This window comes from Platalea leucorodia (assembly GCF_965183815.1).
Source record: "Platalea leucorodia genome assembly, chromosome: 2".
In the NCBI taxonomy this organism is placed as follows: Eukaryota; Metazoa; Chordata; class Aves; order Pelecaniformes; family Threskiornithidae; genus Platalea; species Platalea leucorodia.
Window position 1 is genome coordinate 83,663,901 of NC_138824.1, and position 206,788 is coordinate 83,870,688.

Here is a 206,788-nt window from a genome sequence, read left to right on the forward strand (position 1 = left end):
AGCCCTGCAGACACCAAGGTCAGTGAAGAAGGAGGGGGAGGAGGTGCTCCAAGCACTGGAGCAGATATCCACACTGCAGCCCATGGTGAAGACCATGGTGACACAGGTTGTCTCCCTGCATCCCATGGAGGTCCACAGTGGAGCAGATATCCACCCTGCAGCCCATGGAGGACCCCACACTGGAGCAGGTGGATGTGGCCTGAAGGAAGCTGCAGCCTGTGGAGAGCCCACACTGGAGCAGGCTCCTGGCAGGAGCTCCAGCCTGTGGAGAGGAGCCCACACAGGATCAGGTTTTCTGTGGCCACAGGTGACCCATGCTGGAGCAGTCCGTTCCTGAAAGACTGCATCCCATGGAAAGGATCCATGCTGGAGAAGTTCGTGAAGGCCTGAGCAGTCCGTTCCTGAAAGACTGCATCCCATGGAAAGGATCCATGCTGGAGAAGTTCGTGAAGGCCTGTATGCCATGGGAGGGACCCCACACTGGAGCCAGGGAAGAGCGTGATTTCATCACATGTTGTCTCTGCCACAACCCCCATTGCCAGTCCCCCTGTGCTCCTCAGGAGGCAGAAGAGTGAGGAGTGAAGCTGAGCTTGGGAAGAAGTGTGGGTGGGGGAGACGGTGGTTTTATTTTTGCTTTATTTCTGTTTTATTTCTCACTATTCTAGTCTGTTACAATTAATTGGCAATAAATTAAATTAATTTCCCCAAGTGGAGTCTGGTTTGCCCATGACGTCAATTGGTAAGTGATCTCCCTGTCCTTATCTCAACCCATGAGTTTTCGTCATATTTTCTCCCCCTGTCTTGTTGATGGAGGACCTTGGTGGGCAGCCAGCAGCCAGCCAAGGTAAGTTCACCACATGCATTTATATAATGTTTACTCTTTTTCAAAAGTCCTTCTGTGTCTATTTACTCTGTTAGTCTCCCTGTCTGGTACACCTTATTTTCTCTCTCTTCTGTTGCAGTGTTTCTTATGTAAATACATAACCACCCATGTTTTTACTAAGCTTTAGTTGCTAAAATTGCTTCATTTTTATTCACAAGTTGTGCTACTTAATAATTTTATTTCATTTTGCTTGACCTTTCAAAGTCCGTATTCAGTCTTCACTAGTGCAACACATTATTCATTCAATTCCTGAGGTACGCATAGTACTTTCGACAAATGCAACGATAGTCTGTCCTCTAACAAGTTTACAGCTGAAATAATAGATGACAGAAGAAGCCTGAGCTGGGGGCAATCAGGGAACGATAAGATTTGCACAGTATACACTTGACAATGAATTGGCCACAGGATATATATAGATCATCACATCCTTGATGGCATGTAACCATGTAATCAGGGTCTGATAAAGGCTTCAAGACATCAAAGCGATGAGGTTTTAGAACAACTTTCTTGTTAGAGTTGTGGGGACAAAAAAATAACTCATCCTTAAGCTGGAGCCTGGTGCGTTTCCAAAAAGGACTGCATGATGCTGTTGCCTGCAAGCAGCGGGACAGTGGATCTTTTTTTCTTTTTTTTCCACAGTATTTTTGTATTTGCTTGGAAAGGAAAGGGTCTTTTTAGAGTGTAGGTTTGCAGAAGGTGAATGTCAAAGCTGCATGCATGAAGAACGCCTCGTGAATGGATGAAGAAGTGTTAGCACAAGATTTAGTGAGAAAGCAGGCTCTTATTAAATGGCTTTCCAGCGGCTTTCCCATCTGCTGCTGTGGTAGCTCCTGTCCATGCTCAAGAGGTGAAAGTATTGAACTTACAGCACAAGAGATGGACATTGTGCATTACGCAGAGTATTGCTGTGGACCAGCCGATCACGGACTAACCCAACCACGGCTGCCAATGTGCTGTGCAGAGCTGTTCGCATGTGGCATCAACCTTGCTAACTTGCTGAACCACATTAAAATAAACAATAAACTACTTTCCAAATAAGCAGTTTCTCTAGCTTTTAGAGAGCTAATAAAGGCAGAAAGAAGAAGGAAGGTGGTCTGCTGGGTGGGGAAGAGAAGGGCGGCATGGCCAGACAACGATCTCACAATTGACTGTGATCTGATTTTCAAAAATAGTTTGTACTCCATCTGCAAACAGTATATTTCATAATAAATGGCTCTGCTGGTAGAGTGGCTAGACGTTTTAAGAAAAAATTAAATGGTTTATTTGGTTATATAGGCATAAAGCATTTGCTCAGGCAAAGCATAATTAAATACCAAGTTCTTTACAGCCCTCAGAACATTGCTGCAAGGTTAAGGTACTGTCTTTTTCCCTTGTGCACTGATTGCTTTTTGACTACGCACACACAGACACACACACACACATTCCCCTAAACCTGTCAGCTTGCTGGATTTGCAGTTTGTTTCCTGATTTGAAATAGCCTTTTCCTGCTGGAGAAAATATTTTTATACCACTGCTGGTAGCTTCCCAAATACTGGTAGCATTCAGGAAGCAATCACAGGGAATGGTTTATTCACCCTGTGTGTTTCTGTCACTGATCATACCTAGAGACTGAATCCTGTTTAAAATACAGCTTTATTTCCTAACAGTTTGCCTAGAAAAACAGATGTCTGAATGAAAAAGGCTGACTTAGGGGGAAGGTGGGGTGTGATTGCAGCCTTTAAGTTTTTTATTGGATTCCAAGTAGGAAGAATTTTCCTATGATGCCAGATGACAGGGAAATCCATGAGCGTGCAGTTCGTGCACAGCACCTGCTTGGTGGCTTCAGAGCCCCAGGTCCCAGGAGCCACGCTGGCAGGCAGTCAGGCTGTTGACTTATGCCCTGGTTTCTGCTGTGCCTTGATAAAAACTGGGCTGTCTCCACTGAATGTTTCATTTTCTGTCTCTCTGCAGAAGCCAGGCAATGCTGGTTTTTGGAATTTTTCAAGCACCTCTAGGCACTCCAGCACATAATTATTTCTGCAAAAACCTTCTTCAGCTCTTTCATTCACTGCCTACTTCACCCTCCTCCGCAAGTCCCCTTTTGCTGCGTGCCTGCTGAAACCTTGACACGGCAACGGCACCTGCTGTTTCTGCAATTGCTGTCTACCGCCCTGCCCATCTGTCCATGTCTACCCATGGAAGCTTGTCAGCTAATTATGTTGTCCGGTGGGGGGCAAGGATGGGCTTTGGCCAGCACCCAGCATGCTGAGATCCTGCTCTGTGTGTCATGGTTTAACCCCAACTAAGCAGCACACAGCCGCTCACTCACTCCCCCCCCGGTGGGATGGGGGAGAGAATCAGAAGAGTAAAAGTGAGAAAAGTCATGGGTTGAGATTAAGAGAGTTTAATAAGTAAAGCAAAAGCCGTGCATGCAAGCAAAGCAAAACAAGGAATTCCTTCACTACTTCCCATGGGCAGGCAGGTGTTCAGCCATATCCAGGAAAGCTGGGCTCCATCACGCGTAACGGTTACTTGGGAAGTCAAAATGTCATCACTCCGAACGTCCCCCCCTTCCTTCTTCTTCCCTCAGCTTTATATGCTGAGCATGACATCATATGCCCTTTGGTCAGTTGGGGTCAGCTGCCCCATTTGTGTCCCCTCCCAGCTTCTTGTGCACCCCCAGCCTGCTCGCTGGTGGGGTGGGTGAGGAGCAGAAAAGGCCTTGACTCTGTGCAAGCACTGCTCAGCAGTAATGAAAACATCTCTGTATTATCAACTGTGTTTTCAGCACAAATCGAAAACATAGCCCTGTACTAGCTACCAGGAAGAAAATTAACTCTATCGCAGCCAAAACCAGCACACTGTGCAAGCACTCCTGAGCACGACAGCAACACAAACATATCAACAAAATAGTACTTGAAATAGAAATAGGACTCCACCACAAACATTCTCAAGAGCTCCTTTCCCCTCTCTCTTGTTGTGAGAATAGGATTTTGACCTCTCTCCGTGCACTGCCTTCACCAGATGTCTTTCGCAGCACACCCAGAGGGTCAGTGGGCCTGGGTTATTTCAAACGAAAGCAGCTGCCTTTAAAAGCATTCCTCTCCAAATGTGTATCTTGAATGCAGACACAAAAGGAACGTCTCCCCCTTGATTTTCTAGAAGAGTTTTGTTATTGCATTTCATACTGTTTTGACTTGCTCTCTGTTATTTATTCTTAGGTGTCTTTCTGGCAACAAAGATGTATTTTCCTCCATGAGAGAGCAGAGAGTGCTTATTCCTCAACTCTATAGATCTGCTTCCCCTTACTCCATCTCTCTCAGGATAAGCCATCCTGGGGAGGCCTGCTGAAATAGAGGCCTCGGGAAACACAGGACGTTGAACTTTCTGAAGCTAGGCAGGAGCAAAAAAATCTTGGGTGCGATGGTTCAAGCACAGGATGTCACATCACTTGTGCCATGGTCTTGGTGAGGGAAAGGAGAAGAATTCAACAGTCCTCACTGCTGAGGCCTGCAGAGAAACTTCTCGCTCAAATCTGGGGGTGGCATCCACAACCTGTTCTCCAGAAGACCACTGGTGGTTGCAGGCCTGGCAAGCTATGGCATATGCCTCTTAATTCTTGAGGAAAAATACCCAAAAGCCTTTGTTTAGACATAACATGCTGAACTCCCTGAAAGGAGGGAGAAATGGGGTAAAATGCAGGATGGAAGAGGAAGTGAGAGGACTGGGTGGGACAGCGGTCCTGCCAGCAAGAAGCATGGTCAGTGAAAGGCTCTCCAGAACATGGGGCTACACCATTGCCCTGGGCATCAAACGTCACCTTGATGTTGAGCAGATTATTTGGCAGTCGGTTCTGTGGGGAGGTTTTGTCCTGGGAACTGTTCACTCATTGCCCCACCTCTGGAATAAACACAGAGAGCCTGAGAGAAGTTTCAGGTTATAAGCTGATATCTTCAAAGGCCTTCCCAGAAAACATAATTGTGCCATCACACACAGTTCTCATTGTCCAGCCTTTGTCTGGAGAGGCAGCTTCTCCCCTGTCACTCCAATCAACTTCATTTCAGTCACCTAAAATAGGTAATGCGTTATTCCTTCATATTCATATACAGATAATGGCACAGAAGTTGCAGGCACTGTAATAGCTTAGATTTGTTTCCAGCTCAGCTTTGTTTCAAAAATAATTGCAGTTTCAGATTAAGCCAAGCTTTGCTTTTGCCCTGAGTATGGACTTCAGACCAGAATCTCTTTTCAATATGTGGGATATTAGGAAAAACTGATTTACACTGTCACTCTAGGCAATTAAAGAAGTCTTATCATGTTTTCACAGTTTTAAAATTCCTGGCTTTCAGTTACTGAAGCGTCTTAAACCACAAGTCATTCTCTGTAGTTCTAACAACATCTGTAGTTTCCTTGGGAATACTTCACTTGTCAGAAATTAAAATTCATTATCACTAATGAGATATTCCAATTTCAGATTGTCATTTCCGTTTCTAAATATAAAAGTAATTAACAGCACATACGACCCCCCTAATGGAACAATTTTATCATCATTCCCGGAAGTAACATCAATACTTTTGTTGTTTCTTGTAAATGAGAACCCTTTCCCATATGACCCCCTGATAGTCAAGTAGAAGCTATTACAGAGATAGATACAAAGGAATGAAATAATTGCATCAGCGATTTAGCAACATTTTCTACTTACAAGAGCAAGAAATAAATACAAAAGGGCAGTTATTTAAGTTATTATGTACAGTTATATAATGAAGCTTTTGGTTTTGTTTCCAAACTCATGGAAAAAATGATGCAAAATATGCAGTTGAGACTCTGAAAACTGCAGCAACACCAGGCAGCGAAGAGAAGTTGGTGCTATTTGTAAATCTCAATAAATAAAATGTTCTTTCCTTTCATTTCATCATGCCAATATCTCACTTGGTAAACTATACAGCTATTCACAGGAGGCCTTTTAAAATACGAGCAGCAGATTCAGAAATGAACTGGATTTCAGGGATAATCTCGTCAAGTGCAAACCTGATATCTGTGTCCTGAGGTACCTCTCCTTTTTCAGCATACCTTTTGTAGTAGGCAAAAGTTTCTGTTAGCATCACCATCCCTTTTACCATTTGGCCCTATCAACCCTGTATGCTCTACACTGGATTTCCTGTGTTTGATCTAGAATATCACAAGGTGTCTAAAAAGAGAGTCACTCAAGTAAACAGACATTTATAGACTCTCCCTCTACCTAACACTTATAGTTAAGATTATCTAAATAATTGCTGCATTCTTATACAACCTGTTCCTATTCTGTAATTGCACTGGGTATCCCTGCACATGACTATACATTATAACATACCTCTGTATAGCCCCATCCATGTTTTACAAGTTAGATTTTTACACTAGTAATATTGAATATATTAAGAACAGTGGTTGATTACATAAGTTTATCAAGGACATTTCTTCATTACTTACTACTTTTTACTGAGAAACTGTATTTTTTACACACTGCTTGGGTTTATTCTAATAGGAAAGTTTTTCAGAATAAAGCACCCTACTGGATATCTGATGAGAACAATACTTAGACATTAACTATGTCCCCCGTTCCCATTCCCATTTCACACCCATTTGAAAGGCAGGAGGACTTGATGGATTTTTACTCAAATTCTTCTCCTTTTCCTGAGGAAAAGACCATGGGAGGAGATTGATTAAGAAAAGAAGACTGGAAGGATGTTCTTGGATCATCAGATCTAGTCTTCTGTCACCTCTATCAGCCATGTCATAAATATTTTTTCATAAAGAGGCAAGTACATAACATTTTTTTTACTCCTATCGGAAATCAGCTACTGGTTAGGAACACTGGGTTCATCTCCACTTTGAAATTATTCTTGTCCGTGTTTATTTGCAGTCGTTCTTGTATCAGCATTTGGGTCAGTTAAATGCAGCAAGGTCCTTTGGTTAACTGCCAGAAAAATGGGTTTTCCTTTCTTCTGATCCTCCTCTCCCTTTTGCCCCAGTCCTTACTCCTCTTCAGAAACAAATGATCATCACAAGTGTGCACAGTGTTTTGGGTGGGAACTTACCAGCGGTTCACACAAGGTAAATAAGACTTTTCCAGTCTCTGCTGGGGGTACTCTGCCTGATCCAACCAAAGGCCCCTTGTTGGCCTTCCTGCAGTCGCATCTCCACCTGTTCACCCTACAGCTGCTGAGTATAACAAGGGCTTTTTCCTTCCTCCTTTGTTTCCAGCTGATGAATTCCAGTTTACAGCAGGAATTTTTGCTACTTAGCAACCTTGTAATTTTGACTTTTACCATTTCACTAGTTCACTATTATGTCAACATTTAAGGTCATCCTGTTGTTCCTGTACAGCTCCTACCTCCCAGCTGTTACCATCAAGAGTTCATCAGCATGTTCCTACTTTTTCTGCCAAATTCTAAGTCATTTCTGAGTCCCACATCCCAAGGAATTCAGGCCTTCTCTTTCCTCCTATTGATTAGTTCCCCTCCACTGCAAGCCCGCTCTCTGTTTATTGGCCATTTCCTTAGTTATCATATACCAACTGACGCACAAAACTCCAGGCTGATTAATCATTTCCAGTGAGGAAATGTTTTACTGAAGTACAGACAGATCAGAGCTATTTCACTTCCCTTGTATCAAAAATTAATTGACTCATGAGAGATAAGTATTAGGTTAGACTGGCACAATCTACTGTCGGGAGAGTGTAAATCTATGTTGTGTTTTATCCCATTCCGCACTTAGTTCCTTGCCTTTAATTATTCTTTCATACTTCTCGGATGAATATTGTCGAACTTTCTAGTTTGACTGCATTCAGCATTTTGAATTCATATTTGGTTATGGGAATCAACGTATTTTACCATCGAGTTCAGAATTACTGGGTTCAGCTGAAGATAAGGTAACACTTAAATATTTGTAAGGTTATCTTTTGATTTTATAATATGTCTATTTCGGCATCTATACTGCTGAAGAAACTTTTCTTATATGTTTTAAAGTTCATTACATAGTCTAAATGAGTGCCATTTTTCTGCAGTTCTGACTTCAGTCATAACATTCTTGATTTCCAAATTGTCTTTTTTTTTGTTGATCTACCCTTTCTATTTTTGCTGATCAGTCCGACAAGTGCCTGTCTCTCTATACAGATTCTAAAGAGACTCTCAGTGGCTCAAATGTAGCAAGTCTTCATCAGCATTGCAGATGCCCGAAGCCAGAAAAAATAAAAAACAGCCTGAGGATCTTTCAAAATACACCGTAACTAATTCAGAAGCTATGGACTTGACGCATAATATAAGGCTCTGAGACCTGTTTGCAAAAATCATGTATATGATGCTAATGGTCCCGTTGGATTTTTTGTAGGTAATTAATGAGGAAGCTTGTCACTAACCACATCCAGGAAAATTGTGCCCCACTCTTATTACCATGGCTCTTCATTCTGCACCTGAGAAGGTAGCTTCCTCATTCATATTGCAATTCTTAACATGTTTTTAACTTGAAGAAGTACTCAAATATGAATGTACCCAAATGCATTCACACAAGCAAGCACAGAGATAAACACTGGAAAAAAAAAAAGTCAAAGATGTGTGTGAAATAATTCTGCAGCACATTACAATAGCACATTTGCTTTAGTAAAATTAGTAGAAAAAGCCCTTCTCATTGCAATTCTTACTAAAATCTCTATAGTCACCTGAAGCGTTTAGCTTCAGCCTTATTTCTGGTGTAGTAAGAAAACTAGAGAATTTGACCTGGTTGCTAGATTTAAGAGAAACAAGACAGACGAAGAAGCTGGAGGTTTTTAAGGCAAGATGTTGCCAGGGTTACAGGAATTTGCGCACGCAATGCTCTCCACCAATGCTCAAACCATCCCAGGGCTGTTTCCTGGGCCCACAAATAAGTGCATATGCACAGGTCTTGAGAATGTCATTTATAGATGATGGGAAATACAAGATGCTGTGTTCAACATTGCTTTCAGCTCATTTTGTTCCTTATTCCTTATCAAACTAAATATTCTATGTCAAAAAAAAGAATGAGGTGACCTCAGTTTGAGGAAGTTAATTGGATTGTCAAGATGTTTCAGTACTATTCCCAGAATGGCATCATTTGAGTAGACTCTTAATATTTTGTAATGGACTTCACAGCAGTGCTGAAGAGTTTCAGAAAAGCAGACCTACTTTTTAAGTCTGTATTGATGCATATGTGTTCAGTTTTGGGCCCCTCAGTACAAGAAGGACATCGAGGTGCTGAAGCATGTCCAGAGAAGGGCAACGAAGCTGGTGAAGGGCCTAGAGCACAAGTCTCATGAGGAGCGGCTGAGGGAGCTGGGGTTGTTTAGCCCGGAGAAGAGGAGGCTGAGGGGAGACCTTATCGCTCTCTACAACTACCTGAAAGGAGGCTGTAGCCAGGTGGGGGTCAGTCTCTTCTCCCTAGTAACAAGTGATAGGATGAGAAGAAACGGCCTCAAGCTGTGCCAGGGGAAGTTTAGGTTGGATATTAGAAAAAACTTCTTCACCAAAAGGGTAGTTAGGCATTGGAACAGGCTGCCCAGGGAAGTGGTTGAGTCTCCATCCCTGGAGGTATTTAAAAGACAGGTAGACGTGGTGCTCGAGGACATGGTTTAGTGGTGGACTTGGCAGTGTTAGGTTAACGGTTGGACTCGATGCTCTTAAGGATCTTTTCCAACCTTAACGATTCTATGATTCTATGATTCTATGATTCTATATTTCACCTTATCAGCATCTGACTAAAACCAAATGTTTGTTACAAAACAGTATGCTGTAAAACCCCCTCAGAGAAAATCGAGTGTTAAGATTTGAAACATGTAAACCAGGAGCTTCCCTAGCCCTGCCTGTGCTACACCATAGGTCCCTTTCCCCTGCGACATCCCTTACCAACTGGGCATCCTGGTCACCGTGGTGTCCTAAGTCCTGCTTGGCCCTGCCTCCTCTGTGAACCTCAAACCCACATCACAGCACTGTCTCTGCTGCTGCCAGCTGGACTCCTGACCTGACTCACTACCTTGTTTCATCTGGGATTGTTGGTGGATCCTGCCACTGTCACCAACCCAGACCTGATTAGACACTGCGGGACAGCGCCCCATCGGAGAGGGCAAACTAAACCCGAGCTCCAAAGGCAAGAGGGCTGACAAATTGGTGCAAAGGAAGCACAAGCCCTGTAGGAGCTGTGATGAGCATGAGCCTTCCCTGATTTTTGGTTCTTCTAGACTGCTCTGACCTTCCAGGCTGAGGATCAGTCTAAGCGGGCAAAGCCTGGCTGAAGCTTGCCTACACTTCTGCTACAGCTCTTCTTTCAGACTATCGTCTGTACAAGAAGTATTACGGTGGTGCATATGCAGTAATTAGCTTTGCATGGCAGCGGAGAGTTCTCTTCTGCCTGGGAAGGTCCTTCTCTTGCCAGATTACACCCACCATACCATAGCAGCTACCAACCACACTCTCCAAGGTCCCCTGGGAATCCACAGGGCCCAGGAGAAGCCCGCAGTACGTAAAGCTGGATTTCATCTCAGAAATACCCAGGGAGCTCTCGGAATGCTGATTGCTACAGATTCTTACCACACCACAAGGTGTTAGAAACTAATCTCGGTTTCCATGAGTGCTCTGTAAAGCATTCCTCTCCTTCTGAGATCATGCCGCTCATTCTAGTCCTTGCTTTGTTTTTTATGGCTAGTCACTGATTACCCTGTTGATCGATGCAGATGGCTGTGAGGACAGGTTGCTTTTGACATCAAGCAACTTTTTAAAAAAAATCTTCATTAAGGAAAGTTGAAGATGTGTTTTGTCTGAGGCCCATATGGGTAGAGCCAAAAGACCTGTTAGACCCATAAGTAAAGTTGAGACCAGAATGATCTCGTAGGCTATATTTTCATTAATAAAGTGCACCCCAGCAAAGGGTTAACATTATTTGAACATGTCCTACCTGGGTTGTTGTGAGAACACTTAGTGCACTTCCCAGCACATCTTGGGCTTTGAAGTACTCTACCATCACACAGCATGGGGGCAGGAACAGGTTCAACCTGCTAGCGGGCAGCCTGCCATCGCGAGTGCGTTACGGTGTTACACCAACGTAATACCAACAGTCCCAACATTGTTCAGGCATGTACGCATAAATAAAATGCGGAGCGTTCAGAACAGAGGCATTACGCCCTGCCTTGCATCACAGCACACAGCCCAGCACAGCCCAGCTGCCTTTTGCGCAACCCAGCCCCAGAGCCTCTTAATTCCTGACTCCGTAAGCAACTCCTAACACTCAGCAGCAGGGAAGAAGGGCAGCAGGCAAGCTGTGCTTTCCCCACCTGCCCCTAAAGGCGGCTCTCCTGGCTCCCAGCCCTGCCTTAGAGAGGAGCAGGGTTCCTGTTGCTTGTAGGGGAGGGTGTCTTAATCCGTGCAGGAGGAGGAGATGAAGGAAAAGATTATGATTGGGTGAAGAACTGGGGCAGGAGAAGAGAACTCCTTGGATGACCTTGAATAGCAATATTCGCTGTGGAGACACATCCCAGGCTCGTCACCTCTCCTTTGTTCCTGTTCCAGCCGGGCACTCAATGTACCAATTCTCTCCTAATCAGCATCACCCTTTGTGAGCAACACAGGAAGTTTCCCATTTTCTAGATACAGCAAAATAAGGCCTTGATTGAATTTCGTCCTTGGAGAGAGGCAGAGGGAGAAAGACCTTCTTCCATCTCTGCCCCTACACTAAGAGCCCCTTAGTGCAGCATTATCTACAATACTCAGAAACAAATTTAGCTTGCTGCCTCCAGAACCGAAAAACAGGGCAATCAGGAATAGCATAAAATCCGCGCTGTTGCTGCTTTAAAACACCCTTTGACCGACAGCTCTTAAACCCACCATCAGAATGGAGGCATGTCCAGGCAGTGAATGACTTAAGATGCTGTGTGACAAGGTTACAAAACGTAGACTCCTCCATCTCATTTGTTCTAAAGTTTATCTCCATAGCATTTGATTCGCCAAGTAACTGTAAACACCCACTGCAGCTAGTTTGTCTTTTTAAAGTGAGAGCCTAGTACTGTGTGAGCCTCAGCACTAGTAGTACCATGGCTAAAATACCCTAATTGGATAGGGGTAGTATATGCCTGCAAGACAATAAATATATCTTTGCAAGCAGTTCCCACTGGAAGTCTTGGAAATCATTCAGCGTGGTTACTTAAACACTTGGCTTAGCTACCACAAAGAGACAGCATTCAGGTATAAAAAGACAATATCGGTTTGTGGGAACTTTATTCCATGGTTTGATGGTGATTGGGGCAGCATAAGTGAAGCTATGCATAAAAAAAGAAAACAGGCAAGTAGGCAGTGGTCCTGGCAAGTGGCATAGTCATTTATTCTAATTAACTGAATTAAATTACAGGAGTCATACAAACTGTCTTTCTACAACCAGCCAACAAAATCAATACCAAGGATTAGTCATCGCAAATTTAGCAGTGTTGCTTGTTTTGAAGGTGGCTAGACATTTCCTATTAGAAGACCCACTTTTGAGCTAATTATTCCTTGCAAAACTTCATCTGTCTGGACTGAAATTTTCCATATGCGATATCTAATTTTGACCGATCCTTCTGGAAAATTTTAGCAAGAAGAGTCCAATCAGTTCCAAGAATGAAAATAGTCAGTACAATACTGCTTGGCCTTCTTACTTTCCAGGACTTTTCTTTCCACCTTCTTACCCTTTGTTTTGAAGGAGGGATTTGAAATGCAGTAGAAAGTGGAAGCTAGCATCAGGAACCGGACTTGTGCCTCCCCATAGGGTCAAGCCAAGGCCAGCTAAGCTTCACAGTCCTCAGACACTCCACAGATGCTCTGGAGAGTTTGGTAGGTGTGATGCCCAGAGGTCCAGCCCTCCCTAAGTGCGCTGCACCCAGCTCCCTCACTGACACAACCCAGAGGAGCACTCGACATGCAGGAGCAGTGGGAAACTCCCCTGAACAGCTGCTCTCAGCCATTCTGGACTAAGCAAAGAATTTGTACTTAATTGTGCCTTTGGTGGCACCCAAGCAACCTGAAGGAGGGACCAGTCTCACTTTGAATAAGGAACGGATGAAAATCAAAATAACAAGAAAGGAAAAGACTGGCCAGGTACAGCAGATTGAGGGGACTTAGGCCTGGGACTGGAAGAAAAAGAGACTGTCACAAGAGGAGCAAGAGGACCACGTTCAGACAAGCACCCAGGCGATGGCCCAAGTCCATAGTCTGTAGAGGCCTCGGCACATATCAGCATCCTCTCCAGGGTGGCTTCCATGGGGAGAAAGCTCCCTAGGTGGAAGCCAGACAGAAACTTCACTGCAGTCCAAGAGGTGCCGACCCAGTGTGATAAGGAAAGCCAGGACAAGAGGAGGAAGGAGGACTGGAAGGCAGCGGAGGATATGGCACATCACCAGGCAGGAGAGAACAGTGCTGTGAGTGACATAAAAAAGATGAATATTTCTTATAAAATGAAAGTTCTAATCAATAAATATTAAAAAGACAGTAAGGCAAAATTAACACATTAGTTGTTATTAATCCTCTTGCTCTTCTAGCAGGTGTGCTGACTATTCCTGGCCCACAACACAAGAGGTAACCAAGCATTATCCAGCCACGCAATGGAGCCATCAATAACTCTGTCGCCAGGATGCCTAAGGGAATTCTCTCCTAACCTGTTTAAGTCCCAGTGAGCTTGGGAGTAGCTGTCAGAGCAGACTTTGATCATCTGTTCTAATCATTTTTTCAGGCCACTGGGGAAGAAATAAAACTTTATTATCTGACTTGCTGTGGGTTTGGGCTTGGGGTTTTTTTCATTTCTTATCTGAGAAATCCAACCTCCAAAAACTTTCTACTCTCTCCCTTGGGTTGGGGCTTCAGAAGCTAATCCAACCGTGGTCAGATGTGGTCTGCAGAAATGACTGTCAATCCATAAATTATTGCTTCCCTGCTGGAAGTGAACACTTCTCCATCTGAATCGGGAGAACCGACTGTCAGAGTTTTCCTTAATCAGTCCTGTGCCAGCTGCTAGGTTGATTTAATACTCACTAGAAGGCAGTTTAACCCACCCTGGCTTCCTTTGCCCTGAGGCGGATGAAGAGACCTCATGTTTCCTCCGGCTGGGAGAGCAATCACCTCTGAAATCATCACAGGTATTCCAGCAGGAGTCGTCTGCCTCCAACCTAAACTTATGTTGTGCAAATGCTTAGTGCAAAGTTTATGTCCCAGAGCATGTTTGCTGCCACAATTTAGCCCACATAATGCTGAAAAAAAGAAAAGTGAGGACAACCCAGGTGCTGCTGTGTTTCAGCAGTTGACATTCGGGTTGGAGATGTTGGCAGGGTGGCATATAAACACCTGTAGATGAGCAAAGTAATGTCCACTCTTTATTCATATTAGGGTTTCCTATAGTGGCTATCTGTCATGCAAGAAGGCTGGCCTGTTCCCTGTATCTCCTCTCCTGCGAATCTGAATTCTGAAAATGCATGAAGAAAAACAAAGGCAATTCAAATATGCATTAGGTTACGCTTTGTAAAAAAATGATGTAAATTTGCATGGTTTTGACACAAGGAAAGTATCTGAATGTGGCACACAGATGGGCAAATCTCTCTCTGATTTTCATCTCAAAATAATTTGGCTTCAGTATTCTTAACAAGCAGGTGTCATTGTACAATACCGAATCAGACATGCAGAGTTGTGACTGATGCTGCGATGCTGATCAGCCAGCAGTCCAGCCTGGCATTTCTGATATTTTCCTTCATCAGACAGAGCCATCGATGCAACTGCTACCTGTCTATAGCCGTCATGGAGACAGGCAGGGTGGCTGTGTAAGCATTACGTCATCTCCCTTCAACTTCCCTATCCACACTTGTGGGAACACTCTAAACTCTTAGGAGTCCAATTCTTTCTTCACAAAATAGATTGAAAACCTGAAATCTTGTTTCGGTCTATGCTAGCTATCAGATATCCTGATTTTTTCAGGGCAGCTTTTGAACTGACTCATGTTTTGTGGGAAAACCATGGTGCGAGGACCATTCCCCAGCCACCTTTAGAAAGCTGTCACTGTGGTTCCAGCCACAGCAAAGGACTAATCCCATTTCAGGCAAGTATAAGGAGAGGGAGAGAAGAACAGAAAACCACTTTCCTCTCTTCATCTCAAGTTGCAGCATTTAACAGTGTCAGCAGTGCAGTGGTCAAGTCTGGCCGGGAACCCCCCCCACAAGTTGTTCCATGGAGAAGAAGGAAACAAAGGAGATAAAGGCCCAGGTAGGCATCGCACCTGTGATCGTCTTGCCTTGGCAGGCACAACTGGCTTTAGAGAGTGTATGGGCCTCCCTAAGGAGACTACAGCAAGAAGTTTTAAGTATTAATAACTCTTCATCTCCTGCACTAATTCATTAGAGAATTGCTGCCATTTTTTTTATTTGGGACATTGTTGTAATACTTTGATACAAGAAAATAATCACTGATAGGAGCTGGCAATTACCTGTTGCAGAGAAGACAAGAAGAAAAGAAAGAAATGACAAAATGCTGGCTATGGTGCAGCCCATTACCTTGATACCTTCTGGTGATCAAATTCTCCTCAGCCTTCATTTCTTTTCATTTTAGTTGCTGCAACTTATCTCTGTGTGGCCTTCTATGGTTCCTGCTCCCTTGCATCCAAAAGGCATATATTAAACCTCAGAACTGTGTTAGGCTTTTTTCCCCATGAACAATTGCCAAAAAAGAGAAATACAACAAATTGCCAATTTTTTAAAGGCAGTGCATAGCCGTACCCTCTGGCCTCTCGTACTTCCAGCCCCAAACTTCTATTCACGTAAGGATCAAACAGACAACATTCTTGTTTTCATACAATGCGTCTTCCTGGTTTCATTCCAACATGTGTTTATTGTCGTCCTTGTAGAAATAAAACATGCAGCTGTTCATAACAACAAGAACATGACTTTTTAGCAGAAAAATAGCTCAGGGGGCTCAAATTGCTCTATTCCCTCCAGTCCTAGCCTCCTCCTTTCATCCTTGGGATGAGAATACAGGCAGTTTGACCATTTGAAGGACATTACAACCTTCTCTTTTTGAATCCCAGGTTGTTACACTGCTTCCCAGCTGACGCCTTAAGGAGTCCTTCCTTGCAGCTGTCTTGATGCTGACTCTCTCCATCGGACTGGCTTGCTGGCGAGGAGACAGCCCTGTGCTCTTCACCACCCCCTGAAAGCCAGCAAACAAAACCAGTGCGAGTATTTGGATATTTAAGCAGCACACGCTCTCTAACCCCAAACCCTGCGACAACCAGGGAAGTTTAAATGCCAAAGCTCTCATAGCCTCATACTGATGGCATCATGAACTATTTCACTTCGATAAGCTGCATTAGTGCTTCTGTGTCTCTCGCGGCCAAAGCCAGCCTTGATCTAAAGACCCAGCAACCGTTTTGGTGACACCTGTGCCCAGATTTTCACAGTGTGCTAAACTCTTTGAAATATCTGGTTCCATTTACATCAAAGAGGAGATCTGGTCTTTTAATGGGTGTATCATAGTGAGAAAGTCTAATGAAATCCATGCTGGGATATTTCATTATCTTGCAGGCAATAAAGCCATCAAAACAAAGCCATTCATTATCTTTCCTATTAGGGAAGAAAACAAGCGATCTATATAATTTAGATTATCTCATTGTCCTCCCTGGTCAAAAATGATAGCAGCATAATGAACACTAAAGCAAGCAATGTATATTATCCGTTTGTTTGTTTCCGCAGCAAGAAAGCAGTGCCTTAGAAGTAAGAATAAGCTTGAGGGCTCAGCTGCATAAAAAGTCTATTTTACAGCTCATTGCATTGTTAAGTAACATTACAGTGTAATTTGGGCTTTGGAATGTAGTTTTACATAGGGTAGACATAGCACTTGCAGATTTTTTTTTAATGTCCCATTCCCCCAAATACATTACACATAACCAAATTAAATATTTGGATTTTTAAATCTGCACTAAACGGAAATTACTGTGAGCATACACGACAGCAGGCAGCTTCTGGACTCCAATTCTGAAAACATAATTGTTTCTAAAGTGATATATTAAATACTTTGGAAATGCTTGTCTCTGTTGTATATCTTGTTAAAACAGATTATAAGCTCTTTATGGTAAGAGCTCTGTCACATCAACATGCCATAAGGTTGTGATCCTAATAAGAGATCTGGGATGCTAAAAAATACAATGATAATAATAATTTTAGTCCTGTTTCATAAGAAAAAGAGACTTCTGTGACTGCACCATTTTTTCCCCATCTCCTCCTCAGTCTGTTGGTGAGCTTCTCATAACTTTTGGGAAATTTTCAATCAATCAGGTGCAACAAAGAAACAGGGGTGTCAGGACTGCTAAGTTCCTCCAAACTTTGTGGGAACAGGCCAGAAATAACTATGTAAAAGGCAGTTATTAGTGTCAAAAAGCACCAGAGAGCCGGGCAAGTGCATCGGCTAGGTGCAGGCTGCGCTGACCTGCACTGCTACCAAGCCAAGTCATAGCTGGAGCTCTTCTGGCCTGGAGTAACAGGCGACTGCTCTGGGGCTTATCCCCTCATCTCTGATGGTAACGAGGATGCTCAAACAGGGCACACCTTGCTCCAAAATACACGTCTTCCACAGCTGTCTAGAACACTCGGGACAAATAAAAATAGTAACTCAGTTGTTGCAATGTTTATTAGACATGTTCTGCTTAAGCAGCAGAAGAAAATATACCCAGTGAGGTGTTCTCCCAGATGACACCTTCCTGCTCCTCCTTTGCTTTCCCTGGTACTTACTGCAAGAAAAATTATATATATGCAACTTCTGTTCTTGCTTTGTTCTTCCATCTAAATATCTGATTAGATAACATTGTATTGTGCTAATAAGCCATACTAGCTTATAAGGACTTGTTTTTCAGGTCACCCTCTAAAAAGGCTTAGCCATGTCCAAGGGAGTACCTGTAGCCAGCTATCAGATCCTAACATGCGAAATGTGTCCAGTCTGAGATGGACAGTTCTCAGCTTTCCAAGCTTAAAATGGAGCTTTACCACAGCAGAATCCCCCTTGGTTGCATGTGGAAGACACTTGAGTATAGACACTGTATTTAATGATGATTACACCAGAAGTAGACCAAGGCAACCGTGGAGTAGGTTTATCCAGTATTTGGATTCAACAAGGCCAGGATTTTACATCTAGGAAATGCTTTTTCACAGTTTCCATGGCATTTTTATTTCAATTAAGCCAGAATGAGATTCTAGTCTCCTTGGCTGTGGGGAAGTAATATGAAGCCAGAATATATGGCTCAGAGGCAGCAGCTGAAATCAAAGGGAAATTCAGAAGAATGTGTCATTATGATATTGCCCATCTCTAGACAACTAAAGAAAACAGCATCTAAAAGAGGAGCAGCATATATTTTACTTTCAGACTGGAGTCTCCTACAAATAAATGGCAAAGAAAAAACTGTTGGTAGTAAAGACAGTCAGACTGTGTGAAAGCAAGAAAGCTCCCGGTTCCCCCTAAAAAGGAATTTCCATACAAAGAATATGGCTAGCACAAATAATTTTTAAAAAGCTTACCTGTAATAAGACTTCTTTTTAATTTAGTAGAAGAAATTAAAACTAGGAAGAAAATTGTGAAATTTCATTTTATGAAGGGAAATTCTGCATTATGTTCTGGAATTGAATTCTTAATAAACAAACTTATTATTGAGTAGCTATTCATTCAGGCAAGTAAAATGGTTATCCTGTAGCAGTGCTTCAATTCTGTATTATTAAACAGATGGAATAAAGGTCATTCTCCAAAGCTGGACACTTATTTTCACATTCACCGTAATGCACAAATCTTTCCTTGTAGGCCAGCAGTAGATGATTCTTTGTGGTAATTTAGCTTTAAAGCAATTAAGTTCTTAATGCCACTGTAACATAAATTTTCCCTACCATTTCCAGCTTAGCTGAAAGGAGAGGGCCAAACGTTGCCTTTGGGCACATTAGGGTAAGTTACATAGCCAGATGAATGAACTTCATTTGGTATTTGAAGTTATAAATTCTCATTCGAATCCAGAAGAGCTATATCCGACTCTGAAGCTGTTATCTAAAATATATCTCAGCTTAGGTCATTATGTATGAAACCATAATCATTCTTAAATGGATTTTCATCACACCAAATACTTACATAGTACTTTTCATCCACATCCAACGCTTTCAAAAGGACATTCCTCTGGGTAAACTGAGGCATGCACTAACAAATTCAGTCACCTAAGGTCGTGCTGTGAGGAATAACATCCCATCTCTCAATCCTCACTTCTGGGCTCTAGCAAGAAAGCATCTTCTCCAGATCGTAAACCAGATATGATCATATATTTGTCCGACAAACTACAATACAGGTCAGAGATACTAATGCTACCTTTAAATAAGATCTCACAGAAACTGCAGAGTCACGGCAATAAGGAACAGGACATACAGCAATATTGGGAACGAATTACTGGTTCCACAGGTAGTATGGACAAAAAGGTATCATTTTCTCCACTGTAGATTGCAGTTTTACAAAGTAATAAAACTAAGAAGAGATGGGGTCCATCTGAGAAACATGAAACAAAGCATACTAGACATCCAGTTGTTGATTCATCGAAGAGGACTTCCAACTCATTTAAGAGGGAATTATGGCTAAAAGCCCCTGGGTAAGAGAAATTAGAAACAACATATAAATAAGTAAGCCCTCAGACAGCTGGTCAAAAATCTGCAATGATGTGTGAGAAAATTCAGCAAGAATATTTTGCCAGAAGCAATGTTTATTTGTCCAAACACAAAGGCTTGTTCCTTTAAAATCCTCCTCAGGAATCTTACTTATACAGTGATGGTGAGAGTTGAGATACCTGAAGTGCATGACTTGAGATAAAATAAGAAAAAGATGGCATAATATGCTATGTTACAATGCAATCTTTTGGGAAGTAGAGACCCTCTAAGTCAAATAATTGAAAACTCTATGGGGAAGAACATAAAGTAAAAGAATGCTTTCTCTAATACTGGGATATTTTTAATGATCAAAAAAGGTAGCCTGGGAGACTATGTAGGGTGTCCTTCCGTCTTCTGTTGTGAAGCAAGAGAGACAACCACAGCAAGTCTCAGGATGAAGAAAAGCACCCATAGTGTTGGACTTTGCATCACTGATGCAGTTCTTCAAATCCAACCTGAGCAACATCAAAAAAAGTCTGGTTTTATTACCAGGCAAAATTTCTCAGTTTCAGACATGAAAAATGTCTTTGCCTTTCAGTATAAAGAATCACTTCACCTTGTCCCCAACCCAAAACGTCCATACTATTGAAAATAATTATGGGCAGCATTTACTGGCAGACCCTTAGGAATCCATGAATTAAGGATTTATCTTCAGTGTTTATTTTGTGACGATTATAAGTCAAATCATTTTCTGGCTGAAAAACAGTAATTTTCAACTGCCAGAGGGGTAACAAGTGCAAATATTTAGCTTATTAAGGGAGCGTCACAGAAACACGAATGAGAAACTGATGATAGATCTATTTACGTTTTTTATACTGAAATACCTAAAAACTTACTTAAAAATCTGTTTACTTCTTCAAAGAATAAAAACAAGGTAACGGAGCATCACAGACCACCCTAGAGTAGAGAGAGAGAAATACAGCAGAAAAATGCTGCTAAATTGTTACAGGGTTGTTGTCACAGCAATGATGAACTGAGGGCAAAGTGAGGCATGATTTCTGGGGAGAAGTAGTAGTTTTATTAGATCAAGTTATATTGTTGGGAAAAAACAAACTAAACTTCAGGTACACAAGCTCTCCCTCAGATGACCCAAAAGCTTGTCAAAACTCTTCTAGATAAATCTTTTCATTTCATGAAGATTGTTACATCTGCCTTCAAGTTTGTTTCTCCTCTTTAACTTCACAATCAAAGTGTTAACCAACGTGTCAAAGAGCCAGCAAAGCACAGGGTATTAGTGCAGACAGCAGCAGACACCTGTTCTTTTATCAGGTTCGTGCTGCTGAACACTGCAGTAAATATTACCAGAATTTTTACAAGTCTCTACACTAGAAAGGAAAATGACATAAATTAGCACCCTTGTCAGTTAAGGCTCCTTACTGTTAAAGAACAAAGCAAGCAAGCAAGCAGAGTGGGTAACAGTCTTTTACCCCTTTCACACCCACATATTCCTCTGCCTCACACAACAAGATGACCAACAGATGTTGAAGGTATCATCTTAGAAAAAGCAGTTTCAGAGAACTGCCACTGGCACATTTTATTTTGTACCTAGATTTTTACTTTACACAGTCATATTTTAAGCTATGTATAGGCTCTTGTTTAAACTTTTACATTTGCATCACTGCAACATTAAACATAAAAGCACATAAGCATAAACTTGGTGCGACTGCTCTCAACTAAAACAACCCCAGGGGTTCTTCCACACACTTAGAATCATAGAATTGTTTACGTTCGAAAAGACCTTTCAGATCATCAAGTCCAACCATTAACCTAGCACCGCCCAGTCCGCCACTAAACCATGGCCCTAAGCACCACATCTACCCGTCTTCTCAATTTAACAAGCAATCATGTCTTTGTTCCCCAGTAAACTCAGGGCTGCATTACCCTGAGTAAAAAGCAGATCATTACATGTATAACCTCATCCCTAATTCACTTAGTTACGCAAGTAGCGAATCTCCTCATTCGTGCCTCTCAGGAGGTCTGCTTCTCTCCTGCTCACAATACTGTGCTGCTATCTAACTTCACGTAGCCAGGAGAGCTTTCTATCTTCAATTAGTTGGAGAGATATGTTTGTTGGTCAAAACCTTTCTTTCCTGAAGCTTGTGTAAAACTGAAAGAAGATGCTCCCAAGAGTGGTATCCTTGTAAGTCTGTATACACAAGTCTGGCAATAATAATGATGTTAGCAGTAAGATAATGTACACAGAAATAACTCTAAATTGGGAACCTGCTTTATACTCAACTATAAACTAGCACTGACCAAACTTTGTAAAAGATGTCACATTATGCTCCCAAGACTAAACACAAGGAAAGTACATTAGCCAGCCACAAGCCTTAGAAGTTAATGTTTTGACTGTTCAAAATTTTGGATGCCTATTCAATTTCTCAAAGCTTGAGACTCAACAAAGGCATATTATTAGGCAGGTATGTTAACACTAGTTCAAGCTCTTCCAGGTAGTCCTTGCATTGGAACTATGCTGAGAACAGTTTTCTTTTATGTTTACAAGCTTCCTTCTATCCCTTTGGAATAAACTAAATTAAAATCCTGTGTAGGACAGAGGAATGAGTGGCACATCCAGCAGAGGAAAAGATAATAAGCATTCCCCAGCCTGAGGCTGGCACTAGCAGAGGCAGAAGCTGGCACGGGCTCTTATGAACCAGCAGGGATAATAACTGGATGGACAAAGCAGTGATGCAGCAAGTTCCAGCCATTAGAGAGAAAAAAGAGGTGCTGTCACTTCTTGCTGCTGAATCTGTGCCACCACAGAGAATAGGGTTCAAGACTTATTCAGCCAAAAAGAGAAAGCAAGAGCGGTTCTTTAACCTATTTATTATGGCACTGGTTTAGCAAACAGGAGTCCTGTGCTCTGGCTCCTTTGCCAACAACTGTTTCTGTCTTCTGTTCAATAACTACTTAAAATACATACACAGTCTAAAGACCTGGGCTCAGGTGCTCTCCCTGCCTCCCTCCCTCCCAAGGAACCTCCTGTTGCCTCAGCTACAGAATCATATACTTGCTGTTTCTCCAACACAGGACTGGTGTGTTTTTTTGCAGATTGCCCTAACGTTGTGATGACAGCAATGAACATTGGCACTGAGAACTGGTTTTAACCTTGTTGAGTGGGCAGCCCCCAAAGGAGAGGGGCCCTGGCTGCCTCTGAAACTCAGGAGGAAACTGGCCTCCTACATCCCAGGGGAGTGCTCTGGGAAATGGATTATTATTCGGCAAAGGAGGGAGGCACGCTACATGATAACACACGACAGCAGATGCTGCTGCTGCGTCTTGCGTGGAGCAAGGGCACTCAGAGAATGCTCACCTGAGCACCCACGCTGGGGAGACACTGGTACGGGGTCCTGGCTGGGCTCAGACAAGATAGAGTTCCTAAATTCGAGGCCTTGCCTAACACGGAGATGGCTTGAGGCCCACGGGAAGGATGACTGTTGTACTCTGGGAAAGTTTAGGCTACCCTGGGGTGAGTCTGCTTATCTGAGCCCCCAAAACCAAGGGAGCTAGTTAAATCTAGCTGATTAGAAATGATGAGCTGATGGCAGTGACTAATCCCCACTGCAGCACCTACCTCCCATCAGGAACAGGATCATCTGACGAAACACAGATATCTGAGCCATTTGGGCCAGGATCTTCTTTAAGGTTCATGACAAGAAAGAAGCAATACCCACAGGTGATTCATCCAATCTGCTAAGGATGACTGAAAAGCACCTGTTTTTTTCTGCTGATTATAACAGGAGCGTGCGGTGAGTAGCTCACATATAGGCATTGACATATAGCTAAACTGATACCGTCCAGGTGCTTAGATGAGTGTGGTTCACCTATTTTAAAACAAGGACTGTGGTGCTGCATTTTGCATAATGTCCCACCACTCAAGTAGGACACTTACCAAGCTCAAAGAGGACCCAGATCAGGCCATCCAGGGTGGCTCGAGCACTGTGCTGCCTGGTTTCTGGTCTCGCATGGGAATACAGCCCCAGCAACTCAGAGGAGGATGTCTGTGTGGAAGTTTGAGGAAGCTCTCAGTGAAAAAATGGCCAATATGAAGGTGAACACAACACCCACATAGGAGAGGAACCATTTTTGGGTGTCATGGGAACACTCAATGGTTTGAGAGACGTCTATTGGCACACACTCATTAGATGCACGTTGGAGGCACCCACGGCAGCGTGCTTCCCCAGGTGGGTTCAAAATTGAATCATGCCAGTATTTGGAACAGATCTTCAGTTTTATTTCTTCCAAAAGAAACTGAGGTCTGGTGCACAGCTACTGTTGTGCGAAACCAATCACATGTAGTAAAGGGAGAGGGTTTGCTTCAGAACTGCACTATTCAAATTGCTAGTTCAGACTTAGACAGTGAGGAGCATGTTCCAAAAGTAGCAAAAGTGATATTCAAACTAAAAGACACCTGAGGTCATATTTTTATTTCTCAGATTGACTCTGTGAAATCAGGAGTTTATTGAAGCTGTTATTGCGTGAGGTTATGTTATGCAGACTGTCCTAACTATTCCTTATATGGAGTTTTGGATTATGCTTTAATCCAAGACTTGAGTCAGTTCTTAGGTTATCCAAACTATGCTACTGTTAACTTCACTAGCAGCTTCCAACTGTTAAGTTTCTTAAATTATTAACAGAGAGCCCATAGAGGTAGAGAAGATAGACTTACCTTTCCAGGTGCACTCCTGGAACACAGAATGTTGTCTACACTTCAGGCAAGGCTGGTTTTCTAGGCTCTGATCCAAATCTGTGAGAGCATGTTACCAGGAGTCCAATAAGGCAACCAATTTCCTCAACTGAACTAGGATGTTACAAGCAGAGAAAATATTTCATATACAAACAAACCATCAAAGTGTAAAGATTAAAGTACACAGTTTTTACAAGATGAAAGAGAGTTTAACAGACATTGTTCTAGCAGCAGGTCAGCTAGGTCAGACCAAGATGTTAGATCCTGCAATCCACGAGGAATTTTAAGGAGCAAGGAACCAGACAGTACTGAAGATGACTCACGTGTACACAAATAAAGAACAGAACTGGTCCACCTCTGTGCTCTATGAAAAGTTAATTCACATTAAAAAAAATATATAGTTTTTTAAAAAAAAAGCTTACAGATAAAAAGCAAGGGAATCAACCAGAGACTGGAAAATCAACATTTCTGGAATTGCTATTCAGAATGAACTTCCAACTGAGGCAACATAGACATTTTCTTTGTATATCTGATAGATGCCTATGTAAATATTCTGAGTCATTTTAGGGGAATTACACAAGTATGAACTTCCTACATAGTAGAAAATAAGTAGATTCTTTTCATATCCTTATTTCAGATGAGTCCTTAATTGATTTCACCCTGTCAGCACATGGCAGCTAACAATTCAGATACAGTTGAATATCTGAAAAATCTAGACAGTACTGAGAACCTGATACAGGGAGAAATATCTAAGTTCATTGCCATCAAAAATATAAAGGCTGCTAATTGGGAACATGAGTGAAATCCTTGAACGAAGCACTGACCATGTCAACAGTGGGGGACAGGGTGAACTGGTGAAAGAGTTTGTCTGGAAGTTATCACAGAGCTAACAGCTACCAATTCACTCACATAGGCAGACAGTGAAGTTGGGGGAAATGAGCTTCAGCCAGTCCCACGCAGGCTTCCATAGCCCCTGTTCACTTCCATGCTGATCTGGCTTCACTGCCAGCTGTAGCCAAGCTGACTCAGAAGTCCTATATGCTGTAATTACACTCCCTATTGTCATCAAGACACACACAGAGCTTGAGGAGAACCTTTCATTTGCATTGCTATGGTAACTGTAACATAGCTCCCATGAGGAGGTTAGCTCAGGTCAGTAAGCCACTTGCTGCTCTTATGCTTGATCCTCCCTTAACCTCCTCCACACCCTTGTGGGCAGCAAGTCCCTGCCCTCACCATCATTGCCAATCTGCCTTTTCTTTCCTGAAAACTGTTTAGCTTAGGGCTGCAATTCCTGCTTACACAGGTTCTTGCAGAGAACTCAGCCTTTACTTTCAAGCTGTTGCTCAAAACCTCCAGTGTCTTCCTGGCAAGTTAGGGCTTAGACACCTGCAGAGGAATTTAGGAGAACGATGCCTGAGTCCCATGAATCCCAGGTGACAGTGAGCACTCTTTGGTACCACCCTGTAATCAACAAAGTCACACTTTGTGTGATATGAATGTGGCATCACTTCAGTGGCTTCAGAAAAACAGCAAGCTACTGCAGGATCTGGCCCACCCTTCCACAAGTACTCCCTAATGAGGAATAGTCTGGTTGGCCAAGCAAATCCTCCTCGGCGTCTCAGGAAAACTTAGATATATGCCTCTCCATTAGATTCAACCTCTGCAGGCATTGCATTAGCGCATGAAGGTTATCTCTCCAAGCTGCTAAATAAACTAAAAAGAAACCTCAGCTTCAAGGTAGTACATGTTAAAGTACGTTGAGCAGATGCTGAAGGACTTCACGTATAAAGCTTACAGTGAAACAGGAACCTATGCTGCTGAGATGCGATACTTGACTAGAGATAATTCAGTAAGATACAGCTCCGTCCACAGCATCAGTTAAGTGCAATACCTACCCCACATCCAAACTTGGATGCTGCTCCCCTTGTTTACAAACAAACACAGCCTCTGGTCCAACTCAACCAAGCTACTAAACGTCCTGTGAGGGAAAACCTGAGCGCAGCTGGCGTATCAGCACAGGACCACTTTCTGCATGAGGCAGGAACAGATTTTACGTGTCATCCTCCAACACACACACCAGATCTTCCCAACATGCAACAGATCTTCAGCCCCCAACACCCACGCCCACCGGACCTCCAGTCAGGTTTTCCCAGACAGAGCGGCTTAGCTGTCTCGAGGCTGTAAACCATAGAGGCTCACAGAACATGCCAAGGAACAGGTACACGATCATCCGCTCTGGCAAAATACAGCACAGCTTTGTCCCAGGGTATCTAGCGCTCTCCCCTAGGCACCTTTCTGAGAGCTAGCATGCGCTAGGGACCTTTCCCAGCAGGCAGCCTGAATGTGGCCCCCTTCTTTAGAGGTGAGTTTCGTACAATCACAGAATAGTTGAGGTCAGCAGGGATCTCTGGAGATTGTCCAGTCCAAGCCCTGGCTCAGAGCAGGGTTAGCTACAGGAAGTTGCTCAGGGCTGTGTCCAGTTGGGTTTTGAGCATCTCCAATGATGGAGACTCCATCACCTCTCTGGGCAACCTGTTCCAGTGTTCAACCACCTGCACCATAAAAAAGTTCTCTCTTACCTTTAAGCAGAATTTCCTGTTTCAGTTCCTGCCTGTCGCCTCTTCTTCTGTCACTGGGCACCACTGAGAAGAGTCTGGCTCTGTCTTCTTTATTCCCCTCGCATCAGGTATTTATAAACATTGATAAGATCTCCCTTGAGCCATCTCTTCTCCAGACTAAACAACCCCAGCTCTCTCAGCGTCTCATCATATGATGGATGCTCCATCTCCATGGTCCTTCACTGGACTCACTCCAGTATGTCCACGAAAGTTTAACCATATGGAAGCAATCTCAGCCACTACAGTTGGGCTCAAAAGAGACTGCTGTCCCTTCCCTAATTTACTATTACAAATACAGCCCTTGAGCCTAAGCAACAGTCAACTGAGCCAACATAGGACGGAAAATACAGATTTCAGATCTTGCTATGCTCCAAGTATATGCTAAAGAGGAGTTTTAACCAGTGGCACTGACCTATACAGTTTAGTACATTAGGTTACCTGCTCAACAGTTCACGCTTCCCAAGGAGGAAGAATGGATCCAAGTCTATCAAGACATAATCACGCAATGTACAAATGCAGATCAATCCTCTCAGAGTAAATATCTTTCTTTCTACGTCTCGTTCATTACATACCCCATTTTGGAATGAAAACACCAAAAAAACCTGCTTTATTTCATTGTTATCCCTTACAAGAATCCAAATTCCATTATTCACATGCAAATGAAAAACATATAAGCAATCTTGCTTTGTTAAAATTTAGTGTGTGTTTCTGTATTACCAGGCTGTCTTTCTTCTCCTGCCACAGCACTAACAAAATACTGCTCTCTGCTAGATTGCTGTATTAGGTGTGAACATAAAAATGGAAATGAATACATTTCCACTGAAGGGCCTTACTCGAACAGGATGACAGGTCTGAAATAACACAAAAGCACTCTTCACAAACATTTTGCTTCAGAAGGATAAGAGTCAACCCTCAAACTTTGCCCTCTATCCATGCTTCAGAATTATTTCTTCAGACTTCAGACTGTGTGTGTAAGGTTTGGCTTTTTCACATCCTCCTCTCTCTTCAGTGAGAGAAGCCTAGCTACAGGTTGCTTGTGACAATCATGCTTCATTTCACAGAATGGTTGAGGTTGGAAGGGACCTCTGTAGGTCATCTGGTCTACCCTTGCTGCTCCAGCAGGGCCACCTACAGCCAGTTGCCAAGGACCATTATACAGGCAGTTTTTGAATATCTCCAAGGGTAGAGACTCCACAACTTCCCTGGGCAACCTGTGCTAGTGCATGGTCACCCTCAGTGGAAAAAGTGTTTCCTAATGTTATAAGGCATGGGATATGCCTTTGGTCAATTGGGGTCAGCTGTCCCAGTTGTGTCCCCTCCCAGCTACTTGTGCACCCCCAGCCTACTCGCTGGTGGGGTGGGGTGAGAAGCAGAAAAGGCCTTGACTCTGTGTAAGCACTGCTCAGCAATAATGAAAACATCCCTGTGTTATCAACACTGTTTTCAGCACAAATCCAAAACATAGCCCCATACTAGCCACTATGAAGAAAATTAACTCTATCCCAGCCAAAACAAGTATACTCTCAGCCTTTCTTCACAGGAGGGATGCTCCAGTCCTTTAATCACCTTAGTGGCCCTTCACTGGACTCCCTCCAGTATGCCCATGTCTCTCTTGTACTGGGCAGCCCAGAACTGGACACAGCACTCCAGGTGTGGCGTCACCAGGACTGAATAGAGGGGAAGGATCACCTCCCTTGACCTGCTGGTAACACTCCTAATGCAGCCCAGGATTTGGCTGGAAAAGGCTCGTTTGCCTTCTTCCATTTTGGAAATGGCATGCTGCTGCTTCTGTCAGCTCAAACAGGAGATGGATCCCTTGTGGCAGTGATGTTTGTCTCCAGGATACTGCTTTGCGTAGCACAGTTAGCACAAAGAGGATTGGTAAGGGCACTAGCAGATCAAGGTGCTGTTTCCAGCTTCACTCCAGGTTGTACATCTTTTTGTCCCCTCAGTTTTTGGATAAATCACAGCTTCTCACAGACAATACAACTGGGACACGACTAAATGAAAAACTCCCTCCTTGACACCACAGTTCACAGTTGGCACCATGATTCTTTAACACAGTAGGTAAACACTTCTGAATAACACAATTTAATATATTTGAAAATACATTTGCATATTACAGGCAATCTTAGGAAATGCTTCACCTTTCACAAACCAGTGGCCCGTGTCTCTCATTGGGGAAGACATACAGTGACACCAATTCTGTCAATACCTGCTATTTCTAAGGCACGCATTTGCAAACCGCTGTAGGAAAACACTGCCATAGGAATACATTTTATATTTCATTACCATTAAAGCTTCTTTCAGTGAAGAGAGAAATTGGCTGTGTAACCTGAGATTTTCTAAAGCAATGCAAAGCTCTCAAACTTACTGTTTTAAAAGCTGTAATAAGGGACACGGTGCTTTTTATTTTTTTACAGATATTTATCTTTTGATGAATCAAAAAAGTCACTTTGCCCAAAACCAAAATGAAACACAAAGCTCAGAATTCAGAATTTTTCTCTATAGGAAAGGGTGCCGCAGGCATTTGGAGCCCATCAGTTACATAGCTCAGATCCAGCTTCTGTGACAGGTCTGATGATGCTGCATTGCTAATGAGATCCAGCCTTAAACATGGTACAGCACCTCTCGCCTTCCCCTTCTGTCTCCGCAATTCAGGCTGCAGTCCTAGCTTTGCAGGGCTGCCTGCAATTGTCATGCAGTGGAATAACTTGTGATTTCTGAATTAAAATACATCATTCTGTTCTATTGGGGAATGAGTGCCATGACCATGGAGTGGTCACTGGATGAGGGAAAACAAGGGTGAACCTTAATTTACCTTTATACTAATTTATTGAAATTAACTGAGTGTTGCACGGCTGGAGCCCAGATAATGCTCCGGTTTATGACTGGTTCTTCTACAACTTTCATACAAGTGTTCAAATTACATTTTAACATATGAGTGTATTTACTTTCTCTCTTACAAAATACAAATACAAAACCGCCTTCTAATATCAGTTCTGTAATTTCGTACTCAGAATTATGTTCAGTATTATCAGACATTCAGGAGAAACAGAGCAAATGAACTTTTGTAAAGTGAAATCACTTATAAAAGCAAAGTGAAAAGATGTGTATCCAACATGAGTTACTATAATCACAAAGAGCTGAAATACAGCAACAATTTCTCATCTGTACATATTGAACAGCAAAAAAGTAAAAAAATATATATATACAACAAGCCTAATAGGGAAACAAACCTGAAAGAGTTCCCTACTGCTCATGGATCAGACAACTTTCCCTTAAATTTTGTAGTGCATTCCCTCTCATTCACAAGAACTAATGGATTTTATCTTCCTGTTCTAAGGCGAACTGAAAACAATCAAATCTTCCTTCAAATCAGGAACAATTGTGAACTAGTGAATTAATACATATTCACCTGAGATCATTCTGAAACATAGGACAAGATCAATAATGATTAACAACTAAGGTGCACAACCATTTTGTCATTTTTAAAGAGAAACAGCATTTATACAGAACAGTTTTTGCTACAGGACAGTAAAACTACCATCTGTAAAGAGAATTATTGAAAACAGCATAGGAGGAGACACTATGAGGACCATAAGCAGCTTACTCTTCTACTTTCTTCTATTCAATATTGTCCTGCTCCCAACTTTCTGTAACATAAAAAGAGGGAGGGGGAAGAAGGATAAATGGAAAAAAATAATGACTAAAAATATTTCTTCTGTAACTCAGTTTATTTCATGCTTATGTCAGTTTCTCTCAAATCCACTGACTGACTTCAAAGTAGTCCTATGGTAAATACTACAAGTAGATGCATTTCATCTAGGTCCAACAGCATAAAGCAAACCACAAAGCTAAATATAGTTTACATGTGTATCCAGCTCTGATTAATGGGTGGAATTAACCCTGAGATAAAAATAAATGAGCCAATGCTTCTATCTTTCTTTTATATCTGGAATTAGTTATTTAATCCTTTCTAGAGTAATTCTGTTGAATACAATTGGTATCCACTAGTGACATGTTCAAACAAAATCAGCTTGCCTACTGATAACTACTTAAAAGCATCACAAAAGTACATTCATCCAGGCACTGAAAAAGTCACATCTGCAATGGTAAACAGAGAATTACCATTCATAAATTCCACTGAAGAAAGCAAGGTCAAAGCTAAAGGGGCTGTCCTGTACTATGTTTTGGTCTCGAGAAACAGAGCCATAGTGATGTCTGGAGGTGGGAAGGATCCAGGCAAGAGTGAAAAGGAGTATTTTGTCTACTTATTTTTTGGTCACTCTAGGACATGCATCAGTACCATATCTGCATGCACCAGGTCATGAAATCATTTAACATTCAGTTCTCCACTCTCATGATTTGGGTATGTATTATTATCTTTAACAAGTGGTACATGAGAGGAAAAAAAATAAATTAAAAATCACAGAAGAAACCCATGCTGTGGCTAAGGACTAAATTCCAATTTCTAGCATCTCATGCCAGTATTTTAATCAAGAGACCATCAGGCAGAAATGCATCATTCATATGCAGCCTTAATTGTCTGTTTGGCACAGCTGCTTAGTGACTACACCATGTGAGAGCAATAAAATCAGAGGGGAAAGTTGTGTCCTGCTTACAGAAGTGCTCAGAAATACTGAGAAGAATGAATGCACACATGTATCAGAGTACCACAACACTGATGAATCTGTGTAGGGAAAATAAGTAATAAAATAAGTAAGACTAAGATTCAAACACAGATCCTGCAGAGATCAGGTGTGTCACAGGAAATAAAACCTCCAAATTGAAAGGAAATCTATGGCTACCATGTTTACAGGCGAAAAAACAACCAATTCGAAATCACTTTGGCACAGCCTATGGCAAACAAAGCTATGATTTTATAAAACTTGTATCTCTATCACTGCAGATTAAATCCAAGTATTTATCTTGGGATGTCTTCATTGTATCAATGCATAAAATGCAATTACAGGTGAATATTAATGCAACATAAAAAGCCATGTCAACATAGCGTACTCAAAGTGATCCAAACCCAAAACTGAAGTAACAAGAAAACACAATTTTTAAATGTATTTTCATTGTATCTTCAAACACTAACACAGCTTGATTTTGTACAGCATCCTACATATAAGCTGTACCCAAAACAACTAGCAGACTTTAATATCACAATTGCAGTGTTAAGTAGCAGAAGAGTAAAACAATTAAGTGCTGCAGACAAGGAAGAAAACATAAGCTCTCAGATGGGATTTGAAACAAAAGGGAGAATCAAGTTAACTTTGTCTCCTGTTTTAAGTCTACAAGAAATAAATGCCATAAAGCAGTATCAAAATGATTCAGTTTACCTCAATAGCATAATCCATTTCTGTGATCTCATATAATCATTTCAGCTTGTTTCTGAATTGGGAAACTCTTTTTCTGGAGAGCTGTCATCACTGAGGTCACTGTAGCTGTCACTGTTAAAAGCAATACATAGTCAGAAGGATCTAAACCAAATATTTTATTTCAAACCCTCCAACGCAGATGATGCATATGACCAACACTTTCCTCAAATGCAACCCATTTCCAGAAAACTACTTTAAGCTCATGCTCAATTTTGGTATTTTAGAACACCTTCCTCTACAGGAATGGGCTTAAGTTTGGAGTCCAAGACCTGATGAGAAAAAATATTCTACCTGATAAACACTACGTTCAATTTCTTTTTGCTTGGCTCCTGTACGTTAATTCTACAGTTTGCTGTAGAATTCACACAGTTTGTGTGCCTGTGACCATGATTAACTACATGGAGAATAACAGGTATTCAGAGCAAGACTAAAAGGAATTTCTCCTTTATGGTAAAGAAAATGATTGTTTTGACCAAAGAAAAAGTTAAGACAACTTTAACTTTATTTACTCAGAATGCTTCAATTTATACTTAAATTACAATTCTTGCTCTCCCAGTCAGAACATAAATCATTTTCATTGCACCAAGCAATATCCTGACAGTTTTACCTGAGGTTTTATCCCCTTCTGCTGTTTCCTGAGAGAAGTAGATTGGTTTTCACAGAACAAACTGCCATGCAAGTGATCATTTTATAAGTGGCCAGAACAAGTAAACAGCGAAGGACAGGAATCACCACAGTGACTGAGAGAAAGAAGCGCCCACAAACCACATTTTCAGTCAGCTGTGATGTCTATTTGGTCTCCAGGTTTATCTTAACTCTAAGTCCACAAACTGCACCTCTTCAGAAGAACCTCCAGCCTCAACCTCCCCCGACTATGCTTCACTTCGACAGTCTGTTTTCCAGATACTTCAGTTTCCCAAGATCAGGAGCCAGCAAAGGGAGTCCAGGGAACGGACAAGTACATTCGAGCAGCAATAGTTCTGGCCAGTTCTGTGATACTTCAGAGAGCAAGCTATGGTTAACATAGTACAGGTGGGGATCTCAGACCTCATTTGTGTGGGTACACCAGTGTCAGCCTTAGGTGCCAACTCTACTCCAGCCACTGCACGCCTGTCTTGTCACATCTCACTCTTATCACATACACCTTCATCCTCCAGCCAACAGGACCTCAGTCACGTCACGCTCCCTACCTCTGGCACGGTCTCCCACTGAGACATCAAGCACATAATCAGCCCATGGCCCCCCTAGACACAGCCTTATCAGTTGATCGACAGTGACTGGCTGCTGTGTAATGCTTCGAGGGGAACTATGTAACCCCGCAGCTGGAGATCTTTGATCTAGACTGCAATGTGGAACAGTGAACAAACTGCACTCAGTTATACTGGTGCTTGTTACGGAGCACTGCTCTGTAGCCTGAATTTCACCCTCTCTCCTTTAAAAAAAAAAAAATTACAACAAAACCCCCCAAAGATTAGGTAAAAACAGAGCCATTTTAATACAGTGGGTCAAGAGAAGTAGCACCAACAGTCATCTCATTTAATTTCTACTTCTGACTGTTAGGAAAGTCTCCCACAGTTACAGCAAATCCCTGTGCCAAATTCTGTACAAGACAGAGTAGATATTCCGCCTGTCCTAACTTTAAGACTTTGTCTACAGCATTCTGCCCTTTCTTTGCATGACAGGCATGTTGTGGATGTGGTTCTTATAAAGAGTGTGTCATATCAGGCTAGCGAAAAATGCTCAATTTGATCATTGCACCAGCTGGCAAACAATTACACAGTTCAAGTGAGGAAAGTGTTGTTAACAGTATGATCAAGCATGCCAGATGCACACAGACAAACACAACATCACCGACATTGTACTTACTTCTTTCTGAAAGTACCCATGGAAACATGGAATAAAAATTCAGTATTATTAAAACAGTTTTGCATTTTCACATCACAGCAAAATAGCAAAAATTATCCCCAGAACAGAGGGTAAAACTGTGATTGCAGAGAGCTGCGTAATCTCATGATAGCCCAAAGTCTTCAGAGAACTTTTTTTCTTTTTTAATGGGCTCTGCTGCCCAGTGGCAGTCACAGCCCAAAAACATATGCCAGAACTCCATATACAACACAGTACGGGAGACAGATGCTTAAGCAAAAATGCTCAGGGACCAGTGAGGTGAGTGGAGAGCTGCCCAGCTTCATCTCTTGAAGACAGTTAGGTGCTGATCCCCACCCAGCACTCTCATCGTCAGTCCTCCCCACTCAGTGACATACGTTTTAGAGGCATTCGCCCATAGAAGCAGTCACACAACACTGGCTGCTTCTCTCATTTCATTGACTTACCACCCCAGGTTCTCAGGCCTGCTTCCAGTTTCCAGAAGCTGAGGGTCACTTGGCTAGCCACTAGCCCAGAGGTTAAAACACTTACTCTGCCAATGACAATTTTGTTCCTATTCCCACACTGCCCAATTCAGTACAAGGTTTGATTCCACATGCCAGAGTAGGGCTCTTGTCACCACATTCTTGACTGTTTTGCAGTAGCACCTCATGGCCTCTCCTACTTTAGGGCTGTCCTGCTGGGTGTAAGTTAGGTTTGTTCCTAACAGGCAGGCCACAGTGGCAAGAAAGGTAGGGGAAATGCCCAGGTAAGGGTCAGCCCTTGGGCTTCAGAGTCAGGTAACTGTCAGTCTCTCAGTTTCAGTTGCTTGAATGATATCTCTAAGCACCCCCAGAAGCTGTGGCATCATGTTAACAAGAAGAACTTGGGTTCCAAGGAAGCCTGAACTTCTTCAAGAGCTAAGCTGTCAGTGTCTTGAAAACAAACAGGGACTCATGAATCTTGGTATATCTGCATCCGGGTGCTATAGCTTCAAACCAGTGCTGATGTCCAGTCTGTAAAATTTACCGTGATATGAACTGTGTTCAACTGGTAAGTAATCTGAAGAAAAACTCCAGGTGGTATTAACCACAAATGAGTCATCACCTCTCTTAGGAATAAATGTGTACTTCCTTCCAAATTACACTGAGCTTCTACACAGATATTAAACACAAAACCCAGATGGATATTTTGTGCTCACAGTTCCTAATATTACATAATTTTACTTAAATGTGCTAGCTATGAAAGGGGCAGTGGTGGAAAATCAAATAAGTCCGGCTTTTCCTTTATGAAATTCTTTTTCACATTGAGCCCTCAACTGAAAAAATATGCTGACATTTCCTTCAGCAAGTTTTCTCTCAGTTTGTGTACAAATTACTTAGCAATTATCTTGGGCAGGAACCTGACAGCCACTTCATCTTGTTTGTAACCATTCCCACAACAGTGGACTCCAACAAAAAGGAGCTAGTGAGCAGATCTAAGGCCATTACAGTGGTTCTATTCTTTTTTTTTTCATGGCATCTGGAGTATAAAGATGTGGCCAAGAGAAAAACAACAAAACTCTGAGTATGCAGTGTCACTGCATCTAGTCAGTCACTTCAGACTTTAAGATGAAGAATTTTAGTCACTTTGACCCTTACACCTAATCTACTTGTAGTTAATGGAAATACACTCACTGCAAGGTGAAATATCAACCAGTACCTAGCTGGCATTTCATTTTGCAGTGAACTGCAACATATTACCTGACTGGCACAAGGAAAATGTCCTCTGTTGAGAAATTACATTATGGGATTTTGTTTTGTTTTAAAGTTCACTCATCCTCAGATCCCCGTCTTCTCAAGTTGTAAGCAATAAAAAGAGCTTCCCCCTGCATGTATTCCATTATTACCAAATTCATGCCCGTTTCAGATCTCTCTGTTCTACTGACAGAAGTATCACCATACCTCTGCCATGCATCAGTCTAAAGCACGGAAGCAGGCAAGATGAGAAGATTGCCCATCGGTATGGTACGGAAGGCAGCCACTAGCTGGGGCCACATGGCATGAAGCTGGATTGCATCACCTCAGCAACCAATCGTAGCTGCAAAATCACTAGAATTAAGACTCAAGATCAGTTTTAAACCTGTATTTCTCAAACAGCTGCTCAAAAGCACCAAACTGCCTGCTTTCAATATTTTTATTAAGAAACACAGGCAACTGTAAAACGGGTACTCCCTGAACGTTGTTTGTTTCATTTGGAAAATCCAGATGAACTTTGTTTAGAAATGAAGTGTTTGACAGTTTCAGAGGGGCTTTTTTCATCCTTTTTAAACGTATAATTGACAAAAGAGTCCTTTTCCAGAAATGTAAGCAATTCAAACAATTGTTACAGTAATGCTATTCCGTGCAAAGGCAGGAGCCAAGCTAACGGCATTTCTTCCTCAATGCAAATTAAAGATAAATGTAATTACATTTAGTACAGGCTGTGGCTGTTTAAAACCAAAAATTGTTATAGTTTTCGAGAACCTAGCAAAAAGAAGTCTATCAATTATTATTACTTATTCTCCCCACAAAAAAGCTGAATAATTAAAATTATTATAGTCATTAAAACATTACCTAAAAGAAATGCATATTTGATTGTGCAATGGTTATAATTGCAGTCACCCATATTTCTCGGTGCCTATTTTTATGATCATTATATGATGATCATTATATGATCATAAAAATGATCATATATCATTTATTATGATCACCATCATTATATGATCCTATGCTTCCATGAAATATCATTTCATTAAAGAATCCCTCAGCACATACCTAAGACTCTCCAGTTCCAACCTGCCAGACATCTGCACTCACATAACTAGGTCTAGGATAACGGTTTTATTAGGACGCAGCATTACAAAAATCACAACCAAGATGCCAGCACATATCTGGGCGTTATAAAAACCTCCCAGCTGAGTCTCATGCACAGGATTCAATTCATTCAGCTTTAGACATCTTCATCTGCGATAGTTACCACCAGCTTCTTACAATCAATGGAGAGAAACAGGCACTTGTAGGGTATAATGCTTCTGACCCACTTAACCATTACAATGAGCTATTTGGCTCCTTTAAAGTGCATATTCACTTAGTAACTACAGAAAAAGACTTGGGGTGACTACCTCAGAAGTGTCTTCACTGTAAACATCTAACATTAAAATGATAAAGTAACTGCCATAACTAACCATTACCAAGTTCATCACTAAGTACCACTATGGTTGAGAAGGGATTTCCTTTTAAACTTTTTCTATAGTTTTCTGTAAGAGCTCAGAGGCTACCAACAGGACTTAGGTGCCCTGACCATCCTCACCTGGGGCCTCCACCAATGGGCCCAGGAGCCCTGGCTCCCAATCCTTGCCTGAGCTATGTCGCAGGCATGCCCGTACCCATCTCTGTAGTTCTGTAGTCACTTGTTGACTTGTTGTAGTCACCTGGATTGACCTCAGACCTAACTCATCACTTTGCACTTCTGCACTGCACTGTCTGTAGGACATGGTGACTGTCACTGGAGCCAGTCCACTTGCCTTCTTTGGTGACTGTGGTACTGACTCCTGCTGGTGAGGACACTACCCCTACCAGTACAGTTGCCACCCCAGCTCCTGGATTGTCTTCTTTTGTGGAGCAGCCCCTCTCTTGCTGCTCTCTTCACGGACTTCAAACCACAAGATTTCCTTCACTTTCCTCCAAAATGTCTGGATTTGGCCAATGGCAGAAAAATGATGCTGTACTAGATGTGTTCTTGGTTGGGGACAATGTACAGGGGACATCAGAGATAGCCCTGCTCACACCTTCTTTGTCCGTCATACACCAGAACATGTCACACAGGCTGTTTCCTGTTCTGTTTATAGGTGCTTGCCCAAACCTCCCTACCCAGCTGATCTGAGCGATAGCTGGACCATGTTAGTGCAGTAAGCACCACATGGGCAAGTCTTCTGAGTTTTTTTTTTTTTTCTTTATGCACCACTCCTTCTGTCCTCTGGCCACTTTTGTTCCTTGTCTCTGAATTCAACTCGTAACTCATCTGTTACTAATCACCTGCCCAGAACTTAACAGAGTAGTCTGTGACTAGATGGCACTGGATTGGTGCCTCACATTAGCATATTCACTAATGACTTGCAAAAATGTCTTTTGGCAGTAGTCCTAGTTGCCCACACTTTCTCACCTAGCAATGTCTCTCACTTCCTGCATTTCCTTCCATCTACTGGACATTTGTGTTTAAATTATTTATCTTTAGCTTGTTGCTCTCTTCCTCCAAAGAAACACATAATTTCATTAGTTTCAGCACAAGTATCTAAATTCCCAATATATTTTTATGTTATTTCTTTGTTCTGAATAGTGCTTTCAGCTCTTATTTAAATGGCATTATTTGCAAATATTAATGCACTGTGGCCTACTCTTGCAGGCCATTAATAAAGATGTTGGTTGAGGGGAAAGAAGAAACAAAGCCTGCTGATGCTAAACTTGCTACGGGGAAAAAAAAACAGCAACGTGGCTTTATTGTACATCAGTAGTTTTGTAATCCATATAACACTGTTCCCAAAGATAAGCCAGTTTTTATTACTTTTTCCAGATGAAACTCTGCAAGACTCAGTAAAAGCCAACAACATTACATGTGAAGTTCCCCTCTTCTTCCACATGTTTTCTATCAAAACCTTTTGGTCCCTCTTAAAAAGCAGTATATTTGTGGGTATTGTACACTTTCTGAGAGTCTCCCGTGGTTCTAGTTTTCTCTGTCCTTTAAAATGAAACATGTAAACTGGTAGCCTCTCACCTTCCTCAGCTCCGTATGAAATGGTGACTTCAGTATTTCCATGGAAAGATTTGGAAAAGGTCATGATTTAAAAGCATTCACAAGGAAATGAAGTGCATGACTGTCTGATGGTTAGGCACTAATGCCATAACGCACTAGAGGCTGAAACCACAGAGGCAACTTAGATGCCCAACTACCACTTCAGGTAACTAAGTAATAACTCATGACTGCGTTACTCCAATCCTTTGCTCGGTTCTTGACTGTCTGTGTACACACCAAAGCTCCTGGGAACTAAGTTTACCCCAGAAGATGCATTCCAGTCTCCAACTAGGTATGCTCCTGCCTATGTGTAAGCATTCTCAGGCTGCCTACCAGACTAGGCCTCACAAAAATTTAAGAGAAGGTTTATTCACTTTTATTTATTTAGGGCACTCTCCTTGGAGGTGTGATTCATCTTTAAATTTACTGTTTGCTTTGCTTAGAAGCTAGAGCTTCTGTCCAGGTGTCAGATGTTCTAAAATTGCATCATAATTATGGGGCTGTTAAATGTTCTGGGGTAATGATTTGCTGTTAAGAACCTCATGCTGAAATATGTATTTCCTATTGTCTCAGGACTTCATCATTAACTCTCTTTTTAGTGCTTTTAATAGACTAGTTTAGGTAATCTGCTCAAGTTGCTGGCCTCCACAAATTCTCTTTCAGGTTACATCTTTGCTCTAGTCAACAGCGTGACTACAATTCATGTAGGCAGTGCTGGATGAGGTGTGCAGAAAATCCTCTCCTCAGATTTGTTTCAGTCTTGTTACAACATGCCTTAGCTTTACTGCTCAATGAAATCACTAGCACTCTGGGGTTTAAAGGTTTAAATTGGAAATCCTTTCCACTCAGCAGGTGGATATGTTAATATGAGTGGGTGTGCTGTAATTAGCACTGAAATTCCCTCCTGAACATACTTCCCTGCAAAATGCTCCTCTTTTAGCCTCAAAACATTTTTCTATTCCAATGCTCTTTCTCAAGACAGAGGGGTTTGCTTGATTGCTGTGTAACTAAGTAAATGGTAAAATTTGTATTTTTATATATAAAGTTTTGGGGTATGAATTTGTGTCTTTGCTAAATGTTTAAGTGGAGTTTATTGTATGAACATGAAGAAAAAGAGTTGGGTATACTTTTTATTGATTAATTCAAATAAGTGTAAGTGTGGCACATTCAGTAATTGCTGAAACTTAAAGTCGAGGTTAGAAAACATATTTGCTATAATGCTAAGGGATTGAAATTTAAATTATCAGGACACATGCAGATCACTCATTCAAAGAAAGTAATTTTTCTTTGCCTCAGAGAGGCGAATAGGTATACTTATGGGAGGAAGCAGTAAAAGAAAGGATATTGGGACCTGGGAAGTAAGATGAATTGTGAGGCAGAGAGTGCCCACAAGAGGAAAAGACTGAAGATCACTGTGCTTGAAGACTCCCTCCTGCCAAGCACCACAAAAATTTGACCTGTGTAACGCACTGGCACAGATTTTAGAAGGTGGATAATGTTACGACTGCTAATAACAATGACAGGCTAAGGTAATAGGAGTATTTCAATCCAGCTGTAGTTTGCAGATCCAAAATAAATTCTCTCTGTATGTACATCATTGCACAATTGGCCAAGGTGAGCAAAGATGAAGTGTATTTATGAAAGAAAACTGATACCCATAAGGAGCAGGGTACCAAAATAGATTGATCTGGTCTGGCTTGGCTATTTTCCATTACTACTGAAACCTGAATAAAATATCTATTTCTCCCTTAAGAAAAGGACCTAATTTTAATAGAAAGCAATGCCCCCCCCAAAAAAAACTCCCACTAAACTAGTAAGTTTGGTGCCCTGTTTAGAGGAAAAGCCAGTAAGCCAGAGTTGGATCTGTTCTGTGTTATTATTCAGTCATTCTGTGACTTTTTTTAATAACTTTTTTTCATTTTTGTTATTGTACCCCAGGCTTACCTCTGACCTCTTTATTGTTGTAATGAATTTGTAACTGTTATTAATATCATTGAAATAAACAAGAATGAGTTAACACTGGCTAAAGTCTATTGCTACATTCAATAAACCAAAAACTCTGTGTCCAAGGAAACTGGGATAATGGATTTTCGTTTGGCTGAACCATCCAGTTTTGATCTAGATCCAAACCCTTCCGTAAGTGTAAAGATATCCCAACTGTTTTGTTTTAGGCCTGTCTTTGCTAGATGGTATTAATTATTTAGCTACTGCAAAATAAAATCAGTATTTTCTTTTTTGTTACTATCATCATTCAAATACAACTAGGTAAGAATTTCACTTCATTGCTTGATCCTTTACCAAATCTCTTTCCTTGTGAAGTTACCATTAATGAAAGTTAACACAGGAGGCCACTAACTTCACGTGAATTTACTAAAGGTTTTTTACTTCTTTCTGGTTATAATGTATGGATTTGGCTTTAGCCCTAATAGCCTCTGAAAAGGAGAAAGTCAGGAACTGTGCTTACTGCTTACAGACACTTTTACATCAGCGTTTATGTCAGGCATGCACAGAAACAAGTAAATCAATACATGAAGAACTCCTTTTCCTCTTCTGTACTTCTGAATTGAAGGACAGGATAGTCCCTCCAAAAACGTGACTGTCAAACCGCAGGCAAGTAAGAAAGATTACCTTGGAGACAATTTACATCCACGTTGCAGGTATGCATTGAGTGTCCCAGTTGCTGCTAGCAACAGTCCAAGGTACGGAGGTGAAGGTTTCATAGGTCTCGAGGAAAACTCTGGGTGGAACTGAACTCCCACAAAATATGGGTGATCTACAAGATAGATGTCAAAGAAAATTATAAGATGTTGGAAGAAGATAGCAGAACAACTGTTACAGAAAAGTTTATTGAAGATTTCACACAGGAGTCCAGAAGCCAGATCAGCATGCGTGAATTTAAGGGCGAGGCAGCAGGAACCTTAACTTTTTCCATGAAAAGCAACTGACAACAGAGGCAGAAGGTTAGCAAGGCAAATTAAGGAAAAAATCATCCTGTGATTCAACCTTAACGTGCACAATGATGTAATTAAAAGCTGGTTAATACACCTGTACTGACATGTAAGGGCTGGGGGAGGGGAATAACCACAAAGTCTACATTTATCATGTTATTTTCATAGTATTTTGGTTTCCAATATATATTTATAAATGTATATTCAGAACATGCACCTATAGATATCTGAGGGAAAAATAAAACAGTTCCTAAAAGACCAAGCATTACCATACAGCAACTATTTACACACTAAGAGATGGATATGAAAACAACATACAGAGAAAACTGGGGAAAACAAGCTTCAAATGATTAGGCCTGGAAGGGATCTCCTGGGACATTAAGTCCAGTCTCCTGTTATTGGATGCAGCTACATCATGTGGTCTCATGCACAAAGGGCCAAGGCTCTGCCGTAACACTCCCTAGGTTTTTTTTGCTCCCACTAGAAAGCTCTTCTGATACTCTTTCCTTTTGCTTAGAAACCTTTTCTTAATTCATAGGCCATCTTTGTTACAGCCAACCTATATACGTTTCTTATCATGCTCTTCTTTCCTGCTGTTTGGCCTGCGTGATTAAGGATGGCAATATCACCATCATTCAACTCCGCCTGCTAAGCTAAACAAGCCATGCTGCTTCATCTTCCCTTAAATCTTCAGCGCTCTGTTTCCCCATCAAAGCACCTCTTTATTACTGCTTCTGCTTCCCTTCTGTCTTCTTCAAAAGGATAAGGAAGGAAAAATGTTTTCGTACTCCTTCATGCCGTGCACTTGTTCCTTCTTTGAATATTGTTTCAAAGGAGCTAACATTAACCACTTCTAGTGCCAGGACACTGGACAAAATCAACCACTGAACTCTTCCAGTTTGACAATCTCCAAAATAATCCCAAGCATTCAAGGAATTTCTCTGCAGTACAGAATAAGTGATAACAAGAAAGCTGGGTTTTTCTTCTATGAATGTAAAGATAAACTATATGATCTAGTATACTGCTCTTCTCTCTGCTGCTATGTCTTAAAGAGAACCTGGATCCTAAATTTATCCCATATCTTCTTTCTATCTACCATGCAATTTAGTTCTTTAGAGCTGTAAAACAAGACAATGACAAAGCATCAAATATTTCCTGTGGGGACATTTTGCTTAAAAGCTTTGCCTAAGCTATCTGGTGTACTGTTATTTCTGTGCTTCCGCTCCAACCCACCCTCCTCCCTATGATTGTTTCTCTTTAGTAATCAGAGTCTCCTTGCAGCCCATTGTGAAATAATGCCAGGCTTTACTGCTGCTTTTATGCTTTTCACAGCAACATACAATTTAAAAATTCTGCCTGATTTATTTCACGATGCTCTTTATAGAAGTTGTTTCATGCAGGGCAGATAAAATAGCCTCCCAACACCAGCATGTGTAACAGAGGTAATCTATCAGGAACAAACTAAGCAAAGAACACCATGACAATTAGTAGTTTATGAATTCACATGTATCCTTTGCTCTCAGATTACTCTCTACGGTGCAGTTGCTTGACATTATAAGTAAGTGTCTATATTCAAATCCTGGTTCAAAATTACAGCACTGTTCTTCAACATACCATGGAGTATATAAAATGAATTCTCAGCAGCATCATGTCACAAATATCACTCCATAGGATGATAATGTATTCTTATGATAATTTTATGTTTCTGTGCATGGAGTTTATCTTAACCAATGGCAATTAGGGGCCACGTAAGAAAAGAAAAAAAAAAAAAAAATCTTGTAAGGTAGCCTGCATCTTCAGGTGCCTGATACACATCTAGCCAGCAGCAATTTAACAGCAAGGAGTTAATCAAAGAATCAAGCAAAATCAAAGGGATTGTTTCTAAGAGCTATTCTGTGTAGTGTTCCACAAATATATGTAGTGTAGCTCCTTTTTATTTCAGAACCTTTTAGAAAAGGCATCAAGTCTTACTTGGTAAAGTAGTCCAAACCTACCAGATTTCCACAGTATCAAACCCTCATCTATCTGAATCACTTCTGTGAAAGAAAAGAGCTTGCTTTCTATTTGATTTTTATACTTTTTTTTTGTGATTCTAAACTGAGGGTAACTGAAGGAGACACAAACTGATTGGAAGGCACCTTGGGAGCTCTCTAGTCCCACCTCCTGCTCAAAGCAGGGTCAAGTTCAAAGTTAAATCAGGTTGCTGATAGCTTTGTCTAGTCAAGTTTTGAAGGTCTCTATCTGCAAGGATGGAGATTTCACAGCCCCTCTAAATAATACGTTCCAGTGATGTTTTATACTTTGGCTATATTGCATGCATACATATTTCATATACTCAAGCAAACTGGACCTATACTAGTTATTGCGACCTGACTAAGAATATTTGATGGTGCTCAGGGAGCAGGCCAATGTCATTGTGAAGCTGGTTTTTATCTCTAAAAGGCCAAGGTGATCATGAGAGGTCCCTGATGACTGGAAAAAGGTAGTCACCATGCCCTTCTTCAAGAAGGACAAAAAGAAGGATCCAAGGAACTACAGGACAGTCAGCCTAACCTCAGTTTATGGCAAGATTATGAAACAAATCCTCCTCCAAGGCATTTCCAGACACATGAAGCACAGGAAGACAATTGGGCACAACAAGCTTGGAAACAATCAGTCTTTGGAAGCAGGAAGAGCAGGAGCCTTCCTTTATCCTGACTTTAGCAAGGCTTTTGATATGGTTTCCTAGCATCCAAGTTGGGACCTATGGACTATGAATAGACTATAAAGTGTGTTAAAAAAAATGCTGGACTGCTGGGTTCAAAGAGTAGTGGTGAGTGGTTTGAAGTCCAATCAATAGCATACTTGGAGATACTCAAAACTTGACTGACACAGCTTTCAACAACCTGATCTATATTTGAAGGTAGTCCTGTGTTGGAGCAGAGGGTTGGACTAGATGACCTCCCAAATCACTCTATGATTCTACATAGCCAAATCCCACTAAGCTAGAATTATGACCTTTTGGAAAAGGAGCACATCTCTCCCTGATAATCAAACACACGCACAATCCTTGAGGAGTGTAAGACTTCTCCTAACATCCCCTGAATCTTCACCCATTGTAATATACAAGTGGAGTCAGCAGTATCCCCCAACATGATCTTGGCCATTACAACAGCTAAATATTCTGCCTATATGCCATTTAACAATCCATAGTTTACATGGTTTTAATAGATGCAGAAAGTACTACAGACAAGTAAGACACTCACTTTCCAGTTCAATCATTTCCATTCTGTTCCCTTCTGTATCATGGCCAACAAATTTCAAACCTTTCTCTTCAAAGCAGTGAGTCAATTCTGGGTTCACCTGAAATATTGAAAGTAATAATAATTGTAGTTCTATTCCTTTTTGGATTTAACAAACAGGAGTAGTTAATTGTAATGTTCTTAGTATGCATACAAGAATGAAAAGAATTGAGAAGAGTTGGAAACTTTTGCTTTCTTGTTTTAACAACTCTCTGGTATAAATTTGCAAAAATGGGCATGCTTATTTAATAGGAGATGAATCAGTAATTTTAAAACCTACTACGTAACATGCAAAAGATTAAAGCCAGGGTCCCTTCTGCTTGCTGTCCTCCTGATTCTGAGCAGCTTGCATTCCTCGGTTTTTAAACGGCCCACTACAGTAGGCGTAAAGACTGACCTCCTCTTTGAACACTACATTTCAGTGGTTATGACACAAGCTGTGGTTCAGCTCCTCCTTTAAACTGAGGAGCTCTGCAGTGAGCTGTTTCATTTCCTTGGTGATGTTCTAACCATTCAGGTAATATTAAAACTCTGAGCACCTTTACCATCATCACATCTCCTCCCAGCTTTTTAAGGAAACTTAACATTGTCTGAATCAGTTTGTAGCATGCACGCATCTCATAGCTCAGGCCCCTCTGGAGATACGGATGGAGTCAGGTCCCTTCTGAACTATCTCAGAGATAACTCTAGGAGTCCAGCTCTTGCCCGTCTCCTTGAATGACAGTATTTTGAATGTACACAGACACCTTGGCTCAGATGTTCTCAAACAGAGGAGTGGACCTATACAAGGGGCCTACAGAGTTGGATAGTAGGAGCAAGTGATCTAAATTAGCCTCCTAGTTGTAGATGCCTTAAGTCTGCCTACATTTAGACTACAAAAGAATGTGCACTACCTGAACATAATCTAAGCCTTTAAATAAGCCAAATGGCCAAGGAGCAATGCGTTTAAGGATTATAAACCTTTACCTTTCAAATTCTTCACAGGGAGTCAAGTCAGGTAATCTATGACATCCCTCTGCAAGACCATTTTGCTAAGACACTGCACCTTCTCTACCACAGAAACAGCACACTACATTATTCCCCTCTATTGAACACTTGCAAGAACACCTCTGCGATACTGTGTCTAGTTTCAGGCCCCTCAGTACAAGAAAGAGATTGACAAAATGTTGCAAGACCATAGGAGGTCCAACCAGGATGGTTAGGGGGCTGGACCACATGCAACACAGGAGAGACTGGATGTGCTGGATTTGTTCAGCCTGGAGAAGAGAAGGCAAAGAGTGGATCTCATTGCTGACTTCAAATATCTAACAGGACAGTATAACAAAGACTAATGCAGACTCTGCTCAGAGATGCACAGCACAAGACTGAGAGATAAAAGACAAACTGCCCAAGGAAATCTCCTATTAGATATAAGACAAAAAAGGGTTCACAATGAAGTGGTTAAGCAGTGGAACAGATTGTCAAAAGATGTTGTGGAATCTCTCTCTTCAGAGAGATTCAAAACTAGATGGGACAAAATCCTGAGCAGCCTGATCTAATTTTGAAGTTGGCTCAGCTCCAAACAGGGAGTTGGACCAGAAGACTTACAGAGGTTCCTTTTGATCTAAATTATACTGTCTAACCATTACTAAATTTTGGATTATGTTTATGAAAGAAATCTCCCATTGGCTTTAAGGAGAATCGTGCCTACCAACAGAAACACAATTTGCTTAAGTTTTAACTTTTGAGCACAGAGTACACGAGCAGTGCTTACCTCGTATCGGTGCCTATGTCGCTCCTCTACAAACATTTCATCACCATAAAGTTTCCCTGAATATACAACAAAAAAGAAATCAATGCTAATGTGTTGCTTTAATAGTTGTTACAACTATTTCTTGTAATTTAAACCTCAAAAAAATTTCACATATAAAACGTAACAGGACACTATTCATCTCACTCCAGCTTCCTGTTTTTCTGAGTGATGACTAGTTTCTTTTAATTTGCTGTTACCTGAGTTTATTCAGGATTCATATTCAACATTCCTTGACCAGAAATAGCTTAGGCAGACTAGAGTCTGAAGCGCACACTTAAACTAATTTAAATTGTAATGCTCAAAGTAAAATGAAAAATGTTTGAGTGAACAAGCAACATAAAATCCCTTCAGGGTTTTACAACAATTGCATGTAAAAGGTGCAGTGAAGGAAGCCTTTTAGTAGCATCTGTTCCATTTTAATAGATTATGCATGGCAGCTGGCATAATACCTCGAATGACAGAGAATATCGTTTTTCTGTTTTCCTGATCTCGTTACCCAAATGACTCTTGCAGTCCTCTGAGCCTAATCTGGAACAGTCTACATTCCAGAGCAACAAGGAGTAAGTCAGAGGTATGCAGTAAACCAGAATTTAATCGTATCTCTCACAGTCACGGCTCAAACTTTGCTCTCAATTTATCCTAGTGTCATTAGGAGGACTATCTTGCTTAGGGGTTGGTACAAGAACCAGACTGCCAAGAAGATCTCCAAAAATTGTAGAGTGATAGTACTGCAATTTTACAAAAAGTGGTACATGTGTTCATTTTAAGGAACCACCTTTTCAAAACCATTATGTCCATTCAAGTTGTAAAGCATTAGAAACAGGAATCAGATTTCCTGAGTAAACTACCAGAGCTTACTATGAGTCTTTGATAAATATGGTCATCTAAACAACTCATAATACTGGCCAAGAGTCACAACACATGTTAATTTTTATTAACTTTTCCAAAAAGTGTTTAGGGCACGGAACAATTTGTACATTGTGATATGTGTATCTGTATCACACCTAAGCAAAGTATCACCCAGGTCAGTCAGATCACTAGTGTGGGCATTCTCTAGAAAGGCAGATTTTTCATTAAATGTGCATATGTATTACACTTTGATCTCCTGCTGAAGTAGATGTCATGTTTAAAAGCTCAGAAGGACACATTCCCTAAGTTCAACATAGCTAAATACAGTAATAGCTCAGATCAATGTCAGGGGCAGGGCAATATAAGAAATATGCCCATATTTATTGATGGACAAGAAACCATTTTTTACACATTTTCAGCATCACTTATATTACTAGTGTATAATAGGCTGATTAATAGGAGACAAGTATTACTTCAATTTTAAAATACATATAGATCAAATTGAATCATTTGTTCTATATTCTGGTTGCTTTTATTTTGCCTTTTGAAGCATCCTGTTACAGCAAATCATTTTCCTTTCCTACAACAAATAATTTGCTTTCCCAAAACAAGATCGTTTCCAGGGCTGGGCTAGGCCTAGGGCAGCGCTGGATCAGAGACTGGAGTTAAGCAGGGCCTGGCTACAATTAGGATACAAACTACCAGACACAGTCAAAACAATGTGAGGACTAAGGCAGCGAGGCCAGATGACATTTAAGGCTGAGCAACTCTAGGGAATGACAAGCAATGTTTAGGTCTGGCAAGAGCATAATGCATGGGAGTTTGGGTTAGTTCTACCAAAAAGCTTCAGGGGTAGAACAAGAAGCTCTGCTTCACATGTCCTATCAACTCATAAAGAAAATAGGAAGAAAACGCTCTGATCTTCCCAAGAAAATAATGAATTAAACAACTGAAATGCATTTTATGGTAATCTCAACAGCCTCCTCATTGTTTATTTAAAGCGTTGGACCCTAACTGACCTTTTCACTGGGACTTCCAGATGTCTCTTATTTCTTTCTTTACATTCTGATCCTCGGTAAATGTATAAGGGAACAGGATCAGAGTGAATAAGTTCAGGGAAGCTGCCACCTAACTGCTTGCTGGAGGTTGTAGTCCTTTAATAAAATGTGCTTTGTCATTTTTGCTTTGCCATGTTATAGAGTTCCTACCCAAAAGCCAAGTCATAAGAGCAGAAATGTAACTTACTTAAAACAGAATTTTGTGTTTTGAAAACAGTCCTCCTCTTCCCCAGTCTCATTGTTCCACCCATATCGCCAGGATTGTGTTCTGGCATGTCAATAACCTGTAGAGAAAAATTGTTTAAACACTGTTCCATCCAACAAAGAAAAAAATATGCAACAATTGTCTAACAGGCTGCATAGATTTATAAATGGTAATGTGATTTATTTTCCCTCCAAGCACTGCCACTTGTGACTTCTCTTTGGTTTTCCTAATGCTTTGTTCTCAGTATTGGGACTGTAGTAGACTGAGGATATTAACTAACTGGTATGAAACTTTTTCATTTAATGTTAAGATCAGCAAAAGCAATTTATTAATTCCTTAATTTAATTTTTGAGGTGGAAAAAACTCTTTCTTTTAAAAAAGATAGCAAAATGTTAGCAACAGGATAATTCTGCCAAAAGCTATTCTTGGTGCTATAAAAGTACATAGATTTTTAAAAACTGATAAACTCGTAGACGAAAAAAAAAATCTACCAAGTGATAAAGACGCCATCTCTGAAAAAGCGAGTCCCTGAACCACACAGTGACAGAGGCTGCAAGATTATCCTGGGTAAATATTTCTGTACACTAGGCCCCTTCTTATACTGTTTTTTATAGACAATGTTCTTTCTTACGCTAAGAGGCAGAAACAGCTGCCTTATCAAGACAGTGGAAGTCCTCTTTTTTGGGAAGTAGGGAGAAGAGGAAGGCATGGAGCAGCAGAGTGAAGAGAAAAGAAGAGGGCACTTGTAACAAGACTATAATCTAACGTTGTAAAAGCAGAGTACTAAAAGAGGTGACTCCAACATGTGTGTGCTATTTCTGTAACTAATTTATCACAGGGAGAAAACAGAAAAACCTTCCCCCCTAATTCACCTTTACTAAAGTGTTTCTCAGATTGCTTAAGAATCCACAAAATACTGGGTTGCCTTATATGAAGAATATACTATTTAACATAACATTTAAAGAAGACGATATACAAATACTGCTTTTGAGGACTGAAGTGGATGGGTCAAATGGCTGCTATGTGGGTCAAGTGGAATTCAGGATGGTGGGATTCAAGGGATGTGAGAAGCAACAGCTTAGTGGAAGGAATGCGTTCAGTTCTGCTCAGTTTGAAAAATCCTGCTGGGTCTCACACTCATGTTTAGAGGAAGTCTGTCTCAGAGAGCTAAAACAGTTCAAAATTGTAGAAACACATGAGCTGACCTGCGTGCTTGTATTTGCATACACAGTCAGTGAGGAATGTAATTGACAAAGAAAGGTTCTAAAAATACAAATATTCACACATACAGGTAATCTGGAATTGGATTTTTTATTAACCTTAATTTGCCCTCTGGGAGTAATGAAAACAATTTCTGGTGATACACTTCATAAAGTGAAGTTATTCAATTTAGAAGGGATGGTGGAAAGTGCTTAGCCTTTGGCCTTGTGCCAATGCATTTCAGCTGTGCAATTATCTCTGTATAACCTTATACCTTCAAAATGTTATTTATAAGCTATACACTCATTTTATAATGTCATGAGCAGAAGTTGTGATCAAACCAGTGGGATATTACAAATCCTCTAATTACCTACCAAATCATGAAGGCGAGGACTATGCAGCACATTCAGCTAACAAAAGCCCACAAGCTCCCCAACCCCAATCATTCATTGAATCCTTATTACTTGAAAAAAGATGAGGTTGTCTGCTTTTACTTTATTTCCTTCCTTTTATTTTCGCTTTTTTTCTCAAGCAGTGGCCACAAAAAAAACACAGGACATCAGAAGTGGTTAGAATGTATACAGCAGACTGTATGTATATGTCAAACACTTTGACCCTCTGAAATCAAACACAAGTTTTCCATGAAGTGTTATTTACTTGCCTACACCCATACTACAGATAACCTGAAAGTTGTGCTCCTGACTCTTGTCAAATGGAGATGAAGTGGTAACAAGCAGCTATCAAGTACTTCAAGTATATGCTTCTCTTCCAATTACAAAAATTTCATTTTAACAGCTGTTTAATGAGTATTTGCCATTGACAAGAAAAACAATGAGGGTTTTGTTTGTTTGAGGTTTTTTTAAAGTTTGGAGGCTAAAGTCAAGATTAGACATTCCTTCATTCTCAAGTGTATCAAGCACCTAAATACCGTCCCCTAACCTCAGCTTTAAATTTTTCTTCCTAAAAATCTGGGGCAGGATGTTTTGGTCTAACTTTGCTAACTGAATCATGGTAATACCCAGATGTTTGGGGTTCCCCCCTTCCTCGAAAAAAATTAGATTTCACTATTTTCACCTTTCAGTATTTGCTGTGCTAAGATATTCTCTCTATCAAAACATTTCGAGCGTAATGCTCGAATAAATGCTTGAATAAATAGAAGGAAGCATGGCGATACAATGAGTGGCATCGTAACTTCTTGAAGGACATTGCTCAGCTCTTAAACTCCTCAGTTAAAACACTGGCTCCAAATGAAGTGGACCTGTCTATGCAGTCCATAGTAGATTTCACTAATTTACCGTGCTTAAATGTGTTCTCCAGGAAGACTCAAAAACACCAGTTAGCAAATATATGGTCTCCTGTTCATTAAACAGAGCATGGCGGTTCAAGCAGGTTATGGCCACACTCTCAGCTCTTCCTTCTTTCAGCAGGCAAAAACCAAACACCGGATGCTCGTGAGTCCCAGCGACGCTCAGGGTGATAGCCTGGAACGAAGGCAGGCTGTGAAAGCACAGCTTCATCTGCTCTGCCGAGGGCTTCTGCCGCCCTTTGGGTCAGAACCCAACATGGGGCTGCAAGCCCAACAAAAATTCCACTGGAGAAATGGTCTCGCGGGGAAGATTTGGGCATTTTTCCCCAACTAATCTTTGTCTTCTAAAAGGCCTGCTTCCTTCCCTCAGCAGTTACATTAGTGTGGGCAGGGGCACATATTTGGAAGAGGATCCAACCCTTGAAACTTTCACTAATGTCTGCTAAGTCTTAATTGAGGTGTCTTTTTAAGAAACATTGCATGATACAACTGTTCAGTCTTACTTCTATCTGTGGCAGATTTTCTGCGAGTATGACAGCTGTATTGAGTTTCACCATCAAGCAGCTTACTGCGTGTGTTCATGTTTTGTTATTGATATGTGCATTATAAACCAACTCTCCATCTTGCCCAAGATTTTTAGGTTTGTGATAGTAAGAAAATAGACAAGGCTTCAAATATTAATTTTTGTAGTTAGGTGAGGAAAGGAGCTACTCGTGAAGTAACACCTCAGAGCTTTTTGATATGCTCTGTGGCTCTGATCAACTTCAGCAACTACCACAGCATGACCCTCAACATTTACATATTACATGAGTTTCTCTGCAACAAAGTCTGTGCAAGCAGCTTCGAAAGCAAAGTGCCACTGCTGCCCTACAGCCCAAGGACAGTAATAAGCATCAGAAAAGCAATTTTGCCATATTTTACAGAATGTATTTGATCAGATAAAAGACGAACCTTCAAGTGGTGGTTATTTTGAACAACTATGCAACTGAATAGATTCTTCAAAGAGCTTATGCTTCCTGCCACAGAGTAAATTAGCTCTTACTATGCATTAGTTCTTTGAAGAGCGGAGAACAGCATAGAACAACAGGCACCGCAAGCAACGAAAAAGCATCAGTAGGGAGGGTGCAAGAAGACATAAGGCATTAATTAGGTCTTTCTTACCCAAATCTCTGAAAACTGCCAACACTACAGGGATTTTACAGAGATCACTTATTACACACCAGACAGCCAACATGAAATAAATAATGAATCACTCTGACATAACACAAAGCACATTCTAGATATAAAACAGTCTGATCAGTATTAAATCATGCTACCGATGAACAGTGACTTTAACTACTCAAGAACTGCAATCTTCTTTCAGAAATCTACATCTTTGGATCATTTCGTTGTTGTAAATAAGGAAACATATAAAAGCTAATGAGAAAACCTCTCAAGCCCAGACAATCAACACAGAGCAACCAAGGCCCTGAAAACCCAACACCTATCGTTTCAGTAATCACCCCAGGACCATTAAGTTGTCTTTGTATTGCCTCGCATCCTGCAATGCCATTTAGAGAAATACCTTGGTTACCGTGGGGGGTGGGAGGGGGTCTGTTTGGGTTTTGTTTGGGGGTTTGGGGTTTTTTTGGTGGGGGGGAAGGCAAGGAGGGAGGGAGGAAGGGAAGGAAGCATTACTTGGTTTGAACAACTCATTGGTATATCAGCTTTGGAAGCAGGTTTTTAGGTTTTTTGCCTTTTTACTCTGCCCTTGTCCTGTGAGCAAATGATTTGTCACTCCTGAAAGAAACTGCTATACATGTAAGCGCTGATCAAAGCATCAGGAGAAGCCCCGACCCTAAAGATTAATCAAACACTGATAAGAGGCTCTAAGACACCCAGCACAGAAGACATGTGCAGAGGGAAAGCTGACAGGAGCAGGGAATACGGTGACAGGTACTGATGAATATTAATCCTTGCTGAACACAGCTATGAATAAACCCCAGCCACGCAAACTGACAAGGACTCAACCCAAACTAGAGGAACCCATTCTTTTATTGACTCTTCCATCATTTCTCTGCAGGATTAGTCAGTACTGGCCAGATTCAATCTGATCTGTTTCAATCACAAGTTCATCAGTAAGCAGACCCAGCCACCTACAAATAGGATGTTTATACTAACATTTTAGAAACAATAGTACAAACGTTTTAAAGAAAAAATTGACAGATGGAACACTAAGAGTGGTACTGACAGCTTCCAACTTGGCAAGTAAACCAAAAAGACGCTCTTGCCCCGTTCATTCAAAACCAGGGTTTTAACATTTTCCATTACTGAAAGAAGGTGCAAGGATCACACACCTGCCAGAATCCCTTCCTCCCTTATCCCCCAAAGATATCCTAGTTCCAAGCAAACCCCATCATTGTTCACCTATCTAAAGCACTCAGACCGCTAGGATGGAACTAGTTGCCGTAAAGCCACTTGCAGATTTCAGACTAGTCAGTGCTCCACTACTCTGACTGAAGTAATGCTTGTTTTCAAAAAGATGACCACCATCATGTATAAGATCAAAGCAGAAATCATCAATAGCTGATTCATGCAGCTACATAGTGATACGAGTAATCAGCTTGAAAAATCCTGTCCTCTACTCTCTTCACCAAACTACAGCACAGTATCCAAATATTCCAACAAATATCAGCTTAAATTTCTTAAACTCTTAAAATCCCATAGCATGTTACTGTCAACCATTTTCCAGTTTGGGCAATCCTCTTTTCCAGGGATTTGTTGCTTCCTATTTTAGAAGTAATTTTAAGTAATTGCCCTGGAGCATTTATTTAATTAAAGCCTAAAAAGTCTGTAAGAAGGATTCTGCCTGAATAAGCAGGAATTCTGGTACAGAATGTTTTGTAACATTTTCTTCAGAAAAAGTCATAAAGGGTGTAACTTCTTTTTCAAACAGTGCTTACTCACTCATAAGCATAGTGCAGTGAACTGAGAAAGTTAATGGAGATGTTGATATGTAAAGCCCATACAGATACTGCTTAACAGCATTTTAGAACTCATTCTAGTTATTCCAACCACATGTCCCAGAGTCAGCTTAAAGACTTAATCAAGCAGAAATTTTCAGACTGTTGGTGTTAGCGAAAGGAACAGGGTCAGATAGTGCTGGCTATAGAAATACACTGGAGTGCCAGTCATGCCACGCCAGGAAGCGCAGGATTTGCCACTGACTTGAATAACTAAAAGAAAGTGGAAGAGTGTTCTCAGGCTTTGGACTGGTCCAGCTCATATTACAATTAATGACCAAATACTAATTTAATTTCAGAAAGACCAGCATATCTGTAGTTAGGAGAAATCCTTCCCTTCCTACCACATACATCTATTAAAAGATCAGAGCTCTGTCACTGCCTTTGAGGGGGACTTCTCCAACTGAAATTGCTAGTAGGTGAAATTTTGCCCTTACCAAATTCACTTAAATCCACATGAGATATATCAGAAGTAGGAAGGCGTGAAACAAGTCTGTGTCTCTGACCATTCTAAAGCAGAGGGAAGAACCTAGAGAGGGAGACAGAACCTGGTGCTCTCTTCATCAAACACCCCAGCCACAAAGATGAGACAGGGATAACCAAACGCTTACAGCCCGAGATTGTTTAGTAGTATGCTTAACAGTCTCTGACTCAGAGAATTATTATATCCTACAGGCAACCGCCATGGAAGACTTGGCCACAGATAAGCCCCACTAGCTAAGCTATGCAAAGCAGCCAAGGAGACATGAGATTGTCCTTAGTAGAGATAAAGCACAGAACATGGTTTACCCACAAAACTGTCCACCATGTTCTGGACTTCCTCTACCCTGAGTTATCACGCATGCACAAGCATCCATTCCACTTATTTCTCATTCATTAACAAGGTAGCGTTAGTTAGAATCACTTCATTATCAGTTATCTCTGCCTTCAGCAAGCAAGGCAGAAGGAAAATTGTTTAATTCAAGGAAAGTAAGCAGGAAAATTGCTTACTTCAAGTGCTCACTACTCCAGACCTTCACTGAGGAGAATTTCTGGTATCAGCTTCCAGGCAGTGCTCAGTACCATGACCTGCACTATCCTAGTACTTCTGGAAGAACTTCTGTTCATCTGCCATAAAAATCAATATCCTCATAGGGAAGATGAGGAGAACTAGCAACTGTTTTCTATCCCATTTCCCTAACATAATCAGACCACTTCCAGACTTGCGAATAAGTAAGACTGCTTGGATTCCAACCACTAATCCTTCCCACAGACAGTGTCACCAATCATCCTGATATCCTGTCCATCTTCCAGATCTGCCCAGTGGTGATTTGGGACTTAATGATCAGGGACGCAGAAACTGAGTCATTTCTTTTAGAAAGGAAGTGAGTGGGCAGCAAGTAGAAAATTACAGATTGCCCTATTTTAATTTTTATTCTAGTTGGAAGGTAGCTTTGTTGTGGTGTAAAACTTTCCAGCTAACTTCAGAGCTGAGAAGAAATCCCTGGAAAGGTCCTGGATCAGTTGAAAGATTTCTTTTGAGTAATCTCTCTCAAATGCTAATCAGAACAGCAAGCCACAGCCATTTGTTTCTAATTATTTTTTGTAAGCCCTCCTCCTTTTTCAGGCCTGCCAAGACAGGTACGGAGGCACGTTTGCCAGAGATTTATTGAAATTGTGCGTGCCCGTGCTAAAGTATAACAGTTGTTGCAATGGAAATAAAATAAATCTGTGGACTATTTCTTTTATTTATTGGAGATGGAAAAACATCCTATCGAAAGGATAGCTATTTGAATAGAAAAAAAAGGTAATGGTACAATACTGTACTTTGAAATTGAAAAACAGACTGGAAGTTTTCAAGTAAGAGCTTGAAATCCTCATCAGTTGTAAGAATACAAACATAAACATATCTATATTTTTTGTGGTTTAACTTGCAGTTTAAGAGAAATGGCTTTATTCTGTCTGTGATTCAGACTGATAAATCATTTTTACATTATCTGAAAACACATGCTTGACTGACATTAACAACTTCATGCAGTTTAAGATGATTTCACCAACTAGCTTTAGCTACAGTACATTTGATTATTATATCATTAAATTGAGGTTTTAAATTGAAGGAAAAAAAAATATACTATCAGATTGCTTGATACTGCCACAAGACAATGCCTTATTTAGAATTTGGAGTAAATGAATGAAACAGAAATAAAGGATTCTAGCTCCATAATGATTCCTGTGCTACAGATATCTAGGAAGGAGCCCAGTACCACTCTTTCCAATTAGGATATCATGCTTCATATCATGCCCAAAATCAGTGGCAGACCATGAGCTTTAATGATTGATTGATCACCTTTTGAAATGGACACCAGAATTTAAAACCTGATATTTCTACGTCAAAAAGAGAATTCTCCACTAGCTGAGCTAAATTAGTATCTCTGATAGGTGAGCATTTTATGAAAATGAGCTGAATAGAAGGGAAAAGAATACATTTACTCGGCAAAAATTCCCCAATGTTTAACCCTTAACTTCTAAGAACAAAAAAACCACAATACGATCCAAGATCCCAAGTAAAGGCAACATAGCGAGAAAATATCTTGAAATGTTTTAAAGACACTGCTGAGCAAACGTGTTCAATTTCTACAGGGTATTTTGCAGGTTGTCTATCTTTGCAAAAAAAACCCGCTAAAGTTGTAGACAACTGCAGACAGTTGTGAAAGTAAATGTTACTTTACTCCCACTGCCAAAATCTTGTGCCAGTCTTGTTTAACAAGCAGCTCAGCTGAGTCCACTCTGCAAAACCACACAAAACAACCAGCTCATGCCAACCATTATACCTTTTAATTGAAATAATTTGTTCTGATGAGCAAGTCTATTTTCTTTTCAACTCTTCTTTTACATTTAAGCTGTAACTTTGTAGAAATTAAGATAGATGTAGATAATGAAGAAATGTAGATAATGAAGGCTAGAGTAGTTCTCATACTAATTTACAGTATAGTCATGCTTCTTCCTACCTTCCATCCTGTTCTTTGTTTTCATTTTTGCATTTTGAAATGGCATCTCACAAAGGATCACAACCAAGAACAACACTGTGCAAGCTAAAGTAACTGTTTTTGGAAGGCAAGCAGGATCACTTTTACTGTTTAAATAGAGATTCATGTCTACTATATAGATATCTTGGAATATTTTACATGTATTTTTGTATTGCCCTCCTTCTCTCTTGCTCTTTGGAAGCTTCTGGTTTGGTTTAACTCCTGTTCAAATGTCATGCCAGTTCCCTCACCTCTACCACCTGGTAACATTCTGGTCCCCATAACAAAAGCATACAAAATGAAAGGACCTAGAGAACTGAAGTTGGCCACCCCATTACGTAGTGGTCCTCCCACTTAGTTTACTAATTCAAGACATTCTAGTAATGATAATCTCATGGACTAATAGCAGAACAGACATGCTATAACGGGGAATTTCTAGGCAAAAAGCCTCTGGCACAATCACTGTAATTTTAACTACTACTACTACTAGTCTTCCATGGCATGCCCAAGACAATAAAAGTACCTTGGCCTATCTGGTCTTTTCATGCCTGTAACTTTTCCTAAATTACAGAGAACAATCTGAATCTCATTAGGCATACAAAATGGACATCTAGTCCTATGGAAAGCTCTCCAGCAATGAGTAATGGGATTTTCTTTCCCCCATGAAGTCAATAGCAGTAGTGGAGATTACTTCCATGAGTCATTATCCTCCCTCCCACACCTACACCACAACATTTCTCATTCCAGCTGGAGAACTGGAAGTATTAAAGCAAGTGCTGGGTATCATGTAATAGTAATCAAGGCACTGACTCTTAGTTCTAAGATTCCCTAAGAATGCTGTAAACAATATTAGAACAAAAAAAAGACGACAGCATAGGGACGTAATTACAATGATACAACTTTAACCAGTTAGATTACCTTGCAAAAAATACCTTGGCATTTACATTATTGTCTATCCAACAACAGTACACATCTCATCAGCTTCAGAAAACCAAAAGGAATAATATATATTAATATCATAGCAGAGATTAGTTACCTTAATTACCTCTGCCAGCCATTTCAGGGATGCTTTGAGTCACATGCTCTACATTACATTTAATAGTTTTCTGCTTCCACTCAGAAAAGTTTCAGCTGGCAAAGATCATCTTGCCTAGAAAAATCTTAATTCTGGCAGAAGATTTATGACCTACAATCCAAATATTTTTTATTTCAAGCAGAAACCATGATGTCTTCCTTCTGAGCAGGATCCTTCCTGTCTCGCTTTGTCTGTTCTGCCTCCTCCAAAAACCTGATAAGCATCACTGTCCAGATCTTAATTTAATTCTGCACTCCTTGTGATCCTCCCCCTAGCACATTAACTCTATCCCCTTCAACATCAAATGACAAGAATTCTTTGGAATTTGCTTTCCTTAATTGTGTTTATACAGGTATCAGGGTCAAGTTCAGACTGCGTTTAAAAAGACAAGTGGCTTGACCAGTTGCATCCATGCCACCTACATCGGCAGAGCTCAGATGTTGATCACTGCCTCCCCCAAGAAGGCACCAGTGAGCAACACTAGGATACTTGGATTCAACTACGAGGTCAGAGTTAATGACAGTACTGACATACCTGTGCAGTTCTTATTTGCTAATGGATCATAAAACCAGAATTGCAAATCTACATATTCATTTTTAGAGATTAATATGGAACACATTTTTAAAACATAATCAGATAGGAAGAGATACATACGAGGAAGTAAGCAAGAGGATGTGTGCATGCATGTGGAGAACCATTAGCAAAAAGGCCAGAGAGGAAGAGAAATGGATCTTCAGATCATTTCTTATTTAGCAACAAGATGGTGAAAGCCTACAGGAAATATTTCACCAATATTGTTTCTAAGAAATAACATCTATAGAATAATGTCACCTTTATACTACCACAAATCAAGTAGGCATTTAATTATTATGACATCAGATGAACACACCCAGCATAATTCAGACATCCTCTGTGAAAAGTGTGGGTGGCCAGGTACAGATCAATTTAACAGATAATGCAGCGATCCATTCAAATGCTACAAATGTTTACCAAGCAACCAGCAGAAGATATTGCCACATAGCAAAAGTTCCAGGCTGTGTCACCAACCAGCACAGTATCACACAACGTGCAGCTAGCACAGCAGCTAGCTCTCATACAAAGCAACACAGAGCAGCTACAACCTCGCGAAGGCAAAGTAATCAGTTACTTAATGGTGCCCATACAAAAACCATTTTTATCCTTCACCTGCACCTCTAATAGTTTACATCTCCAACGGCAGAATGAAGAGTCAGAGAGCATGAGAAACAATTTTTACTTAAAAAGCACAGGTATACAGTGAATCACTGTTGAATCCATTGCAAATGCAGTTCTGTTGTTCAGTGCCTAACTTCACAGTATGGAATATCTTATCATCACATACAAGTCAAGGATGGGGGGCAAATAAATACAGAATTAAGAAAACTTAAAACCTCACTTAATAAAAAAGTCTTCCTTTTGGGGGAATCTTTGTATTATTCTTCTACCTTGCTTCCAACATATAATTTGATAGGGGGGGTCAGAGTATTTATTAAAAATAAAACTTTGGCTAATAGTTTTTCTTTATTTTTAATTAAAATTACATCATTCAGAACATAATGAACAGACCAGTCACATCTCATTAAATACACCCTCCAATACAACTATGCAACTGATTCAAATTCCTCAGTTTCTTCTTGCCCATGCACTCTTAGGCACGTGTTCAATTCCAGTGCTCCTTCCTGGATGTCTACAAGGCTGTTACAAAAACGATGGAAGCCCTCAGCTGCTGCACAGACCTTTTCTTTGCAGGTAGCAAGCCACTTTACAAAGGCAAGTGTGTTTCATTACCTCCATTTGGTATGAGAAAAATAAGTCAGATTAAGCGATTTATTTAACCTAGCAGAACCAGGACTTCCGTGACACCTGATATTGCTCCTACACTTCCTACAAGGCAGCTAACGATACAGAAACTCACACGTTCCCAGGTGAGCTTCTAACAAGGCCGGTATCTTAATGTAACTTGGTCAGTTACCCAGGTAGGAGAAACTTCCATGGAAATGGCATTCATAATATTGGAGGTGATTACATGTAGTTTTCAACATATGAACATATACAGGTAATCTATTGCACGTTTCCCAATTTCCTAAATTTCCTAAATTTTCCTAATTTAATTTTTTTTTTAAATACACAATTTCTGCAAGCTTGGTTGCATGGGTGGTTTTTTGGGGCCGGGGGTGGAGGAGGTGTTTTGGAGGCGTTATATTCAGCGATATAATCACAGTATTAAGGGATCTGGACAATCCCCTTCCACACTTACTTTATTTCATTGATCAGTATTGCATTTTTAACTTGCCAAACAGGGTAACTGTGAGGAACTAGTTTACCACAGTGCTTCCAAGTTAGTCCCTGTGTGTGGGAATCACCTCACATAACTTTGGCTGCATAACTTTCAGACAGATAATTTAAGGGAGCCACCTGAGTGCTCCTCTCTGTAAGGAGCAGAGCACATCCAGAGGCCAATACATTCCAGCCAGCGAATCACATCAAAACATGTGGCAGCTTGAAATCCTCATCTAAGCCGTAAAGCAAGCAATGCTGTTCTGCCTGAACACGTACAACCTGCTTGCACAGAACGGTTTTGTGAATGGCCTTTCCATGTCCATACTTTGTCAACGCTATATATACCACCCCTGGAGCATCCATAGTTCATACTGAAGTGATACACTATTCAAATATACTGCAGTGTTACCAAGACAGACTTGGGCACACAGTCCTCCATATTCTCTGCTTGTTAAATCAGACACTGACAGATACTCACCAATGTCCAATTCATCCAGAAAATTGTTCTGTACATAGCATAAATTACCCTATTTGATTTACAATTAGTTACACATAATTCCTTACGCAAGTACTGGAAAGGTCAAAGACTTTCTGAAAATGTAACATGCAATTCCACTTAGAAAAATCCTTCTTATGAAGAAAACCTTAAGAAGGAAAAAACTGGGAGGTTACTTAGAGCAAGAAGGCATTCTTCACAAAAACTAAGCCTATGTCCAAATGAAGATAAAGAAACACGAATACTTTTAAGTTAAATGTATAAATACCAAATCATTACCCCCCACAAAATAGTTGAGAAGCAACTTGCAAAAGGCATCAATAACTAAGAGCAAATTATTTTTCATTCATTTTCATTTAAGGAGAAAAATCTGGCATTGCAAAACTAATCAATTATCAGGATTAAAAAAATAAAATAAAACTCATACTCAAAAAAGCTATGATCATGGCATAAAAAAAAATGAACATTTTGCTTGTGTGCACTGTCAAGGAGCTTGAAAGACATTCCCAAGCTAAAAAACCTTCTTCATGGGACACTCTGATGCACCCATCTCAAACTGAAGTGTTAAAAGAAGTGGTTACAAAACAAATAGACAAAATAGACAGTAAGAAATCAGTGGAAACGGATGGTACTCACTCAATTTTGAAGCAACTGAAGGGTGAAATAGCTGATCTAGTAACTGTGGTGAATAACCTCTCACCAGCCTTGTCACCCAAAGACTCTGAAGTGGCAAATGCTTCAAAGGAGATACAAAGATCTATAGTCTGAAACACCTGATGTCTGTGCCAGGCAACCTAGCAGAAGCTTTAACAAAAATGTAGAAGTAGGGAGCACCTGGGCAGCTGTAACAGGCTGGGACACTGCCAACAAAGATTTTGTAAAGGGAGGTTGTCTGTCTGTCACCAAGCTACTAAAGTTCTTCAGAGGAAAAATATGTGGATAAGGAAGATTTGGCTGATAATCAAAGCCCACTTTGATTTCTAACAGATGTTAGAAAGGCATGTAAGGCACGTCATCAAAGACAAAAAAAACTAAGCAGCAATGGGATTAACACACACAAAATACAGTTAAAAGATAAAGTACAAGAAGAAAATGCACTTTTTCACAGTGTAGGAAAGTCACTAGTAGAGTTGAACAAGGCTCTAGTAATAGTACATTCAAATTATTTGATAAAAAGAAAAAAGAATGAACAGTAGGCGACAGCCTGCTGACGACACCTAATTTACTGAGGGTAATAAAAATGAGGGCTTACCGCAAAGAATCACGAAAGGACCTTCTGAAACTTAGTGATCAAAGATTAAAATGCCAGGTGAAATTCAGCAAAATCAAGTATAAACCCATGCACAGGGGATAAAACAAGCTTAATTTCACATCACGGTTACTGGCTTTGAGCTGATCACAGCCCCTCAGGAACAGGACCTCGAGACTACAATAGATAGTTCTATGAAGATGTCAGTTCAACACTCAGTAACAGTCAAAAGCTATTCAACATTATTAGCAATTACAACAGGAAGAAAGACCACAACAGAGGAGATCATTGTAACACTTCTTATGTCTGTGCTGGCCGCAGTTTATACTGTGCAGTTTAGGTCTTCCAGTCTTCTCTGGCTCAAAAACATCTGAGCTATAAGTTGTAGGAAATGAGAAAATATACTGGGGAAGCATCACCGTACACTTGCTCTACTTTTTTTCCCCACAGATAATTACTCATAGATGACAATGGAGACTGGTGATGGGCCAAATGAGCCTTTGGTCTACATGGAGCTGTGGGCTGACCCAGTGTGCTTTTCTTCAGTAAAGGTGATACCATAAAATGCACTGGAGAACACCAAATGCATTGCCTACCTGCGATATAACCGCAGGTGTGCTTAGTTCACAAATATATTTCATCAGTTCAATCTGGGTTCTAAGAGGAAAGCAGGGTTCTTTCCTTTTAATTCGTTATCTCAAATAAAGGTCCTCCCAGTGCTACTTGTCACTCAAACTTCAGGTTTTGCTGAGTTTGCAAGGACATGGTGGAATGAAGAAGAAATTAAATAAATTCATTGGCGAAAGAATTTTTAGAAACTTTTTCAGTTGCTTGCTTAAGTACCGGCGCTCTAATGCCCCCAAGAAGACAGAGACAATTAAATGTGTCTTGTCACTTGAGTTCCAGCTCAGAAAACAAAGGTAAAAAGCAGTTAAGTTGGGTGAGAAGGTGCTAATATAAATATATTCACCACGTAATGTCACTAATGATACTGAATTTCAAGACCTGTAATTTATTTGGTGTTACAGAATTCATATAATTTCTGTATACCATCACTTACAGTTCCACATTCACAGTGAGAGAAACAGCAAGACAACACAAACCTTGCAAGAACTCTCTCTACTTAAAATGGATTAAGAAAGCTTAGAATATTTTTCTGCCACAAGACAAAAAAGTTTTGCACAAAGTCAAGCTGTGCAAGAAAGCAATGGTTGCCAATCTGTGTTGTCTGCAGACACAGCATGTCTGCTGTGATTCGTCAAAACGTATTTTTCAGTTTACAGATTGAGTAATATTGAGGCTTTGGTATTTCTGCCAGGCTCTTAGGCAACTGTTGGGCTTCCTTCTCATCAGTGAAGACCAATGTTAACAGTTTCACGGCAAGTTACATCTCTGATCCCTAAGCAGGCTCTCTGTAATTAGCCAGGCCAAACGATAATCCCAATAGAAGCCACAGCTAATTAAATCTATATTGTCTTTTAGGTGCAATGCGATAATCAACAAGTGGTTTTATACATATATTTTCATTATTTTCAAATGTGTAACTCCAGATTCTTCACATCTAGATATCAGTGCTTTTTAATCCTAGGATGCAATGGACAATAGAAGGTGAGTGTGCAGAGGTGATGGGAAAAATCAACTTTAGTAATGTCTCAGAGGAAAACCAATGTTTCTCCTTTTTTGATGCTTTGGTAGTTCTGACATACAAAGGCCACATAGCATGCACAGGTATCTTGGGGTTACACAGGCCTGTTCCAAATTGAGGCCAAGCTCCACATGGCACCTGGTGCACACCCTTACAAGCTAAAGACACTTTAAACTTTCTTACAAAATCCTCTCCACTCTTGGTTCTGAATCCTAAGAAACTTGTTAAAGTTGTAATTTATTACAGCTTAGCTGTGAACTTCTGTGTATTACAGGAAAGAAAGAAAAGCAAAAAGCAAAGCCTTTCCGCGTTGAAGGCAAGACTAGTCACTAACCTAAAATAAATGAAACTGGCTCGAAGGTTGAATCTCAAATTCAACCTAATTGATAGTCAGGTTCCTCACTAGCACAACTGAGAAATGAGTTATGACTGACATGGGTAATTTGTTAATTTCAGTTTATAACAAAATGCAAATCTACTTCTTTGAAGTTCTGGTTTACAGTTGTTTATAAACTGCTCATTTGATGCATTTGTGTAAACTGAGAACTTCTAAACTACTACTGCTGTCACTTACTGAATTTATTACAATTTGGCTTTGATTTAGTAATCACAGTAGGTTATTAGAACATCTAAAATTAATCTAGATACACAAGCACTATCCTTTCTTGACTACAGTTTTTGTTAAGTAGCAATAGGTTTCTTTCTTTCAATAGGCCATAATCACATATAAAATATTTAGACAACTGATTGCTCTATACTATTAGTTAGACAATGGCTACTCTTCTCATAAGCTTGATTAGTTCCCTCTGATTTAATCTTTGGTTTTCCCTCATGTCCCAGGGTAACTCCTGGCTTTGTCGAAAGAGCAGGCGGGGAGGGGGGAGGCTTCTCTGGCAGCCTTTTGCTTCCATTGTCCCAAATTCTCATATCAGAGAGAACTGAAACAAAGTTATTCATGGTAATTTAATTAAAGAACATTTTGACAGTCTTCCTTTGGAAAGAATTTAGCAAATATCTATTATATCTACAAATCAACACATCAAAGTGCTAACAGATGAGGGATTGGTATGCCAAAGGTAAAGCTGTTACTTCGTAACATCATTTTTGTTATGTTTCACATTCATAATGAAACATATCCCAGAATACCACTAATAATCTGATTTTACATGGCATAGCACACTTGCAGACTTCTGATGGAAAATTAGCAACTATTGGAGCTCAACCAGCGCTTACAAGCACCTCTTTCTCTGAATCAGAGAGAGAGCTCCAAGGTTCTTATCACTATGCTATTTATTTCTCTGCCTCCGCATTTTGTGCTGCTGAGTCTGACCAGACCAGCGAAGCTGATCTAGTTGTTCTTACAGAGTGCTGAAGGTAAAGAAATTGAACAGAGCGATTCAGAGGTTGCTACCAAAGAAGCCTCGCAAAAATGACTTCCATTTCTTTCTCCCTAAGAGCACCTCTCATGGTTGCTGCTGTTTTCCCCAAATTTACCTATTCCTGGAGGAAAGCAGGTGGTCATTTCCTAGCACAAGCACCTTTACTCAGTATTGTGGCACTGTATCAATAATTCCCTTCTACTTCAGCAGCAAGGCCAGCACAGCTGCAGCAGAGTCACAGTGACCTAAAGGGTCACTGCAGCACAATTCTGATAAAAGACCTCAGTGCCCGATTTCTAGGGGCTTGAGCATTGTAACTGTGCTGAGGGACCACTGTCCCTACCCAGTGTACAAAGACATCCACACAAGAGCGCACACTGGCCCACGTGGCCAAAAATTCAAAATACTCATTCTCCCAGCTCCTGCTGTTTAATGTAAAAGGCAAAATTATTTTAGACAGAGAAGCCAGAACCCCATCTTCCCCACATGCACACAAAGAAAATCAAGAGTATCCTATCACATCACCATACCATCTGAGGCTGTAGGCTTGCTTTAAAAGAAAGCATCACTAACTCACATTATATCAGGCCCCTTTCTATCAAATCATATTAAATACATTGTAAGAATACGTAATATATTAGGTCCTTCCAGGATCGAGACAACCAGATGTGTCATTTCTGACTCACTAGTAGGATTGTGCTGGATTACTACACTGATAGACAGTAGTCCTGGACTTGCATGAAAACAGATGATAGGTATTTCTATGCAAGAAGAAAGCTGGGCAAAGATGTTTCCTACTAGTATTTTCACACTTTGGGATTTAGGCATCTCAGTGCCAAGTAATTCCTACATTATGTGCTTTATCAGGTGCACCTCTAGACCTCTTCTGAACAGTCCATCAGGTTTGCATTGTTAAGAGCAACAACACTTTGAAAACAAACTACAGAACTCGATTCTCTCTCTCCTCATCGATTTTGTTTTCAGGATGAAGAAAGGTTCTTAGATACAGCTGAGACACCTAGAGAGTCCAGGCATCTCCAAGGTCAGAGGACAGCTGAGAGAAGACTTAATCTCACCAGGGAAATAACGAACTCGCTGCTGTCCCTTGTATAGCATTACCTTAAACTTACTTTGCTGTACCTGAAATTCAGCAAAACGTCACTCCTCCGTAAATCCATATGTGCCTTGCTGGAATGGAGATTTATGCATTTTCGAGTACTCTTAAGACTTCCAAAACACAAATTTGAGTTTAGGAAGGAACAAAAAGTTTTAGGGTTGTAGCAAATACACTAACTGTAAATTTCAGCTGTGGCAGCAACGACCTTATTGCATGGCTGCATGAGCCAAGGTTCAGAAAGTGGAAGGATAAAACCTCTTCTTGAAATACATTCTCCCTCAAAACTGTCTTGTGTAACAGAATATCTACATCACAGGGCGTTTCAGTGATACAATAGTTTGTCTGCCAGATGTGTATATATGACAGCACAAGCTGACACATATAGCTACAATGAATAACACATCACCAATTTAAAGCTGACTACAAGCAACGCATCATATTAAATCATTCATCCCTGTAGCAGCCGCACCCAGTCCTGTTTAGGGAGACACCTTCAACATCTCATTAGGTATATGTCATAGTATAACAAAGGAGGGCCTGGAAGAAACTCTTGTCAGGATAACCCATATAGTTCAAGTTTAATCTGTGAGATGAGACAACCCTTTTACACGTCACCACTGGAGGTTTTACAAATAATGGCAATTTTAACATAAGGAATGCATCACCTGTGACACATAAAGGATTTTACAACCCATCTCAACTTCCATCTAACAGTTCCACACCTCAAAGCAATGCCAGGTTCTCTGCCATGGCTGTAGTGCAGTTTGCTGAACTTCTCGCCCATAATTATTTTATCTTTTTTTTGGAAAATTTGTTAACTGGATGTTCCTTCTCTCTCAGTCTGTCCTTTGTCTCCTCCTAGCCTGACAGTAAGAACCCATGGCACTGGCAACATTGAAAAGTTCTACCACACTCTCCTATTTGCACTAGAGAGTTAGTTCCCACATCTGCCAACACACACCTTGAAAAAGGTCCCATGTAGTAGACTGGCTATCAGTATCCCAACTTTAAAGCCTTTTCCTTTTTGCAGACAGCGCAAGAATGTCTGAAGATGACTGCAGTTGCAGGACCGATTCTCTGCAGAACTCACCAAAGCCCTTATAGTCAAAATGAACACGTATCATGGTAGCAGCAGCAATCTGCATCTCCACGGCTTTCCTTTTATTATTTGCAAATTATCTACAGTACAACTATCTCAAAAAATGTATTCCTACTCATCTATTATTGTATGTATCCCATATTTAACTTCAGATGCAGCATGGGGATCGGTATTTTACAACAGGCATAGATACATGCACATTATTTATACTAGCATTAGTTCTATACAAATACTGCTCTGCTTCTTTACTCAATAAGAAACCACGTGTGCAAGATTTCTTTGCAAATCAGATAAGGAATTGTATCTTCCACAGAGTCCCTAATCCAGCCCCATTTACTTAAATTGTCCCATCATCTTTCTCCACTTCTACTCCAGAAAGTAACCAAAGTTAACAAAGGGCTCTGATTTAGTGACTGATGTCTGGAAGCTAGAGATGATGCACAAGCAATATCCAAGTAGAAATAAGTGAATACTAAGCACAAAACCACCTCCTGCTCTGTCTTTCCAAATGCACAACATCCACAAACATATGTTCTCAATTATAGCCAACTTCACCTCGATGGTAGACATTTTTATATTGCAATCAGGCTGTAACATAAGCCTCACAGAGATTCCTCAACTAGCTTTAAAGTAGTTGGGCTCACATACAAGTGACAGTGGTGCTGCTACAATAAAATACACCGAAGAAGGTGGAAAAGTACTGGAAGGTTAGAGCATTAACTCATCAGCAGAGGATTAAACAGGATGACCGAGATAGTTGCTGCCCTCAGGTGACAGCCCCACCCCTGTGGAAGGTGCCCTGTCCCTTCCAACAGTGTCAGTGAATGACATCGAAATCCACTTGTAGGCCAACCCAATTTATACTCCAGCACGTTAAGGTAAACAAGGAGCGCAGATTCACATACCATTCAGCCATCAATGGTGGCAGGAAAGATGTGACAAGGGCAAAAGACATAGCACCTGAGTTAATCCATCCACCCACTTAATCCATCATTAATTGTGCATGAAGACCATGTGACCACGATGCCATAAGCTTCACCACTCCTACCGCTAGCAGTGGTGCCCAAACTTCAGTCATCCCTGCAGCTTGTATTCTCTTACTTTCCAAAGTGATTGGAATTGCTGGCTCCAAATATGCCAGCAATCCAGTTTACTAGGGCAATACTCAGCAACAGCCAATTTTGAGTGAATATTGAATCTGTAGACACCATCCCTGAAATAAAATGACACACAATCATCACAGGGACATGTGTGTGATGTGCATCCCTAAACAGACTTATAACACATCATCAACTTAGTTCTTTTTTTGCTAATGGCTTTGTATCTAAGCTACAATAAAAATGTCAATTCCAAAAGGATACGGTGCTTACTAACATGATTTCTCTAGCCCAGGGCAAACCCAATTGAATTATGTCATAAACTGCAGGAACGATATATATTCATAGATCCAAGAAAGAGCAGCAAAACACTGTAACCAAATCTGGACTGCTGCTTCTACACTGGGAGTCAGCTTGCACAGACATCAAAGCTTGATACCAAGTGCTGTTCTTCAGCATAGATAAATGCTGCTAACTGCTAGTCACACATCATCTTATATATTACTGTTGCCACTATTATCTTCCCCTACTTCTGTTCAAATTCTTGGTCAGCGACTAGAATTCCTTACCCCTGGATATCATTCTGCCATTGCTGGGTTGTGCTGGATAAACTGTACCTATTTCAGAATAGCACTTATGTCTTACAAGGGGTCTTCTGGCAAAGACACTGTACTGGGGCTTGTCAAACTGAGTTCTGTTGCTGATTCTGATACAGAGTTCACAGATGCCACACAAATTATTGGAGGTGGGCACTGCAGTCTAAATGAGAGAGAAGTGGACAAAGAGTTGGGAGATCAAACTACAAATCCCAAGTCTGCCGCTCTCTCATTCAGATAGCCTCTTACAGATTACAGTACCTTGTGAATAAAGCTGATCTGAGGAGACTGGATTCATCCCCAGATTTGGCATACAACTCTTACGCAACTCTTGAGCCGGTCACCTAAATTTCCAGGCATTAGTCTCTCACTTCCATGGGATGTTTCATTAAAACTGGTTATGCTATTTTGCAATTAGGTAGTGTTCTTTAATGAACCCTTAGCAAATTAACAAGGCTAACATGCTGAATTCCTTAAGCTGTGATCCCTCGAAATGCAATTCTTCTTCCATACTACTAGGCATCTTACTACTACATTTTCAAGACAGGGAGATGCCTTTGGTACAAGTAAAGACAAGTCATTTGAATACTTAAAAAAAAGTTTTTCAAATACTGTAATGTCAACAACACACATCAGGCACACCAGCTTCCTGACACTGCTTCCAAAAGGGATAAAGCAGTAAGCGTGGTGAGGCTACCACAGGCAGGAGCTGTAGGCAAGGAGAATTAGCAGATGGGGAGCAGAAGCCTTAGCAGATCACCTGGTCATGCACTACTACTAAAATTTCACCACCTACCAAAAGTGGAAAACAGGATGGAAGGAGAAAGAGAGAGATGTTTGGTTTTCATTTTGTTTGTGGAAAGAAGAGGAAGAAAAAAGGACTTATGATTATCTTATTGTCATGCATGACTATAGAGTTCATGCCCCAGTTTGGTGTATGGGACTTGCCCTAACCCATACAATGCATTCTAGACCAGGACTCCCAGGCTTGCTTGCACTGCTACCACCATCCACCATAGCAGCAGCAGAGGTTCTGCTCATGATGACAGCAGCAGCTCCTGACTTCCTGTTGAGCCAAAAAGCAAACATAGGAGAAAGTGCATTTCCAGCTTCATCCCTCAGTTGGATTGGACAAAGATTGGGGGATGCCTGACCCCAGTTCTCTGATCCTCAAGCTAATGCCAAGCTTTTGTGCTGAATTTGAAATCAGTGTATTTGTCCTCCCCACAACAAGCTTGAAATAAAGTGTCAAGAAACTTGACAAAGTCTTCCACTATTAAAGACCTGTAGCCTGCTACCTCCCTGTAAAATGACATACAGGTTCTCCTCATCAACTAAGTGCTTCAGGCCCTATTTAAATCTGCAACACCATGAGCGCCTAGAGTGGTGAACAAGTGGTACAGCTTTGGACACAGCATCTCAAGAGGGTGGGAACCAACTGGAGAAAGTCAAGAAAAGATGAGCAGATCCAAGAAGCAGGACTCCCAAAGAAAGACTACACTAGCAAGGACTTCTGAAATAAAAAAGGAAGACAGGGGATTTCTCTGATATATTAAAGGCCATTTTAAGAAGCAAGACGATAGGTCTGTTCTCCCTGTCTGTGGAGACAGGAGAAGCAAAGGGCTTAACTGCAACGAGGCATGTGGATGTTAGTAATACCATCTAATAGTAAGATAAGGAATCACAAGGAATGGACCAGGTAAGGAATCACAAGGAATGGACCAGGTAAGGAATCACAAGGAATGGACCAGATAAGGAGGTTGTGGAGTCCCCATTATTTAAGGCACTTAAAAATATGTTAAGCAGACATCCAACATAAATACCGGTGATCCCCCTCTAGGGAAAAGGGAAGAATGAATTATATGATCTCTGCAGGACTCTTCTGATACTCTTCTCTCTGACACTTTGGGAAGTGAGTATAAGCACATGCAAGGAGGCTGCTAACGCAAGGCGTATATCTACATGATTCATCTCGCAAAGCTTGCCTAGTCTTCTCCTACTTGCCTACCATGGAACCCTAGACCCATACACCTGCAGTTCCAAAACCACCCCTTCCAACCCACCCATCTCCTACAGACCCACAAAGCTCTTGGCTCAGAGTTATAAGCGATGCAATGATGACTGATTCTCAGCAAGTGAGGCACAGGGTGAAAGATCTAGTAAGTGAGCCTGGAGCTAAGCACCGAAAAATGACAACAGCAGACATCACGCAGATTAGAAACCACATGTAGAAACGACAGCCAGAGCCAGCAACTCAGCAGTTGCAAAACCAGCAGTGTTGGATCATGAAGCATCAACCACGGGCTGAATATCACTCAAAAATGCCCCACAGACCATCAACGGAACATGATTTCAGAACCTGCAGAACACGATACTCAGTTATGAAGGTGTTCCCAAGAAGGAACCGTTTTTCAGAACCTTAGGTTCACCTTCAACGTCTTTTTCCATTCACGTCATGGTGTTTTGATTCTTAATAGCAGCAACCAAAATTTTATCCCAGAGGAAATTCATCACTCTCCTGTGCTAAGAAATAGAACAAAATTTGGAGAACTGGCTTTCGCATTGGTGATTATCAACTCACACAAAGGGCAAGCAGCTTCTTCACATTTTATTTATTGTTCTGGATCTTTTTAAAACAGATTTATATTTACCATTTTCCAAAAGTCCATTATAATAACAAATGCTACACATATCCCCACAGGAGCCTTTTTCAGGCTCTTTGGGTGTGGTACATCTTGAAGTGTAAAATACACAAATTTAAGAGGGAAAACCTCTCCAAGATAGCCAAGTAAACCTGCATCAGGTGCAATGGTGGATGCTGATGCCGACACAATTCAGAGATAAAAAAAAAAAATATTACTCATTTCTAGTGCTGAAGTATCCTATCCCTCTGACTATTGAAAACACAATAGAACTAGTGCACTGACTCAACGACAAATGCTAGTTTCATAATTAGGGTGGAGCATGCAAGCAACTATAAAGGTTGCCCCAAACTGAGACACTCACTTCTGCTGGATACATTTGAAAGCTTTGATTTTGAGTGAGGTAAGTATAACCTAAATACGTCGGGTGTTTCAAATCTTTGAACCAAACTTAGATTATTTTTTTTCTTGGGAGAGCTGATACAGTTCTACAGGAAAAAAAAAAACAACAAAGAAACAAAAAAACAAACCAACAGTCTCTCTTCATCTAGGTTAAGTATTAATCATTTCACATGGTTAGTAAACCAATGAACAGGGTGTCAGATGTATTTCAAAACTCTGATGCACAGGATTGTTATTGTCTGCTTTGTTTGCAGTTATTCTTCAAGACAACATCTGAGAAACATGGAACATTTACTCAATGATAACCTTCTGAAGTATTTTACCCAGTATGCTTTAATGGAGGGCAGCACCAATGCACTATCCATTGGTGGGCTGAAAAATCTACTTCAGAATCAATTTGCACAGTACCTGAAGGTAAGTTTCACTCTTATTATATTCACTGTGCTTCCTAGGAAAAAGGAAATACAGGCAATGATGCTGCAAGGCAGATTATTGTGCCCAAATGGTTTCACTGACTCTATAAATAATCCTTAAATAAGAGTCAGCTTATAAAACTTCATTCACATTAATGAACAGTAGCTCCAGATATCTGAGTAGGGAGTTTATAACAAGGACCTATGAAATAAAATGCAAAAATCTAAGAAGCTGTTTTGTTTGCATTTTTTTATGTAAGCCAAATTTCACCTAAAATACTGCATGTAAGTCTTACAAAATATTTTTTGTGTCAGTCTAAATAATAAGTCTTGAATCTAGAAAATACATAGGAAAAAAAAAAAATCTATAAACCAAGTAAATCAGTAGGATAAATTTAAAAGTAAGAGACATGAGCCAATTTCTATCTGGGTCAAGTTCCCACCATCACAAAATAAAAGAAGGTTTGCTGTTCCAGAAAGATGCCAAGTAAAGAAAAGGGATGCCACCAAGCTAGAGAGAGAAATACCCATTTTCTGTAGCTGGAAAAAAAAACTAGGTTCTGATTTCGTATTTATTCACTGCCAGACCTTTCCTGAACTGGATTAGGACCCAATTTAGTTCTTTTGTTAGACAAATCCTTAAACACTGTGTTTTGGATTGCTGACAAAAGCAATTTTTGCTAAAGGTCCGAAAGAAGTTGCACATCAATAGAAAAATCCAGGATTTTGAGAACTACAGTAATTCATTTCAGTGATTTCATTAACATGAAGTGGCTAATTAAAAAAAAAATAATAAAACACAAAGGTTTTTTGCCTTAAAAAACATGTCAGAAATTAATTGCCAAAAATTAATAGGAAATGTGATGGCAAATTCAGAAATGCTTTTTATATTGGCTATAGACAATTTAGCACCATACCCATTTTCCCAGATACGTGGAAATGGAAGTGTTCAGGAAAAGCAATACTGATGTTTTCTGTCTGGATATCAGACATTTTCAACCATCTACGCTGTTTGCAGAAATATATGGCACCATAATAAATCAACATAAAAGCAGGACAGGATATTACAAAACATGCATAGACATAAAGTATGAAGAGAGAAAACATTTTAAAAATTTAAATTATAAATCAAAACTGTTTTTATATTATTTAACTAGCCTGATCAGGGAGGTAATCAGAATACTCACTGCATCAGGATATTACATGCACTCCTACCAGACTCGACAAATAAAGGGAGCTAATAACCTAAACTAGATTTAATACATTAGCAAGACTTTTTCAACAGTGAATACAGTATTCCTAGTAAAGAGGGGAAAAGGGGAGGGAAAGAAACTCTCGGGTCCTGGTCCAAAGCCTAATGCAAGTAGCAACACGTTTTCAAATAGTGTATGCAGGGCCCAAATTAGTATCTAATAAAGCAGTAGGTGGTATGCATGTTAAATTTTATTGGTGACTATGTACATGCTGCAGCTATTCCACCTGCTCCGTTTCCTAAATTCCAAATTTACTGACAAGACTGAAGTAACCTGCCTGAGTAATACTTGATACTTCTCAAATGGTTTTCATATCTTTGTTAACATTTTTGGCAGGCAATAGCAGGCACTGTATTTCTAGTTTTACCAGTAAAACTGGTAAGTACAACACTACCAGTAACACCTTCAAGTAACACTGACTGTTATTGACTGCATCATTGCTTGGTAATATTCCTCATAGGAAAATAGTCATGGCAATCTATTTATTTCATTCTTTTTTTTTTTTTTTTTAATTCTTTTCCCATAAAAACAGGATTCATTCTCACTTGATAACATAATTAAATCGTTGGACAAAAATAATGATGGAAGTGTCAGCTTTGATGAGTTTGTGATGCTTATAAAAAAGATAACTGGTACAGAACAGTAAGGCGTCTGCAAGAATGAATATCACTGCTTTGAAGGAGAAGAGCCTGGCGTTCATGTACATTATACGTTCACCTAAACCCACGGATTTCTTACAATTTTAAAACGTACAGAATAAAGATTTGACATATAACAAAGCATGTCTTGTATTGTGTTTTCTGCACATTAGCTAGCTATACTTCCCAGCTAAGCTGACTTATAGTTAGTTCAGAACTACCTGTTTCTATTTCACGCTACATTTGAGAAAGTGTTGTTTAACAAACCCTGCTTTACCTGAGCCATTATTTTGACCTCTAGAGCAATTCAAACCAAATAGTTTCTAAAACACGCAAAAGGAAAGATGTATCATTTCATTTGAGGAGTGTTCCCATAGTATCCAATGCTCCCCCCGGTTAAGTTTCATCGTTCACATGACACTTCCATACAGTAAACAGTTCAAATTTTTATAACAAAGTACTTATTTTCAACAACAATGTAACAGTGGTAAGTATGATGACTGTAACATTACATGTTCATTTGAAACTACATTTACATAAGTATGCACTTTTTTGTTATGACTCTTGTAAATGGGAATACATACGTATATATAGGAATGGAGCAATTGCTGTTGCAATTAAAACATTCATTACATTTATTTGGTGCAGTTTTAACCTTTTCATTGCATGATTCCCTGTGACACATGTATTTTCACACATGTAATTCATGGGCATTATTATTTACTTTAAGAGGAAATTAGTGAAAAAGAAATGAGAAAAATGGAAATTTTGAAGACAAGTAATTCAGCGGATTAGGCACTAATCCTACTAGATAACTTGGAATTTTGGACTGAATTTTAACACCAACATCAGCTATTATCCTGATAAATCAATCAGATCTCAGAGTTACTTAAGGACTTAAAGACTCAACTTAATTGCAAAGCCTATCGAGTGCATTCAAGATCCCATACTACAGTGGTTCCTATCCCTGAATTTCCCCTCCATGAAATGAGGAATAAACTACTCCACACCAATGCTACATGAATAGAAGCCTCAAAAATTATGATATTTAAACATGATATAAATGTTCTAACAGGGTCCTGGGCCATTCTTTTACACAAACCCTTCAGTTGTTAAAATGTGTTATGTTTCTTGGAAGAAAAGAAAAGAAAATCATAATATTTATTACTTTTTTCTGGTTTATGAAAAAAAAAAATATTGTAAATTAACAATATGCTTTGATTTCAGAACTAAATATACCCCACATACATTTCCTTACTAAGCTATGTTAGCTACTTTACACACATAAGTAAAATCACAGAATTTTAAGAGTTGCTTTTGCATGACTGGGACATACATTTCTTTTCATCTCTTAGGCAACCTTAGAAGTTTTTGAATTCACTCAGGTTACTGACATCCTGAGTAGGAAAAGTGGGCATCAAGAAACAATCATGTTATAAGAGTGTCACCTACTGGCAAAATCTATTTCTGCACAATTTCTTTAGTTCATAGAAAATCAAAAAAGTGTGTTACAATTATTTCTCAAGTCTTTTTTTCTTTTTTCTAGAACAGTATTCGATGCAGTTGCAATAAAATTGGCAAAGAACATAAATAAAAGGCTCATCCAAAAAAATAAATCTAAGTTTAATGATAGAGGAAGACGAGCGATATGGAGCAAAACAAATAACTCGTTTGCCATCCAGTGAATCCAGTTCATTAGCATCCAGTTCACAGACTATACACTTTCCCTTTAAAGGAGTTAATTTTAAAATTTTCATTTGCAACAGAAAACTCATAATAAGCACTACTCTCAAGCAAATGCATTACTTTTCTGAACAGCTATCTTCCTGCAAAGAACAATAACGATTTACCTATCATTATTATCCAAAAGGCTAGAAAGTAAAGCAGAAAGCTTAAGAATATATAATGGGAACACGATCTGTAAACAATCAACCAAGATGAGATCAAGAACTTGAGGGACTGTGATCAGTACTCATGTACCCTCCCTCATTTTCCCCACTTAAATCAAACCTGTGTTAAAGGGGAACTGAAGCCAAAACCTTAAGGTGGTATTTTGATAGTGTAAATGGTATGGTCTGTTGAATACAAATAACTGCCCTATCAGAGGTCTTTTTTTTTTTTTTCTTCAGAGTACACATTTGTAATTTAAGCCTAAATGAAAACATCTAATAGCAACATCAAATCTCTCAAACACAGCTTATAAATCACAGCTTATTAATATTTTCAAATTCTAGGTCTCATTTCCTTTAAGTTTTCATCACATAGATATTCAGCTTTAGGATTTTTTTTTCCCCTACAGTATTTTAAAAACACAATTTTGCCTGCTTTACATTATTAAGTCATTAACTTCCATTTTTTGCATGTAGAGACTACTATTTTTTCAAAGGTATTTGAAATCTTAACTCTACAATACTTGCAGTCATTTACACACCAATAGAATTGATATCAATACTCCCCAAAATAAGCAATACAGGGTTATACAGGGTTTCCCTCCTATATAAAGTTACTCATGGGTGCTTTTGCAGAATCCAGGTTGAGCAACATTTTTGTAATGATAGTCAGTAGAAAGAGATGAACAGCTAAAATGGAACAGATATTCAGCATTGCAGGCAACTCTCTACATTTGCACGTTCAGTTGTGCATTCACTATTGTTCGAAACAGAACAAGTCACAGTTGCCTTATCACATAAAAACCTTTTACGATGCTCAAAACTTTTTACTAATGCAGACAATGCTGTTCTATAGTACAATAACTTGTGCTATTTTAATTGAGAGACAGCTGACAGTAATATAATTTCTCATTATTTCAGCCACCTGTTTCCTCTGGAAGCCTAATTCTGAGTTACATGATTACTAGTCAATATCAGTTTTTATTTCTAATAAAAAAGGTTCAAATTTCCATAGATGCAGACAAAAGGAAAACTAACTAGACCAAGATATTTTCTATGTACCTTAGAAGAAACTATCAGCTTTGGTGATTACAGTTCTGAGTATTCCAAGGCTTAGCAAATTAAGAAGGGATATAAATAGCTGCACATTTTATGGCTGCCCCGAGTTCCTCTGCCAAACTATATATTTGAAATTTTGTCTTTTTTCCTTTTTCTTAAAAATAAAAGGAAACCAAACTACTGCCTCACCAGTGCCTTTCTTCTATCTCTCCAGTTTCCAAAGGAACAGGAACTAAAAGAAAAGTACATTGCTTTGGTCCTAAGTTAGCACTCAGTTGAACCACACAGTGGCATCACAAAATATAATCAGTGCTGATACAGTGTTTCCAATTAACTTTCTTGGATAATGAAACATCTACATCAGTTTAGTAGTTCACAAGCTTCACTCATCTGCTTCTCTTCCAACCGTTTTTATTGATTTGTTATTATATAGAATACCTAAAACAGTTTTTAGCACAAGAGGGACTCTGCTAAGACAGATTATTTAGCAGTTATAATTATTGATAGTGCAAATTTCCCCCCTGGAATGATTTACATCTGTTTCTTGCCCAGAACTGAGATGTCAAAGATCAGATTAAGATGCTGAAATATGACTGGTAGCAACCGATTTCAGAACCTTAATGTAGCTCAGAACAAAAGAATATCCATTATACATACTGCAAGCATACTGCTTCAATTGTAAACACCGTATGAATCTTCTACGACACATACATTCACTCTATTACTTTCTTAATTTTATGTCCACATAATTTTCTCTTTAACATATATACCTTACTTGCCCTTGAATGCAAACTGCAAATCACTCCGTTAATTACTTGTGGAATAAAATTTTGTCCTAGATATATTGTAGTAATACACACTACAATTTCTGTAATAGAAGAAACCGCCGGTAGGGCTGCAGCAGACAAGCATCCATGTTCCTGACTTCAGCTAAGTGTAGAGCTCTGCATCGGAGCCAGTTACTGTGAACAACCCTTAGAATAATGGAGAGAAACCAGCAGTTCCAAAGGGTGACTCACCCCCTTCTGATGATCTGACTGCATCCTGAAAAGGTACCTGAGACGACTAGCTGAAATGCAGTCACGAGCAGTTAAATAAAACTGGCAGTAAAAAGCCCTAGAAACAAAGATGCCCCAGAATCAGTCTTCTGTACTATCCCTCTTGCTTCCCAAAAAATTTACAGTATGTTTTCAACATCTTCCACATTTTACAACATATTGCTATTATGAGATTGACCCCTCCAGAGAAAGACTATGTCTTCATACATTCAAGAAGGGTGAAGGAAGAGACCTCTTACAATGGCAAACCCACAAATTTGACACCAAATGCAAAGTTTACCTTTGTTCACCTGAGGACATTTCCAAATGCCACCAAGTTTTAGCAGCAAGTCTCACACTGAAACTCTGAAGGTCTCTAATGTACCGTCAAAAGTTCAGACTAGATTATCTCTCCTATGCATATAAACAACCTTGACGAACAGGTCAACTGCTTTAAAAACCTCCTATTTACATGTTTCAGACTAAGCAGATGTGAAAAAAATATATTTTACTTACAAATCCCAACAAGGCTCTTCTGAAGGATATCGATACAGAAACAGTAGGTCACTATGAACAACCCACTTAATTTATCAATAGAGCAGATGTTTGCATCTTACACCAAGATGCTGCTTTATTTCTCACACATAGTTTTCTGTTCTTTTTCATTTTCTTAAAATCTCTCTCTTACTGATCATTTTTAAGTTTTACTATTACGACAATGTGATACCATACTCTCCCGAACTAGGAGATACCTGGAAGAACTCCACTCTAAAATTCTACCATTGGCATATGATACAGAGAGCCCTGTCCTATCTACAGCATTGAAATTTTTCTCAAAAGGAGGACTGAGATGCATGGGGGAGGAGGGGTGTAGTGGTTACTTATACTATTTATATAAAGGAAAGATAAGACTTTTTCGACAGCTTTCCATATAACCCTTATCCTTTTATATACATTTATATTTTGATAATAGCTTTGTGCTACACTTTCCAGCTTCCCTTTATATTTTGTTCTCTAGTAAAGCCAACCTAGTCATTGTTGTCTACTCCCAGAATCAGTCTACAGCCAAGGAAACTATTAGAAAAATTACAAAAATAAAGCTAAAGCAAACCACAGAAGCAAGCAGGTGAAGGCAAGGGACTATTAAAAGAAAATACCTTTTTAAACAATACTGAATAGGGACAGCAGACACCTCTTCATGTCCTACTGTGTAAAAATATAGACAGACCCTAACTTACACAAAAGTAATGCCCTTTTTAACAAAAGATGTATGTTCACAGAACATATGCAGGAAAAAAAAAAATCAGTACTTACAACAGGGTTTTTTGTGTCTGGGTCAAATTCTGTAGAATTTGCATCTGAAACAGAAGTTCAAAACAAACACAGTACATTTCCATTGTTCCACATGCACTACAAACTCGTCATAAGAGTTCTGTGGCATTTTAGGGCTTGTCTGCATTTAAGCTACAATCTTGTATGTTGAAACACACACTGCACCACTTTGGAAGCAATCACAGGAAGCATACTACCTCAGTCACACACATTCCCTTTCCTACTTCCCAAAACCTTTTCCTCTCAGCTCCTAGTGGTAGAAAAATCATTGGTGAGCTAAATCTCTTCATACTACTACTGCAATAGCTATGGTTTGGCTACTCTAATGAAAGCAAGTGAGAAAACCACTTCTCACTTTTTACTCCTCACCACCTGCACACTCCAGAAAGAGACTACAGAGGTGAACTGTAAGCACACTTCCTCCTACACTCCTTAGATCAAGAAGCAGGTTTCAAGCAGTCTGCATAATAAGAGTTCCTACTCCCTTGTACAGAAAGGTAGCACAGGGTGCTTAGCTGAAAATGATCATATTGCAAGAGCTAAGTACCTAATGATCATAGGATCTATATAATAGAGTTCTAATAACAGATACACATTTCACATATAGAATAAAATTTCTTCTAAGCAAATCATATTCACACTAGCATACTGAGCTCACCTTTCCAATTCAAACAGTTTCTTGCAAATTCCACAACTGCTAATTGCATTCCCAGGCAAACTCCTAGATGAGAAAATAAAAATCCTAGAATTTAACACGATGAAGAGCAAGACTGACAAAGCACTTGCTGTTCTATCTGAAACTTGGCTGCTTAGAAATCTTGGTACCCAGCATATATACACAGACTTACCAAAAAGCTAAAACAAAAATGACTGCTCAATGTAAAACTCACTCTTCAAACTTGGCACACTGTAAATACATGTGACAGAATTAGGCATTTTAAGCCCTTTCAAAAATATTCTTTTTTCCTCCCATATACTTTACCAATAACAAAAATAAAGACAAACAGAAGCTGAAAGCCTGTGTATATCCAGATTCAATTTTTGCTTTGGCAACTAGTCAAAGTAGTCACTTTTAAAATTGTAAGAAATGTGGACTAGGAACCAAAGCTTCAGAGGCACTTACACAAAGAGCACTTAGCTTATAGCCAGATGGCATCTTTAGACTTTACCATAATAAAATATACCAATAAATCAACAACAATAATTTCATATAGCAAATGTGTCCAAAGACACCTATGTTTTCTGCACACTGATTAATATCTATAACAATGCTGATTTAATTATAATCAGAAGCAAAGACTCTCCACATAAGGGATAGTCTTTTTCTTCCTTCCTTATACAGTATGTGTAGTACATGACTATGATCCTGGGCATTATTTACAAGGCAAATATTCACAACAGCACACATACTTCTCTAAGACAGGATCCTTCCCTAGTGTGTGTTGGTTGGTTTGTTTGGTTGTTTTTTTTAAATTAGCTTGCTATCTATTAGCTTGCTATACACCTCCAAAACACAGTAACTTCTGGCTCTAATGATCTTACCAAGAAAAGGTTTTTTCTTTGTTCTTGCCCAGGAGATAGCTTGGAGTTTGCCTTCCGTTCCCCTAATTCCAAACCCTCCTGGGACCAGAATGCCACTGTAATGACAGCCATATATAAAGCAACCAACATGTAGAATCAAACCAGCAAAGGAAGTCCATATAAACTGAAGAAAGACTTTTGAGGTTATAACAAAGCAAGCACAATGCACAAAAGGCATGTTTTGCATGACCATTCAGAATACACAGAATTTAACTCTAAATTTGGAGATTTGTCTCATCTACTCATCCCAATTCTCATCTGACCAACCTCATGCTTCACAGAAGAATTCCTACTGTTTAAATACATATTGCTTAAATAAACTAGTTACATATTCACTTCTCTAGGATCTTAACACCAAAACTTTTTGTCTACTAAGTAATACTGAAGAAATGAATGTATTTTGACAACAAACAACATCCTTTTACAAATACAAATTGAAATCCCGGCAATGATTCTTAACAGAGACGTTTGCAGAGTGTCACCATCATTTACTAAGCTTTTATCTAACTACCTTCCACCATGATGCATGTTGACAAAGAAAAATCTTTGACAACTGACCTGCAGTGTAAAGAAAGTCTAGCTATCAAAAAAAAAAAAAACCCAACCAAACAACTGCAACTTGTCTAAAGAGATTAAAGGAGAGTTTGAGGATATAGGTTGATACTATAATTTGCTATGTCTGAAGATTGTCACCAACCATGCACATCTCTCCCTTTATGTACGTAACAGAAGTCTGGATGCACTGAGAAATTATTTACTGAAGCATTTTTCATCACATGAAATAAATATCACGGTCTGCATTTGGGATACAGAATACCCGATGCCACTTACTCTGCTTTGCACAGTTTGTGCCATGCCTGGTGATATTTCACTGAGTTCTCTGCTTCTGTAGAACGTTCAAGTTCTGTTGAATCTATGTACTAATAAAGAAAAATATGAAATAAAACAGTCATTTCTTCCACAGAAAGAGCAGCATACACTATATAATCAACTTTTTAATAGCATTAAGACAAACCTATTAGAGTTTCAAGTGAATTTCCCAATAAACTCATAACAACTTCACTGAAGACCCAGTATTTGCTCTAGTTGCAGTAATCCATGCCCCTTTCTTTGCACGTAGCTCCAAAGCTCTGCCTGCCTCCAGTCCTCCAGGTAAGCAGTCTTGGTAGAATGCTCCATAGCTGTGTACCCAGGTTTTCTTCCTATGGAAATCAGGGCACCAGTCAAGGGGTGGTGCTGACCTTATCCTGATATCCAAATGAGATGTGGCCAGGGTGTTCACTTTCCTAGCTTCTGGGTGCGAGTTTATCTCATCTTATCACAGACTGGATAAACCTGCATTGTCTAGCCTGTGAGAAAGGCATTCCTGGGGACTGACATGAAAGCATCAACTGTAGAGAGGGAGGCAGAATCATTATCTATGTCATACTAGAAATACTGCATTAGAATCTCTACTGCCAGTAATAAGCACGGGTCCTGAGGTACCAATAGAGCAAATGAGTGAAGCAGCTATGTACTGCACTGGGGACACAAGAGATCAGAGTTTGATTCTTGGTTTTGTCAGTCTTTTTCTCAGAATAACATAATTAATAGCATCCTGCTGTAGAGTCCATCCCCCATAAAAACATGATCATCTGAAATGACAGAACTCATTTGTGTGTGGAGAAATGAAACCAACAAGAAGTTTTCCAGATAGGATTGCCTTCTAGCAGTTTCTACTTTTTCCACACTCCAGAAGGCATCAAAAATACAACCAAAAAGTAACTACTTATGAATGTTGTTATTCTATACTAGTAGGATACTATAGGATAAACTAAAAGGACACTTTATCATGCTGGGAGGTTGGAAAAAGAAACTAATTACAGTTGAAGTTAATTGTGGTTTCCTTGCCAAATATATTGAGCCAGCACATTTATCACTTCAAGCAGCATCAACGTTTGATCATTCAGATATGTGGATGCTAGGTTATGAGCTGGATGCCACACAGAATATTAAGCAGTTCTTTTAGAACACAGCATTATACAGGGAGCCTTTGGACTAAAACACTAAAAAGGAGATAAGCACATGCAGGTAAGTACAGTAGGAGCCCTTGTCTGTCAACATTTCAGCACTGCACTGGAGCTCCAGCAATCATCGATTCACATGCTTGTTAATGCAAAAGCTCCACCGAACTTAAGACTAGCTGCACACAAAGCTAACTGCGCATTTGCGGACTTGGCGCCTTTCACCTTTTTGCTAAAAGCGAAGTTATTTTATGTTTCATAAAAATTTCCCACTATGCAGCTGCCAGTATAAAACACTATTTAGAGTGACAGAATCATGTAGGTTGGAAAGGGCCTTGGGAGGTCTCTAGCCCAACTGCCTGCTTAAAGCAAGTCAAATTAGAGCAGGTTGCTCAGGGTCATTTCCAGTCAAGTTCTGAAAATCTCCTGGGATTAACTCTGGCTGTTCCCACTTTCTTGTTTTTCATGCACACATAAGCAACTTTTTGGAGTATTTGCTGCATAATCTTCCCAGGGAATGAGGTGGGGCCGACCACCTGCCATTTCCCCAGATCCTCCTTTTTGCCTTTTTTGAAGATTGGTGCAACATTTGCCCTTTTCTAGTCTTCAAGAACTTCCCCCAATTACCATGACCCTTCAAAGCTGGTGGGAGAGTGGCCTCACAATGGCACCAGCCAGCTCCCTCAGAACTCTGGGATGCATTTTGTCTGGTCCAATGGACTTGTGTTATGTCCAACTGGTTTGAGTGCTTCCCAACTATATGTGTATGTATATCATGGAAGAAAACTTATTGTGGAGGAAAGCTTATCTATTTCCTACAAATGTATTTTTTTTTCCTCCATGATACCTCCTCCCCTTTCACTTCAAGGGAAAGGAGATAGCTTAAGCCTTAAAACATAAGCTATTTCTTCCCTAAGCTGAGTTTCTGCTGGTTGCTTTTTGTTTGTTTTGGTTTTTTTTACATTTTCCATGATACCTACACCAATTGGCTTCTTAGCCACATAAACACATAAAGTTTACTTGAATTCTGCTTAGTCCTTATAATTTCAGAGATAAGTTTCAGCAGTGAACACTATGCTAAGTTCCTTAGTATGTAGAAAAATATCTCCTCTTATTAAACATGAAGTTATTTTGTCTTCTTGAGTGGTTCCCTAGCTGTTTTACATGACAGGTAGCAACAAGTTCTCTGTCTCTATACTACTCAACATTTGGCATACCTTACAGAGGACAAGAGTAGAATTACACTAAGATAAGCAGTTTCTGGGTTTTTTCCTTTTCTCTTGATAGGAAGGGCCTCTTCCCCCTCACCAGAGAACAAAGCAACCCACTTCTCTCAGTAAAGAAGTCCTACAGAAAAAATAATTTGGATTTGCTTTTGTTTGTGCATCTCTGCATGCCTCCACTACTTGGTTCTGGGATGACATCAGTAATGAGAAGCAAAAGATGAAGGGTTTGCAGCTGACCGATGTGCCCGACAAGCGGCAGAACGATATTGTGAGGAAACAACAGGGTGATTTCAGAGCCCACAACAGCTCAAGGCACAGTGAAAAGTACATTCTACATCATCACAAGCTGCTGCAACTACTTCACCATCTGATTAACAGTCCATCAGAACCAAGCAGTGATGGGAGGGTACAAAACATAATTGGTTATCTTGGTACAGGTCTAGTCACCTTCTCCACCAAGTCACCGAAAAGAAAACACCTGAAGAGATACACTCCTGGTGACCTGTGTTCTCAAACAAACAGAAGTATCTTAGCAGGTTTCTGACATGAGAAATTCCTTCTTTAGTAATCAGTGTTCATGGTTTAGGGAACTTACCATCTTCTCCCAAAAGATACTGGGAGACTCCCATGTATTCATTACTCTGTGCTTCACTAAAGAAGTACATATTCCCCCCTGGTTGTTCTAGGTGCTCCCATTGCTTCTTTCTGGGGTAGATGGACTGGGACAACAGAACGGTGGCTATGTCTTTGGCCTGCTGCCTTTAGCGACCTGTTAAGCCATCCTGGATATTAACGACCTTCCTCGTCAAAAAGTGGTTAGTTCCACTGAGAAACTTTCTAGAGCTGAGTGGAAACAGTCTTGCACAAGCATTATCTAAGCAACCCATGCATAGCTTTTGACACGCTGAAATTTTCACTCTAATACCTTCTATTTTTATATCATGAAAAAGGAAATGATCAACAAAGGTCACGGTGTTTAGCAATTTTCAGCAGTTACCAAAGTGCATAAACATGCAAACTTGCCTCCATCAGAGACAGGCAGAGACCAAAACTTACTGAGTGCAGTACAGCCTGCAACTGCCCACTTTGATCAATTTATCTTATATCATTTAATGAATCACTCTAAAGCACCATGTTGTTGCTGATACTTTGCGACCATTTATTACTGTTCTGCTGCTGCAAGTTGCTAAAATGTCCTCTGCACCCATTAAGTGATAATAATGCACACTTCCACACTGCTTCTCTGCCCCAAACTTGCCATTCCTAGCAACAAAACTCAGCAATGGAAACTGACAGTTCCATCAGTGAGAAAGCCAATAACAGTTTTTCCATGTGTAGTTCAACTTTTTATTCTCATTAAAATGAGACAAATTAGATCCCTAAATAGTCCTTTATTCAAGGAACTACTGTCTTGGAGAAATTAAGTTTATGGCCCAATTCTGATATCATTAGAATCCTGCTGAAGATAAAACGGATGGCTCTCAGAATATTAACTGAAATACGGAGCAACAGCTTCTGGCACTGGAGTTTAAAAAGAAACTAAACTGCTTTCCAGTTTACCTATTTTGTCCTGTCTTTAAGCTAATCTCATTAACGTGATAAGTAGTCTCATGTGAGAACAAGGGAAACCTACCTTTGACAGTAATTATAACTTTGCAGGCAAAGCCTGTTTTTTCATCAGATCCAGTTTTGGGTAAGTGCAACGTTCCTTTCAGATAAGTTTAGTTCCAAATAAAATAATTAAATCTGTAAACACTTCCTTAAAAAAATAAGATGCTTGGCCAGTCTGTGTTTATATGCATGATTCATTTGCTAATTTCCACATGAATTAAAACTGCCTCACATGATGGGAACTAGTAGAGTATATTCAAAGTATTCCTGAAAGCAAAATCCAGAAATATCCTCACCATTAAATCCAGTTTGTGATTAATTGCCAGTGCAGAGTGTTCCAGAGCCTTGAAAACAGATGCATAGCAATCACTTAGTTTTGTGTACTTGCCAACGAGAGCTATGGAACACACCTTCAGCAACCTTTCATATCTGACAGAAACAAATTTTTTAGTTATTACATCAATTTTCACAAAGAAAACATTTTAACAGTGTTTGCTTTTTCTTTAACTTCACAAAACATCTTCTAAAATCTCAAAACTGACAATGTTTTTAAACCCAGACCATTCACAGGTATTGATCAGCAGCATACTACTGACCCCAGTCCAGTTTGGTGACTTCACAGCAGCTAAAAACCTAACCTGAATTAAAACACTTCTAGAAAAAGCAACAGAAGTTAGAATACCTGTCAGCCATTTTCTTCCATTTCATTAGAAGATCACTTGGCTGGTCATCAATAGGTAAATTTAACCTCTGTTTAAAATACTTAATGATGCCTTGCTCCTCCAACAGGATTGGTACGCGATAAGTGGAAGAAACATCATGGATAAATATTACCTAACAAGAAAAAGCATAACATAAAAGACTTCCCTAAAAATTTTTCATAGGAAACACACATTCTGTTTTTTGTATACTACATGCGTTTTGTATTCTACATACATTCTAATTTTTAAATACGTTTCTTTTGCATGAGCAGGGCAGCACAGCAAATATTTAAGGTTTCACTAAATCTATTAGGAAAAAGCTACCCAAAAGGTAAAAACGTGTTTCACTTCTTCATCGCGCCATCATACAAAAATAGCTTGTCAAGCCTATCAACGCATCAGGTTTAGTACAAACATCTGGCCCCACAAGCAGTCATGCTTGCTAACACTTCTTTCTCCCTCTCTCACAAACTTGAAGAATATTAACTGGGAAAGAAAGAACACAAATGGAACCTAACAAAACAGATCCTATTAGGTTGCAATAACGTCTCCTAAAAGAATTTTGTTAGTGAATTAGGTTATGTAATTAATAAGCATAGTCCATTCAAGGACTGATTAGTTAAAAACACATTTATAAACCACATCCAAGCTGCTGGCAGTTAAATTCATTCCACTTGGCTTTTATGAGACCACAGAGTTCAGAATCCTGAGCACAAGTGTTCTCTTCCCTGATACACATGAGAAGTAAAGGATACTCCCTTAGTTATTCCTGAATTACTTCTGTTCATCGCATAAGTATGTACGCATGCTTGCTGTCCCATGCCTACGTCACTTTCAGTGGCAAAAGGAGGGCCAGGGAGAACCTCCCTCCTTTGTTGGATGTGGAGGGAAACATTGCCACGAAGGATGAGGAGAAGGCTGAGGTACTTAATGCCTTCTTTCCCTCAGTCTTTAATAGTCAGACTGGTCATCCTCAGGGTTTTCAGGCCCCTGAGCTGGGAGATGGAGATAGGATGCAGAATGAAGCACCAGTTGTCGAAGAGGTGGCAGTCACCAACCTGCTCCTCCACCTGAATGCTCACAAGTCCATGGGGCCAGATGGGATCCACCCAAGGATACTGAGGGAGCTGGCAGAGGAGCTGGCCAAGCCACTCTCCATCATTTACCAGCAGTCCTGGTCAAGCGGGGAGGTCCCAGATGACTGGAAGTTAGCAAATGTGACACCCCTCTACAAGAAGGGTTGGAAGGAGGATCCGGGGAACTACAGGCCTGTCAGCCTGACCTCGGTGACGGGAAAGGTCATGGAGCAGATCATCCTGAGTGCCATCACGTGGCACATGTGGGACAACCAGGGGATCAGGCTCAGCCAGCATGGGTTTATGAAAGGGAGGTCCTGCTTCACTAACCTGGTCTCCTTCTATGACAAGGTGACCCGCTTAGTGGAGGAGGGGAAGGCTGTGGATGTTGTCTACTTGGGCTTTAGTAAGGCCTTTGACACTCTCTCCCACGGCATTCTCCTGGAGAAGCTGGCTGCTCACGGCTTGGATAAGCGCACTCTGCACTGGGTTAAAAACTGGCTGGACGGCCGAGCCCAGAGAGTGGTGGTGAATGGAGTCAAATCCAGTTGGCAGTCGGTCACGAGTGGTGTTCCCCAGGGCTCAGTGTTGGGGCTGGTCCTGTTCGATATCTTCATTGATGATCTGGGTGAGGGGACTGGGTGCACCCTCAGTAAGTTTTCAGACCACACCAAGTTGGGTGGGAGTGTTGATCTGCTGGGGGGTAGGAAGGCCCTACACAGGGACCTGGACAGCCTGAATCATTGGGCCAGGGTCAATTGTATGAGATTCAACAAGGCCAAGTGTCGGGTCCTGGACTTGGGTCACAACAACCCAGGCAACGCTACAGGCTTGGGGAAGAGTGGCTGGAGAGCTGCCTGGCAGAAAAGGACCTGGGGGTGTTGGCTGACAGCTGCCTGAACATGAACCAGCAGTGTGCTCAGGTGGCCAAGAGGGCCAATGGCATCCTGGCTTGTACCAGGAATAGTGTGGCCAGCAGGACCAGGGAGGTGATAGTGCCCCTGTACTCGGCACTGGTGAGGCCGCACCTCGAGCACTGTGTTCAGTTTTGGGCCCCTCACTACAAGACAGACATCGAGGTGCTGAAGTGTGTCCAGAGAAGGGCAACGAAGCTGGTGAAGAGTCTAGAAAACAAGTCCTACAAGGAGCGGCTGAGGGAGCTGGGGTTGTTTAGCCTGGAGAAGAGGAGGCTGAGGGGAGACCTTATTGCTCTCTACAACTACCTGAAAGGAGGTTGTAGCCAGGTGGGGGTCAGTCTCTTCTCCCTAGTAACAAGTGATAGGATGAGAGGAAACAGCCTCAAGCTGCACCTGGGGAAGTTTAGGTTGGATATTAGAAAAAACTTCTTCACCAAAAGGGTAGTCAGGCATTGGAACAGGCTGCCCAGGGAAGTGGTTGAGTCTCCATCCCTGGAGGTATTTAAAAGATGGTAGATGTGGTGCTTGAGGACATGGTTTAGTGCTGGACTTGGCAGTGATAGGTTAACAGTTGGACTTGATGATCTTAAGGGTCTTTTCCAACCTTAACGATTCTATGATTCTATATTTGAAATACAGCATAACTGTTGGCATCTATTATCCCTTTAATATCATCCGTTATATTGAAGAGTAAAATGCTCTCACTTGCAAAAACATTAAAGAGCCTTTGATTTATCGAAATTAATATTTGAATAGCAATTAATCACAGAAACTATTAAGGCCAAAATCACACATGAATTATAAAAGGATATATAACCACACATTAGATGTCATAAGCACGTTAAAGGGCATGAATAGCCTGTTGCATATTATCACAGTAAGAGTGCTCATGTGGCGGTGATGATCTATTGACATAAGCAAAACACCTAGCTTTAACCACACTTTGTTCATCCATTATTATAACCACCCGAGATGATTTATGGACAATAACCAACCATAGCTTGAAACTGCACAGTTTCCACAACTATGTATAGCAACTAGCCATGCACTCAAAATCTATTCCTTTTATTAAATTTTTACATAACATGCATTTAAATTGTTAATGACTATTTGACATAAAATTTAACAAACTCCCAATATTTTTAAAGTGTTATAGTGTACATGACAGCAAGATAAAAATTGTGAAAACAATTACATATTAATGAAACAGTCTGAAGTTCAAAACAGAAACGCACAGAAATATTTTTACACTTTCCTACATGTTTGAGTAATGATGAATAAAATATTAAAGTACTGACCTGCTCAGGCTCCACATGGCAAAACATGGAAATCTTTTCCTTCACTGCCATCTCTATAGGTTTTGCACTTCTGCAGACAATCTGTCATAACAGAAGGAAAAATCTTAAGTATTTAGTAGGCTAACAAGTAGAAGATCCTCAATACTGTTCATGGAGAAATTAATCTCCTTTGGAAGCACAGCACAAACAATTGTGCCTTTTTTTCCTTCTTTTGGAGTTGACTGAGAACTTACGGGTCAGGATTAAAGGGAGGGCAGGGACAGGTGACATTATAGTGGGGGTCTGCTACAGACCACCCGACCAGGAAGACCAAGTAGATGAGGTCCTCTACAGACAGATAGGAGCAGCCTCACGTTCACAAGCCCTGGTCCTCATGGGGGACTTCAACCACCCCAACATCTGTTGGAGGGATAACACAGCAGGGCATAAGCAATCCAGGAGGTTCCTGAAATGCATCAGTGATAACTTCCTTCTCCAAGTGACAGAGCAGCCAACGAGGAGAGGTGCTATGCTGAACCTTGTTCTCATCAACAAGGAGGGACTGGTGGGGAATGTGAAGCTTAAGGGCAGCCTTGGCTGCAGTGACCATGAAACGCTGGAGTTCAAGATCCTTAGGGCACCAAGGAAGGCACATAGCAAGCTTGCCCTGGACTTCAGGAGAGCAGACTTTGGCCTCTTCAGGGATCTCCTTGGTAAAGTACCATGGGATAAAACCCTGGAGGGAAGAGGGGCCCAAGAAAGCTGGTTAATATTCAAGGATCACCTCCTCCAAGCTCAGGAGCGATGCATCCCAACAAAGAGGAAGTCAGGTAAAAATGCCAGGAGACCTGCATGGATTAACAAGGAGCTCCTGAACAAACTCAAACTCAAAAAAGAAGCCTACAAAGGGTAGAAGCAAGGACAGGGAGCCTGGGAGAAATACAGAGAAATTGTCCAAGCAGCCAGGGATCAGGTTAGGAAAGCTAAAGCCCCGATAGAATTAAATCTGGCGAGAGATATCAAGGGCAACAACAAAAGCTTCTATAATTATGTCAGTGATAAAAGGAAGACTAGGGAAAATGTGGGTCCTCTCCAGAAGGAAATGGGAGACCTGGTTACCCGGCATATGGAGAAGGCTGAGGTACTCAATGACTTTTTTGCCTCAGTCTTCACTGGCAAGTGCTCAAGCCACACTGCCCAAGTCACAGAATGTAAAGGCAGGGACTGGGAGAACGAAGAACCACCCACTGGAGGAGAAGAACAGGTTCAAGACCATCTAAGGCATGTGAAGGTGCACAAGTCCATGGGACCTGATGAGATGCATCCGTGGGTCCTGAGAGAACTGGCAGATGAAGTTGCTAAACCACTATCCATCATATTTGAGAAGTTGTGGCAGTCTGGTGAAGTTCCCACTGTCTGGAAAAGGGGAAACATAACCCCCATTTTTAAAAAAGGAAGACCCTGGGAACTACAGGCCAGGCAGCCTCCCCTCTGTGCCCGGCAAGATCGTGGAGCAGATTCTCCTGGAAACTATACTAAGGCACATGGAAAATAAGGACACAATTGGTGACAGCCAACACGGCTTCACTAAGGGCAAATCGTGGCTGACAAATTTGGTGGCCTTCTACAATGGGGTTACAGCCTTGGCAGATAAGGGAAGAGCAACTGATATCATCTACCCGGACTTGCGCAAAGCATTTGACACTGTCCCGCATGACATCCTTGTCACTAAATTGGAGAGACATGGATTCGATGGATGGACCACTTGGTGGATAAAGAATTGGCTGGATGGTCGCACTCAAAGAGTTGCGGTCAACAGCTCGATGTCCAAGTGGAGATCAGTGACAAGTGGTATTCCTCAGGGGTCAGTATTGGGACCAGCACTGTTTAACATCTTTGTTGGCAACATGGACAGTGGGATTGAGTGCACCCTCAGCAAGTTTGCCGATGACACCAAGCTGTGTGTGCGGTCGACACACTGGAGGGTAGGGATGCCATCTAGAGGGACCTTGACAGGCTGGAGAGGTGGGCCCGTGCGAACCTCATGAAGTTCAACAAGGCCAAGTGCAATGTTGTGCATGTGGGTCAGGGCAATCCCAAGCACAAATACAGGCTGGGTGGAGAATGGATAGAGAGCAGCTCTGAGGAGAAGGACTTGGGGGTGTTGGTTGATGAGAAACTCAACGTGACCCAGCAATGTGCACTTGCAGCCCAGAAAGCCAATGTATCCTGAGCTACATCAAAAGAAGCGTGACCAGCAGGTCGAGGGAAGTGATTCTGCCCCTCTACTCTGCTCTCGTCAGGCCCCACCTGGAGTACTGTGTTCAGCTCTAGGGCCCCCAACATAAGAAGGACATAGACCTGTTGGAGCGAGACCAGAGGAGGGTCACGAAGATGATCAGTGAGCTGGAGCACCTCTCCTGTGAGGACAGGCTGAGAGAGTTGAGGTTGTTCAGCCTGGAGAAGAGAAGGCTCTGGGGTGACCTTATAGCAGCCTTCCAGTACCTGAAGGGGGCCTACAAGAAAGCTGGAGAGGGACTTTTTACAAGGGAATGTAGTGATAGGACAAGGGGTAATGGCTTTAAATGGAAAGAGGGTAGATTTAGATTAGATATAAGGAAGAAATTCTTTACTATGTGGGTGGTGAGGCACTGGAACAGGTTGCCCAGAGAAGGTGTGGATGCGCCCTCCCTGGAAGTGTTTAAGGCCAGGTTGGATAGGGCTTTGAGCAACCTGGTCTAGTGAAAGGTGTCTCGACCCATGGCAGGGGGGTTGGAACTAAATGGCCTTTAAGGTCGCTTCCAACTCAAAACTATTCTATGATTCTATGGAGTTCTACAATATATTATAGCTCACAATTACTGGCTAGCAAGGCAGAAGTAAATAAGTCACCTGCCCATACTGACCCACTTTTATTAATCTTTCTTTTGCATTCTCTGTAATACTGCTTCCTCATGTTCTCCTTTATTGTAGCTACTCTTGTAACACTCTTTACCTAAAGACTAACAAACAGCTCTGCAAGTATGAATAATATGATGAATCAAAAGAAATCTTGTGATTTCATCACCTAAATTTAGAAAAATAATACTTAGCTTATATGCATGTTTTCTACTATTTCAGTACTTCAGCATCTTTTCGTAACTCTTAATTTGCCCATCATGATAAAAAGGAGGAGACTGAAGATGAGAAAACGGTTTCATAATTTTGTGGGTTTTTTCCTGGTGCAATTATTCTGCTATCACTTTGCTGATGCATGTAAAACTTGAGAATTTTAGAAAATATTGACAATTTTTACCAACAAAAAAAAATAAGCATGTGTTTTGGTGTTTGTTGAAAGGGGTTTTTTTTGCATTTTGTAACTTCAGGCAACTAACTTGAAATGCAGAACTGCTCTCTCAACGTGCCTGTTGATTACTTAGTCTACTTCCTTAAGTTATTTTGAATACTGAAAGTATAACAGAAAGTAGCATGATCCTGTTAAAAGATTAAGTCATTACTTTCCCCGTCTTTCTAGCAAATGCAACTACTTAATGCATTAAGCCCTTTTTTGTTCAGAAACTTGTAGCTGATCTTTGATCACCTTGCTAGAATGCAGCTTAGCTACACTGATATTGATGAAGTCTAATTAACTTCCCCTACCCTTGCAAGAAATTCTAGAAACAGAAAAAACAATGCCAAGTACAAGGGAAAATTAGTGCACATTCTAATAATCAAAAAAAGGATTATGAAACAATTTGTACATTCTATTCAATTAAGCACAACTTATACTTAAAAATTGGGTACCGTTTGAAGACATAATTCGTAAACCTTGATAATACGAGCACATGATTAGATCCACTTTGAAATCTATCATCCATCTTGCTGAGAGAAATTTCAAGTTAATGGAGCCACAGAAACCAAAACCATCAGAATCAGCATGAAAATAGGAAACTACAGTAACAGTGGCAGAGACGCACCTCAAAGAAATCTAATACAAAGAAGATGAGGAACAATTCAATTGAACAGGGCAGCTCTGACAAGCATATATTCAGTTTTCAAAATGCTGTAACAGAGTCCATTAAATCTGCAGATATAGCGTATTCATTAAGCGCTTAGAACACCCCATGGAGAACATAAAGGCTCCTGTACACAGACAGCTGAGACTGGCCCAGCATGCCACCTTGGGGAAGCCTGGGACCAAACAGCAAAGCAGTAGGTATTCAGAACAGGTCTAGCCAAGTTTAGATCAGGCAGCCTGGCAGCACAGCTTATGAAGGAAGCCCTCCTGACTGCTGTTCTAGGAGCTTCCCCATGTGCTGTCTTGGTCTTGGGCCCCTGCCCAAGAGAGCAACCATTTAAAGATTTTCTTGAAGCAGTGCCCAAGCAACTCTACAACAGCGCCAAGAAGCTTTGCTCAGAGTGTAATCTCTCTATGCTTTAGTTGTCAACAGCAGCAGTTGGGGGAAAAAAAAAAGAAAAAGAAAAAAGAAAAAGTACTGTGCTTCTGGCAGTCCCAGAACTGCCCCAGGCAAGAACTCAAGATGTGAGAAAGTGACTAAATTAGTCTGTTTTCCTTTTATTATACACACACATACTTAACAGGCTTTTAAAAATTTATTGGGGAAGAATGGAAGGAGTTGAGCATTTGTCATCATTTGCCAACTGGCATGAGGCTGGCTTTAGGTTCACTATACTATGCGGTGCAAGAAGGGATTGAGAGCAGCCCCGCAGAGAAGGACCGGGTGGTACTGGTGGATGAAAAACTGGACATAAGCCAGCAATGTGAGCTTGCAGCCCAGAAAACCAACCATATCCTGGGCTGCATCAAAAGAAGCGTGGCCAGCACGTCAAGGGAGGGGATTCTGCCCCTCTACTCCGCTCTGGTGAGACCCCACCTGAAGCACTGTATCCAGCTCTGGAGCCCTCAGCACAGGAAAGACATGGACCTGTTGGAGAGGGTCCAGAGGAGGGCCACAAAAATGATCAGAGGGCTGGAACACCTCTCCTATGAGGAAAGGCTGAAAGAGCTGGGGTTGTTCAGCCTGGAGAAAAGAAGGCTCCAGGGAGACCTTATTGCGGCCTATCAGTACTTAAAAAGGGGGCTTATAAGAAAGATGGGGACAAACTTTTTAGCAGGGCCTGTTGCAATAGGACAAAGGGTAATGGTTTTAAACTAAAAGAGGGTAGATTTGGACTAGATGTAAGGGAGACATTTTTTACAATGAGGGTGGTGAAACACTGGAACAGGTTGCCCAGAGAGGTGGTGGATGCCCCATCCCTGGAAACATTCAAGGCCAGGCTGGACAAGGCTCTGAGCAACCTGATCTACTTGAAGATGTCCCTGCTCATTGCAGGGGGTTGGACTAGATGGCCTTTAAAGTCCCTTCCAACCCAAACTATTCTATGATAGAAACTGAGGAACCTTACTTTGAAGATTCACCCACACGTTTTATATTTCCAAACAGAAATATTTTTAAAGGCTGTACTTCAAAGGCAGGATTGCTTCTTCTTAATCATGCATAAAAAGAAATCTGAGAGAGAATGTTAGAAGCCAGAAGCATTCTAGGTCTTCCCACAAAGTGAACTGAGACGTTAGATTATTTTTAGCAGTGCAGAATGATTTTTCTGCAAAGATTCCTTTAGAAGAACATAGCTACAGTCCCAAGATATTGCAAGGAGATAGTTAACTTAAGAGTGAATTTGAGTAACTTGATTTCCTGTGGCTTTAGTGAAGCAGTGCAGCATATATGTTGCATTTCTTCTAAAATTCTTGTCTCTCATGGGAGACTAAGGCTTATTCTTTGAACACAGGTTATGCAAGGACACTTCTGGATGACCTATAAATAAAATTCTGTATTTATTGACTCACCAAATCTGGAGACAAGCCTAGACCCCTCAGTGCTCGAACACTGTTCTGTGTTGGTTTTGTCTTCTGTTCACCAGTGGCGTTAGGCTGGAAAGACATATTTTGAAAGCTCAAATAGCAACTGACATCTACTAACAGAGCAGTTACATGTTAAAAGAGGAAAGTCATTGCAAGTAATAATATTTGCAGGAAGTAAACATATCCAAACAGAATCACAATATGCCAGAAACAGAAATGGCACCACTATTACTTATATAAGAAATTCCATGAAGAAACCACATGGCCCTAATTCAGGTCAGGTTTATTTTGTTTTTTTCTTTCAGAGCAAAAGTTTCAATAGAATTGACTCAGGTAGAAGAAGAAGAATATTCCAAAAATTATATTTTGCTAATAAATGGAGAATGTCCAACATAGCACAAAGCCTTCAGTGACTGTCCTTGGAAATAATCAGATGTAGTAAATAATTCTGTTCTCAAATACACAGAATCAATCCTACCAATTGCTGATCAATCCACTAATCCATAGCTGCAGTGGTTAATAATTCTCTTTTGATCTATACAAGGTGCGATCATATCATCATTACCAACTTTTGCTTACCAAAATCTCCCCAGTGAATACTTACCTCTTAAACTAGTAAGAAAACCTATTTGTGAAGTAAAATTTAGAGTTCAAATGGAAAAGTACTTTTAGCCCTGTACAAAAAGTTGTAGTAGTCTTGACTGGAAGACCATTGTACATCAAGGAGTTCATGATCCACACCAGAGTTCACCTAAGGAAGCCCAGACCTGTGCTCCACAAGTCCCTTGGCAGCAGGACAAACAGCCAGCTCGCCATTAACAGAGGAGACTGCAAGCAGCTCCCACTCGGCACCCACAATTACATCACCCGCGTGGCCTTGCCTTTATGCAGGGATGTGGCAAGAAGTTCTCCTGAGAACATCCTTTCTGTTTGACAGTAAAAATGATACAGTTGTTTTCTTGTAAGAAAATTATCTATTAGCTCAAAGGACCGAAAGGGGAGAATCTCTTCTATGAATGTGGTCAGCCCAGCATGCTGCGTGTTGGGGCCATTCAATGCTACACCACCTGGGGTTCCCACCACCTAGAGAGACCTAAGGTCATTTAAAGCATTCTCTCCTTATAGTGTTATCTCTGAAAAATAGAATTTTAAATGATACCTTTGAGAGTTTGAGTGCCTTTCTTACTGGGTTCATAACGTACCAGCACCTTCCAGTGCGAAGAACAACCATATTTAGCCTTCTAGATAAATTAGTGTTGATAAGGGGTTTTTTTGGTAACTTAGAACATTAAAACAGATTGTCACATCAACAAAGTAATTATCAAGGCCTTTATTTACCCCAGTGTGGCTGGGTTTCATATCTCTGTCTCTAAAACCCTCCAGCATGAAAGGGTTAATGGGAGAAGTAAACAAATATAAAGCCCAATACAGAGTAAAATCTATTCTATTTTATTAATTTTAATAACTTACCTGTGGTACTAGGCTAACATGGATATTACAGAAGTTCTCTCTTTTTGCTTTGAACTGAAACTGTCTAAATGCTTCAACAAATGGCATTCCTTCAATATCTCCAATGGTCCCACCCAGCTGAAAAAGAAAGCTTGGATATGTCAGAGTGGCAGAAAGCAAAAAAAAAGAAAAAAAAAAAAGTCTACCTCTTACATACTCAACAAGTTTTCTGAAATTTTTATCTTAAAAAAACCTGACAATTGAAATTTACAGGCATACTCTGCAAAGAACCCTCATCTATTCTGCACATCTTGTTTCCTGTGGAAAACATAAAACAATTTTCCAGTTTTGTTATATTCACTTTACACCAAACACATAAGCTTCCCATGGGAAGATGTGTGGTGCTACTGAATAATACATGCTTTCACACTGCCTTCAAAGTGGTGAAAAAGTTATCAATAGTTAAGCTGACGTGAAGGTTTTTGTACAGAAAAACTTTATTTTCCTGTCTGTCAGATTAATGAACAGTTGTGACCAAGAAGATACAGATGTTTATCAACATGAAATTTCACATTATAGAAGACTTTAAATATTTATTACCAAACCAAAACCTAAGAGTAAGTCCATGATAAAACTTATTTATAAAGACAGAAATCAGATGTCTTTCAAAGACGTAAAGAGCTGTAGTGGACTAAGCACTGAATAAAGCAGTGTTCAGCACAGAAGTCTTATGAAGTAGCTGTATTTCAGAATGATCTTTCTGGGCCACCAAGCGGCTTTTGACAGAATTGCATATTTGCGTTCACCCAGTACCAGAAAAACTTCTAACAACTACATTTGCATGTGATGCACATATTCAGTCTAACTCCTTCAGGATTTTGCCATGGAAAAACATTACAATTATCCCTAAAGTCCTGAAAAAAAATATTTTTATCAGGCCGGAGCTATAACAAAAAAACCCCATACATGGAGGAAACAGAAAATTAAGTTTTAAGTTAAAGAACTGACGAGCCCATCACTTATTAATGATCTTCTGCAACTTCTGTATTTACTGTTTTTACATTTGTTTTAAATGAAATGTTTGACTCTCTCTGTGCACATCATAAAAAAGATCTACAGCTATACCAATAAGTATATTTTAATCAAGACAGATTCTTCTGCAAAAGAAATACTGAGCAATTCTGTGACCTGGGTCACAAAGTTTATCACACTCCTGATTGTGGCATTAAATCTATGACATATTCTTCTGTCAAATTCTCAGGTATAATCTTTTTTCTGTAATTTCCACTGTAATAGTAATACTAGCAATTACTGCCTTTCCTCCAGTTGTCTCAATGCCCTACTAAGGACGGGTAAATCTCATTATTCCCATTGTGCAGAACATCAGCAGGTTAAGTGATTAACAAAGTTGCCTCCAAAGATCTTAAAAATAAGACCAGAAAGTGGCAAACTACAGCATTTAAATATATTCCTTTAAACATGACCACGAGCAACAAGACGGACATTTGAAGCCATATGGAAAACTAGAATGTTATAGGCTCTCCTACGGACCATAGGAGATTTCAAGTATTACACAAGTTTTCTCAATACTAATAACAGTATAAAGCTTCAGTGAAATCTCTATATCTTGGAATAGATACTTCACATTACAGTAACTGGCTGCTTTAATTTTATAAATTAATAAACTCCTAATCAGCTCAGTTTCAGCAGTATTCTAGAAGGGATTTAGTCAAGTAAACAGAAGCTGTAGGGATAAGACCATGCCTATCATTCTTAGAACAAATCAAAGAATATAAAACATGTCTTTGCAATTGTGCTCTCCATAAACCTTCAGTCTGACTTTTTTGCAGTAAGCAGCACAGAGAAAGCACACTAGTTCTTTGTGTTCATTGCGGATATATATCCTAAAAGGTTCCATACTTGCCTCGATTACACAAATTTGTGGCTCTTTTCTGTCATCATCCACTGGAACTTTTGCCTGATTCATTACCCATTCCTGAACTGCATCAGTGATGTGCGGAACAACTACAAGACAAAGTCAAAGAAGGCAAGCATATCTTACTTTAGGCCCACATACCAGTTTTTGCATGCAAAAGGGGGAAAATAAGCAGAAAGTCAAAAGGAAACTACTAGCTCCTTTTTCTATTCCTCCTTTCCTCGAACCCAGAAGCCCAACATCACAGGGTTATGCCCATATCTCTTGGGAAGGAGAAAGGAATAAGATGATGCAGCAAGGAGAAGCTTGTTCTAGTTGATCACTCTTTTGTGAAATGGACTAGTATCCCACAGAATTAAAAATATCACCTTGAACGGTTTTTCCCAGGTAATCACCATGTCTTTCTTTATTAATGACATGCTGATATATCTTTCCAGTGGTGATGTTGTTATCTTTATAGAGATTGATGTCCAAAAATCTCTCATAATTTCCCAAATCTAAGTCAACTTCTCCACCATCATTCAATACAAAAACTTCACCTGAAAAAAGAAAGTGAAAACAGACAGAAAAGCAATAAAATAATCAGAAATTATTAAACAGACAGCAGGAATACCACAAACTCACCTTAAAATTGAAGAAATGTTTTTTTAAAATGACATATCACAATGATTTATCAATAAAGTACATGCTGTGACTCATCTGCATTGTCATTCTGTGTGACTTAATACCCGAGTCATTACTTTTACAGCAAATGCCTATCCCTCAGTCACATACAGTTTTGCAAATAAATTTAAGTTATATTGCCAAAATATTTAAGTGACCTAAAAATATTTAACCAACATTTCAACAGCATGCTACAATCCTTAACGGGAAGAATCCAATCTCTAGGAATCATAAATCAGCAACAAATAAAACACTAATTTACATGTGGCAGCCAAAAACTGTGCTTTTATAAGCACGAATTATTACGCATGTTTGAAGTATTTCACTATAAATTCGTGTTGTTTGGATCTTAATGATTAAGGCTTGGATCAGGAATAAAGTTATGATGAACATAAATGCTTCTTCAAACATGATCACTGTTTCTTATTCAGTTGTTTCATCTTGTATATTTAGTTCACTATGTCCACAGCGAGGGTTATTTCTGACCCTGAAAAATCTAAGAAAAATATCATTCAGGTTCAGACTTTTCTTAGACTTCTAAAGAGTCTCTAAATTCTGAATCTAGTCAATTTCTGAAGCAACTAAAGTTGCTAGATCTTGAGGTGAGGCTGGAAAGCTCTTCAGAAAAACCATAAAATATTCTGCCATGACCCAATGAATCAACAGCTAAACAAGCTGGGGGACGAATGCACAAGAAAAAAAAAGAAGCAATCCCCCTGAAGGTATAGTGTAGACTACAGAAATATACATCCCACCAAGATACAACACTCTACTTCAATGAACAGTTTAACAAAAACATCTCAATGTGTACAACAGAGTGGAAGATTCATGCCTGATCCTGTTAGGCACTGTGTACCTCCTCTGTACTAAATTGTCATTTAAGCCAACAGACACAGAGTGGAACCAGCATTTCTCATAAGCAGGCCTTGGAAGAATAAAAAAAATACATTATTAAAAAAACCTCTTCAGTTAACTGGAAATCACCAAATTAAAATCCTTTGACTCAATCATATTTCTGCCAAAACGTTAACAGAAGAGGTTTGCCATTCTGGCTTGTGTGAATTTCTACTTACTACCCAGCAAGCCAGTGTTTCTTCACAAGCAGCAAGAAACTCTTAAGTGAACAGAGGGGGAAAAAAAAAAAATTGTGTGGGAATTACAAGCCATAGTATCCCCTCTCCCCTGTACCTGATCCAGGGAAGGAATACATCCTCAGAATATCAAGTCATCGCAGGAGTCTTATTACCAAAGATAAAGACATAACTTCCACAGTCAACTGCCTAAGTAGCACCAGATGCGATTCTGAAAGTGCAGGACTACTGGATTAGTTAAATTTGGCTTTTTGAGAGAGGTCTGATGTGTTGCGCTCTTCCTCTACTTAAAAAGCAAAGTGGGCTTTTTTAAGTTCAGGAGATAAACATGTTCATCTCCAGTTTCAAAACTTTCGGTCTGAACTAAAAGTGAGCAGACAAAATCTGACAGATAAAAAGAATTAGGAATGTCTACTGGCTGAAGGTACTTTGGAAAGTTGAAAACTGTTGTTTTCAGTAAATGTACAAGTAGCAAGACAGATGGCTGAAGAACACTGAAAATTATAAATGCATCTCAGACTGTCTTGTAGCTCATCAGCAATGTAGTGAATACAACCAACGTAGCTTAGAGAACTAACCGACCAAACTAAGCATCTACTTTAAAATGACATCACTAGTTGGCTCTCTAAGCTTCACTGATGGTTTTGGCTAGATCCTCATTGTCTAAAATCAGAACTTAATCTAACTCTCATGAAGACACGCTAGAGGCTCTGACAACTGACATCCAGATAACAGCATTCACAAGCAATCATCGAGGAGTTAAGTTTCAAAAAAGTTTTATAGTGCTATTCCATTTTTTCTTTTTTAATCAAGTTGAACTCAAGATAGCATTGACTGAACAAGGCCTAGAGCTAGGATTTTCCCAACAAAGTGGTACTTTATAGGAAGGAAGCATCTACTCATAAAAGTATCTTCACCAAACAGGCTTCTCCTCTCTTTACTTAGAGCACACAATGCCCTTGAGAACACATAGTAAGGAACAAATTTGCATTGCCAAATAGATCATACAGTGACTAATAATTACCATGCTATTGTTTTTCAAAAAAAAAAAACCAACAAACCAAAAAACCCACCACATTACTGTGAATACAAATATTTATGCAAAAGGGAACAACACTGCCCTTCATACCATGTTCATATGGTGAAAAGGTTCCAGCATCTATGTTTATGTAAGGATCAATTTTGATTGCAGTGACACGTAGACCACATGATTTCAGTATGGTGCCAATGCTGCTTGCAATGATCCCTTTGCCAATGCCTGAGATGACACCACCAGTTACCAGGATGTACTTCATCGGAAAATCAGCACCAGCACACTGATCTCAAGCTGGAAATCTAAAATGACAAAGATGTACATCTGATGAATGCAAATTCATGCCAGGAAAGAACACAGTCTCAGCATGCAAAGAATCTAAGCTGAAATGACCTTCAGAAACAAAAAACAAAATCACCATTTCGGAACCTGGGAGTAGGATTCATCTCTCCCAGCCTATACACCAGTACGTAAGCTGAGCACCTAAGTTCACTCCGCAGCCAGTGGAAAAACAGATACCATTTTGATACACTGCCCTGTCGAGACGCCAAAGAGAAGCACAGTTCACCTGGCCTGTTCCTCTACTGGTACAGGAAAAGCCAGCTAACTTTTAGAACCACAAGTCAGGCAAGATGAATCTCACCCTGGTTTCTTTCTAAATTAAAGAAGTTAATCATTTCACATGTGTTTTGAGAAGTTAGCTCACAGATTGTTCATTGCTACATTAGCCAGAACACTCACATTCTCTGCTCAGTAGCTTTACCTTCAAAAATAGTAACCGTAGCTTCAAATATCTATTAAAATCAGAATGTTATAGCATCCACCCAATTTTTCAGCAGCTTTCGCTTCTCCAACTCACAGTGTATCAAGTATTTCACCAAAAGTCTTACAATATCCTACAGATCAATAGAACATGAAACCACAAAAGAAAAACTGAACCAAAATGTCCATATTTATACTACAGTACATTACTGCTCAAGAGCCTAGAGTCCTTTCTTCACATGCCTACCCATTCTCCCTCTCCAGGTAATTACTGTGTGAGAAACAATCAGAAAAAGAATCACCTAGCATCTCTGGACTATGATGCAGAGTAAGATATGATGCGGTTCTAGAAAACAACATTGTATCTGTTTAAAGTTTCAGATTTAGAGAAACATCTGATGTTATGACCCAGGTTAGCATCCTGAATTCAGAACAGCAACCCTGGATAGCGTAGCTCTGAGAGCTATGGCAGGTGGCCTTCAACATGCCCAACTTGTCAGAGCCTCTGCTTCCCTGTCTAGAACGTGAAGTAAATGATTCTTCACAAGAAGGAACTGCAACTATGAGTACTCACAAACACTGTATCCTGAAGACATAAACATGATGGTTAATGCATATTATGGTGCTGAAGCCTTGATCAGATACATCATATTTCACAGTGCTCTAAAATACTACTAGCATAAGCAACAATGGCTATCCAGATACAGAAACTTCCTCTCTTGAAAATTTCATTGTTTATAAGAAGCCTGGATAATTAAAATGGAAAAAAAAAAAAGGACCCACTATGAACTAAAGAGATTCAAGTATCATACTAGGCAAACCATAGGATTGAGGGGGAATAATCTAATAGATGCTAATATATTTATGACAGCTTGCACTGTGTAGAGGTACGAATGATAGGGGATCCAGAACTATTAAAATAGATGATGAGGAGACACTCCCACCAGCTTTCACCTGGCTTTGACACAAGCATAGATTTTGCCACCATTTCTCCACCCCATCTGAAACAGGATGATGTTGTGTGTATCTCACCCATAATTGCATTCACATTACATTCAGGCAGCAGTGGAGGGTAATCACTGGAATAATTTTTGAACAATGACAGCATGGCTCACCACAGAGCAAAAATTCTAGGGTCAAGAAAATATTTCCTTACTTAAGTACCTAATTTGTTCAAAGTAACATGCAACAACAGCACATGATCTAACAGTGCTCAGGATAAATCAAAGCTGTAGGGTTCTTCAAACACTGGCAGTAACCAGCCGCTAGTGGACAAACATTGCAGCTCTTCCTCTTACTATACTGAAGTAACATAAATAAGGCCTGGATCTTCAGGAGGCAGAGTTCAAGAATGTAACAATGCTTGTTATCAATGCTCTTATGATTGATAACAGGAATTTACAAACTATTATTTCCTTGTCAACATAGACAAAAAGACTACAACCATCAGGAATTAACTTTTCCCTGCTATTTAATTTTAATAAGTAACCTTTTTTTAATAGCATAGATTTTAGGATTTGGAGCCTACCTCCTCTGTTTTAGACTCTTCTTTCATCAGCTAATGTGGTTGTCAACATTAACATTTCATAATCATCTAAGCCATTTTCAAACCTACTTCCAGAAAAAGAAGGGGGGATGGGGGGAGAAATTAATTCAACAGGTGTAAATCTTGAGTATGTGCCACTTCAAAACTCTTAAAGCCGATCACCTTGCTTACAGGAACCAAAACGAAAAGTCCGCTGTGATTTTAGCAAGAACAGTGATTTCCCAGCAGCTTAAGGAAACACGGTGTTTACTTGCAACAGAAGCAAAGAACTCCAGGTGGTCTGGGAAGTCACTTGTAAAAGGAGAAGGAGAGAGCTAGGGGAGGGAAAGCAAAAAGAGCATCCTGGAAGCAAACATTTTGCTGGGAACTGGAAATCAGCACAAGCAGAGAGGAACACGAATTTCTCCGTTCGGTCTAATCAACAGACACTTGCTGTCTTCAGCGGGGATTTCGGAGCGCTCCGCCCCAAACGCGCCGCACTACAGCAACAAGTGAGCTGCAGCCCAGCCCCGGAGGGGGGCTCCCCCTGCCCCTCGCCAGCAGCCGGGCGGCCGTCACCTCAGGGCGGCGGCGGGCGGCTCGGGCCGCGGTCCAGGTGCGGGGCGGGAAGGGCCGTCGGCGTGCGGCCGCTCCAGGCAGGCCCGGCCGGGCGGGCGGCAGGACGGCGGAGCGGAGCAGGAGCGCGGCCTGTGACTTACCGCCCGCGCGGCCCTTTTGTCTTTAACGGCGGGCGCTCCAGCCAACGGCCCGAGCGCCAAGCTGAGGTGCGCCCGCCGCCCGGTAACGGCCGCGGGGTCACCGCCGGGGGTGGCCAAGCCGAAACGAACCCCCGGGGGAGGAGGCGGCGGCGGCGGCGGCACCACCTCCCCGAGGAAGGCGAGGCCCCGCGGCAGCGCCCCGCACCGCAGGCGAAAGGCCGGGGCGGCCGCCCGCCGCTGCCCCGCGGGGAGGGAGAAGGCAGCGCAGAGCCCCGGCGGCCGCGGGGAGCCGCCACCTGCGGCGGCGCGGGAGGCAGGCTCGAGCGCCGCCCTTCCCCGCCACGGGCGGAAGTGGCGTACGCGGAAGGAGCGGGCGGCCCGGGCTTCCGCATACCGAGCGGCTCGCCCCTGGGCCTTAGGAGCGTCTGTTAACGGCCGAGTGCGGCCGCCGCCGCCGCTCCTGCGCCATGTTGCGCGGCCTGGGCAGCTGGTTGGGGCTGGAGCGGGCGGGCGAGGAGAAGCTGCTGTCGGCCGAGGAGAGGAGCAGCTCGGCGGAGGAGGAGGAGGCGGCAGCGGGCGCGGAGCCGGCCGTGCAGAGCTCGGAGCAGGCAGAGCCGCAGGTGGACTCGGAGGCGCTCCTCAGCCAGGCCAAGGGACTCGGCAGTGAGTGTCCAGCCCTCGCAGGCCGGTGCTGACGGGGGGAGCGGGGCGGAGGCGACCCGGCACAGCCGGCCCCGGGGCACGCCCGCACCTGAGCAGAAGGCGCCCCCCGCGCTGCCCCTGCGGCTCCCCGCGGGCCAGGTGCCCCCGCCGCGCCCTGGGCCGCAGCGGAGAGGTGTGGGGCGCCTGCCCCTCCCGCACAGATCGCTGCGGGGGCCTTCGTGCAAGCGGGAGGCTTGAGGAAAAGAATAGCTTCGCTTGTTGGAGGGGTGTGTCGTGCCCAGGCATCTGTACGTGGGGAGTGTTGGTATGGGTCTGTTTTAAAATAATAAAACAGTAGTCTTATCCCACTAAGGGAATTTTGCTGCTGATGGCAGGCTAGCGACTGGAGAAGCAAAGGCAGATCGGTTTAATGCACGTTTAGGGGTTGGAGAAGTGACCAGTACTTACCATTGGCACATAAACCAAAGCTTTAGTTGAACTAAACAGTTATAGGTAGGCTTTAAGAGGAGTTAAGCATGTTTATTCTCAGTTCAGCAACTGTAAAAGAAAAATTACTTTTCATCTAAATAGCTGCAACTCCAATGTAGCTTCCATAGTGATGCAAAATGGGGAACACAGGTTTGATGTGACCAGAATACTCTCTTAAAAAACCAAAACAGTTCTGAAGCATATCTTTCCAGATGTAAATGGTAATTCAGGTCAGTTTAGCTAGTATGGAAAATGATGTCAGTGAAGAAGTGTGAAAAGTCATTTTTCCCTACCCTTTTTTAATTTACATTTTCTCATATCTTTGTTTTGCATGTCTTTTAAATGATATTTGTTAACTGCAGTCTATGGCATGCATCACTACCGCATAATTTTTCATGGAGCTTGTGCAGTCTCTTCCACAGTTCTGAAGCAATCCTATGCAATTGCTAAAGCTGGAAGTTTGGAAGTGACCTAGTCCTCTAATTTGATCTTCATTTTTCTGCATTTCTGAGATTCTTTTTAAATAGCAGTTAGTGACAATAAGGAGTATTTGATTAAGTTGCTAACGATTCTGTGCACTGTTAAAGGATGTTGCCTCACTGGAGATTAAAAAAAAAAAAACCAACATTTTAAAAAACTTAGATATTAAAATATGAACTAAGTGAATGGCTGCAAATGTTTCTTTCAGTTATTGTCTTTTTCAGAATTGTTACTAAATGAACAGCATTTCTTTAAGTATCTGTTCTGTTGTCACTGTGGGAGAAATGATGTATACATATAGAATAACGTACTTCATAAATTGGTGTGGGGTTTCTGTGATTTTTCTTAGGAAAGTAATGGGGTTTGATTATTTTGTTGAACTCATGTAATGAGGCAAGGCTGTAATTTGCTATAGGTAAGAATTCTGCCTTACTACAGTAGATTCTTAGATAAATTAATCCAAAGTACAGCTCCATGCTCGTTGCTAATGTGTCTTCATACTGGTGCTCTGAAATGCTGGATCAGTATCATCTCAAAGGCTAGTCTGAGATAGTTCTTTACTGTGCTTTGCCTTAGGCTACCCAAGCTGCAGCAGATTATCTGTGTAGCTTGGTCAAATACTTGTCTGGTTGTTGTAAATTGATCCTAATCTGGCAGTCACTCTGGTTGTTCAGGAAGGAAGAAAAGACTTTGAATTTTCAGGGGAAGAATAAGTATTGACTGTTAGAAATATAATTTGCTCTGGAAGTCATAATTTGGTTTAGTGATTCATGGATTCATTGTCTGTGACACCAGAGAAGATTGTAGTGGAAAGGCTTTTTTGTAAGGATTTGGATGTCACTGTTGCAACACATGATTACTCTAGAAACATCTGCATAACTAACAACCAGGGTAGCTGTGTAGAAAGACTCCCCTAGCACATAAAGAATTCTACTGGTAAAACTGAAGCCTTACATACATTGTTTTTTGCTCATTATCACATCATTACAAAGGTTAGGAGAATTTGTCAATGTGAACTAATAATAGAAATATTGCTAGATACACATTCTTAATACAGACATAGATTTGTAAGAGGGAGGGAAACCTTCTTGGTCATTTGAAAGTGGAGGTGTTGCTTTTCAACCACTGATTCTATTTTTCTAAGGCTAAGTACCACCTCTTACTGAGGTTTTACAAGTACCTCGGTTCAGAAGAATATTGGCCCTTAATGGAAATAAAAAGCATCTTGTTCTTCAGACTGGTTCCGGGACTGGACAAAACCACTTTGCCCAACAATAACACAACGTCGCTGGACAGCGAATGTTTTGGCACCTTTTGCATCTAAAACAATTGTATATGAGAAAGTTTCCAGGTGTATATGAAATGACTGGTAAAAGCTGGTAGGGAGGAAACAATCCAGTAGGCTGCTGCTTCCTCTACTGTGATAAGGGGGACAGTATATATTTCCCTATCTAAAGTGTAGAAGATAGGCTTATCAGGCTTTACAACACACCACATGCTTCACATGGTATAAAAAAAAATATACACTTGTGAAGCCTGTGGTGTGTTGTAAAGCCTGATAACAGGTATGAAAGATGCTAGCAAGTACTTCAAGGAAGTTTGGTTGCCACCATTCTGTGACTTAAAAATGCAAGTTATATATAAAATACTGGCTTGCTTGAGAGCTGGCTAGACCTCTGCGCTTGGCAGTATTGATTTGCTGATATTGTTAAAGAGAAAATATTTTATACGCCACAAAACAGTCAGCTTTCCAAAAGGTGACGTGAATATTCCAAAGTAACTCGTTCTACCAGTGGCTAACAACTGTGTGTTAAAACAACTTAATTTTTTTTGCATGGTAAGGTTATTTGTTATATTTCTAACCTGTAAGGAAACTGGAATTTTTTGTGACATCTTGAGAAGGAAGGTGGGTTTATGTTTGTTTGAAATGGAAGTGCTGGGTTGTTTTTTCTTTTTAAAATCCCCTGTGTAAAAGTCAAAGTTGATTTTCTGGAATAACTGAAATATTCTTATCATCCCATGTGCTTTGCATTCTTATTAGTGCCTCAAATATATCTTTGGTAGGTACTATGCAGTTTAGATCCACTATTACTACTAACCCTATAATTAGAATAGAATAGAACAGTTCAGTTGGAAGGGACCTACAACGATCAGCTAGTCCAACTGCCTGACCACTTCAGGGCTGACTGAAAGTTAAAAGCATGTTATTACAAGAAGGGTCGGAAGGAGGATCCAGGGAACTACAGGCCTATCAGCCTGACCTCGGTGACGGGAAAGGTCATGGAGCAGATCATCCTGAGTGCCATCACGTGGCACATGTGGGACAACCAGGGGATCAGGCTCAACCAGCATGGGTTTATGAAAGGGAGGTCCTGCTTCACTAACCTGGTCTCCTTCTATGACAAGGTGACCCGCTTAGTGGAGGAGGGGAAGGCTGTGGATGTTGTCTACTGGGGCTTTAGTAAGGCCTTTGACACTCTCTCCCACAGCATTCTCCTGGAGAAGCTGGCTGATCACAGCTTGGATAAGCGCACTCTGCACTGGGTTAAAAACTGGCTGGACGGCCGAGCCCAGAGAGTGGTGGTGAATGGAGTCAAATCCAGTTGGCGGCCAGTCACGAGTGGTGTTCCCCAGGGCTCAGTGTTGGGGCTGGTCCTGTTCAATATCTTCACTGATGATCTGGGTGAGGGGCCTGAGTGCACCCTCAGTAAGTTTTCAGACCACACCAAGTTGGGTGGGAGTGTTGATCTGCTGGAGGGTAGGAAGGCCCTACAGAGGGACCTGGACAGGCTGGATCGTTGGGCCGAGGCCAACTGTATGAGGTTCAACAAGACCAAGTGCCGGGTCCTGCACTTGGGTCACAACAACCCCAGGCAATGCTACAGGCTTGGGGAAGAGTGGCTGGAGAGCTGCCTGGCAGAAAAGGACCTGGGGGTGTTGGCTGACAGCCGGCTGAATATGAGCCAGCAGTGTGCTCAGGTGGCCAAGAGGGCCAATGGCAGCTTGGCTTGTATCAGGACTAGTGTGGCCAGCAGGACCAGGGAGGTGATAGTGCCCCTGTACTCGGCACTGGTGAGGCCGCACCTCGAGTACTGTGTTCAGTTCTTCACCAAAAGGGTGGTCAGGCATTGGAACAGGCTGCCCAGGGAAGTGGTTGAGTCTCCATCCCTGGAGGTATTTAAAAGATGGGTAGATGTGGTGCTCGAGGACATGGTTTAGTGGTGGACTTGGCAGTGATAGGTTAACAGTTGGACTTGATGATCTTAAAGGTCTTTTCCAACCTTAACGATTGTATGATTCTAAGGGCCTTGCCCAAATGTCTCTTAAACACTGACAGGCTTGGGGCATTGACCACCTCTCTAGAAAGCCTGTTCTCGGGTTTGACCTCCCTCTCGGTAAAGCAATGCTTCCTCATGTCCAGTCTGAACCTCCCCGGCGCAACTTTGAACCATTCCTATGCATCCTGTCACTGGATACCAGGGAGAAGAGCTCAGCACCTCCCTCTCCACTTCCCCTCCTCAGGAGGCTGTAGAGAGCCATGAGGTCGCACCTCAGCCTCTTTTTTTCCAAACTAGACAAGCCCAAAGTCCTTAGCCGCTCCTCATAGGACATGCCTTCCAGCCCTTTCACCAGCTTTGTTGCCCTCCTCTGGACGCATTCAAGGACCTTCACGTCCTTCTTAAATTGTGGGGCCCAGAACTGCACACAGTACTTGAGGTGAGGCCACACCAACACCGAATACAGCGGGATAATCACCGCTTTTGACCGGCTGGTGATGCTGTTTGATGCATCCCAGGATGCGGTTTGCCCTCTTGGCTGCCAGGGCATGCTGCTGACTCGCAGTGAGCCTGCTGCTGACCAGTGCCCCCAGATCCCTTTCTGCAGGGCTGCCCTCCAGCCACTCCTCTCCCAGTTTGTACTTGTGCCCAGCGTTACTGCATCCTAGGTGCAGAATCCAGCATTTGTCCTTGTTAAATTTCATGCCATTGATGATTGCCCAATCTATCTAGATCCCTCTGAAATTATTATATTATTATATTTACTATGGCACTTACTGACATTGTATCATTGTATATACTGCAACTGTGATATTACAGTCATAATACACCTGTTCAAATGTAAACAGTGCTTGTGACATCATGTCATTATCTGAGACATAAACAAAGCCAATGTTGTTTTAAGATCCTTTGTCAATAAACTGATATTTAATGTTTCTGAAGGGTCGTGATATACGTCTTGCTGCTTGCAAGTTTGTTCTCCTTATTAAAAATGAACAATACAAGGCAACCATTCATGCTACGTAGTTCTTTCCCTGCCACCTTTCTTCACTTCAGCACTGCTAATACAAAAAGTGCTAGTTAGTCTTTGAAAATATTTTTGAACGTATTCAGAAAAATAAGCAAACAGGGCCACAGTGTTTCTCACGGAGCTAAAAAGAGGAAGGCAATGCAAAATAGAAAAGGGCAAACATCAAGAGCAAGCTTCTGTCTTAAGACTTTTGAAGGAATCTCAAGTGTTACTTGCCTAAAATTTTTCATGCATTTGCTGCCTTCGTGAGACTTTATTGTGCACATACATTTTCTTAAAAAAGTGTAATTCTGTTTTAATACTGCTGGTAAAGTTACTTTATTGCTTAATGTCTCTGAAATACTTAAATTAGGAAAGAGACATTGCTTCAGAAAAGTCATTGGTAAGCAATATTTCAAGGACCATTAGGAATGTTTTATTTAGTAAACAAGGTTCATGTATCAAAGTTTGTTTTACAGAAAGTTGTGATCAAACATACAGTTTGATCATGATTTAAAGAATATGAACTAGAGAAGGATAAATAGGATTTTAGTTCTTTGTAGGTCAGAAGCTGGGTTAAATGAATTTGAAAGAAGACTTCAGGTAGCTATCCAAACGTCTAAAGAGAAAGGAAAATCTAGTAAGAGAACTGGATGTACAGAGATCTTTTTTCAGCTCCTTCTCTTCTCTTCTGTGAAAGGTTACCTCTTCAATTTTGCCACTGCTGCTACAAAAAAGATATCTGAATCCGTTGCCGAAACAGCACATACGATAAAGAAGTCTGTAGAAGAAGGAAAAATTGACAGTATCATTGATAAGGTATTTTATTTCTAGATACTTGATCTGAAAGATCTGCTTGCTTACTGTTGTTGTAATGTATAGCAAATCTAGCATGTGATAACGTTTCTTTAAGCTGGCTTTAGGAATTACATGTGTCAAGAGCAGGTATCTCCTGTCATGATAAATGATGTAACTGAAATATTTATTCAGAATAGACATGCCAAAAAAAATGGTCACTTTGCTTTACTCAGTACTGCACCTGTGTTCCATTCCTTCAGGATGTAGATACACTGGAGAAAGACCAGAAGAAAATATGAAAAATGCTGACATAGGAGGAAAGGTTGGAAAAGTTAGTAGAGACAGGCAGTTGGAGAGATCTGGGAGATGTGTGGGTTGGGTTTTTTTCCCCCAGTTTATTTAGGTGGAAAGAGGAATGCCATAGCCTGTGTCTTAAATGCATTTCTGAAGCAAGATTCAGCTTTGTGGATATTGTATCCTAAGACCCTAGAGCTATACAGGTATGGTTTCATAAGACCTAGTGAGTTAATGAAACGGCTTACTATTGTCCTGTTCTTCCCTGCCACCTCTACCACGCCACTTATCTCTTGCCTTCTCTGTTCCTGGCTGCCAGCTCCAGTTGCTTAACTTCTGCCAGCAAGTGTTCTTCCAGTGCTTTAAGTCAAGAACTTGGCAGAAAGAAAAAAAAAAAAAGGCAGCAATAAGAGCTACATAATGTTTTGTGTTTTTAGCAAGGGTAGCCTGGAAGGGAAAGGGAAAGCGAACTGCCCAAAACCAACCCAGCTGTAGTAGGACTGTGTGTCCCAGACATGGGAGATGCAGCCAGACCCCTCCTCCTGCTCCTGTCTCTCAAACACCCCCTCAGGGGAACTAAAGTGTGGGTTTTTTGTTTGTTTGTTTGTTTTTTTTTTTAATACAGTGAAATTAAATTTCTTGATATAATTAGTTTTCACGTTGTCTTCCAAATTAGTCATCAAATGACACTTTTAAATTTCTGTTATGGTCAAATTTTGTCTCCAGATTTCACTGACTTTTTAGTGACAGCTGTCTATATATCATAGCAGAGTTCTATTTCCTACTACAGTGTATTAGAGTCTAACGTAATTTTGATCCACATCAAAAAGGAAAAATCCAGTAAGAAGGTTATTTGGTAATTTAATACACAAATAATAATGCTTATAAGAAACTGTAGCTAAGTACTTCCAGCGTGTTTTATGCCTAAACTACTATTTTCTTTTTTCTGTGAATGCCTTAGAGTAATATGAATTCCCTGTTTTGACTAATAAGTTTACATAGGGGAGAAACAGATTATAGCTATATAATTGTAAAGCTTTTGTCTTACACCAACATGTTAAGCCATAGACCTCACTGCTTAAAATTTGTATTTTGCAAGTGGTTTAAATATTAATTTCTAGCTTCATGGTTTTTTGCGTCTGCTTTCAACTACAGAACAACATTTGCATTGTTACTTCTAGATTATGGCATAACGACTTCTGAGACCATTCTTCATTTTTTAATTCTAAATTCAATATAGGATATTTCTGAACATATTTTTTTGATGAAAGTTTGTCAAGAACATAAGTGGAGAAATGATTTTATGTCAGCTAAGCAGACATTCTGAAAATCATACTTAACAATTTTACAAATCCAATTTATTGCAATGGATATATTTCTTAGGCAACTCTTGAAACTTGCTGTAAGGCCAAGGGTATCTTTAAGTGTTTAATGCTTTAAAAACATGTTTAAATAGGTCTAAACAGTTAGTCTATGCTGTCTGTATTTGACATGGTAAGGCGGTAAGTGTATATGCATAGATGTGCAAATTATCAGCTAGGATTTTCCTTTTTTTTTTGTCCCCTGAATTTGATAAAACTATAAATATAATTTTGCAAACATACACAATAGTTTAAACTTTTAAAGGCAAAATCAAATGTTTCAGTAAAGGGGAATGTATGATTTACAGGAAACACCTTTAATTAACTTACAAAAAGAGCCACCAGGGATATAAGAATATGATACTGCAGTGTATTTGAAAGTACTTTCAGAGTGAACGTGAAACAAGAGGAATGACATTTTTTTCTATTTTGGTTCCCTAATTTTTATTTTAGACAATTATTGGAGATTTTCAGAAGGAACAGAAAAAATTTGTCCAAGAGCAGCAAACAAAAAAATCAGGTATTGTATGCTTTTTTTGATCATGCATAACATTACATAAGCTAAAACTTGCTGGAAGCTGGACAATTGAGGTATATCTAAACCTAATCTATGAAAACTCTGTTTAATGAAACACATTATGGTGGAACTTAACATATATTGTGGAATAGGAAGATGACTTTCTTAAGGTTAAGGTTAGTGTTACATTATCTAGTTGGTTTAGATTTGCCTTTTTATCCAAATTCAGCTTTATGAAATTAACTCAAAGATCACTGTGCTAACAAAGCTGATCTTTTATTGTTTTGAATCTTAAGCCTGTGTATTAATTGAAAACAAACATGCTGATTACCTTTCTTTTGAGCTTTAGCAATTATGTCACATTTTCATAATGAAATGAAAAACGTGGGTTAGGGTTTGCACTGTAGTATTTAATTAGTTTCGCTGTAGGAGTTGCTCTGCTTACATTAAAGGCATAATTGCTCTTCTGCTTTCCCATAAGTCATTTGCTTTACAATTATGTGTGATCTAAATCCTTTGAGTTACCCACCCATGTACTATTGACATCAGTGCATCTATTTGAGACTTTAAAATAAGCACTTTTTTTTTTCTACGTTGCGTTTCATCATTGGCTTTTATCTCTTTCAATGTGTTACCTGAATGCAATAATTTCTGAGAGTTTGAATAATTAGTGGCTCTATTATTAATTTTGCAAATGACTGGTTTTAAATGGATCATGATAAAATTTTTCATGCTGTCTGTAGTTAGTATGTTAGTCTGGTTTCTTCTTGCAAGATTGCTTATGTGATTGTGTTGTCTGTATTTCTATCTTTTTGTCTCTGTTAGTAAACTTTGGCATCTGTTACTATATTTCTGCAAGTTTCATGAAAATAGGTAGCTAGGTTGACAAAAGAAAGAGTAACAGATGGCCTAACTGAAAGAAGCATTAGCATCAGATGTGAATTCGTGTGGGTGAAAGATCTTGCTGATCTCAGGTGCATAGGCAAATCAGCATTGTTAGCTTTATGTGCACAAGAATTATTTGTTCACTGTTACAGATGCATCATAATGTCTCTGTAGGCTGAATTTGCATTGACAGTGAAGAGATTAATAGATTTCTATACATCTACAATAGTTTATTTTCCTTTATATACAGCCTACAGAACTATTTTGGAAGTATCTGTGTAAATATATAAAACAGCTGAACTCAAGTGTGCTTATCCAGTGTATTACATGTTGTAATTTATAACAAATTTATAACTTATTTTTCTCCATCGTTAAAGAATTGGTGTCTTCTGGGTGGTAGAAAATTAATACAATAGTAAATGACTTGGAAAACTTAATTTAGACAAAGTTTACATGTTTAAAGGGTATCTAGACATTCCTATTTGCAGGCAGTTTAACCAGTTATACAGCACTACTTCAGTAACTAAGCAAAGAGGCACCAAGTTCTGACTGTACAGACTGCAAAGAAATCCCCACAGTTTTAATTCTACAGTAGCAGAAATCAGCAACTTTAATTTTTTTTTTTTACCTCTGATAAGCAAAGATCCATTCCTAGAGTTTCTTTCTTATGCCATGAGCTTAGTTTAGGAAGAAGGAACAATGAATTGGCTTACTGATGTAAGTCTGCTTATTTTTGTGACATTATATGTTACTTTATGTAAGGTGGGTTTTTTTGTTTTTTTAAAAGTAATACACATGCAATTATTTTCCTCCTTTCAATAATAGAAGCAGCAGTGCCTCCCTGGGTAGACAGCAATGAAGAAGAGACAATTCAACAGCAAATACTGGCCTTATCAGCAGTAAGTATTTCATTTCCTGTAAGATTTGAAATTTTTCTGTTGGAGAGGTTAAAACTTCCTTTTTTTTCAAAGTAAGTTTGGCTGGCATTATTAAATTATGTATTTTCAATATACTTCTTTTAATGTGTCTGTCACTGCACTGACCATGTGCAAGAGTAAATAGTTCTTTCAGTATTAACTTGAGCCAAAGTAGATTCCCAATATAATTTTTTATTTTTATAAAGGCTTTGCAGCTTTTTGGTACGATAGGATTATGGGGGAAGTGGGATTGCTTTGCTGGTCTTGTGTGTGAAATATGGTATCCTTTTTCTGATATCAGTTAATGACCATAAATATGTTCTTCAAAGGATAAACGAAATTTTCTGCGGGATCCTCCAGCAGGTGTGCAGTTTAATTTTGACTTTGATCAAATGTACCCTGTTGCAATGGTGATGTTACAAGAAGATGAACTTCTCAATAGGATGAGGTTTGATCTCGTTCCCAAACAGTAAGTAATTTCTGCTGTAACTATGTATGGTTGTACTTTTAATGTGTCTGTAAATATTCATAAATTACTCCTTTTTCTTTTCACTTCCTTCAATTTTTGATTTATTTACTTCCTCTGTATGTGTTTTATATCTGCTAATTTCGAATGCATGGAATATTGCATGTGCATTGCAGCTTAGCAATTAGAGGAACGAACAGAAGTAGGTCTGTTAGACATTCAGAGCTAATAAGGACCTGTTGACTTAAGTATGGGAGAGACCTTAAATTTTTCCATGTCCAGTGTGCTAAATTAATTGAAAATCTTTTTCCCAGAGGTAAATGCAGCAACAAAAACGTTCAGACCTATTGGTGTGACTGACACCCCAAAAAGGTTATTAGAGATAGTCAGAGGCCCCATAGAGAAATGTTAAAAGAATGCATCACAAAACAGCAGCAATGCAAGCAAGAAAAACTGGTTTTGAATAGGCAATGGGAAAAGCTCTGTGTTGTGACTGCCTTCTTTCTAGTGGACCTAACTAAAAGATCCGTAAGGTCTTTGTTCCAGCAGTTATGGCCTGTTCCAGTATGGCTTCTTGATCCCAGCTTTGTTCCAGTACTGTTCTTCCTTGCCCAGTCCCAGACTCTGCTCCTTAAGCTTGTTTCATAGGTCAACATTCTTGTTAAGTAGGAGTTCCCAACATTAGTCTCTTGTCTGAGGATGGAAACAGGAAAGAAAACATCTTTCTTTGTGCGCTTTTCTATCTTAAATCTCCTCCTTTTATAAGCCTTCCCAGCTCCTTATTTTATTTACCCCCTTCCCCGCTGTTCTTTGTTGCTGTCAGTCCTAAAGCTCTGCCCGTATTCTAGGTCTTCATCAGATCTGTCTCTGATGCTCTGTCTTCAGCCTCTGGTCATGCTATCCTTGCCTATCCTACCCCATTGCTTAATAGGTTGGGTTTTTTTCTGTTCTTAGTCTCAGTAGTCACTGTTTGCGTGAATGGGCAGGAAGATAACTTCACTCTCTTCTTTCTTTTTTGACTTACACACATTCCTCCCCACAGGCCTTGCCATTTCTGGCTTCTCTTCCCTCTGGGTTACAGTTGGGTCTTTTCTTGCTTACTGGAGGATTATCGGAGGGAAATGTTACCTAAGAAGTGGGATAGACCCACTTATCACAGCTGGTCTTTTCCAAGATGGCAGTTTCTAGTTACTGAAGGTCCTTCAGACATGCTGAAAGGTGTGAAGACAGTGAAATAGTTCTGCTGCAAACTAGGTGTCATGGTTTAACCCCAGCCAGCAACTAAGCACCACACAGCCACTCGCTCACTCCCCTCCGGTGGGATGGGGGAGAGAATCATAAGAGTAAAAGTGAGAAAACTTTTGCGTTGAGATAAAGACAGTTTAGTAGGGAAAGCAAAAGCTGCACACGCAAGCAAAGCAAAGCAAGGAATTCATTCACTACCTCCCATCAGCAGACAGGTGTTTAGCCATCTCCAGGAAAGCTGGGCTCCATCACGCGTAACGGTTACTTGGGAAGTCAAAATGTCATCACTCCAAACGTCCCCCCCTTCCTTCTTCTTCCCTCAGCTTTACATGCTGAGCATGACATCATATGCCCTTTGGTCAGTTGGGGTCAGCTGTCCCAGCTGTGTCCCTTCCCAGCTTCTTGTGCACCCCCAGCCTGCTCGCTGGTGGGGTGGGAAGCAGAATAGGCCTTGACTCTGTGTAAGCACTGCTCAGCAGTAACTAAAACATCTCTGTATTATCAACTGTGTTTTCAGCACAAATCGAAAACATAGCCCTGTACTAGCTACCAGGAAGAAAATTAACTCTATCCCAGCCAAAACCAGCACACTAGGAATGGCTTCTGCCTATAGATCAAAGATGTTCCACTTCCACCTGAGGTCTAGGGAATACATGAATGAATATAGTTTGACATTAATAGAATGTTGGGTTTAGAGAGTAAGTGAACCGAACAGGCTTATTTGGCTTGTTGGGTTTGTTTACATAATTTGGCAAGAGAGATGGAACAGCATAATATTGTTCCAAATTATGTATCGCTGCATGCTGTTAAGCTTTTTCTAAATTATTGTTATTGTTGTTGTTGTTATTATTATATGTTCAAGTCTATTGTAACTGTCTTGTAAGAGATCACGAACTTCTACAATGAAGAATTTTTTTTAAACTGTGTTAATATCACAAATTTCTAAGTTTTTACTTAGAAGGCAGCTATGTCTACTCCTTCCATCTGCGTAGTAAATTTTATTTCATTGCTAGATGGTAAAAAGAACAGTATTTCCAAATGTAGTAATCAAAATCTGTTTGTTCTCTCTAGCATAAAGGAGGAGGTGTTCTGGAGAAATTATTTCTACAGGGTGTCCCTAATTAAACAGTCTGCACAACTCACCGCACTTGCAGCTCAACAGCAAGCAGTAGGAAAAGAAGAGAACAAGGGCAGAGAAGAGGATAGTCAACTGAAAGGTATGGAAATTATTTGATTTAGCACAGATCATCAAGTTAGTGTCATGCATACTGACTGTATACATTCATGTGACATTGAATTTTTATCCTGGATTTCCTATGAAATCAGAGCTTCTCTCATGATACTTGGTCTGTTTGTCTAGATGGGGAAGCGGGGGTTCCTAGTGCTTTTAAGCCATTTTCCAGTTTCAGCCAACTTTGTCAGAAGAGCGGAAACCTCAAGAGATGAAATTTTGTACTTGGCTTATAACAGCTCAAGACCACTAGTGGTCTCTGGTGTGCTTTTTTGTCTTGTCACCTTTGGTTCACCTGATAAGACGAGGTACTAGCCAACGCAGCCAGCTGGCATATGGTTTGCTCTTGGCTTTTGCTTAGGCCTCAGGCCAAACAAAGTTAGTGATATGGGGGCAGAATTACTCCAGTAGTGGAGGCAGAGATGCATGCAGGATGTGGGAAGGCAGACAGTGTATTATAGAAATGGAGGAAGATGGGGACCAGGAGGCTACCTGGGATTCACCCTTGAGATGAAAAAGCCACTTCAACGTAGGCGTCTTCAGATACACTGATCAGTTTATACAGATTATTCTTACTGACCGTCTTATGAATCATTGGGCATCTTTGCATGCAAACAAATTCTGCAAGCAGGAATATATACAGCTTAAAGAGTATAAAGCAGTTACTGGCTAAGACACAAAAGATAACTAGTAGCTCATTAAATCTTAGCTTGAGCTAGTTAAGCTCACCACCCCTGGTAAGACATCTGAAGAATCTTGGCAGGCTGGGTAGGCATTACGCAGAAGGAGAAAGCCTTCGCTGCACCTTGGAACAGATTCTTATATCCCCAATATCAATAAATTGTCATCATCCATGAAATCCATTAATGCTGATGTCCTGTTGACACTGCTGGCCTGACTGACAACCAACTGATCACTGCCAAGTGGACTTCTTTTTCCCCCTTTGCGAATACAATATCTTTCCATATTGGTATTCTTCCTCTCGAGTCCTTGCACTGCTAATGCTCCCATCTTTCTAACCCTACCTCAGTTTCTAATTTCACCTTTCTTATCTTTTTACAGACTTTCTCACAGCTCTTTTGCAAAACTTGGTAATTTTCTGCACAGCCTGAGCTAAGGTTACTCAGCTGAGCCTTGGCTCCTTGGACACAGGCAGCTGAACCTGGGGGTGAAGGGGAGGTTACAATGGGAATTACAGAGCCAGGCTTGCATGTTGCATAGAAAATACATTTTCAGAAAGGAGTGTAGTAGTTTCCTCAAGCTTTTTTTTGTGCGTGTGCCTTTGCTGTCAGTTTGTGTCGTTCTGTTTCTCATAGGTTCTGTTCAGAGTGTGCATGTGTTCATCTAGAATGAACAAAGTAGTTTTCTCTGAGTTAAAATCCAAGCAATGCTGACAGGACAGAATCTGCTTCAGACCAAGAGGCACCAATTCTGACTTCTTTTATCCAGGACAGTTGTCTGCTGTCCCAATGAGCTATGTACAGTCAAACATTGCAGCATGTCCCCATGTTGAACAGCATGCTGTCAATCATAGCAACACTACTCATGCTATTTCAGGCTTTGTAAGCTTAAAAAAAATGACGGCCTCACTTGAGCATATTACATGGAGCACAGAAGAGACCTAGGCCGAATCTATGCAAAGTGACCACAGATTATGTGTCCTCCAGAGTATGCTAGCCTTTGAGGAGAGTAACCATTGCCCACACACACCAGTGGGCTGTGGAGACCAGGGTTCCCTCCCTGGGAAGATTGACAGAGAGAGCATAGGAATAGCCCAACATGATTTATGTGTTTACTATAATGAAATAGCCCAACGTGATTTCTGTCTTTACTATAATGATGTAATTCTTTTGCTCAGTATAGTTCAGAAGACTGCTTTAAGCAAAGGAGTACAGAACTTGTGTTGGTTTTTTTCCCATACCTTTAATTTAAAATATGTGCAGGTTAAAAAATGAAGTTGAGAATTACATGATAGTGAATCTTCCTACTATTTTCATAGTTTTGTAAGCATGTTCTTTTCTCTCTGTAGAAACAGAAAAGCAATAGAGGAAATGTGATTATATGGAGAAACAACTGATAATTTTTGTGAAAGCCAAGACTTAATTTTTTTTTTCTTTGTGTAAAAGAACTACTCTTAAATGTCCTACACTAACTCTTTCATCATAACAGAAAGCTTTTGTCTTGAACTTTCAGTGCAGACTGTATTTAGGCTTGTTTCCTACTTACCTGTTCATGTCATATAACTTCTACACTCCCACCATATTCAGCTCCCATTTTTGTCATTTTCTATGAGCAAATTGTGTTTACTGTTACCCTGTGCAGGCACCATCAACTCAGGAAATCACTGGGATTGTCATGATTTCATAAACCTTTGCACCGAACTGGCATCTAAATGATTTATCTAATTTTCTTTCTTTCTTGGATTTCTTTATTGTTGTGATTTTTTTTAAAATCTTTTTTGGATTTCTGTTCCTCTAGGTTTTTTTATTACACCAACTGATAGGATTATACTGTAGACTATTAAGGGCAGTGACTGTCTTCTCTGGTTTCTGTAGTGCCTCACAATAGATCTTTGAGTATTAGATCCTTTCATTTGCTACTGCATTTAGTCCTTTGTATAGAGGAAAAAGTTGTGTTTGGAAAGATTAGAAACATAAATTCTGCGAAAAGGTATTTTCTTCACTGTTGTTTATAACCATATTCTCTGTGAATTCTGTTTACTGACAGTATGCTTCCCCTTTCCACTGATCTTGATTTGATTTCTGTTTCTGCATATCATTGCTTCAGTAAACCAATTTCAGAAAAAAAGAAAGCTGACACTGTTGAGGCTGACTGGCTAGACAAATAGAAGTTACTCTGTCATTAATTACAGCGCTGAAGGTTTCCTTTATGCAAGCTAAATATGTAGTTCAATGGGTAGTCTTAAACTCTTAAGTTCCTAGGGCAGCATAACCTCCTTTTCTTTTTTAACAGTACAGTACTCACATTTGCCAAATTATGTGTGTTTTAATTGAAGTGTCTCAACTCTACAGGAGAAATGGCAACTGATCCTACTGATCAACAAAACTGTTATCTTTGAGTCATCCAAACCCTTGGAAATTGCCAGTCAAAGAGAAAGTTGCTGGATAATACCCAAAGAGTTATTCTAGTAAAATTACCATTGTGACTGAAAACAAAACATGTCTTAATTTAAAAAAAAAAAAAAACAAACAACAAAAAACCAACCAAACAAAAAAAAAACACGCCAAAAAAAAAAAAAAGGCACTGCCTTCTGATCTGTTGCAGATCTCGTACAATTCAGAAGACCAGTATAGGATATGCAGATAAATTTACTGTCCGAATGACTGTATATTCTGTAATGGCAAAGATACATTTACCAGACTGTAGTAAATACAAGTTTTGTTTGATTCGAAAATTGCATAGATTTGTGAAGCTCTGAATCATCTGTGTTATTTTTGATTTAAATAACCTTTTTGAAGGTTGTATTTCCTAATTGGAGGCTAAAACTGGGAGTAATTGCTTGTTGGTAACTCTTCATAATGTTCAGAGTTTCTTCTTAAAGCTGACTGATGTCTATAAAATAGAATTAATTGCCTTCCATTTTTATCTCTCTCTTGTCTCCTCCTTACCTGCTGTTTTCACAAAGTTAAATTAGCGTGGTTGATGTGAAAGGAAAAAAGAAGGGACAAGGTGGAAGACATTGCTCGTATTAGCGTAGAGACTGTAAGATCTATAACAAAATGCCAAGTTCTAGTCCTTCTCCAGGTGTTAGTAACTATTTACTTGGGAATGAAGTTACCTCAGGGGCAGAGAGCACATCAGCAGTGGGAGAGGTGATGCCAGGCCCGTAGATGCAGAACAGCGCTGGTGGTATGTTGGTCACATCAGACTGGTGCATGGCCCAGCGCAGAGCTGCTGCGCCGCTTCTGCATGAGAGCAGCAGGTGGAGCTTGAGGCACCTTTCTTGCACGGTGCTTTGGGCACTCGGTGCTGAACAGCGAAGAGTTAGTGCCATGTTGTACAGCTTCCCCGAGCAGGGAGTGCTGGAGCATCGTTCGCTGCGGTGTTGGGTGCGGTAACAGAGCCTCTGAAGACTGGGAAGGGGAAGGAAAAGAGAGGATGGGACAGACCAGTGGGCATTGAGTAGATGAGCTGTATAAGCAGTGACAGCTACGAATTAGGGAATTATTTTAATTAGAGCTGATCTTAATTTTAAAAATTAAACCTGAAAAAATTCCCCCCCTTCAGAAATTGCTGAGTCAGCAGAAAGGGTCCACCTGGGCACGCTGCCGTAAGCAGAGCTGCAAGCTCAGAGCTGCTTTGCATGTTTAAACAAATAGAACTGCTAAGCAAGCACTCCATCACTACCACAACCTGCCCAGTATGTTAATTGTTCTTGCAGCCACCTGGCTCTTTACTGTGACTCTTCCTCCTCTCCTAGTTGCACGAGGAGGAAAGCTGGGGTGTTCCTTTACCTGCCAGGAGAAAAGATCTGTCCTTGCTTGTAAACAATCGTTGTCTTCCTAGCACCATGCTACTAAATACAGAATGCACAGTGAGTTTTCTTAGGAAATTGGGAACGGCTTCTAGGGTTTATGTTTTTCAGTGACTTCCTTTGCCTGCGTGAAAGAAGGTAAGGCTGCAGAGCACTCTTTTCATGTGCATTTAGGGGTGTGTGTACAGATGTAGTCCCATATACCTAAGAGCTAACTAGTGCCCATATCAGTAGTAGTACCCAACCATGGGAGTGTGGGAACTTATATGACGGGCAGTAACTGGATTTCATGACCAAGTCTACACCTTTGTAACTTTAAAGATCATGTGACATGGGTGCAATCTGTAAGTGTTTTATAGAAGACATTCTTTCAGATTCCCAGCTGTTCCTATTTATGTAGTTCTTTGGATCATTTTGAGGGGCAGAGGGGTTTCTGTGATTTAACTTTGGAGTCATAATGAGGAAATGGTTTGCTAAATTTGCCTGCCTTAATTAAGAATAGAAAATTGCTTGTCTTCCGTTTTGTTGTTGCAAATGCTACACCTATGGCTGAATTCAGCCTTTAACGACCAGGATTCCTTAAAACTTAAAATATGATATTTCCGTGTACACTTAATAGCTATGCAGATTAAATGAGATCTTTTTATATTTAAATGTAATCTACCCTTTTTTTTCCCTCTTGATAGAAACAGTACGGCCAAAAACACCACCTGTTACAATAAAGCCTCAAATAAAATCTCAAGAGGTAAAAATGCTGTTATATTTTATCTGGTATTTAGTATGTGAAACTGTTACTTAATAGGTAATTATGCATCCTTTTGAGTAAGTTGTGCTATGAAACCATAATAATATAGTATCTGACAGTCCTAACCCGCTGCTGTTCTGCTGTGATATTAATTTTTAGTGCATACATTTTAAACTCATTTTCAGTAGAAAAACAGTAGTTTATCTGAAGAATACTTTCATTAGTATCCTGCACATTATAATAAATCATGTTTTTACTCTGAAGAGCGACATTTCCAAAATGTTTGGAGTAGAAGGTTTGCGTTGTATTTAGACACGAGATACCTTCATAAAAATATATTCATGTGCCATGTTTTGTCCAACTCTTCAGCAGTTGTCAGGCTTAAGTACTGGAAATCTAAATGATGCATTGCAATAGCAACATTATTTTATTGCAATGGCAAGAAGAGTTTTGCTTGATACTGCAAAAACCTTTAACTTAAACATGTAACGACCCTTGTTCATTTCTGGATTGTAAAATCAGTGCCAGAGAACACTTGGCAGAAGCAGAGCTGTGCATTCACTTGCCAATAATATGCAGTGGACTAAATTAAGCTAGAAAGATTTCCAAAGAACAGTTGTCTCTTAATCTTATTTGTGTGTAGAAAACTGTTACTGAATTGCGGTCAAAATTTAATATTAGTCTTAGGTAATGTTCTAAACTACTTACGAGTTTATTATTGTTTCTGAAGATGACAAAAGCAGAATTAAAGTTGTTAAGAGAACACAAAAAGGAGCCTAGGATGAAAAGCAGATCATTTTCAGTATAACTATCTAACATTTTTGTCTGTACAAAAATAACTCTTAAAGAAAAATAGCCCATAAAGAAAAATAGTTGTCAGGGTAATGCATTTGGTTTGTTTTTTCGCTGATTCTATCTAAAAGGCAGTCAGTCACATGAGTGCAAGTATGTATTGGTGACATTTTTTCCCCTTTTTGGATAAGCTTATACAAAACTATCTTACTGCAGGACGAGGAAGAGATTTCCACAAGTCCAGGTGTATCAGAATTTGTGAGTGATGCTTTTGATGCCTGTAATCTGAATCAGGAAGACCTAAGAAAAGAAATGGCACAACTGGTGCTAGACAAAAAGAGAGAAGAGACTTCAGTAGTAGAAGGTAAAGCTATTATTACCTTCTGTGTCTTAAATACAGTAATTCTAAGATAGGTTGATTTAAATAAAAAAAAAGTAATTCAATTTGGGAAAGTAGATTCGTGACTGTTTTTCGAAGTGTATGAAATGACCTGCAATGAAATGTTGCAGAAATTAATGATAATTCTTACCACAGTTGAACCACGTCTTATACAGAATGTTAACTATAAAAAGTTTAAATCCAAAGAACCTATCAATTTTTAGGTGGCTCTTTTATGGAAGTGACAGTGGAGTATTTTTTTCTGTCTAATTCCTCCTTTCCCTGCCTTCTCTTTCATAGGTCCTTATGTGTGTGAATTTTTATTTCTTTAATTGACATCCTTGTAGGTAAAGTACAGTATTTGGAAGTCAGGCTATGTTTTCTTCTTGTGACACCAGCTAAAAATGCAGTATTTGCACCAGACTGTGAGTTTGCAGATGCCTCTGCTGTAAAAGCGTTTGGAACAGTTAAAGTTTAACAAATAGCTTTGAGAATGATGAGAAGAAATAAAGTGGGGCTTATACTTAGTTCAGAAGAACAAATATCAGTGTAAAAAGCATAAAAGCAATCGGTGATGATGTGACTCTGGCCATACACAATGAACTATTTACTATGAAGACACTTGCGTATGTAGATGCTTATCATAATACAATTTTCAGGATTCATCTTACAATGTGTTTTGGATGTTGCTGAATCCTTGTTTTCTGAAATTGTTATCTTTTCCAATACATAGCCAAGCTTGAGGAATTCTTGAAATAATATGAGTTCCTTGCATCTAGCTTTTTTGATGGAAGTGTTTCAATACGTCATTAATGTGTAATTTGTTTAGAAAAATCTTAGCTGTCCTTACTGACTTGGACTATGGAATTACGTACCTTCATATCTAGGCTGAAGGTACCCAACATGTAACACATCAAACACCCATCTCCTCCCCCATACCCTTGCATATGATAGGTAGAGCTAATTAAAACAGAGATTAACAACACAGGAATGCCTTCTGACTCATTTTTTGCCCTGAAGTATGAAATATGATTACCTTTAACCCTGATTAAATGAGCTTGCCTAGCTACAAATATCAGTGAGGAGAATACCTGTTTCTTTTTTTAAATTACCCACAGTATTTGATCTTTTCTTTTTCATAACAGTATACTCAACAAACTTATGAACTTCATTCATTTTTCCCCAGAGCTTTAAAAGTATGAAGGGAGAGTCAGTTGATAGTAAGACTGAAAGACTGTAGGCAATAAGCTTGCAAAGGGACGCTTGTTATGACTAAGCTGCGTATTTGCTTTTTAGTTCTTTATTATAGAATGCACGTAGGAATATAGACTTGTATATTAATTAATTCCTATGTGTGGTCAATAAGGAGATTAAATTTCTGATTGTGAAGTTTCTTTAGTTTTTAAGGAGAATTATCCATAAAGTTCAGGGGCTATAAGAGAGATACAGTGCAAATTAATCTAGTTTTATATAAATAAGCAACATTCTGTATTATCAGTTTAATTCTTACACATCATTTATCTCTTGTAGAAGAAACTGCTGATTGGGAAAAGGAATTACAACAAGAGCTTCAGGAGTATGAGGTGGTGACGGAATCAGAAAAGCGTGATGAAAACTGGGATAAAGAAATAGAAGAAATGCTGCAAGAAGAAAATTAAGCATTTTCACAAAATCACTATAACCCTAAGCTTTTTTGAGGACTGACATGGATTTCTGCTTTCATATTTTGCTTACGAAAGATCTTCAAAAGACATAAGAGAATCTAAAATCGTTATAATTCCATATGGGAATACAACCATTATTTCTGTTCTTTATATGAGCAGTTTCTGAACTTCTACATTCTTCAACAGAAAAAAAAAAAAAAAAAAAGAGGAGACAGACACTGCAGGTTATATGTCATAATTAAATGCGATACCTATTACATGAAGCAACAGTTTAGTTTGAGGCATTTTTAGGTGGTCAAGAAGCTCTGCAAAGAGATTTCTAAATCTAAGAATCTCAGTTTGTCTACAGCTTTCTGTTTGGGATGTAAAAATGGGTGTTGTAAGTAACTTAGTCCTTGGAAATAACTCTCCCGTCACGTTTGCACTCTGATCCCTGTATAATCTGTAAATGTGTACTATTTTTAAGGTACTTGTAGCTAGTAGCTTTCATGTGTATTTAACTTCCTTAATGTATGTAGCCAAAGAATTTATAGAAAACCCTATCGAGTAACTTCCAATAATTTGTTATAAAAAAATACTATTTCAGACTCCAAAAGAAGTACTGATTAATTATTCATCAGATATGATTAACTGGCAAAAATTTAAGCATTTAAATAAGAACAGAGTTATTAACTGCTTGAATTAAGCTGATGTTTTTGTTAAATCATCATATTGAGATACTGCCTTTCCCCACAGAGAGAAATGATTTAATGCATTCTTTCTTCAGGAGACTGTTATGTTTCCATTTAATTTTGCTGTCTGAGTGAGAGCAAATTAAATGTTTCTCTTTAAATGCTGAAACATTTATGTGAAAACTTAATGGTTTGGACATCTTTATTAAATACTGTAGATATGTATAAAATTGGCTCATTTATTTGGACAGAGGGCAGAGTGAGGGGCAAACAGATTTCAGACTTACACAGATTTCAAAAATATACTTTGTCACAGTGCTTAAGACATGGAATTTAAATAAAAATTAGTTTTCTTTAAAAGATTTTTTGATTCTTCTCAGGCATCTGCATGTTTCCTATAGTTTTACCATTAAGTCAGTATCTTCATGTATATAAATGAAAATTTTATGTTCTATTTGTCATATATTTCATAAACTTCTCTGACAAAACATTCATGAAATCCCAAATAGGAAGGAAAAGGGTAAGATGAAGTAGGTAGGAGCCATTAAGCACAATTGAATTATAGGCATGTTACATACAGTAGGCTTTGTCTTAATGACATAATTCTGCAGAAAACTTTTGTAAAGAGACTGAAAAGATTATAGCTGTAATTATTCAGTCAATATTCATCCGTGGGAACTGAAGAGAGCTGAGTAGTTTTAACTGCTGTTAACTGTAAGAAAGGACTATTTAAAATTGTCTCTATTAGCAACTTGGACAGAAAGCCCTCCTGTATTTCTCATCATGGAAAATGAATTGTTTTAAACCTGCATACATTTGACTTTTCAAAGTAGTTTCTTTATTACCATACACTTTCTCAACTACAATCAATCTTAAGCACGACTTGTATTTTTATAGTGTTTTTCACTTTTAGTTAACAGATGCCAGATAGGTCGTGGTAAATAAAAGAGGTACTTTAGGAGCTTTTTATATCTGGGATTAATTAAAGGCTACAAAAGTTAAATCTGTTACACTCCATAAAAATCAGGGTATTCAAAGCTTAGTGTTTACTCTTGACAAATACAACCGCTCACAGATTTAAGCTGGAGACATGAGGATCTGTCTACTGTACAGTTTGACGTGACGCCTGCTAAAAAGACGGGTAGTTCTATTCCGATAGTGGCAAATCTTCCCTGGATGGCTCGGAGCTCAAAATCACTGCTCCAAATGTCCACTTTCTTAAAAACCAGCCTCATCATTCCTAGTGTTTTCAGATATACGATGGGTTTATTTGCATGGGGTTTGTACATCAAGCCTCATCTTTCTTTTCATGTAAACATAGCCTATATAATAGTTATAGGTATTAAACTCCATCTTTCATAGAAGATGGCTCCTACATATCAAACCTTAGTTTTCCAAGTCTCATGAAAAGCAAGTATGGCTAAAAAAAAAAAAAAAAAAAAGGCTGTTTAAATTTGCATTTAAAAAGGCAATAATGTAGCAAGGCTTCATCTGACTTGAGCTCTGATATTTAAAGTCTCTTATCAAAAATCATATTAATATTTTCAAATCTGCATATCTGGCTTTAATCTGGAAAGCGGAAATAAATTTTGTGTAATCCTGCAGTTTTCAGGACTGTCCCGTGCCTTTCATTTAGGCTAGTACTACAAGTGTCTAGCAGTTTTTATTGTGCGTGGTAGGAGGGAAGGTGTCTGTCTTCCACTTGTCACACAAGATGAACAGAAGTAGACCTCTTCATGTTCACAGTGAATTTTGTAGGCCTTTGTAGCCCAAATGTATCTTAATAATATACTTTATAAGCAAGTATGCTGGCATTTTCTTAACAACGTCATTCCAAGCACTGGGCTGGTGCAGATGCTAAAATCCAGCAGAACACCAACAGTACAAAATCAAAGACAAAACCAAAAGACACCAAGAATGGATCTAAATAATACCAACCTGTGGAGACAATGTAACAGAAAATGCAGTTGTTTGAAACACTGAGGAAAAGCAAACAAACAAACAAAAAGATTGTTAACAAGTTTTCTTAGAAGCAGCTAAACATGCAGATGTTGGAATTAACCTTTGAGAAACAGGGAAAAGGTTACCCAGGAATCATTTAGGTTAGCTTAGAACAGTGATACAGCTTTCTTCTGAGATAGCGACATCTCCAGTTATTCTGTGCACTGAAGCATCCTCTTCAACTATTAGTTTACTAGTCCAGTTGCTATTAGTTAATATGTGTATGGAATTTTTTGATCCAGTAATTTGTGTGGAGGAGGAGGAAGAGGAAAGATCATAAAATCCTGGAATAAAAAATGTGTAGTAAAATATTCCCCTACATTTTTATTCGATCATTTACAGCTGTTCTCTAAACAAAGTTAACCAAAGCTTTCAATGTCCGGAATCGTTTCAGTAAACTTTGAATTTCTTTAGTTTGTCACTTCAGTTGGGTCATAAAAGTATTTTTTTCCTCCATGCTGTTTGCTTATCTTGGTGTGTGATTGGCGGGGTTAGGTACGTAGTACTGAAGCGCAATGTTAACCTCGTGCATTAAAAGCGTAACCCTACGTACAGGAGCAGATCACCTGACCGTGAGACGCACCCTTGAACTCTTGCCCACTCGCATATTATTGACTTTTACTTTGCAAACAGCTGTTAGAGAAAAGGGAACGAAGTGCGGCTGGTGACCCACCGGTGCGCTGCCAAGCAACAGCAGCCACGTGGGGCCCTCGGTCCGTGTGCTGTATCTAGAGCCTAGCTGTACAAGTACAGCGTCAAGAGCCACGCTGATAATGGTCTGGGTTTCGATTCAGCAGAAGTTTAGAAGAAAGGTGTATTGGATGGGCTGATACTGTATGTCGCAGAAAGTGCTGGCTGGTACCTCTGTAACAACAACTGCATAGCAGCCTAGCCTTAAACGATGTTATCCATAGTAGTAGATTTTTGTCCCAAACTACGCATTTCCAATGTTTTTTTCCTTTGTTTTAAACATTAGGGTTCTTTTTAGATCAGCATTCCATTTTTTTAAGTGAAATGACGAGTGAATTAATTTCTTGCTATATTTTCTTTGTATTATATTGAAGTTAATTATTTCAGAAAATAACAATTCTTACAAAACATCAGAAGATGTGCATGGCTTCATTTTCTTCTCAGTGTAGCCCAGTATTGGCTCTATATATATGCATATGAAGACCATGCATATATATAAATGCAAACCCACATCTATTAGTGTGTCTAAATATATTTAAAAAATCACAATGTACTTTTCCTTTTCAGCTGTTACTTTTAACCAGATACCATTGTGAGAGGAGGAGCGACCAAAATAACTGTCATTAGTTTGTCACTCTATCATTTTTAATGAGACAGCGCTCTGCAGAAATGATCTTGAAGTATGAATCACTTGCTTCATTTCACAAAAGCCTGGTTTTCATTATGGCACAGATTGAGAACGTTTTCCTTTGCTAATTCAGGGATTCATGAAGCTATGACAAACCTCTCCAGATACACTTGGGAGGTACACTTAATCCAAAACTACCTGGGCAGAAAGTTTATTTTTTCTCAATGGAAGTGGTCCTGACAAAGGAGGGAAAGACAGAAATAAAATGCAGTGAATTAAGGGTTATATATAAAATAAAAAGAATAAAGATTTGATGCCTGCTTTGATGTATGATGTTCTGAAGAAAACCATGTTGGGGGGGTTAATTGTATGCATGCACAAAACCTTAATTCTGCAGTTGCTTTGATTTATTCGTTCTCTTGGCTATGGCTTCCATACTCAAACGTGAAGGTTTCAGAGCCAGATAAAGCTACTGTTTCTCTGTGTTTCCTATCCTTCCCGAGGAGGAAGGAGCCAAATTTACTCATAGGCAAATAATGGCCAGCGAATAGATTGATTACACCCAGCTTCTTGTCCCACTTATTTCAGGAATGCTGGCCATAGGCCCTTTCGTGACTTTGGTGCCTGCAATTTAAACATCAAACAGTTCTGCTTTTGCTGCATCATCACCGCCTTGCATCCTGTATCATGTGTAACAAGACTTTCAAGCCCATCGTGTGTTGGGTGGATGAAAAGTGCTGCTGTAAGAGCATTACTGGGGTGGAGAGGAGCCTCTGCAGACATTTAGTGTGGATGTGGAAACAACAATCTCTCTCACTGGGATGAGGTGTCAAAGAATTAGCAGGCATATGAATGCAAGAGCTGAAACCATCGCCTAAGCAGGCAAAAATACCAGCACATGGGATCTTTCAGGAGGAGGAACTGTTGTATCGGACAGACTTCGTATTTCTGTGGCTATGGATATACTAATCAACTGACGTGGCTGAGCATGTGTTGAAAACTGGACACCTATAAACAGTTAGAAAGACCCCTAAAACTGTTTGTCCTGAGCCAACAACTAGCAATCTCTCCATCCGCTCCTGGGCACTGAGTTATTCCCAGTGGAGCTGGCGAGCAACCCGGCTTTGGAGGTCAGGCGCCGAGGGGTACGATAGGGAACGGTCTGCATCCCCTTGGTCCGGGTGCCGGAGGACAACCACCAGCAGATTTAACTCACGACTGCCAGCACAGCCTCTGGCTTGGGTGTCCTGCCCCCAGTCCTGGCTGGTGTCAACAAGGACACGAGCAGCGTTAGGGTAAGCAGCACCGCGTTCATCGGATCCCCCGACCGACCGCCTGCCCATCGCGGAGAGCCAAGGCTCGCCTTCAGACTCTGCTGGCCGACACCCAAATTCTCTTCCAAAGTATGCTTGCACGAACCTGTAACGGGCTATCATTCTTATCGATACAAACGTCCAGTTCCTTTTTTAATCTATTTCATTATTTCATTGGTATTGTGGGGTAATTAATTTCTTAATGCGTGAGGGGGGAAAATCTTTTTATTGGCTTTAAATGTGCCACTTTGTAATTTAACTTAACTCTGTGTGACACAGGGAAACAGAAGATCCTGACTTTGCCTTCTTTTCATCATGTCTCTCTTGTTGCTTTCCTGAGCCAAGCGAGCAATTTCAGACTTTTCACTCTTGTCATACAGCAGTTTTTCCTATGCCCCCAATAATTTGGAGGACAGCTTTCCTTAGAGATCATTTACGTTCAGAGTTCATTTTCTGGGAGGGAGGTGTGACGTGCAACCAGCACGTAGGAGAAGGCACCACCCAGCTGACACACGCTGCTTTCATTTTCTGTATTACTCCTCATCCCATTCCACATGCACTCCGACATCTTGTTTGTTTTTTATTTATAGCTGTATGTTAAGCCAGTATGTGTTTGCACTATTGTCCGCATTGGGCCCCAGGCAATTTCCCTAGTAGCCGTCATTTAATTTTAGGATCCTGTAAAGCAGAAGAGTGGTGATTTGGGTTGTTTCTTTTGGTTTGTTTGTATTTTTCCATTTTTCTCCTGCCTTCGTTTTCACTTTTGATTGGTCTTTCTGGGAAAAGTAACATTGGAAGAATTACAGTTCCTACTCAGTACTGGGGGGAAGTGTTCCAAGAAAAATTCTGGTAGTCCATGGCTTCTTGAAAATTTCACTGAAAGCAATCATGGTAGTAATCATGATGAAAAGGACAAAATTAAATTTGGTGCTGCATTTCAATGGTTTCCTGACTGCCTTGCATGTTGTAACAATGCTGTAAGAAAAGAAATACTATCTTTATTTCATAGTTTCTCAATTGTCATTGTTGAGAGTTTTAAACATCTTGTTCTAGTTATCACCCTAGTATTCTTACTGATCGGTTAACAAAAAAATATTGAAGGAACATATTTTTCACCAAGTTGCCTGGAGTCCCCATCCCACGCCAACGAAGGCAGCGAAGTATTCAAGAGAGGTATCAAACTGATGGCTTACGTATACAGATTTCATGAAGTTAGACTACGCTCAAGTATGGTAATAACCACATAACTTGGATGTAGTTTGTAAAAACAGATTACCCTGAAAATTTGTAAAAAGTTGATAACTAGAGATTTTTACCAACGGATGCGGAGTTACATCATAAATAATAACAATAATAATAATAATAATAAAAAAAGAACTAATTTTCTTAAAATTTCAGCTTCTTGCCTGTCAAAACATGAGACCAGTACTTCTGATGCCCAATAATTAAGCAGCTTCTTGGAAATGGCCATTTGGGTGGAATATCTACTTGGCTGCTCCTAGTGTATAGTCCATGACTGTTCCTCCCTCACACAAGCAATCTCCCGCAGAGTCACAACAGGGCACAACTGCGCACGTGTTCTCATCCTCCTGTCAGTACGTGTATTTACTTGCAGGAGTGGAATACGAATTTCCAGTACTGTTGATATGCACTTTGCTGGTAAGTGCATTTTTGAAGGAGAACAGTTCACAAAAACCAACAAAGAGACATAGGGAGAGCACCATAAATGTAATCAAAAATACTAAAAGTAGTTATTTTGTTCAAGTTCACATTTGTGTTCTTCAGAGGACAACAGCACAGCAAGCAAGCAGTGCACCGGAGATCCGTAACTGAGTTTGGAAGCCGATGCTACTTCTCTCACTACGCCTGCAGCAGCTGTCCTCGAAAAAACAAAACTTCTGTAAAAACTGACTTACTAGGAAGCAGTATCTTTCTTCACAAAATTATTATAATTGATCTGTGTCACTGTATCAGCAGAAAAAAAAAACCCTGCCAATTCAAGTGTGAAAAGGATTACTGCTGGAAATGAATTCTCTAACATCTGGCAGTTTTGAAGAAAACTTTCTCCCCCTTGACGGAACGGCTGTATGCCTGCTTCTGCTGCATGATGTGTGCTAACCTGTCTGCACCCAAATTCACCAAAATAGGCCTTATAATGAAGTTTATTATAGTAGAGGCTTACAGCCAGCAAGGACTCCATGCTTCTTTATTCCGCTCTCTCAAAGTAGCTCGTATTTGTAACTCATCTTCCTTCTATTCCAAAAAGTGCCTCTCTGGGGGAGGGGAAGGAGGGCACAAGAGTAATTTATGTTTTACTAGATATATATACTTCCAAATACTGCTTGGGAGAAATTAGAAGTAATCATCTTAAAAGCCCTCTATGAGGATTGTACAAGCCTTCCTGGGATCAACCGGAGCATTACTTGCACGCATCTCTTGCTACTCTCAGCCAGAAGGGATGCGTGGGAAAAATCTTGAAGCATCAAATTTCTACTGGGGGAGAGGAGGGGCCCTTTTTTCTTTTTACAGGAATTGTATCAGTATTATGCACGTTCGTAAAAGAACAAGTGTAATTTTGGGGGAGAAAATCTCCATCTAAAGATCAGGATGATACCCAAAACCGTAAAATTATTTTTCATCTTCAAATTAGCAATTGAATAGTTCTGGTAAGTATAGAGTTAGGATATAAGGGCAAAATAATTTAAGCAGGTACTGCCTCACAGAAGCTACTTTACTCAACGCGTAAGATCCACTCTACCTATTCTCTGAAGCGTTTCGGCAGGTTTAGAGCGATACTTTTATTCAGTAACTACATAAGAGAACATAAAGGTTCCCCTGAACCATGGAGAGGTTCAGTTTATTCCCCCGGAAAGCGGAGACACCCGCGTGCCCACGGCGCTCGCCTGCGCCCGTTGCAGGTCACGCTTCCGCCGCCCAGCAGCGGCCCAAGGCCGGCGGCTGCGGGCCGATCCGGCGGCGGGGTCCCCGGCCCGCAGGGGCGCCCCGGCAGCGCCGCCCCCGCCCCCAGCACCGGTGCCCAGCCCCGCCTTGCCGGAGCGCTCCCGACGCCCGCGGCAGCCTTCCCGCCAGGGCAGCCACGCCGCGGGGCGCCGGGCTCGGCCGCGGCGAGGGCCGCAGCGCTCCCGCCTCAAAGCGGTTTCTCCGGCCGCGCCGGCCCCAGGCCGCCTCTACCGCGCCCCCGGCCTCGGCCACACGCCCACAGCAACTCCTGGCAACGCCTCCTTGCGCAAGGCGGCCTCCCGGCGGGGCGGGCGCCCGCCCCGCTTTCCCTTCGGGGCAGCAGCAGCTCCGCCGCCCGCCGCCGCCAAGGCCGGCCCGCGGGGCCCGCCCCACGCTCGGCCGCCGTCCCGTCCCGTCCGCCTCTTCAAAGCGATGACGAGCGCAGTAATTAGCTACAAGGAAGGCGGAATAAAGCTCGGGGCAGGGAGGGGGAAAAGCTTCCTTCGGCGGCCGGCCGCGAGTCGCGCTGCCCGCCCGGCGCCGCTCCCGCGCCGCGGCCCGGGCCGGCGGGACTACATCCCCCGGCACCCCCCGCGGCAGGCCCCACGGCCGCTCCCGGCGGGCCCTGCCGGGGCCCGGGGGCAGGGGAGCCGCGCAGCGCGTGCTGGGGCCGGGCGGCCGCGCAGGGGGCGCCGGGAAGCGGAGTCCGCCGAGCCCCACCGAGCCCGCGGTGCCTCCCCCGCCCCGGCAGCGCCCGGGGCAGCGGCGGGCGGGGAGGGCGCGAGTCCCCCCACGTGGGGCAGAGGGCGGCACGGTGATTGGCTGCCGTCGGGAGAAGGGGCGGGCCCGCCGGGAGAGGTTCCGGTGTCCCTCGGCCCGGCAGCTTGTTTGGATGCTGCCGTCACATCATGGCGACGCGCGGAGCGGAGGCAGCGCGCGGAGGAGGCAGCAGCGCGGCGGCGGCGGGACGGAGCCGGCGCCAGAGCCAGAGCGGCGAGGAGGCGGCGGCGGCCCCCGGCGGCGGCCCGGAGGTGAGGGCGGCGCGCAGCCGGGCCCGGGGGGAGGGCGCTCCCCCTCCCCGCCCCGCCGGCTTGCGGCGCCTCGTTCCCCGCCTCCCCCGTCCCCATGCGGCCCCCGCGCTCCGCGGCGGGCTGGCCCGGGCGCTCGGGGCTGGCCCAGGCGGTGCCCCCGCCGCCGCCTCCCCCGCTTTCGGCAGGCTGCGCCGGGCAGGCCGGGCTCCGCTCCGCTTCCCCCGGGGCCGGACCCGTGGCTGCAGCCGCGGGAGTGTGTCGGGGGCGGGTGTGGGGTGTGTGCGTGTGTCTCGGCATCGCCCCCGGGAGCCGCGCTGGCCCGGCGGGGCCGGGGCTGGCTCCTTCCTCCGGCCGCCCCGCGGGGAGCGCGGCGGGGGCGGGGCGGTCCCTGCCTGGCGCGCGCGGCGGGCCGTTGGGGGCGGCGGCACGTGGCGGGGCCCGGCGCGGGGGGTGGGCGCCGTGGTGCTGCGCGGGCCGGGCTCTGGGCGACCTCGGGGGCTTCCGCCGGCCTCCCCGGGGGGTCGGGGAGGGGGTCCGCCGGGCGGCCCCGCGGCTCCCCCGCCGGCGGAGGGGCCGCGGCCCGGCGGTGTCGGGCAGCCCCGGGGCCGCTGCTGGCACCTGGCGCTCGGCGGTGCGAGCGGCGTGGCCGAGGTGCGAGGCGCGGCTGGCGGGAGCGGGGGCTCTGCCCGCCGGCCTGCGGTGCGGCGGGGGCGGCGGGAGCGCTTCCGTACCCTCCGGAATAGGTAAACCCGGCCTTCTCTGCCTTCCTTTGCCGAAAGGACACGGAAAGCAGCCGTGTCCTGCTGCCCTCGGTGACTTTACAGGAGCTTCTGGTTGCCTGCCCCTGTAGGAAAAGCCTAAAATACGCGTGCTTGGGCACCCAGCAGCAAAGACTTCAGATGTGCTGTAATTCAGCTACTGGATGGGGTATCACCAACGCAGCATTTTATCTGACACAACTGCCTTCCTAATCTCATTGGCTGCTTTAGTATCTTGTCCTGTGTCCTTACATAAATTCAGGTGGCTTTTTGTGGTAACTTTTCTCTGCAATACAAAGAAATAGTAACTTGGTGGTGATGGTTGTTTATTTTGGCTGTTGGAAAGAGATTTAGGAGGCTATGGAGCTAGTTTTCCTCAACGAAAAGCCATCTCTTCTCCTGTGTGTTTTCTGGAGTTTTTTACTAGGAAGTGGCTTGTAAGTCACTTTAGTGTCTGCTATGAAAGCAGATGATGATGTTTATTTAAAAAAAAAAAAAAGAAAAAAAGAAACAACAACAAGAAAACCCCAAACAAACCAGCATCTTCATATTATTTTATATACCCACAGTCAAATGGACCTTAATTCTTAAAAAAGGTGAAATGTGGCAGGGAATATTAAGCAAGTTTTACTTTGAATTTTTTTGTGAATTAAAAATCCTTCAGTAGTTCCTTGTGGATTTCCCTCCCCCTGCTTTGGTATACGGGAGCTTCTTTATTTTTTGGTTCCTTGTGACCTGTTTGCATTGGGAATTCAGAACTTGTCTACCCTGCTTTTTCCAGAAACCTGCTGTGGATGACTAGAAAACTATTAGGTTTATAGTAAAGAGGAAGTGAAACCTCATTGGCGGAAGTGATTCATGCTATATTAAATGTTTTCTTAATTAGCACCTGTCTCGGATGCTTGCATTAAAAAAGGGCTGGTGAAATGTGCCGCACTTTACCTTGCCTGTAAATGTACTGAAAGTTTCCATTTAAACTTTGGGTTCCTCCAGTGAAATTTTTTGCTAGAGTTACAGGAAGTGTTTTTTAATGTTTTAAGCTAAACTAGGGAAGAGATCTTTCTAATCTTTTTTTCAGAGCACAGAGAAGAAAAATTATACAAACGCAGCCATTTTTTTTTTTCTTTTTCCTTTGAGATTATGTTTGAGGTAAATAAAAAAAGCTATTTTTTAAGAGCCAGAATGCCTTTTGTGTCATAAGGTCACTGAAAGACAGAGCAAGAAGCATGGAAAGGGTAACAGAAAAAAGTAAGGACCACAAGCAGGGGTCATGTGAGAATGTAAGCGTCTGAACCAGTATCAAAGACCGTATCTTGAATGTAAGGCCACCAGTATTAATAGTGCAATTCTTAATAGAATTAAGTGTTAATACATTGTCTCTGTATTAACTTTTATAAAGTTAAAATACAGATTTGCAAAGTAGATATTTCTTAATCATCCTCCTGCTGTGTTGGGACTTATAACCTTGCAATGCTTTGAAACTAATGATGAGCAGTACCGCAGGTGCCTCAGTCCAGTATTTTGAAAGTAGGTAAATGAGTGCATAGAACATAATTTTGAATGTAATGACAGAACAGGGTGAAGTGTTTGTTTGAAATTACTTTCTGATCTCACAACTAAGATCTTAGTTCAGTGGGGAAGCCACCTCAGAGGCCATCAGGTTTTCAGAAAGGTATAATTAGTCTGCATGATCATTTAGGTCAGTGAGCATAGTATAGAGAAGTATTGCATGGAGAAATAACCTTAATAAGCTAGCCTTGTGGTCACAAGCACCTGAATTATTGTGTCTAGACCAGTGGATGAAGGTGTACTGGCTTGTGCTGGTTTTGGCTGGGATAGAGTTAATTTTCTTCATAGTGGCTAGTATGGGGCTATGTTTTGGATTTATACTGGAAACAGTGTTGATAACACAGGGATGTTTTAGTTACTGCTGAGCAGTGCTTACACAGAGTCAAGGCCTCTTCTGCTTCTCACCCCACCAGTGAGTAGGCTGGGGGTGCACAAGAAGCTGGGACATGGCTGGGACCTGCCTGCGGATGGGAAGTAGTAAATGAATTCCTTGCTTTGCTTTGTTTGTGTGCATGGCTTTTGTTTTCCCTATTAAACTGTATTTATCTCAACCTGTGAGTTTTCTCGCTTTTACCTTTCTGATTCTCTCCCCTATCCCACCGCGGGGGGGAGTGAGCAAGAGGCTGTGTGGTGCTTAGTTGCCAGCTGGGGTTAAACCACGACACTGCTATAAAATTCAAACCCAAATTTTGTGATGTCCCCAAATGCTAGTTTTTATGGAGAAGTCAGGAATAAAATTACTACCAAGAATGGCTGATTTTTCAGCACAATGCAGTATGTTAAATGAGGTCGTCTTGAGTATCTGTGCTGAGGAAAAGTTATTACACACACGTTTTCAAAGTAAGTTTTCCTGTGTTAGCAGCTGAAAGTAAATTGCTGGGATGCAGGAAGCTGAAAATTTGTTATAAGCCATAAACATTTATGATAAATATGACATACTTTTTGCCACAAGGATTTTTTTTTTATGTAATTGGTCAGGATAAAGAGGTATAAGGCTTTTATGCCCAGTTCCATGTGTGATGAGTTTGAAAATGTAGTCAGCTGAATGATGTTATTCAAATGGTCTTTTCTGGAGTCTGATGCTGAGCAAATGATTATGTATTTGCTTGTATATTTAGGTTGTCTTACAGTTGTGAAAATCTGTTTTATGTACATATGTTTGTTCTAAAGCTTCCAGAATATTTTTTAAAAGTATTAGCAATTCGGAAGGCTAAGGTTGTAAGAGCCTTTTCACAGTACAGGTCAACTGCTATGATGGGGAATGTAGGAGATGTTTTGATAGATTAATGCCAGTGCCTATTTTTTTAGGGTAATTTGCTAACATGTAGGAGAAAAAGGATGTTGGTGCAGCTACTAATTATGGTTTCTTTTAATAAGAGGTACAGAGAGGTGTTATCAGGTGTTTTATGGAAAGACAGTATGCGTATGCGCAAGAATATGAAATATAGGCACTTTAGTACACTCAGTACCAATGATAAGCACAGTATATTTTAGGTAGAACTGTATGTTACAGACTTCTGTACGTACTAGAACAGAAAAATAAGTCCGTTCATGATACGTTTTGGCATGGTAGGATAAGTTCTGCCTAGGCGTCTGTTTTGTCCTTCCGTGCTGTGCATGTTGCTGAAGCAGTGCTGTTTGAACTAAAGTTGGCTTAGGCTCTTGTGATCATAGCCAGTTTCATAAATAGGATACCTATCTTGTACTCTCGTCTTTTAGGTACAAAGTAAGGTAGAGTTTTCCTGATGTGCACCTTTTTTGATCAAGGTACAGGTTGAGAGAACAGAGCAGAAGACTGAATGAAAACTTTGGGGTGAGCAGGAGCGATGTTACCAGTAATTTTCCTACAGGCATCCTCAAGTTGTTTGGCCTGTAACTCTGTCTTAAGTAGCTTGAAGATGATATGCTTATTCAGAAATGTCAGTGTCTTGTAAAAGCTGTTTTCACAGCTAGGTAGGTGGCAAGTATCTTATTTTTTGATGGTACAGTTTTGAATTTTGATAAATAATTTCGTGATCTTATCAAGTGGCACATTATCTGTGCAATGTACTCTTGTCTCTCACTGAAAAATCTTTCTAGGTGTGTAACAAACTAATTCTCGTCCATCAGATTATAAGCCACCTGTCATTAAGGCTGATTAGAAACTGGAGGTTGGAAGCCAGCTGGAAGCTGAGAGAGCATGGTAGCAGCTAGAAAAGGTAGTGGTGATTTCAGTAGAAGGTCTTTGGTGGGACGGTTTTGTTTTGTTTTTATTCAGTCAGTACTGAATCAGCGCTATTATACAATGTGCTGTTGGAAGTGCTCTGTTCTGGCTGGAATGTTAAACTGAGAAGTTCACTTGTCTGATGAGCACGCGTTTGAAAAGATAGAGGTAACAGTTGGGGTTGTTCTGACCGTTGTCTCGGGGGGGGGGGCAATTTCAGTGATACTATATGTGGTTTAGTACTTAACATTCTTAATGTACATTTATTATTGCTATACTCCAACTTGAAGCTTGATACAGATCCAATCTGAAACTATCGGTAGTTAAAGAATAAAATTGAGTGTAAGAAGGCTGTTTAGACTTCTGGTTATATTTTTAATATCTAAAGTGAGAACTAATGTAGAAAATTCTTTGTTAGTCATAATCGGGAAGTCATCTAGCTATTAGTGTTTGTGGCCCCTGTCAGGCAATAGCAGACTTCTCTGCCTAAAATGAAAAGCAAACACTTCCTAATGTAGGTTAAATGCATTAGAATTTTAGTATGTTGTGCCGCTACTGTCAGTTTTGCTAGAACTTACAGACTATGACTTGATAGAATTTAACTAGGTTTTTTTTAGTTATTTTTTTGTATGTTATCAGATTGTTCTAGTTGGTAGAACCACTTCTTTAAGTACAGCATTCTAGCCTGTGGTCACCAATTTTTAATTTTATTTAAGCTAAGAAAATCGGATATTATTACAAAAACTGTCTACTGCCACAGCGAGCTTTGGTTTTGCAGGGAGTATGCTTGCTTGTCAGTAAGCTTGGGTTTGTTCCACGTTCACTGGAAAACCAAAAGAAGGTTGGCAAGTTCTGTAGTTTTTTCACTATCGCTATTATTTTCAAATATATTTGAGATGTACAAGAGACTTGTACACAAACCTTTTTCTTCAATTCAGTATTCTGATAGGTTATTTCTACCTTCTCTGTTAGACTCCGGAGAATTGAGTCTGAAGTTCTGAAAATCCTTGTGGGTTTTTTTGACAAAGGATAGAGAATATTCAGAGTTGAGATATTTTTATTGTCAGTAAAGAATTGGACTGACACCTAATTTGACTTCTACAAAATGCTTTGCTGAATTAATGAGGTGGTGGTGTTCACTCCATGAAACTTCCAGATGCTTTGGAGTATGCATGTTAATTGCCAGCTCTGAATTGCCAGGTGTTTAGGTGACTGTGATGGTTTGCTGGCGGAGGTGGGCATTTCATGACTTGCTGGTCACAGGGATGCCCCTGCCAGTAGTTGTTATTTTTTCCCCCAGAAATGGCAGAATTTTCTCAGATGAAACCAGTGCAAATTTCTGGTTTGTCTAAATTTGAAGCAGTGCTTCTCATAAACATTGCCTTGCTGACGGTGTTTCAGTACCTCAGTATTCTGTGCTAACTACGTACCTGTGGTGAGGATAAGGTATTTTTTTGTTTAGTTCCTTGTGCTCTGGCTGTGATTAGACTGACTTTTTTTTAGTGACTCTCGTGCTTTGGCTTCTTTCCAGCCATCGTGCTAGCACTTCTGGTTGGCAGGATTGCCTGTTGCTGTGCAGTGAACTGGGTTGAGGTACTGATCTGGCTACAAACTGTGTTAGAACAAGTTGCACGAATGTTGTTGCTAGCACAGCAGAGGCGGGTATGAAAAGGGGGAATGAAATGATAGCGCGAGAGCTGTCTGGGCACTGCTGCTGTTCAGCGTGCAACCGCAGCCAGTCAGGCCTTCTCAGGTGCTTGTTGGAGTTCCTGGCAATTTCGTGCTCTGCTTTCAAAAAGAAAATTTTGAGTCTGTTTATGGATTTCAGAAAGTCTGGAAATACTGTGCCAAACCAGAAACTTTGAGTTTAGAGCAGATTTTCCCTACCTTTTGCCAGGCTTCTCGCGCATAAGTATCTGAATCGGAAGTTCACATTCTGCGTGATGGAAAAACTGCAACTTAGCTGTTGTGTTGGTACTGCAGTTCTACTGTGGTATCGAGTTGTGTTCAGATACCTCTGATCTTTCATGTCTTGTCAATGTAATGTGACATAGTATCTTCGGCTACTGTATGAATCATGTTTTTAGACATCTGTACCGTGGTTTCAACCATTGGTACCCACAAAAAGGTTAAGTGAGCTCTGCTGTTCTCATATCTCTTGTCCTTTTTTAAGAAGCATCTCTTATTTGTTTGGGTGACCCTAAACTTGGAGAGGTAAGCCTTTCATGTGCCGATGGAAGTCCCACAGTTTAAGACAATCTAAGGAAAAAAAGTATGCATCTTAAACAGCTCTAAAAAGTCAACTATTAAATGTTAGGGTTGGTTATTTGTTACAGCAATTCTATTACTGCATTACCTTTTCAGGCATTTATCAAGGACGTTATCTGACATGACTGGAGAATGATAAGACTGTAGTGTGTTTGTATTTGTCCGTAAAGCAGGTGCATCATTTCCACACTTGTAAAGAGCAGTGCAAAGTGAATCTTCCTTGATAGGTCAAAAGTTGCTCCTTAATGTCTGTACAGATTATTTGCAGTTAAAAAGCTTACTGTCTTTTGTGAAAGGTATTGTATGAATTCCATCTTCTCAAGAGTTAATCTGCCTTGAGATCAGGTCTAACGCAAGGGACTTGCCTTAAGTATAGAGAACAACTAAGCTGTTACATATTTTTTACAATATTAATGCATATTCATTTAATGATTTTTAAATAACTCTTCCAAGCATGCTGAACAAATTGGGAGTTGAAATATATCTCACAATATATTATTAGTGTTGGCTGTGTTCCTTTGATGTTGGCTAATTCCTTTTGAAGAGGAAAATGCTCCATCTGTGCGGAATATAAAACCCAGCGCAAACTCCTGGCTTTAAGAATTAGCGCATTTTTCATATTAAAGTATAAGGTAATCTGAAATTAATTTGTGCTTAAACAGCATAACTGCATATAAACAAGCCCTGGTTTTTATAATTAATTCCTTGTGACTTTTTAAGGAAACTTACTGAAAATAAATCAATGAGAATGATCGCTTTACTTTGGCAGTATAGTGAGTTCAACTCTGCTTATCATACTTTTAACTGTATACACATTGTATAGTAGGATTGCAAATGGGCAGAAAAAAAATACCCAGTCACCTCCAAGTATTGTCCTGAGTCCCAGCCTCCGTAGTGTAACAACACATAAACACACCCCACTGGACACCCTTGAAGTTCTCATCAGTCTTAAATGTTTCTAGAAATTGAGAATGTTGTTCTGGTGATTGAGAGAGGAGTCTGGTAGCTGGTTAATAAGCTATAGAGTGCTATCATCAGGTGTTCTGCTCCAAAATATGGACGTATTGCTGCAGTGTGAAAACAACTGGTGATGTTTAACTTTTTGGTTAAATGATTAAACATTTTGGGGTTTAAGAAATCTTTCGAGAAAGTTCTGTTTAATTGAGCAGAAATAATATATTGTTAAAAATCATAGGTAGTAGGACTCCAAATCTGAAGCCAGTTAATATGCACTTTTTTGATGATTTTATAGCTGTGAATTTTAACATTAAAAAAATGCATGTGCTCCTGGTCCTGTTTATCATTCTTGTTATAACAACAGATTTTCTCCAGTCATGAGCTGAGAATAATATTTGGCTTTCTGGTTGAAGCAGTTTAAATTCTAACCCTATATATGTTATCGAAACAATGTATTTATGTGGATTTCTTTAGACTTCCTAGCAAGTTAATTTCCCCCCCCCTCTTTCTTGCAGTATGTTTCTTGACTTATTTAAAAATGTTATCTTCCAGTTTTCTGAAAGTAATATGTCATAAAGTTGGTTTTAATAATGGTGTCCTCCTGTCTCAATTTCTGTACCTTATTTTTCAAATAACAGTACATAAACCTAGCTAAACTCTTGCCGAGTTTTAGATTTAGTATACTTAGTATTGATTTGTGAGATAGATTTTTAAGAACTGTGAGGAAGGAATGTTTTAATTGAAGATTGTGTGCTTTAACAGCTGAGATGATAGCCAATTAGTTTTGGAGCTTTAAGAACAGACTTCCATGTGAACTTAATTTCTAGTGTGTAAACATTTTTGCAATGACAAGGTATCAAAGTTGTTTCATAATAATTAATATTTTGGGCTGTTGTGTGCTATTTTCTTTATCACTCTTTAGGCTCATTCTATGTACAGTTATTTATATACCTGTCTTAACAACAGCAAGTATCAACTTGAACAGTGGAATTTCTCTTATTTGTCCATGCAAAAGAAAGGTGGAAGTTTTCATTTTAAATACAGTTGCTTGACTGTTTACTTCCACTTCTTTCTTTCCCTTTTGAAGTTGGTTCGTGGTGCAATGGAAGAAGCTGGATCTCGGGAGATGGGAATGAATAACCAGGATCAGCTGCTGAACAACAAGTGCAATGAATCGTCTGATACAGCATTGCAGCATGCACAGTCCAACTGTTATGGCCTGGAAAACACAGGCACATCAGAAGAAGCTGAGTGTATCACAAAGAACAGAAGGCACCCAGGGTCCACATGCTGCTCTCAAGAGTCTCGTGAGGAGACTCCTGGGAGAGAAGAAGCCCGTACTGATCCACCTGATGGCCAACAAGATCCAGAGAGTGAAAAACACAAAGAGAAAACTTTGGGTATGTTCTCTTCAGCATTTTGCTTTTTAAATGGCTTTAATATTTTCATAAAATAGCTACACATTTTCGCTGTCTTTGTCTCAAGCTGACTTTGCAGCCAAAACTTGTCATCTTTAACAGGATATTCTGAGAAAATGTGTATTTCTGCTTAGCAAAAGACAGTTCTTAATGCATATGTAAGAATCCTTCTGCTGGTAATGCTATTTTTACAGGAACTTTAATAATAATAATAATAATAATGTGGTAGTCACTAATCAGCTTTTTTAACTTTCTGGTTGTTGGATTAATTTTCAATTTGGGATTGTGGTGTTCAGTGCTACCAAAACACTGCTGATATTTAAATTCCAAAAGCTTATTAAAAACACTTGTGCAAATATCCTTTTATTAGCAAAACTTAACCTTTTAAATGTCACTCTTTCAGATTTTTATTTTTATCTGTGGTATTATAAATTATAGAACAAAAATATTTTTGCGGGTTTAAGATAAAGGTAACTTTTGCTCTCCAAGTTGTGCAACAGCACATAGGCAAGACAAATTTACTCTTACTGTGATGACTTCCTATTTGTCATCTGCTTGGATTATGCAGCTATCAAACCAGAGAACAACTTAACTGACACTAATTTCTCGTGGTTCTGTATTGTACTTCTAAAGACAGGCTGCTTTTCTGGTATGTCTTTTCTCAATATGGTTGTCTTTCATCCATTTCATAGGAAAAGAAGTGCTGTTATTAATGCAAGCCTTGAACACGCTTTCTACTCCAGAGGAGAAGCTGGCAGCTTTGTGCAAGAAGTATGCTGATCTGGTAAGTAATTTGCAAAGATAGCAGGAGTTATTCATGTGTTATATTAACTGTGGAATGCAAGAACTTCTAATATAGGACGGTTAACAATTTTGAATGTTTCAGAGTGCTGGTAGGAGGAAAAAAAAGAACGCTCACTTATTATGAGTATTGCTTCAGCCAAACTTGCATGTAGTTGTTTCACTTCTACATGACTGCCTAAATCCAAAGAAAAAATAGGTTATGATAACTTTTTGATAACTTAGTGCTGAAGCATAACATTAGGATTAACAGAAAAGCTAAGAGTTTCTTTTGGGACTAATTATTTTCTTAGGTTTTGTCTGTTGATAATGCTTTTGTGTTAGCATTTTATAATTTATACCCTTTAGGATAAAGGGAAAGAACATACCGTGATAACAAGATTTGGAAAAAAAAGTTCAGTTACACTTAACTCTCTCGTGATTTTGAGGGGTTTGGGGACGTTGGAAAAATCCATGTTTAATTTTGCTTTGTGCTTTCTGATCACTGAAAGGAATGGATAGAAAAGTATACATTTCTTCAGTAACAAACCACAAAGGCAAAATGTTAGTAGTAATTGGTCATAAAGTGCATTCCCATCCCAAGCAGGAGAAATGATAATTTATTTTCTAAATGAATTGATGGCAGAACTGTTCGCTTTTTCATCCTGAGACAGGGACAGACAAGAATGGAAACACTGGGAATACTGTGTGTATATGTTTTTCCCACCATATTTGTAGATATAAAATGAATGCAAAACTAAAGAGAACTTAATAGCTTGAATAAAGCATAAGATTTCTGTAGATGTCAAGTGTATTTATATATTAAAATGTTTCTGAAAATGACATAATGGCTGCACAACATGGCATAACTCTTCTGAGATAAGTTTATTTTTCCTTTGAGATTGTTAATGTCTCCAGAGCTTTGAGAATGAGCTAACAGGTAGTCTTTTACTCACAGAGGCAATACTAATTACTTAAGAATAGACTTAGATTTAGTACTGTTTAGGAAATTCTAAGTCCTTCTTGAAGGTCTGTAATGTTTTTGCCTTTTTTCCTTGCTCTCTCTCACATGCATGCTCTTGTTCACATGAGTGAATTTCCTTCAAATACAGCAGCTTCTCTAAGAAGTCACCTTCATTTAAATGAGAAACAATAATACTTTCATAGTGCAACTCAAGGATGGGGAGCCCACCTAAAAATGAGCTTTGATTTTTGTGAGAGAAAAATGCAGTAAATTACTTCTTAGGAGCAATTGCTTGTGCATGTGATGCCTTTTCTGTTTGAGCGAACAGCTCCCATGTCAAATCACGGTGGTGATGATGATGGCCTGCATGAGGAGCTAGGCTGCTACGAATTCCTTGCTTCTGCAGAAAGAAAACAGTCTGCACCATCTTCACTTTGAGTTTTCTTGTTGAAGGAAAGATCTCAAACCGATTAGGGAATGGCTAGACCAAATGAATTTTCATTTCCTTCAAGAAGCTTGGCAATCGGAAGAGACGTGTTCACGTTATGTTTTTTCCCCTCCCAGGAGAGGATCTATAGTCTATAGGTAGAGTAAGCGTTCACAATCCATAGATAGTCACCATCCTAGAAAACCAGTTGTTTTCCCCCGTGATGCTCAGAACTGCTGGGAAGTTGGGTGGGAGCCTGTCCGGGTGTAACATAGCTCTGTTTTAGCTGAATGAGTCTTAGAGGTACTCTGTTCCCCTTAAAAAGTTTAGATTGGATCTGGTTGTGTTCCTTTTAAGATGCATTCTTTTCTTCGTGAATAGTGGTGGTGAGCCACTGGCATAGGTGTCAGCTTTAATGCCAGCAGAGGTTTGAACTGTTTATGACAGTGCACCTACAATGCTTTTTTTCTTTTTTTAAAGATTCATCATCTTTAAAGCTCACTGTCAGGTTTTTCAGTGGTGTCTCATGAAAAGGACTGTACAATAAAGGTAGGAATGCCTCTCTCCTGGCAAAAGATCTTCCACAATTTTTTTTTTCCTAATTTGGAATCTATCAGGAGATCAATTTGTGGTGCAGGAAGGTTTGCATCCTTGGTGATATGTCTCACACTGGCATATTCTTACAGGCCTGATGTTTCATAGGTATGCCAACAGCACAGCCACTTCAAGTGTTTTTTCTGGTCACCCAAGAAAAGGACTTTTTATGTTTGGGTATCAAAACATTTCCTTAATATTCCTTTTCTCTAAACTAGATCAAATATACATTTAATGTACTGTTGTCATGGAGGTCCTTAACTTTATTTATTCTCTCTTCTGTGCTTCAGCATTATTTTGAGCTCTTTCAGAAAACCAGCATTGTATTCTTCTCTGTCATGGTGATGTTCCTTGTTGCCTGCCTTTTTTTCCTGTGCTGTCCTGAGGCTGAGGCACTGTGTAATAAGGAGCAGTGTTACACTTAACATTGTTGCCTTCTTTACAATACAACAGACTCTAAATAATGTGGTTTCTTGGGGAGCCCAAAAATCACGTGTAAAGGAACTTACTCACTAGATAATGCAAGAAACTTCCATTCACTGAGTATTCATAGAATAGATTTCGAAGTCAGTACTGTATACAAAGTTTAACGCTGTCATCTACCATCTAAACAGCCTAAAGGAAATAGAATAAAAATGTTGTTTCAAATAGTGGAGACTACAGATCTCTTAAGTCATCAAAGCCTGGGCTGTGCAGCTTTGATAGTATTTTACTTGATTTGTCAGGGCTGCTCATTGTATCTGTTCCTTTCTGAAATACCTTAGCATTTTACAAACTTGTGTCAATTACTGCTTCCTTTGTGAGGAGCTCCTGCTGACAAGCTAGAACTCTGTACACAGTTCAGTGGGTTTTTCTTTTTGATAGTAAAAACAAGACCTGTTGGATAAACATCTGTGTGTACCTTACAGATAAGAGAGTGGAAAAAGTTGTGACTTGTTGAAAAGCCGGTCTCAGTTGGCTTTTAATTGTATCTGCCACATCCTTTTTTCTCAGGGCTAGTCCTACCCCTGTAGCTGAATGCAAGCTGATAGCCCATGGTCAACAGGACCATGGTCCCTGTTCCTCAAAGGCAAATATTTTTCAAGTTGGAATTTGTATATTTTTGTCTTCTGTCCTTACAGATTTAGAATTGTCTGTAGGATGATGGGATTTTCCCCTTAAGATCAACTTGGGGGTCTTAATGAAATTATTTGACCTCCTTGCTTTCATCTGAAGTGTTTAAAAGTTCAGTCTGCTCATCTAGATGCATAAAGATGGTTTCACCTATCTTTATTTAATAAATATACTCTCTAATGCTAGTTAGAGGAGAGCCGGAATGTTCAAAAGCAGATGAAGATACTGCAGAAGAAGCAAGCACAAGTTGTGAAGGAGAAAGTCCACTTGCAGAGTGAACATAGCAAGGCCATTTTGGCCCGTAGCAAACTGGAATCTCTCTGTCGGGAGCTTCAGCGTCATAACAAGACTTTGAAGGTTAGTCTATTTACATAAATTAGAGTGCCAGAGGTGGTGGAAATCTTACTTATTGATTGCTGCTTTTTACTTACCACTTTCTGTTACCTGTACCTGCAGAAGATGAGTGGCATGTGGTGTAAGTGTACCTGATTTTAAGGTAAAGAATATGGGGATAGTTCAGCTTGCTAATTTTTTTCCCCTCAAACTGGTTCATAGATCATAGTACTTACAGTATGTGATTGTGCCATATTTGTTTCTGGGAGCAGTGCTGATGACTGCTGGAGAAAATAGCACAAGTGAAATAACAGCAGTGTGAAATGGCAGGGTATCAAAAAAGGCTTATTTCTATCAGAATGTAATGGATGGGAGTGAAATGGAAAAGAGCTAGGAGATGCTTATCTGTGATCACTGTAGGAAATTTTATTATAGTATCAATGTTAGTTTTAACATCTGGGTGATTCTTATGCTTGCAAAGGTATTCATGTAGCATCTTATAACGCCAGCTTCTGAGTAATGTTGGTAGTGGTAAAGACAAGGTTTTCTAAAAGTTTTGGAATTTCTAGATTCTTCGTTCCATGTGTTTCATGTGGGTAGTCAGCATGGCATATTATGATTGTGAATTATATTAACTCTAGCACTCTAGAACTTGAAACTGTCCAGAAGTGAATTATTAGCATTGTTTCTGACTCAAAAAATATGAAAAAAATGCATGGTTTGGCTTGAACAAGTTAATATTCTCTCATAAAAGGAAGAAAGCATGCAGCAAGCACGTGAAGAAGAAGAAAGACGGAAAGAAGCAACTGCACACTTCCAGATTACGCTGAATGAAATTCAGGCTCAACTGGAACAGCATGGTATACATAATGCCAAGCTCCGTCAGGAAAATACCGAACTGGGGGAAAAACTGAGGAAACTCATTGAGCAGTATGCATTGCGAGAAGAGGTGCTTACATTATGCTTTTAATGGGATTCTATTAGTTCCGTGACTGTAAGGATCAGATAACTATTTAAAGGGGAGGGAAAAAGACAACTAATATTTTACAGCCATTGTATATATATTTTAAATTATTCTTTTTACTTTACTACTGCAAAAAATTAAGTAGCTGTTTGGCCCACTATGTGCCTTTCCTGTCTGGTTTTGCATATCTAAATTCAAGATGCATTGAAAAAAGTCTTCCACAGTGAAAGCAGTTGAATAGAAGTAAGTAGTCCAGAGATTGTGGAATCTGTTTTTAGAGGTATTCAGAACTCAACTGGGCAAGGTGTGAGCAACCTGAGCAAACTTGGAAGTTGACCCTGGTTTGAGTGGACTAAATGGCTTCCAAAGGTTATTTCCAACATAAATATGTGTTAATATTTGAAGTTCTTCTAAATTATAATTTCACGTTATAATGGGAAGGGGTATAAGAATTATTCTCTGTTGTATTTGTTTTGGGTCATTAAGGTTAGGGGGTTTTGGCAAGCTCCTTTGTGTATGTAGCTCTTCTTGTTGGCATAGAATCAAAATAAGCTATGATGCTTTAAGAATATATTTGGATTGGTGTCATGGAAATGACTGTATTTTATGGCTAACGGAGGTAGCTTTAATTGGCACCAGTATGTGAGCTAGCCAGTCTAAGCTACAGTAATGGAAAACAGCCAGTTCTCCTTGTCAAAGAGAACTAAGCTTCAAGGAGTTCTACAGTGAAGATTAGCTAGTTCTTAGTTGGCATAGGAGGTTTGGAATATAATTTCTCAACTGGTTTTGGTTTGGTTTTTTGTGGGGGTTTTTTTGTGTGTTTTTTTTTTTTTAAATCTGGATCAGTTAGAAAGCTCTCTGTAGACTCTAGTTCCCCACCTTTTGCACTCATGGAATATTTGTATCAACCATGAGGTAACTTGGGGAAGAGGAATGGTAGGAAGCTGCTTCGTACCTATTTTATGGATGGAAGTAAGACTGCAAAATTCAATGACTTGTGGAATTTCATCAGCCAAATAAACTATTGTTGCAAACCTTGCTCATTTTGAGCTTTTTTAATTGAGGACTAGAGCTTTTAGATGTAACAAAATACAATTAGGATTAGAGGTAGATATACCAACTTTGGAAGAAAGGATGTAGACTACTTGTTACAGGATTTTTGAAATGCCTGGTATGAAGTGACTGACGGTATTGTACCAATTTAATAAAATATGCATCTGGCTTCTGTGAAAGACAGAAACTGTATAGTTATAATGTATGGAGATAACAGGAGAAAAAAGGCATATAAAAGTCTTCTGTTTTTTCTTTTGTATGAAACTTCTAAACCATATGCATCTCCCCATACATGTACACTTGCCTTAATTGACCAGTGCCTTGTTTGTACTTGACTAATAAGATTTTCTTTCTTCCTGTAGCATATTGATAAAGTATTCAAACATAAAGAACTGCAGCAGCAACTTGTGGATGCCAAACTTCAGCAAACTACCCAGCTTATTAAAGAAGCAGAAGAAAAACACCAGCGAGAAAGGGAGTTTGTAAGTGGACTCTGTCTATGTTAAGACAAATAACAAAACCCACCAAACCAGATTTTTCGTTATTTAAAGCAAATACAGCAAACTAAGGAGACTGTCTTTTGAAAGTTAGGATAGATTTCAGCAGAAACAAAGTTTTGTGTATGTGTGTATGATGCCTACAATATTAATGTCCATATTCACAGGCAAGTAATGTTACCGTTTGCATTTTCTCAATCAAATGTGCTGGATATTATTTAGATTTTTTTCTTAGCCTGAGAAATTTCTTGGGCTGAAACACCAAAGGTACGTTCTTGCTGTCTTGTAGTTGTAACTTCTGTTTTTATGCTATAAGAAATAACAAATGCAGAATAAAGCATATGCTTTTCTGAACTACCTGTCCCCAGAACTATGCCTGATGTTTTATTTGTATGTTTATAATCAGCAATTTACTTGCAGTCTTCCAAGAAGTTAGCTTCCAATTAAAAAGTAATACCTAGGTGAAGATTTCTTTTTTTATGCTGCTTATGTATCTGTAACTTCTAGGCAAAAGCCTTGCTTTTCCTGTATAATCTTAAAATGATGATCCAGTGTTGGATTGTTCTATATTATGAAAACATAATTTTGGAATTGTAAGCTGATGAAAATCTCTTCAAAGATGAATCTACAAAATGGTGTCAAGTTGAAGCAAAATTGAACTAGTCTGTAAAGGTAGTATTAGTGACTGGAGAAATGGAGGTGGAAAATAGATTACAAAACAGTTATAAATTACATACAGTTCATTAATGAACGACTCATATAAATTTAGCAGTTCAAACTTGCTACAGAAATAGAAACATTGACTCATGCTACCAATTAGAAAACTGTGTCGATAAAAATAATTTCTGCATGCCAGCACATGCTTTAAATCGTATATATGGAAGTATAGTATAGTAATGAAAAACCCATGTGAGAAAACAGGGTTGAATGGCCCTTAGGTGATGTTAACCTTTGTTCATTTTTCATCATAGATAAAGTTCTTTAAGCCATTCTTAGGAGTACTTCATTATGTGGCTTTTTGCATTTTTTTTTTTAGCTGCTAAAAGAAGCTACTGAGTCCAGACACAAATGTGAACAAATGAAGCAACAGGAAGCTCAGCTGAAGCAGCAGGTATGTTTTTTAATGGAATGCTCTTCAATAACAGTTGTTCTGGAGAAAAAAAAAACAAAACACCAACAGATTTGTGATTATAGTGAACATAACACAACATATGAAAAAACCTACATGTTGTTATTCATCAGACGCAATATATTACTGGTGAAAAGTACTTAGTATTTTTTTAATTAAGTCTTAAATTTAATTTCCAGTGGGTAACTCTTCAGTAGCAAAGTGTGAGGTATAAATTGTAAAGACTTGACATTTTGTACTTGCTGTTTAGTGTATCTGGAGAGTACTGTTACTGGAAGGTGCTAAACATTGAACTGCTGGAGCTAGTATCCTTTTCAGTTAATAGCATTACTATTACAAAGACTAGACTATATGAAAGCTTAAGAATCTATTCGTTGTGGCTACTTCTTTACCATTCCTTGGCTTCTCTGAAACTGTTGTTCTCTCTTCCAAAGGTATTTCTATCTTTTTTTTATAGCTGTTCAGGACCAGAGAGGCCCTCGTGACTATAAAGAGTTGGGTGGGGATTTTTGCCCACGCAGGTTTTAGAATTTGTTCCTTACTGTTTCCATCCTGTCCTGTTGTGGAGGATTGAGAGCAAGCAATGTCATGTTTGTCCTTGTAGTTATTCAGGTTTAGTAACCTAAAACTGAGTGTCTCTGCAAAAAAAATTGTCTTCAAATTGTTTTCTTGCTGTAAATGCTACAGCGAAATCCTCTCTGAGAGTGGAGAGATGGTCTCCAGTTTTTGTGCTGCGGTTCTGGATCACCTGCAGTCATTGGCCGCACGTGAGCTCAGCACGTAAGGCAAAGGGAAATGGTAGGTTTGGCTAACATCATAGCATCTGAGAAGCAGTAGCTATTCCTTTTGTTGTATACCTTATTGCTTCAGTTTTGTGAGGTTTTGTATTACGTCTCTTTGCAAGCTCTGTTTCATGCCCTTCTTTCACACTTGCTGTGCCTAATTCTTTTCCAGGCTTTCCAACAGTTACATTTGGAGTGTGTGTGTAGGTGTGTAGTTAAATGTAATCACATACAGACACACACCCCTCCTTGGGGTGTCCAGTGACTTGGACTTGTTCATATCTAGATTCTCCCAAATAGTTTTTTGCTGCACTTAGTCTTTCATTAATTTTTTTTTTCAAGTTGGTTACCCTTTATTTAAAATCCCTACTGCCTTTTTGTTATGCTTTTTAATAGTAACAATGGATATAGTTTGTGGTTTCCTGGGGCCCACAGATTTTTTTTTTTGTAGAATAAAATGGTCATGTATTCTCAGAACATCAAATCACAACACTAATAGTGTAAGTTGTTTTAATAAGAGGCATTTTTTTTTAAAGTCTGTTAATTAACGTATTTTGCAGTTCTTTCTTTGACCTTGTGGTACAGGGCAAGAAGATTTTCTGTCATTGAATGTTAATGCTCTTCACTTGTTAAAATGTAATGTTTTTCACTATTAAATGAATTCCTTGTCAATATTCACTCTCCATGATCTTTACTCATTGGGCAGATTTCATATGTTGTGAATGTGTATTTTGATTTCTGGAATCAATCATGTTTACTTTGTCCCAGCCTTGGTTGTTAGCTTTGGCTGGTTAAGGTGGAAAGGTAGGTCTTTACTAAGTTTAATTTCACTAACCATATGCTGAATTTCCTGCATATTAAAGTCCACAGACTTTTTTTTTTTTTCAGTGGGGAAGGAAAAATGAGATAGTGATGAACTGTGATGTCTTCCAACATTTTATTAAACCTAATATCCTTTTTTCTTTAGAATACATTACTGTTCTATAAACATAGAACTCACCTTTCATATATAATTTGAATAGCATGTTTTCAGACAAGTTCTGCATGCTCCTCAAATGGAAATCACAGGATAGTATCATAAAAAATAAAAAGTTAATCTTCTACTATTTTGAGTTTAATTTTCCCTTGTACCTTAATATTTTTTGTATTTGTATACAGCTGTTCAGATTAATGTTCCTGCCTCTTTCCCAACAGCTTTCTCTTTACATGGATAAGTTTGAAGAATTCCAGACCACCATGGCAAAAAGTAATGAACTCTTTACAACCTTCAGGCAAGAAATGGAGAAGGTACTTACAGGATTGGAGTTTCATAAAAAGTAATATAAAAATGCATGCTCTTAGTGGGATGCATTTTGGTTTTTTTAAGTGTTTGCCTTCTGAAAATATATGGAGTATTTTGACATTTAATTTGAATCATAAGTTAGAGCATAAGAATTTGTCATATTATGGAAAAAATGGTTTTTTTATGTTCTTTTTTTACAACTTGCCTAATGCCTAAATCCCAATTTCAATTTTTTTTTTTATCAAAGGTATACAATACTTCTCGATCTTTTTGGCTGTGCTTATGTTTTAAAACTTATTTTCCTGGAACTTCTTATTAGTTGTACTTGAAGGTTGCTAGTCTGTTTCTTTTAAGAATCAATCTTGTTTTCTTTGAATGCAGAATCTGTATTTGTGGGGTTGATTTTGTGCAGAAAGATTTTTCTGTAAAATAACTTGTTCAAACTGGACTTGGAAAGTAACACTAAGAAGTCGAATTACTCATGTAAACCTACTTACATTGCAATGCAAGCCACAAAATTAAGTCTTTTATTTATCTTTTGTAGATGACGAAGAAGATTAAGAAACTGGAAAAGGAAACCATAGTGTGGCGTACAAAATGGGAAAACAACAACAAGGCTCTTCTGCAAATGGCTGAAGAGGTAATAATCTTTTAAGCAGCAGGTTGGCTAAACTAGAGTCTGTGTCCTAGAAAACTTGATACAGTTTTTCAGTTTTAGAGAATTGGAAATAATACACAGTAGCTTCTTCTTGAATGTCTGCCTTATGTTTTCTCTTGTGTAAATGGTACTGTTCTCCTCAGACATGGAAAATAAAAAGCTGCTATATAAATCTAAAGTCATGACACAAAAAATTCAGCCTCATCTTTCCTTGCTTACTCTTTAATTGGTGGGATAATGTGTATGAAATCATACAAGCTGAATGAATTGACTGTATTTTAATATGCTGAGCAAAGTTCAATCAGTGCTGCAATAGAAATCTATTTTAAGTATAAAAGACTGACGTGAAGGACATAGCCCATGTGTAAGGGATCAGTTACTTTCCTGCATTGCTGCTGCTTTTGAGGTCATAAGGTGCCATTACTTAATTGTAGTGCAGCAAGAGAGGAGCTAAAACACTTTTCACGCAGGCCGTAGGCATACAGTTCTGCCTACGCTGCCTAATGTCTAGTTCAAGTATATTAGGTATGATCTTGCTAAACCATGCTAGGTCATACAGGTTCTGCTATAGCACTGCCTATCTCTTTCTGTTCTTTTAAGAAGCTAGTTGGGAGAGCCATGAGTATGGTACTTCCTGACCTGGATTCTGCTGCCAGATTGCAGATTTCCCACTTGTATGCCCTTCTGCTCCCTATAGTTGCCATTATTTGGGTTGTAATTGACTGCTTTAGGGGACTTCATATCAGGATCCTCACTGATGCTCAGCCCTTGCTTACAATTGTAGTTGTATAGTTCTCGTTGCTTGTTTCTAAACGTGTCTGTTGCCACTCCAGCTTAGACAAACCATCTAAAGCGTAGTGGTCAAGTATGCTGAGCAAACTTGCTCTAGTGCAGCTGGAACTTGACCTACTAGATTAATTAAGACTTAATATTCAGGATTAAATAGTGGTGATTCTTTTCATTAATTTAAGAGGGGGAAAAAAAAAATCAGCTGAGTCACAGAGCTTTTATTTTCTTTCGTCCTTCAGAAAACAGTAAGAGATAAAGAATACAAGGGCTTTCAAATAAAACTGGAGCGTTTGGAGAAGCTATGCAGGGCCCTTCAGACAGAAAGGAATGAGCTGAACGAGAAGGTGGAAGTCCTTAAGGAGCAGGTTTCTCTCAGAGAAGCAGATGTGGATCTAGCTGTGCAGGTGTTGCAGTCCTGCACGCTCAATTCCCACGAGGAGCTGGGAACTCCCACTGACACGGAACCAGGAATCCAACCTGATGTCGAATCACGTGCGGCAAATAGTTCCGAAAAGACTGTCTCAACAAGTCCTGTTCCTGGCACTGAATCTGTAGACTAAAATGAAGTGTAAACACTGTATTGAGAGATATATTTTGTGTATAACTTTCTCTGTTGGTGGTAACTATTTGGTTTTGTGGTGAAAATTTTCTTACTTTTTCTACCATATCTGTATTTTCTTAGAACTACTGGACTTATGTGGTACAGGAAGCTGCATAGCAGCTTTAAATAGCTTAAACTATAAATTTTCCACAACTGTGTTGCACATCTGCCTCATTTTTTAAAAGAAAATATTTTTCCATAAAAGGATGCATGTGCGTTTCCTCCCCACAACACAAATCACTGTCATGGAAGACTGTGTACAGATATAACATCATTCCGGGGAAAACAGTGACAGCATGTCACTTTTTTGGTTTAAAGAACAGCATTCTGGTTTTGTTCATTGATTTGCCACTCGGTATACTAAAGATTACCAATTTTTCCAGTTCACTTATCTACATAAGGATGTCTAATGGCCAGTAAAAAATGTCAGTTTTCCCCTCTAGTATGTTTTCATATATACAAATGAAAAAGTAAAGGTCCAGAATATAGTAAAAGATATGTTTAAAGGGTTTTATGTACTTTGTGGTATGAAAAAAAAAAGCTTTGAAATACATTAATTTGCAGCTGGTGAAACAGGGTGTACAACTTCTTGCAGACTTCTCAGGGTTGTGTTGTGAAGGTTAGTTTGGACTATTTGCCCTACCTGTGAACATGTTAGATATAAATGTGTGAGAAAATGTACAGCAGCGTTACCGAGTGGAATTTTGCAGTTGTGTAGCCTGTTGCACAGGTGTTGGTCACGTTCTTCCCTCTTAGCTGCAGTGTGTCCACCACATGGTTATCCTGACTAGAGAAATCCATTACTGTCTAGACAAATCTCTGGATTATCTGAAGGGCTGGAAAATAGACATTTACTGCCGTAGGTGTGGAAGATGCAAGTCTGTGGCATATAGGCTTTCTCTAACAGCCATGTATGCAATGTATTTAAGTGTTAGTTAAGCGCATACTGGTTATAATTGAACATGTAGATTCAAATACTTTTCCTGAAGTACAATGTGGAATTTCTTGCACGCTCAACCTTGAAGCTGTACCAGTTGGCAGAGTGCCTTCCCAGTTAGGTTATCTGGTAAAGATGGTACTTCAAATTCTTATACTAACATACCACAAGCAAAGTTCCCTTGTTAACCTTAAACCATATAGTCTTTTCCTAGAAAATTTGATATCCGCATTTTGACTTCTTTTCCTGAGAGGAACTAGGACCAACGTTTATTTTTTGGCAAGACAATGTGTGAAATAACTACAAGCTACCCTTAACTTTAGTTCCCATGTATTTACTTTCTAGTTTTGGTTGCTGTTGTTTTAAGAAATATGAACATGTGTAGCCTTTTTGGTACTTAAAGTTCTTTGCACTTACTTGGGAGGGGATTTCTGAATCAAGCACATCTCTCAATGAGCTTCCCACCCTCATTGCCCTCGACAGTTTAGTGGCTAAATTACTTGAATGTTCAGGCTGCACTGAGCTCCTGATCCCTTTCCTGTAGTAATGTACATTGAAATAATGTAGCTGTCTCTGAAAGAGAGTAAGGTTATGTAAGGCCTGATCAATGTGTGTTAGCTCATACCACTGAGAGGAACTGTGCAAAACTGACATCTCTTCAGTGGTGGAGCAAACGGGAAGCTGGCCATCTTTCTCCTAGATCTGTGTGGCTTTTGTGTTTGTGGTCCAAGCACGATGCAGGAATGAAAAGAAGGTAGCAATGAGCAGTCAATCAAGTTAGACTCAGAGCTTTGAAATGTTAATCATGCTAACCATATGGCATAAAAAATACTGGAAAGAAGTATTTCAGACTTGCTTTTCAAAGGACTTGCTTTATAGAATCAAACTGTTTAAAAAATAGTTGTTGCGAGAACTGGTTTTCAGCTAACACTAAGCATGAAGTAATTTTCCTGAGGAAAAGTGAAAAACTTTGTATCTGATGCATCATACCCTTGGCAAGGTAGGACATGCAGTTTTCTATTTTTACAATTTATTATTTGGACATTTGTATCTTTAACAATTCTTTCTATAGTGCTTGTTCTATATAGAGGCAAGAATGAATTTTTGGACCCTGCTGCAAGAATATTTTAAAGGGCTTTTAGAGACATGACGTGTATAGAACAGCAATACAAATATATTTGTTACTGACTTAATATGTAAATGAAGCAGAATGCCCCAAGTGAAAGGCTTTTAAAATGGGGATCTCTTTTTCTCTTTCCTACCCTTAACACACCCATATCGTATCAACTTATCTGGCCAAGGTGAGCTATACTTTGCTTCCTGAAACCAGTCAATACAGTCTCATGCATTGCTTAAAGAGTGTTGTTTAAAAAAAAAAAAAAAAAAAAAAACAAATTTATATAAGGGATAAGCTCAGCACTCTAACTGATCTGCCATACAGCAGGCTCTTGCACTGCCAGTCTGCAGCCAAATGGGCTCCAGTAGGGTTTTTAAGTAAACTTGTATTAATGCCTTTCCCACTACCATAAACTGTTTAATCTGGGCTGTAAACTGATGTAGCCTGAAATAAGTACATCTAATTGTCAAAACTCTGGGGCCTGATTGACAGTTTCACCATGATTAAGCTGCAAAAAGCTAAATTCTATGTGATGCAAGACCCAAATATGTGTATCCATACACAAGTAAGTTAGGGCTGTATCTCTAATGTTTTGTCCTTCCTTTCATTACACCTGGTTACGTTACAGTTCAATTCTCAGGTGTTGCAGAAAATCTACCTCTTTGGACTGTAGATGGAAATAACTGTGAAAAAAGTGATGCAGAAATCTAGTTTGTGCTAAACACACTGCTTTATTTTTACAACCCATGTCTGCTTTCATGAGGAAAAATGATAAATGAACAGGCAGTCTTTGTTTTGCTTTTCAAAAACATTTTGTAGAGATTTTTCACTAATGTGAATCTGAAATTTTATCTACTCGATCCTGTATAGATTAAGTAAATAAGTATGCTTAATATATTGGACTCTGAGTTTTTCTTTAACATCATGTCTTCTAACTGGATCTACTGAGCTCATTGTATTTGTTTGAAAACGCAAGAATGAAAATTAAAAAGTTGTGAAATTTGAGTTCAAGCGTATTGTTCAAGCGAAATGCCCGAAGAAGGGGGCGATCACGGGGTCACGTCGGTGCCTTGCGCGTTACCGCCGCTAGCCGGTACCAGCCGCGCAGGCCGAGTACGGTAAGTGAAGTGCTGTACCCGCTACGCTCGCCCAGCAGCCCAGCAGTTCGCGGGCGTCGTGAGGCGGAGGGCGGGCACGTCGGCGGCGGGCGTCGTGAGGCGGAGGGCACGTCAGACCCCGGAGAGCAGGAGCTCTGGCCGAACCTGGGGCTGCCTGCTCTGCATTCTGCTGGTGCTTGCTGTCTCCAAAAGGTGATCTACCGTAGTTCAGCTGGGTGCGGTGTGAAAAATGTGGGGGCTTCTGTTAAAAACCAGGTTGTCTAGTTCATCGGGTGCTCCCTATTCTGTCGTACGAATGCGAGGTCACTTGTTGTTAAGGTACCGTTCTCTCCCAGTTTCCTAGTGTTAAGTGTTCTGTTTTTGGCATGTTCCCTAACGTTTGGCAACTTGCCTAAATTTATGAGAACTAGTTGGGAGTTCGGTTTTCCTTTATGCATACTTTTTTCTAGGTAGCACATAGAATTTTTTTACAACAATATACTATGATGTGCTCTGTGACTCTTTGAAGATAGTATTAACTTTTTTGAAGATTCCCATTTTATAAAGCTGAGCAAGGTAAGTCCTACCCCTCAGCCTTTTCTAGAGCTAAGTGTTTTGGAAATCCAGGTACGTTGCCTGGTCTCAGTCGCTGCCCTTGCTGTACTCGTTTGCTCCTTCAAAGTATTCCCTCACCTCTGAGACTTGTCCCCACAAAAGGCGCTGCCTCTGCCCCTGTATAAGCATCTCTATTATCTCTCTCCTTTCTTACAGTGCGTACTGATACAGAAGTCAACTATGCTGTTAGTAGTGCCGTGGATCTCCTCAGTCTTCCTAAATTCCTTGTAGAAACTGGTCAGATTTGCAAGCTTTTGCTAGAGAGAAATTTGGCTATATATCACAGTTAATAGCTGAAGAATTTTGTCCTTCTTTTAAATTGTTTTTGTTGGGTGCTAAGTCTCCCGTTAACACACCTGCACACACATGTGGGGCCGTACTTTTTCCCTGTGAAGAGCACCTCTGATGCGAGAAGCTCTTTCACCAGCTGCATCCTGAGCCCTTCGGTCCATCGCTGCCAGGGCTCCGTCTCCCTGGCCGACTGGCAAGCGGGTGTGATGTACTTGAAAAAGATACCTGCTTTTAGGCCTTCAGTAAGCCATTCCTCACAGGTACTTGTTTTGCTCCTTTCCGATTTTTTTTTTTTTTTTTTTACAAATTTCCCATTATCCACCTTTTTTCCTCTTGTTCAGACATGTCGTCTTGAAAGAAGGACGTATTTTCTTCTAACAGCCTAGCTCAGTCTCACCTAACTACGCTAGCTTTTATTGATCTTGCTGACTGGCACCCATCTAGCCTGAACTTTTAAGTAATTTAAGAATATTGTGTGGCCTGCAAAGACTTTATTTTCATTTCCTTTTAAACTGTTTGTTGTCTTCTGGGTTTGAGATTGAATATTATTTTGGATTTCTTGCTCAAACAAGGGTCTGGGGTGTGCCTACCTTATGGGCTGGGACAGTTGAGTCTTAAAGCAGGCCTTGCATGTAATTCAAGACTGTGCCAAGAATACTGCTCCTAAAGCTCCACTTCAAGAAAGTAATCACTTGCAGCATCTAAATATTTAAATACCCTGTTACATCTTGTGATATTCGCTCATGCTGAGGAAATGAATTCAAGTCTCTCCATTTTTAACCTTATTCTAACTACAGCCGTGTAATAGATACTCTGTACTGATGTAGTTCACTATCATTTCCACTGAATTTATGTCCTCTTGTTAAGAGTCCAAATAACTACCTCAGTTCTGCCAAGTCCAAGATATGTTACTGGTGTTTAATCCATGTAATTGGTTGGGGGTGGGTGGTTGGTTGGTTTGGTTTTTTCCCATCACTGGTATTCATATAAAACCATTTGATCTTTGTCATGTTGCCTGGTCATCCAAACTTTTGCTGGCTTTGACTGCGCTTCTGCTGTCTCCTGCCCCGGAAGGTTACTTGCTGTCTCTTCTCCTAACCCTTTTCTCTGGGACATGGTTTTTATGTAGGCTTGATGTTTAAAGCAGAGAATGGTTGCCTTTTAAAAGGGAGAGAGGAGTTACACAGCTTCTAACACCAGGTTACCATTTGTTATGCATGCTTGGCCATGCATAACATGCAAACCCAAACATGCATGGGTTTGCAAGTCATTCATCTGAAGTACCGGTTTGGGAGAATTAAGAGAATCTTTCACATGGGACTTCCTAGTGCCTGGAAAGCAAAAGGTCAAACTAGGTGTTGACTAGGTGCTTCTCTGCGGAGGCTTTACGCAGTTCACGAGTGCACTTTGTTCTGCTGTTTCAGTGCTGAAGTGAAAAGGTCCAGCATGCACGCCAATAAGAAAGTATAATGTGGATAAGGGCATAATCAGATAGAATCATAGAATCGGTTAGGTTGGAAAAGACCTTTAAGATCATCAAGTCCAACTGTTAACCTGTCACTGCCAAGTCTGCCACTAAACCATGGCCCTGAGCACCTTTCACAGGTATACTTTTGCAATAATTTTACTTTTTTCCAGTTAACCAGGATGCAAAACGAGGTCATTAAAAAATAAGAATGGCTTTAGGCTTTTATGAGTGAAGGAGCAGCAGACAGGGTAGTGCTTCGGCAGGCGTTCTGCTGTTTCCAACAGGAATGAATTCAGAGAAGCTGAAGTAAAAGCTACAGGCCCAGTCTGTCACGAGGGCCTCCAACACTGAGCCACGAGCATCTTGAGGGGCCCCGAGCTGTTTCTGGAGCCGGTCAGCAAGCTGGACAGCCGGGGACCGAAACTGCTCGCACAGCAGCTGCGTTAGCTGCCTCAGGCCAGATGGCTCCCTGGAGCAGCAGCTCCCTGCCACCGCGTACCTGATAGTCAAACCAAAACCACGCGTAGAGAGCGCCTTCCTCTCTGCGTCCCGGCCCTGGCACTTCAGTGTTTTTACACCCACGCACACACCAGCTAGACCGAAGCGTGGTTAATGGGGTAGTGGCCGGGCTGTCCTGCAGCAGCTTTGCCCTTGCACGCTGTTCAGCGCATCCCCTCCAGCTGCTGCCTACCCGCTCAACGCTGACAGCACCTCAGCCTTCCCCGGGAACGTTCGAGTGCTTTTGCACCTACCTGCATCGCTTTTAGAGGAACTGTTCTGAAAAAAGGTGGGGAAGGAGACACGTCTATGTGTGATGCGCCAGTGCCTACAGCCCCGGGGGGTCCTGCTAACAGCAGGCAGGGGATTAAAAACAAGCAGTGTAAGAGCAATGAGGATAGCGCTGCAATTAGTAGTTCGCCCCTCCCTCCTTCCCCCTCTATCTAGTTCGTGAGGCAGTAAGGAGACTGAACAACCCAAAAAGGGTTGTTAATAACAAAACCCCCACAAAGCTGAGATCGCTAATTACAGGAATAACCTACACTGGATGTGCCAGTGCAAAGCCACCAGTAGGTCTCCTTGAAGTAACCCCTGAAGAGCACCAGCAGTGGGAAGGGTCCCGTAGCAGCCCACAGCTGTACCTGTGCGAGGGACAGCCACCACCGTGCTCTCGAGGAAGCGCTTTATTTTTTTTTCTGCCACTAACAATCAGTCAGGCCATTGACCTCTTCGTTTCCCACTTTTCAATTGCTGCGTATGTCAAACTGAATGCCAAAAGGAAGCAGGACCTGACCAAAGTTCAGTACGTTCAACGCGTATCACTTGCTGCCACTTGCAAATTCAATTAGCACCCGAGCATCTAGAGTTCCCCTCGGGTGTCGCTGGGGAGCCCTTCCCGTGAGGCAAGGAAAAGAGCGCTGCTGGCCTGCTTGCCCGTACCACGACCGCGTCAACAGATGTCAGCTTCCAGCTGAGCGACCCTTGGCCAAACCAAACGGGAATGCTGGCACTGCCTTCACTCCGCACCTTCGCTGCCCCTCCCTCGGCACCAGCACGGGGCTAGGCTGCTGCAGAGGGCGGCCGGAGGGGACGTGCTGGAAGGAAGCACGCAGAGGTGAGCACCTCCCCCAGGAGCCCCGCGTTCCAGCTAACAACTGCCCCCCCTGTCCTGGAAAGGGCCGGCCTTGGCCGCACGCTGATCGCTCCCACGGTACTAGTATGTGGCACTGGTCTCAGAAACGTGAACGAGCTCCCTTGTCAAAACCCCCTTTTGCTTGTTCCCACCCCGCTCCCAAGTATCAATGCTTTTAAGGATGGGATGTAACATTCCGCAGGTCTGCTAGACCTAGGGAGCGTCCAGCCTACCCCGTTCCCACGCAGAGCACAAAAGGAGCTAAATCAAACCCCTTATTCATTCAACTCTCACCCCTAAAAAATAGGAATATTTACCTCAAATAGCAGCTTTCCATGCATGAACGGCAGAGGGGTGGGTTGACCCTGGCCAGCAGCCAAACACCCCCACAGCTGCTCGCTCACACCTCCCCACAGCAAGGCAGGAAGAAAATCTCATGGGTAGAGATGAAAGACAGTTTAACAGGTGGGTGAGAGAAGGGGATAAAAATAAAGTGCAATCACTTGCCCCTCCAAGCAGCGGGCCAATGCCCTGCCAGCCTCCCAGCGACGGCCACCACGGAAGGCCCCTTCTTCTTCCCCTGCCTCGTTTTTTGTTGCCGAGGGTGACGCAGGGTAAGGAGTATTCCCCGCTGGCCCGCCTGCGTCCCCCCCGCCGGGGGTGTGCGCCAGCGCTGCCCAGCCACAGCCAAGGCACAGCCAAGGCACCGCCAGCAGCCTTCAGCCATAAACCCGCACCTCCATCCCAGCCAGGCCCAGTACAGGTACCGTGAGGCACACGGCTTGAGCCCCGCCGCCTACCAACTCGTTAGAATTCAAGTAAAGACAAGAGCAAGGTAGGCATCAAGGGAAGTAATGTTTTCAACATCAAAAGTCACATTTTCAGTATCAGTCACCACAGTCTTCTATTTTTTTCAGCTTGAGCAGAAAGATCAGGGCAGCCAGAAATTCATTTAATTGAGGCCTGTCTTAAGTAACTAAAAGCTTTAATTTAAACTCAAGTTAGACACCAACTCAGATCTGTCTGACTGACCGCTCCCAAGGTGATCCACAACTTGTCCGCAGAACCACGATAATACAGACGTATTTTACTTCTACATGGTCCAAATTCTGCAGCTTTTCAGTCAGCCAGAGGTTTAGAAGCAAACTGTACATTCGTCTTGTATTTGTTGAGATATTAATGTATTTTAGACACCTGCCTGATTGCCTCACATCATTTTCATCAAAAAAAGCTACAGGAGGGCTCTAACTAAACACAGGGGATATCGATTCACTGAGACCGCGTTGCCATCTTAGCACCTAAGACAAGAAAAATGTTAAAGGACAGTGCTTCCACACCACTCCAAAAAACAAACAACAACAACAACAACCCCCAAAAAAACCCAAACAAGACACCCACCCCAAATCAAAACCCAACTGGAGTCTGCTCAAGATTTATACCTGAACTTTAGAGGAGCCTGACTGGCCATCCCCGTGCGTTCCTCAGATCTCCTTCTACACCCAGCCTGCTTGTGAGGGAGCAAGTGATCTATTCCAAGTTTTTCACGTCAAGACAACTGCCATCTCCCCAGCCCTTTGATTGCGGTTCTAAGTTATAAACTAAGAACTACATATCCTTATCACCATGCAGAAATTAAATTATATTCAGGTAAGAAGGCATTCACATTATGTCAATGGACATTAAACACACCAAGCATTTTATTTAATAAATTTTATTTATGCAAAGCCAATCCAAAAGTGTTGTGTAAAAGTGAAAAGCTCTTTTTACATATCAATAAAAACTTTTTTTTTTTTTGCGCACTTTCTGCGTGGGAAGAGTAAGGATTTGACTGTTTTATTTACAGGAACCCACTAAGTTTGTTTAAAAATATAGACATAGGTATTAAGTCATTCTTATTTTCCCTAAAAGCTAAGTGCTGTACAGTATACAATGGCTTAAAGTGCCCAGATAACCAAGGGTATCCCATGACAACTTGCCTATACAAACTTTTCGTGCCCAATTAAGAATATTCTCGTTTTGATGTAATGCTTCTGCCCACTGCTTGTTTTGGGTTTTTTTTTTGGTTTTGTTTTTTTTAAGGGCTTTTTTTTTTTTAAATGTATACAGCAGTCAAATTATATTACTATGTCACACCCAGTATTTCCTTAAGGAAGAGAAGTTATGTTCCTTGACCCTCCAGTTCGGCTGCTGCTATATCTGGTTCTTCATCATTGTAAATGTTTTCTGCCTAAAGACACAAAATATTACGTTACAAGTGCTAGACACAATTGTGTTTAAGCAATCTTCTACACTTTATAAGAAAAAACAGGATAACGCCAAGAAGGCACAGACATCACCCCCTCCGTAAAGGGACCCTCTCCCTGCCTTCCCTTACAGGGCAGCCAGATTTAGGAATGCGCACGCAGTGGCTGGACTTCAGCAGTTGTCTTCTCACGTTGTTTTATTTCAGTGGCGTAAGCATTCGCCATTTCACCACTGGCCTTACCATGAACATTTTATTTGGACTTATTTCAGCCTCAGTCTGAACACACAAAAAGAACAGCTATAAAAAACTGAAAGCCTGACCTGTGATGCACATTTAAGTCTGTTACATTTTTTTAACTGAAATTATGCCAAAGTGACTTTATTCCACATTTATTTATAAGATAACTGATCAAATTCCTGTAATGTAAAATAATATGAACTAACTGGAGACTTAAAAGGCATCTTGCTTCACATCCAACACGTGGGGGATGAGGGGAAGAATAAGTCTTGGCTAGTATTGGATATAAGTTCACAACTGCCACATTTATTCTTAACATTAACTAGTACCTAAGACTAGGAGTCAGGAATTAGCTAGCAGTTGCATTTATTCAGGTTGGTTTCGTCTTTTTTTCTTTTTTTTTCTTTTGAAAGTCTTACTCTGCAATCAAACAGTGTAAGAAGTACAGGGGACAGACTACTTCCAGTCATGGAAGGCACAAGCTGCCCCAAGAAGAACAAGCCACTTCAGTCTCATTTATGCAACAAGCTTCGGAGCAACTCAAGAGTTGACACTCACCATTTGCCATATCTGCATTATGTTGTCCTCCGACACAGAACAGATTACCCAAGGCTCATTAGGATTCCAACTGAAGTCTGAAATCTTGGCAGTGTGTCCTCCATGAATAAACTGTTAAAAAAACCCACAAGCTTCAGTAAGCCATTTCATCTCTAGAGAGAAATCTGTTAAAACCCAAGGTTCAGAAGTTAAATTCATCATGCGGATGACTACTCAAAGAAGAACAACTTGCTACTAGAGATTCACAATACAGCCGGAAAGAAGGCGTGTGTGAAACAGCGCACCCCATTCGTTGCTTATGGACCAGATGCGATTGCTGAGACAGCGTTTCAGACGACAGTTCTTCTTATTATAGCAACAACAGACTGACATCCTCGAAATGGTGCTACTTCACACAAGGTTAGGCTGTGAAATCCAGCCGTATTTTATATCCATTACCTCATCTAATTACATGAGCACTTATACAGCTACACAGGAAACGGGGAAACCAAACTATAAGCATTTTTAATTGTTTGTTTCCTAAGGAAGCAAACCAAAACATAAGCCTTTGTACTTTCTCCATCAGTAAGGTTAGCTATATGGGACCTAACCAGTCTAACGCAAGAGAAACAATTTGAGGCCTTGGCTTTACACGCGTTTAGTTATAAAAGAGTACCAACAAGCACGTGGCCGAACTGTAAATATGTTTGACAATAAAGATGTGTAAATCATGTCCAGGACAGCTTTGAAAGAAATCACTACCCTCGGGACTGAACAGAGGAAGCCTACTGCAAGTTATAGCAATGGACTGAAAACCAGGGAGGGGAAAAGACTGATGAACTGCTGCAGTTTTAGTCACGCAGTCATAAGGCGTCACACTGCCATACAGCATGTCGGCACACTGAAACCTCAACAGAAGCCTACCAGCAGCTCAGGAGGCCCATCTTCTGCATCCTCTGCAGACTGCTCTTCTCCAATTTTACTGTAAGAAAGTAGTTTATACTTTTTATTAATAATGACAGTTGCATCCTCTATCAGCTTAACTTCAGAGTTCATAGCCGTTGTTTCCAGTATCTGCTTTTGCTATTGGCTTTTGTCACTGTCAAGTGATTTATAAGCCTCAGGTATAAAACATCAACTGTTTGGTGCTATCACTACTGAAATAGAATCTAACTTGTGAAGCACACGGAGGCAGAAATCACTTATTACGAAAGACAACAGAAACCAATTCTATCAGCAAGAGGTCCTCACAGAGAAGTAACATTAGAAGTACTGTGCTGCTTCTACTGTATACCCGAGAGACCAGGTCTGAGTTAAGCAAGCAAGGAAGGCTGGAGAACAGCACAAATCAAGTCTACCAAATAATGGAGGTCCGCAGCCTTTTTTTTTTTAACCATCTCTTCATATATACTAAAATAAAGGAATTGCTCTTCACCTTAGATCCCATACGTTAAGCCGACGATCAGTACCGCTTGAAGCAAGAATTGTTTCATTATGAGGAGACCAGTGAACCTATTGAAAGAAAACAACTTGACTGGAGCAGTTACTGATTTCTAAAGCATATCCTGAATAACCAGCACCTTGGCCAGTAATTTTCAACAACTATACTCAACAAATCAGTTTCTTCCAGCACAAAGGATATCCTATAGCTCAAATAGGGTGCTTTAAAGTCTTAAGATTTCTCAAATTGAACAGCCAACATTATTTCACTGTCACAGATTTACCATATCATGAAATTTAATTGTCTAAAATTCCCTGTTACTTGCACCTACTAAATAGGCAGAGTTCACAACATTAGATATGAACCCAAGTCCTCTCTACACCAGGACATTTTAGAGAAACCTTCTACCTGTACTGAAGGTACCTGCAAACTCCCAGTATCTTTTTAGCAATAAGTTGTTGACTACGTGCTTCAGAGTCAAGTGGGGAAAGACAGAAAGAAACTATGTGGTACTGTCTGTATTTCTTGACCAAAATTCACTATTTAATGTTTAACAGAATTACTTATTTATTGCGCTTGGTCACCATAAGAAAATCTACACATTCTTGTCCAAGTCAGTACTCTTCTAGTTTTTTCTACAGCTTGTGAGAAAAGTCTACCCACCTGAAAAATTTCATCTTTATGAGACTCGAAAGAATGGAGTTTCAATTTTAAGTTTCGAAGATCCCACAGAGCCACCGTCTGGGAGAAGTAACAAGAAATTGGTTTTACTATAATGGCTATAGAACTATCATCTAGAATACTTATGAATTTAAAGTATACACAAGTAAAAACCTTGTCAGCAGAACCAGTTGCTAGAATGAACTCGCTGTAAGGATTGAAGGACAGACAGTTGACCTCGGCTGTATGAGCATCTACAGAATGACTTGGCTTGGATGTAGTATTAGATCTTGTGTCCCAGCTGTTGCAACAAAGGGTTTGGGGGAGGGTGAGGGGCAGGGAGGAGAGAGCGAGAGTGAACAAACATAAGTTTTCACAGGAGGTGCTTTTTCACTACACTACACATTAGTTTAAGAGACTACATTATTACTAAACCTAAGTCTGAAGCTACAGTTTTTATTCCATAACCTTTCAGTATTTTGTGTCTGTTGTGCACAAGCAGTTCGCACCAGGAAGCTGACATACATATTAATTACATCTTATTTTCAAATGATGTGAACACATTAAATGACATGCAGATTTCAGTGATTCTGCAGCATTACTATAGTTGACTGCACTAAGGAGCTAGATGAGAGCATTCCAGAATTCAGACTTTTTCATCTAAGAGCTCTGGACTGGTCCACTGACAGCACAGAGCAGGCACTATCCAGAAACCGCTTAACCCCAACTTACATCATAAGCTTCTGGTCATCCGCCACGGATCCAAACAGAGATTCATGGAGCAGATGCCATGCCACGTCTTCTACTACTGCAGAGTGCCCAGTAAAGATTGCTTTTGCATCAACAATTTTGCCTTCTTTTGGTCCAGCACTTATATCCCATAAACACACAGTCTGTAAATAAGAGTCATATTTCATTGTTATGTGGACTCTGACTGTATTACCTTTCAAATGAATACATAAATAATCACATTCTACACATAAGCAGAGAGATGACTCTCCTGAAACAGCTGTTTTTGAAAAGGAACACTTAATATGCTGTAAGTGAGAAGTGAGCTACGTTATCAGTTTTCTGCAAATTCAAGGCCCAAGGATTATTTATAAGATCACATAAGCAATTTACACTTTTAAAGCCCACAAAGAAATTTATAAGCTATTAGTTCAACTGATCTTTGAGAGTCTTACTAATTTGTGGTCTCAGACTCAAGCCAGTTTAAAGGTTGTTATACAACAATTTCTTATAGTTGTCTGCTGGAAAAATATTCTCTTCTTACTTCACCAAGAATGTTAGAAAGAACTAGTTGTTGATTACAGCCTGAAGTCAACTGACAGCATTTGGAAATATAATTACAATATGTGAAAGCTTCCCCACATAGCAATATACAGCTACACTAACCCAGTTTTTCTCTAATTATCTATTACAGCAAAAATTAGGAGGGGTTGTCTGGTTGTTTGTTTGTTTGTTTGTTTTTAAATAGGGGAAAAGATGTGGTTTTTACATGATCATCTGATGCACTGAGAAGATGTCCACTCAAATTTGAGTTCCATGATAAGCCATAGCCTTCCTTCTGGTGGCCTCTTAATCTAAGGTCAGGATTACACTCTCCACTTGGGTCTGAAAGAGAGGAAATTCCTTCCATTTAGCTTCACCTTGCACATCAATCCATAAGAGCATCATTAGCACCCAAGATCTTTGTTTCCGTTGCAATAATCATATTTTATACATCAGCCTCTTAGGAGATAGCTGCTTCTATTAAGATTCTCTTATGCTATTGAGCATAACCAGGCAGTTAAAGTCACCGAAGATATGGGCCTTCTTATTCAGATTCCAGAGCCCATCACCTCTCCTCCCAATTACAGTTAAATACAAGTTTTCCCCTCAATGACAAGAGGCATTTTGCTTAACTTCAAGGAGTCTGACCCACCTGGTTTTGAAGGATGTTTAGTGTAGTCAAATACCAACACATCAGCAGATGGTGTTTTTGTAGCAATGATGCAGGGATTCTGCGGCATGTAACGAGCACGGTTTACTTCACCTTCATGGTTAATTTTAATCTCCGTTTCAATTTTGCCAGTCACAGATCCAAAGCCACCAAATTCTACATTTGTCAGAAAAAGGTCAGTTTATCACATCAACTATTTTAAATGGGTGAAACAGCATTTCATGCCATCTCCCCCACTCCAACAAACAATGGTAAGCATCTTATCATAATACTATAAAGCCTATGAAAGACTAGCACCATGTGACACAACAGCATCAACACTTTAGATATTTGGAATCCCCTATGATACAAACTCCTTCAGAGCTTCAGTCTCTATTTGAGGTAGATGTGTCTTGGTTTTTCACCACAACTGACAGAGCTGGTAGAAATGCTAGTAGGGATTGTATATCTTAATATTACTTAAGTTCTCCCGAAATAAGAAGTTTCCTCTTTTTAGTCACCATTAACAATCTAGAATTAGGGTGAACTTGTGAACTGGTAAGTATATGTCAGCTTTAGTATTTAACAGAAAGTTAGAATACCATTAGACAGAACACTTAGTAATGCTGCTGCTAAAACACAATCTAAGAATGCATGCATGCCCACCTCCTTTCTCACTGTCATATTGCGAAGCATCAAACTGATCATCATTGGGAATCTGGACTCTTGCAACAACCAGGTGGTTCTGTTCATCGGACGTGTGCGTTCCCAAAACCAGCCAGTGTAGAGCATAATCCTTTCCTTCTGGCCTGTTTAGAATAATAAATGCATGGAAAAAAAATTATGTGATCAGTCCCAGAAGCTTGATAGCTAGCATCAATAACACTCAAGATCCAAACTTCTTCAGGGAGCTAGAAAAGAGAGACTCACATAAGAGATCCTTTCCTTTGTCACGAGAGACTTGTGCAATAAATTGAACTGACATAAGCAAGCCAAAGATACAACCAGCAAGGCTAGAGTGACAATACAAGTCAGTAAATATTGCCACTACGGCTTGAAAGGGACAATTACAATTTGTACAGTAGTTAAAGGTGACACTAATACCTACTTCTGTCTTTAACTGCCCTAGCAGTCGCACAGTATTGATTTAGAAAACAATCCGTACTGCTTTCTATAAAACACAAATACTGAGGACAAGTGGCAACCTATTTTAGTTACTTCTCTCAGAAGCTTTTACCAGTTATTACTTTATTTCAGAAGTTCATTTTTAAACACTGCACAAATCCTAGCTAACTAGAATCAAATTTCTCTTCTGGTGGTTAAATGCAACATTTAGTAATAAGTGAAGGGCTGGATGGGCAGTGCCATTTATCTCTGAAAGGAAAAATTTGAACAGTCAAAACCAAGCAACTTGTGCACTCTTGAAAGCAACAAACTAATTACGCTGTCTGAATCCAAGCAAACAGGAATCATTTGGGCAATCATAAACCACTGTAGGTATTACTACACCACTTCGAAAGCATCATCATACATTTTGAGGGGGAAAGAAAAATACAGAACAAAACAAAAAACACACAATGCACACGCACTTACTTGCATCAGGAACAGGTGTCCCATCATGTCAGGTGCCATACAAAGAGAGAGTCCTTGCCTTAAATGGCTTACATATTTTGACACTGGATAATTGGAAATACCAGGTTTTAAACTGAATATTAAGTCAATCTGCAAAATACGAGGCAAGCAGAAGTGTTCCTCATAAGGGCTCCACACCCTCAAATCCCCACTTCATTTTCTCCATGCCATGACTAGTCATCTCACATCTCTCAACATCTTCCCCAAACATTCTGGTATACAAAATTAGGTGACCACCAGGTATAACATCACATACGTAAGGCGGAATTTTAAAGAGGAAAGAGACCATCCTCTGATTATTGCATGAACTTTACACATAAGATATTTAAAAACCTAGCTGTATCCAGTTTACAACAACATGACGGACCCAGTCCTTGTCCACTACCTCAATGGAGCCCTGAGTGGTTACTGAGACAGTTTAAGTTCTATAGTACCTGGCACATGAACAGAATCTATCCCCATCTTCAAAATTCTTTCTTTAAGAAATTAACCAGCGAGCCCAAAATTTTCAGGGGGAGGCAGAAGAATGGGAAAATTAAAATATGTGAAGCCAACAGCGTGCCAGGGACAGAACCAGGACGTGAAGCACCAGTCTTAGAACAATATCCTCTTAAGTAAGTCCGGACTTAAAACAACAACAACAAAAAAAATCTGAGACAGATACTATAGCTTCTACAGAATAGTAATCTGTAGGGCACATGAGTAAAAACAGTCTTCAAGAAAAAGCTAATTCAGTACATAGATTTCTCTGGTCAGAATTAACTGTAGAAGAGTGTTAGGTCTCATATATCAATAAATTGAGAAAGATTTCTCTCCTCACACCTCACAACATCCTCTGCTAGGCCAAGCTAGAGTTCTGCAAAGTATCAATTTGTGACTTTTTTCCTCAAAGCTTCTGCATACACAAAAGGGTTTTACAGCTGTAAGCAAAATAAAGCGTTACAAGCTCACAAAGAGGAGTCTAACCCAAATTATTCTTGTCTTGTGTGGTTTTCATCCTCAAGTTACTTAGCAGGCATGGTTAACAGAGGCAGAAAGAGAAGTGGAACAAGCAATTGCACACAGCCTCAGCTCCCACTTTGCAAACTAGGCCAATCAGCAGCTGAGACCCGAGCCTCCCTGGCACCTTCCAGGCCTCTCTTCCTTTCTCTCACCTGGTCACATCAGGTAACCACTGCACGGTGAGGCTGGGCCACTCCAGAGCATGTGTCATCACCAGATCGTACAAGAAGGGGGTGTTTTTCTTCCAGATCTTGTACTCCTCGCTGATAACGCGCTCCTCCACCGTGTCCTCCAGCACTGCGGGAAGGGAGAGCGATGAACCAGGGACTCGGCGCCGCCACGGGCCGCGGCTGTACCAGGGAGGGCGCGGGAGAGGAGCGGGGGTCCCGAAGCGCCCTCAGGGGCGGCGGGCGGGAGGAGAACTGCAAGCGCCCCACCCCCGCCACCACCCCGTCGGAAGCTCCTCGTACAGGGAGCGCGGAGCGCCTCAGCCCCGCCGCGCCCCCCCCGGGCACCCGCGTCCTCACCCCACCGCCCAGCCGGGGAGAAGGCGGAGGCGGTTTCCTACCTTCCTTGCTCGCCATTTTGAGTGTGCGCGTGCGCGCGCAGGCGAGACGCGGCGCAGGAAGCAACGGCTACGGGCGCCAGAGGGGGAGAAGGAGAAGAGAAGGGGAGGAGGAGGAGGAGGAGGAGGAGGAGGAGGAGGAGGAGGAGGAGGAGGGCGGGCGGGCGGGCGGGCAGGCAGGAGCGAGGGCTGCCGGTGAGGGCAGTGAGAGCCCCGAGGGCCCCAACGGCGCTGCCGCCGCCACCCCGCCGCGCGCGGGCTTGCCGACTTCCAACCCGCGCCTCGCGCCCCCGCGCATGCGCCGCCACCGGGCCCGCGGCACCACCGCCCACAGCGGCAGCCAATGGAGTGGGCGGAAGGGCCGCGAGGGCGCGCGCGCGTGCGCGCGGGGCGGCCGGGGCGCTCCAATCAGGCGCTGGCGCGCGCTGAGCCCACGCGGGGCGGGGCGGGGCGGGGCGGGGCCGCCCTTAACGGCGGGGAGCGCGCAGGAGCCCCCTGGAAGCGCTGGCGGGCGGGGGGAGGGAGCCGTAAGGGTGGGGGGCGCCGGTGCCGTGGGGCCTTCCCTGCCCCGAGGGCGCCCGGACTCGGCCCCCCGGGAGCTGGCGATGCGCCCGGGCGGCAGCCCCGGGCTGACAGGGTGGGGCGGAGCGGAGAGGAGAGGGCGAGGAGGAGCCAGGCGGCCGCAGCGGCGCGGGGTTGGCGGGCCGGGGGAGGCCGGCCGGCCTGGCCGCGCTGTTGCCGCGAGGTGGGGCTGTAGGTCAAGCAGCCCCGCCGCGGGTACCGCAGTGGGAGCTGGCGAACGGGCCGCCGCCGGCTTCACCCCAGCTCCAGGGCGCGGCGGAGCAACCTGCCCGCCCGCTCCCGCCGCTGTCTCACGGCAGCGGGAGCAGGCGCGGCTCGTACCGCGGAGGCGCGGGCGTGGGAGTCGCTTTAGACGTATGGGTTTGATGGGCACGACGCGCTCACCAAAATTTTGCCGTTGTCCCAAAATCCCAGCTTGGCGGGAGGGCGTCAGCGCCGCCGAGAGGCCGCCGCACAAGCTGCAGGGAGCCCGGCGCACCGCCGCGGGGGGAAGGAGTCGTCTCTCCGCTTGAGCGGTACCCCCTGGCCACACGGGGCCCCCAAACTGGGGAGCACTCCCTCGGTGCTGCTGGGGAAGACCAGAGTACCAACATGAGGAGCCAAACTGGGGAGCACTCCCTGGGTGCTGCTGGGGAAGACCAGAGTACCAACATGAGGAGCCAAACTGGGGAGCACTCCCTCGGTGCTGCTGGGGAAGACCAGAGTACCAACATGCTATCCACGAGCATCATTCACGCTTGTCTTCCTTGCAGAGGGGACAAAATAAAAATCCAAAATTCTAGAGGTGTTAAATAAAATCCCCAGAACGCTCAGGAGTGGGTGAAGAACAAAACCGTTCTTCTGGCCTTCCTCTTTAACCAATCCTACTTGTTACTGCTGCTCTAAGGCAAATTTACCAAGTAGGGCATCAGTTCATTGCACATTGGAAGTAGAAATTGGGGAAACAGGAGTAGTTTTATTATTACTTAAATCATTCATTAGTTTTCACAAACAGAACCCAGGGTACATTCAGAAAGGAGGGGCAATGCAGTCAACGAGAGGGAAATTACTTTCTACAGAAGTGTCCAAAATACAAGATGCAAGATATCCCTTTCCACCAGTCAGAAATTACAATAGTTCAGCCAGCAAAAGAGGAAAGAACAGCCCACATCTTTAACATCAGTTAAAAAATGATCCTGGCACGAATGGAGACTAGCGCTTAGCCTCGTGGAAACGCGCGGAGGCAGCTACCTCCGGGAGACCCCGGGGAACCCGGGGGGAGCGGGGGCGTGCGGCGCTGCAGCCGGCTGTGCAGGGCCGCTGCGGCCCTGGGCCGCGGGGCAAGCAGGGGCTGCGCCGGCTCTCAGCGCAGCAGCCTGTTTCTCTGACCCGCGCTCCGCGGTGTACGGAGGTTTCGGGCTTTGGGGGTAAAACGGAAATTTCTTGGAGATCCAGCAGCTACCAGGCAGCCTGTCTGCATTTGAAACAAACTTAAATTTAGCAGCAAAGAATGGCAGTTGACCTGTATTTAGGATGTCTTAGCTAACAAGCCCTAAATTATATTAAAAACTTAGATATTAATCCCACTTTACAACTTGAAATCTGTAAGTAAAAATGGTTAGAGAGGCCACAGCGGAATAGTTACTGTTTTTCAGCAATGGTGCTGAAGACAACAGAATGTTGCTTAATTTTCTAGAAGAAATGCATGTTTGTGCTATTTGTTAGTTACAATTAGGGCATGGAAGACACTGAACTGCATTATTGAATCCTCAGTCACATAATATCAGTCATTCTCACAAGAGTTTTAAATTCTGTTGCTGTCTAATAGGGTCAGTGGTACTGTCTGACTGCTGTGGTGAGCGGCACAGCTTCGGTTAAGCAGTCACATAGGAATCAAGCATACAGCTTTGCTACCGTGCCTGCCCAGCCTTTCTGTTCTCTTGTTTCAGCTACCACCAACCAAAAGGCCATTTAATTTAACTGCTTTCTATTCAGCTTGAATGAACAGTGCTTGCCACAGGTAACAGCCTTAACCAGGGCAGATCTTTTTGGCAGCTAATAACACTTTCCAGCAGAATAATGGAAATAGAGGCAGTTAGGAATCAGGTTGGATTCTCCCAAATTCCCCCAAGGATTCAAGGGAACTTTTTGCCTCCAAATTGCACAGGCTTTCTTACCACATTGTGACTTACAGTCTTCAGATGAATTCTTGCTTCAGTATTGAACTCAGGGAGACAAATCCTGTACCACTGAGGCTCATATGCCTGGAGTCCCAGAAGGGGAGGAAATTTGCTCTGTAGCGGAGCTCACTGTGCTCAGCTAGAGAGAGTGGCAGGAGAGAGAGGGGAACACGCAGCCAAGTAAGAGCCAGCGTTTTTTAATTTCCCTCTGTGAGGACACTCTTCATGGGCTGAGCCTTCTATGGTCTGGACTCCAGTTTTTCAAACAAGGAGCCCAGTTATGGAAAATGTTTATGTCTAGGAGAGGCTGGAGAGTCAGATGCTGGTAACAGCAGCTGAAGGTTGTAGCCTGGGCATCGGGGAAGAAGGCTGAGGTAAGCAGCCAGCTCCTCAAACAGGAAGCCTTCCCTAAACAACCGTTGCTTTTTTGGCCAGAGTGTTGAAAAATAAAAGTCTTTGGGTGAAGAAGTTAAATAAATATATATTAATCTTCCCCTTAAACCTGCACAAATTGGAATTAAAGCTATCCATGGCTTACTTATTCAAAACGGGAATCTTGTTAAATTAATTGGAAGCTGTAAAATAATCCGCTACACAGGAGTACACGAGTGAGTGTGTTAGCACAGACACAGAGCCTTGATCACACAAGATGTGTTACCAGCTTGCCTTTGGCAACGCTTACGAGTTGTTTTGGTATTTGCTGCCAAGTATGTGTCTACTCCTACAAAGTGCTGAGGCCTTACTGAAACGTTGGAGAGTGAAGACTGAGCCTTTCAGAGTCTGTGTGTTGCTACAGAGCGTTGATCACTTAACCCCCAGATACTGGATAAAGGAAATCTGTCAGGCTTCCTGGCTTTCAGTGACCTCTGTTAGCTCTCACTAAATGGTGACCACAGGGCCCCGTGAATGACCAAGCCTGTATGAGCATTTGGGTGGGATGCTGTTTGTGCCTCTTGCGGTCAACAGCAGTAGTTGTTGCCACAGCTTACCTGGGATATGATGGGGAAAATGGGAATTAGTTTTGGAAAACGATAAACGAAATTGTCCTTCAATGATGTCACGTAGGGCTTGGCTGAACTGTAAGTGAAGAATTGCTTCCCAACCCTCCACAAATCTTTGCAGACCCTGTTTAGGATCTGCAAATCGAGTTGGATTCTGATGGGCTGCCAGGACTAGTACTAGCTTTGGTGAGCAAAACCTGTCACGCCTATGTATCAAAAGAGTTGGTAAGTGACCAGCGCTGTTCTCTTCTTGTTAGCAATTATACTTGCACACAGCCACATTTTCTTTTAATTTAAATCCACGCACCAAAAATGCTATTATTAAGTGCTTTTCTCCCACTGAGATTGTCATGGCAAAGACAATTTATAAACAGTACAGCTATCAAAGAAGGCGCATCATCGACTCTCAGGTTGGTTATTTGCAATTCATCAGCACGGTCATATCTGTGACCACACATCTAAAACATATCCTTTGATTCCCACACTTTGTAAGGAAAGTAATTATCCAAGGCCACTGTTCATCACTTGCAGTATGTGTAAAATGTACGATAAATTAGTTTTGAAGTAAAAGAGTGACTTGAGCTTTATTTTATTAAGCTATACTTCTTTCAAACCTAAGCATGAAATATTGCATTTTCATTTCAGTAAAAAAAAAAATCTGTCTCCTGCATCCTCAATTGTATGTGCTGCATTGTGTTTCAAATCGCCAGATACGCTTATGAAGAATTATATGCACTTATTAATTTTCACCTTGAAGACACGTATGCTGATTTATTGCTCTGCAAAGAATTAGCTGGCTTGCCGATGCTTATGTCTCTTATACATCATGCAGAGCTGATGGATGTTCGTAGCACAACTCAGCAAGCAGGTGTAGGTATTACTGCGAATGACCATCGCAGTCAGAAAATTGTTTAAAGAAAATCAAGTTTGCACAAAACCTCAAAATTCCCCATTGGAAAAGTAAAGTAGCAGCCTCAGCATTTATTATTCTCTAATATATTTGCTGTCATTGCATAGTCTCAGTAGCCTGTTTGGAATAAAGCGTCATTTTCATGCAGATAAGAAAAGCACACCTCAGTTTAACTGATGCAAACATCCATTCAGAATTTCTTTAAATGTGACCGTGTTTATTTTCCCCACTGCTCATCCAATATTTCTTTGTATTTACCCAGCAACTATTATCTCCCCAGTATAAATCACACATAACCAATACCCTGCTGTCACAGAAAATCTTGAGCTGTAGCAGTGTAGCAGTGTCTTGGACTTTCTTGTTCTCTGCGACGTGCAGTTTGGGATTTGTCTAATGACAGCATGTCTCCGGCAGTTCACTTCTAAATAGGCTTGGCTGTGTTTTATCCTGATATGCAACATATGTACGCTGCACAGCCATGTGCAAATGATAGCTTTCTCTTTGCAACGAATAAAGTGCATTTGTAGGAACATCAGTACTTAGGGGAAGGCATGACTCACTCGGATTATATCCAGCATTGTAGGCAAATACTCCGCTTGCACCTTCTAGGTGGGATTGTTCCCACTCTTGGGATGCTGCAGTGGGAACTCATGATCCGCCTGTTTTGGATAACTAGCGCCGTTTGTCACGCTTTCAGCTAACCGTTGTATTCAACTTCATGCTGCAAATGCGAAGCAATCCTATGGCAGTCTTGTGCATTCCTTCAGTATTCAGGAATATACAGTGTTTTACCTTTGATGTAGAATATGTTTATGCTGGAACGTACAAACTAAGCTTGTTCTCATATAACAAGCCCCGCCTTCCTCTCCCGAAATAACATTAACACTGCACTAAGCCCAGACTAATAAATCCAACCCTGCTGAACACTTTTTTGTTGCTTGCCATGGACATGGCAGCATTCCCTCAACAACTAGGCTTGCTGGGCCATTTCTGTGCTCTGCAGCATTTGCTTAGCATTTTCTATGCATTTGTTTAATAATTCGGTATAGAATGCCAGGTAAATTATTTGAGACATAGATATCACCATTTACGTAACTGGCTTGGTACACTTTTATTAATTTTGCACAGAGTAGTGGAACTGGTGGAATTACTGAGGAGCAGGGGAATATATGAGTAGCTTTTAACAGGTCATCTTATGAAACAGTGCTGCAATACGTGCTGTTTGCGTGCTATACGTTTCCAAGAGGATGTCAGATGTGCTTTTGTTGTATAGTCTGCCGTAGTTCTGCAGCCTACTGGCCTGGACAGATCATTGCCCATATGTGGAGTTTGCAGACCTGTGGGGAATATTAAAAGAAATGGCAGAGAATATATTGCTCGGCAGAAAATACTTTGGCTTTTTGATAGAAGTAACAGACGTGCAAATTTGTACAACAAACAATCTATTTTCCTAAAAGAATAAATGCTTAAATGAATGCCAAAAGGGGGATGGGCAATAAAGTGGAAGGAGACATCTGACTTCTGAAGCTTCCAGCATTTGGCTCGGTGGAGTTCCTCATTGCTTGTGGCCCTGGCCTCCCGCCTTGTGATCTCAGAGGAGCCTGGGGAGCAGGAGTGGGGCAGTTCCAAGCCTGTGTCTGGGTCACAGGAATCAGAGGAGACTGTAACCCAGAAGCTGCTGTTTTCAGTTATATGGAAAGGAGTCGAGGCGAACTGCTGCTCTCAATGATGTGCTGAAGCATCGTGAAGCACAGGAAAGTCTAAGCCTTCCGTGCCAAAGAAGGTGAAAGAGAGATGTTTATTATAACCCATTGCCTCTTCATCTTCCACTCCAGGGCTTCAAAGCCTCTACAAGTATTCAGTGAAGGAAAGTGAGCTCTGCTCTTGCCTTCTAATCTTTGGGAATGTCTCTCCCCACCTGAGCTGCCTGGCCTTCTTTTTTAAAGACTTCTCTGAGGTCACCATAGGTTTCTTTCTTTGTTCTTCACTCTTCCTCTTTTGAGACTTGAAGCAATTAATAACGGCATTATCTTCAAGGTTCTGGATGTCTCACAGGTGAACCCACTGAGACAGGAACCATGCCAAGCTGGTTTAGCTCACTGATCAGTTTCTGTGGTAATGAAGATTTTTGTTTGTTCTGTTTGATTTACTCAGTCATTAGGGCAGATCACCCTCAGGTGCAATCTTTGGAAGCTCTAGAGATCTTGAATTTTATATCCTCTCTTCTTTCCGAGTGTTTTGAATACTGAGAACCGCAATACTGCAGAGCGTATGTAGTAATGGATAGGTGTTATGTCAGATGGCCGTACAGCTTTTTACTTTGGGAGGCAGAGGCTGGGGCCAGATTAACTATGGATTCTTGGCGTGTTAGGGACATCATATAAGGGAAGAAGCAACAGGCAGAGAGGAGATCTGCTGAGACCAGGTTGGTGCCTGTTTACATTTCTGCAGTCAGTTCTAAAGCTGGTGGGTACCTAACCATCTTAGGAGTATCCAGCAAATAAACTGTGCTGCTGTTTATGCTAGTTATTCCCAGTGGCATCTGCAGCTAAAGCGGCGTAGCCACATGTTCAGAAATGGGAGAAAAGAAAGATAGCAGCGCTGCCCTGTCAGGTCAGAACTGTACTTGAACATGTTCTGCAATTAGCAGTCTGTCTTATATTCCCTGTGGGCCAGTTCAAAGTTCATCATGCTGTAAATGCCATTTTGCAATAAGTTTCAGAGTATGTTTTTATGAACAGTTTAAGCCAATCTAAGACCATGATAATGCTAAAAGGAGTAGACCTGATCTCCCCTCTTGCTAGCCCCTGTTCTGCCCCTGCCCTTGTGTCAGTGCTAACGTTCACGTGGTCAACGGGGAGCGGAATCAGGTCCCCAGTCTAGTTGGTTTATTGTCTTTTTGTTTTTCAGCCAGATGATCAAGCTGAGCATACTCACTGCATGTCTTCCTGCTCTTAAACCTGGCACGACGGGGAGTGTCATGGTTTAACCCCAGCCAGCAACTAAGCACCACGCAGCTGCTCACTCACTCCCCCACCAGTGGGATGTGGGACAGAATCGGAAGGGCAAAAGGGGAAAACTTGTGGGTTGAGATAAGAACAGTTTAATAACTAAAGTAAAATAAAGATAGAACAGTAATAATAGTAGTAATAACAACAATAATAACAACAAGTAATAATAGTGCAATAGTAATACAAAGCAAGCGATACACTGTACAATTGCTCACCACCCGCTGAGCAATGCCCAGCACGTCCCCCAAGCAGCGATCATTGCCCCTCCCCCGGCCAACTCCCCCCGCTCATATCCTGAGCATGACATCATGTGGTACGGAATAGCCCCTTGGCCACTCTGGGTCAGCCCCCCTGGCTGTGCCCCCTCCCAGCTTCTTGTGCACCCGGCAGAGCATGGGAAGCTGAAAAGTCCTTGACCGGTGTGAGCACCACTTAGCAACTACTTAGCACTAATTAGCCAGAACCAAAACATCAGTGTATCGTCGACATTGTTCTTATCCTAAACCCAAAACACAGCGCCATACCGGCTACCAAGAAGAAAATTAATTCTATCCCAGCTGAAACCAGGACAGGGAGCAGGTGGCCAAGGGCAAGGGCAGGGATGGCTCCGTTCAGGCTCTGGTTTCAGACTAGTTTGTGCCAATTGTGAGATTGCACCACAGGCCATGCGAGTCAACAGTGTTAGCGCTTTACTGCTAGTTCAGTGCCGTGTCTGGAGCGTTCAGTTCCCTGAACAGCCAGCTAGTAGTATTGTCTCTCTGCCACTTGTCTGTCTTCTGCAGATTAGGAAACTGAGAAAGAAGGTGAAAACTCCATTCACATGCTTTCATTTGCTGGCACGGGAGGAAGGCTTTAAAATTTCTACTTAGTTACTGGTATAGATGGGATATATAACTAGGACTTCAGTGGGAGACAACTGAGCTAAAGATGAGTACAGGGACTCCTAGGATCATGGGACACTGTTGAGACCTTATTTGACGCGCATTTAAAATATTCTTCAAAGGGTTTTTTAAAGGAAAAAAGTTTTAACAAAATTGCTGCTTTGCTGAGAGGCAGCACAACTGGATCAAATTAAATAAACTCTGAATTTTAAAAGCATCTTGTGATTTGAGATACTGCAGAGAGCCTCTTTAAAAGGTGTCTGAGACTGAGCATCCATCAACTGAGGAAATCCCTAACACTAGGGGCTTTAGAAAAATCTAAGCTTTCATATTTGAACTAGTTCTCCATACAGCTGGAAATCTAATGTAAACAGGGCCTAAGCAACTTGGCCAAAGTAATTTAGGGAATCAGAACTGCTGGCTGCTAATCCTAGCTCAAGTTTCTAGCCACATGACCGGAATGCTAACGTTTGGCTTTATCGTCTTCTGTTTTCCCTTTAGTCTCTGCCGTGAGGTACATTGGGGGAACAGTAGAGCAGTGAAGACTGTTAACATAACACCTCTGCCCTCTTTCTTAAGAAGGACCTGGTTTTTGCTGAGGCTTGGGGAGAGACGTGCAGACTGCATGATAACATATTTCTGTGTGAGAAGTCATTCTTGGCTATCTCTCACTTTAAAAAACATTGCACATGGGAGGTTAAGGAGGGTGTGAATAACCTGGTTTCTTTTTTGGAAGGTGACGCAGATGCAGTACATTGGATGCCCGGACAGGTTTCTTATTAGTTATATGTTATGTGTTATCATTACATCTGCATACCACGGTCACAGGTCAGCACCTGATCCTGTCAGCACTCTACAGACACCGTAGGAAGACGTCAGTTATTGACCTGAAGATCTATCTTACTCCTAGATTTTGAGAATAAGACAGTTGGATACAGGAAGATGGGACTGTGCAAGGTGACAATGATTGGTGAGCAAAACAAGCAGTTCTCATCATGGTTGCAACCTCCTTGACGGCGGAGATAATATAGAAAGAGAATTTGAAAGAGACACAAAGTGGCTTTGTGAACACTTATGGGAGAGCTGTGCCCAGGTGAAACACGCAAGTAGGAAAAAAATAGGGGGTAGATAACTTTTCAGATAATGCTTATTTTTTATTTAGGTTACCTCCCAAAAGAGTTGCTCCAGGACCCTGATTATAAGTCTTCTGGGGTTAACATGAACACTGTAGTTTGCGTCAGGAGTGAACTGTTGAAGCAAATCTTCTGATTGTCCCCGCTTGGTGCATGTTGGTTTACACCACAGACTGGTCTCAGAGCACATGAATTGGATTCTTTTTGAGTGAAACTAAACCAGAAATGTGTTCCAGCTGCCAGTGAAGGGTCAGACATACAGAACCAGACAAGAGATAATCTAAAATAATTTTTAAAATCCCCACAAATACATTTAGCATGGAACCAATTGCTTTACTCTACAGATGCACTCCTATTGCATGGTCCTACTTGCTAATGTAGACATAAATTATCTTGTTTCTTTTTTTTGTTGTTGAAAGGAACACAGCTTTTTCATAGAGTTTCAAGTGCTCTTTGCCTATATTTCTTAAGTATGCTGATATCCTATCATCTGTAACGCCTCAGTGGCATTTGCTCAGGTAGCATGATATGCTCTGCTTAGTGTTTGCAGTGAAATTGCACCTATTTCAGGACAAAGTTTCTAGATTCACAGTACGCATCTTGTAAGCTAAAATGGCGTATTGAAGGTAAATCTCAAATGCCTACTCAGCATTTTGGCAGTGGCACATATGGAAACAAACAGTTAAAGATGGTGAAGGTCAGAAATTCTGTCTCAGGGGATTTTGACTTGAAATGTGAAAATTCTAGAAAATATGTTACAGGTTTTAACAGAACATTTGGAAACACTTTTCCCTCTTTCCCATGTGTGGCCATAGAGTCATTCATCAGGCTCTCCTCCCCACTTACTTGGCTCCACAATGGAAATATCTAGGGGCAGCATACTGTTGATCTTGTATGTGGTTTATTAAGGCCTAGCACATTTTCAGATCCTACAGAAGAGTTCAGAAGAGAAATATTCTGGTAACATGTGGAACACAGAGATGAAGTAGTGGGCAGAAACGTGGAAAGATTCCACTGTCTCCGTACACTCAGGGAGAGGGAAGAACTTACCACAAGTTGTTAAGGGGTAATGTAGCACACTCTCACAATCAACCACAGGGAAAAGGAGGGCCCCAGAGAGGTGAAACCTGGTTCTTCCCTCAGACTTTACTTGGACTGGTACAGCTACCCATGGCCTCTCCTCTAGCGCTGTGTCTGAGGGCTTATATATGTATGAGGTGGTGGTCAGAGAGGGCGGTCACAGAAGAATCCCGGTTTCATTTGGACTGAACTCCTACGAGAATTAAGGACAACAAATTTCACCACCTGTCACTACAAATCCCAGGCACATTTATTCAGCAAAGCCTTTGTAATACAATATAAATAAGTAGCAACATAGCCACTTAATAGCAAGAAAAAAACAAAAAAAAGTCATGCTAATATTAAAAGCACAGAACCCTTCTCCTAAGAAGGGATAAAAGAATACTAAACCGCATGTTACAAGTGTGAGGTCACACTTGTAATTCATTCTTAAAAGGACCTCAAAAATGTGCTAAGAAGACAATACAACTATTTTAATAGAATAGAATACTCAAAATACATTATATTTGAGTAGTATTTTTCTAAGCAACTGATAATGGCATTAAGTGTGTTGTTCACATAACAATACAAAATTAAGCCTGTGTAAAGCCCTGTTGCGAGTGGGGTAGGGCAGCACGTAGCAATACACCATGATGCCATGTTTTTTCAGGCATCAGCTTGCCCCTTTTTTTCTGGGATAACAGCAGCTTGCAGGAAGCCTGGAGAAGCGCTGTAGTAGCTACTGTCCCAGAGGAAAGCAAGCGATCAGCCACTGCCACTGAAGTCTTGCAAGTGCTGGGCAGCAAGCTGGTTTGGGAGTTGTTGCCGTACAGGAGGGGGCAATAGTCTTCAGGATTCTCATTTCTTTGTGTTCAGAACGCAGCAGGACCTAGATAATGCCTGCTAGGTGATCTTTCTGCACAAAGCACAGACTTCCAATGGGTCTTGGAGCAGACCCCAGCTAACAGGGTCATGTTTGATCACTCCAGAAATTCTAACCAGCAAAAAAAAAAATTGTGTTAAAAGAGAAAAAAAACAAACCCTTTTTGGCACAGTTGTTGCCGCTGTGCTAAGAGAAAAGAAAAAGAGGAGGAGACTCCTTACAAATGTTAGTGGATATGCTGCATAGCAACTAACATTTAGTTTATTGCATAGAGTAGTGCTGAAATACACCTAGGGGTTACGGCATGCTGCAAACTAATTTTCTCCTGGGAAAGTGAAGGCTAGAAGCACTCAGAGTATATCTGTGCCTGCAGCTGGGTGAAGACATACCTCACCAAGCTTTACACCAGCAAGTGCTGTGGAAGTGGGCAATTGGCTATATTTCTAGATATTTTTAAGATATGACATATCTGGGTTTGTGTGTCTGTGTGCATTGCTTTCCACCAAAATTGTCCATTTCTCCCCCAAAACAAGCAGACATGGAAAGAACAAGTAAAGGAATGTGGCAGAAACACAGCTCCCGTAGCTAAAAGATGCTGTCTCTTGTGATGTCCCGAGTTACGGTTTGTTTGCTGAAGGGTGAACTGTGGGAGAATTTCTGTGCCTTTTTGCTCAAGAAAAAGACAAACCCATTAAATCAGTCCATAACACAATACTGCACAATGAAAGACAGCAGTGCTTCCTACCAGCATTTAGATTAGCAAGCAGGGGGAGGAAAGCAGTGTAGCAGAAAGATGAGACTGATGTAATCACTGTGTTTTTCCCAGGCATCTTGTTTGGTAGCTTTCAGGCCAGCAAAGGTTATCCTCTTTATGAGTGATCCTGCAACAGGGACTAACAGTATTGGGAGTCTGATGTTAAGGCAAATGATATCCGCTGCAGATGCTGTCTGTCAGGTTGTCAATGATTGATACAGTTAGTTCACTTTCTCTTGGTATTCTGCTCTTGTTCTTCTCTACATCCCTTTCAGTAAGAACTCTTCCCTCTCTGGTTCTGGCAGGGAGTTTCAGGTATATCCAGGGACTCTCTATCCTTCAGCACCTTTAATTAGACATTAAGGGGTGTTACTTTTACTTAGGGACATGCAGATGAAGTTACTCCTTGTTTTGACAAAACAAAGACAAATGAAATGAAGAATTAGCTTAAAAATGTGAAATTTATACTTCCCATGAGCTGAATCAGGTGAAATCTTTTCAACTTAAATATGGGCTATAATGGCTTTCATCAGTACCAGTATCACCAGAGTCAGTAAAGTGACAGTGTCATCTCTGTCCATTCTGGACCACTGAGTGACACAAAGTGGCTGTACCCCCCTAACCAAACTCGCCTGTGCTCTGCTTGACTGAATATTGTCTTTAAGTTCCTGTTCACACAAGAATGGTTATGTCTGGTAGTACTGAAACTTTGAACTCAAGTGGTCTGACCTAGCAGAAAGCAAAGCGAAAAGCTCACAGGAATTCGTGTCCTCAGCTATTTGTGCAGCCATTTTGCCATATACAGCTGTATGATAGCATCATCCAAACTGGTCACAGCAGTTCAGGATATGGATTTGCAAGGGACCAACAGAGTTATCAGAGCCAGCTCTTACTGTGCATAAGCAATCATGCCATACATTTCTATCCAAATTTACCAGATCTCACTTTCAAAACCATTAACTAAGTTTGTCTTGCGATATATATTGGAAAACCTCCATTCTCCCACAATTACCCAAATTTGAAATTGCTGAATGAAGCGTTGTGAGAACAGAATCAGAATTTCTGAGCCATTCTGCTCAAGAAAATGGCAAACCCATTAAGTAAGTCCATAACATAGTATTACACAACGGGAGATACACGGTCCTTGTAGGGTGTTAGTGCAACAAAAGGCAATACAAGACCTTAGGCAGGCAGAACATGATTTTGATTTACAATCCACTAAGCTGATTCCACCCATTCACACTCTCATGCCCACATACTTGCAAGCACTAAGACATGTGCATGCCCGAGCAGTTTTGCCAGGACCACCTGTATGTGATACGGATGGCAACAGCAAATAGCTTTCAGGTCCTCACTACATCTCTTGGGTTCCTTTTAATTGTTGACTATAAATTGGGTTTGGACAGGTTTTTATATTCTTTAGGAGTCAACAAGTATTATGGGGCAATATTTTTGCCTCAGAACCTTGTTTATTTTATCCTTCATGAATCTTCAACAAGGTTGCTGCCCATTCTGTTTGCTTCTTCATTTCACATAACTTTATGATTATGGTCTGACTTAATGCTGAGATAACAGGAAGAGGAATGGCACTTCCAGCATGATGTAGCTTTGCCGCTTTGCTCCGTTGTTTCTTCTGATGCTTTCGCACACACGTTTCCATCCAGACCAATTCTAGGATTTCTGTTACATATCTTTAGACCCTGTAATGGCAAACAAGTTTTTCCACCATTCACTGTAAAGAAACTCACAGTACATCTCAGCTTACTAGAGTACTGAGAATCCAGGGGTATGGCCCCAGAAATCTTGGTGCTGCATGCAAGTGTTGCTCCCAAGTGCATTACCTCAAGGGACATCATTTGAGCATAAATAACTATCACTCTGCAATGAAGTCAGCTGAAGGTCATTTCACATGCCTGGATACTTTCCCTTGACCCAAGGCTACTACTCCTGCTTTCCAACCGGTATTCCTCCCAATATTACAAAGAAGAAGTTTGGGAATGCCTCACAGGTTACATGAAGGTACAAAGCGTATAGGAAGAAGTAATACTTTTTATTAGCCTAACAGGAAAAAAAAAGGCAAGCTTTCAAGCTCAAAGTTCTTTCAGCAGGTCACTCAGGGTACAAAACCACTTTAATGATGACTAACATAAGTCTTGCAAATACTTACGTATTCCAAGCTGTTTCTCCTTGCTGCTTATATTCAAGGGTGCAGATGTACGATGTCAGGTCAGCTGAAGAATAAAATGAAACCTTTCATACCTTTTTCCAAGTTGTCTAACTTTAGTGCATGTGAAGAAATTTTGATAATGACCTTTTAAAATCTATCCTTTATTATTTTCTCCTAGCATTAAGCACACTAGGTTTTGACGCTTTTTCAGTTATTACAGGTTATTGACAAGCTCAAACCAACACTCTGAAAATAAAGAGTATTCAGTTCAAATTCCAACAAATTGTAGTCACAAGACTGGAGTCACCAATATGGAAGAGATCTATCTCTGAAAGATAATGATTCCTTTTTTTTTTTTAATTTATTTGCCTGATGGAAAATAGTTTGTCATCTGGAATATGGAATTTGTCATCCTGGCTTGAATGAGTCTAGTGGAGCTCCGTCTTCAGCAAATGCATCTAGCCAAGTAATGGAGGACTGCGGAGCCAAATGGAGTAGTTTTTCTTTTATGACTCTTACAAATGATTGGTTTATTTGATGAGGTTTATTAGAGTGGCTTGCAACTCTGGATTTATTCCCTTTGGCATTGCAAAATTGTAGTTTTGGTCTTAGATACACGTTTAGTAAAGAAATAGCTGCAACAATATAAATTGTTATTGACCAACTCTTTGTTGTTGTCCTTCTGCCAGAGGTGAATACAACCACATTTTCCACATCCTCCCCTGTAGAATCAGTAAAGCGAAAGGGTCCTTCAGCCAGTTTGATGTGAAATCTAGTAGTCTAGTAACAGAACCCAAATTACTGTGAGAGGCAGCTGATGCTGAGCATCCAGATTTCATATGATATTGGCTTAGAAACACTTAAACATTACTTGTAAGAGGTTTGGAAAAGATAACTGGGGCTGGGCAGGGAGGGGAGTAAGGATTGGTAACATCTTAAATCACTGCAACTGGTTCTTAAATGAAAAAGCACACAAGCGTTGGAATTCTAGTCTGCCATCACAGTAATTACTGTACCACGGCTTTTTGTTGTCTTTTACAAGCCTCTTGGAAGTGCTGATAAAAGTGTTCAGAATAGATAGGCTGCTCGCTTACATTCGTTCCAGAAGTATGGCCATTAGTCACTCAGGAGACAGTTTAAGAAAAAGATTGGCTTTTCCACTGTATCGAAAAGGAGATACTATTTGATTTTTGCCTTGAAATACAGCTTTCAAAATGTTGAAAATCTGCATGAAGAATGCAAGGCTAGAAGTCCACCAATTCCAAAATTTAACAGGTGCTAATTTTTTGTCCCATAAATTGCCAGTTGTTCTCAATGAGAGGTAAAAGAATGTGTAAAGGCCTCTCTAGGATTTAATAAATTGTAGCTGACAGCATGCTAAGGCCATGAAACACCTTCACAGAAATGTAGCTAGCAGCAAAAGCATTCACCAACAAAAAGGCACCAGACCAAAGAAGTTTTGAGCTTGCGTGAAAAAAGAGGCATTATACTTCCCATTCAGCACTACATAGGCACAGCATAAAATCCACAGAAAACTGAGAAGGAGTAGTCTCCCAAAAAAACCAGCAGTTATCTTCCACTGTATTTTTAGCATGGGAACATTGCCAGACAGCATCACTCAGCAGCCTCCCATAGCGTTCTTTGCTTCAACTAGACAATCTGAAAACCCCAGGAATGACTTTGCACTCATGCTCGCACCAAGGAAGCTGCAGGAGGTTTTCCATCCTTGCTTAGCGCAGTCAGTGGTACTAAGAGCTGTATTTGTCAACAGCTTTGCATTGCTCTCAGTATCATGTCAGTTATCCTTGCTCCTGAGGTTTCTGCTGGCAGCACTGTCCATGCTAAAGCTGCTAACAGCAGTGCAGCTGAATCACTGTGAGCAAAATTCTTCACAGTGCACCAAACTCGAGCTGACTCAAAATAGCTGTGATGCACAGTCATCAAAAAGTGTCTGCAAGTAGAAGAGATAGATATCATTAAGGCTGGCCAAAAGCTGCCCAGTGTGAACAGCTATGCGTCTTGTATCTAGCTGGGGGAGATAGTAGAGTTCTCTTTCCAATACAGTAGCTTTGTCTAGAAGGATGCAGTTATTTGGAATATGGACAAGTACATACCATCAAGGGTGGAAACAGGAAAAAATATTCAGTGGGAAATTCTTAGTGGTGCTGTAGTCACAGCATTCACCTTTCCTTCACCAGCTGTGGGAGCATGGTCAGGTGACAGAGCTCATGGCATCTCTACCCTGAAGGCAAAGACATAAGTATACCTTAAGTAGATATACTGAAGCTAGCTTGAGGCTAGCTAGAGAGACCATAGAAGGTGTTGCCACATAGGCCAGTAGAAGCTGCAAAGCCTGTTTAAGTAAGTATCCAGGCAAAAGTTTGCATAGCTGGCCACACCAAGCTGCTACAACATCTTTCTCCAAATCATCTGCTCAGAAATTAACTCCAGACTGTCCCTGCAAGCTGCAGTCACATACTGATTGCAGTATGGGCACATATTCTGTTTTACTCAGTACTTTTAGTGGTCAAGCTCTCTATGAGACGTCAGAGTTGACTGGCAATCAGAAACTATTTGTCAATGAGGATTTTATATCCTCTCCGCAGGGGGCTCTATTGACACAGGATTATTCTGAAACGATATGTGGAATAAGAGTGCCTTTTTCTGCATTAGTACATTCAACTTTGCTGGTGAGTAATACATTAGCAAGGCATTCATAATTCTGTAGTAGTCGTCCACATATGGAGCTCCCCTGAAGAACTAGCGGGCAGATTCTCACCCTGGTTTACTCCAGACTCGTCTGCAGGTTCCCTGGTTGGAAGGAGGTAGCTCACTGTTATTTAACCAGCTCCCCAGAACGTTTTCATTTCTTCATAAATACCTTGATATGGCTTCCTCCATATGTCTCCCTCTTGGCAGACCCTGACTGAAGGGCTGTGCCTCCTCTGCTGGCAATTCAGGACCATTCTTTGCTGTAGGCCCTGTCCCAGCTTCTCTGTCTGTGCAATTTATTAAATACATCCTTTGCTACCCAATTAAGACATTTGCCTGCTCCCTTACACCTGCTAGCAGTAATATTTCTGTGCTGTATGAGCTTTAGGGGCTTGCTTGAGAGCTGAAACGTGTTTCCACGTTGGAGGAGAGCAGCAGGCTCTTATCTCACTTCAGATCTCCGCAGCCTTCTTCCACCTCCAGAGAAAGACCCCGCGCCTTCCATCCTCGCCCTGTGCCAGCCAGAGCCAGACTGGCACTCCCGCTCTGCGGCAATGAACCAGACTGGCATCGCTCACAGTGCTGCCACTGAGACAGCAGCAAGGACGATAAATGCCTGCAGTTTATGCTCTGCCTCGGGGGGGAACAGTAAGGCCAAGGATCTGGCTGGATCCTTACAAAGCCCTGCTCAGGCGGGTGCTTGCAACCCACAGCTCAGGAGCTGCACCGTCCCTGGGACACTGGCCCTGCTGAGCCGGCGCTGGGGGGAAGGAACCCCAGCCACTGCCAGGGCCTCCCCAGGTGCCTCTCAGTAGCACTCGGGAAGGCATCCAGCACCACCTCATACTAAAAAAAGGATAAAATACCTCATACGCTGCAGTATGTGATTTTAGCTATCTGTGTAAACACGCATAATCTGTTCTTTTTCGCTGGCTGTAAGCATTTGTAATCTACATACCTGCTGAAGTTTTTTTGCTTTGCATTACTTTCCAGAGTATTGAACCCAAGTGATTTTTATATTGAAATGATCTAAAGGGTAATGATAAACAAAAAGTTGCCAAATGATTCCGACATTAATTTCCACCTTGCCACCAACTGTCATTATCTGGGGTCTCACGTGGAAACAACTTTGCCTTCCTCCCGAAACCCTCTCACTGCCCTTGACAGGAGGCAATTTTATTTAATGAAGACAGCCATACTTCAGTATAAAGGTGTCAAGTGAATTATTCATGAGCTCCTTTATCTCCAAAGCATTCCAGCTGCTTTATCTCATTGTAAAATTGCAAAAGAAAATTAAAGATTTTTGTTGAAGTGCAGCTGTTGCTTTGAAAAGCATCTGTTTACCAACTAATATTGGGAGACAGTAACATCCTCAGCTTCTGCTGTCAAGCGGCAGAAGGAAAAGACCAACAGAACTGGGCAAACAGATACACTGGAGAGAAACGAGCATAACTGACAACACCAGCACTCTAAGGAAATCTATATTCAGATATTTTTAGGTGCCTCATTTTCTGCAATTAATGTCTTGAGCAGTATTGAAAAAATGGAGCAGCTGAGCTTTTTCCCCCTCTTTATTCCCCTTTCTTTAACATATGACTGTTCTTTACTGTGACGTATTTCATTACAGAGCGGCCCTGTCATTAGTGCAGCATGTTGATATGTATCTTTACTCACGAGGAAACCAATATAGTCACCACGGCTGTACGTGAGCACAGGAGTCTTTGCATTTCATCTAATTTCAGAGCCGAGATGCACATACGCTGATTCAATTACAGAGCAGAATTCACTGCAGCAACTGTGGGCCTTATTCTTACTTGACTGGCTACATAGTTATTTAAATTTGCGCAGATGTGCAAAAGCATTGCAAAAGAAAAGATGATTTTTTTTCTTGCTGGTATTTTATTGTTGTGGAAGTACAAGTAAGGTGTATTTAGAAATAGGGTTAAAAAATCACCATACCTTTAGAAGTCAGACCAGACTACACATAAGCAGCTTGCTGAACTTATTAGAGCACTGGAGAGGTTTGTGAGAGCAGGCACACTGCAAGCTTTTGCCCTTTATTTCACCAACTACATCCTTCGACCTTGTGGAGAGAGTTCTGGTTTAAAAGACAAGTTACCATGATTTATACTTTCACCTCTTCTTCTTTATAATCTCATTGCTAAGTGTTTTCTCATAATCATTCAATCATAAAGAAAGCGCACCTCTGTGCCTACGCATGCAAAGACTGCCATGAACCACACATACCACACATTTCACATCCCGGTGAGAGAAACTGGAGTTCATCAGTTATGCTGCTTGTGAACAGAAGCACCACGTTGTTGACTCGTTTACAGCTGTGATACACAATCCACCTTTGCAAACCTCAGCGATGAAGGGCTTTGGCGGAGAAATATCACAAATCACCTCCCCAGCTCTCCCCTTCTTGCCGTAGCTGCCAGGCCCCGCTCGCAGCCCAGAGCTGGCAGCAGGCTCCCTGCCTCCTCCTGTCTCACCCCCCCACCCCGCTCTATTTAGCATCACCTCTTTCAAGGCTTGTGAACAGCACTTCAAAACATGATTCTCTTGTGCACTGCGAGAACATCTCTTTATTGGGAAGCAAGTAAGGTTGCATCTCCCAAATAGCAGACTATCTGCTACATTCCATCACTATTTAGCAAATATAGCTAAATATTAAAGAATTCATTTTTACCTTTCATTTATCAGCCTTTATGCCCGTAACAGGACAGAAATAACATTGTGTAGGCTACCTTATTCGTGACATTTCCTAATTTTGGGGCGTTTTATTTTTGAATCTCAATATTTATTTTGTGTAGGATGTTTTATCTACAACAGTCCTAATACAACAGCGTCTGTCCTCAGATACCATCTTCAGTGATCAAACCAAAGTAACATTGAAAAATGTGATCACAATCTTAAAGGCTCAAACATAAAGATAAGAAAATACATAATCATAAAAAAAATTACTGTCTTCAGTGCAGAAGTAGATTGCAATTACTCCTAATTAATTCTGGTGCTGCTGAGATTGGTATCTGGTTTAATATAGCTGCCTTGCCAACTGGATGCTAATTTCTTCCTCCTGAGCATGAAGATTTTTCTCTGCTTTAATTTAACTGGTAACACAGGATTTGGCTAATAGCTGCTATGGCAGCTATAGTGCTTTTTCTCCCTGTTACATGTGATGCTAAATTTCACAGATGATCAGGAGAAGCTACAAGCAAGCTCTTCTTGAATTTGGGCAATACCCTTCTGCCCAGCTTGTAGGACAGAACTTCAGGAAACACAAGAGGGATCAACGGGCTGATTCTTTTCCATCAGTAGTCATCTGGACTGCAGAAAGCAAGAGAAAACTGATGGATCTACCAAGGAAGAAAAAAATGTTTCAATAATGATGTTAGGAGATCACTGTGCACTGGCTTGAGGGATTGCTGCAAGTGAAATGTAACGCCAATGCCTTCAAGTCTTCAGAAGAGAGGAACCTTTTTGACTCAGGCTTTCCGCCAGTGTTGTGAAGGTAGAGACAGACTAAAATAGTGCTCTCACTGGGGACAGTCTGTGGTGTTCCTTCAGCCCCTTGTAGGTACCCAAGTATCTATCTGGACAAGAGAGAACTGTGAGAAAACCACACTTCAGAAACCCTGCTTCTCACATTTTTTTTTTTTTTTTATTAGGACTGCTGAGAATTAAATTACTTTCTATCTGCATATCTCTTCTGAGTTTTCTCGGAATAAGTTATTAGGATTTTTCTGAATCTATAGGATCATCAAGGATTACTAGAGCTGACATTAAAAAAATCCACAAAAGACAATCTGTCCTTCTTGTGAACATCAGCATCTATAACATTTCTCACACGGTTTTGATTTTTAAGTACTCCAAGCAGCAGACTGTCTCTGAACATCTGTTCACTGAATGTCCCGGAGAGACTGGTTTTGTGCTGCAAATTTCAAGTATCTCTAACATTGCCATGCAATACCAGCATCTTTGCTCCCCTTGCTGAAATGTTTTTAATGTTGATAACTTTTAGAAGAAATATTGTTGTCTGAAAGCTGATAAATTCCTACATATTTTTTACATTCTTACATATTTTTTAAATCTTGAAGGATTTTGCAAAACTCATACCCACTCATCCTGCTTAGCTATTCTTTTTAGCTTTCTATTTTCTTTCCGTGGCATTTCTTATAGCTGGAAAAGTTGTTTGACTTTTTAGATGATGACTTTTCATTTAGATGCCTGCTCAGGATGCAGTCTTCCTTTAAATCTTCAATGACAATTCACTAAAATAGAAAATTGTATTTTAATGTTTGAGGTCGGGCCTCATCTGGCACGCTCATTTACTGCAAATCTTTACAGTGCTATTTATCTTGCAGTAAATTTCTAGGCCATTATCCTGCACACGCTTAGCTTCGCAGCTGTGAGTAGCACTGTGTAAATTCAGTATTCTTTCATGGATTGTAAAGTTAGGCACGTACAAAGAGATCTGGCCCTCAGAGTATGGGATTACCTGACTGTGTTTATTGTAGCAAGAGTTAGCAGAAGAAAGACTCAGTTATGCTACAGAACATAGTAAAGTTAACCCCCAAACTCAGTATAGCCATACTGTGGATTTGACTGTAGAGCTTCATACTTTATGAACTTTTTCATATTGTTTTATCCCAATATTGCAAGTTAATAAATATGACACTGATAGTATAAATTTTTCTAGAAATGAATACACTCCTCTGTAACTATATTAGGGTACAGACTTCATAAAAATTTATCTTGTTTACCCTGAATGAGCAAAAGAAAAATAAATTAGCAACCAAAAAAGAAGAAAAAAAAAAAACAGGCCCTCTCTGAGCAAATCTTACTCCCTCAAATCAATTACACTTTGAGTAAGTACACTCATTAAATTATAACAGACACACTGGAAATAATCCTCCCTTAAGCTATCCATAGTTTTAGAGAAGGCAAGACTTGCCAAATGTATATTATTTAAACTATGTGGAAAGTACAACTGTGTTCAAAAATACAACTGTTCAAAAATGCTTGTCCACTTGCTAAAACAAGAGGGTACATATTCTCTAGGAACCCGGGGATTCTAGTACCGAGAGCTTCGCTTTTGAGCTGTCCTACTTCAAAATGGTTCTTCCGTGGCTTCATCAGATCCCTTTACTGCTTCCACCAGACTACAAGCCAGGGCCACAGTTTAATCAGTTCTTACGTTAAAGAAAAATCACCAGACATCCCTAGGTGTTCTAATTTAGAGTGGCAATATTTCGTAAAACCTTTTGTCTCTAGCTGTGCTTTTTTAGGACAGACTAATCCTGAGTTCCACTGCAGCGTTCTTGCACCCGAACGGCAGGGATTGCAATATCAGTTATGAGCAGAATTGGCGCGTTGTTGTAGGAAATACTTGTAAAACATCTAACTGACCAAGCGCAAGAGAGTAGCTACACATCTTGTGGCCCAACGTGAATTGTTTTTCTGATAGCGGGGCCAGGAGCGGCTGATGTACCACGCCCAGAGGAGCAAACAGGAAAGGCTGCATCTGTCGCTTTGTTCTGCAGTGGTGCGTGCCAAGAGGAGGCACAGGATACGTCCAGGCGGATCCACGCAAGCAGATGGGAGCTCCTCACTGCTACGCTCAGAGCTGGCCAAGAGAGCAGACGGGAGGATGGTTGCACTGGTGCACCTGGGCGGCTCCCTGCTCACAACCACCCCCGTCCAGCTCACCGGGGGGAAAGGCAGGGAGCCTGAGCTCTGCCTGCACCTCCTCGCGTAGACGTCCTTTCAGACAGACCTCCTTCCTTCCTTCCTTCCTTCCTTCCTTCCTTCCTTCCTTCCTTCCTTCCTTCTTTTCCTTCCTTCCTCCTTTCTTCCTCTTCTTTCTTTCTTTCTTTCTTTCTTTCTTTCTTTCTTTCTTTCTTTCCTTCTTTCTTTCTTTCCTTCTTTCCTTCTTTCCTTCTTTCTTCCTTCCTTCCTTTCTTTTTTCTTTCTTTCCTTCTTTCCTTCTTTCTTTCTTTCTTTCTTTCTTCCTTCCTTCCTTTCTTTTTTCTTTCTTTCATTTTCTTTCTTTCTTTCTTTCCTTTCTTCCTTCCTTTCTTTCTTCCATCCTTCCTTTCTTTTCTTTCTTTCATTCTTTCTTTCTTTCCTCCTTTCTTTCTTCCTTTCTTTTCTTTCTTCCTTCCTTTCTTTCTCTTTCTTCCTTCCTTCCTTCCTCCCTTTCCTTCTTTCTTTTTTCTTTCTTTCTTTTTCTCTTTCTTTTTCTCTTTCTTTCTTTCTTTCTTTCTTTTTCTTTCTTTTTCTTTCTTTCCTTCTTTCTTTCCTTCTTTCTTTCCTTCTTTCTTTCTTTCTTTCTTTCTTTCTTTCTTTTCTTTCTTTCTTTCTTTCTTTCTTTTTCTTTCTTTCTTTCCTTTCTTTCTTTTTCTTTTTCTTTCTTTCTTTCTTTCTTTCTTTCTTTCTTTCTTTCTTTCTTTCTTTCTTTCTTTCTTTCTTTCTTTCTTCCTTCCTTCCTTCCTTCCTTCCTTCCTTCCTTCCTTCCTTCCTTCCTTCCTTCCTTCCTTCCTTCCTTCCTTTCTTCCTTTCTTTCCTCCTTTCTTTCTTTCCTCCTTTCTTTCCTCCCTCCCTTCCTTCCTTCCTTGCTTTCCTTCCTTCCTTCCACCCAGCTGATCTCCAGTGTTACAAATTTGCTGCAATTTAGAGCTGAATATTCAAAGGTGGCATCAGCCATAGATTCCAAATGATGCACTCGGGCACAGAAGCAGGATTTTCTAATCAAAGGGGCTGTATCCTCTGATAGAAGTGGAGTGAAGAGAGCCCTCTAGCACTTGCAAAGGGAGGGAAGAGAAGGGGGGGTACCTTGCGGGGAGAGGTCCAGCAGGGGAAGATAGGGAACACAGTGGTAAGTCACTGGCAAGGAGGATGAAAGAGGGATGATAGGAAAGGTCCCAGGTGACCCACAGCCAGGACAGGGAAAAGTGGGATCACTCAAAGGAGGGGGGGTGAAATAGGGGCAGCTTGGGAGATGCTCTTTACTTCCTTTATTTGAAAGATGCTTCTAAAACCTGATCTCTCCTTTTTACTGTGCTACTGATCATTCTCCCATCTAGAGCCCTCCTTGTGGGTGTTGTGTCCCCATGCTTCTCCTGTGCACTCTGTTCCTGATGCACATCTACGCGACACTCTGCTGTGCAATACTGGAAATCCTGTCACTAGCACCGAAGAGCTGGTATGTCACCACAGCCCAGCCCAGCACCATGCACAGATGGTAGTTTGGACTCCAGAGGGTAACTTTGCCATTAGTCTTCACCTGAGCTTGTCAGCTTAGGCATGGGCAGCTGTACCACTTTGATTTGCAAGCTAGCGGTCTGGTTCCTGCATGGGATCTCTGAACTGTATTGTGGAGCCTGGTCGTCTGCACAGAAAACTGAAATAACTTCTGAACCATGTAATCAAATCCTGCATTTCACCAATTTAGTTCCTGTTTTAGTCACTGTCATCACACCACAAGTCGCACCAGTCAGTCCCGATTGCTAGTCCTTCACTGAGTTTATATGCTCCCCATTACCCTTTCAGAGTATCTGAATGCCCTACAAACATTGCCTGTATCTCACAAGACTGCTGTACAATTAGAAAATATTTTCTTTGTACTGCTAACAAAGAATGTCTGCAGGGTTGCATGGCAAATGTAGCGAAGGTAGGAGCGGTATCACATTTTTCTGAGCCTCTCTAAGATGCACTCCTCAGTCACAAGACTGTAATTTATCGTCCTTACACGCACCTTCCCTCTCCACCATGATGAGATTTAATATCTAATCTCTATACTGAATAATAATATCTCAGCTGTCAACTGCCTGGAAGTCTTACACCCGCGGAAAAAATGAAGAACATGTATAAATGGCAAAGCAAATAGTATTCTAACAATATTCAGTCTTTGCCAGTCAATACTGGCAATATGAACACATGTAACTGAAAATACAAGATTTTATATAATAATGAACATGATGTTGGCTCAATAACATAAAATGTATGTACATATGCAGAGACTAGCCTTTATTTTAGGCCTGATCCTATTCTGATTTTAAATCTTGGCTTTAGATACCTCAACAGCAAACCTATAAAGGACTTCTAAGCACATTGAGTTGCAAAGAATACAAGCCGTTTCTTTTCTCACGCTGCTCTAAATGAAGACTAAGTTTGGTGAAGCTGCTGCGGCGCCAGCAGAGGCCGGCGAGCGGGGAAGCAAGCCGGCAGCGCCCAGTGAGGAGGTGGTCAGCCAGCCCTGTTCCCTCCTCAAGTCTGCAAGCAGGAAACAAAGCTTGAAGAGGGGCCAGGGAAGAGCATTTGCTCTACGTTGCAAGAGGCTCCAAGGGGAGAGCAGCTCCTGGGGACGTGCCATAAACCATCTTGTGCTCTGTCTTTATTGTGGCCCAGCTCAAGCTCTCTAATCCGTGTGGGATCTCTTGTGTTCAGCTCTGCAGCTCTGCCTTCTACATGAGAGAGGGGCAAAAATTACCTCCATGGTACCTTCCCCTGCGTGCTGATTGCTGACCGTGAACAGGCTGGCGATGATGGTTGGGCTTGCAGTGACGTTAAGAGTCCAGCTGTGGTCTGTGTTATTTTTCCTGTGCAGTCTCCTGTTTGTGGCTCCAATGGTCAGAGGCTGTCCCTGCCATAGGAGGGCTTTACCAGAAAACGAGAAAACCTTCTCCTGTGCTGCTGAGAAACAATGCCCGATCCAAACTAACGCCACTCAGGTCTCTCAGGTTTCTTTTCTTTGAAAATGATATCCCAAGTATCTGTTGTGAACTTGGAGGGGTGGGAGAAGGGAAAGGAGGTTCTCAGGTGATGGTGTAGCGGCTGTGCAACCCGGCTGCGGCTGGCACATCTCCCAGCCGTGCCACCCAGTCCGTCCCCGCTGCCTGAGCGCTTGCTCCACCACCCTGCACCAGGCGCAGCGGCCCAGCTCCGGACGAACCCCACCTTCTCAGAGAGGTTATGAAGAGGTAGGGAGGCCACGGCGCGGTGCTGCGGATGAGGGAGATGCAGCTCTGGCTGCTGGGGAATTTGAGCCAGCTGTGTGTTTCTCCACCTTTGCCTGTGAGATTTGAGAGCTGGAGGTTGCTATCACGTTGCAGGCCAGGCTGCAGTTACAGCGCCTTTTGCACAACGAGCGATGCAGCCAAAGTACAGCCCTTCTCAAACCGATGCTGAATGAAAAGCTCTGTCACGTGCAGGTCACAAGCTTTATGGCACAGTGCATGTTCCTGCAGAAAATGCCTGCAACGTTACTGCAATTGCAGCGACGCTGTAGCTGTATTTGGCCTGGGAAAATCAGCCATAAATACAATTTATTGTTGGTGTATCTCCACTGTCTGTGCTAAGAGCAGAAGCCACAGCGTATTGCAGCTGATTTGTTTGTGTTTTATAGTGAGTTCATGAATTAACTAGAGGACAAGGTGGGCCATTTGCTGTGTTAAAATGTAACTGGGAATATGGCATAAGGGCAAACTATTTGCCTCAAAGGGAATTTACTTAGGTCAAAACTGCATATGAAGCGTGAGACTGCAGTAGCAGCATTGAAAGCCCCTTTTGGTCCATAGGTTATCTCATAACTGAACACTTAGAATTTTTTTCCAAATCTGAAGGCAAAATTTTTCAGAGGCAAATTAGCAGAAGGACACACAGAAAAGCGGATGTGCAGTGATTTTTTACTTAATTGTTATTTCTTCAAATGGAAAATATGCATTTTGCTTTGCATTAATGGCTTCATTGTAATGATTAATGTCTCTGTCCCTTTCTGTGATTATTTTCCACTTAAGAGTGTTGTTGCCAGTAATGGTTTGTTAAAAGAAACAAGTGATGGAACATTAGCCACCTCACCAAGCAGTAAGAAATTTTCTTTAATTGGTGCTCTTGTAATAGTCCCTTCTGCCTAACATGCATTTCCCTCCTTGTCCATGAGAATACAGTTAACTTTCAAGATATATTGCATGATCTGTCTTTTAACTTGTGTCCATGGGAGCAGACAATCGCAGGTCCCTCTTATTTTTTTTTAACTTATTTTTTTATTATTAAAATTTTATTTTTTTCTGCATGTGACTTCCAGGATCATGTAGCTCTTCCCCTGGCAGTATTTCTTGGTTCAGGCTTTCAAGTGTGCTGATGATGTGACCTTTAGGAACCATTGCCCTGCAGTACGGTAAGGTTGGGTGTATTCTGGTTGAAACCAGGTGTTTGGATAGTTGCTGCAGGCTTTGTGAAATTCCAAAGTTAAAGCACAAATGATAGAGGAACGACATTTTCTAATGCTTGGTTTGTTGAATGACCTTTTGCACCTACAGAATATAGCAGTGGATAATCTTTCAAAACTAAAACTAAAAAAATAACAACTGTGCACCTGAAGTATTTTTTTTCAATTTCACATGAAGCCATTCTTTATTTTAAAAGAAATAAACTGCCAGGGGCTTTGATGGAAATTAATGGAAATGAGGCTGTATCCTCCTGGAAAGTTACCTAAAGCAGTAGACTATTTTTGGCCTTGCTCTTACAAAGATGTGTGCACGGGCGTAGCCTTACGCCACTAAAGCTCACGCTACATGCATAAATCTTTGAAAAGGACTTTGTAAAAAGACTCTTCTAAACACAACTAGTCGTGATATCACTATAAGTTACAAAACTTTCCTGTAACTAAGAAACTGTACATGCCAGTAAATCAAAACAATTTAAGTATTTATTATTTGCTAGAAAAAATAATGTCAGTTATGTAAACTAGATTGAAATTTGACTTATGAATGTACGGTTTAGATCTGTGTGTGGTCCTCTTTCCTTCCTTCCCTCCCCACCTAAATAATAAATAAATGTACATTTGTCAAATATTTTATGACACCAACTGTTATTCTCTATTATGTACTCAGCTGCTTACAGAAAAAACTGTCAGGAACTGCATCTTCCACAGTCTGCTCAGAGAAGGCAGTTTTCACCTATGATGCCATCTAATTTTTGAAAACATTGAATTGGTCAGAGCTAGGAAACAGCTACCATTTCTTAGGGGTTTTTCATGCATTAGAGGTATTAACAAGCTGGAAAACAGGGAATCAAATTTTACAGTTCATTAACCATTTCTCCTGTTTTTCGTAGAGATGGAATCTCTTCAGGCAAGCAACAATGCAAAGAATAATAAGAGTACTGGCACGCTGAATCGATACACGAAACTACAAGCTTGTCGATTATATTCCAAGCATGCCTGATGCCATGGCTGGGAAACCTGCCCCACCCGTTGCTTGCCGTCAAAGTCTTCTTTCATTTTGCAAAGAGCATAAAAGGAATTGTTATTAGGAACGACGGGTGAGATTCACTCGAACTGATGTGGGAAAAGCTAAATCACGGTTTTCCAGCCAGCCCTTTGCCTGTGTTTCCGAAGCTTCACTCGGTGATACGTGGGGTATTTTCGCTATCAGCGGGAAGCAGCTGCCAGTCAGATCTCATGCCTTTTGGGCCACGACAAGTTTGACATGATCTAAACCCTAAGACTAGTGAAATAACATACAAATTTGAGTGACTGGTCTTTGGTTGTACTGCTCAAATAAAAACAGTTCCCAGGATCCCCTAAATACTAAAATATTGGGAGGGATTTTTTATTGGCGATTATGTATTATATGTCATATTAGACATGACAATTTATACCAACAATTTCATCCTGAAGAAAAATATACCTATCGTACGTATTACTACTACTCCTACTGGCATATCTTTGGAAGTAGTATTTATTCTTTTATTTTTTCCCCTACAACTTTGGTCTCCCTCCCACACGTGATCGCACAATTGTTTGCAGGACTGCTGCTGGCTGGGTTTAGAGTAAGTCACTGCGTTATTATTTGGGTGGGGTGGGAAGGAGGAAAGGAGGACCACACACAGCTCTAAACCATACTTTGGTAAGTCCCATTTCAATCCAGTTTACATTACTGACTTTATTTTTTTCCAGCAAACAATAAATATTTGAATTGGTTTGATTTACTGATATGTAGCATTTCTTAGCTATAGGGAAGTTTTGTAACCTGCAATGAGGTCACAACTTCCCTGTAAACAGGAAGGCTGAAGCCCTCTTCCTATGATACTTGCACGGCTTCCGTCATCACGAAGTGCCTCTCGGTCTGCACTCACGTACCCTCACAAGAACCTTACAGCACGCAAGGACCATGGGCGCCATTGCAGAGAGGAAACTGAGGTGCACTGGACTGTACGGAAAGGGGCTGAGGCACCTAGGGGGGATTAAAGCTCCCCGGAGGTACTGGGATTTCCCTGCCTCCTCCCTCAGCTTGTGGGGGTTCACTTCTTCAGTGTCTTGCAGACAACACGTTGGAGATTACAATACTGGGGCGGGCTGGTTTTGACCACAGCCACTGCGTCATTTCCGATGCGAGTGGGATGTACAGAGAGGAATGTGAGTTTTAGAGGTCAAGGAAGAAGAGAAAGTTGTCCAAAGGAAAAAAAAAAAAAAAACAAGGAAAAAAAAGCAGCTGTGTTTATTTGCAGTAAGAGGTGTGGCTGGTAAGACAGATTATTGTGTTCTGGGACAGTGGGTGTTTCCAATATCTTCCTGCCATGGTCCACCTTAGAAAAACTTAGAAAAACTGAGGCCGGCACATCAACAAAGGTCAAACGGTGTCTGCTGGGGTGCTGGAGAAGGGAGTATTTGTCGTGATGAGACATTAGCATCGCAAGTACTGAGCTGGTCAGCTATCAATGAGCATCTTCAGGCACAGGAAAACGCACAATTAGCAGAAATCGTTGATGGTATTTTCCTTTACTTGTCAGCATAACATCTCTCTTGTTCGAGTTCAGCTGTAAGACAGCTGTTCTTCCATAACCTACTTTGAAGATATTATTCTATTTTCATGATAGTCATATAGTTAAATACGGCCATAGTTAGGTAAAGCCCTACGTCGTCTCCACACGGCTGGTACCATTTCCTCCGACCAGTATCTTGTACCTGACTGAAGATACAGGAAAGGGCCAGTGACATCTTGGGACTCTCCAGGTGAAGAACCTAGCAGTTGAGGGGTTCTTCACTCTCTGCTCTGCAGAACCTTCTCAAGAGGACTCACCGAATTTTTCTGAGCTACTACGAGTCTTTGCCACTTTAAGTTGGGCTACAAGATTCAGTTTCTGAAATAGTCTTGCCCTCTTTCCAAACGACAGGTTTTAAAATGAGAAAATACCATCGCAATCCACTGTCCCTAAAGGAACAAAGATTTCTCCATAACAACACTCCATCCTTAAACACGATCATTCATTATCCACCTGCCAGTATCCGCAACCACCAGCCCATTCAGCGTTCCAAACACTGAGAAGACGGCCGCTGATCTTCATTTCAGATTAGAGGAATTAAAGGTTTGCATGTTTTGTGCAGGTGAGAAGGAGGCACAGATGCGTGGTATGGAGAGGATAAAGCAGTTTCAAAAAGATTTTAAAAAGAGATAACAGGTGTTGGTTAACAAGGACAGAGGTAGAGCTAGTAAAATTTTTTTTCGCTTTACAGACCATAAATTAAACTGATAGCAATTTTAACTGAAGTAACCCTAACCTAATATTTTCTAGTAAAAACATTACGTAAAATTATTACATTTGGATTTTATATTTTGCCAGAATTAATAGTAAACAAGCATATAAAAATTAAACAACATCATTGACTTCCTAAATGCTTTGTGTTGAACCTGGCTAACGACGTTAGCCCCGTGATGCTAACGGTACAGGACTGCAGGAGAACAGCGGGTAGGCCTGGTTTCTCCCGGGCCTGGCTGTATCTCAGCCCCAGCGCCGCTGCGAGGAGAGGTTGCACCCTCCTGCAGGACGCCGGCCTTCACGGGCCTCGCCTTCAGGCTGAGCGCCTTGTCGCTTGAAACGCCCGAAGGCGCTGCTGGGGTACCCCAGCCCTCCCACCTCGGGTCACCACCTGCCTCACTTCCAAGGCGGCGCGCCGCCTGTGAGGGGAACATTTACGGGGTTGACCGCTGACAGAGCAGTAATAAAGAGGAAACTTGTCTGCGTAAACGCGGGGCTCTTTGCCCTTCAGTGGTAAAGCAGAAACCATAGAGAACGTGGCGCATGGTGTCTGCGTTAACCTGTCACGGCTGGCCCCCGAGGACTCCCTTCAGGGTACGACACGGCTGCATTTCCTCACGGCAGCACCCGCGCTGCATTTTCAGCAGCAGGCGGTACTTTTGGAAACGCGACTGGCGCGGGCCCGTTGTACCGGGGGCAAAGACCGAGGGCTGCTGCGCCCCGGGAGCGCAGCCCCCAGCGCGGGGGTGGC

General features: G+C 41.1%; 4 protein-coding genes across 11 annotated transcripts; 2 read left to right on the forward strand and 2 right to left on the reverse strand.

The window, feature by feature from the left end:
• Window positions 1-24,331: 24,331 nt before the first annotated feature.
• CTPS2 (CTP synthase 2) lies at window positions 24,332-105,860 on the reverse strand. Of its 6 annotated transcripts, none has more exons than XM_082332856.1 (19): window positions 105,012-105,095; window positions 102,818-103,023; window positions 100,303-100,473; window positions 99,923-100,023; window positions 98,020-98,136; window positions 96,535-96,618; window positions 90,708-90,788; window positions 87,398-87,549; window positions 87,012-87,144; window positions 82,707-82,795; window positions 81,837-81,931; window positions 80,953-81,015; window positions 80,277-80,320; window positions 49,048-49,144; window positions 46,915-46,970; window positions 45,126-45,222; window positions 41,561-41,705; window positions 32,222-32,332; window positions 24,332-24,369 (listed from the first exon to the last, which is right to left on the reverse strand). In XM_082332856.1, exons 2-18 carry the CDS (start codon window positions 102,981-102,983, stop codon window positions 32,263-32,265), a joined length of 1,761 nt encoding a protein of 586 aa, XP_082188982.1. In that variant the 5' UTR covers window positions 102,984-103,023; window positions 105,012-105,095; the 3' UTR covers window positions 24,332-24,369; window positions 32,222-32,262. The 6 variants fall into 6 exon arrangements, 5 of the variants coding, with proteins under 5 accessions (XP_082188982.1, XP_082188981.1, XP_082188980.1 ...); XM_082332855.1 differs by lacking the exons at window positions 24,332-24,369; window positions 105,012-105,095 and adding exons at window positions 29,013-30,532; window positions 105,728-105,860; XM_082332854.1 differs by lacking the exon at window positions 24,332-24,369 and adding an exon at window positions 29,013-30,532.
• A 250-nt stretch (window positions 105,861-106,110) lies between these two features.
• SYAP1 (synapse associated protein 1) lies at window positions 106,111-132,587 on the forward strand. 2 transcript variants are annotated; one of them, XM_082338030.1, is made up of 9 exons: window positions 106,111-106,390; window positions 112,326-112,444; window positions 114,532-114,598; window positions 116,306-116,379; window positions 116,727-116,866; window positions 119,180-119,325; window positions 124,521-124,579; window positions 125,588-125,735; window positions 127,281-132,587. In XM_082338030.1, the coding sequence occupies exons 1-9, from the start codon at window positions 106,195-106,197 to the stop codon at window positions 127,406-127,408; spliced, it is 1,077 nt and encodes a 358-aa protein (XP_082194156.1). In that variant the 5' UTR covers window positions 106,111-106,194; the 3' UTR covers window positions 127,409-132,587. The 2 variants fall into 2 exon arrangements, with proteins under 2 accessions (XP_082194156.1, XP_082194157.1); XM_082338031.1 differs by lacking the exons at window positions 124,521-124,579; window positions 125,588-125,735.
• Window positions 132,588-136,512: 3,925 nt separating this feature from the next.
• TXLNG (taxilin gamma) lies at window positions 136,513-160,773 on the forward strand. Its single transcript, XM_082304290.1, has 10 exons — window positions 136,513-136,709; window positions 145,552-145,864; window positions 146,575-146,666; window positions 149,947-150,117; window positions 150,848-151,042; window positions 152,473-152,592; window positions 153,644-153,718; window positions 155,713-155,805; window positions 156,345-156,440; window positions 157,487-160,773. The coding sequence occupies exons 1-10, from the start codon at window positions 136,587-136,589 to the stop codon at window positions 157,805-157,807; spliced, it is 1,599 nt and encodes a 532-aa protein (XP_082160416.1). The 5' UTR covers window positions 136,513-136,586; the 3' UTR covers window positions 157,808-160,773.
• Window positions 160,774-166,758: 5,985 nt separating this feature from the next.
• RBBP7 (RB binding protein 7, chromatin remodeling factor) lies at window positions 166,759-175,370 on the reverse strand. Of its 2 annotated transcripts, none has more exons than XM_082330816.1 (12): window positions 175,247-175,370; window positions 174,831-174,975; window positions 172,711-172,853; window positions 172,048-172,221; window positions 171,622-171,737; window positions 170,856-171,016; window positions 170,298-170,412; window positions 170,127-170,204; window positions 169,458-169,534; window positions 168,947-169,004; window positions 168,044-168,154; window positions 166,759-167,230 (listed from the first exon to the last, which is right to left on the reverse strand). In XM_082330816.1, exons 1-12 carry the CDS (start codon window positions 175,260-175,262, stop codon window positions 167,162-167,164), a joined length of 1,263 nt encoding a protein of 420 aa, XP_082186942.1. In that variant the 5' UTR covers window positions 175,263-175,370; the 3' UTR covers window positions 166,759-167,161. The 2 variants fall into 2 exon arrangements, with proteins under 2 accessions (XP_082186942.1, XP_082186941.1); XM_082330815.1 differs by having other exon boundaries at window positions 170,298-170,424.
• Between the last annotated feature and the right edge of the window lie 31,418 nt (window positions 175,371-206,788).

Bases quoted from the DNA above. Each gene is read 5' to 3' on its own strand.
- SYAP1 (XM_082338030.1), top strand. From the start codon at position 106,195: ATGTTGCGCGGCCTGGGCAGCTGGTTGGGGCTGGAGCGGGCGGGCGAG. The intron at 112,445-114,531 runs GTATTTTATTTC...TTTTTATTTTAG, and splicing joins TTGACAGTATCATTGATAAG to ACAATTATTGGAGATTTTCA. The intron at 119,326-124,520 runs GTATGGAAATTA...CCCTCTTGATAG, and splicing joins AGAGGATAGTCAACTGAAAG to AAACAGTACGGCCAAAAACA.
- TXLNG (XM_082304290.1), top strand. From the start codon at position 136,587: ATGGCGACGCGCGGAGCGGAGGCAGCGCGCGGAGGAGGCAGCAGCGCG. The intron at 146,667-149,946 runs GTAAGTAATTTG...CTCTAATGCTAG, and splicing joins GCAAGAAGTATGCTGATCTG to TTAGAGGAGAGCCGGAATGT. The intron at 151,043-152,472 runs GTGCTTACATTA...TTCTTCCTGTAG, and splicing joins AGTATGCATTGCGAGAAGAG to CATATTGATAAAGTATTCAA.
- CTPS2 (XM_082332856.1), bottom strand. From the start codon at position 102,983: ATGAAGTACATCCTGGTAACTGGTGGTGTCATCTCAGGCATTGGCAAA. The intron at 81,016-81,836 runs GTAAGATCATTA...TTTCTCATCTAG, and splicing joins AAAGAAAAAACCTTTTCTTG to GAGTTTGCCTGGGAATGCAA. The intron at 46,971-49,047 runs GTAAGTTACATT...TTGTATATTCAG, and splicing joins AACACAAAATTCTGTTTTAA to GGAAACTTTATGGTGATGAA.
- RBBP7 (XM_082330815.1), bottom strand. The intron at 172,854-174,830 runs GTGAGAGAAAGG...TATTCTAAACAG, and splicing joins TGGTTACCTGATGTGACCAG to GCCAGAAGGAAAGGATTATG. The intron at 170,205-170,297 runs GTTTTTACTTGT...TACTTCTCCCAG, and splicing joins CAACTGGTTCTGCTGACAAG to ACGGTGGCTCTGTGGGATCT.